Source organism: Etheostoma spectabile, chromosome 9 (genome assembly GCF_008692095.1).
Source record: "Etheostoma spectabile isolate EspeVRDwgs_2016 chromosome 9, UIUC_Espe_1.0, whole genome shotgun sequence".
Classification (NCBI taxonomy): Eukaryota; Metazoa; Chordata; class Actinopteri; order Perciformes; family Percidae; genus Etheostoma; species Etheostoma spectabile.
Window position 1 is genome coordinate 34950686 of NC_045741.1, and position 276829 is coordinate 35227514.

Sequence of the window (276829 nt, forward strand, 5' to 3'; positions counted from 1 at the left end):
TACACGGCATAAATGAGAGTGTTTTACAGATATTCAGGACTGCTTCCATGTGACTCCGTCAGGAGGAGCGTGGATCAGTCCGCTGTCAGCTGCAGTGTTATTTTGTTTGTTTGTCTGATTGTCTTTGTCTCATCATCTTCATCACTGCTGTTGCATTAAACCTTTTCTCAATTCTCAATTCGACCCTCAGCCACCTGTTCCTCAGAAATCCGAACGAATGCGATGTAAGTTATGAATTTCTTACAGCACGTAAACGCCGTTTATGCACCTCTCAAAATTCTGAAATGGCGTTTACCCACCTCTGAATAGCCTATCGTCCCAAAGCCATTCTAAATTAAGCTTATGTTGTTTTAGTTTCATATTGTTCATTATTAGTTTTATAGGTTGTTAAACCTAAGACGAAGTCTATCATATTGCGCTGCATTTCAGTCGGTGTTGACCAATCTCTTGCGGTGTTTGGGGTATAGCGCCCCCAGCTTCGCCTGGAAGGTACTAGAATTGGGCAATGGTTGGGTGCCTTGAAGTCACGGTCGCAGCGCTGCCTTGAAGACGACGTTGGGGGCTTAAAACATCAAGCAGTAAGCAGCAGTCAAAGATACGTCAGTCACACTATCCTACATTAGGCTACATGTCTCATGTAGCTAGTTAATGATGAACGGGTTTTAAAAATGGATATCCGTCAGTTTTTTAAGCGCCGCCAAAACAGCAGCCCTCCTCCTGATGCCAGCAAACTGTCTCGGAAAGAAGCCCAAAGTGAGTGAGCTCGGAAAACAGGACTCAACTTAATGTTTTTGAGGTTAATTTGGTTAATGGCAGATTCATGCCACCGACTCAAAAAGCCACGGCATTGATTAGGTTAGCCTTCCCCTTTCAAACATGAAGTAGCAGGTCACCTAGCTACCTTTTCCCATTAGTGAAATTCAGGATATATTGTCTGATAAATAACTAGATGTTATTTCATTCTCTGGCCACTGAAAGTTAGTGACAAGAAGCTCCCTTTGCTAGTCAGCTAGCTAACTAGTTATTGTTGTCGCCAGTGTTGCCAGATCTCGCGAGACAAATACGCAACCAGGCCTGTGAAAACAAGCCCAAAACAAGCGACTTTTTCTACGGAGCCCCCCTAAGATCCTGGAAGAGAACAATAAATCAAACTGTGTGCACGGTTTAACAATCCATGTGGACAGACTGGTAAACTGTACACACGGTAGACTAGAGTTTATTAATGTTCTCCCCCTGAGCTTCAGGACAACGACCACAGGAGGGAGTTAATCCACCTTTTAACATTAGAAAACTGATGGGATCTGAAATATAGACACTTTTTCCCAGTGATTTTGAGTTGTTCTTGTTCCCCACGACGTTTTGAATCCATTCTTTTCCTCCTTTCTCTTTCTCCCAGTCTTTGTTATATTTCTTCCCGTATTTCTCCCACTTTATCCCGGGCATTTATTCATCCAAAAACTCTCCTACAGTCCACTCACCATTAGTCGCTACTCGCGCATTTTCCTAACCAGAAAACAACAGACTGCCCTGCTCTGCCTCTGATTGGCTGGTACTCGTTTCCATCTGGGTCAGAGTCAATTAGAAGCAGGAAGTGGGCGGGACATAACGCTGCTGTCTATAGTGTTTATGGGGAAAGGGGCGGGATCGAGGAACCGGTAATAACAAGCTGGGAACAAGCCCAAATAAGCAACAACACTTTAGTGACAAGCCCAAAAAAACCGCAACCCGCGACTACCAATATTTGTAAGCGACTTTCCAAAAAAAGAAGCCCAAAGTCGCTTATAATAAGCGGACTTGGCAACACTGGTTGTCGCTCTAGCTGTTCGCAGTTTCGCGGGTACGGTAAACGTTTCTATGGTAACAGCGAGTTGTACCAATCAGAAACGTTGCTGTTACGCTTAGGATTGTGGGTAATGTAGTTTTTCTACGTAAGATAGTGGATAATTGTTTTTCTTATGTTACAAGGTTGGGGGCGGCGCAAGATGGCGACCGTGGTGGTTGACGTTTGCTAAGCTCTGCAACACTTAACGGAGTACTTATGTTCTATAACAAGGCCAATGACTACGCAACTTGTTGAACTGTCAGTCTTCAAGAGCCACGCCGACGAGTAAGGGTTAACTATCATTTTAGGAACTTTAAAGGCTAGAAACAACCCTTTGTAGATAGCACGTGCAAACTGTTCAGGTACCTAGCATACCAAGCTAATAGCACGGAGCTAGTGGACCACAATGGCAAAGAGAGACGCTAAAAAGGGCCTAAAAGGGGGGCTGATAATGGATGTAGACCCGGATGGCACCTTTTGGGGTTTGTGCTCGCCACTTCCAGACTCTCCAATTAATAGTCCAAATCCAAAGAAAGTGTGTGCCAACAAAGATAAAAACGAGGTCTCAAACGCCGACATTCTCAAAGCAATCTTTGAGTTGAAGGAGCAATTCTCCGTTTTTGAACAACAGATAAATAAAAACACGGCAGACATCACTGTGGTGAAAGAAGAGGTGAAAAGCCTTGGATTTCAAGCAAAGGAGACGGAAGATAAGGTTAAAAGGCTTGATAAAAGCATTGAAGAAATAAAAGAGAAAACTGAGGAAGCCGAGCGCTACAGCAGAAGATGGAATTTGCGTCTCAACAACCTTCCTGAAAAAGTGAGTGAAGATGTAAGAGAGGAAGTCATGAAGATATTGAGTCAGATTGCTCCTGATGATAAAAGCAAGCTCGGTTTCTTGGTCGATGCAGTACATAGAGTTGGGCGCCCCAGAGAGGATAAGACACCGCGTCCGATTGTTGTACAATTTAACATGCGTACCTTCAGGTACAAGATTTGGAAGGACTCACGCATTGCTGAAGTTATGAAGAAGCTGAATCTCCGCATCGCCGAGGACCTGACACGCTCCGAGAGAGAATGCAGAAACAAACTGTGGCCCCTGGTCGAGCAAGCTCGTAAGGACGGAAAGAAGACCAGATGGCAAGGTCCAGTCGCCTCATCGATGGAGTGAAATTTGTTGCATGAATCTTCGTCTTGTATATTCCTAGATATAATAACCAGGCAAGTAATTGTTTGACAAGTGGACTATGATGTAGCCTGAAGTTAATAAGGCCTTAAGACAGTTCAACGTCATATTGGTATCCCCAGTGTTCAGTGAATTTCAATCACTACCAAAGGTTAAGGGTTCCTATTAGCTCTTATCTTCTGTTTCTAGTTGTAGGCATCAATTCTTCTTTTCACTTTTCCCTTATTTATTCAGTTATTTAAACATCTTTACTATTTGTATGGCAAATAATTCATTAACCTTAAAGTGATTTCTCTTAATGTCAAAGGGTTACGAAACATCTCTAAAAGAAAGGCTATTTTCTTTTCTGTAGACGATCTAGTGCAGATTTAATTTTTTACAAGAGACTCACTCATGTGATGATGATAGGAAATTCTGGAGCAGTCAATGGGGGGATCAGATTTACTTAAGTCATGCTTCTAATCACTCAGCAGGTGGTAGCTATTTTGTTTAATAAATTTAAAGGAGATGTGGTAGAATCTCACCTTTCTAAAGAGGGTAGATGGATTACTCTGGTTCTTAGAGTGAATAATGTAATTCTGATGTTAACCAATATATATGGACATAATAACAATGTTCTGGCAAAAAACATGTATACCCAAATAGCGGGAGAGTTAAAAAAGATGAAGGAAAAATACAAAGATGCTCACTTAATTATAGGTGGTGACCTAAATGATGCAGCAGATGATCAAATGGATAGACTACCTGCAAAGATCTCCCATAACTCAAAATTTAAACCTATATCACATTTGTGTGAACAACTTGGTGTAATTGATGTCTGGCGGTATTTACATCCTTATCAAAAAGAATATACATGGAGTAATGTTAGTGGCTCTCTACAATCTCGAATTGATCTTTGGTTAATTTCCTCTTATACTTTACAATATGTTTCTGAAACATTACATAGCTATGCCCCCTTTTCAGATCACAAACTGATAGTGGTCACTTTTGCTAATCCACAAGAGCAAACCAGAAAATCTCGTGGTTTCTGGAAATTTAACTGCAATCTATTAAATGAGGAAGCTATTTGTAAATCAGTTGAAGTTACTGCTGGTGATATTTTCAATTGTAATGAACTTGGCAATATTAAAAAATGGGAATTCTTTAAATTTAAGATCAGAGAATTAGCTATTAAATTTAGTAAGGAAATGAAAAAACGTAATACTTTGAGAGAAATAGAAACAATGGCGGAACTGAACTCTTTGATAAATAAAAATACTCTTACCGAAGAGGAAAAATTAAAGCTGTCAAGTCTGAAAGAAGAGGTCGACCGATTATATATTACTATGACCAAAGGAGCCTTCATACGCTCTAGAGCAAAATGGTTAGAGGAAGGTGAGCGAAATACAACTTATTTCTTTGCTCTGGAAAAAGAAACATATAGAGAAATAATATTACCTCTCTAAAAATAGATAACTATATAATCTCCAACCCATCTGATATAGCGAACTATACTTCCCGTTTCTATTCTTTTTTTTTTTTTTTTTTTTAAATATTTTATTTTCAATGTCTTTTCAAGTTTTATATAACAAAACAGAACAGAAAAAAGCCACAAAAAAAAGAAAAACACAAACAAACAACGGAGCTGCCAGGAAAATCAAGATTAAAAGCATGTCTTGGGTAAATGTTATATTGCTGTTATCTACACGTTCAGATGTCATAGCAATACAAGTTGCAATACAGTCAAGAGCACATCTCTACAGAAAAGAATCACATGTTTTTAAGATAGTCAATGAATGGTCCCCAGATGCTCAGAAAGCGGTTTTGTGTTTTAGAGTTTTGCATCCGTATCCTTTCCATCTGGATGATCCCAGTCATTTCATTAAGCCATTTTTGAAAGCAGGGAGGAGTGGGGGACTTCCAGTCCATAAGAATCATTTTCTTTGCAGCAACCATGCCAAGCATTAGTGCTTGTTGCATCTCAGGCGGATACCTGAGAGCCTTTTCTGAACACCCAAAGAGCGCCAGCTCTGGGTCAGGGGCAATGTCCAAGTTAAAGACCAGACTGAACCACTGAAATACATCACACCAAAACTTATGTAATTGAGGACATAACCAGAAAAGATGTGATAGCGAACCCTCCGCACCTTCGCATCGACCACACAGAGAAGAAAGTGACGGGTAGATTTTATGCAGTTTAAGCTTAGAATAGTGTAATCGATGAACAACTTTATATTGAATCAGTTTATATCTTGCGTTGATAGAGCATGTATGAATTCTAGTCAAAGCTTCAGTCCAGGTATCGTTGGACACCTCAAGCCCCAGTTTGTTAGACCAAGCTTCTCTGAGATGGTGAGTGGATGCGGAGATGGCGAACAGGGGCACAAAGCGAGATATTAGGTGCCTGGAGTCAGGAGGAAGCAGCATGAGATCGTAGAATGGGCAACTTGGTGGCATGGTTTCAAAGTTTGGTAGTACACCTTTAGCAAAGTGCCTGATTTGAAAATATCGAAAATGATGAGAATTTGGTAGATTAAATTGCGTGGCCAGCTGACCAAACGAGGCAAAATGTCCGCCCACATATAGGTCTCCGAGGGCAACAAGTCCCTTCTCTCTCCAGTCTGCAAACACCCTATCCGCTTGGGATGGTAGGAATGAATGGTTATGACATATGGGGGTGTGTACAGAAGTGTTCGGCAGCTTGCAGACACTTCTTATCTGATTCATTCCCGTTTCTATTCTGATCTATATAGCTCTCATTATAACTCAACAGAAGATGAGAATTTTATCAGCAAAATTAGGAAATTTATCCCACAAATTTCTAATGAATTTAAATCAGAAATCTGAAATTCTTGAAGCTGTAAATAAAATGAAAAAAGGGAAATCTCCGGGAATGGATGGTCTTCTTGTTGAGTTTTATAGATGCTTTTGGAACATAATTGAAACTCCATTTTTTAACATGCTAAGAGATTGTATCGATAATGAGGAAATGACTACTACTATGAAGCAGGGTGTAATAACCTTACTTCCCAAACCAGATAAAGATCACCTTTTATTAGAAAACTGGAGACCTATAACATTGCTAAATGTAGATTATAAAATACTGTCATTAATTTTTGCCAGACGTTTAAAAAAAGGATTGGGCCAAATCATAAATGAAACTCAAACTGGTTTTATGGCTAATCGGCATATAAGCTGTAATATAAGGCTTATTCTTGATCTAATAGATTATTCTGAATATGTGGAATCTGACGCTGTAATATTATCGCTGGACTTTTATAAAGCATTTGACACAGTAGAGCATCAATTCTTATTTAGGTCACTCAAATCTTTTGGTTTTGGTGAAAAATGTATCTCTGGGGTTAAAATGCTTTTATAAAAATATCAGTAGCTGTGTCATGCTATATCCAAATACCACCCAAAGTTTTTCAGTTTATAGATCAGTCCGCCAAGGCTGCCCTTGTTCTCCATTCTTGTTTCTCATTGTTGTTGAAATGCTCTCCTTACATATTTTACATTGTGACAATTTACAGGGTTTAAGGATTTTTGAAAGAGAAATTAAAATTTCTCAACTAGCTGATGACACAGTTCTTTTCTTAAAAAATAAACAAATTGGAAACTCCATCAAAGAAATCCAATCCTTTTCGCTAGCATCAGGTTTAAAACTCAATGTTTCGAAGTGTGAAATTCTATGTCTATATAACACTGATGAAAAGCTTATGTGTGATATTCCTGTGAAAAATAGTATTAAATACCTTGGAATTCATATCTCTAAAGATCTAAAGGAACCAAAAGAAAAGAATTTTAAGCCCAAAATACAAAAAACTAAAAATATATTTAATATATGGCTTCAAAGAGATCTGTCCATAATAGGTAGAGTTCTTTTGAGCAAAGCGGACGGTATCTCTAGATTTATTTACCCTACCCAATCTTTGTATATCCATCAATCCCTCTGTAAAGAAATAAATGACGTTTTAATTAACTTTATCTGGAAAAACAAATGCCACCGATTAAAAAAGGAGATTTTAGCAGCCCCAAGAAATGCAGGTGGCTTGGAAATATTGGACTTTATGGATGTGAACAACACCTTTAGAATTAAATGGATAAAAGAATGTTTAAAAGCTCCAGATTCCCTTTGGTACTTTATTCCACAGTCCATTTTTGGAAAAATGGGAGGCCTCCAATTTGTATTACAATGCAGTTACAATGAAATTAAGATACCGCAAAAATTATCTAAATTTCATCAGCAAGCACTTAACGCTGCCAAATTATGTTTTAAACACAATTTCTCTCCTCACAGAACTATTATATGGAACAATGAATTCATAACCAGAAAGAATAAGTAGTGGGGCAGATAAGGGGGGAAATCGTTCACAAGTGGATAGAAGCACCAAATTTGGTGTAGTTATCCTTCTGGGGCCAATAATTTGAAAAATAACGTTAGCCACTTAATCTTTCAAAATGGCCGCCATTTTCCAAGATGGCCGCCATTTCCATCATTGGAAAACACATATCTGCCCACATAATTTTACTATTGGGACATATTCAAGGTTTTTACCTTTTGAATCCTTTTTTTTACTATAAGGATGTTACATACATATCTATTTTGTGTTTTGAGAGTCTATAGTGGTATGTAGAGTAAATAATCCATGAAACGTGACATAATTCCAAAAAAAAAAGTTTTATTAAAGCATTAAAAAGTAAAGGGGTTTTTTATTTTTTACAGGGGGTCCGATTCCGGCTGAAACGAGTATCCGGTAGGATAAAAAGATTTTGGGTACAAGTTTTAAAAAAGAAATAGAGTCAAATCCTGCCGGAGAATAAAACCCCTTAACTGGGCGAGCATTCTGTGAAATACAGGCCCCCCGCCTAAAACACGTTACCTCAAAACACACACCCCCGAACAAGGAGAAAGCGCTCTCTCTCTCTCCTCTCTCTCTTCTCTCTTTTCCCCCGCCCCCACCCCGCTCCGTGGGGCAGCAACGGGGTTGGGGATCTTTCCCGTTAACTTGGGGGTTTCTTAAATTTGGGTTTTGTTTTTAATTTGGTTTGAAATAAATGAACCAAGATTTTTCGGGGAACGGGGGGGTTTGTAGTCCATATAGTCCCCAGTAGATTTATGGTGAAGTGGGTTTTAGCATGCTCTGGTTTTTAAAAGCAACTTCTTTTGGGCTCTGCATGAGATTTTTTTTTTTTTTCTTTAGCTGCCCCCGCCCCCCCTCTCTCTTACCCCTCCACACACAACACAAACAAAACACACCACACACACACACCACACACCCACACACAATTTCCTGGGTGGAAAAAAAAAATAAAAAAAACCAAAAAAAAAAAAAAACCCACTGATCATAAAAAAATAAAAAGTTAAAAAAAAAAAAAGTTATTGAGTATGAAAAACTGTCATTCATTTTACTTCTAAATTTCAACCGCATGGTTTTTTCATTTTTGCAAAAGTTTTTGAATTTGTTTTTTGTTCCATGCAACACCAATTTAATTTAATTCAATTTTTTTTATAGACAATCACAAAAAGAATTCAAGACCTTTACGATAGAGCAGGTCTAGACCCACTCCAGAATCCACAAGGACCCAACGTTCCAGTTTTTTCCTCCAGAGCAGCAACAGTGCGACAGGGCGAGGAAAAACTTCCTTTAGGAAAGAAACCTCGGTCAGACCCAGGCTCTTGGGAGGCGGGTCTGACGACCCGGTTGGGATTAGAATGAAGAGTTTGTTTTGTAGTAGTTCTTGTAGCAAAGCAGGGCATGTGGGCGTACAAGGCACAGCAGGACGTAGCTGGGCACCGCAGAGGTAGCAGGATGTAACATGGCATCGCAGGACATGTCGCGGGACCATGGACAGGATACCCTGTTTTTTGGGCGCCCCTGATCGAGGAAAAACAGCTGGGGGGAAAAGAACATAAGGATCCGGGGAATGACTCCCGGAGCTAGGTTAGTAACAAGCTTTTTGGGACAGGATGCACACAAATGGAAAGATAGAAAAGATAGATGGGGAGAAGGAGTCAGTGTGTCCCCCAGCAGTCAAAGAGAGAGAGGAGAGGAAAAGGAGAGAGAGAGAGAAGAGAGAGATGACCATCCCACTTTTAGCGGAGGGGGGCCCTATGAGAGAGGAGAGAGAGAGAGAGAGAGAGGAGAGACAGGGACCATCCCACTGTTAGCAGAGGTGGCCATGCGAGAGTGAGAGAGAGAGAGAGACATGACCATCCACTGTCTAGCGGAGGTGGCTATGAGAGAGAGAGAGAGAGAGAGGAGAGAAAGAGAGAGAGAGAGGGACCATCCCTGTCTAGCGGACACCACATTGATCTGAAGCTCGATGCTGTCATGTAGTTTTCAAACAGCAATAAAAAATTTAAAAATTTTGATCAAAATTTTATCAATTTCATGCTTAAATAACATACCGGTTAAAGCCCCGCACATTCAAGAGAACCGACCCACTTCCCGGTTAAATCTGACCACTTCGGTTTAGGCCCACCCGTCGAGTACGGTCGGGTACAGATAACTTCATGTGGTAAAACAGATACAGATAATGCTGTACCGCTCATCCTATATTTTCTTTTTGGAGGCACATAACATTATTGTATTTTTGTCATTTATTAAAGTGGGCATTGTAATGTATTTATGCCAACATGGTAGTCTGGCACTTTAAAATGCTGTACAGTTTAAAACCAAAGTGATGCATTCACATCTTCCACGGCATTTGCTTTTCATCCACATTTGGTCAAGTTGCTGACAGCCCCTCTACAATTGGGTATAGCTTGTCCAGAAGATCTGCCCTTGACCCCCTTTCTTGGTCCATCCCACTCAGAAGGATCAGTACTTCTGGCTGGAGACAGTTGCTGACTCCAGATGCAGCGCGGTAGGCTGAACGCTTTACACACTCAGCAATGTAGTTGAGTAGGAGGAATGGCTTCATATGGCCTTTACTTTTTGGCAAACAAGTCCAACCGGGCTTCATCTACTCCCCCTGCTTCGTTGGATCTGTTCTACATCATGACCACAAACATTTCTAAAATCTTCAGGTTGCCATCATCCATTCTTGGAGGGTAGTGGCTGAGCTGGCTGAAGATTTCAGAAGCTTTGTCCAATATATTTCATGTTTGCCAAGCAGTCTTCTTCCCTTTGCCACCAAAGGCTGAAACTACATCACAGGCAGTGAATGCATGAAAGAAAAGAATACCACTGCTCTTCTCCCTTCCAATACATTGATAGAGGTCATGATCCATCCAAGATTCATTCCTTGGCCAAAAGCAAGCCACAATTGTTGCAGACCAATGTCCCGAAGAACTGGTAGACCACTGACTGCTATAACAAGAACGCTGTCACTGGCTTTGACCATAAGGTTTTTGCTACCATTTTTGGCAAGGACAAAGTTCCTTGTGTCAGCTTCCTCAGGACTACGGTACATGGACTTACATCATCTAGGTTGAAGTGGTTGCTGACAGCTCAGTTTTATTCTCATCCTCACTGAGAATGTTACGCCATTTCTTGGGTATTTTGCCATTGCTGATCACTTTGCGTCTGGCTTCATGTCCTGTTTTTGACCTAGGTTCTGCCTTCAAACTGGATTGTTGGTAGATGTCAAAGACTATGTCTGTTCTTTTGCATTTCACAAAGTATGCCTCTACAGTGGGGCTCGAAGGTTTGGGCACCCCAGGTAAATATTTGTATAAATGTGCATAAAGAAGCCAAGAAAAGATGGAAAAATCAAATGACAGATTAGACATTCGTATAATATGTCATAAAAAGTTAGATTTTATTTAATCATTTACACTTTCAAAATAACAGAAAACAACAATGGCGTCTGCAAAAGTTTGAGCACCCTGCAGAGTTTATTGCACCATACTTTTTTATAGCTGAGACCTGACAGTGTCATGGATTGTTCTCAATCATCGTCTGGAAAGACCAGGTGATGTCAATCTTAAGGTTTTAAATGCCCAGACTCATCTGACCCCTCCCCCAACAATCAACACCATGGCTTCTTCTAAGTAGTTGTCTAGAAAACTGAGACTGAAAATAGTTGACACGCTCAAAGCAGGAGAAGGCTAGAAGAAGATAGCAAAGCGTTTTCAGATGCCAATATCCTCTGTTTGGAATGTAATTAAGAAATGGCCGTCATCAGGAACAGTGGAAGTTGAAACAAGATCTGGAAGACCAAGAAAAATATCAGACAGAACCACTTGTGAGAAAAGCAATTCCAAACCCACGTTGGACTATGCGATCCATCCAGAAAGACCTGCAGACACTGGAGTTGGTACACCATTCCACTATAAAGAGATACTTGCACAAATATGGTCTTCATGGAAGAGTCATCAGAAGAAAATGTCTTCTACGTCCTCACCACAAAAATCAGTGTTGGAAGAAGGAAAATGAACATATAGACAAGCTTGATGCATAGTGGGACCAAGTTCTGGTCAAAGTTAAGGTTAAAGTCGAACCTTTTGGCTGGAATGAGCAAAGGTACGTTTGGAGAAGAAAGGGCTCCGAATAAAAAGCTGAAGTTAAAGAGAGGATGGCTTCTACAAATGGATAATGATCCTACTAAACGCACCTCAAAATCCACAGTGGATTACATCAAGAGGCATAAACTGAAGGTTTTGCCATGGCCTTCACAATCTGCTGACCTCAACATAATGTAAATCTATGGATAGACCTTAAAGTAGCAGTGCGTGACAGACAGTCCAGAAAGAGACTCTTGGCTGGCTACAAGAAGCGTTTCCAAGCTGTGATACTTGCCAAAGGGGGGGCGTGGAGCTTCCCACCATCACTCAAGGCAGCAGGGAATGGCAGATTTTCATGTCTAAAGAGCTCCTTCAGATCACACTCTCTGCTCTTGCATGAGATGAACAGTTTGGAGAAGAGCTGGCAATCCTCCTTCAGCACCTTTTTCTTCAAAGAATTGACAGAGGCACGTTCCTGATGGAAGAAGTTCCTGCAGTTTTTCTTGATTTGCTCATAAAGTTTAGGTTCTTCTTCTTCAAGTCCTCTCCAAATCAATATGAGGACTTTAACTATTGATATTTATGATGTTGAATATGGTCTCATTGTAATTCTTGACCATCACAACATGGGGGTAAATATCGCCTCTTGTGATTTAGCTTGTACGGTTCAAGAGATATGATGGAAAATACATAATTAGGTTATGGCGGAATCCAAAATGGCTGCATCAGCTGTCTAGAGGCCTTCATTTATGTTGTGTGTGGTATTATTGTAATCATTGACCATCAAAACATAGGGGTAGACATCATCCTTTAAGCAGTTGAATGTTTTGTTCAGGAGATATCATGCAAATATACATAATTTGGCTATGGCGGAAATTAATATGGCCGCCGCGGCTCCCATGAAGTTTTTTTGCAATGGCTAACGTACTTTTTTGAAAGAGCACTACCCACTGAGTAATTGTACCAATTTTGGTGCTTGTATCCACAAGTGAACGATTACCCTAAAAAATGGCACTTATCTGCTCCACTAAAGTCCTTATATCTACAACATTGGGTTGACCGGAATATTATTTTTCTTGCAGACTTACAAAATGTTGAACTTCTTAATTATGAGGAATTTCTCAGGTCTAAAGTTTTTCCTGTCACCCATAAAGAATATCAAATGGTAATAAATGCTATACCTAGTGGAATTCTTCAATTAATGAAATGTCACTTTGAGAGTCAAGAATTGGATCCAACCTTCTTTGTTGATGGAGTAAATATTAAAAGTCATAAATGTACCAATAAACATATAAGGAACTTCTTCTACAGCAAAAGGAAAATCACTCCACGGGGAAAATTTGTTTGGAACTCTTTGTACTTCAACATTCACTGGGAATCAACATGGCTTCTACCATACAAGTTTGTTATCCCCAATAAAGTGAAAGAACTGCATTTCAAAATACTGCATAATATTTATCCCACTAACAAATTTATCTCAATATTTGCGTCTGTGGATAATAAATGTGAATTTTGTAAATCTGAAGAAGAAACTATTGTACATCTATTTTGGGAGTGTCGGTTCTCTGTGGAATTCTGGAAAAAAATGGAAAATTATTTAAATGTTCAAAAGAATCTCCAAATTAAATTAGAAGCAAAAGATGTTATTATTGAATATGATCACAAGAACAAAAAATTACACAAGATTGGCAATTTACTAATTCTACACGGGAAATTTCATATCCATAAAGCAAAATTTGCTAAATCGCGACCAGCTTTCACACGCTTCAGAAATGAATTTTGAATCTTTTGTGAGTCTATCCAAGTCATTAATAGTAAGAAAACTATCTATATAGCTGATCTACTGCAAGATTTTAAGGAATTATAATTGTATAGCCTTTGCCCATCTCATCTTGTCTTTGTACTGTATTTATGTTCTTGATGTTTATATTTAATACACTTTTTTTTTTTTTTTTTTTTTCCTTCTTCTTCTTAAGATTCTATATATCCACTGTATAGTAAGGTTATTTTATTTATTTACTTATTTTAACATGCTGTTTTTTATTTATTTTTTTACTGATGCCAAAGTGTTCATCAAATGTTTAACATGTTTTGTAAAATTTAAGATTTAATAAAAAGAAAAAAAAAATATGTTACAAGGTTGATATCATACAGACTTCTAGCTTCATCAGGAGCAGAAACTGGGTCAGTCTACCTGGGATGGTTTATACATTATGGCTGATAATCTAAATTCATATGGAGTAAATCAATGGGGTTTTTAATATATATATATATATATATATATATATACATATATATATATATATATATATATATAAAAACTGTAATCACCAACTATTTTGATAATTGATTAGTTGGTTTGAGTAATTTTTTTAAGACAAAAGTAAAAAGGTTTTTGATTCCAGATTGTTAAATGTGAATATTTTACACCTATTTTTGTTGTCTCTGTTTTGTCATTTAGTAAACTTTATAGATTTCAACCATATAATTCCTTCTTGAGTCTTTTTAACAAGAACTTTAATTAATGTATGAACTGAATACTGATTGTGTGACCTATGAGGGAACAACCAGTGATAAAAGACCACCTATAGCAATGTCATCAGGATACACCGGTAGACCGTGGCCCCCCTTATCGGTGATCGCGTCCTGGTCCACCTGATCACAGAATTTATAGTTTACCCACCTCTTTTTTTACCACTACACCACTGATTGTATATATGTAACGTTTGGGTTAAGGTCTTTTCAGAGGATCCATATTTTTTTCAGACATTTTTCATTTACCTAGGCTATAAAACGGGAATTGTATTTTTTGTCTTGTGTCTTAATGAACTTTAAATGCTGTAACTACTGTATATTTACAGGGCAGAGTCGCAATATAAAACATTGCTTTGCTGTCAGAGCCAATCTAAGCAATAAGAATAATTATATGTAATCCAAATAATGATGAGATTACTTTATAATGATATATCAAGCTTGCATGGCCACGCAAGGTAGGTAGACAGGAAGTGTCCATTCTCTCAAAGTGAGCAAAACACATCTTTGTTTGAGAAATTCCACTCCACGCTTATCTAATGTAATGTCAAATTCTGCGTTGAAATGGAATGAAGAATGTAATGGATATATATTGGAAATCACAATTCCCTAGGTCCATGGTTAGTGACTGGCCATATACAGTACACTGTATTTGTATATATTACTAACAATAACTTTATTAAGAAAACACCAGAACCAAGTGGGTGGAAAATGATTGAGAAGATTAGGTATTTTTGATTGTAGTTAAATCAGTTAAAGGAAGGATGGTATTTTCCTTTCGGAGTCTGGAAACATAATATATATATATATATATATATATATATATATATATATATATATATATATTGTATTTGAAATAAGATTTTTTTCACATCAAACTTTGCTTTCGTCAAAGAATCCTCCATTTGCAGCAATTACAGCATTGCAGACCTTTGGCATTCTAGCTGTTAATTTGTTGAGGTAACCTGGAGAAATTGCACCCCACGCTTCCAGAAGCAGCTCCCACAAGTTGGATTGGTTGGATGGGCACTTCTTGCGTACCATACGGTCAAGCTGCTCCCACAACAGCTCAATGGGGTTCAGATCTGGTGACTGCGCTGGCCACTCCATTACCGATAGAATACCAGCTGCCTGCTTCTGCTCTAAATAGTTCTTGCACAATTTGGAGGTGTGTTTAGGGTCATTGTCCTGTTGTAGGATGAAATTAGCTCCAATCAAGCGGGTATGGCATGGCGTTACAAAATGGAGTGATAGCCTTCCTTATTCAGAATCCCTTTTACCCTGTTCAAATCTCCCACCTTTCCAGCACCAAAGCAACCCCAGACCCTCATATTACCTCCACCATGCTTAACAGATGGCGTCAGGCATTCTTCCAGCATCTTTTCATTTGTTCTGCGTCTCACAAACGTTCTTCTTTGTGATCCAAACACCTCAAACTTGGATTCATCTGTCCACAACACTTTTTTCCAGTCTTCCTCTGTCCAATGTCTGTGTTCTTTTGCCCATCTTAGTCTTTTTCTTTTATTGGCCAGTCTCAGATATGGCTTTTTCTTTGCCACTCTGCCCTGAAGCCCAGAATCCCGCAGCCGCCTCTTCACTGTAGATGTTGAAACTGGTGTTTTGTGGGTACTATTTAATGAAGATGCCAGTTGGGGACCTGTGAGGCGTCTGTTTCTCAAACTAGAGACTCTAATGGACTTATCTTCTTGCTCAGTTGTGCAACGCGGCCTCCCACTTCTTTTTCTACTCTGGTTAGAGCCTGTTTGTGCTGTCCTCTGAAGGGAGTAGTACACACCGTTGTAGGAAATCTGTAATTTCTTAGCAATGTCTCGCATGGAATAACCTTCATTTCTAAGGACAAGAATAGACTGTCGAGTTTCAGATAAAAGATCTCTTTTTCTGGCCATTTTGAGCGTTTAATTGACCCCACAAATGTGATGCTCCAGAAACTCAATCTGCTCAAAGGAAGGTCAGTTTTGTAGCTTCTGTAACGACCTAAACTGTTTTCAGATGTGTGAACATGATTGCACAAGGGTTTTCTAATCATCAATTAGCCTTCTGCGCCAATGAGCAAACACATTGTACCATTAGAACACTGGAGGGATAGTTGCTGGAAATGGGCCTCTATACACCTATGTAGATATTGCACCAAAAACCAGACATTTGCAGCTAGAATAGTCATTTACCACATTAGCAATGTATAGAGTGTATTTCTTCAAAGTTAAGACCAGTTTAAAGTTATCTTCATTGAAAAGTACAGTGCTTTTCCTTCAAAAATAAGACCATTTCAATGTGACCCCAGACTTTTGAACGGTAGTGTATATACATACATATATATATATATATATAGATAGATAGATAGATACTTAAAGATAGAAATACACAAAATATCATAAATTGTTAAAATATTAAAGCTCTAAAAACTCAGAAATCACGTCAATGTAGGCTACCATTAGGTAGCAAATGCTATTATTTAACAAGACCATTTTTCACCAAGCAGACCTTTTCGTTTGTTATTTCCTGTAACTAGAGAAGATTTCCCGCTTGTGTCTGTCAAGGTCAGAGGTCAAAGAGTCAAAGCTAATTGTGAATGTAGTGAAAGCTGAAAGCTGAGGGGGATCTATGCTTCAGCCACAGGTGCTTGAACCTCTGGTTACCCGATTGTTCAACCAGTAATTTATTGTGCAGCCTTCAATTCAAAGACAAAAAAAACGCAGAGGTTTGTGAGACAGACACAAACTTCTATTTTCCTGCTTTATCAAACAGCCGATAGTAGTCTAAGAGTATGAATTTATTGTGTAATATTATTTACATAAAATGATTAAAAATCTATAAGCATCTGTTTACGTGTTCTATTAAAGCTGAAAAGTATCTCTCCTGGGTCTTGTTCTGTATGAGTTAATTAGAAAGTTCACATTATTTTTCAGGGAAAAGGGTGGAGGTTGAGAGGTGTCAAGCAACAGTGGCTACTATCCTGAGAGAGAGAGGACCACTTTGACCAACAGAGGCAGCCAGCAGGCGCCTCTTCTCATTACATACAGTACATTTCCCGTCTCTGGACACTCGTAAAAAATAGAAGTAAAGTGTTTGTTTGGTGCCATTGCATTGTTTTTTTTCTCTTCTTTTGATGATCACATCCTTTGACATCCTTTGAACTGTGAAAAGCATGTTCGAGACTATGGTTTGTTGGCTAGGAAGGTGTTGAATGAATCGTCATATACACTCATGAAGCTTACACTTTTCTTTGCTTACATTTGCTGGCAAATATATACAAATGTTTGAATTCACATAAGAGGAACCAGAGGGAATATCTTTGGCACTCTAAATCTGTCACTGTCTTATCAACTTACAAGATTTCACAGCTCCCAAAATTGCAATAATGTGCTGTGTGGTATTGTGCAATCTCCAGGAAAAGTTTCACTTTCTTTGTGCTATTAATTTTGTTTTTGCCATGTGTGTGCTAACGTATTAATGTGTTGTTTGGGACATTAGTACATTATCAGTTCATTAGCACAATGTTAAGCAATTTAGAACCTGAACTTCTGGTTTCTTATGACATTCTTCAGGTTTCTTTTGACATTTTTAGAGAAAGTTTGCGCAATTATCAGAGAACTGTAAAAGCTGAGAAGACCAAGTATCTCTCAGATTTTACTTCAAATAATTGCCACAAACCTCATGTTCTTTTTAAAACAATTAACTCTGTTCTTAATACTCCCCAATCTGTCTATCATGTAGAATCCTCTGAGGCCTGTGAAAAATGTCTCAATTTTTTTGTGGATATGTGCATCTCAATTCCTGCTTTTGACCCCTCCATCTCCATAGAATGTGCAGCTGTTTTCAACCGATTTGAGTCTGTATCCATTTCTACTCTTAAAAACACTTTTACACATTTTAAACCCTCAGTTTGTCCCACTGATATTGTCCCGCCTCGCCTTTTTAAAGAGGTGTGGGACACTATTGGACCTAACATCCAAGAAATTATAAATAGCAGCCTTACTTCAGGTTCTGTTCAAGCCTTTTTTAAACAAGCAGTGGTGCAGCAACTAATCAAAAAAACAAATTTGGACACATCTGCACTTTCAAACCATCGCCCTTTCTCTAAATTCCCTTTTGTCTCGAAGATTTTAGAGAAGGCAGTTCTTTTACAGTTGCAGTTGTTTTTAGATACACATGGTGTTCTTGAGGTGTTGCAATCAGGTTTTAATACATTTCATAGCACTGAATTTAAGAGTTTTTAATTTCTTTTTGATCTTACAGCAGCATTTGACACAGTTGACCACAGCCTCCTTATTTCTCGCCTTGAGCATGGCGTGGGGATTAAGGGCACTGCCTTAGAGTGGTACAGGTCATACTTGTCAGATAGAGATTTTGGAGTCAGTTTTGGTGGCTCTATTTCACCTTCTGTGCCCCTCACATGTGGAGTTCCCCAGGGTTCGATTCTCAGGCCAAAACTTTTTTCACTCTATCTGCTTCCCCTTGGATGGATCTTAAAAAGACATAACATCAGCTTCCATCTTTATGCAAATGATTCCCAAATCTACCTGCCCATCAAGAAAAATGATGGTAGTTCTTTAGCAAGATTAGTTGACTGTTTTAATGATATTAAAGCATGGATGGCCTTAAATCTTTTTAACTTTAACGAGAGTAAAACTGAGGTCAGGGTTTTTAGACTCAGTGGCACCTCTGATGTCTCACAAATAGACTTGGGCATTTTTCAACCTTATATTAAGTCTGTTGTGACAAACCTGGGTGTAAAAATGGATTGTGATTTAAAATGGAGAAACAGATCAATTCTGTTGTGAAAGCAAGTTTCTTTCAACTTAGGCTTTTTACCAAGCTTAATGCCTTTTTATCCTTTACAGACTTTGAGAGGGTTATACATGCTTTTATTACAACTCGCCTTGACTATTGTAATTCTCTGTATGTAGGTGTTAGCCAGGCCTCCCTCTCTCGACTACAACTGGTTCAAAATGCTGCCGCTCGTCTCCTTACTGGAATTTGTAAGCAAGATCACATCACCCCTGTCCTTGCCTTTCTTCACTGGCTTCCAGTTCATTTTAGGATTGATTTCAAGATTTTATTGTTTGTTTTTGTTTTATTGTTTGCCCTTCATGGACTGGCTCCAGTCTACATCACGGAGCTGTTAAAGCCACATGCTCCTTCAAGGTCTGCAAACCAGTCTCTTAGTGTTCTCCCTAAATTGCGACTCAAGAGCCGAGGGGATCGGGCTTTCTCAGTTGCAGCCCCGAGACTGTGGAGTGAATTGCCTCTTCATGTCAGACCGGCCCCCAGCCTTCCGGTGCTTAAATCACAACTAAAAACACATTTTTATTCCTTGGCTTTTAATCCGGCGTGAGAACTGTATGTTGTATTTGTCTGGTGTTGTATTTTGTCTATTTAGTGTTTCATGTCAATGTACAACACTTTGGTCAACCTGGTTGGTTTTAATTGTGCTTTAAAAATAAAATTTGATTGATTGATTGATTGATTCTGTAAAAGTACCAATGACATCATAATAAGTAAGGGTCAATCCCTGTGCAATAACCCTGTAACACAAAGCATCCACCTTTCTGTAAATAGTGTTAAACACATCATTTAAACCTGTAACTATCTGTCAAATATACACTGTATACACTGTCATATCCACTTATGAGCAACCTGTTTTATTAGTAACTCTGTATTAAGTCCAGCACCATTTGCACTTTTGCATTGCCCTATTGTCTTACTGTTTAGAACCCCTCGTTTGTTTGGATGTGTGTGTGCACGTATATGCATATGTACAGTAAATGTACACTTTTATTATTTACAAACTTTTTTCTCTACATAGTATTCAAATGTTTATGTTTACCGTTTTCAGCTTTGTTGTTCATGTCTGTTCTGTCTATGTACTTTGAAAGCAACATAAAGCCGGAGTCAAATTTCTTGGATATATTCACACTTACTTGGCCATTAAAGCTGATTCTGATTTGGAAGTCCTAATACATCTATGTAAATTCTCCATTACGTAAGTCTTATATTGAGAATTGTGCTTAAGTCAAAGTGCAGCAGCAAAATGTGCAATAAGTGCATTCGTTGTATGTTTTGGATGAAAAGTATAATAGAAGTTTAAAGTAGCATGAATTGGAAACTCTGCACTAACAATGCAAAGTGTAGTACAAATCCTTAAAACTGTTCTTAAAGGGCAGTAATTAAATACATATATTCACTTTCCAGTGAAAATAATATTGATACAACATGATGAAATAAAATAAAAAATCCCCCTAAAGTCCTCCTAAAACAAAGGAGGAAAGCAATTGGAAAGAGATTGGGAAAGTTTCTAAGGACCCTGGAGGGATGGGGCAATAGTGGTGGGGGATTTCCACTGAATAGCCCGCTTGTGATGAGAGCGCCCAGGAAAAGTGGAGCAGGCTAATATAAAAACACACTCAGCACATGCAACTCTCAGAATCCTCTTCTCCTCAGACGTGCTGAGACCAAAGAAATACTAAGAGTCTTCAGTAGGTTATCACACATACAACTTAAAATGGTGAGTGCAGAGGTATCAATTTAAATACTTTGTGGTCAGTGATGCATTTATTGTATCAATTTAATGTAACTGATCTTTTTTTAAACTTTATTCTTACAGAAGTTCTGTTTGGGATTAGTTCAGACCCGTGGATCTAAGTCCTCATGGATCAACTTGACCTTTCTTTGCTCAAGTATGCTAATCCAAACAGAATCTTTAATGTCTCACTTTCAACTTTTATTTTCTTCTATATGATCATTTCCTTAAATCCATCCTTATTACCTTACCATCTAAATTGTGTCTCTGTACTCCATCCTCAGTGCTGTGCATGTGGACTACTGTAGAGAGCTGGTCCTACTACTACTCTAACACCACCATGGATTGGCTGCAAGCTAGAGCCTGGTGCCAGAAGCACTACACGGACATGGTGGCCATCCAGAACCAGGGGGAGATTGAGCATCTCAACAGTTGGCTGCCCAGGCAACCCACTTACTACTGGATCGGGATCCGCATGATCAATAATGTCTGGACCTGGGTAGGAACCAACAAGGCTCTAACAGCAGAAGCAACCAACTGGGCACGGGGCGAACCAAACAATGGCAAACATAGAACAAGTGCAAAGGAGAATGAGGACTGTGTGGAGATGTACATTAAAAGGGATTCGCAGCCTGGCAAATGGAATGATGAGAGGTGCGGGAAGTTAAAGACCGCTCTGTGCTACACAGGTGAGCAAAAGTTGGGGATTAGGAAACAAGAGCTGCTCATTTTAGCTGCCCTAATTTGTTTGATTATTAGGGAATCTCTTTTAAATAATTTGTTGATCATGTTTTCTTTTTAAAATAAAAGCAGAGAAACAGTTATAACATTTTATGTAAGTTATGTGAAAGTACTACTTCTTTCCCCAGCTGCCTGTAAGAACGACTCATGCCTCTATGGAGACTGTGTAGAAACCATCAATAGCCACAAGTGTGCTTGCTTTGAAGGCTTTTATGGAGAGGGGTGTGAGCATGGTAAGAAAATACAGTGATGTTGAACTTGTTTTAAAGTTTAAAGTCACTTGGAGTCAGGACCTGATGTCTAATTGTGTCTTGTTTTCTTTGTTGGCAGTTGTCAAGTGTAATGAAGAGCAAGTGACCGTTCCATATAAAGGAAGTGTGGATTGCATTCACAAGCATGGAGACTTCTCCTACGACTCTTTGTGCCAGTATTTCTGTGAGGAAGGATACCAACTGAGTATGTCCAGACCCCTGATATGCACTGCCTCGACACAGTGGTCAGAGGAGCCACCTACATGTGAATGTGAGTTGAGGTGTAATACAAAGCTGCAAAAAATAACTAAAAAAATTAAGTGATGTGATTTTAACCAATGTTAATGTGTTTTTGATTATCCTGTTCACAGTGGTCCAGTGTCAGGAGCTGTCTAGTCCAGCAAGAGGATCCATGAAGTGCTCTGATCCTCTGGGCCCCTCCAGCTACCAGTCCACCTGTGTGTTTACCTGTGATGAAGGCTATGCACTTGCTGATTCCCTGTCTAACACTCTGCAATGTGAAGCTTCAGGATTTTGGAACGCCTCCCAACCGCTTTGTGTTGGTACGCCCACATTTATTGGTGGTCTGGGACATGATGACAGCAGTGACCAATGAAGCCAGGACATCTGACAACTAAACAAAGTGTTAGAACAATGTCACCGAGTTAGTCACTGTAAGTGACTTTATTTAGCACAATACGTTTATCAGTATTTTCATTCCAAAGCTGTTTTTAGACTAGTTCTGTAGTGGTTTGAACTAGAGACAGCTGAGGCCAACGTTAGCTTGTGTGTTTTCTGCGGTATGTTTTGCTAAAGGTAACATTTAACGTTAGCCTGGTAACGTTAGCTAGTGTTAATTTTGATAGGTAGATATATCTTTTTCTTACCAGAAATGAGACTGTATGTTCTGTTCAGAAGCGTACAGTCACACCTTGCTACGCGTTTGTTTCTTACAACGGCACCACTGTATCTTCGTCAACGACTATAATGTAACTAGTAGGCAGAGAGCAGCCAAAAAGTTGATTGTGGAACAGAAACAGCGCGCGCCGACGTTTGAATCGGATGTGACGTAGTAAGCAAAGCTACTCATCCGCCCTAGCTCTGATTGGTTGAAATTACGCAATGACTGCACAGCGCTTCAAATAACAACCATCACTATCAGGCTGTGAAATATATAAAAAAATAAAAACATATTCTATATTACTGTAAGTGAAGTCTCAAATGCATACTAATATTGTATTGTATATATGTAACGTTTGGGTTAAGGTCTTTTCAGGGGCTCCATATTTTTTTCAGACATTTTTCATTTACCTAGGCTATAAAACGGGAATTGTATTTATTGTCTTGTGTCCCATTTAATGAACTTTAAATGCTGTAACTACTGTATATTTAATAACCCTTACAAGATGGAGGGCACTAATGAAGTATGATGATGGTAATATAATTAAATTCCAGGGCAGAGTCTCAATATAAAACATTGCTTTCAGAGCAAATCTTACCACCAGTCAGATGCATTTATATAAATTCTCACAACGTTAACCTAATGCTTAGCTCTATAATAATAATAATAATAATAATAATAATAATAGGGGATGAGCCATTGTAAATCTGGACTCGTGAAGTTAAAATACCCAAAAGCACGCTACAATGGTCTCCATGTTATAGAATAACATAAAATTATATATCAGGCCTGTGTAATCCACACTTGTTTTGTTCTGTCATGTCAAGGTTTAAACTGCAACACAGGAAATGGTTAACAAATGACAGGGAAACAAGCAAAACAGTGAATGAATTAGTAGAATAAAACAGGAGAAACACAACTGTTGTTGTTGGGTTAACAAAATGCCACACAATGGAGAAAAAAGAGATGGGCCTATGGCCTACAACAAAACATATATCTTAATAAAGAGTTTAAAAATAAAGCTGGGCTCAATAATGAATAAAGAGGCATAAACAAGAAGGCTTTCATAAGGATTAAATAGCCAAAAGCAATGAGAAAAATTATGTGTTATCCAAATAATGATGAGATGACTTTATAATGAAGCTTGCATGGCCACGTAAGGTAGGTAGATATATCTTTTTCTTACCAGAAATGAGACTGTATGTTCTGTTCAGAAGCGTACAGTCACACCTTGCTACGCGTTTGTTTCTTACAACGGCACCACTGTATCTTCGTCAACGACTATAATGTAACTAGTAGGCAGAGAGCAGCCAAAAAGTTGATTGTGGGACAGAAACAGCGCGCGCCGACGTTTGAATCGGATGTGACGTAGTAAGCAAAGCTACTCATCCGCCCTCACTCTGATTGGTTGAAATTACGCAATGACTGCGCAGCGCTTCAAATAACAACCATCACTATCAGGCTGTGAAATATATAAAAAAATAAAAACATATTCTATATTACTGTAAGTGAAGTCTCAAATGCATACTAATATTGTATTGTATATATGTAACGTTTGGGTTAAGGTCTTTTCAGGGGCTCCATATTTTTTTCAGACATTTTTCATTTACCTAGGCTATAAAACGGGAATTGTATTTATTGTCTCGTGTCCCAATTAATGAACTTTATATGCTGTAACTACTGTATATTTAATAACACTTACAAAATGGAGGACGCTAATGAAATATGATGATAGTCATATAATTAAATTCCAGGGCAGAGTTGCAATTTAAAACATTGCTGTCAGAACAAATCTTACCACCAGTCAGATGCATTCATATCAATTCTCTTAATGTTGACCTAATACTTAGCTCTATAATAATAATAAAAATAATAATAACAATGATAATAATAATAATAATAATAGGGGATGAGCCATTACAAATCTGGACTCATAAAGTTAAAACACCCAAAAGTAGGCTATAACGGTCTCTTTGTTATAGAATAACATAAAATTATATATCAGACCTGTGTAATCCACACTTGTTTTGTTCTGTCATGTCAAGATTTAAACTGCAAAACAGGAAATGGTTAACAAATGACAGGGAAACAAGCAAAACAGTGAATGAATTAATAGAATAAAACAGGAAAAACACAACTGTTGTTGTTGGGTTAACAAAATGCCACACAATGGAGAAAAAAGAGATGGGCCTATGGCCTACAACAAAACATATATTTTAAAAAAGAGAAAAATAAAGTTGGGCTTAATAATGAATAAAGAAGCATAAACAAGAAGGCTTTCATAAGGATTAAATAGCCAAAAGAAATGAGAAAAATTATGTGTTATCCAAATAATGATGAGATGATTTTATAATGAACATAGGGTAGGTAGATGTATTAAGGATACATAAAGCCCTCCAAAGTCTGTAAGCGGTTTGACTCTGTCCCTTTTACAGGAAGTGTCCATTCTCTCAAAGTGAGCAAAACACATCTTTGTTTGAGAAATTCCACTCCACGCTTATCTACTGTAATGAAATCACAATTCGCTAGGTCCATGGTTAGTGACTGGCCAACAACTTTATTAAGAAAACACCAGAACCAAGTGGGCGGAAAATGATTGAGGAGTTTGTGTATTTTTGATTGTAGTTAAATCAGTTAAAGGAAGGATGGTATTTTTCCTTTCGGAGTCTGGAATTTCTGTTGGGCTCTGACCTGATTGACGCCATAAAATGGTGTCTGGTAAGCTATTGTTTCACAGATAAGATCTTGAGCATTGAAGTAAACCATCTTGCTTTTGCTGCACCTTTGTTTCCCGACAGCCTAGGTGTTAGCGGCTGCCACTGCAGGAAGGAACTAACTTTTTGTTTAGGAAACAGGACTCCACATTGATGCTTATCAGTTTCACATATAGTGTATTGGAATAGTGCTTGCAGCATACCGACACTTGAAAGGAAATGACGAAATATAGTTTCCCCCCCGCTGAATCAAGTTGCGCACCAAGGCAGGGTGATCCACCTGATTCAGTAAAAAAGACTCATTACTTTGGTCTAAAAAAAAAAAAAAATGTTTCGGCAAAATGCCTCTAGACAGAAAGTAGTTTGGCTTTTGCAGGATGATGGAAAGCATGTTTCTCATTATCTTCCCAAAGAAAAATATTTTGACTTGCCATGTCCACTTCAACACTGGACTGTGTCTGTCTTCTCCAGTTGTAGTTATTTCCATCATTATAAGCAGCTATGAATATATGAACGAATCTTGCTCTGTGAGAGAGAGTATATGCTCTTGGTGTAAAACAATTTGTAAAGAAATTGGAGGTTAAAGTAAATCTATCACTCAAACATTTGTCAATAAATTTGACAAATTTACATTTTTACAAGGTATACAAAGGTTACATTATAAAAAATAAAGCAATACACAACATAAAATACTATATTGACAGGATAACTTGGAACAAATGAAGGAAAAAGTCTGCATGCCTAAACAGACTGATTACTGTTTGGTCATAATGTTTCACGTAAAATGTCATTAAATCTTTACTGTAACATATAATGTGTTTTCCACAAAGAGGGTTGATTCTAACACAGTTCAAGACTCATGTGCTGACCTCCCTGTTGTAGATAATGGAGAGGTTATCAGTTTACAGGAAACTGGCTCCGGATTTGGGACAGAAAACGGAAGGAAGACGTCTTTTTGTTTCACTTATTTCGAGGTCCCGTGGTAACTGTTGGAGTGCAGTGAGTATCAGTGTCGTATGCTGATGAGGGTCAAGGTGAATGGAGCTCTTTCCAGTTTGTTGATATATACTGGTAATAGTAGCTAATTCTGTCCATGTAACAAAGTTACACGACTCTCTTCCTCCAAATGTTTTCTTTATGACTCACCACTCACCACAAGAATGTGCTCCACTGCTAAAAGACAGCCAGTCAACCTCACATGGGAAAAACCCAGAGGAAAAGGACGTCGACTACTGTGTTATGGAAAGCGGAATCTCATGGGAATTAATGTAATATCTTGAGGTTAATAGTACCCATAACATAGATTTACAATCCCAAATTATAGAAAAAACTCTCAAATCAGCTAATCAGTCACCCCTTTAAAGACACCTGAACAGCTCAGGTAATTGCACTTGATTTCTGATTTTGGATGGATCCCAAATAATGACCAGTGGTGCAAGACACATTACTAGACAATTTTTAAACATTCACCCTGACTTTGTCTTCTGCTGCCCACAGCAGATTAAGGTTTCCACTTATCCTGTGAAGTATCTCAACAATACCTCCCACATAAAAAATGACTTTGGTGATCTTATGATTTTTACTATAGCGTAAATGAGAGGTTCTTATGGATTAAAATCTCAACAACGGCTGGATGTATTGCCATGAAATTTGGATTAGAAATTCATGGAGCTATTGAGATGAACTGCACCATCATCAGGTCAAGATTTTCAATTTGTACATACTTTGGTTTCTGACCAAATACTTGCAGAACTAACGACATCCATTTAGCCTCAGCTGTAGTTTGTGTGTGTGAACTACCTTTGCAAAGGAGGTTATGTTCTGTTCAGTTTCTATGTTTCTTTGTTTGTGTATTGGTTGGTATTTCTGCCAGCAGGATTATAGAAAAACGAATGGGCTGATTTTAATAAAACTTTGTTGAAGGATGTAGCAAGGGCCTATAGGAAGAACCCATTAAAGCAGATCTGAATCACAGGTCAGATACACAAATTCTTTTTCACTTTCATCAACATTTCAAGATAGGGCATTTGTGCTGCATTCATGTGGTGTCGGATTAACGGAAAATGTTTCCAATGTCCCAGCTGGGAAAAGTCACACTGCATTGTGAGATAGGGCATGGCTTGGCGTTCCCAAATTGAAACTGCATACTATAATATGGTGTCTTAGCATTTAGTATAAAAATGATCAACTTAGTTAACATTTTATATAAACTGAAAATTATACAAACGTGTGTGTGTGGTAATTAAAAATTGCAAATTAAACTTCACAAATAGGCATTATAAAAGTTTTTGTAATTAAATACTTGTTGTTTGATGTATTTAGAGTGGTTTCAACACCACCCATAACTCATTTTTGAAGTGAACTGTACTGAATCCTTATGTAATATTGATTTGGGACACAGTGTTAGTCTTGTTTTTTCTTTGACACACAGTCCGTCCCCAGAAGGAAAACATTAGATATTTTTACATGCTCACGGTCGTTTCACAGGTAGTTTTGAGTATTGCAAAAAAGAAAAATGTCAATTGAATATCCAACTGGATGAATGAGGATGTTTAATGTAGAAAGAAAATTCTGTGTAATTGTTAAAAGATCACTCAGCTCAGGCTCTTATCCCCCTTTGAAGTTTTTTTTTTGTTTTTATGTCGCGGATTTTTAAATCGGTTTTCTTTTCTCGCGTGTAAAGTTTATTATTACTAAGCATTACTCACACATTAAAGGATGAAACAATTACAGCAAGTGAAAGCCCCTCATCAGTTTTGGTCTTATCAGTTTTTGGACAACAAACTTTCCCCCAGAGTAACAGGATATCTTTGTGATTACAACTTACTCATTCCTTCCTTAATGGACTCCACACTTGGCACCTGGCCTTCAATTCCAATGAAGTCAACCAAACAACAAGCAAAAGCAAAAGTTTTATCTTGGAATTACGTCTGCAGAGTGTATACTACATCCAGCATTATACTACATTTTAGTTAAATGAAAATGAAAATAAAAAAAAACTTGCAATAACAACTTTTTTTAGGAGTCAGTTTTAGTGCTTTAACAGAATCCAAAGCAAACAGTTAAATGCAGAATGGTGTATTTTGAATTAAATGATGGTTATACAGAAGGTTTGTTTTGGAACTGATAAATAAAATCAGACAGATGAGAGGCAGGTTCACACTTATTTTTTGTCGTCAGACCAGGTGATGTCATAGTCGCTGAAGGCACTCTTCAACTTCTCGACAGACACAGAATGGTCTGCTTTACCAAACGCCTGAAAATAAAATGAAAAGCAATTGAGCGTTTACATCATTACATCCAAAGATTAAGTATTTGTAGTAGTATATTATCAGAAGTTGATTCGAGATATAATGAATTTCTAATCAAATGAACTTACAGTTGACTCTCCAAACACCCTTAGTTTTTTCTCTTGGCTGTTGTGCTCTATTTTCCCTCCTCCAAGGCATTTACACTCCAATCCCATGGCCTCCATAGCTGGATTGACTTTCTCAAATATATGATCTGTAAATAATTCAAATTACTCAATCAACCATAGCATACTGGTGTCGTTAATGGACAGTCAAATAGGCAACGATTTAAAGCATTTGTACGGTTATTATCTCCCATATTGTCTTCTAAAGATGTTGCCTCCAATATTTGCAATACACTAACGTTACGGCTAGTTTACAGGGTGCACCGAAAGGACATGGGTCTATCAGCAACAACTCAGGTGCAGGCTTGCGCGTTATCACGAGCTGAACTGACGAACTTGGCGCTCCTCAGCTGCCGCAAACTACAGCTATCAACTTACTGTGATACTCTGCACTTTTTGTGCCTCGGACTATGTCTTTATGCACATCGCCATCTTTCACTTTCACTCGGACAAGTATGTACTTAAAGGTTCCCTCTGGATCAATCTCTACAACGGGGATTTTAGCCAGAGCGTCTGCCATTGCGGCTGTAGCTTTCGTTAATACACCGGAGACCCTCGTGCTTTTCAGAGGTCTACCAGCGCCAGACAACACTGGTGGGTTCTCATAAATGCCTTTATTCGGATTGGGACGTCTATTTCCTGTCTTAAAGAGACAGACCATTTGCAACCTGTCGCCATTACTGTACAGGATAACGCACGCTGGCGACCCCAGATGGCAACAAGAGGAAACTATTTATACATATATTATATATATATATACACTAAACCGGCCATTATTAGTACCCCACTATACCGGGTGGACCCCCTTTTGCCTTCAGAACTGCCTCAATTCTTGGTGGCATAGATTCAACAAGGTGCTGGAAGCATTCCCAGGGAGTTTGGTCCATATTGACATGATGGCATCAAAACATTTTGCCGCAGAATTTGTCGGCTGCACATCCATGATGCGAATCTCCCGTTCCACCACATCCCAAAGATGCTCTATTTGGGTTGAGATCTGGTGACTGTGGAGGCCATTTGAGTACAAGCCACTCATTGTCATGTTCAAGAAACCCGTCTGTGATGATTCCAGCTTTATGACATGGCGCTTATCCTGCTGAAAGTAGCCATCAGAAGTTGGGTACATTATGGTCTAAGGGATGGACATGGTCCGCAACAATACTCAGGTAGGCTGTGGCGTTTTCAAACGATGCTCATTGGTACCAAGGGCCCAAAGAGTGCCAAGAAATATTTCCCCCCCCCAGACACCACCCCACCACCTGAACCGTTGACACAAGGCAGGATGGGTCCTGCTTTCATGTTTTAGACGCCAAATTCTGACCCTACCTCCGACTGTCGCAGCGAAAACGAGACTCATCAACCAGGGGAACTTTTTTTTCCATCTTCTATTGTCCAATTTCGATGAGCTTGTGCCAATTGTGTCTCAGTTTCCTGTTCTTAGCTGAAAGGAGTGGGACCCGATGTGGTCTTCTGCTGCTGTAGCCCATCTGCCTCAAAGTTGGACGTACTGTGCGTTAAGAGATGCTCTTCTGCCCCCTTGGTTGTAACGGGTGGTTATTTGAGTCACTGTTGCCCTTCTATCAGCTCGAACCAGTCTGGCCATTCTCCTCTGACCTCTGGCATCAACAAGGCATTTCCGCCCACAGAACTGCCGCTCACTGGATGGTTTTTCTTTTTCGGACCATTCTCTGTAAACCTAGAGATGGTTTGTGCGTGAAAATCCCAGTAGATTAGCAGTTTCTGAAATACTCAGACCAGCCCTTCTGGCACCAACAATCATGCCACGTTCAAAGTCACTCAAATCCCTTTCTTTCCCATACTGATGCTCGGTTTGAACTGCAGGAGATTCTCTTGACCATGTCTACATGCCTAAATTGCACTGAGTTGCCGCCATGTGATTGGCTGCTTAGAAATTAAGTGTTAACGAGCAGTTGGACAGGTGTACCTAATAAAGTGGCCGGTGAGTGTTATATATTATATATATATATATATTATGGCATGCCGTTAGGAAATAATATTATATATATATGAAGTTATCCATCTGAATATATGGAATGAAAGTCTGAATATATTGAATGGAAGTCTGAATATATGGAATGAAGTCTGAATATATGGAATGAAAGTCTGAATATATGGAATGAAAGTCTGAATATATGGAATGAAGTCTGAATATATGGAATGAACGTCTGATATATTGAATGAAAGTCTGAATATGGAATGAAAGTCTGAATATAGGAATGATTTCTGATATATGGAATGAAAGTCTGAATATATGGAATGAAGTCTGAATATATGGAATGAAAGTCTGAATATATGGAATGAAAGTCTGAATATATGGAATGAAAGCTGACGTCATTACGGCGCTGGCGCCACCCTTGTGTTGTGGGCTGATTAATCAGATGTACAATGTGGACGCTATGATTGAATCGGCTGGGAATCTAGTGTCAGCTATTTTGAGCAATGAAGAGATTATTAACATCTGGCAAATGCATGTACGGGCCAAAATACTGGTAACCGTATCCATGCCCACACCATTAGCTCCAGTTGAAGTGTTACTTCTGCCGACATCTCCCAAAGAGACTCATAAATTCCTTCAAAAATGATGCATAATGTTCTTTCGGCAACGTTTTGTTGAACAGGATTGCTTATAAGCACTAAGAATGTCGCAATAATGGAAATATGAGCCTCAAGGTGACGCTATCTAATTTCCAAACTGTTTGTGTCGTTTTGGAGTATGACCAGTTGTTGCAAAAAAAAACCCTGCAGTTCAACAAAGTATTGGACTATTTCAGCCGATGCCATTTTGTAAATCCAGTGAATTCAGAAGGTATCCCTTTGGTGACATTTCTGTCAATGTATTCCAACTTTCATTCCATATATTCAGACTTCATTCCATATATTCAGACTTCCATTCCATATATTCAGACGTTCATTCCATATTTCAGACTTTCATTCCATATATTCAGACGTTCATTCCATATATTCAGACTTTCATTCATATATTCAGATGGATAAACTTCATATATATATATATTATTTCCTAAACGGCATGCCATAATATATATATATATATATATATATATATATATACTGTATATATATATACATACTGTATATAGTTACATAGATAGATTATTAAAGATAGAAACACAAAATATCATAAATTGTTAAACTATTAAAGCTCTAAAAACTCGTCATTGTTAAACTATTAAAGGTCTAAAAACTCGTCAATGTAGGCTACCATTAGGTAGCAAATGCGATTAATTAATTAACAAGACCATTTTTCACCAAGCAGACCTTTTCGTTTGTTATTTCCTGTAACTAGAGAAGATATTCCGCTTGTGTCTGTCAAGGTCAGAGGTCAAAGAGTCAAAGCTAATTTGGAAGCTTCGGGGGATCTATGCTTCAGTATGCATAAGTATCTCTCCTGGGTCTTGTTCTGTATGAGTTAATCAGAAAGTTTATATTATTTTTTTGGGAAATGGGTGGAGGTTGAGAGGTGTCAAGCAACAGTGGCTACTATCCTGTGCCTCGGGTCAGAGAGGAAGGATATGAACTGTCACTTTGAGCAACACAGGCAGCCAGCAGGCGCCTCTGCTCATTACATACAGTACATTTCCCGTCTCTGGACACTCGTAAAAAATAGAAGTAAAGTGTTTGTTTGGTGCCATTGCATTGTTTTTTTTCTCTTCTTTTGATGAGCACATCCTTTGACATCCTTTGAACTGTGAAAAGCATGTTCGAGACTATGGTTTGTTGGCTAGGAAGGTGTTGAATGAATCGTCATATACACTCATGAAGCTTACACTTTTCTTTGCTTACATTTGCTGGCAAATATACAAAAGGTTTAAATTCAAATAAGAGGAAGCAGAGGGGATATCTTTGGCACTCTAAATCTGTCACTGTCTTATCAACTTTTCACAGCTTCCAAAATTGCAATTTCCTTCACTTTCACATGTGCTGTGGGGTATTGTGCAATCTCCAGGAAAAGTTTCACTTTCTTTGTGCTATTAATTTTGTTTTTGCTATGTGTATGCAAATGTATTAACGTGTTGTTTGGGACATTAGTACATTATCAGTACATTAGGACAATGCTAAGCAGTTTAGAACCTGAACTTCTGTTAAAGTACCAATGACATCATAATAAGTAAGGATCAATCCCTGTGCAATAACCCTGTAACACAAAGCATCCACCTTTCTGTAAATAGTGTTAAACACATCATTTAAACCTGTAACTATCTGTCAAATATACACTGTATACACTGTCATATCCACTTATGAGCAACCTGTTTTATTAGTAACTCTGTATTAAGTCCAGCACCATTTGCACTTTTGCATTGCCCTATTGTCTTACTGTTTAAAACCCCTCGTTTGTTTGGATGTGTGTGTGCACGTATATGCATATGTACAGTAAATGTACACTTTTTTATGTGCAAACCTTTTTCTCTACATAGTATTCAAATGTTTATGTTTACCTTGTTCAGCTTTGTTGTTCATGTCTGTTCTGTCTATGTACTTTGAAAGCAACATAAAGCCGGAGTCAAATTTCTTGGATATATTCACACTTACTTGGCCATTAAAGCTGATTCTGATTTGGAAGTCCTAATACATCTATGTAAATTCTCCATTACGTAAGTCTTGCATTGAGAATTGTGCTTAAGTCAAAGTGCAGCAGCAAAATGTGCAATAAGTTCATTGTTGTATGTTTTGGATGAAAAGTATAATAGAAGTTTAAAGTAGCATGAATTGGAAACTCTGCACTAATAATTAATACTCAATAACACTAAATAATTCCATAAAAGTGCTCTTAAAGGGCAGTAATTAAATAAAATATACTTACTTTCCAGTGACAATAATTTTGATCCAATATGATAAAATTAAAGAAAAAAAAGTCCTCCTAAAACAAAGGAGGAAAGCAGTGGGAAAGAGATTGGGAAAGTTTCCCCATCCCCTGGTGGGATGGGGCAATAGTGGTGGGGGATTTCCACTGAATAGCCCGCTTGTGATGAGAGCTTCCAGGAAAAGTGGAGCAGGCTAATATAAAAACACACTCAGCACATGCAACTCTCAGAATCCTCTTCTCCTCAGACGTGCTGAGACCAAAGAAATACTAAGAGTCTTCAGTAGGTTATCACACATACAACTTAAAATGGTGAGTGCAGAGGTATCAATTTAAATACTTTGTGGTCAGTGATGCATTTATTGTATCAATTTAATGTAAGTGATCTTTTTTTAAACTTCATTCTTACAGAAGTTCTGTTTGGGATTACTTCAACCCGTGGATCTAAGTCCTCATGGATCAACTTGACCTTTCTTTGCTCAAGTATGCTAATCCAAACAGAATCTTTAATGTCTCACTTTCAACTTTTATTTTCTATTATATGATCATTTTCTTAAATCCATCCTTATTACCTTACCATCTAAATTGTGTCTCTGTACTCCATCCTCAGTGCTGTGCATGTGGACTACTGTAGAGAGCTGGTCCTACTACTACTCTAACACCACCATGGATTGGATGCAAGCTAGAGCCTGGTGCCAGAAGCACTACACGGACATGGTGGCCATCCAGAACCAGGGGGAGATTGAGCATCTCAACAGTTGGCTGCCCAGGCAACCCACTTACTACTGGATCGGGATCCGCAAGATCAATAATGTCTGGACCTGGGTAGGAACCAACAAGGCTCTAACAGCAGAAGCAACCAACTGGGCACGGGCGAACCAACAATGGCAACATAGAACAAGTGCAAAGGAGAATGAGGACTGTGTGGAGATGTACATTAAAAGGGATTCGCAGCCTGGCAAATGGAATGATGAGAGGTGCGGGAAGTTAAAGACCGCTCTGTGCTACACAGGTGAGCAAAAGTTAGGGATTAGGAAACAAGAGCTGCTCATTTTAGCTGCCCTAATTTGTTTGATTATTAGAGAATCTCTTTTTAAATGATTTGTGGATGATGTTTAAAAAAATAAAAGCTCAGAAAACAGTATAACATTTCATGCAAGTTATGTGAAAGTACTACTTCTTTCCCCAGCTGCCTGTAAGAACGACTCATGCCTCTATGGAGACTGTGTAGAAACCATCAATAGCCACAAGTGTGCTTGCTTTGAAGGCTTTTATGGAGAGGGGTGTGAGCATGGTAAGATAATACAGTGATGTTGAACTTGTTTTAAAGTTTAAAGTCACTTGGAGTCAGGACCTGATGTCTAATTGTGTCTTGTTTTCTTTGTTGGCAGTTGTCAAGTGTAATGAAGCAGGTGACCGTTCCATATAAAGGAAGTGTGGATTGCATTCACAAGCATGGGAACTTCTCCTACGACTCTTTGTGCCAGTATTCCTGTGAGGAAGGATACCAGCTGAGTATGTCCAGACCCCTGATGCACTGCCTCGACACAGTGGTCAGAGGAGCCACCTACATGTGAATGTGATTGAGGTGTAATACAAAGCTGCAAAAAATAACTAAAAAATTAAGTGATGTGATTTTAACCAATGTTAATGTGTTTTGATTGTCCTGTTCACAGTGGTCCAGTGTCAGAGCTGTCTAGTCCAGCAAGAGGATCCATGAAGTGCTCTGATCCTCTGGGCCCCTCCAGCTACCAGTCCACCTGTGTGTTTACCTGTGATGAAGGCTATGCACTTGCTGATTCCCTGTCTAACACTCTGCAATGCGAAGCTTCAGGATTTTGGAACGCCTCCCAACCGCTTTGTGTTGGTACGCCCACATTTTCATGTTTTTATCTTGTAGGATGTCATGGTATTCAAGCTATTTTCAATTTCAGTTTGTTATTTTAAGGGGAAAAGCTATATCCTATTTCTTTTTTTATCAAGGCAACCGTTGAACCTGTTCTGCTCCCCCTCTATTTTGCAGCTGTCCAGTGCCCTGCTCTCTCCGAGCTAGACAACGGCGCTGTCAGCTGTGGAGACGGATGCAGATGTGAGGTTTAGCTACGGAAACACCTGCAACGTCAGCTGTAACCCCGGCTACCACCTGGTGGGACCGAGCAGGGTGACATGCACATCCACAGCTGACTGGAGTGAGAGTATGCCTCGCTGTGAAGGTGAGGGCCCATTTGAAGTTTAGTCCAATCACCTCCTATACGATTAAGAAGAGCTGTCTTGTTTTGTGACTTTGTGAAAAACATACTAAAAATATATACTTTTAACTTTTCCTATTTAAGCCATCATATGCCAGAATCCAGAGGCAAAAGCTCACCTCATCAGCCAGTGCAGCCAACCTTTGACCAAACTGCGGCCAGACTCCACCTGCAGCTTCAGCTGTGAAGAAGGCTTTGAACTGCAGGGAGCGCACACCACTCAGTGTTCTGAGGACGGACAGTGGAGTAAAGCCATACCTACCTGCAAAGGTATGGTAGCACATGTTCACATAAATCTGAGCTTTGTGTGCACACTTTGTTTGCTGCAGTTTTTGCTCTGTGCTGTCATGGGTTTTGTCTGTGCTAACATTATTTTTTCTTTTCTTTTTAGCAATAGGATGTCCTGCTCCTGAGATCCCAACAAGTGCCCAGATCAGCTGCACCCCTTCTCTGTCTTCACTTGTTTCTGCCGTGACCCCCCATCCACTTGGTATGGTCTGCATTTTCAGCTGTGAGGAAGGCTACGAGCTGCAAGGTGCTCTAAGCATGGAGTGTGCAAATCCAGGCCAGTGGACCTCCACCCCACCAAACTGCTCAGGTATACACATGTACCCCTTTTACCATCACCATCTGTAATGCCTACTTTAGTTGCAAAATAAGATCTTCTTTATCCATAGGTGATGGTTAACTAAATTCTTGTCTGTCTTCTCGCACAGCGGTGAGATGCCCATTACTCGAAGCTCCTGAAAACGGTCATATCAACTGCACAAACAGGGAGTCAGTGTACAACTCACAGTGCTCCTTCACATGCAAACAAGATTACTCTTTAGTCGGCCACGAGCTGCTGACCTGTGATCGTCATGGCAATTGGACTGGAGAGAAACCCTCCTGCCAAGGTAAAACAGAAAGGGAACAAATGTTGGATTATATTTTAATACAATGCTAGATGAAAATACCCATTTGAGTTAAAATTGTCAAATAATTCACATTTGAGAATGTTTCCACAGCTCCCCAATCTATTACTGCCCTTGCTTCTGGTGCGGCAACCGGGGGCGCTGTTTTATTATCTGGAATGTCTCTGGCTATGTGGATCCTGAAACGACTGAAGCAGAAAGCAAACAAGTTTGAGCTAAACAGGTAAGATAAGCCTTCACCTTGCTTAAATCATACTTTTTTTCTTTTTTTTAAAGAAACACATTTGTCGAATTGCAGTGCTCATCTTCTTCTTTTGTCTTTTCTTACAGCAACTCTGACATCGAGGCCCCGCTACAGGTCTACAAAAACAGCATTGACAGCCTCATCTAGTTCTATTCTTCAGAGACAACAAAGGATAATTATAAATGTATATCTCCAACATAACTCTATGCCAGTCACTATTCATAGTAATGTGAACACTGTGAATACTTTACATTAGTCTAACACTTGTTAACAGGACAACTCAATATGTCAGAGCTATCTGTGATGAGGGGAGAGGTTTTACAGACCTTTGCAATTGATTGCTACGTTACATTTAGTTGAATTTCATGCTTTTCTCTGTACTGTTATTCAGACATGTATTTCCTCCCAATGGGAGTTTAATATTGAGCACAATGTTCTACAGATTTATGAACATGCTGGAAAGGGGGCATGAATTAGGATATTGTAATGTAATGTTACATTATGTCATTGTTGGATTGCCTTGTCATTGCAGAACTGTGAATTATTTCAGTATTTATGTATTATTTATTTAACAGATGGTTATTGCAAATTAAATGCTCATTCATATTTCTGTATGTTTAAAGCACTGCTGTTTTTTAATTCATAATAAACTTCAAAATATTAATTGCTTTTGGTATTCAATTCAATATAAAACACTTTGTTTGTATACGTAAGGCAATTTGCAGAGACATATAGAATAACATGATATAGGATATAAAAGAAAAACTTAAAAGTAGAATGCTAACAATAAGCTGTACACATTGCGACAATAATGATGATGAAGATACAAGCAGCGTTGGACGGGCCCTCGCTCCTCTGCACATCTCAGGGTTACTGGTGGACGCCGCTCCTTGTGACTGTGAATTTGCGCTCAGACACTACAACTCATCACCAATCAAAAGGGCACTCCCTGTTGAGTTCAATGACACCTCACACAAGACTCCACCTTAAACTGTTAAAAAGACATAAAATGGGGGCATGGTAAAAGTATAGGGGGCGGCTCAGTATCACATGTAGACCACACATTATAAGGTTCATGTACACTGCCGGTTTAAAAGTTTGGGGTCATTTACAAATTTCCATACCACTTTATTTTAGATAGAATACTAGCTGATTTGGGTGGGTGGCTGATTTTGAATGCAAGATCTACATTGCCCATTATCAGCAACCATTCATCCAGTGTTCCAAATGCACTTTCTGTTTACTAATCTGATATAATTTTATAAAACATTGGAAAACCCTTTTGCTATTATACAAGCACAAAATGTAATCTGATGGTTAAAAAAACAATGCATCTGATCTCAGCTATTCCATCTACAATGGAGTGCAATGGAAATTTTCTAAGTGACCCCAAACTTTTGACTGGTAGTGTAAATCAGATGATGTCTGTCATATAAGGAAGGATTTCCTGTTTCCAGCGGGGGCAGTATGACCAAATGTCAATTTTGGCTTGTGAATGTCCTCAGGCCTGGACCCTTGTCAAACATGAGAAATTTCGAGCAGATATGACAAAAACTTCTTCGCCACCATGCCCACGCCTTTTGACAAAAAGTTTTTCTTTAAATAACTTTTCATCTTTAAGGTGCTGAGATGGTACAGATGGATGAAATCTCTAGGAGGAGTTTGTTAAAGTGTAGAAACATGGCTTTTAGGTTTACTTCCTGTTGCTACTAGGGGGTGCTATGGCTTTGGCCTTTAGATGTTGTCAGAGTTGGTCTTTTGTAAATCCTGAAAGGTTTTGAGCCAATTGGACAATGTACACTCAAGTTACACCCACTTCCTGTTTTGATGGCAAAACGCACAAAATGGTCACCCGGCCACGGACATGCCCTTAGACGAAAGTTTTTTCTTAACTTTTCATCTTTAATGCCTTAAGATGACATGGACCAAATTTCAAATTCAAAATGGCTGACTTCCTGTTGGGTTTAGGGAGTAGCTCCAATGAGCTTTTATGTACGTCTTGAAATGCTACATATGTGTAGGCTACCAAGTTTTGTGAGTCTACATTGAACGTACTGCAGGTTCAATTTGATTAATTTCATAGGGGGTGCTAAAAGCCATTTTTGTGCACCCATTCCCGAAACCTTTAAAATACGTACATTTTCGCCAGATTTGATGCAACTGCCATTTTGGTGAGTTTTTGAGTGTGTTAAGCTCCTCAAAAAGGCGATTATTTTGCCGGAAGAAGGGACAATAATTCCTTCTGTCTCAATAGGGCCTTCACAGCTATCGGCGCTCGGCCTCCTAATTATACAAGAATAATTATGCATTTTCCAGTATCATGACCAATATCTACTGTCAGTTCAAAGAAATTAAGGCCTTTTTTAGGCTTGTCACTACATGTATTCACTGTTCCAAAGGTTCATCCATCAATACACAATGCCAGCATATTCACACACTTTGAACAGGGACGTTTATCCTGACATTGCAGGACATCATGTGTTTTTTCAGAGCTCCAGGAAGGTCCTTTTTTCAAACACAATACAGATCTCTTTTCTGTTTCTGTCACCTCCCCCATAATGTTTGGACCAAAGATAAATGGTTGAATAACAGTGAGATATGCCTTAATTACTGCAGGAAAAGCTATTTTGCTGTGGTAATCTGTTTTATCATAACCATTGTGTGTTCACTAATGTTTCTTCTGTGTCAGCACTTCAGCAGAACTTGAAATAGACCTGATATCTTCCATCAGACTGAAGGCGACAGCGTTTCAAAAGCAAAGATGATTTCAAAAAGCCTAATTTGTTCTGTAAGTAAAGGTTGTAAAGGAATACATCATCTAAAAACAGCCAAAGTCTCTAAGAAAAAACACAAAACTCATTTTTTGGGGGAACAATTTCTGTGTGTTGGCTCCAAGATTCAATGGTGACCTTTAACCTGATGTGTGTGCTTCCTTTTAGTGACATTTTGTTCATACATCACTGAAAGATCTGCCCTGATCCCACGTTTACCAGAAACTAGGGGCATTTCCCAAACGGTCTGAACAGGTAGAACAAGCAATAGTAATTCATTCATCACATGCTTTCACTCTGTAAAGTAAACATCCAGGTATTCTATGATTGTGTTGGACTGAGAGGTCTAAGAGAAATATAAAAGCCTGACATTGGTCCCTGCTCGCAGAAAACATTTACTGTATAATGGTTCATGTTTGACACGATTAGAAAAGGATTAGAAAAAGGATTTTAACTGGTCAAACAACTTAGAAAATATAGTTCTTCATATATTACCAATTCTGGGTAAGTATGGAATTCAATTGCTTTCCATAATGGTAGTCATTAATATTTTGGCTTCTGATTATTTTTTCTATGGACAGGCAACGGGTGTTTGTGTGTCACTCAATGATGAAGTGGACATTTATCGTTTTTCTTGGTGAGTTTTGTTTAACTAAGGCAACATGTATAGTTGGTGGTATCTGACATGACATTGGGCATTAACTCTTACACTGTGGATGATGAATTAGGCTATCACACAAATTTGTTTTTTCTTTTAAAATGTATTTTAGGTAGCTCCTTGGCTGTGATTACCTTAAGCTGGACGTATCATTACTCAAATGAGACCATGAACTGGACTGAGGCCCGACGTTGGTGCCAAACCTATTACACAGACATGGTGGTTATCCAAAGCCAGATAGAGAATGACTATCTGGTCTCCAAGCTGCCAAACAGAGATAAGAGTCCATATTATTGGATTGGAATCACTAAAAACCACATGAATGAAAATTGGACCTGGATTGGGAATAACAGCACGTGGGTCGGTGAGCAGTCATGGGCAAAAAACGAGCCCAATAACAAGCACAGCACAGAATTTTGTGTTGAAATCTACGTAAACGGAAATCAAAACCGAGGGAAGTGGAATGATGATAAATGCAGTCTTCCAAAATCCCCTGTTTGTTATAAAGGTAGGCTATGCAAAACTGATTGGTTAGTTGTTACAGTTTCAAAGGTGTTATTAGTTGTTTTAGTATTGCGCTTTGTTTTAACAGCCCAATGTAATGCAACATCATGTGGCAGAGGAAGATGCCAGGACATCATGGAAAACATAACCTGCCACTGTGAACCTGGCTTTAAGGGAGACAGATGCCAAACAGGTGAGGAGTTAGCTCTCTGAAACTATGTCACCACTTATTACAAAAGGGGATGTTTTTAAAAAAGAAAGGCCTAGGTTTACACTTTTTAAAGTTGATCTTAAAACAATTCTGAAACAATTTTTGGTTGCTGTAAACTGCAAATTTAACACCAAGTATCCTTTGCAATTTTTAAAATAATGAGTGCTTACTAATAGGTGCTAACAGTACATAATGTTACATTAAAACCCCTCCCTTGAATACATTTTCCACTGTTTTGGTTTACTGTCATCGCTTACTGTTAGGATTGTTTTGGCCGCAACAGGAAGTTAAAAAAATTCCGTGCACACTACCTGACCAGCCCCAAATAACCTTTAGACAAAGTCAATAGTAATTATTGCTGAGAAACTTGGAGCATTTAATGCTATAAAGCCATATATCTCTTTTCCGCTGCCTCCAAGTGGACAAAAATCCATAATGGCAGATTTAAGCTCAACAAGAGGTAGATTCTTACATAAATCACCAATACAACCTCAGAATTTCATTTGAAGTGCTCTTGTCTCCTGAGAAGCCTTTTATGTTTTCTCTCAGACAATTAATACCGTACATGGAGGGATATTCAAAAACTACCAAAGTATATTTATAGGTCACTACTAACTCACATTCTGATATTATATATAAATTTATATATAAATTATATATCTGCATAGTTTTTCAAAACGTTAAATTGGCTTTTGGACATTTTACTATGGTGATCATAATCCCAGCATCTGTTTCCTCTGTTTCCTGAGGTCAGCCTGAGGATCACATTCAAAATACCTATTAGAACACTTGCATCAGCATGTACGTGCTCTAAAAATGTATCATTTTCACAGTAAAAAAGCTAGCATAAGAAGTTACATAAGTGCACTCCTGGTAAACTTTAAACTGTGTGTGCCCCCAGCTATGGAATGCCCTCCTCTGTCTCAGCCTGATAACGGATACCTTAGCTGCTCGGGAGGAAACCTGACAATCAACTCAACCTGTCGATTTAAATGCTACCCAGGCTTCCTGATAATAGGCCCGCCAGATGTTACCTGTGGTGTCACCGGGGACTGGAGTGGCCCAAGACCTGTTTGTACAAGTAATTATTTTAAGTTATGTAAAACATTAAAATATAATTTAAAAAAAGATAAATACAGCAAAACCATTGTACTCTGCAAACATGATTCTGAATAATGATACAAAATAAATGTGTTGTGATTACAATAGGCAGCAGTAGTTGTAGTAGTAATTTATCAAGTGTTGTGTGATTTACAATTAATTTTTTTCCCAGGCTATAAACAGGCTCTGTTTGCTGTCGTTGGGTGTGGGCGCTCTTCAGCCCTCTGCTGCATCTGTTTCTGCTGGATGAAACATAAAAAAAGTCAGTGTTTTTCCATCACTATTCAAAGAAATAGAGATGCATGTCATTACAACATACCTCAATAGGGATCTGGTTGTCTATTCATTTCTCACAGGAAAGGAACTTGCTCATGTAAGGTCAGTGTCGAAATGTCTATAACAGCTCCACCCATTTATGCACATTCAATATTTGATAACTCAATTGTAACAGTTTGTTGCTTCTTTATGTTGAAATAATGTTCAGTTATTTAGTTCAGTAAATCATCCTGTAAGTTTCCCTTCATTTTCAATACACTTGTCCTTCACAGGCAGCCTGAAGAAGTGACAAGTCCATCCACTGAGGCAGAAGGATAAAGGACAACTGGGACCTCTTTTATGTCTTATTAGAATATATCTTTATTGAAAAAAATGCAGTTACTCGTATTTACTTTAGTACATTGTTAAAGCCTCTGAACACCCACACAGGTGTTTTCAGTTATGCTGTCTGATTAGACTCTTTTTAGGTTTAAAGTGGGCCAGAGCTTTGATGGGAACGTATTAGGTCACACATTCTTTTCTACCAATAAGGATGACACAGGTGTCATTTCTCCCGCCCTAACAGGTGCAACAGCACTAACGGTGGACTCAGGAAGATGTCAATCACTCAGTCTAACCCCACCCACACAGTCCAATCAGCCACATTAACTATAAACACCTGTGTGGGTGTTCAGGGCCTTTTTATTAAGTAAACCTAGTCCCTGCCTGTGTAAACTGTGTGCCAGGACAATCAGTAAGCAAAGTTTTTTTGTATTATAATATATGGTGTACCTTCATTTGGATATACTGCATGGCTGTAGTGTTTGTGTGTATAGGATGGTTTGTTGTAAGAACATGCATATGGAAAATCACTTAATCGTAGCGGTGTGTTTCTGTGGTAAACATATTAAATTTGTTTAAATTAAGTGAATTGAGTATAAGCGTATGTCTGTATGTGTGTGGTGCAAGTGTGTGGGTCTGTGTGTGTGTTCCCAGAGAGTTATGGGTGGTAGAGCGGTGTTCTTCATGAGAGGAAGTTTCGGCAAAAGTGATATGACACAATTTTGTCATTGACTCATTCCCTGAAGGACAATAAATACCACTTTACCATAGATTTCCTGCATAGTGACCGACCGGCTCAAATGGTAAGACGTGTAAAATATCAGTGCAAGAAGTGTAATTTCTCATATGCAATTATGAGGTAAAATAAATCTTTATTTCAGATGTTTCAAGAATTGGTTGATACTAGACAAGGCCTGCATCGCATGGTGCATGTAGCTGCATTTGTAGTATTTGTCCACGGTACGTCTGCATAATCTTATAAACTTCTTTCAGACTCTTTTCAACTTTCCTGGTTTAATCCTATCTCATTGGCCATTAATCTTAGATCTGAGCAGTGGAGGAGCAGCGCTGGCATGGACCTACAACTACAGCACCATTCCTAGCCGTAGATGGCCTGAGGCCCGCCAGTGGTGCATGCAGCACTTTACAGACATGGTGCCCATCCGGAACCAGGAGGAGAGTGACTTCATCAATAATCTGCTGCCGTTTAACCCAAGAAATTACTGGATCGGCATAGTCAAAAAGGATGGAAAGTGGATCTGGCAAGAAACTTCTGAGAAGGTGCCTAAAAAGGCTCAGAATTGGGCACCAGAGGAGCCAGATAACATAGCGGATCAGGACTGTGTAGAGATGTACGTAAAGAGGGAGAAAGACACAGCCAAGTGGAACAATGAGAACTGTCACAAGAAGAAGGGAACCGTCTGCTACACTAGTAAAACCTTATTTTGTCAATTGATACATTTGACTCCTGCAGACATATTATAGCATGTGAGATGTATTTCTCTCTGTAGCCTCTTGTAGACCGGATTCCTGCAGTGCCAATGCAGACTGTGTGGAGACCATTGGGAACTATACCTGCCAGTGCCATCCTGGTTTCCTGGGGTCACGCTGTGAAGAGGGTACTTTTTTTTTTTTTTTTTTTTTTTTGTGTGAAAATAAAATATATTTAACTATGTATCTATTTTTCTTTTCTTCAGCAATCACATGCAAACCCTTGCTGGATCCAGAACTGGGATCTCACAACTGTTCCCATCCCTATGGGTCAAATCGTTTCAACTCTTCCTGCAGTTTTCACTGTGGACTTGGCTTTCAGTTGGTAGGTGTGCCTCAACTGCTTTGCCAAGCCAGTGGACGTTGGAACCACCCTGTTCCTCAGTGTCAAGGTATGTCAACTAACTTTTACAAATACTTAGCTGGCCTCCATATATGTTTGTCCTCAATATACAGTGTGTAGTTACATCATGTCCAAACTGCATAGCAGATCAGATTCAGGCCACACATGTCAGCACTTCACTTCACACTCTTATGTCTGCAGAGGGAAAACAACATTGTAATGTGGGTGGTCAGATATGGTTTCCATTGACTGTAAATTATGTCAGCATGGTTATTCATTCCGCCATTCCCACAAATGCTATGTTTACATAAGTGGAGTCATGCACAGTAGTTTTAACTGGTGTATTTCTACACTGATTTCTATTTAGTAGAGTACTGTATGTGTGAAATGTTTCTCCTTCCCCAGTGGTACAGTGCAACAGTTTAAAGGCTCCACCCAATGCTAGCATGCAATGTCAGGACCCTCGAGGCGTGTACAGCTATGGATCAATATGTTCCGTTCAATGCGAAGAAGGATTTGATCTGATTGGCACAAACATGACTCAATGTTCTTCCCAGGGAAACTGGAGTCATGCACTTCCTGTATGCCAGGGTATGACCACATATGACTAAGTCTTGGCTTCAGCTTAAAGTAATCAGTCAATTAATTTTGTTTTACTATCTTGTATGTGTAATGGTCTCTCCCTTGTCTGTCTTTCTTCAAGCTAAGAGGTGTAAACCAATAAATCCTCCTTATGGTTCCCTTAACTGTTCGGACCCAAATGGTTCCTTCAGTTTTGGTTCTCGGTGCACTACAACCTGTGATGATGGCTTTCTACTGAATGGAACAGCCAGCACTGAGTGCACCTCCCTGGGCATGTGGAGCGCAGACATACCAAATTGTCTTGGTAAAAAAAAAAAGAAATATCTATCAGGGTCTGTAATTTGTCTATCACTTTACCTCATACAATTTTATCATATCTCCATTGGTCTTGCCCTCTTTGTTCCCTTTCCAGCTAAGAGATGTCCCACTGTGAACTCTTCCTCTCATGGCTCCTTAGTGTGCATAGATCCTCATGGAGAGTTCAGTTTTGGTACTTGGTGTACATCAACATGTGAGGAGGGCTTTCTCCTGAATGGGACGGCTGACATAGAGTGCACCTCTTTAGGCACTTGGAACAGAGAAATGCCCAACTGTCTGGGTAATAATCATAAGCAAGCTGCACTTGGCATATTTACATAGCTGTGATTTGAAATGTGGGTTTACATATGTCCATTTGTATCACAAGACACCAGATTTGTCTTTAACTTGTCATGTCTTAAATCAGCAAAATTAGAAGGAAATGCACTTTTTTGCCACTTTTTTTTTTTTTCAGAAGATTGGATCATCTGGTCTGAAGCTAGTTTGTTTTTTGTAAATCTACAGCACAACCATGCCCCCTACTGGCCAGTGCTCCACAACATGGGAGGATGAACTGCAGCCACCCATACACTCCTTTCAGCTATGGCTCCCACTGTGACTTTGACTGTGATGAGGGCTTCTGGCTGAAAGGAACACAGACTGTAACCTGCAACAACTCAGGCCACTGGAGTCAAGAGCTACCCACCTGCCAGCGTGAGGGTTCAATAAAACCTTAAACATTTATCCTGATTAATCTGGTATTTAAACAGTTGATACAATGTCAGTAATTACAATTTCTGTCTTTTTTTTTTTTTTTTTTTTTTTTTTTTTTTTTTTTACATCTTAGCTGTACAGTGTGAGTCCATTCGTGCCTTGTCTTCATCCCTGTCTATGAACTGCTCACATCCTCTGGGGAACTTTAGCTTTGGCTCCCAGTGTCTTTTCACCTGTGATGAGGGATTCTCCCCAAATGGCACGGATGTGTTGCTTTGCTCCTCCACAGGGTTTTGGAATGCCAGCCTGCCTACCTGCACAGGTAAATTTGGATTTTTGTCAGCTTGCTAACATTCTCAAGATGGCAATGATATTATGCCAGTGTAATGTGTAACTTAACTGAAGCTGATGGGATCTGATCATAAACCAAAGACCATGTGATCACCAAAGTTCAGAATTCACCCCGATAGGAGCAAAGAGTTTAGCAAATTTCACGGAATATTTATTCAGCAGTTAAGATCTCACACAAAAACTGTCACTAAAGAAGTCCTGAGGGTCACAATGTCCAAAGGATACATCATCTGGGAACCATGAACGTCTCCAATTTTGTGCCAATCCATCAGGTAGATTGTCAGGGTATACTAGATTAGGATACATCCTCTGGGGAACAATGCCTGTCTGTACAAACTTTAAAAGAAATCATCTGGTGGTGGTTGAGATATTGCAGTCTGGACCAAAGTGATGGACTGACCTACAGATTGTTAAATGTTGAATGGTCTGCTGATTTAAGGATGCAGTGAGTAGTAAAACAAACTTGTGCTGACTGATCTTTGCCTTCCTGTGGAAGGCATGCCAGTGGGGTGGACTGCCATTCTGCTGTCTACAGGTTTAAGAGCAGTTTACGTTGTCGTGCTCCTTATCCTGATAGCACTGGCTGTGGCGGTGATAATGCGATTTAAGAAAGGTGAGACCACACTATTTTGCTGCTGTGCAAAAACTCATACATCATGGTTTAGAACTTACACTATTTCCTTGTTTCTGATCTTTGCAGGAAATACTGTCACGGAACCGCATGCACCAGCATGGGGAGACAAAGAGACTCCAGCGTTTGATTTTAAGACTTGATTTTTGCAACAAATTTAAAAATACTTCACCCAAATGCTTGCTGTAATTATATGAAGCTTGGTAGTTGTGGTATGATACGTGGATTAGGTTTCACTGTAACTGATTTTAATGCACACATTGCATTAAAAACAGTTATCTTTAAGTCATAAAGCAAAGTTTGTGTGCTGCTTTTGCTCTTTGTCCTGCTTGTATATTGCTTGATTGTCAATAAACTATCAACAATTCTTAAACCAGTCATTTTATTTTATGAGCAGAGTCAGCCTAGAATTCTAGAGGCCGTAGCAGTAGCAAATGTAATTTGCAGCTGGGGTCAGTGTTGCAACATTTCGTCAGCTTGTGAGCTGGAAAAACTAATTGTCGGGCCAATCAGTGTATAGAGTCGATGAGAGAACTTGACATTATGATGGCAGAGTTGCAATAGTTCCACATGTGTTGCCTGCTACTTGAACAAAGGAGATGGCTGCTGGAGGACAGTGGCCTTTCGAATCGGCTTTCGCCCTAACTCTGGAATACGATTAGATTCAACTTTATTGTCATTACACATGTACAGGTACAAGGCAACGAAATGCAGTTTGGGTCTACTTGGAGATAAGCACTGAAGTCTTTCAAAAGTGTGTTCAGCATTTAGACAAGGTAGGCCAAAAGTTTAAGCTATCAACTTGCATTGCTCTGGTTGGCTGCTATCCTTGTGTGGAGAGGGAATTTGAAAAACAGTTTATCCTGCCCCTCAGGTTGAGCCCTGCCAATGGTGAGATTCCAGGCCCAACATGTTGATGTGGGTCAGGCTACACTCACCCAATACCGCACATTAATTGATCAGGTTCGGAATTCTTTGTACATGCCTAGTGTCAGTTACTACAGTATAGGGTGACGCTGTCTTGCAGGTGCACTACCTGGTAGCTTATTTGACCTCCATGTAGAAACGAATTATGGGGTCAATTGGGGAAGTGGCAGAAACCCACTGAGATCACCATACTGTCAGTTTAGAAGATTTAGTGGCCAGAAATCTCCTGTCACTAATGGTGAGGATGTGATCTATTGTCTTTCATTGTCACACTGGGCACTGATCCTACTTTGAGGGGCAATCCAATACCCCCACATTGACGAGTACACTGAATTACAAAGTCTGAAATTAAACTCACATGGTGTTAAATGTTTTATATTAGGGCTAAGATACATTTATAGTAATCAATTTAAGTGTAAATCCACTGTCTTAAGTATGTAAAATCTATTGTATGGCTGTTTTTACAGTGTCAAATCTTCCCTGTGTATCTGTGCCAATAGTATACCCCCAGATTTTAAATATGTGCTGCAAATGGCCAATGAAGCATCTTCAGCAAAGCGTGTGCATCTGTCTTAGCGCTGCAACAGCATGAAGCCAATTATAGCAGTTAAAAGACAGAGGGTTTGTGGCCTGTGGTTGGCATGGAGGGTGCAATAAATAACCATGCTGTCGACAGGAAACGGTTTGGCTACCGTCAGAATAATAATGAGTTTATTGCTACCTGCTGTTACCGTATGATCACGGTTTGATTATTTTTCTCATCCCACCCACTGCTGCTGGCATCCATGTAAGCGTGCCAACTGCGCACAAGAAGGGAAAAAGTCCCTGCAGGTGACCACCTTGGCTTCCTTCCCTGATATTTAAGGCTGTCTTTTCTTTCTTTATCTATCTCTAAATATACAAGGAAGTACATCATGATACTTTGGTCCCTACAACAAAGAGTGTTGTTCTACCTAACACATGAGCATGCACACACACACACACACATGCCAGCAGACACTTAGAGCAGAGATACAAAGGCAGACTCAAAGAAACACAGTCGGTATACTCTGCTGCACGCTTCTTTAGTTCTGCTTGGCAGTAGCATACCGCGGTGACAGACAGTTAGATTGTTCCTGACCATTGACTTGCGCTCTCTGCTCTGCAAGGTCTGATTTCATAGTGGGAAATATGAGATGGGTCCAGGAAAGGGTTCATGGCTGGGGCAAGGAGGCACTCCATACAGTGGGGCTTCATATCTCTGTGTCACCCTGGGCATTCTCCCCTGACACAGCTTTCAGCCCCTCCGGTGTCTGGAGCACCCACTCTGGGTTTCTTAACCTCCCTCCCCAGGACTGGTACATTCCAGCTGGGCACAGTACCTGGGTGGTCCCCCCTCCCGTCCTCCATGACTGGAGGAAGGAAAAGGCAGAAAAATGCAGCGAGGGCCTTTGACCGTGAGGAGCACAATGTGAGCGTTGATGATGGCGGCGTGGATGTGATGCTTACCTGCCACTGACCCATACAGCTGTCATAGCCCAGCATTTTACAATCTGATGATCCACCCAACAGCCAGGGGAAGATGTCTCGCTGACCTGTCACCTAGATTGGAATGATAAGCACCGAGGATAGACTGACCCAGCTGTAACCCTCAGCATGAATACCCCATCTTCATAATAAATCAGCCTGTGTTTAAGAAATGTGTTCATTCATTTCATTCAGTGTTTCATAATCACTATGTACACATGTAACACTGAATATTCATTGTATCATACCATGATTTATTGATCATTGTTGATTCATTCGAGATGAACAGCATACACGCATTGTAAGAATAAATACAAATACACACCCAAACAGATATTTACATTAGTAGAGGAGGTTATAATCTCATAATCTAACATTCAAACATATTGAGAGAGGTCTGGCAGCATTGTGCTTACACAGGAGCCTATGTCGTGCAGGGGGATTGTAAAGCATAAGAGTAGTGTAATCAAGTTTATATGCATGTGCACATGGTATGTTGCATGGTATCACAGTGTACCCACATCTCCGTGGCGGTGACTACCTCTTCAGCTTCTACCTTGTGCACGGTACTGGAAGATAAATGATGAGACTGGAGAGCGATGCAGAATGAGGGAGATGCTTCTCACTGAGTCTGATCTCCACCCTCAGGAAGTGAAGTAAGAGTCCTGCATGGAGTAGAGGCAGTCAATAGGGGTGAGCAGAGTGGAGTCACCCAGGGACCGGCAGTCGCTGTCAGCCACATGACACAGAGGGTCTCTGTCCATGTCACCGTAAAGACCCTTAAAACCTAAAAAACAACACAGCATCATTACTCAATTTCTTTAAGTGGCACTTCATCAATTTCCCTCATAAAGTCCAGTTTATTCATCATTAGGAGAACTACTCAGCCAAACAGTGGTATTATGTGTTCTGTGGAGGGAGCGTTGTAAAATTTAATGAAATAACCCTAGCGATGTCATCAGGGTGGAGTTGCATTATGGGGAAATGAAGAATATAAGGACTGAAAGCCTTTTGTCTCAGCCTCTGCTTTATGAATTATGAACGTATGGCCCAACTTTATGGAAGAGCAATACATTGCTGAAGTACTGTTTTGAGTAAAATCTATAATTTAGAAGAGCTGTAAAGGGTTTTAAAGTTAATTTGCACTGTACAAGGGATGGACAAAATAACAGGAACAACAATATCATAAATTCCACTTTGCTTGCAGTAAATACTACCTTTATTAAGTACAGATACTGTTTAATTAGTGTTGTAACTGTGCTAGAGAGGTGTTGTTTGAAGTCATTCTGTCTGTGGTTTGTTGTATTACTTTACACTCTAACATGTCCCCAATGTTGTTATTTTATATTATTGTGTCCACCCACAATATATTGTTACCTCTGGAATTATTCAGAGAAAATTGCATAATGTTTAAAATAAAGTAGAGCTACTACACAAATTGTATTTCATGTCAACAGCACACACAAGTACATGTTAACAAAGTTGGCTGACTTCTGTTTGAGCAATACTAGCTCCACTTTTCCCTACAAATCAGTAGTGTTTATATTAAATAGGAAAGGAGTTATTCTAAAGCACAAGGACACCCTAGGAAAAATGACTGCAACACTAAAGATAATTGTGTCCCAGATTGAGAAAAAAAATAAACTTTTGCGCATTTGTAAATAATAAACTCCTGACTAAAGTTCTGATTTCACATTGCCAACAAATATCGGCAATAAATCACATGCAATTTTAAAATCTTTTTCTTATTTTTTAACTAGTCCCACTCATTACAGAGACTTTGTAGAGTAATACTTTAAACATGTAATTCTCCATTGTGTTTGATAGCACTGAGGTGTTTACCGTAGGGGTACATGTGATCCCCTGGCATTTGAGGCGGGGTCAGGCCCTGTCTGAAGGGGTCCATGTCGTAGTCCTGCTGCTCCAGTGTGGTGAGTCCCATCTGCTGCTGTTGCTGCTGCTGCTGAATGTGGGTATAGGAGGACCCCAGGTGCTCCAGCTCAGAGGTCAAAGCACCACAGGAGGGTGCTGTGGGGCACCGGAGAAAACACAGGAGACTGTTTAATGCTGTCTGTGACAGTAATGTTGTCTTTTAGTGAGCTTTTATGCCATGTCGCGATCAGCCTCTTTACAGTCTAATACCTGTGTGATGTGATGGGTGATCGCGCTGCTCCTGAGTCTGCTGCTGCTCCTGCTGCTGCTGCTGTCTCCTGGCCAGTTTCTTCATCTAAAAACATGCACCAGCAGACAGAAATCTTACATACAGGCCGAGCGCAAAACATTTCTTTCTCACTCCACTGTACTCTCTGCCACCCAGGCATAGTGTGTTCACTCAATTGCAAAAAATAACAGTGAGGTAAAGGACATCTTTCAGTGGAGGAGGGAAACCACACATGAGCCCACTTTGTGAGGAAATATGTAGTTTAATCTACAGTGATCTCGCAGTGAGATGTCATCAGTTTCCTGTATGAAGAGATAACCAGGCTGATTTCCACTCTGGCATACAAACGTGGTGCAGAAAGACTCCTTTTATTAGTAGCGCATATGACTGTGTGTGTGTGTGTGTGTGTGTGTGTGTGTGGTGTGTGTGTGTGTGTGTGTGTGTGTGTGTGTGTGTGTTGTGGGTGTGTGTGTGGTGTGTGTGTACTTTGTATTACTTTGGCTCTTTGGTTCTGGAACCAGACCTGCACCACCCGGACGCTCAGACCAGTCTCTGCTGCCAAGGTCTCCCTTACCTTGGATTAAGATTCAGGGGGAGGAGAAAGTAAGAAAGGGAGGGTAAAGATTGAAAAATAGAAACAGAGATGAGGTCACTTGAAGGTTAAAAAAAAATCAGTTTTGCTTCACCGATCCGCTTCAAACAACAAGGAAACAATAAAGCATGTATGAAATCTCTGTATGTCTTTGACGTTTGACGTCTCTCCTTTATAATGTTGTCACAGCAATAGCTTAGCTACTCATCTGCACTACTATAAACAGTAGATAGCTGAAATCCTGTCAGACTTGTGGACTAACTTAAATATTTTTTGCATTGAAGAATTATTTCTTTGTTGTTTTTAAAAACAAAGATACGGTAGAAATACATGATTTAATGATTTTCTGTCCACATTCCATCCAATCTGAGGATCACCTTATTCCAAAAAAAGAAAAGACAACCAATTTTTGTTACTACCAACTACGAAACAGAGGATAAAATCCTGCACTCAGCTCTTGCTATAGCATCACCTTTTATTTACAAAAACTAACGTTTTGGTCCTCCGTCAAACACACACACACACATACACACACAGTAGAATGTGTTTGGATGTGCGGGCTGTTCCTACATGCCACCTCCTATTGAAATATGATACTGTTACCTATAGTCTATGTTATGTTATCAGTAAAATGACAAGATTCTCAATTTTGGTTGGAATTACAGTAAGAATGTTAACAGAAAACAGTAGTATAATTTTTTTTAATTTTATTATAGTTTCTTCCGATAGACATCCTCTATGCAAAAACACGTCAGAGTGTGTCATGTCTGGAACAGAAGCTATGGAGCGGGGCAAGAACTACAGTACCTCCAGTCTAACACAGAATAAACGCTACCTTTCGGCAAGGCTTGGATGAGACCTCAAATGAGGCTTTAAAGGTCCGTCTTTGTTGAGTTGTCAGAATAGTGCGTGGCCTTTTGGGACGTTTGCTCTCCAGGTCTTCTGATCTAACTCGTCTGCCTGTAACCCTCACAGATTCCTCCTCCTCTTCTTTTCTTCTTCTTCTTCTTCTCCTTCTTCTTCTTCTTCTTCTTCTTCTTCGTCAACACTTTTACCTAGTGGGCAGACATGATTTATATCAAATGTTTATTCACCTACAAGGAATCCAGGATTAATAATTTTGAGGGACAGATTTAAAAAACAAAAATGGAAATTTCATGCCATCAATCTGAGATGTTCAACTAATCATTGTTGTAGTTTTTATTTATTGTTTAACCACTTTGCCTGATCTCTGCTTTTGTTTGTGGTTGCCTGCATTTCCCATTATGTGTTTTTACAGCCTAGAGTGACAGAATTCCCCCTAGACCACTTGAATTTCTTGGTGAGTAGATGCAGCCAGTCGTGGTTTTAGGCATCAAAAGAACTGTACCCATATTGACACCTAATCACTTTACCCAAAAATGGGTTATTTTGACCCAGTGTAGGTGTCATATTTTAATATTACTGTTGGGTGGTTTATCAAAACTAAAACATGGTTATTTTAACCCGATGTTAGACAAAAAAAGCTCAGGTTTGACCTTAAAACGGTCACAAATGTATTGTACAAAACAATATGCATATGACATTCAAAATTGCAAAGAACACACAAATGCTTCACAATCAGTAACAAATGACATGAAAGAGCTAGATCATAACAGCTGGCAACCTCCATATTTTAATTTGGGTAAATAACAAAACAGTAATATAAAAACAGTCAGTCAAAACAACCCATTGTCTTGTCTTTTCTAACCAAGTATTGCAATGGTACTGGGTCAATTTTGACCTATAATTAGTACACATATACACACACGCACACACGCGCACACAAACGCACGCACACACCCTGTACAAAGCCTGTACCTGTGTCGGAGGAGGTTGGGCTGGCCACACACTGGTGATAGTCCTCTCTGGCACACAGTAGCTGTCCCTCTCTGAGGACACAGCGATCTCCAGTCTGCAGGCGGCAGGAACAAACGCTGCAGGTGAAGCAGCGCAGGTGGAACACAGCGGCCCCTGCACGCATCACCAGTTCTGCAGGAGAGATGGCCTCCGCGCAGCCCCCACAACACACTGCAAACAGACTGGAGAGAGGGAAAGGAGGGTGAGGGTGTAAGAAGGGAGGAAACTGTGAGAGCTCAGTAAATAACAGAGAGTAATGCTTTTGTTTGGCTGCCTAGAGCTTGGGTATAAGCTAAGTCACTTGAGGACCACTCCATGAGAAAAAATTGCTTGGTTGACTTGGGGAATGTTGCTGAGTTGAGCTGTCATTCAAAACAACTGCCAACCTGACTTCTCCCCTCTCCTCCTCCTCCTCCTCCTCCTCTTCTTCCTCCTCCTTCTTCCCTAACCACTCAGACACATACCCTTAGCGTGGCGGGTGTGCATCTTAGCGCCTGGCAACCAGGACTGGTGGGCTTAGCCTCAGAGACTGTTGCCGTGGCTCCGGCTGCCTTGTCCGAGGCTGTGCTCCTGGGGAGGCCGGAGAAAAGCACTCGGCAGGCCATGGCTCCAGGCAGAGGGGGGGAATCAGATCTCCCGGTGGGAGAGGCTGAGCCGCCGGTCCTATGAATTATCTGCGGAATTATCCCTAAGTCTGCTTAACCAGAGCAGAACAAAGACAGAGCCAGCCCCCAAGCAGCAGGACCATTGTCCGCTGGCTGGCACCGCGGCATTTTGGGTCTGTCACGCAGGATGATGCGTCATCATTCTGGAGCTGGCGTTTGTCTCCAGACTTGACTGGGTCACCAGACCAGTCAGCCCAGTGGCATGAGAAAGTGACAGCCTTTTTGCCATGTTTTTGTTTTCACATAAAAATACTTCATGCGGCCCAAAAGGAGAGCCTACATAAATTGTTAATTCTTGTAGCCATTGGAAGAAAACAGAAGCATTAAAGGTTAGTGTGAAATAAATAAAAAACGTAACTTGCGGATCAATGTAACTACTCATGATCAGTTGTAAAAAAAAATATATTTTCTGAATAAGAGACTATTGTCCTTATTTATCTTACACTGGCCACCTAGGAGGAACCACAGCCATCATATCTGCGTCATTAAAAAACTTACTGTAATAATAAACTTTTGTTTATCATTTTGATCCAAAATGTAATTTTTCCATCATGTATTTTATTGCAGATAACTGTGATTATGTGTTCAGTGAAAGGATGCTGTGTCATAGGTACTTTCAAAGCATTTGCACCATTCAGATGAATAAATTACACATCACAAAAAGGAAAGAACTGTGGAACTTTCATGCCTAAAGCAGTTTGACATAAAAGTGATAACTTTTGAGCACAAACATACGCAAACTGTGATATAAGTGTATCCACACCTAACAAAGATTTACTTTCAAGTGAAACAAATATTACATTTGAATATGAATCATGTTAAATTGACATTTAATGTTGTATTTACAAGCAAAACAAAACCTCAGACTATGCAAAAAGCAAACAGCCACGTTGAGACATCCCTGTCAATAGGTCTGGAGCTGCAACATCCTAAAGACAAACATTGCTGGGACCTCTCACTGTTGCTGTGGGGTCGCTAGGGAAACAGTAAAGCCCATTCCCAGCAGTTCAGGAGGGTCAGTCGGGCTGCTTGACCCATCCGAGTTGTATGCCCCAAGGCCTCAATGGTATGCGCTTTAATATGGCCAACATACGGTCTGTGGTATGTGCATTCCTATGGCAACACAAAATGCATCAACGCAACATCTTCAAAGGAAGCGTGGCAGAGGAAATGCCCGGAATGATTCTGGTTTTCTATGATACAGCAAAATACTTGATTTAATCTCATCATGATGCTAATGCTAGATGTCAGGGAGGACTAAACGACGGGCATCAATGTTGATAGATCATTCATGTTTTCGAGAATCGCTTTTCCATTACGCGCCTTGCCAAGATCGTCTCATCGTAGCCATTATTCTTAAGCGTTGTTAATGCAAAGGTAAGAGTACCTCCAATACTTATGGAGCAGCTCAAGGTGTTTAATATTTCAGAGTTTCCGTTGACATGATTGGCCCAGAGGCCCTGCTGGGAGAGCGGGAACACTCAGTCATGTTGGATTCAGACATGGCAATTAGTGACAAGATCATTAGAGAGAAAGAAGTCAGCAAAATTCTGAACTCCTCAACACTGACGTGGCCAGGGTCAGCCACTCGCAAGGTAGACGCACTGTATGACAAGATGAGGGTTTGGCAGAAATGTACACACACACATTTGCTCACAGCAAAGCTCTCCTATCTCATTGCTCTCGCTGTGACTTCAGTGCTGACCTTTGGCAGACAGACTGCTGGTCTAGTGGCCATGCAGACAGACAGATCCTGTTTCTGGATCAGGTTAACCTGGATCCTATGCTGAACATGCACAGCAACAGAGACAGATACAGATCTGCGGGTCAAGTGCACCTCCAGTCACATTGCTGATCTGACGACCGATCTGCTGTCCGGTCCACCTGTCCACTGAACCATTTAGTCAATCTTAATCTACTCACATTCGGTGCAACCTAAACATCACATTGTCAGACAGGAATTTGCATACTGCTTCATTAAATTACAATACAGCCTGTATTGAATGTATTGTGTGTCCAGTGTGACTGCTACGGGTCGGACGCACAAACTAGATGAATTATATGGAAAATACGGTCATGTCAGGAATAATGTCTATGTCTAATGTGTTGCTTTGTCTAGGAAAACAGTTATGTAACAATAAACCTCATCAAATTTTACAAAATATAAAACTGCCGTGGATTATCATCCTCATTATTATGTTATTAATAATTGTAAGTGGCATTTATTTTATATGGAATCATACAACAAATATGGTGACAAATGTATTAATGATTGAAATGTATTAATTCACAAAGAATGGCCCGAAAAAAATAAAAATCCATCCAACCATCCAACCTAGATCTATGTATTATTAATGAGTTACTCTGATGTAAGTATTGGAGGAATGTATACCAATCTCATGAATACAGCAATGGTTTTAAGAAATTTCTGTTTATGTTGCTAAAGACTTGAACAATAAGGTCAGTTGGTATGTGGGCCTTATCAGATTTCATTTCACCATGATGTGTCAAACTAATAACAAAGTCAATAAATCATGTGTTGTTAAAGATAATTTTACCTCAAGACATCATGATGTGAAAAAACATGTATGCCGAAAAATGACTGATTCAATTATTGATCCTCTGAATCCCTAATGCCTAATCTTTCCTTTCTCTTGCTGTATTGCATGAGTCTAAAGTTGCTTGAGTTACATTGGTGCAGTAATTGATACATTTGCATTCAAACTGTTGTCAAACTGACTGAAAATCTGTACAATTTTGTAAAGAAACACTCAACAAGAATGGCACTTGCGCAACTTGTTTGAATTATTTCATCTGCACTGGATAACTAGATGTTTGTTTACAATTTGGGATGTAGAATTTAGGAAGTTGCTAAGAAATGCCCTCTAATCTATAACATGTCAAAATGTAAAAAGAACATGCCTTTGTTAATGTAATAGTTTAAAAAAAGATCAAAATACTCTGTGTGTATATATATATATATATATATATATATATATATATATATATGTGGTGCCTCAAGGGGCCAGTGTGAAAAAACATTTTCATCATAGGTAATCCACTGACTGTTTTTTTTTTTTTTAATATTGCTTATTTCTTGGTGTTGATGTGATGTTTTACTGTAATTATACTTGATCAAATCTAAATGTTTGTGAATATTGGGAGAGAATTCTTTTTAAGTTTGCTTAGATATGAACCCTTGGTGTGTTCTGGCATGAATCTAAATAATAATCTGGGCATTTAAAATAATTCCCCTTTCTGATACTAGTTGTGTATGTGCAGTTTGACTTCTTGGAGACAGCAATAAAAGCAAGCAGTGATGAAGTTAGAGTGAAATGGAATATGTTTATGTATAAAATATAAACAACTTTGTTTAGGGAATTCAAATACTGTCATCATTGTCTTTTAGCTTCCACAATAGGCCAACGGGCCAAAGCTTTGGTCTGGCTGCCATTGATTTACCACACGAGCGAAATGAAAAACAAGGTAAGATTCAGAAAGAAGATGCAGCATGTGGTAAGGAGGCCAATGTTGTCACAGTATGGATTAATTGTCACTTTTGAGCTGGCTTCCCACTGGTCCCCTGGATCAAAAGAAGGGAGGGAGCAGAACACAGTTTGCACCGCTAGCGAAACACTGACCCACTTTTAAAACCCTCATTGTGGACAAATGTGGTGCTCATGTGTTCTAGGGTGTCTTATCCCCAGACAGGATGAGCAGAGAGGCAAAGACGTGATACTTTAGAGGCAGAGCTCTGGCACCGGGCCTCCTGCTAATTGGTCAGGTCAGATATCTCACGGTTGGCTGGGCGTAGTCCCATTGCTAGACACAGGGGCTGCTGTGAGCAGAGCTTTCCAGATGCCGCGGGACATAACGCCAGGGCTCATGGAGCGCACTGTCCCCCAAAATAAGTTTACACCATCCTCTCCGGCTCTCTTGTAGGGATGCACCAGACCTTCTGACATATGGCTCTACTCTCCTAATTACCTCTCAGCCCTGCTCGTCTTTCTGTGCTTTGGCCAAGTGCTATGTTCTCCACTGATCACGCTAAGCACTTTGAATTGTGTGGTTTTATGAGCATCCACTCTGATTTCCACTTATCCATTAAAATGCTGGGTAACATGTTTATGTTAGTGCTTGGTTATCATTGAAAATGGCATGTTTTAAACATTCTGCTAACAAAGACTCACAAAGGTACAAAGGCCTCCAGCACCACTGCAGTGTAATTTGGTTGACTGGAAACATGATGGTGGGGAGTGTTTTGGACCAGTAAGTGTATCATTTTCCTGTTTCTCTGCCTGCTTGGCAGAACAGCCGTCACTAAATTGTTCAGAAATAATGTGCGCTTCTGCCTGTTAGGGTGTGCAGTTGCAGTGGGTGAGCAGGGACACGGACGATGGGTGATGATGGTGGGAGTTTTTAGGGGGGAAGGCCTCATCCACAAGACCATATGTTGTCCCCAGCTTGCAGTTGCCACGCCAATGGGCCTTGAAATTTTAACACATTTTGACAATGTGTCAGTTGAGCTCTACCCCTGGTTGTGTGCTGCGTGTGTGTATGTGTGAAGGTGTGACAGTGTTATTTTGTGTGTGTGTGTGTGTGTGTGTGTGTGTGTGTGTGTGTGTGTGTGTGTGTGTGTGTGTGTGTGTGTGTGTGTGTGTGTGTGTGTATGTGTGTGTGTGTGTGGACTATGCAGTGGTGTTCTCACATTCCTGCTCCCTTGCCACCCCTTCCTCCTACAGTCACCTTGTTCTCTTAGTGCACTGTGCCAAGTTCCCTGGAAGTCAGCTTCATATACGCACATAAACAACTACACACACACACACACACACACACACACACAAACACACACACAGACATACACACACACACCCACACACATATACACAGTGCTTTTGCCATAAACTATAAAATGTACGTATTTACAGTATGTAAAACTAAGTTAGATACATTTGAGTTACTATAAAGGGAAATCACTTGTCCCCCCCAACACACACACACACACACACACACACACACACACACAGTTCTTATTCAAGGTCAGATCTGGACAAGGGTTCTGTTGTGAAAGTAGACATAATAGCGCACAGTAATTGTTGGACCCAAAGACCAAATCATAAAATGAAAGGAAACTTAACAAAAGAAACATCCTATAAGTCCTAAAATGTTGGTAGCATTCTTTGCAACATACATACATACATGTGCGGAAACTAAACGTAAATGACAGATAAAAATCATCTTTTATTTAAACCAATAATGGTGTGCATCTAAATGGGTTTAATTTTTATACATTTTAGCAGAATTCTTTTATCACAAACTGTAATAAAAATGTAACATATGTTGCTCTTCATGCAGTGACTTTACATCACTGAGAAAAACTGACTTTGCCACATAAGTTGATAGCCCTCAAAAAAATCTTTTCTACTTCTTTTTTTCTTACTTACTGTCACTTCAATTTAAATGTATTTCTTAAGGCACCTCTGTGAGAAAAATGATGCCTCCAATACAAAATCAGATGTGCTCAAACAGAGTTCATTCAATTAGATGAAGTCAAAATTGAGCCTCTCCCAGAGCTGGAAAGTAATATAGGCCTATGTTTCAGCTGTAACATCAGAAGGAAATCAAACAAATAATGAAGAGTTGGAGTTCAGCACTCACTCAGCATAGTCCCGCTTGCAGTAAAGTTTGCGGTCCCGCAGAAAGCAGGAGTTCCTGAGCGCGTCCCCGCACGCCGCACACCGCACACACTCCTCGTGCCAGAGGCCGTCAGTGACTCTGAGCAGGAATCTGTCTGTGATCAGCCGGTGGCATCCGGCACACACTGCCCTCTGATCCATATCTGCAATGATGTGGAAATCCTTTAATTGGGACTCTTTTCCAATCAGCAGGACGCAGCTGAAATACTGGCTAATTTGGCTGAATAAACTTTGATGGAGGGCCATTAAAATGCGTCTTTACTTCGTTATAATGGGAGGGAAAATGGTTAAATAGGCAGTATTGTTTATTTAAAAAAGTAGGTGTTAAATATTGAAGCGTCAATCGTGTTTTACCGTTGCTCAAATTGACCAAATAGTCTATTACTGTAAGTTCGTTTGATAACCATGTGGCAAAAAACAGTGCAACAAAAAAAAACAAGTTAAATTCATACTAAAAATGTGTCATTTTAGCATCTCTATGTTACTAACCAAAGCTTTATTTACTATGTTATCAAGTTTTTGTCATCACCTAAGCATAATGCCGCTCGATCTACCATTGCACTCCACTGAAGAAACACTGTGTAACATATTTTTGTCCAAAGTTAATTGAAGGAAAATTGGTATTGTCAAATACCACTTTAAATACAGTTATGTAAGTTTATGAAGCTTCTACCTTTAAAGTGCGAGTTTCCAGACGGTGGGAAAGTATTTTGGCAACTCTTCTGTTCTTCTCAGAGCATCTCCGGCGCTAAAAGTCCCGCTGCAACTTGCTTCTCGGAGCAAAGAGCAGAGCATCAACGTTCCTCTCAGAGCTTCCGACGACCTCTCTCAGTCCACCGGTATTGACTGTTTAGGCCTTCTATCAATTATCCTATTAGGAGTGAACGGGAAGGAGAGAGGGAGAGAGAGAGAGAGAGAGAGAGAGAGAGAGAGAGAGGGAGAGAGAGAGAGAGAGAGAGAGAGAGAATGAGAGACTTCCTCCATGTGCAGGTGCCGGTTACCTCTCCCCCCCCCCCTTCACATTGGATGCCACAAAGTTACCAGAGACGCACATGAAAGGTTTTTTTTTTCTATTAGAAAGCAATAATGCATATAGTGCTCAGGAATTAAAGTGCAGAATGAAAGGTCAAACTTTTACGGGATACATTGTCCGTTTGTTAAATTGTCACAAGATAGATAGATAGATAGATAGATAGATAGATAGATAGATAGATAGATAGATAGACGCTTTAACAAACTTCCTCAAGTTTTGCAAACAGGATTGTCAATGAAGATGCCAAAATATAGGGTAGTGAGCCAAAACAAAATACAATTATATATATAAATACATAAGAATATATATATATATATATATATATATTGAGAGAGAGAGAGAGAAAAAAATCAGATATCATGATTTTTCTTTTTTTTTAAATATATGTATGAACACGTACCATCCCAAATATTTTTTTGCCAACATGTTTCTATAGCAGCTCTAACATATTTTAAGTATTTCTGTACAGTAGCCTAAGTTGTCAGCCGATATATAAGACAATATATCGGCCTCTACGATTTATCAGTCTGTGCTCTCTATTTTCCACATTTTGTTGATTTATTCTTTTTTTACAATGACATTAAATTTTACACAATATGTGCCAGCACCACCACCAGATTCTACACCCTCACAGATCTTTGTGATGAGGAGTAAAAGGCACTTGTGATGTTGAGGCCTGTAACGGTGCCAGACTGGAACCATGGGAAGGATTCAACAATACCAAACATGCTCCAGTATGTGTTTACCCCATAGACTGGATGGTTTACACTCAACAGACGCCATCTGGTGGTCAACCACTGGAAATAAACAGAAGAGACAACGCTTAAAAATGGAAAATATTTCTGGGCCGCGTTTGTCTGTGACATATTTAAAAAAAGATTCAAGCAAATTGGTCAAATGTGATGATCACCAGATTAGACATTTTGTCTCTCAAAATGTTTTCATAATTTTAAAACATGTCCTTGTTTTTCTACATACTTAGGTTGTTATAGAGCCACTTACTAAAATTGCAGTTCCAGATCATTAAGGATGGAAAGTAAAAACGTATTAGAATATTCAAGGCAGAGTTAAAAAATATCAATCAATTTACATTGGCTTCAAATGCCCAGATCCCTCTAGTTCTAACTGTGATTTTATGATATATTATATAGTAAGTAAAATAAAAACACAAGACAAACACAATTTAGATACATTTTTAAATAACTTTATTCTGTAAGAATTCTCAAATGAGTTTTAAGAAATGCATGGATGGTTTCTGTTTTTATACAATTCCTCTTTGAATAAAATATGATTTATTTTTAAATTGCATTGGGTTGCTTCCAAAACGGACACCTGAAATTACCTATTTACAAAAAAAATCTGTTAACAATTCTATTAGAATTCATTTGACAGTGTGCTCGATCCTCCGTCTCGAGACTCCACCCTCCCCGCAACCTTAAAATACTTTTTTTTTGTTTTGTTTTCATTTTAATTACAATGTACTGCTTGGTACAAAATATGCTGTTTTACAATTGGAATCAAGTCTTCCGTCTTCATATAGCTGACAATGTGGGAGTATTTACAGGGGAAGGGGGGGACTCGTGTCATGTAATCTGATGCGGAGCCTCCAGCATCTCCATCAGGAAGGTGTCGATAGGCGTGTCCCCGATCAGCTTGAAGAAGAACAGATGCTCCAGACACTTGAGGCCGATGGAGCGCAGGGCGGGCAGGCGGAGCAGCAGCTTGGCAAACCTGCCAAAAGGAGGAGAATCAAACTTTAGTCATTATCCTTCTCTATTATGCAGAAAACCATTACTATGTTTACCATTCTAAATATACAAAACTACATCCCGTTTAATAAGATAATAAAATCCTGTTTTCAAGACACTTACTCCAGTCTAACATTTCAATTTTTAACATTGATCAGACACACTCCCAAAGTGTTTTAATTGCACTACATTTAATTTGGAATTGTAACACTACCATATTAATCTCACCACTGTAGTTAAGAGTTACTTTTTCGATCACGATTTATGCAAACCATGCAAAAATTCATTAATTGTGATGCACTGCTCTTTAGTTTATTAGCAAATAGAGTATTTAATTAGATCTATGTAGTCCAGTGAAATGCTGAATCCAAGAATTCTACTTTTAAAGCCGTATTTTTTTCGTTACATTGTCAATGCATCTATTAAGAAAATGACTATTGAATCCAATAGTGCAATATTAATTTAATTTCTTCTTTTTTTGCGCTGTCAATTAAAATCGTGAGTGTCTTCAGCTGAAGCTACATTGTCATTTAGAAAGCTTCCAACAGTACATGACAATAATCAATTGCAACCTTTGTATACAGCAATAACACTACAGGCCTCTGTCCTTTCAAATCTAACGCTGTAGTAAGTGTTTACGAGCTGTGCGGTGATATAAAATAATCTATCGTCATTGCTACATACAAGTCAAAGCGGTAACTAAACTATTGATTGATGCTGTAATGTAATGCGTTTCCTACCTGCCAGGCTGGTCTGGGTATTTCTGTTTGGTGTACGACTCCAATGAGGCGTAGACTTTTTCCCTCAGCGCCTCGACCTCGGGTGGGCTTGAAAGACCTTTTGCATCTGAAACAAACACATTGTCACAGTCAGACCACAGTCTACCTGATTTAGAAACATGAATTTCAAAATCCAGATGGATTTCTCATTTCTTGCTTTCTAGCGTACTGTGTAAACGTGAACAGTGACTGGAGGCCGAGCTGACCTGGGTTGAAAAGGACGATGGCTCGCAGGCAGCCAAGCTCCGTCTTATCCATTTGCATATCTTTCATTTTGGATACCAACTCTGTCAGGACTCTGTAGGAGATCAGATCAATAACATTACAGAGTTTTGATAACGAAAGTGAATGAATCAAAAAAACGAACAAAATATATACGTTGCATCCATTTCTCCAGAAAATTTCAATACGGTAACTATTGCCTCATCTTTGAATGCTACCCACCTATCGAAGATGGAGCCCACTCCCGCACTGTGGGCGCTGCTTCTGTGGACGTGGAGGCCTGTCGCCAACAGGATGCCATCTTTTACCGTGACGGAGCGATGCGAGAATGATGCGATAAGAAGCTCGTTCCAGCCTGGATGCAAAACAACAAAACAAGCCATCCTTAAATCCCTCCTCTTAGGTCCTTCTCAAATATGTGTTAATGATAGATGACGTGATTTCTGTGTCAGTCTCCCCTGCTTTGCTTAAAGCTGCACAGATTGTTATTGGGTCTTCTGTGTGGCTTCTTCACTTCCTCTTTCAGGCCTGTGTGTGAAATGTTTCACCAGCAGAGGTCAGCATTGGTGTGGCTGCATACCACACTGCTGGGACTTGGCAAATAGTCCAGTTATATTTGGTTTCACTGCTCCATTAAACTAGATGGCAAAAATGTATTGAGCAAATGTAAAAGACTCAAATAGACTGCTTGCCTGGGGATGAATAACGAAAATGCTGCCCTGAAGAAAATGCTGCCCCAGCATGCGGACAATGGGGCCTAGAAAGGCCTGTTTACTAATAATATTATTATTAATAATAATAATAATAATAATAATAATAATATTGTATACTTTTTATTTTTAAGTCACAATTTATACATGTGTGTTTTATTTATTTGTATATTAAGGCTGTGCATCTCACAAATGCACATGTAGTCGTGCGCATATATTTTATGTCTGCTGCATGCATGGGATTGTGTGTGTTTGTGAGAGTGTGTGTGTGTGTGTGTGTGTGTGTGTGTGCCTGTGTGCGTGTGTGTGTGTACCTGCTCGTAGTAGGATGACCTGGTCATCCAGGGGGAGTTCGGAGAAGTGTGGGATCCTTTTGGCCCATTCCACCAATGTGAAGAGCTGCTTGTCTGCTGCTTGGCAGATATTGGTGACAGGGTCATTGGTCTGGAGAGGAAGAAAACAAAAACAAAGCAGTCAGTAGCTGTGCTGGTGATCTCCTACAGTGACATCTGAACGTGTCTGACAGTGATTAATGAGTAGGTGCAGCTGTGACTACTTTGACAAGACTTGTGAATGTTCTGACCTATTCTTGAAGTATTGAAGTGTTAAGGACAGAAATGAAATCTAACCAAACTTCAGCCTAAAAATGACCACTGAGTTGAATCACTTCTTTTTTGATTCACTATCAGCAAAGTTCAACATTATGAGCGTTGGGTGGTAGAGTTTATTGCGGAGCTGTTGCAGTAGATTGCATGAGATTGTACAGGTCTAGCCAATAAATTGGCAACACTGTGTCGACTTACTGATACTTTCCTGACCTCTGAAATGGTTCTCAAGTGAAATACTGCAATAAACACTGCATTGTAAAAATAAAAATAAAAATAATAATAACACTGTCAGTAGCTTGATCCAATTATGGAGTAACACCAGAGACTGGATTTAGTCCCCAAAAACTGTTCAGCGTGTTTTATTTAAATTTCAGTAGCTACTAATCAAAAAACCTTTCAATCTTGCAATTCATGGATCTGCTGCATTAGTGTTTGGAGATTATGTCCTGAATTTAATTTGACTTGGCCTGATCACATTCCTTCATTCCGCTTCATTACTCAGCTGGTTACATATGTTTTGACCACCACTAATCAGGTCAACATAATAAAGCAGCATTTTATATTTAGATTACTATACAGTGGTTGCTCCATCTGTTAGGTACCACTTCAGCCTCATGGTAGATTAATGATTAATGCGTTTGACCAAACCACGCTCAGCATCTGTGATTCTTACTGAGTTGCTGGGGCTGCCGTCGTTGTACGACGTCTCTGTTTTGGGCTCCACAGCCAGCTCAGCATCCAGGATCTTGTCCACGGGCATTTCCTCGTTGAAACTGCTGGTAGATTCCACCTCGTTCTCCCCTCGCTCCCTTCCTCGCTGCCTCTCTTCCTGCACCGCTGCACGCACGCACGCACGCAAACACACACACACACACACACACACACACACACACACACACACACACACACACACACACACACACACACACACACACACACACACACACAACACAGACACACATACATTTCAGGTCAAACACTCCATGCTTATTGTCCTTGACTAGATATCAGCAAAACCATAGTGTTAACAGTAATGTTCACTCTGCATTGGACACTATTAAAAATGTTCAACATGTCCTAAAGATCCAAGATCGTAGTAGTAAGCAATTGCTTCAGTCCAAGGCATAAATAATATTTAGTATATCATTAATTAAAACAAAGAAAAGCAACAAAGACTCACAATAATGAGACTCCAAGTCAGGACTGTTTGATATTTAGCTTTAGAAATTACATTGACACATAGTTAATTATCAAAATAGTTGCTGACCATTTATATTGACCGATTAATCAATGGTAAACTAATAGTTTCAGCTCTGGACTGAATACTTATCTTAAATGACCCCATTAGCAGCTGCATAATTTGATTTGATTTTGTTTTGTTACACATATTACACATCTATACATGCATTTCTGCAGGGTTCAACAATGCTTACACCCTAAACAAGCATTTGTAATAATCGAAATAAAGATCAAGAACAAATCCCAGACCAATCCTTATTAAACATATCACACCTGCACACACACCTTCTCTCTTCATGCCCATGGCCAGGCACTTCTGGTAGCGACAGTATTGGCAGCGGTTTCGCTGGCGCTTGTCAATCAAGCACTCCTTCATGTCTCGACACGTGTAGGTAAGATCTTTACGTACGGTCCTCTTGAAGAAGCCCTTGCATCCCTCACAGCTGTACACACCGTAGTGCTTTCCTGTGGAAACACAATGGAAACCCTTCATAAATACAAAAAAAAATATTAAGAGAGCTTAGCAACAGCCCAAATGCTAGGCAAGGTATGTATGATCACCAATAGCAAACACAAAGCCCCTGCCTTTGAGATTGGATCTGAACCAACTTAGGACTGTACCAGATAATCACACCCACACAGTACCAAAGGCTCGCAGAGATAAAGCAGCAACAAAACTGACGTTTTACCTGAATCCGTATTATTCAGATGAATATTATGTATTACCTTTAGCAGTGCTGTGATGAGGTTTGAAGCCAGATTGAAATCGTTCAACCTGTCCAGGTTGCCTTTCTTTGGAAGTGGCTTAACAACTGCAGTTGTCAGTGATTTTGGAAAAATGCCTGAGAGGAGTGAGTGAAATGTTTTTTTAAAGAGCTGATGGGCAGGGTGTCATGACAGCAGGTGGATAAATTAGGATGCTTCACTAAATACACCAGACCTTTATGATTAATTGCCCAATTGTTTTTATGCGGTTGCAGCTGCCGTCTAGTTCTTATTGTGTGACATGGAGGAATTTATAGCGTCTTTAATATTTGTCCAATTTTTTTTTTTCCTAAAAAAAGTTGCAAACTCTGTGGCCGGGTTAGCTCAGTTGGCAGAGCAGATATATAGAGGTTTTCCACTCAAAGCATGTCATTCCCCCTCTTTCTCATCTTTAATGTCTTTATCTGTTCTGTGGAAATAAAGGCCTAAAAATGCCCCAAAAAATAAAATAGAAAATACATAAATCAAATAAAAGTTACAAACTCTTTACACTCATTTAGAGATAGGAAGTCAGTGGGTAGCCATGTTATGGGATTAGTTGGCTTCAGCGGTAAACAAGGAACAATATTACTGTTAATGAAAAAAAAGGTTTGTCTAGCCTCATTTATTTCACAATTGTGAATATGGAGCCTCTCTTTAAAGATAATGTAATACATCTGAGGATTACTTTTTCTCCGTCTGCACTCATCTTTCCTGCATTCTCTCTACTTTAGGCAGGCCACTGGGGCTCTATCACTCTCTGATTGTAATGTTGTGTGAAATCTGGGTGTCATTTTTGACAAATCTATGTGTTTTAACAGTCATGTGAAATCTGTGGTTTGTTCCTGATTTTTCCACCTCAAGAACATTGCTGAGATCAGAATTGTGGTTTCTAAAAAAGTGATGGAGATGCTTATTCATGCTTTTATTTCTTCACGTTTGGATTATTGCAATGTACTGTACACTTGTTTAAACAAATCATCCATGGACAAACTGCAAGTTGTACAGAATGCAGCAGCAAGACCTTTGTCTAAGACCAGCAGGAGATCGCACATTACTCCGGTGCTTAAGGCTCTTCATTGGCTTCCAGTAGGTTGTAGAGTGCATTTTTAAATTTGAATCACTACTTATAGAGCCTTGCATGGTCAAGCTCCCTCTTACATCCAAGATCTTTTGCATGCACACACTTCTGGTCGCTCTCTGAGGTCTTCAGACCAAGACCTTTTAACTGTCCCCAGAACAAAAGGTGATCAAGCCTTTTCTGTGGTGGCTCCAAGGCTCTGGAACTCTTTCCCTTTAGCCTCGAGAGCTTTGGATTCTGTGGAAACTTTTAAAAAACACCTGAAGACACATCTTTTTAGACAAGCTTTTAACTAACAATATGGCTTAGTATTTTACGTGATTGTTGTTTTTATTTATTTTTACTGTAAAGCACTTTGTGACCCCTCTTGTCTGTGAAAGGTGCTATATAAATAAAGTTTACTTTTAACAGCTGCGTTATTTCCCCACGGTGCTTTCTTGTTTCAGGTGCAATATATTCACCAGTTTTACAGTCAAGGTTGTCAAAGAGCAAATCAACATTGCACTAATAAAACTGACAAAATGCCTGAAAAGTAACTTTGAAATCAATCTGTCTTTCTTATCTTTCCTTCAGTTATCTGGGTGGCGATGTTTGTGATGAATGGGAGTGTAGTTTGTTTGCCCATCCCCCTCCCCCCTCCCTCCTCCTCCCCCTCTAACATTACCTGAGGAGCGGTCCCCGCAAATGGAGCAGATGTGCTTTGACATTCCCCCGGGGCTCGTACACTGGTAGTTGATGTTTCCCAGGTTCTGTAGGCCCGGCGGAGGCTTGATGTCCTCCGAGCTGCTAACACTGTTCATGTTCATCTGAGAGTACGACAGGAAGACAGAACAGAGACACAGAGACACAGAGTTGAAGCTGAGGTGGCCAGAAATGAACTAAACAGAGCCGAGGAGGAAGCGGAGGGGAAGTAAGAGTGAAAAGTGCAGAGGCCGTCTCATGACACTCTCCCCCTTCCTCTATTTTCACATGGTGTCTTCCGCTAACCCATAATCTTTTTTTTCTTCTCCCCACCTACACCCTTTATTGTGAAAGTGCAGATTGTGATCACATGCTGGGTGAGTGGGAGGTGCAGAAGCTTCTGTCAGAGGCTTGTCATACAGGTTTTTTAGTTTGTTGACAGGGAGAGGCGTATGAGAGGAATCACGTGTACAGAAAAAGCAGTTCTCAGACACAAACAGCAGAGGGCGCAAATGTGGAGGGTCTTCCAATTTCTGAGAATAAGTGAAAGTTGTAAAGACATTGCACTTTTGATCCACTCTCATTTTGTTTCACCAGTCCAAATGCTTGTTTTCATTTGTTACCAGCTTCTTATAATGGCACCACAACAATTCAAACCTTAATTAAAGTGACTCTGAGACAGTAAAACATCTCACATGTCACCTCTGAAACCTCTTAAATGAGGGACTCGTGTTCGGTCCCGTTTCCTCTTTTTTTCACTCTTATCACCCTTTCTCCCTTTGACCCTCTCCCGCTGATGAGTGCCAGACCGGATTCCATTTTTGTGCTGTGCATTTTTTGTTTTTGTTTAGTTGTTGTTGTAAACATCTGCACTCTGAGTGGAAACAACAAGACTGACCTACACATGCCCTGCTGCCCTATATAAGATGCTGCGCAGCATATAGAACATCCTTCCCACAGTCACCTCAGGCTCTTCCTATCACTTATTTACAATGTGCACTCCCTTCTGAATATCCTCTAATGGCAGACTAAACTCAAGCCTGTGACCCTTACAGCAGAGGAGAGTATATAAGACGTGTTTTTTCTTTTCTTTTCTTTCAGTTTTCCTGGAGCTCACTAATTCTCTCCACCGCAAACAACTCCTGCTGTAGATGCTCCAAAGGCCGACATTCACACTTAAACGAGCATTGAGCCTCCTGCGTACTTGCTTATGTGAGTCAATAAGGAGCCGCTATTCCTCTTCAGTGCAGAATCATTACAAATAAATAATTGTACACATGTATGGATTGAAAAGACTTGTGGTGCATTCAAACAGTTGTTCAGACATGTCACTTTAGACAGACATACTTCTTTAGAAAAGTGCTACAAGCACTGTATATGGATTATTGATGTCTCATGCATTCTTTATACAACACATGCTATGAGGACCACACTGCATCATATATGTAATGTTTACAGGAGACAAGCGCCTCCACTGTTATTTATTTTTAACTAAATGTAATTGGATATTAGATTGCTGGTCAGACATAACAGGCAATTTGGATATATGTCAGCATGGGCTCTGGGAAATTGTATTGGGCCTTTTTTTTTCATTTTCTGCCATTTTTTGGACCAAATGTTAAAATCAGTCATGGAAATGCAGCCCCCTCACCCTTTGTGAAACTCAAAGTACGTGTGTAAGCAGCTATCACTCTCAGATTAATATACAGGTATTCTTATACATAATGAAACAATATGACATAACTAAATATCAAATCTGGGTTTCTAATGTTTACTTTTGCTGCTATTACAGGCTTGTTAACATCAAATGCAGCAGACTCAAACTATTCATTTATCTATGTAAATAAAGTTGTAATTCATATTAAGAAAATACTGATCAGGCCTTTTAAAGTGATAATGTTGAGATATTAGTAAAAAAAAAAAAAAAAAAAAAACAATATTGAATTTGCTCATGCTTCTGTCAGCCCAGCACTGCTCATGACCTTCAGTTCACCCAAAGAAATAGTATAGTATGAGATGCATGACACAATGACCCGATTGAGTCTTGGTCACTGGCTGTTGGCGAGCAGTGAAAAGATGGCTACTCTGTACAATATTATCAACCCTGGTCGCCCCTTAAGGCACAGATCCATACTGTGATTGAACCAATTTATATCATTGTCTGTTGTGCCCAGCAGCACTGGCCTCCATCCAGCCTCTGAAGCACTCTATGTGTGTTTCTGTATGTGCGGGTGATCATCAAAGCACTGAGCCTTGTGTGGTTTGTAGTTAATTCAAGAGACCACTTAAATAAAGCAGCTCCATTAGTTCTTTCTCTCTTGTTGTCCTTTGTGCAAGACAGTAAAAAAGGGAAGTCATATGGGTGTTCTGTCTATTATTTATGCAGTCTAAAAGATGCAATCTCACTGGGAACGGAGCTATGTCAGGATCATGAACAACTTGGGTATCATAAAGTGACAAGGGAAGAGAGAGTGTGGTAAAAATGAATAGGAGAAATGGTGAGAAAGAGCAAACATATCAAAAGAAAATGGGGGCTTCCTTTTTTCTCTTTTTCCATTCCCTCAGCAACCCATTAACAGGTTAATAGTCAGACTGCGCCTTAAGTCCCCCCACATGACAGCAGTAACACAGAACTCAGGGATGACCTTTAGGGCAAGAAGTTTAAAGGTCAGTAGAAGGGTAGGGGAGAGAGGAAAGCCAAGCTTTGCCGGCCAAACACATTGGATATGCCTAACCTCTCGACTGCTGTCGGAGAATCCTGACTGAGAGGCACATGATCGACCAAAGAACATGATAGCTTAAAGCAGGCCCAGCTTGCCAAAGGTAAAATCTGAAAGACTATGAAACACTAAAGCTGAGAGCTTAGGAGGAATAAGTAGAACGTTTGTGTTGAGGACTAATTTAAAAAACATTAACTCTGTTTCACAGCACCTTGTTTTACGTTTCCTAATGTTTTTCTGAATATTGTTTAAGTTTTTACTAACTAAAGAGGTACTTTTTGAAAGGCATGGCAAAGGATAGCGGATAAAACCGACAGGGTGAATTACAACATTTTATCACAACTCTAATTAACACATAATTTAAATATAAACCTTCTATTCATTTTAAGTACTAATGTATATTTTTTTCAAGTTCCTTTCAAGACAATGTCCATAGTTATCTGTTGACCATTAGAGCACCCACGTATTTTCTCACCTGTGGACTGCCGAGTGTTCCAAAGTTCATGTTGGGCGTGGATGGCAATGATATAGAGGGCGAGCCCAGAGAAGATGTAATGACTGGGTAGGGTGAGGCCAGGCCGTTCATTGGCGAGCCCAAGCCAGACATGGGGGACAGTAAGGGCCTTGAGGTGCTGATGACTGACGGGTGGCCGACCATGCCACCCATGGGAGGAGAGTGGGTGTGGGTCATTGGCCCCGAGTCTGGAGGAGAAGAAGAATGTGTTACTAAGATTGAGGAGACACAGAATAGAAACATGTAAACTAAGTTACCAGTTGATTAGGTACACATACAGAAGCGAATGCATCCATTATAACAAATCCTTCTAACTTTGGACTCATCAATGACTTACTGAACAGGGAACTTTGTGTATCATGTCAAACAAAATAATGCAAACAAGCCAAAGTTTTAAAAAGACATCCAAAATAAATCATATTGCTTAACGCTGCAACAAGTGATTTTTTTGGTGCCTCTGGGCTAGCGCAGCAAGCTGTAAACACTGACATACTGTATAAGCACCTTAGAAAGACTTCCGTTTGGTGCTGAGCAGGTAGTGCAAAGTGGGTATATCAGAGCTTTTTAGTAGAAAACAGCTGCCTGCAGTGGCTGGAAACAACACTTATGACAGCAGTGAGAATCCATGGCCGTCAAAACTACAACAATGAGCTGAAAAACACAAAATGCTCAGTAAAGGTGCATGGTTGAGTAATTTCTGTGGGTTCGTCAGTAAAAGGGGTAACTCTCACAGTGCACATAGGTTTGATTGCATTTAATGCTCATTCAGACTCTACAACACCTGCACTACCTGATAATGTTGTAGTTTCTGTTCCTTTACTCCCATCTACACCACACACGTTCTGTTTATCTTTAATATCGGTATTTATATTATTTTATTACAAGTACTTACTTTTCAATATTTATGGCCACAGGTTAATATAATTTATATTATGGTACCGACTCTTGCTTTATTACTCTAATTACACATTCAGTTTAATTTTAACGTCACTTACACCGCAATATTGTTTCTTGTATCATGGCAACCGCATTTTAAACTACCTTTATTTGACGCCATTTTGCTTACTTTCAGTCTACCTTATAATCATTGTCTATTGTTTGCCTGTATTTCTTGTGTGTTTACTTGTTTGTGTGTTTTTGTTTTTTGCTGTTATTGAAGAAAAAGCTGCTACTGTAATAAAAAAAATTTCCCCTTGGTGGGATGAATAAAGTATAATCTAATCTAATCTAATAAAAATATTGACTATAGCAGCTTTACAATCCCACAACATATCACACTTTAAAATAAGTGGAATATGAATAGATTAAAAGATATAGTAAGCGATGTTGATCTAAGACACCTTTTTATCAAATTCAACGAATATCTCCTCACGGTCACCTAGCTCTCTATTTTCTGTGTGCGCTGAAAAAAATCCAGTGTTCCTACACAGCCTTTGCTGTGTGAATGGAAAACCAACAGAAAGGTGCGCACAAGCTACACAACACCAACCAATCAGCATCTGGTGGCGCGTGCAAACAAGCGAAGGGGACGGAAGGAGGAAGTGGAAGGCCAGGAGTTATCAACAGGAAGAGTTCGTAGCGAAACAACAAAAGAGGAAAAGGACTATAAAATACAAATTTAAAATGAAGTTTTATAAACGAGAAAGGAGTAAGAGCCTTGTTAACATCGATGAGGTGTTTCAGCCATGGTTTCAACGTTTTCAGAGGAATGAAAATGGGCTCTTGTCGCTATGAACTAGTGAGTAATAACGTTAGCTTTGCTGTTTCATGGTTTGCTGTTTTCATTAGGTCAGTTTAACCTTGTCCATTAGCTATTGTTTACTGTTGTTTACAGCAGTAGCAACAGTTTCAAATCTACAACTTAAAATGAGCTAACATCAACTCTTCCATATTTCGTTTAGTCAGCAGAGCCACTAACAGAAGTGGTTGCTATAGCAATGCCCATCCATGAATCTGTGGGGCGGAGATTCTTGTATTTGTATGGCAGTTGAGTTTAGCTATTAACAATCTTCATGCAGCATTGCTTACTGCACCTTTAAACATGCCTGAGAATCTGAGAATATATTGTCGACTAACAGTGCAAAATGTATTTATGCAGTCTGTGTTCAATGTGTAAATATGGTTACACAGAGTAATGAAGCTTTGCTTATTTTGGTCAGAGGGTGCTGACTTTTCTTTGCATCTAATGATGTAAACTGACAGGCTGGCATTTACATAGATGACCTACTTAGAAAAGCTGTCATTCAACTGGGTTAAAAGGGCGTGTTGTGTAAATTCATGCATGTGCTCTAGTTAAGGACAATGTGGACAATCATTCATCATAATACAATATACAAATACCTACATACACATACAGAGTACATGTACTGTACTCATATACTGCCACAGGCTGTCTGTCACTGCTTGTTCATTTAGACAGATGCAATAAGCATTCTGTCTCACTGTGAATGTCAATGACTCAAAGGAATTAATGGCGTTTTCTGAGTAAAATGATGCTGATGATGAAATACATGCCACGATTATGCACATTTGGACTAATCTAATGCTCTGTCAGTGTACCATTCCCTCGCCCACTCTCACACACGCGCCACACACACACACACACACACACACACACACACGGTTACTTAAAAGATGCAAAATGGTTCTTTTTCTTCTTTTTCTAACATAAAGCTTAACAGAGTGCTCACATATCAGATTCCATTAAAACAAAAAAATTAAATTTTCAATTAATAAATCATTGATAAGCATTAAAAAAATGACTGTTTAATTTTTTAGGAAATATAAACTTTTCAACAATAATGCGGTCCCCTTCCATTTTATATTAGCACAGATTCACAGCTGCTCTGATCATTGAACCTCACACGCATTCAATTGCAGCACGAGTTCCCATTTGTAATTGCTCGAGCCTAAAGATTTCATCTGAAAGAGAGGTGATCCATCTCTGCATGGAATCTCAGTGATGTTTCTTTACAAGGAATGCTGTCTGAAGACTTATACAAACTTGTTTTGTGTAATGATCTCTCATCTGGGGATCAATAAAGGCTTATCTAATCTTAAATCAAAGGTCCACTTCACCAATTTTCAACCTCAGCTCTATTTATTTGTTATCACATCTTTATCTGTATCATTACACTTGTCAGTATATGTTGTTGGAGATTCTATTTAAACGTCCCATATTGTGAATGTGAGATTTGGTGTTATATAAATACCATAAAATATCAAAACTGTACTTTATGTAGCCTATTGTATTCTGTATTCTTGTATTGTATTGAATGTGAAACTGTATGTGGTATTGCACACTTGGCCAGGTCGCCGTTGCAAATGAGAATCTGTTCTCAACGACCTACCTGGTTAAATAAAGGTTAAACAAATTAAAAAAAATTAAAAAAAATGAAAGCTGCAAGCAGCGTTGAACGGGCCCACACAGAACGTCGGAGTTACTGGCGGGGCGATTTACTTCAAATGTTGCCCACTGCCTCAGCGGAGTACGGGGAACAGATGAGTTTCCTCTGATTCAGAATAACTGTTGCCAAGAATCGCAACTCTTCTTGTTTGATTGCCACCTTCACAAAGTTGGTCCTTTATAACTTGGAAATTTTTTGAAGTATCAAAATTCTTTTGATAACATTTTGTCATGAGGGTCAACTAAGTGTACATTAAAGATTTCGTGCAGATCGGATTAATGCTCTAGGGGTTAGAAAAAGGAGGTTTCCTATGCATTGCAATTTGGCTAATTAATGTAAAAAATCAAAACAGTGCCATATAATTGCTGATTGACTCAAAAATAGGCAAATATGCTCAATGGCCCATGTGGAACAACTGTGTCATGTTTCATGGCAACCGGAATAAATTTATATATGTATATATAGATATCGGTAGAAAGTGCCACTATAGTGCCATTTCAGTCATTCCATGGCTGTAAAGACAGTGCAGAGACTGAGAGAGCACATTTACGGAAGACCCGGAAATGCTGACCAATCAGAGCAGACTAGGCTTTTTCAGGAGGAGGATTAATCAGACAAACAGTATGAGAAAAACATTGTGTTTTTTGAACAGTAAAACATGTAAACCAGTTTTAATGTACTTTTAGAATACAAGCAATAAGCTGAAAATGTGCATAATATAGGATCTTTAAGACTTCAAGTCTTACCCCTGTGCTAAATATTATCAAGAATAACCAATTTCATTAGTTTTGACATCTAGTTTAAGTTTATTTTCCACATTTCACAGTTTCTAAGTTTTAACTGGTAAAGATAAATAAGTTGTTACCGCTTGCCTAATACTCATATCATCAGGTTCAGGATTTTTTTGGGGTGAACAAAACTATTTTTCTATGATAATGACATGAGTAACGCCTAGACATACCAGGAAGAGTACATATTAGGGTGAAAATTGATTTTGACCTCTTATGATTTCCATGGTTCTTTATTTGAATGTCACATATCCTATCATGTGGTCATTCCTGTTTCTATAACCACTTTGAAACTGTTTTTTATATGGAATACACAAATAAGAATCTCACTTGACGCTGTGAGATAAACTTCATGGAAAATCTCAGAAAATCCTCTTGCCCACAGGCAGTGGCTGTCACAGGAACATCTCAAGTTTACAAAGATGTGTTTCTTGGTGTCTACTTCTGGGAAATAATTGCTTGTGTGCACAAATAATGTTTGGACTGTATCTGCCTGTGACTTCAGTTTGCAGGCATTTTGAAAGTTAAACAGAACTGTTTGCTAAATACTTTGCAATAGTTTTGAAATGTTGCTCTGATACTTAACCTCTGGCAGTGATTAAGCCCACATTAGTTTCTTCTCTGCTGACTATTTTAAGGAAATGGAAAGTTTGAGTAATGCAAGACAGTTTCTTTCAAATTTCAAGGAACTGGGAAACAGAGAGGAATGTCACATTGTCTGTCTGGATGCAGCAATCTTTTTAAACATGAGGACACACTGTAAAACACACAGCTGGCCATTCACTCCCTCTCTGTATGCCAAGGAACAGATGTTGTGCAACTTCCTGTTTAGTGCAGAGACTATAGCCTCCACCCGCTCTCTTTTTCACCCACTTTCTCCAACCCTGCATGAGTGAAACCTGGCAGGCAAATATGTATGCAGGCCTCCCTCTGTCCCACAGAGCTGTCTGGACACACAAGCTATATTGTAGTAAAATACACCAACCTCTTTAAACGGTATGGTACTGACCGTAAGCACTACCTAGTTTTAAATTCTACAATGGCGGGAGTGTAGTCACAGCTTTTTGGAAGAGAGATTCATCTAAATAACGAGCTTATGTAATGGATGAGGACTGTACAGCATGTACTGTGTCAGAGTTTGTGCACTGACCCCTCTCTTTATGTGCATGACAAATTCCCTTCAGGGTTCCTAAAAGATCTATTCTATTCTAGAAGTGCTGAGTAGGAGACATAGTAACGGGGGTATCATCACTCCAGCCAACAATTTAAGTTCCTGAAGGGACCAAGACCTTGAGGAACACTGTTGAAAAGCCCATGCATTTGTGTCTAATAGGCTGGTGTTACCAAAAGTCTCTGAAATTGGTCAAATTTGTAGGAAGATTGCTGTGACCGGCCAGGTGCAAACAAAGCTGCAGTGTAGAGTAATGGGGCAATTATGCAACCTCCATTTTTGTCTTCTAAAAGTGATTGTTTTTGACACTGACCGGCTCAGATTGTAATTAAAAGTGTCTGACAACAACATTGATCTCACAAGGTTTTCTTATTTTGGGAAATTGGATGGCGAGCACTACTTTTCTGGAAACTGCTCAGAAACTACTTACTGTCAATATACACAGAAAAGCCATTCACCCTCTGAATGCCCTAGGGCTCTAGTTTGTAGTTGTAAAGTTTCATGAGCTGTGATTATCCTCGAGGTCAAGTCCTTTCATACAGTGAGGTCAAGTTTCAAAAAATGGATTTACTTCAATGAAATGGCTACCTTGGGGTCTAACATCATCACACATTAAAAAAAACATTGGGCTCATTGTATCCAGAACAGTCTCAACTTTCCGATATACCCAATTTATGCAATCCTTAATAAAAAAAATAAAACATCTATACTGCATGAGAAAAACTGCATTGGAGTAGCATTAAGTGGGCATGTTTGTAAAGGGGAGACTCATGGATATAGAACCCATTTTTATTTAGATATCTAGAGGTGAATAGCAAAATAGCATAACTAGCCTTTAACCTTTAGCCTTAGTGCCTACACTGTACCAATGGATGCCTTAAGCAGTCCCGTTTGATATGATACCAGTATCTTCATGATAGCTTTGAAACAGATCCTCTTAAAGACAGTATAGTTAGGGGGTCCAGAGTTGGGGTCCAGGCTTAATATTACAGTTGTCCCCCCCCCCGGAACAACAATTGCTGCTAGCAGACTAATAACATAAAAACTAAAGTTAAGGTGATTAGCCAATTAATTGATTAGTTGAACATTTATTGACAATATTTCATTAGTTCTTTGGTTCCAGCTTTTCAAATGTGTGGATTGGCTGCTTGATGTTTTATAGCATTGTTAATTGAAAATCTCTGGATTTTGCACTGTTGGTTGATGACCAGTCATCTTAAACTCAGATAACATTTGACCCGCAAACATTTCTGACATTTTCTACTGTAACCAATTAAAAAACAACCGTTAAATAATGAAATAATAGTCATAACTTGCAGTTCCTATTTAAAACCTATTCAGTCTCTGTCATGGTAAAGTGCTAGGTCCCTACAACATGACATTGCAAATGTCTTAAAACATAACCTGCATGTTTGAGACAAAACCAAAGATGGCTGCATTCTATCCAGACTTGAGAGTCTTTGTTGCTGCAGTACACAGGACAGCACAGAAGCACATGTACAGTCAGCTGGTGGAATGCCTAAAAGGGAATGGCCAGCAAGTTGTGCATGCTATGTGAAAGGAGTGTGTATTTGTGTTTGTGTGGAAGGAGGCCAACATGTTCGGCAGAGGAAGCATAAATCGGCCCACAGCGGCTCAATGGGGCCTATCCTTGAATGACCCTACTCAACCGGCTGTTCCATCTCTATTCTATGTAAATCACCTCTACACAAAGAAGCCTCTGGAATGTACATGCCTATCACACGTTGCACAGCAGAGGACGGAACATTAGCAAGCACTGGAAGATTGTTCATAGACACCTGAAATATCACAAGATTCAGATTTAGTTCCAGTGCTTCCTGTTGTCTCTGTTTGAACCTATACAGTGCTGCAGCAACACAAGCATCTATTTGAGAGAAAAACAAACAGACAAAGCAGTGAAGGGCACCTTTGACCACCGGCGCTGCACATCAAAGGAGGTCGCCTGTTGCCAAACTCCTGAACCAAGGTCAAAAAAGTTCGTATCTGCAACAGTTACACTGATCATTCTCAGAAATGACAGCAGCGAGGGGACGCATAACAAAGTGAATCTCCAGCAACTAACATAATACCATTAAAACAGCAGTAGACCATCAAAGTTTAATCTGAATAAGGGATGGATTATGGCCCCTAATCATCATAACTTAAGTTCTACAGCCGTAAATGTAAAAATACTATTTTTTCAGCATATGAAATTTTCTTTCACCATTGATATGTTTGTCCGAATTAATTATAGTACAACCAGTTAATGATTCTGGACTGAACTAAGGGCTGATTTGTTTACTAGATATTTTGTAGAAATTTGGAGTATAATGTTCTTTGAGTAAACTAGTTAGTAAGATTTTGTTAAATTTATTTTATTGTTTTATACTGATGTGAAACCATTATAACAACTATATATACAAGGATTTGTCTTGGTGACAATAGTGTAGGAACTTTATTTAAATCTGGATTTATGATATATATCTGGTCTCCCACAGAACTGGACAAAAGGGTACTTTTAAATCAGTTCGTAATGATTGAATGATGAATAAAAAAATGTGGCTTTTGGACTGTTGGCCGGACAAAACAAGCAAATTGAGCGTGAGCTTTGGAAAATTGACAAAGGCTCTTCCTGGCATTTTTTATAAAGAAAAAATTGTCAAAGCAATAATTGACAAATTGAATCGATAGTGAATAAAATGCAGTCCCACAATGAACTGATCAATAAACTGCATTTATCCCTCTTCGCCTTAGTATTTTTCCATTGTATCCACTAAAGAAAAATTGTACTACACTAAAAGGAAAATTCTTAATCATTATTTCTTATATCACGACGTAAACGAGCAATCTGAAACAATGTAAACTATTTCAGTTTCCCTGTATACGCAGAGCACCAGTGCCACACTATCATCACCATCAAACAGCTGCTGCCTGCTTTAAATGATCATTTATGTAGGTCAAATACAATGTATTCTGACATTTGTAGCCAAGAACAGCCAAAGCAACAAATGTATCACACTGATGTGACGATCAACAGGTTTAAAGAAACATCACAGACCACAAACCCTCTAAATCCCTTACTGTTAATTACTGGGTAGTGGCTGGATGGAGCACTGTGGTAATTCAATAAGCCCATGGCCCACTAGCTAATAATATCTCCTGTCTGGAGAGACAGACCAACACTGGGAGTTTATATGGGGGGGGGGGGGGGGGGGGGGGCATCAACTTCTGAACAACAACAAAAATTTCTATCAGATTAGCCCCCATAAAGACAGATCCTCAGCGTGTGCATTGATCTGTTTAATACATGTGTCTGTTTTGAGTCTGCGTGTGTGTGTGTGTGTGTGTACGAGAGTGCATGCTCTCATGCCCCTATTTGACAGTGACCAAATGACAGAGAGCAGAACGCATCCTAAAGTAATCAGACGGCTAGCCTACGGAGTTCATTAGATACAGCGGACATGTAATTAAGAAATCCCTTTGCTGCCACACCAGCTCATGAGCGCCAGCCACGAACCCTCGTCTGATACACACACACTCCCAGTGTGCGCACACACTCGTCGTCTTTCACATTAGAAAAGAAAAAAACACACACACACACTAGGACAAAATCGCCACCCTTTGAACATTCATTTCTGTGCTAAATGAGGTTGATGTCTGATCAATTGTGTCAGTAAATCCTCTTATCCCCGGATAAGTATCTGCAGCTCAGTGGGCCAGCTGTCAAGAAGGTGGGAGGCCGAGGAGGGGACAGACACAGGGATGGAGCCAGATAGGAAGGACGGGAGCAATGGATGGATAAATGGATGGAAGGGACGATGGGTGGATGGGGCTGTGCATTGTGTCCCACTTTGAAACGCTCACATGATCCCACCACCACACACGCCTAATCTCTCTTCCTGGCTGAGAACATTAGATCCATAATTTCGAAAAGCGGCTGTTTGTTTTCTGCATAGCAGCGATTGAGGAGACTGAAATAGTTATTGGTGAGAGCAAATAATATATTCTCTATTGAGAAAAGATATTTTCTACTGTTACATAAACAGCAAACTGTCCAAAGCTGCTTCAAGGTAACCTGATCCATTTTCTGACTGGCTTTTTGGAGTTTAATGGCAAAATAAATATGGCCCATAACATCAGCTGAACAGATCCTGTGTATAGCATTCCTCTCTTGTTGAAAATATTAATAAAAAGAAAAAATGTTTTCCCAAAAAGGGATACTGCTGTGACAAAACAAGCACTTGAGCTGGCAAACTTATCTGACCTTTAATTCTGTCATAGTGAAGTGAGTGAACTCTCTAGAGAACTCACTTTCCATGAAAAGAAAAGAAATACTGTACCTTCATTTCCATCTACTGTATCCCCCCTCGCTAGTTTCCCTATAACATTGCTTCAAACAACATAAAATGTCAGGTAAACAAATAAACATAAAGTATATATCATCATATTGTATTTCCCATATGAAGGCCATTGCTGCTGTGCCACCGCAGACTGGCCAGCGGGAAACTTTTTACACAGAGGCATAGGATCGATGAGGAGGCCCGGGCTGAGACAGGGACGAGATAAAGATTGGAAAGTTTGGACCTTAAACAACAAGAGCTAACATACAGTACATGCACAACACACTGACCAAGAAATCCTGGAAAACAAACATACAGGTGCACAGGCCCGATGCAAACAAAGCATTGTCTAAAGTATTGTCTCATTGCTACAGAGGGCTATGGCGAGAAAGGTATGTGCCATTAACACACACATACACATGCGCATACCGACACACACATACAGAACACACACTAACCCACTTAGCACATGCTGTGACCAAGTGAGTGTGACCAGGTCGACCTGACCTCTGGATCTTTGACCAGATACTAAAAAGACAGCCCGATTCATCAACCAGCTCCGTTACTCAAGTTTAGTCTAAAAAATGGAAATAAAATATGTTGGACAGAGACAAAGGAGGAACCATCACACACAGAAGAAGGCGACAACAACGGGACGGTTGTGGTTAAGAGAAGAAGAACGCGGAAAGGACACGCGAGACGCGATCACCGGTCTCCGGGGTGAAAGTCCTGTGTTGTTTGACCCATCCACCACCCCAACCAACTTCCTTACGCAAATTTTCAATACTGGTCGCTACTGTAATCGTACTGTTATCACAAAAGATGCTTCCCATTGAACTGCATTAGTTGAAAATCTGTGCTCACCACCACTAAAAAGTCCCTGTACACAAATCAATTGATTAAATAATAATTTCACCATTTCACAAACTGCCATGAGACTGGGCTGAAAGACAATGATAAAGTGTTGATGTTTAGCAGATATACCATTTAAAATGTTCACTATTTTAGTTAAGTGTGTTAGCATGCTAACATTAGCTCTTTAGCACTAAATACAAAGTGCAGCTATGCCTTTTAATATTTGGTCATTAACCAATAAAGCAATGGACTTGATGGGGCTCCAAGGGAAAGGTTATCAGAATCCATCCAATCTATTTTAGTCTGGACCTAGTAGCAGATCAACTCACAGACCATCATTGCCATACCTGGAGCTATGATGCTAGCATGGCTAAAAAAGTCCTAAAAAGAGTAGTTGCTTTGCATGTTTTACCCCTTTAACTTATAATTCATTTCTTACCTTATATATACAACCACCATGTGAAAATTAACTCACAGAAACTCAAAATAAGCTTGAAGTAGAACCAAAATTACATTTTTTGCTTGTTTTATTTTTGTCTTGCAGGTTTCTTTTCTAATAATATAGTTCTTGAATTCTATACTTTTTCAAGTATCGAGTCTCTGAAAAGTTTATTTTCACCTACTGGTATAGACGGAAATTAATGTCTGTCCAGAACATAGAAACCCAGTACTAATACATTTCAATTTTAAATCTTGAGATTTAATGTTACATGTGTGAAAACATGCAAAACCTCTAGTATAATCTTCTAGCTTTTAATAAACCCTAGCCCAGTTGTTTTGGCAAATTATTCCTTGGATTCAATTGAAGCTCAAACATCGAGTAATGATAAGTATTGTTGTAATCACAGCTGCTGTAAACACTGTGCTATCAGTGGAGAGAGCAAAACAGAAAATATAGACATTGTGTAAAACAGAAAATATAGACATTGTGTACATCCACAAGGTCAGATCAGAAGCTAGAAAAAGCTTTGTGCAGTGTGTCTACTATTATTTATATCCATTCATCAGCCCAGAGCTGGAGCATGAACGAACATCTTCAGCGTAGACAACCGTTGCAAATAGGAGCATCACATGCTTCTCTCAAGGACACTAGAGAAAAGAACCTACACATTATTATTATTAATAATAATAATAATAATAATAATAATAATACTTAAGGAATACCACAAGGAAAATTGCAATGTTACATTACATTATATACACGTACACACAATGAGCCGACTACAGCATGTGTGGAAGTGAGCTCACATCAACACCTCCCCCACCTCTATAATCACAGGAAGGAGGAAAAGCAAAAAAAACAACTCATCAGAGTGAAGATTGATGGAAGAATGCAGGGTGACAGACAGCAGAAAGACAGAAAGAGAACATAGGATGGTGAGGGTTAATAGGAAGGGACAAGTGTTGAGAGAAAAACTGATAGTGAAGGACACGGCAATGAGAGCTGGAAGCGTCCTTTGAAGTTGAGTGGCATCCCCGCTGACCACTTCTGAGACCTCAAGTGAGTCACAAGCAACAACAAAGCCTTGTACCTGTCACAATTGGTTAACATGATCCAATGATTTTAAAGACACAACCTGATCTGTTGGGGGCCAATAAGATCACGAAATGTTTATCTTAAAGATACCGTCCCTACAAAAATACATTACAGCGAGGATCCTATATAATCCATATGGAAAATCCCAAATACAAAGAAGTACAACTGCTAAAGTTACAGGTTTCTCCTGCTGGGGAAATTAATTTAAAATAACTTGTTCAAAGAGTGGGATTACAGGCATTACCTTAGCTTTTAGGGCTCAAACTCCACTTCTGTGGAAAATCACAGAGCAACAGCGATGCAGACAGGCAACATACATTCTGATACATTCTAACACACAAGCAAAACAAATCCCAGCTACTCACAGTGGCCATGACCTATCTCCCTCCCAGAGCTGCCTCCAGTCGCAGGTGATGACATGGGGTGCCACATGCCTTCGGGTGAAAGTGTGGCCCTGGCCGGACGCCACTCACCCAGGACAAGGACTCTGAATCGAGTGCTGGCTCGGTCACAAACTAATAAAAAATTACGTGGATACTCCAATCAACGACTTTTCAAGAGGGGGAAGAGCAAAAGAGGTTGAGTCCACCGCCACCGGTTATAGGATTACTCAGATTATCCTTTCCCAGAGATCAATCCCACAGGAACTGTTTACTGAGTGACTGTTGCACAAATCAGCTCTTCTACTGCCCACTCAAAGCGTGTCTCTTTCTCTCTCAGCGTTGATAAAACTCTCTGTACAGAGACACCTGTCATAGTGCCTGAACAGGGTGTCTGGCACAGAGAGGGAGGGTGGTCATGTGAACACCAAGTGTACAGTACAACCAGAAGTTTCCAAGTGCTCCCTCTTAAAAAGGAGCAGGACCGGAGAAGAGGGGGAGACATTGTGACACTGATGTTCCTGTCACCAGCAGAGGTTTTTATGTGTCAAGGACATTTATTTTTTCATTTTCTTCCATTTTGCTAAATATGAGTCAGAGACTTGCTTTCTAATGTGTAGGTTGTATAAATGGGATGTGAGTGTTGAGAATGAAAGTGACAAGAAGTGGCCAGAGGCTAAAGAATTCTCTCTTCTATCTCCCTCAAAACAGCTTGAATTGTTTTGATTTGATTTATTATTCCTCTCAAACAATCAATAGTGTTGCACAAGAAAACAAAAAAAATTCAAACCACAAATTTAAAACACAAACAATCAGAATTTACCAAAGACCAAAACAAAAATTAAATAGGTTAAGTTTGAGAAGGAGCAGGCGCTGTAAGCATACAGCTTATTAGGTCCTACCCCTACTTCAAAACGTCATATTATTACAAAACAGAATTGAACTGAATGATTTATTAATCATTATTATTATTAATTATTATGGCTCTGTTTCCTTTAATGCCCAGACATAACTGTGCCATCATGCATGCTTAATTGTACTGTTGTGGCATGAATATGGAGTTGCCTACGTGCACATTGTTAGTATGTTTGTGTGTTTAACAAGTGTTACAGCTTACCAGGAAGTCAGGAATTTTCTGTTTCAGTGGATGGTCAAGCAAACACACAGCAAAGTGAAAACCCAGATGCAAACCCAGGCCAAAAATATACCTTAAAGGCAAAGCGAAACAATTCATGACAAACCCAAAGGGAACCTAAATAAACAACAAAACCCGTGCAGGGATGGAATCAATCTTTAGTCCGATTGTTTCAAGGCGTTGTGTATCAGAACAGGCTTTAACAAATAGTAATAAAATGGAGCAAAAAGCACTTAAATCAGCCCACAAAAATAGGAGTTAACTTTGTTTAAAGGTCCCATAACATGGTGCTCTTTGGATGCTTTTGTATAGACCTTTGTGGTCCCCTAATACTGTATCTGAAGTCTATTCCCAAAATTCAGCCTTGGTGCAGAATTACAGCCACTAGAGCCAGTCCGACAATGAGCTTTCCCTTGTATGTGCCATTTCTGAGTCTGTAGCTTTTGAGGAGGGGGGGGGGGGCTTGACCAAGTGCCACTTTGCTCGTTTGAAAGCCAAGTCTCTCATGGGCGGGCCAAATTCTCGGGGCGGGCAAATCAGAAAAAGGGGAGGTAACCTTGCCCGTTATGACCTCATAAGGAGCAAGATTCCAGATCGGTCCATCTGAGCTTTCATTTTTTTTAAAGGCAAAGCAGGATACCCAGGGCGCGGTTTACACCTATCACCATTTCTAGCCACTGGGTGACCAGGCAGGGGGAACTCAGATTAATGTTACAAAATTTCATAAAGTGATACCTTCATGGCCATAGGACCTTTAACAACGTCAGAGGCAGCATGCATTCTTGGCCATTGAAGTATGTCATATCATTATCACCAGAAATACCCCTAGCCAATAAATGTGTAATTGGCACTGATTTTAGTCTGCAGCTGCTCCTTTTAATCTATCCTGCCATCCTATCAAATGTTCGCCCTAGTCTACCCTTCAAGCTTTGGAAACAGTCATTTGCATTGAAAGATAGCACAAAAAAACTTGATAAGCCTTCCCCAACATGTGTGCATCTGTTTTACTATATATGACTCAACAGAGTTTTCTTGTGCAGCGCACCTGCATGAGGCTGGATCAAATGTCTATACAATGCTTGTAGGAGAGCAACCAGTAACCAGATCCTCTCAGTGACAGTTACCTGGCAGGAGACTCAGCAGCCCAACACAAAAAGAGGGAGGACGGAGACGGAGAAGAGACACTTGCTGCCTCTCTTTTAGACGTAACAAATCCCGCAGGGAGAAGCTAAATACAGTCCCTCTTAAATGCATGCTGTGTTATAATAGTGTGTCATGGCCCACATAAAACATGCCAAATTAACCCTGAGAGCTATAATTAGCATTCATAGATCCATCATTGACTATGAAGATGGATGAGGACAATAGGCAACTAATGATCTGACTAATAATCGCTATTTTGACCTCACTGTCGTGTATACTTGTGTCTACAAATTATAAATCTTGTATAGACGTGACAGAGAAGCGATAAATCAGATAGTTTGCCCCGCTAAACGGATCTCAAGAGGAGACAGTTTTCCATTTACATCCTCTTGTTGCTTGCTGTGACTTTTGATCAGGCAACACGCTCGATTGGGTGGATATTTGTAGAAAAAGGCAGTAGAAGAAGAAATTAGTGAAAAGCAAAAATGAATAGAAAAATATGTTAAAATATGTGATTGTGAAGAAATTAAGAAACATCTTCAATTCTTGATGAGAGGAAATTTTGAGCGATTCATGGCTCAGCAGAAGTTGGTTTGATTGACCAGGCAAAGATGGCAGCAACAGGTAACAGCTAAGTACATTATGTCTCATTAAACCTCTCAATTAAGAGGCATGAAGAACAGTCTAAAAAGTGTGACATACAGCATTTTTTGTTGCAGTTTGTGGCTTATGAAGTTATTGAGGTTAGCTATCCGTCAACTTATTTGAACATTGTGATTACATATATTATTATCGATATCTGCTGTTAACTTAGCGTTTCTCTTGATTATCTTTGAATCATATGATCACAATCCCGGATAGCAGACTTCAATAACTTCATAAGCCACAAACGATGGCAACAACAAGCATGGTCCAGCAGTATGCATCACCTTTAAGTGTCCCCTTGTGTTGCAAGCTTCTCTACCGTATATGCAGCGCTTCATCTAAATGATGCGCATATGTCTTGAAATTGGTGAAGATGTTTCTTCATTTGCTTGTGTTATGTCATAATCGCAGTGCTTTGAGTTTTTAGCGGCACCGTAGAGAGGAGTACACTAAAATTGCACTAAAATTAGCCAAGTGAGGTGTTCAGCATCTTGTTTATATTTCTCAATGGAGAGGTTTAATGAGACAAAATGTACTGTTACATGTTGCTCCTGAGGGGCACAGCGTGCAATGAAAAACTCTTTGCCTCATGAGTCAAACAAAATCGAGAGTCATAAATTGCTCCTCATTACCAGGCCCATTTATATTTATCTTTCTAATCACATACTTGTTTTGTGACTATTTTTGGCTATAGGGCTGCAACAAACTGTTGTTTTCCTTATTAATTGATCGGTTAATATCAACAAATCCTAAGTATGATGAAGTGACACTCTGTCTGTGTACATCAAAGGATGTTGTCCTGTATAAGTATACACAGTGGTGGAAAGCAACTAAGTACATATACCAAAGAACTGTTTTAGTATAATTTTGAGATTGTACTTTAAGTATTTCCTTTTTCTGCTATGTGTTCAGCTCCACTACTGTAAATTTTCTCCACTGCATTTATTTTACTCCTTATAAAACCTATGCTCAGTTTATAAATGTATTTCATTACAGATTAAACTACTTAGTATATGAAGGGGTTAAAATTAACTCCACTGCTGCTTACAAGTTAATGCATCAAAAATAACAATCCAATAATATAACATGACACATCAAGAGTCCAGTCTACATAATTAGTACATTGGATACTTTAAAGGTGAAATATGTAATAGTGAAAGCTGGCATGTAAAATAGTTATTGCAGTCCAAAATCTAAATACTGGAGAGAGTCGTCTCCCCCGGCCCCTCCTCCCCAGACTCCAAGTTCACGGAGGTCGTCAGGTTGAGAATTCAGTACCCAACAATGTTGCTAGATGCTAGTCTCAAATAGCCAGACATATCTCCACAGCACAGCGGAGTAGCTAGCGTTAGATGCTGACTATGTTGACAGTCATAAAAGCCCATGCTCACACGAGCACTGTACCCGACTGATTACTACATCAACCGCTAAAAACACCACTACCTTGCCATCCTCTCTACCCAATTTACAGCCATCTTTTTTTGGCTTAAAATTACTTATTGTTTGAAAGGCTGCGGGCCCTGAACAGACTACAAGTTGTAAACAGCCGTGGCCTGCTTGCCTGGTCCTCCAGTAACGTTAGCTTACATTAGCAGTTATGGCGTGTTAGCATGGCGGCGTTAGCCAGGACCAGTCAGGATCACTTTACTGGCTGTGTGCAATTGTTTTTTTTGAGTAACTAACTCAAATACTCTATATAATTCAATGTGAGTACACAAATGTTGAAATTACATAAAGTAGCCATAGTCCTAGTAGCTGTGATAAATTAGCCTGAATCTAATGCTTAGGAGGAAATTAGCCTGCTTTCTTTTTGGTTCTAAGCTGTCTCCATCTTTTAAATACATCTCCAATATTTACCTGGGGTTTGTTACATCTTTGGTCATGCAACTGTTAGAAGCGTGCAGTTTTTTTTAAGTTGGGTATTTCTTTCGTGGCTGTACTAACATTACAGCTGTAGCTCGCTGGGTTTAGTTTTTATAGGTATATCTGGCAACCTGACCTGGCTGTCAAACTGGGCAGTTGGTAACAACACACAGGCCAAAACACAAACAGACATTTGTCACGGAACAGAAATTTCAAAGTAGAAATACTGGCTTTAGCATTGTTGTTAGAAAAGATATTATTTCAGCTTAGCATGTTTCCTTAATATCTAATGACATATTGTGGTCATTTTGGGATTTAATACAAATGTATTACACATTGCACCTTTAAGTACATTTTGTTGCAAATACTTTGTACTTTTTTTAACTGAATCTTGAATGCAGGATTTTTACTTATAACATAGTGTGGTTTTTGATTTAATGATCCAAATACTTCCTCCACCGCCGCCTATCCACTTATTCTTTTGGCAACCAATAATGTTACCCCGCAGGGATGACTGGGAATAATTTTGGTTTTAGAGACACAACAGCTATTGCTCCGTGTGTGTGTGCATGTGAAAGTTGTTGCATTTACTCTACACTGAGCTACACTGTCAGGAGGAGACTCAACACTTGTTGATGTAAAATATGGCCACATATTTAGCTGTTATGCCATTGCGATTGATGACTTAATTAGAAACAAACACTGAAATGCATAGATGCTTAAGATCAGAGGGATGTGTTACGTAATGTTCAGTGCATGGACTGAATTAGAGTTGCTGTGTATTCATGTGTGACATGTATGTTTTTACTTCATAATTAGCAAAGAAATAGCTATACACATCTTACAACCTAACACCGCTGCAGCCCGTGGGCCTTCCAAGGTTCTCTGCTTGATTAAAGCTGCAATTAAATCAAGGTTTTGACCTTCTTCACTAATGACTCATAACTGGCAATTAGCCCAGAGAATGGCCTCCTTACGCCCTTTATCTTCCCTCATCCTGTTCTCACAATTAGCACCCACTCACACACAGTCAAGACAATAGGCAGACTCTTTTACACTGACACATAAATACACACAGTCAAAACTGCCTGGCAATAAACCCATTGTGTGCATTGTGTGCTTATGCATGTGTTGAGGCATTGCAGGTCTCAAAACAACAGAATTCTTGAGCAAATACCTGCAGAGAGCCACACCCCTTTACCTGTTTGGTTTATTTAATTCTGTAGGAGTGGGTGGGGAATGCTATGTGCAGGGATAGGCCAGTAGAGATCAGGTTTAATACTGCCAGCACCTCACAGTCATATAGTACCACATCACACATTCTTTAACTCACATGATATCACGGTCACATTTGGCTGTGCAATAAGCTATGTATTGAGGAGGTCGGCATGTTTGCAGCTCTGAAGTTTAGGCATGAGTGTGTGACTGGGTGTGTCCCTCTCTGTCTCTGAGTGAATCACTGACCCCTGGCAAGAGATGAGAGTTCACATCACCTCATCACCCCCCCCCCCTCCTCCACCCCCCCGTCCCCACACATTTCCCCTTTATTTTGCTTCATTCACGCTCCCATGCCGTTCTTCTTTCTGCCATGACTTCTCTGATCGGCAAGCTAAATATGTTCTCACTGTTAAATTTAGCGAGTAGCGAGTGGGTGCTCGTCAGCACATCTAGAATCACTTCCACTAACGGAAAACTAAAGAAAAAATGCTGAAGAGCTAAGAGAGAAAACTGCTGATTCTACTCAAAGCCCAGGCCTGCATCAAACATGCTGAAAGACAATATGTCTGGGAAAAGCGGAGTGGATCACGAAACAATAATCACCAAATCGTTTTTTGACTGCTTTGCTTCGGCCACACACTGATGACAGATTCCTTTTAGAGTGATTATCTCCCAAGATGTGAGTTGAGTTTATGGCCTTGTTTCATCTTTTAATGTTCGGGCTGTTGATGCAAAAATACATCATTAATCCTAGCAGGGGGAAAAGTAGGATAAACAACTGTCCTTTATAGCGTTAAAGCGTCCATATTATGCTCATTTTCAGGTTTTTAATTGTATTTTGAGGTTGTAACAGAATAGTTTACATGGTTTCATTTTCAAAAAACACCCTATTTTTGTTTTACTGCACATTGCAGCAGATCTTGTTTTCACCCTGTGTGTTTAGGTCACTGTTTTAGCTAAAGATAGTGAGATACTCACTTGTTTTAGCTACAGAGTGAGACATCTTACTTCTTTACTAGCTTTGTTTGGAGTTACACATGCTAGGTAGCTAGAAGTAGCTAGGTGAGATCACATCAGCTAGATAACTCTTTCTCCAACTTTGGTCAGTACCAGGCACGAATGCTGGGAGACTTCTTCTAAACGAGGGCACACTTATGGAATACCTTCAGAACAGGGACATGTAAGTAGTTCTTTTGGAGATTATGGTGAACTAATGAGTGTTGTAGCAGTGTTTTGCTATTACGTAGAAAGCCGTGGAGATTTTGAACAGCTCACTCAGAGACTGAAGGCAGAGGACATTCAGAAACCTGTATCTTACTCAAAACAGCATGGATGGTTGTTGTTTTTTTTGCTTTGTTTGTATGTGTATGGAAACACCTCAAAAAATACAATGCCAGTAATTGTGGGCTGGAAAGCTGCAACAGTATTACTGTATGACCCTAATGGGAAATTCTGTGCGATGAGCATCTTTCAAATGGCAACCAAAGTTAAAGATTAGGTATATATGAAATGTTAAACTATCTGTAGCTTAAACTGTGATTGGCTGCCCTGTCAAAAGTGGGACCTTAGACTTATTTGTTTGAATTTTGTAATTAAAAAAATTAAAAAAGGGTCCTTTACCTCTCACCTCAAGATATCTGAATGAAAATGGGCTCTATGGGTACCTATGGGTCTTCCCTTTACTAGTCTCACATTGCCAGACCTATCTTCACAGCGCTGAGGAAGAAAGTCTGGCTAGTACACCCAACCTAAAAAAAAACCTGCACGTTTCTAACAGTCGCATGACCCAAGACGTAACAAACCCCAGGTAAATATTGGAGATGTATTTAAAAGATGGAAACAGCTTAGAACCAAAAAGAATTCAGGCTAATTTCCTCCTGACTACGGCTACTCCTGGATAAAATAAAAATGTGCTCTGGTTTATTGGGATTTCTTTAAACCAATCACAATTGTGTTGGGCGACACTATAAGCGCAGGACACAGATACAATGTCTCTGCAAAATAGCCTCGGGAAGGAACTTGTTTTGGTGGGACGTGCATGTAGGGAGTCAAGCTCTGGAATGAGCGGGGGATGAAAATTTTATATATAAAAAAAAAGATAAATATAATTTTATTCTCGGTTCTAGCTCGAAGGATGTTTTCTGAATCAACCAGAGTTGGGGGGGTCATACAGCAGAAAATGCGGGACATTCGGCAGAACCTCCGGTAGCACCCGTTCCATAAATGAAATGTTATCAATTTAGACTAGCCCTTTACAGACATGCCCACTTTATGCTAACCCAATGCAATTTTTGGCCATTATAAATGTATACTCTATGCACTGTATAAAATGACCTGTTGTGACCTCGATGATAATCACAGCCTAATGAAACTTTACAACCACAAACTACAGATCTTTGGCATTCAGAGGATGAATGGCTTTCCTCAGCATATTGAAAATAAGGGAATTTCTGAGCAGTTTCAGAACAAACGTGCTCGCTGTCCAAACACTGACAAATGCAATTGGTCCAGAAATATCCAAATGTACCAAATCACAGCTTGGATTTTTATATGGTCAAAAATATTGTTAAATTTTCCACCAAATCTGTGTAACAAATGGTATCAACCCTGATACTGCTGCCATAACTTATGAGATGTAATTGAGCATGAGAATAGCCATACTATCCAAAACACAATGTTAATTACAGATTCATGACTGGAAAAACTTGCATGTTGCTGTCCATTTCAAATTATTCCACATGTTCCCTCATGTTCCCTTTCAGATGATGTACACCACTTCTGTGTGGCATTGACTCTTGACATGCTATCACATCAGACAAACATGGGTCTGTGGTGGGTCTCTAAGGGTTAAAGTGGAGACAGAAAAGGTAAATTAATGTGTGTGTGTGTGTGTGTGTGTGTGTGTGTGTGTGTGTGTGTGTGTGTGTGGTGTGTGTGTGTGTGTGTGTTGGGCCACCCCAGTCAAAAAGGTCTGGAAACGTCACTGATTAGCAGGATATGACTAATATCTCCCATCACAAAAATGGTCAAAAATATATCTGCACAATAATACAGTGGTCTGATGCAATCCTGGTCTGAATAAACCTTTCGATGACACTACTGTCTGGTCAGAGTCTTTGAAGACAAACAAGAAAGCGTCTGGAGCCCAGAGGGACTGCTCTGTTGCTCATGTATGCGGTGGGCTTCCCTCTACATGCTCTCCCATCCAGATGTCTCTCTCATTCCCCTGGGAATCACATTCATTATGGAAACAATTTTCAGCCCCTCAAAATGGTGCAGAGATATATGTGATAACATAAAAGGGTAGCATAGTTTAGTCTTCAAAGATCAGTTTTATGTGCTATCTTTTACACTATTATTATCCATTCCCCACACAGAAAACAGGGGTTTACAAGCACATGGCATATCTCTACTGCAGTGGGGTTTGACAATGAGTCTATCTCTCAAGGAGAGAGAAAAAAACATCACATGATAAATGATGCATATAGAGTGTGACTCAGTGGAGCTCCAACAGCCTCAGCCTTACTTTAGATAGAGTCTAATCTAAAAAAAAGTTTAACTTGCAAACAAACAAAACACAAGCAGAGCCCCCAAACTATATGTAGCTTGTGTGTCCCACATGTTGCAAACTCCACACAGTGGAGTCCCATTTCCTTGTCTCTTTGAATTTTAGGCTGCCACACACACACCAAAAAAACAACAATAATAGCAAAGAAAAGGGCATCAGCTAGTTCAAGGGCAAAGTCACTGAGTCAGAGCAGAGTTCAGCTTTACTGAGCAAAATCACATCATGCTGTCATTCAGCTGAATTTAGCCACAGCTGACCTGGGCGCGTCTTACACTCGTTTTACCACAAAGTAGCCTAGAAGTTTGTTTATCAGTAGAGATCTGCGATTCCTCACCGCTGTTTCGTGCATTTACCTCGGGTTACGACGACCACCCCAGACAAATAAATTGTGTTTCTGTCTCAAACAGTTTAGCGAGAGACGCGCGACAAGCGCCATAAATTACATAAGCGCAATTGAAGTGCCAACCTCTGACCTTGCCTGACCTGCACAACCACGATCACCTGACTTTTGTATTGGTCGCAGCTTTTGTTTCAATCGGCACAGTTGCAAAACGAGAAATAACGAAGAGGGTAGCACAACAAACGGATTCACGGACAGGACTCAGTGGTTAAAGTCCGGGGACGCTTTCGCGCACAGCTCGCAAGCCGGAGAGAAGACGCCATGAAACGAACGCACTCTCTCCTTTTAAGTCTAAACAAAATGCTGCAGATTCGCGAGGAACACAACAGGCAGACTGGGCTCTGAATAAATCCTTGAAGCGTACTTACTGAGGTGTAAATACGGATCATTACTGTCCATACTGTGCGAGTTGTTGCGTCGATTTCCTAGAGTCGGGTGCTGCTCCGCATCCCAGCGCATTCCTCTCCCAGCCCGACTGAACTCTGCAAGGCGGCTCTACACGGGGGCCCAGCGAGGGGGGGGGCGGTAGAACAGGGCTTCTCCCAATGACAACAGTGGTCGATATCAAGCTCCAACACGATCATGACGAAACATCTCTCCTGCAGTGACACCGTGTTGCAATATTTTCACAGTAAAATCTTTCTTCCCGGAATCACGACACAAAGAAAAGAAGACGGCGGTGCCTTTCAATACAGCCTGTTGTTTTTTTCTCTTCCTCCAATCGCTTTTCAGCATGGTCAAATCTGAAATATCTCCCTTAATGCCAAAAACAACTGCTGCCAGCAAGTTTTGATAGCACATAGCTACCAATTTAGATAAGAAGCTAAAAAAAACTGGAGGCTGCCACTGTCTGTTGTTGATTATTTTGAACAAGCAGACACTGATTGTAATGACCTAGGCTTAGGCCTACTTATGTCTACCACAACATGTTTGAAATTTCTTAAAGCGTGATTTTCAAAGACCGCTGTTTAGTTTTTTTGTTTTTATTCTCCTGCCGTCCTTGCCTGGGGGGGGAGATCTCCAGTGTTTACCTATTGCTAGTGTGAGTCCTGGTCTGGGTACCCCCCCGGAGTCCCCCCACACCCCTCTTCAGAGTGCGGGGTCATGTTGGGGTGAAGCTCCCGGTACCTCGGAAGGTTATTCAGGAGTCAAGCCGCACTGAGGCATTCACAGTCTTGAACTGCGGAGCGGGCAGACGCTCCGTCAACGCCGGGCCGAAGACCACTCTGCGGGCCTTTGGGCCGCCCCGCTAATGGGACAAGCACCCCCGGCTCCACCGTCCATGTAACAGCGCCCCATAAAAGAGCACAGGAGGATGCTAACCAAGATGAATGGCATTTTTTTTCTTAGCTCATTCTACACTAATCAGACCTTTTCATTTGTTATGGCCCTGCGCCAATCCCCTCCACCAAAGCCTCCATTAGGGCCAGATAACGTATAAATTCATTAAAGTCAAAGAGGGACATTAAAATGGTCATTTGTCAGATCTCCCTTTGTGTGTCCCTAATGGTGGCACATGGTTCAAGGCATTGAGATGATTTTGGGAGGGCTTTTCCTTTTTTACAGTCCATTAGGAGAGGAACGTGGGAACTAGACGTAACGTTTTTCTCTTTTAATGACTGGTGGCTCTTTGAAACATTTTAATTCAAATTTTAACAGTTTATTGGTTTACTTTTCTAAGAAATTATTTTTGAAAATAAAGTCAGGAATGGTTGCTGCCCAAAACGACCCTGTTACAAAATCACAGCACACTTTTTGCATTCTATCATACAATTGTTTTGATATTTTTAAGGTTCCTTTTCTTTTGTCTTTGCCTAATTAGAGCAACATGTTTTATTTTGGTGGCTATCCAATTCATCAATCAACTTCAGAACCCCCCACTCACACACACACACACACACACACACACACACACACACACACACACACACACACACACACACACATACAAACACTCACAGTCAATGAAGCAACCCTTTGCACTAATCCCTTTGTATTCGCCACCATTCCCACCAAACAATGTCCGAAAACCTAATCCTAAACCAAGCTCTACAAACCTGGGCCACCTGCTAGCAAGTCACTGCAGTGCAGCTAAAAAGGCTAACTCAAACCTGAGAAACCAACCGCCCCTTTAAAGTCAACAGCACTTGACATGTGTTCATACAAAGAGCACAACCACATTAATGCATGGATTGGCATCCAAACACACACACACAACACACACACACACACACACACACACACACACACACACACACACACACACACACTCCAACTCTTATTTCATTCTTTCTCTCTGCTTTTGGCCCCTTCCTTCTTTCTCTGCTTCTCTTTCTATATCCGTCCTTCTCTGGCTTAAGGATGGAGGTTCTGGCTGCGTCGTCATGGGAAACGGCTCTCTCCATCTGCCTCTGCTGTCATTAGCCCATCTCCCACCCTCCTGGACCCTCTTCACAATTCTGACAACCCCTGCCCCCTGCTCCATACATAAGCCTGAGATGATAAGTGTTCCCCCTCTTTGTGTCGGCCAGGATAAGACAATGCCACACAGCACTACAGAACATCATCCATCTCATAGGTCATCAATCTGGCACACAAAAGATGAAATGTAGCTCAAACTCCCTCTTGCAAAGGAGTTTCTCTTTGCTTAGAAGAAGCTCGTCCTCCACGTCTCTCCCTCCTTTTCACTGCTGGGTTAGTGGTTCACCAACAAATTCTTCTGCCTTGTGTGGTAAATGGGAGTAAAGTAGTTAATGCATGACGACTATTCTAAGTATTTAAAAAAAAAAAAGCATAATTGCAATTGCACAAACATTTACAAGTATTCAGACCTTATTGCAACATTTTCAGTGATGGATGAACTCTGTTTCAGTTCTTCTGCAGAGAGAATGTGTTGCAAGGTATGTCTGAAAGAAAACAGGCTGTCGACACATTAACAGGCCTCTGCCAAATTTACATGAATTTGTTTTGTAGTAAATAGTAATTAAAAGCCCTTTGTCACATAAATAACACCATCTACTGTTTGTTTCCTTTTTTGCCTAATTAGGTTTACATTGTGTGATCACCAGCGTGGGGCTTTTTTGTCTTTGGTCATTGTTAGTGATGTTGTTAGCGGTGTCTTGATATCAGATTTTTCATTTTATTCATGTAAAATACCCCACTGAGGTTTAAATATTCTTCCAAAGAGGCCAAAGAATCCAAAATTAAACACACAAAACACATTATGTTTGTAGTATTGTATTCTGTGGTAAAATGATGATTACTATAATGAATTACAGTTTTAGTTGTTTTAAGTCCATCAATGAGTTTAGTGTAATCTGCCATGACAGATTGTTATTCATTACTACTGTGGAAGATTTAGCGAGTTATGAAAGAAAGTCATATATTGTGCAAACCAGTTCCAGATTTAATTTTCTGTTTTTGCAGCAGTCTTACAGACATTAATTGTTAGATTGCAAAAGCGGATTTGCATGGAGATAATTAGATTCAAGTGGACAATATTGTGCTGTTGTATCTCTACACTCAAATGTGCTGCTAAAGTTGTATCATATTCAGCAATCATACAGATGAAGAAATATATGTATTCTTAAAATCTTGCTAACACAAAGAAAAAACGGTATTTATACAATATATACAAATTATTTCTCCAGCACTGATAAGTAGTCTATTCATTTTTTCATTTTAAATGTTTCTTTGTATGTTTAACTGTACATGCTGATTTTAGACAACATGAAAAAAATAGTTTATGTTTGCTAATGATTTTAAGTAATGACTACTGATGTACATTATATTTGTGTACTGCATCAACTCACCGCTCTGTTACTTCAACTTGACCTATTAAGTTTTACCTTGTGTAAAAACTTAAATGGTTTCAGGCAACGGATTTCCATGCAAATTTCTAGTAAAGTCAAATAATTTGGGATAACAGTGCAGATTGTCCTGATTTCCACATTACAAAGCATTGTCCCCCAACCATTTTCATGTAAATACAACCTTAAGGGAATATTCAAAGTCTACAATCATTACTGTGATGCTTTATTCTGGGGTGTAACAAAAACAGCCAAGAAACAGATCTAAATTATGATCTAAATGTTATAATAATATGAAAATAGAAATAAATATGGACATCATACTTCAGACAAAAATGAGACATACTGCAGAAGCTTCAACAACAATGTCACCAAAGCTCCAATACTCTATTTTACTTATATGTGCTGTTCTACCAATCAGTCAGGTTAACCTGTTAATCTGCTGGCCGTGTCTGATCTGAGGGGCTTTGCACACAATCAATATGATGAGCAGTGAGCTATCCACAGACTAAAGACACCATCACCCACACCACTCCAATCTCACACGGGTGCATTACCATTACCATCAAGACACTTGATATAGCCTGACACACGGAGTATATTTTTAAGATCAGGGAGGAATGTTTCACACATTGACTTTGAGCTACAATGCAACCTTGGAAGTCCATAAACACTGTCATGTTAGCAACAAAGAGCATATAAACATTACACTGGACTCACCAGTGATTCATGAAATAACATACATTAGTTGATTAGCTTTATGTTAACGTTGAACCACAGACTCCAGGCAGATGGCTGACCTCTATATTAATCTTTACCTTGCTGTAATAAGTTAATACAGACTGGGGGTTTGTTGTTTCAGAATGGTGCTGAACCAATCCAGCAGGGAATCAGCCAGACCACCTTAGGTTAATCTCACTACGTCCTGAAATGCCCATGAAGGATTAGGCCCAACCACTGATTTTTAGCACACAATGTCACTCACCACTGTTCCCCAAAGTAACAAACAAGGTCTAAAGACTATACCCTGTAAGAAAAGGTTTATTCTGTTGCAGACCTAACATAGGCCTACATGTCTATGAGATGAGACTTGTTTACAGATTGAGTTGATAAGAAACTGCTTTTTGGAAAACATTCAACAGGAAGCTGACATAGCTTTTGTCTTGTAATATGTCATGTCTGTGTTTTACATGTGTACAACAGGCAGGATGTATTTTTGTGACCCTCAGTTCAGCAACAGCAGTTCAAAAACATTTTGTTTCATGAGCACAGGCACTCTCAAATTGTAGGTGCACTGACATTTGCATGTGCTGATTGAAATGATTCATATAGCCTAGTGATTCAGATTATAGGCCGTTTTGATGACTCATACATAAAATTGCCTTCAGCGGTTAAATATTGCACATCCACAAAGTTAAGGGAAAGAGAGGCAGATAAAAAAAATAGTAAAGCTTGAGATATTCGGACTTTTACATGAAAGAAAACTGGACCCTACGCAACTCTATGGTGAAGTTAAAACTACACTCCTGATTTTGTTACTCAGGGTTTCTGTTAATTCTACTTATTTTTTTAGACTACTTGACACAGAGCCACATATATATATATATATATATATATATATATATATATATATATATATATAGTATATATACAAATTAAGAAATAACTTTAGATTCTTTGATTTACATTTAAGTAAAACTGGTATCTGGCTTTCTTTTTTGTCTTTCTTTTATCTATCTTTGTAGGTCTTTTAATAGTGCTACATAAACACATTTTACCCACTTACTTTTTCCTAAAACCAGAGTTATGATGGAAAGCCTATATTCTATTTCACACAGGCTTTGCCCTCAAACAGGCTCTATAGGCTTAAAAGTGTTCAAAGCCAGATGTTTCCTCTGTCTGTCGTGACACTCAACTACCATTCGCACCAGAAATTACACGCCAGTAGCACATAAGCCCTGTGGAAGCATCCACCCGTCCAATCTACACCAACTCAGACCATTACTGTCCTCCGACCCATTTGTTCTTTTAGCACCTCGCGATCGTGGTCCTGAAAGGACAGGAGACAGCCAAACTAAATTCACCAGGCTGACTAACATCAGAAATACCATCAAACCAATCAGTCCCTTCAATGATTTTGGTTTTTAAGAAGGGTACATTGTAGAAATTAATGAATTTATCTTTATTCCATCAAGGATATTAATCAGGGAGGGGCACAGACATTTGGAGAGGCTATTGCTGTTGCTCCTAAAACAAATTTAAAGTAATAACAAATTACTTAAAAAAAACATATTCTGACACTCGCAATTTGAAATTGATGTTGGAAATTCACAAGTTGAAATAGGAAACCACAACTATCTATCACAAACGCACCTGAATGGCTCACCTTAGGCAGGGTTTGAATCTACATCTCCTGGGTGCCAGTCAGCGTCAGACCCCACTAGGTGGTGATGGCGCAGTGGAGATGACACTTTGGGAGTGTGGGAGATCTGGATTTTATACTCACTGCGATACATCAATCAATGTGTTCCAGAGCAAGACACTTAACCCCTAGTTACTCCAGAGGTGTGGGACCACTGACATATACGTATTTAGCAATTGTAAGTCGCTTTGGATAAAAGCGTCAGCTAAATTACATATAATGTAATAATAATGCAACCATCTGCAGGGCTGAAAAATAAGAACTTCATCAACCTTCAGAGAAACAAAGTTTTTTTTTTTTTTTTTTAAACAGATAATCCCTTGAAAACATCTTAAATGTGCAGACAATCTTTCAACAAAACCTTTAACCCTTTCCAAGACATAAGTGATAACCAATTAAAACCCTTTGGCCGCACTGTTTTTAACCGGGTCTCATGCATTTTTAGGCCACATTTTTGCAGCACCACAAATACGTAGGCCACTGTCAGGTAGCTTCAGGTGTTTTGAGAAACAAATGTCCACTGGAGGTGCTACAGAGAAGAAATGTAATGTGGATGCTAATGTGTTGCACTTTTTTACTTTATATAGTTAATCATAAAATTGACATTTTTTTTTTTGTGACACTCCATACAAATTTCAAACTAATGTATTTTAAATAGAAGTAGCCTATATTTCATGCCTGCACCACATATTGTGTCTGTCAGAAAACTCCCCAACTTGATTAATGATGGACTGCCACAACAGAAAAAAAGTATATAAAAAATATAAAAACTACATTTATTTAGGTGTTTTCTTCATTGGGTAACTCAGTCAATAAGGCAAAAGGGCTGTTCCCTTGGGCAACATTAGCCTGTAACTGTGCAAGTCCCTGCTTTTTTGGTTGGAGGACACACAGTGGCCCAGCCTATGAACAGGACATCCGTTTTGGTTTCTTCTTTCTTTCTTCAGGTATGATCAATCAGGCTATCAGAGAATTATTGGTTGAATTTTCACAAAACAATCCTAAATTAAGGTCCACTCATTAGCTTTTTTCAGAGCTTTCAGTCATGGGCATCAGCAGTGCAGCTTGCCAAATTGTCACAGACATATATTAGTTGATGGGTGAACTCAGTAGTTTTGATTTTACACATAGCACTTTCAGGAGTTTTCATCCGGGTGGGTTTAAAACGCAAGCACCAAAGTTGATTCTTCAGCTTGGAAACAATAGCTTGGTAAAACCATCCCAACCTAAGGTCCATTTATAATTAGGCCTGTTCTGTATTCAGTCAGATTAAATCCACAAATCAAAGGAGAGGTCAACTTTATGGAGCACACTTGTTTGGCACCATGCTGTAACGCCTGCAGTACTATCCTGCCGCTTTGTGGCCTGGTTAGGCAGCACCAGTTTACTGCATATTACCACAGAGGTATTAAGAGAACGCATATCCCCACAGCACCTTGCTGTTTTACACATTAGTCCCTCGGTGGCACCCGTACATTAACGTTAAAGTCAGACGTGTATCTAACGCCTATGAGCGTCAAAATCCGGAAGTTTCCAACCAAACAGCAGCAACATGAACGAGTCCTATGAGCTATCGCTTGATCGCGACTTGTTTGTCTGAGACAATTTACTAATGAATTTGAAAGAGAATGTCAACCAACTCAACGTTATCCTTTGGAAATCATCAACAATATCCGGTGATGGATAGTGAGACAGGCGTCATGTCTATCGACCATGGAGGAGAGTGGGGTAAGCGTCGGTTAGCTAGGTTAACTGCTTTCTGCAGACCTTATGTGTCCCTATGTAGGGAAAATAGCTAGCTAGGCGAGCTAATATAATATAACTAATACAGACGTGCCTCTAAAATGCAGTGTTCAAAGTGTGGGAAGGTAACCGTTTCTAAAACATTCGTCCGTACGCCTGAGGCTGGATGTGTTTGTGTTTACATACGTTTAAAGTCTTTACTGCTACAGTTAGCATTATCTAGCTAGCTGTAACGTTAGCTGACGTAACCTGGATGTAATGCAAAAACACTAACCAGCTATATGGCTGCAGACATTACACACAGTGCACTTCTCTAACACAGGCACACTTTAATGCTGCTCTTGTTTTTTTAATCACCCCCTTTATTGCTTATAACATAACCTAGATGAACTGTTGACTGTTTTGTATATATTCGTATAGGCACAGTTTTTAACTAGGAGCAATCCCTTTTAATATACCTTTTTTTTAAATGAAGATTAATGCTTTTGTTAATCATTTTTTCTATATTGTACAAATGTCTACAGTTAAAATAAATTTGAGCTTTTATCATTTGTCAGTTCATATCCAATATATCTAATATTCTAATCAAAAAGTATGTATTCGCATACACTTTTCAATTTGGGCAAAAAAATTCAATTTTTCAAAAGGAAAACTGACAATGGATTATAAAAATTTTACCAAGTTTTTGTGATGTATCTTATTTTTCCCAGACATTTTGTTTGATGAGTGGAACAACTGGAGATCAATGGGGCTTCGGCCCTGGAGCTGCCGGCTTGGGGGTACCTTATCTTCTCTCAGTAATGTATGTTGCTTACTGAAACTTGCTTTATACAGCCTGTGACTGAAACAGAAAGACATGTGCTTGTTAACAGTGGCGCATACAGATACAGGTGTATCAGTATTTTTTGAGCAACTGTAAGAACACTTAAGTGCTTTTGTTAAAGCATTACCTCCAAACAATTTAGGAATAATTTGTGTGTGTGTGTGAACAATGACAAATCGTGTATGGGAAAAAATATCAACCTGGGCATAATGGAAACGTAATTTAAATAGGCCTTTTTCTCTCTTCTTTTTTTAAAGACTTTTTTTTTATGTGAGAGCACTGGATGGTTAATAATAATAATAAATTTAATTTAAAGGCGCCTTTTCTCTGCACTCAAGGACGCCGTACAGGGTATACATACATTAAAAACAGCAAAAAAATACTATACAACAAAAACAACAGAAAAGGCAGAGCAATAGACATTCAAGTGGAATAGGCAGTTTTAAACCGATGTGTTTTGAGTTGTGACTTGAAATGGGGGAATGAATCAATGTTTCTAAGTTGGGGTGGTAATGAGTTCCAGAGACAGGGAGCAGAGCGGCTGAATGCTCTGCTCACCATGGTGGTGAGATGGGTGGATGGGACAGAGAGGTGTATGGAGAAGAGGATCTGAGGGAGCGGGAGGGAGTGGGATGCAGGAGGAGATCAGACAAATATGGGGGGGCAAGGTTGTGGATGGCGTTGAATGCAAACAGGAGGACTTTGAATTGGATACGGAACTGGACTGGGAGCCAGTGGAGCTATTGGAGGACAGGAGGGATGGAGGGGGTTTGCGTTATGATGCAGACAGCTGAATTCTAGACCATTTGAAGTTTATGGAGAGATTTGTGAGCGAGACCGAAGAGGAGAGAGTTGCAGTAATCCAGGCGGGAAGTGACGAGACTGTGGAAAAGGATGGCGGCAGTGTGTGGGGTAAGGGAAGGGCGGAGGTGATTGATGTTTCGTAGGTGGAAGTAGGCAGACCGGGTAATGTTATTGATATGGGGTTGAAAGGATGGTGTGGATGACACCCAGAAACTTAACCTTGGGGTAGGGTGAGACGGAGCAGTTGTCAATAGTGAGAGAAAAACTGTATGTTTTGGAATGAGTGGATTTGGTGCCAATGAGGAGAACCTCGGTTGTATTACTGTTTTAATTTGAGGAAGTTTTGGGTTTTTAATTCAGCAATGCAATCTGTAAGGGATGTGGGCGGGAGAGTGGACGAGGGTTTGGTGGAGAGGTAGAGCTGGGTGTCATCGGCGTAACAGTGGAAGTGAATGTTAAATTTGTGGAATATATTACTGAGGGGAAGCAGGTAAATGATGTAGAGTAGGGACCCCGGGACAGAGCTCTGGGGCACACCTGAAGTGACGGAGCAGGGAATGGATTTACAAGACTTGGGTTGAATGAACTGGGTGCCAGAGAAGTAAGATGTGAACCAGTCTAATGGTGTGTGGGTGATGCCGATGGAAGCCAGCCTATTGAAGAGGGTGGTGTGACAGATGGTATCAAAGGCTGCACTCAGGTCGAGGAGGATGAGGATGGTACAGAGTCTAGAATCAGCTGCCATGAGGAGGTTGTTGGTGATTTTGACGAGTGCTGTTTCAGTGCTATGGAGGGGGCGGAAACTGGACTGGAATTGTTCATACAGGTTATTGTGGGATAGGTGAGAATGGAGTTGAGAGGCAACTTTTTTTTTCAAGAATTTTGGAGATGAAGGGTAGATTGGATATAGGATGGAATTTGTTGAATGGGTCGGCACCAGGTTTTTTTCAAAATAGGGGTGATGGCAGCAGTTTTGAAGGATGTAGGAACAGTTCCAGGGGTGAGAGATGAGTGGATGTTAGCAGAGATGAGGGGGACCAGGGAGGGAAGGCAGGCTTTAACAAGTTGTGTGGGGGGCAGATCAAGTTGACAAGTAGATGGCTTGGATTTCCGGGTGAGTTTTGTAATTTCTGAAAACAAATATATTGTTTTCATTGCTATAAATTCTTGATAAATTGTGATGTGTTCATGATTTTGTTTGGGTTAATGTTTGTTTAAAGGATGATGATTTTGTTTCTCTTCCGTACTTAAATGTTTATTATAATAATGAGATAAGCAGTTTTGTGTAAAAATGTGTATGACTGTATATGTGTGGACCTCAGGAAGAATAGCCAATGCTTGTGCTAATGTGGATCCTTAAAAAAAAAAAGTAATACAGGAACAGCAGCAACTCAGACATTGTGTGTAATAACATTTTTAAATTTAAAAAAAGGAATTCTAATGAGAGTTTATTAATGTGCTGTTTTCTGCACATGGCAGGAATGCATGGCTCAGTGATTATACACACATTGCTTATACACACATTGCTTAGTAGACTGTGATCAGACATGGCCTTTGTTGCCAATCTGCATTCTAATGAGGTCCGTTTAAAAAAAAATCTTTGGTTTCTCAGGCCAGTGAGCTGGACTTTGATATCGACATACCACCGTGGAATGAAGTGGACACAAGCAGCACCTGCACAGGTACAGCAGTACATAATGACATCTCTGTATACATGGCTATCTCATTTCAGCATAAAAAACGAGGCCTCTGAACTGAACTAAAATAGAGTCGGATGTCCATCTGTTTAGTATTTGTATGATGCAGCCCATGTGATGTGCTTTGGCAATTTGATAGACATATATTCTCAGATGCACTGTTGTTGTTTTGCTACTTGAAGCTTTAAGTGGAATGCAACATTGATGAGAAAATGAAAATCACTTTTTTACTAAGGATTATTATTTTCTTTCAGAATGTTTTCCGTTCCGGTGTAGGACCTTAAACAAGTTTGATTTTTATGAAAATCCGCTGATTCATTGTTTGTCATTATGGCCTGTTCTGGTATAATAACAACTAGCCTACATCAGCAACTGGTGTAGATGGCGTCACTAAATCCAACTTATACTGCATTAGTAATAAGCAATATGACAACGCCTTGTTCTGTTGTTTATAAATGGACTAACGGAGCCACTAGTGTCTGACTGGCTGAGCGCAATTAGTGCCAAGCCGAGGATAACAATATGAAGCAGATCAGATTTCTGTGGAGGTGGGAGGGGCATAGCACTTTGTGTTAGTTTACTAGACTGTTTGTGTTTTTCTGGGTTACGGGACAAGATATAGCAGAGGTAGTCTCAAAGAAAACTAAAACTGTGCCAATATAGAAACATTTTGGATTTGAAGCAGACAAATTATGTTAGCCAAAAAACATTGATCAAACGGCAGATTGATTATGGTGCCGCTTCATTGGCTCCTGAACCCTTCTTCTCATTTCTCAGTTTGTACTGCCTCAGTTCCTATCCTCACCTCCTCTCCTCACAACTTAGTCCCTCTCACCTGAGATGCGAGCAAAGGAGGCAACAGGCATTAAACAAAATGAAACATCTAGGGTTTGGACTCTTCATTTTAAAGCAATGACAGAGACCAAGTCTCATTATGTTATATTATATTTGGTATATAGGTCAGGTTTGGTGTTTGGCTAAATATCTAACTGGTTTGAAAATGAAAAGTATCTAGTCTATCTATCTATAACTATTAGTGCTATATTTCTTGAAAAATATTGGAAATTATGACCAAATATATCTCAGATAACTTTCGTTTGTTCATTTGTTTGCATGGCTGCTTTATGATTTATTTGCAAAGACAGCTGGTGTAGCTTAATAATGAGATGTGTATTTATGGGACACAGGGGTTTATGCCAAATGAATAGATACACTGTAATTTCCCATTTTTTGGGATCAATAAATATCTATCTATCTATCTAAAGGAAATGGAAGGGGTGTTAGTGTTGAGTTAATGTGTGGGAATACACAGGGATAGGAAATCACAACCACCTATGCTGATAAGCCTACATACAGTATATGACACATTTACCTGACGTCTTTGTCCTTGTGTATCCAGATGGTGAGGTGAGCCTGGACTCTCTGTCACCTGCTCACACTCTGAGCTCTGTCCCCTCTCCTACTTCTGTGGAAGCCCTGTCCCCATACTTCTTACAAGTAAGTCACTGTCTTCAACTCTTTGTCCTTCTCCATTTTCAGCATTTGACTTGTATTTAAAATGCAAATATTTAACGTTGATATTGGCTGTGTGTTTTTACATATGTGCCCCTCTTGGTTCACAGTTGGAACAAGTAAACCCCTCATCCAGATGGTATCCAAACATTAACAGCTGCTCTTTACTTTTGGATACACACATGCACACTTTAGACACTTATTATTAACAAAAACCTTAAACACCTTGTCAAACTAATAATTCGTTGCCTGCCTGAGCTGTGCCCAGCCTTGTCGTTTTTAAGGAAGGTGCTGACAAGTTTAGCCACATTAGCATAATTTAGCAGGCAGATGTTTTCACAATGTGTCAAAACAAGGACATGGGTTACATCCTTGTCTGGCCCCAACACAGTCTGCACACGTTTGTCTGCTAACTGAATCCAAGGACACATTTGTCTACCAGAGTCTTTGAATATTGACAAGGACACTTGATACACATTTTTTCTGATGTTACAACAATAATATATTGTTAGACAGTATTCTCTACTTTCTGTGAAGTTTGTTGATGACTGATCATCATCATCATCATCATGATCCAAAAGCTACTCTGATGTTATGTGAGTTCATTAGCAGCCGGTTTGGATGACAGGCTCTTGTGCAATTATGACACGGCTTAGAACTGTGCATTTGTAAAAGCGTTGAGCAGCAGAAGTCAAAATAAATTCATTCAACCTTTATCCTCAACAGGTCATTGAGGCAATATTATGGATCCCACGTAACTTCTAGTGAAGTCCCACCCTATGAAGGAAGCCAATTGATTGGAGTTAGGCATTGACCTTGAGTGGTTAAGTTAGGATAGCCAATTGGTCAGGGGATAGGAACTGAACAAATGGGGTTACGTTACCTTGCATAAGCATGGACGCCTGGCCAATAGTAGTGTGTGAATGCTATTGAAGGGCGGGTCTAGAAGTTGCGTGGGTTCAATTATAACGCATCATTGAGGGGCGGCAGTGACCCTCATTTTCAATGTCAATGACTTAGATTACAAATACAGAACAACAACACAGAAAGTACAATCATAAGAAAAGGACAATAAAACTCTTAGAATTGGAAAAGTGTTTGATAAAAACATTAGGATAATAGGGATGCAAAAGAAAATACAATTTTGGAAAGCAGTTAGCAGTAGGACTTTGCAGTAAACCATTTAGTAGGAGTTAACTGTATTCTAGATGCTTGTGTTTACTGCTGATGTCTTGGTTAAATACATGTCTGGTATCTAATAGACACGTGTCTTCTCTGCTTTACTTCTAGGATGAGGCCCTGTCTCCACAATCACAGTCCTCTTCTGTTTCAGTCTGCTCAGAGTCGAGTGGATTTTCTGTAATCTCTCCTCCAGCTAAGAAAGCTCCAAAGAGGACCAGCCAGACCGCCCGAGGTAAGTCAGCATCTATCTGTCTACAGAAGAATACAAACAAAAAATCAGAAAATCAAATTGTCTGATTTTTAAATGATTAGTTTGCATTTTATTGCATGACATAAGTATTTGATCACCTACCAACCAGTAAGAATTCTGGATCTCACAGACCTGTTATCTGAATCAGATATTAAGTTCTGCTTTTCTGATGTATCAAATACTTATGTCATGCAATAAAATGCAAATTAAATATTAAAAAATTATACAATGTGATTTTTCTGGATTTTGTTTTAGATCTGTCTCTCACAGAAGTGTACCTATGATAAAAATACAAACCTCCACGTGTTTTTTAAGTAGCAAAACTGCAAAATCGTGTTATTTTTGGGGGCTTTTCCCTTTTATTTATGACAGTGGATAGACAGGAAAGTGGGAAGAGAGAGGGGATGACACGCAGCAAAGGGCCGCAGGTCATATTCAAACCCAGGCCACTGCAAAGGACTCAGACTACATGGGGCGCGTGCTCTTACTTGGTGAACTAGAGGCCACCTGTAATCCATGTTTGTACGCTTTGTTCAAAAACCAGGGGAAGTTTTGCACCATACTCTGGGTTTTGGAGAATTGTGCGAAACAAAGACAGAAGTGGTGTGTCATTAAAAATGACTTGGGATGGTTTGTTGAAAAAAACTAACTTCTAAATGCCCTTCAACAATATATGCAAATTTTTGTCACCGGAGCTTAGAGTCAGCCTTTCACTTGTATTTACATACATTATGTGTTCTTATCTCACTACTCCCACCCCCATACCAGCCAGACAAGCCCAGCCAATCAAAAGGCCGATTCAGATTGGCCAGAGGGTCTCCATCCAACCGAAACCGCTGATTACAGCTGTGCCCCTGGCTCATGCATCAGCTCCCCTGCAGGCCAAGACAATCATCATCCAGCCCCTGCAGACTGCTGTACTGCCTGTGGTCAAACAAGCACCTATCAACATCCAACCAGCACCCCCTCCAGGTTAGAGCTCACACTGCAACACACTGAGACCCATTGCCTCACATTGCACAGTATTGCATCAGACCAGATGCACTTTATGTATTAGCGAGCTGTGTGTTTCTCTTCACTTAGATTATTTTGTAATTCATTTAAATTTGGTGATGTCATGATATTGGAGCTGTTTGTAACTTCTGATTAATGTGTTTGTCGTTCTTGCTTAGACAATCTTTTAAATGTTGCGTCTTGGCCAGCAGATGGGGCTTTAACCTCAGTTTATGCTCATAAGTGATCTTAGTCCTCACTGTACCATGCTACTCAAATAATTATAACCAAATCAGACATTAAGATGTTAGATGCCTCCTTTGTGTGACCAACATATGTCCACATTTGGGTTACACTTTGGAAAAAAACAATGCTGGGAATCAGTCTCCATAAATATACACTCAGGAGTTTGTTTTATAACCCACATGTAAACCAAAAACTATTAATGAGCTGCTGTGTGTTTCGCGCATTGAAGTTGTTATTATTTTGTTTTGTGGTTTTAGCCTGCCTGGTTTACCAATCTGGTTACATCAGCAGCACCTAGGCCAATGTAAATACTTATGTCATTGCCTGGGCCCAAAGTGGGTGGAGTCCCTGACCTCTCTCAACTTGAAAGATCTTTGCAATATTTACAGCTGAGAAGCAAGCCCCATGCATCAGGCAAATGGAAGAAAGAAATGAAAGATATTTACTGATGAGATTACATTTTTATAGAGTTTGCCCAGTATTTCCAAAGAGCTAATAGGCCGACAGGTGTTTCCAAGGCTTATAATTTCTTTTGACTTTTATCCTCATGAATTCTTCTTACAGATGGTGAGTTTGGGCCCAAGACACACAGCGTTGGCACCACACACATTAATTAGGAAGACTGGCTAAGGCTTCTTCACAATTAGCACTGACAGGTTGTTTAGTATAAGAGGTGAAGGTTGCTGGGTCAGTTTGAGGAATGGTTCCTGGCACAGTCTTATTGGAAAGGTTGGGGTACACTCTGCGAGGCTCCTACATTAACGGGACATTTTAAAACATGGACAATATTGTGTCTTGTTGAGGTTTTGTTAGTTTCTTTCGTTCAGGCCATAATCCATTTGGGCCAACATACAGGTTTATGTGTGTTCATGCACATAAAACTCACACACCTCTCAGTTTGGAATGTGAAGGTTTAAGACCACAGGTCAAGATGGTAAACATCCTTTCCACCTGCACTGTAAACACAGTGGGGGGGAGGGGAGGGGGGGGAGGGAGCTGGACTGTACCATCTGCAGTGGGAGGCTCTTTCAACAGCAGACTGATGCAGCTTCCAGATTGTAGAGACTATCAGGTTGATTGTTGTTGTTTTTTTGTCATAGATAGCAAGACCAACGTGGCATAAGAACATTAACACAATCATAAGAACAAATTGACAGACACACATAATCACAGTCAGCGTTATTTAATGTTAATTATACTGTAAAAAAATATGATTATAGTATGAGAGTATAGTGTAATACCTGTAATTTGAAAATGCATTGCGGACTCTTTCTCAGGACATACCATAGTGCTGTCGCAGCCAAGCCAGGTGCTACAGATCCAGACAACACGGGCTGTCACTACCAATGTGGTCACAATGCCAACGCTCAGCCAGGACAGGCACGTTCCTGTCGCTGCTCCTGCCACGCTTCGAACCCCTTCCTCAGATGATGAAGTGAGTCTCGTCCACACTGTTTGTCACTTAAGTCTTCCTACTTGTTACATTGTTGAACTGCCCTTAGATATAAACACAAAGGGGTGCAAATGAGAACCAGCACAGATTAGTGCTGCTGCCCTCATTCAAAGGGTCAATTGCAATTGTCCACTTATGTATAATCAGCCATGCAAAAGATTATATTTGCATTGTTTGTCATTATAGCGGATTTCACACATAGGTGCTGCCAATTTTACATCTTTCTGTATATGTTGGCAAACATCCACAAAACTTGTTATTTGATCAGAGATCTCAAAATGTTTTCAGGCCACTCATTTTGCCTATCATTGGTTACACCCAACATGGCCCCAAGGGGACTCCAACTGTTTTTCTCTAGTTACACGTTTAACAAATGGGCGGTTGTTTACTGATAATTCAAGTCAGTAAATCTAGGTACATACAGTACATGTAGTAGTGCCATGTTGCCAAACCCTATAGAGCTCAACAGTAACCGCTCACTTCTTTTTTTTCCCTCTGATTCGATAAGTGTTTCTTCCCATTCAATATCTCCATTAACGTTTCATTAAATGCTTATACAAATAGTTTTATACATGGAACCAAGCCAACCAGGTAAAAGAGGAATCGCTACCATAAAACATTTTATTTGAAGCAAAATAACATTTTGAAAATGGCAAATAAGGTAAAGGTACAAGAATGTGTACATAAACAATTATAGACTTCAGTGGTAGCTGCTCGCTCTAGCCGTTCGTTGGTGCGGTAAACCATTCCATGGTAACAGCAATTTAGGATTGTGGGTATTTCTCCACAAGTTCGCAAATAAAACATGTCTTTCATAAAACATGGTTGATTTCATGTGGAATTTCTAGCTTCTACTGGAGCAGAAACTTTCATTTCACATCCTCTTGAGTCCACCTTGGATGGTTTGGACATTATAGTTGACAATCAAAATCATTATGGAGAAAATCTATAGGCTTTTTAATTCCGGAACCACGCTGTTGAGCTCTAATGGATATCTCATTGCTCAAACAAAATGTCAAACACAGAACCTGGACTTCCTTGTCAAACATTTTAGTTTTTTTTCTCTGTCCAATGTTTGCTCAAAGGCTCTTCGTAAGGTCATATCCTCTTTAATTCACAGTTTAACTAAGAATATGTCCAAGCAATTTATAAGACAAAGCCTCTTCATAGTACCTTGTGTGTGTGTGTGTGTGTGTGTGTGTGTGTGTGTGTGTGTGGTGTGTGTGGACATGCAAGGACTTGCATGCACGCACTTGCAGGACTATGAGTAACCACATGGGCGTGCATGCACCTGCCCACTATGTAACTATGATGTTGTGGTTGCCATGTTCACACTTGAACTGGAGCCTGTCCAACATCAACTCACTCATCTTACCCTATTTTTAGTGTTTATTTTAATTTCACAAACCATTAACTTTATTTCTGCATTACATATGAAAACGAAGTGTTGAAAGGAAAAGGTTTATGACTTTTTTCCTCATGTATGATGATGCATGCATTTTTCACGCTGAAGGAAAAAGTTAAAATACTGCATAGACCATATCTGTCCGTAAACATGCAAATGACACCAAAATCTATTACATCAAATTGAAAGATTTTGCCATGTTGGCAGTTTTTTTTGTTGTTGTTGTTGTGTGAATTGATTGAGTCATTACTCTTAAAAGAGAGGCATCTGCGTGATAGTTACTAATCATAAGCCTCTCTGGTTTTCGTGGAGCCACAAACAATCCATACACGATCGTTATTGGCTTCTCCTTTGTTTGTACCGGTGGGGTTTCATTGGAAAGATGTACATGTACGTTATGTAATTGTAGTGCAGATAGTGTAAAGTATGTTACTCTCCATGTGGATGACCTAGGGTGGAGCCTTACGTGTGTTGTATTCAGGGGTGATGTCAGGACAGCTGCAGTGAACAGAAGACACACACAGACATGCAAAGTTAACACACAGCCTGTTGATCTTCAGTATTTCTGCCTCATGCACTCATTTCTGTTGGGCCTGTGTAATGACAGCACAGGACAGCATAGAGCTTTCAGGGACTTTTATAAGGTACTATTAAGTAGAGCAGGGACTGCCCCAGAGATTTAAAAGTCAAAACAGAAAAGTCAATTATAGTTTGTTTTGTTTATGGTACAAACTTGTGGTTTCTTAATACAAGCTTTTGTGCATGCTGGACTTATTTTGGGTAGGAGAGCCTGATATTCTTTTAAAGACCTGGGGCTAGTTTATAGGTCTATGTTTTTGATTCTCTTTGTTACTTGAATAAACTACCTCTTCTGCTGGTCTGAATCATCAGCGTCCATCTTAAAAGTCAGAGAGATGCCATTTGTTGTTTCAGGCTTTGGTTCCCGGCATAAGAGTTCCCTGAAGGCTTGCTAAAGTCCGACCTTTAGCGAGAAACATGTTCTCACTCCGTCTTCTCCCCTCTTTGTCTTGTTCTTTTTGTCTGTGTGAAAAACTTCCACATTCACGGTGTTTCCCATTCGCCGGCTAGCTCAAAGTGACCGGCAGTGAAGTTGCAAAAAATGCATTGTTGTTCATAAGGGTAGCTTTTTTTAATTAAGAATAATCATATGTGTCACATTTGTGGAATGTATCCTGAATGATTTGCAGTGCTTTCAGTGGTGACACTGGGACGACCACAGAAAATTCATCCAATTTTCAGCTTTTAGCATCTTTTAGGAACAATCTGTGTGGCCCTGATGCATTTACCATGGATGTGAAAAAAACACTAGTCATAACCTAATGTCACAATGTTCTATTTTACCAGTCTGTTCAGTTTATCTTGACATTAACAAAGTTTTCCTTCAGACTTTTCAATGATAAACCTCAGCCGAAATTTCACAATTGGTTGTTTATTTTATGAATGGTAACATCTGAACTGTGGCTGGAAAAATAGTCGGCCCCTGTAAGGGCCCGAGAGGACTTGTCCGAATATCATGGGGTTAATTGAGTCTGGAGAAGCACTCTTCGTGCCAGACCACGAGAACAATGACGAGGAATTCCAAACCTCAGAGGCCAAAATAAATAAGCCTCTCAGCCATTTGTAAAGCTAAGCAAGTCAATAAAGTTTACAATAGGTGATTAAAGGGGAGGGACTGTTTACAATAATTGAGTGGGGGAAAATAGGCCTGTGGCTTTTTGAGTTGAGACCTCCATTAATTTCTCAAGTTGTTAACGATGGTTTAGAGAATGTAGTAAACATACTGTATATTTATATTGCAGAATATGGGTGTCATATCAGCTATTTATTGATTAAAAGTGAGACTCTGTAAGTTTTGCTAAATGGTAGCCACTGTAGCCACAAGTGACAATTATAATGGTAATACTTATAATGGTTTAACGTAGGGTAACAGTAGCACAAAGAGTCAGGGTCAGTGGTTCAATAATGTCTCTTTCACATCATTATCTATGCTAACGTTAGCCACCCCAAGCTACTGCTTGTACCAGACCAAGTGTTGCAGCAAAACCACACTCATTTTTCATTGCTTATGAATATATAAATTCAGCTTTTTATTTTTAAGAAAAATAATGTGTTAATTCATCTGTCAAAAGTTGCATCCTGGAGGTCTCGCTTTAAATGGACTTAAGAGTTGTTTCCGTGGCCCGCCGAGACGCTCTTGAGCCGTGTCATGCTGTGTGTGTATGCTGGTGTTTGGACCCACTGCAGCCGTGTTCACTTTATAGCCTCACTGTGGTTTAGCTACAGCACAGTGGTGGAATTGGTGGGCTGGGGGGAAGTGTAAAATGCTTGTTAAAGATGGCATGCCTGCGCCAGGTGTTACTACATGTTATGTCTACAGTTTGTCTGTGTGTGCCACTGTTCAAGTTGTTACAGTACTGTATTTTGGGCTGAAGTTAGCCTGGGTGTTAAACAGCTGCTAACCATTACATGCTTCCGACAGGTGTTGTGTAGGACAAAGCTTATGGGACAGCTGTAAACAGCCATCAGGGATTGATTCCCTGTATTGTAATGAGCTCCTATACCCGTGTGTGTGTATGTGTGTTCTCTCTAGACTGCAAAGCACTCCAGCCTAGAACAAATCCTCCTATTACTAGGATGGGAGCATTTATAGGAGGGGAGCCCAGGAAAGCATTGTGTAATGCCAGCTGGAAAGGGATCCCTTACATCCAGCAGAGAAGATGATGCTTTTATGTGTTTCATTTTCTTTTGCATCAGTGTCCAGTTTCCAAGTCGGAGTGCTCAGTTGAGTTGAAGAGAAAATATTATTCCATTGAGAAAATTCCTGGAGAGCTACAAGGGAGCTTGATCATATCCATTACACAGTTTGTCTAATTATCTATGCTTATTATTCAACACTCATACTGGGAGAAATATATCATAGACGTAACAGCAAGGCTCTTAATTAAATACACCCAGTGATTTGAACGCTTCCCCACATCACACACCGCCCGTTTCAGCGTTTAGTGAAAACTCTGAGTTTGTTAAGCCTGAGATGAGGATCTGGGTTTTCTGTTTCTGAAAAGGGAGGTTAATCAAACCTGAGAGAGAAGGGTAACTCCAGCCCATTTCAGAAAGCGAGGTGACCTAACCTCATAGTCAGTTACTATGGTAACAGAGTCTGTGAACCTAACCTGGTCGGGAGCAGGTTTTCTTCAAGGAACCTCAAGTTTCTCTGTCTACTTGCTCTGACACAGCGCTCTTTCATTTCCTCATTCATTCGGTCTGTGTCAGGCACATGTTAGCGCAGTGTTGTCATCTGCATGAATAAAAAAAAAAAAACAGGGTTTGTTTGTTAGGCAGATTATAAGACGTTTTTTTTCCTCAAACAAGGCATATCACTGACGTCACCCATGGTGGACATGCTTTTACCTCCCAGCACATTCTTTGTGTAGGATTATGTTTTTTTGCAAATGCAGAGCCGTCAGAAAAGTGTGTCTCGCTCTAAAATGATTTTATAGTGTTCCCTGGGCTGACACCAGTGAGCGCCATTAAAAAGAAATGCATGATTATAGATTATAGTTCTGTTAATGACATGGCGCTGCAGCCTCAGAATGGGATTAGTAGTAGTTTCTTTTTTTGCCCGCAGGATTGCACCTAAATGAAATTATAGGTGTAGCCTACTATCAGTCCAGTTTTCACCTGTAATATTATAGGTTACCTGTGATTTAAATATGAAATAATACACTATATTAGAGCTTACGCATTTTAGAAGCAATTTTCTCCCACACCAATTCTCGCTATTTTGCAGCAGCAGCCGTGTTGCTTTTTTCAACAATATGTATATTCAAATTTGCTTTATGTGCGCATGAGTAGTTCCCGGTCTAGAGGGATACTTGCTGCGTTCTGTTATCCTCAACAATCCGACTCGGACCTCGGATATCAGAATTCTTACTTAGTGTCCACAAGGGTTGTCCAAGTTCCAAACTCAGAAATCCGAGGAAAGGGGACGGGTTGGTGCATGTTGCTAGGCGACGTCGGACTTTCTAGTTGGAACTCCGACTCAGAGAAATAATAGAATGCAGCAAAAGTATGCCGACCGATTTCTTTGTGGTTGTTGGCATGGTGAATCGTAGTATGGCTCTCCATTCATGCTACCTTTTTATTGTGGTGGTGCACTCGCTTAACTCCGAGTCAACCTACTCTGAGTTGATTGAACCAACTCAAATCTCAAAATGTAAATGTGCTGTATTTATATAGCGCTTTTCCAGTCTTAACAACTGCTCAAAGCGCTTTTACATCTACAGGATACATTCACCATTCACACACATTCATACACTGTGGCCGGGGCTGCCGTACAAGGTGCCACCTGCTCATCAGATAAACATTCACACACATTCACACTCCGATGCGCAGCACCGGGTGCAACTCGGGGTTCAGTGTCTTGCCCAAGGACACTTCGACAATGACTGCAGGGGCAGGGATCGAACCACCAACCTTCCGATTGGCAGGCAACCGCTCTACCACTTAGCCACAGCCGCCCCAGAAATCAGCTGTTATCCCATCTCAGAGTAAATCAACTCAGAATTAGGGATAGACTCAGTTTGTTAAACCTCCTTCCTGAAGCGGGCCCCTGGACTTTGAGCTCATGTTTTTCAGTGTCACCACATCTGGTTGTTTTTGTCAAAATGTATAAAGCTGCTTTTGTGTAATATGATGCAGCAGGGAAACTATTGAAATTTCATTGTTTCATTACAAAGTGAAAAATAATATTATTGTATTAAGTTAATTGTTTAATGACAAAGTAAGGCACACAAGCATTCCTTATATTTTACAAAACCCTGCTGTAATGTATCTAATGTGTGAATTTTGCGATTTGATACATCAATAGAAAATACCAAATTCTGCAGTCGACTAAATACCTCATTGGAAAACAAACTGGGACAACGTGCTGACTTGCTTTTGCTCTGCAACTACATGTTTTACCTACAGCATAGTTAAGCACCATGTGGATTTTAAAATTGAGTTAAGAGAAACCGTATCCATAGGGTGAACTGCAACAGAAAAAGACAGAAAGAATTCAACATCCCTGCTTGACAGTTATTTCACCTGCATGCCGTGGTTATAAGTGTTTATGACCTACAGTAAAATCAGGAAACTTGTTAAACTAAGCCCCCTCCCGCTTGGATAGGTTAATGGTTCATCACCTACTTCCTGCTGGAGTAACTCTTCTGATGCTGAATGGAAAGAGTCGACTCTCAACAGCAGTGTGACAGTTAGACATGCTGGGACCTGTTGGCTTGTCAGCTCTTCTTTTCTCTCGCTTCACCTGCACTTGTCCATTGAAGAGTTGTTGAGCAGGCAATTCTACCTTTCAGCAACAACCTGCAGCTGTCCACTTTGCAGGAGCAGCAGGAGGAGAAGGCCGTGCTCACGGGCGCCTTGGCAGTTTCCCGCAGACACTTGATTTAGAAAGTTTGAGTTTGAACCAGTGTTTGCGTTCTTACCAATTCAATTGAGGTTCATTGAGAAATGCCACTTTTTTTTTATTTTTTATTTTTTTGTTGCTGCCTGCCTCACATTTTCCTCCGCAGCCTCAATCTGGTTACGATGTGAAGTTCCCCCTGTTCTCCACTCCCTGGTAACTGCTTACTTGCAGCGTTCCCAGGCTCGGGCTAGTGGCACGGCTCCCAGATCTGGGCTGGGAGACAGAGGGGTTTCTCAGGAGACAGAACACAAATACAGGGATCCAAATAACTTAATCACCAGTGGGGCTATTAGGCCCAGGGTCTTAGAGGATTACCCTGACGTGGGTGTTTGTGTTTGGAGAAGGAGAGGGGAGGAGTAGCTGGGGACTGGATGGTCAGTGAAGGTGTTTGATTAATCACCGCAGCCATGGTTGCAGAGATGGCATTAACCTCACAACACGTCTTGAATATGTCTATGTATTATTCTATCACCGTAGTAAACTGGAGCATCCACGGCCAAGGTGTTCTCTCTCGGCGGGAATAACAAAGCCAACTGTGGCTTTAATGTGGGCTTCCCCTTCCCCTCTTCCATTTCCTTTTTTCACTTGTGTCTTTTTACTGTTTTTCTCTCTCTCATGCCAGTGTCCCTCTTTTCAAACTTCTCCTCCACTTCCCACACTTCTTGTTAGGATGTCACCAGTGTTGTTCACCACATACAGCCTCCTGAGTTTGAATGAGTAGATGTTGGTGCAAAACATTGACAAAGCAGATGTTGGAGCTCTAGTGTGGAAAAGGCAGTAAATATACTGTTTAATCTATACCATTGACTGTACTATGTTGTTTTGCACGCCTACATGTGTATATATCCATTTGTCCTATTTTTCCCCTAGACATTTGTTTGCGTGATCTCACAGAAAAAGATTGCTTTTATGAATGGGAAGCTATTTTTAACTAAAACAACTAAAAAGTGCCTTTGAGAGCCTAGACAAACATGATGTCACACTAGTGAGAGGAACCTATGATCTACAACCCAACAGGTGGCTCAAGCAGGCAATTTATTGCTTTCTCACAATAACCATCCCTCTTTTGGGTAGGTTGTGAAGTGGTTACAGCCATATGTGATAAAGTAGGTGACTTGACATGAATAATAACCTTTGTCCAATGTCTCTTTCTGTCTCTGTCACCTTCTTGCTCCAGTCCAAGTTGGGACAGAGGCAGCAGCGCATGATAAAGAACCGCGAGTCGGCATCCCTGTCTCGGAAAAAGAAGAAAGATTATCTGCTCTCGCTGGAAGCTCGCCTGAAAGTGGCGTTGTCTGAGAATGAGGAGCTTAAGAGTGAGAATGGCACGCTCAAGAAACAGCTGGAGGGCCTGCTAAGTGAGGTGAGAGGCTAGCAGCCGCTGCTCTGCCAATACGTCCACACAGCCTTCCACTTATAAAAGATGCCGGTGCAAAGTAACAAAAGTCTTGTGTGAATTACACATGACTCATATCTGTGATTTGCCATTTGTACTACAACGTGATGTCTAACTTTTCCTGCAGAACACAGTCCTGAAGGTAACGGCCCCCAAGAGGAGAGCTGTGTGCCTCATGGTGGTGTTGGTGTTTGTCATGCTTAACATTGGACCAATGAGGTGAGCGCACATTGTGTGACTATGGCTCTCAGTTTGTGTGTGTCTTTCAGTGTAGACACAACAATTTAATTTAGGCTCTAAAAGCTTAAATTCAGTTCAAAACAAAAGCACGCTGATGATGGCATACTGTAGCTCCAGATGTATGAAGATTAATGGTAACAGCAACACACTGTAGATACACAAGAGTTTAATTACTGAAGGAAGACAAATGGAAAGCCCCCTGAGTCATTGTGGGAATCACGCCACTCATGTAAGATATTACGCACAAACGTTTATTAAAAACAGAGCAGAACATTTCCTGTTGAAAGCAATAAGTTCACACAAACCTACTTCCCCCATATTTCAGTTGACAAAGGTAATGAACACATTGTGCTCGTAATATTAAAAGTCATGACAAATTTAAGATGAGTTATGAAAAATCACACTGAAGAAAAGGGTTTATTTTACACAGCGAGCAAACGGAGAGATTACGTAATCCCACAAACTCAACTCAAGTCCACATCCAACTATAATGATGACTTTTCTGTTATCATGTTATACAAATGTTTGTTTTTTCTCCTAGGAATAACTTTCTCCAAGGCTAGCTTTGATTATCTGCCTGCACTCTGTGCTGGGAATGTGTTTTCTTGGTTGTTTTCTAGAGCTTAAACATGAAAAGGTTTCTTGGGACCCATGAATGAGTTTGCTTTTGTGACTTGAGTAGTAATTCACAGTAGCTAAAGTCTGTGTGTGTGTGTGTGTGTGTGTTGTGTTTTGTACCTGTGTTCACATCTGTGTGTTTTGTGTTTGGGCTCTCCTTTGGAATGTGAAATATGCCCTCTTTTGAATTTGGATCCTTTTGAAATGGAAATGCCACCCAGTGTAGTAATACCGTTGAAAAGAGACTGTGTATTTTTGCTTGTGTGTGCGCCGCAGCATGCTTTGGGTTATGCAGTCTTGATCAGAGTTCAGAATCTGCTTGTGGCTAAAAACGAACAACCCTCCTGTGCACAGGATGTGGGCCACATGGAATTCAGCGGTTATTTCAGTCCCTTACCCGGTTCTTCTTTCCAGTTTTTTTTCCCCCATTCTTTATTCCAATTTTCCCTCCCCTTTTCTTTTCTTCATCCTTTTTCAGGGGGCCCGGGCTCCAGCCTCCATCCCGGTGGAAAACACCTTTGGTTTCTCCCCAAGGCGAAACGAATTGTAGGGGCCCCCCCTCCCCCGCATGGCCCCTCGGGAAGGGGGGCGGGAATTTGGCCCCCCCCAAACCCTTTTCACAAAAACCGCATGTCAGGGACCCTATCCCTGTGCCTGGGCTCGCTAAATCATACAGTCATTACGCACGTTAAACAAGCACCTGCCATTACCAACTCGTCCAAACGTCTCTTTTCAAACCCCTCCGGGCCCAGGCTGGTCCCAGCATTGGCTTTGAGTAAAAAAGTGGAAACTGGGCTCACCATGTTTGACATCCACTTTTTTTGCTATACAGTTTATTTTTCAAAAAGTGTTATTTTTTTTTTTAAATGCAAGGGCCCAGCTCTCATTTTAAATTGCATAAAACATACTTATTTGGTACTTCCTGCACCCCCCCATTCCTAACTTGAGGGTTTTGCAAGGGGGTCAAGTGTTAAATTGCGCATGGCTTGCCGCCTGTGTTTTTTCAATCTCGCATAGGGATTCTGTTAATGCAAACCTTCAGCGTTTTCAGGGTTTCCCAGCAGCTTAACCACGTGGGCAGAAGGAACATTAGCCTTCACAAAAAGGGGGAAGCCCAAGCATAAGAGCGGAAATGCGGAGAATATGCAAACCCAATCTTGCCGCCCCTACCAGAAGGGGTGTGTGGGGGAAGGGTTAAATCGCCCCTTATGATCAAGGCTTTGTGGGCTGACATGTTGTCTCGCCGAACCATTTCCAGAGCGTTTAGAGTTGGGAATGTAAGGCATAGTTGACGTGTTGGCTCAGATCAGGGAGACCCACGGGAGGTATTACGTCTGTGGCAGGCGATTAGTAGCAAGCCTCCTGCAGGTGGGCGATGACTGTGGACAGTCTACATCATCACCTCAAGCAACATAATCATTCATTTGCAGAGGTTTAACAGTTAACTAAAGTCACAGTATTCTCTGAATACTAAATCTGAATAAATTGAGTAATGCAATGTAGTGTGCTGCTAATGTATAATGTATATAAACCCACCTGTTGGTAACAACCCAGACTTGTTTTTTGTGTCATTGTTCATAATCAGACTGGATTTGAGCTGCAGGGTGGCAGTGCTCACGTCCATGCTCTAGCAGCATGTGCGATGTCTGAATCTGCACTCCCCCTCTCAGCGTTTCCGTCCATACAATTAGCAACTGAAGCTCTGCCACGTCTGCACTTGTCAAGTATTAGGAATTGGAATCAATTAAAAACTCATTAATTTACACTGACATTCTAAAGGTTTATAATTGTCCCCACATTGAAGCCCTGCTGGTTTCTCTTTTGGTACTGTTTTGCTTCCTGTTACACGATCCACTCTTGGTGTTTCATCTCCATCAGAGGACAGGCATCCACGTTGGCTCTCAGTTTGCATTCAAAGCATATTCTCAACATGTGGACAATATTTAATTTTTTAATAACAGATTCTTATTTGAAATGCTTACATTGATTTAAGAGCATATCAACAGTCTTGTAAAGTAATTACTTTCCTCGTCCTCTAACACCCTTTATCTGCTTTTTTTCTTCTGCGTTGCAGCTCTGAGGATAAAGCCCTGATGGTGGTGAAGGATCCCATCTTCCTCCGACCACCTCCCCCCTGCCAGCCTCCTGTTAACAGGACCAAGTGCATAGAGTAAGTTATGAGCTCTTTCATGTATGGTCTACTTTTCTCCTTTCAAGTAAGACTACAAAAATTTAAAGAAAATAATGTTCTACATGTTGATTGGCAGGTTGGCCCATGAGTTGAGGGGCTGGGTCCACCGTCATGAAGTGCAGCAGACCAAATCCAGGCGCATGAGTAACAGCAATCACAAACCAACCAGGACTATTCTGGTAGGTCACACTGCAGGTTTTGAAAAAAGAAAAGCAGGACAACATATCTAATGGGCCATGTAAGAATTTACGTGATGTTTAGTGTTTTGCAATAAAGCTTACAAATTAAACTTCCCTTTTATTTTAGGCCATATAAAGTTGTTTTTGGCAAACCAAAGCCTCTCTTTCCCCACTGTTTCACCTCCCCTCACACCTTCCCTTTTTCTGCCTCACATTTCTCTTCATTGGGCTTAGTTTAATCCGAAAGCCCTGAGAAAGTAAACACTACACTTAGAAGGGAGCTTTAGGATTAGTGCCCCCTGCTCCTTTTTTCCATCATTTTTCCCCAAATCTGTCACAGTAGGTCTAATCCACTCGGAGCTGCCTAGTTCGTATATACCCATTTTTCATTTTACTTTAAATAGAGATGTAGAGGTGTATATTTCTCACCTGTATTGAGCTGTTTAAGGTCCACAGATGCACATAAACAGTAATTCAACATATGTGATTTTATATCAATATTATATAACTCTTTTGGTGTGTTTGTAATTGTTTGGTTCTAGATGCAAGTCTAAGTCTTAAGATTCCTAAACTAGATGTGAAATATCTGGAGAAAACCTTGCGACTGGAGTGTGTGTTGATCTGTAGATGTTTTGAAATGATGGTCATTTAGTCAGTCTGTTAACATTTGACAGAGTTGCCAGTATTTTATCCTGCTCACTCTAGTGGTTAATTGATAAGAATATAAAGATATTATAGCCCCTTTCTCTTCTTTTTTTTTCCCCAACAGAAAACAGAGAATAAGGAGGCTGACGGTGCCCAGATTGTGACGGTCCAATACACCGAAACTACTGAGGAAAAGTGAGTAAAGGCCTGTACAGTGTATTTGTGTCATGATCACACAAGTCTCTTTTCAGATTTAATTTTTTTTTCTACCATTTTGATTTTTTGATTTTAAAGCTGCATTAAGCATTTTTTTGACAACTAGAGGGCACATCCATCTTGTTGATCAATCGGAACAAATACACATTAACTATCTCTTGTGTGGTAAGCAAACACTGTTTAACCAAAACAGTGAGTTGAATCTGGTTTCCGAGCTGCAGACTCTTGGATACACAGAGACCAATTTATATAAAGCACATGTAGACATAACAAACTAGTATTTTTCAGTGTTTTAGAGTGGTACTTAAGCAGAAGGGCTCTTTGAACGGGACTGTAATGGAAAATAACATTTGCCTTGATATCCATATATTTGGCGTTTGCCCGCTTATCAGTTTTTACAATCTGTCTGATTTGTGCTACAGTGTTTTTAAAGCATGACCCTCCAAACTGCTTCAGAGCTTTAGTGGTCATTAAGAACCTTTCCTGCTGGACTGTAGCGTATAGTTTGGATCAGGCTGATGGAGAAAATGTTTTGTTGGCCACCCACAGTTTATTTTTTTTCGCAGTTGTAAGTCTGACTGTGAAACATCCAAATCTACAAGACAAAATGGGAGAAATCGGTTTCAGCAGAACCAGAATGAAAAGAGGAAATACACAAGAACGGTTGCTCCTCACAGTTTTATTTTGGTTTTCATCCTCATGTATGTGGCCGTCCTGCTGTATACATAATGTTTAGAACCAGGCCACAGCAGTAGAGTCTGCGAAAGCTTGTATTCTCCAGTGGGTTGTAAAACAAGGGAAGCAGACGTAGAGCTGCAACTGTCATGATGTCATATAATGATTCATTTTAATTATTGATTAGTCTGCCGGTTATTTTCTCAATTAATCAAGTGTGAAAAATAACCACCTTAATCTCCTAAAATGAGTTCATGAATTTAGTTTTTTCTCTGACAAACTAAAAAACCCAAAGCGTATCTGAGTAATATAATGTAAAACAGGGAAAAGCAGCAAATTCTTATATTTGAACAGAACCAGAATAAATTTATGGCATTTTGGCTTGAAAAATGACTTAAACTATTTATGGATTATCAAAATAGTTGCAAATAATTTTTGTATTGTTTGACTAATTTGTTTAAATTTTAAAAATATTTAAACCGTAAAATTCGGAAGTAAATCAATGGCCTCCCAAATTTTACTTTTTCTCCACTGTAATAATGAATTAAAGGATTTTGTTTAACCCCAAAGGTAAAAGGGGGGCATAGGGGGGTTAACAGACGATTATAAAATTTAATTTTAAAAGGGTTTTAGAAAACCCAAATCGGGTTTTAAAAACCCATTTTTGTAAAAAAATTTTGCCCAAAAAAAATACTTTTCCCTTCTTCAAACATTGACTATCACATTTGATCAGGGGGGAAAATGTTTCGGGGGTTTTTTAAAACCCCAAATTTTTCGTTCTTTTCCCCAAAATTTCGAAAAATTTGGGGGTTTTTTTTTACAGTTTTTCCTTTCATATTTTTTTTTCTGTTATTCTTTATCAACAGGAATCCCGGCAATAAACTGCAGGATACTACCACCTAAATCACACCCTACGGGGGACTTCTTTGATGAGATAAATTTCTTCGTGGCACATTTTTTCTTGTAGTTGCCCCTTCCGCAGGGAAATTTTGGGACTTTTTGGTCCTTTTCCAGGGAATTTTGTTTGGGGGAAAACCAGCGCTGGCCCCCATACAATAAAAAAAAAACAAAAAACAAAAATTTTTATCCATTTGAGCTGTGAAAACTTCCATTTGTCATTAATTCCTTCTTCCTCACGGGGATTAAAAAGTGCCCTTTTTAAATGCAAAAAACAAACTTATAAATTCATAAATTTTTGAAAGGGGGTTTTTCTCCAGAGAGATTTGAGAAAAAAAGGGGAAAGGGGGGGAAAGGGGGGTTTTGGGAAGGGGGGTTAGTTACATAACACCTTTTTTCTAGTCCATTTTCCTTAGTCTTTTGCAATCGCAAAACCGTTTTTTTTGGTTTTTTGGGTGGCCCTATTTTCCACGTTAATCTTGGGGGCCCCTTTTTTTTTTTTGGGAAAATTTTTTCCACATTGAGACTTGTTTTACTTTTTTTTCCCCCTCTTTATATAATCCCGGACAAAATTAAAAAAGTGTTTTTTTTTGTTACTTTGGGTTTTTGGTCTTTTTCGGTATCAGAAAAAGAAAACAGAGGAACTCTTCTCTCCCCCATTGCGGGTTTGTTTTTTTTTTTCCGTATCATAATTTTGCGCCCTCTTTTGTCCTGATTTTTTCAAGAAGACCCTCCCAACCTTTACAAAAATTTTAACAAAAAATTATTTTTCCCCTTTTTACCCAAAAAAACATTTGGTCACTTTTTCCAAGAGCTCATTAAAAAAAAAAAAAAAAAAAAAACCCCTAAACACCTCTGGGTGATTTGCCTTTAAATTCCAGATTCCCCAGTGGGGGGATTTTGGGGACAGGGGGCAAAGACAAAAAAAAACTTTGGCCTTAGTTGGCTGGTGAAGCAGGGAAAAGATTACTACGATGTACCCGGTTGAGGGCCTCTACAGCAATAGCTCTCCACGTTTCTAGCAATTTTGTGTTGCTAAGCGGGGGGTCGGAAAAACGGTACACTTTATGGAAAAAAAGGGGTAATAATAGGTAAAACTTTAATTAAAAAGAAATCCTGTATCACACACAGTAAAAGGAAATCGTTAAAAGGTGAAGAATTAACCGATCTAATAACATGCAATTACCAATGGAATAACTAGGAATGGGTTTGATGACAACCATATGTATATCTGATAGTGGTAATAGTTATATTACTATTGTAATAACAGGATACTAATGGGGTAATATATGTTGATGTTTTCACAGTATTATAGGCTACTATCAGCGTAATACCTTCCAAATGGGTGTGTTTTTTTTAAATTAAGTGATGAAGTGGACTTATCCTTGTTTTAATAAGTGGGAAAGGTTAGAGGAATAAAAGCATTGTTGGGTATCACAAACACTTAACGAAGCATTAAATAGCAAAAGACTAAGATCATTATTTGGTGTGAACCTTTTTTCATTTTTAGGTACATTACCACCTGTGGCTTTGTTTAAGTGTGAAATGAGGTGAGGTGATGGAAAACATTAACTCCCAACAAACCCAAAGTATGAAACTACTTTCACTCTGTTGCTGTTTTGCGGTCTTGCTTCATTCCTCGTGTTGTTTTAGCACCTGTGGCTTTATGTAAGTGTGCATTGAGGTCAGGTGGTGGAAACACTGGCTGCTTTCACCATGGACCGTATCCCATAGGGTTCAAGGGAGGAAAAAAAAAAAAATCACCTGTTGTCATGGCAGCTGTTATATCAACTCGACAAGCTTGCCGGCCCCCCATGATGACCAGTAATGGGGGTTTTGTTTTCCTGCCATCTTCCAAACACATTCAAGGCACCCTCTTAGTCATTTTTTAGCATGTAATATTCCCTTTGGTGGCTTTTTAGCTTATCCCTAATTTGTTGCAGTGCTATGACCATATATCACACCAAACCCTGTATTCTGAAGAACCACTATTAATAAAATTACAAAAGATAACCTCTTAGCTGTGCAACATTTAGTGTCATTTTAATAAAATGTATTAGGCTTTTTTTTCTTTCTTCTGCATTGCTCCTTTCTATCTTTTCTTTTTTATTTTTTTAGCCGTAATCCCTTCCCCAACCTAAGACCATACTCCCGCCTGTCATCACCTCACAGTGCCCCTTATTTTTCATTTCACCCTGGCTGAGTTTTGCAAGCCAAGTGTGACAGAGGTAACCCGTTTTCAGTTGGTCTCCTGATAGCTCTTGATGCCAGTTTTGCAGGTGATAGAAACCAAATCATGGGTGATTTATCTGCAGTGTTACCTGTCTCACTTAACCCTTCCTAAATAAGCACTCCACTAATTTTACAAATGAAGTTCAGTTTCCTATTTTTACGAGTAGTAGTAGTAGTAGTAGTAGTAGTAGTAGTAGTAGTAGTAGTAGTAGTATAGTAGTAGTAGTAGTAGTAGTATAGTAGTACTACAACCAGTTGCATAATGTCTGCATCATGGATAATCTCAGGCTTGAGAAATGCATAGGAGAAAGCCAGCATTACAAACTTGAGATGTGGAGTTTGAAAGAAGTTGGTATTTAGAAGGCGGGGGTTTTAATTTAAGACGTTATTGAGTCTAAACACAGCTGTGTGCGTGCGTGCGTGCGTGTGTGTGTGTGAGAGACGTGTTTGTGTGTGTGTGTGTGTGAGACATGTTTTGTGTGTGTTGCATGTGTGAACACAAGCATTATACTGTTTATTGCCAATTTGATCTCTGACTTCTTGTAGATTAAAAATGCTTAAATGGCCCAAAGGGACAGTATTCAAACAGTTGAGGGATTTTAACTGTTTAGATAGGGCGAGGCATGAGAAAAGTGAATGCTCTATTTGAAGAATCTTGTGACTAGAAAAGGCGCTCATGGAAATTATTGAGTTATGCTAGGACCTTTGAACTTCCCAGATGACCATTGCATCATTGATAACCTCATGTTGTTAATGCAAGTCCTCCAGTAGGTCTCCTAGGAGTTATAAACTCGGCTCCAAATCTTAATCAACAACTGGCAAATGCATGCTTCCGACATGTTTTGTTTGCTTCCATGTGAGCTGTATTTTCCACTTGATGACATTGTCTTTGTTTTCAGGATCATCTTCTACTTCCTGCCACCAACCACAACAAAGGAAGTCGACCCAAGATGTCTCTGGTATTGCCAGCCATGAACATAAACGGTATGCACTACAGCACAGACACAACAGTTGGGGAGTTTGGTCACTCAACACAAAGTAACAGATGAAAGGCAAACTAGGATCAGATTCAGAAACACGTCTTCCCACAAGAATGCATTACTGATGGCGCAGTACACTTGTAAGAAAAAATTCCTATGACCAAAATAGAGCACTTTTGCTTTCATAATCTCATTAAGGTGATTCTTATCCTTTCATATCATATGTGCAGGTATTTTGTTTCCCAAAATCTATACTCTTAGACGCAGAACATTTGTTGCCTTTTTAACTTAAATAGAAGTTTCTTTATGGATTATTTTTTTGTCAAAACGATTCTTGGACATCTGGCGTCTTGGTGTCTTGGCGTAGGTGAAGAAGAGCCCATTGTGGTTTCTGTTATGTCTTTCAGCCTCTGATTATGCTCAGCATTTAGCAATGCTGTCAAGTGTTGGTAGAGCCACTGACCGAACCACACGCAGACACAAACATGAGAAAAAACAGCTTTTTCAATATGGTTATATCCTATTGACTTTGATTTCTATTAGTTTTGTACTGAAATTGATATGATCAAGTTGAGGCCTTGGCAGCGAGGTGTATATTTTATTAGATTTACTTAAGTTGTGTTACAAATATTTTTTTTATTATTCTAATATTAAAGATAGCTTATTGTTAAGAAAAACATTCAAAAAGGCCTTTTTTGCTGGCAAAACCTAGTGTGACCACATCTTTGCTGTCCCTTCATACACACATTGCTTGAATTGTTTGCTTTACATTCATCACCCACTGTTTTTAATAAAAGTTCATACTTGTATTTTGGGTTGCTACTTGAACATATTTACGTGCTTTAACGTTCATAAAACACATTGTTTTTCACATCAAATAGTCATACTATTTGTCTGAATATATCTGTATTCACCCTCTATCTGAAACTTTTATACGTTTAGTATAGTTGTGACATCACAACCACACAGGAGTCCCGACAGCTCGTTTAAAGGCACAGTATCAGAATACAGGTGGTGTGCATTTTTTTTGTAAGTTGAGCGTTTCTATACTTTCACAGTATTTATATTGGACCTTAACCTTCTTTTATAAAAAAAAAAAATCCACATGGAAATCTCACAATTTACAATGGGATCTTTAACAAAGGACACTGCTCATCTAGACTGCTTTAGTTCTCTTTAAGAGAACAATTGCCGTCCACATTTTGTCAATGTGGGGGGGCAATGACCGTGCACCTGGTTGTGGTTTTGGATGGCTGGTTTTCACTAGCCCATTTGAGATGCAATCACCTGTATATTTGACTTTCTGCCCTCAGTATCGGAACACTATCGGCAACCTTGGACTTCGATTGCCGCATTTGTTGCCAAATTGTTATGCATACAGATGTATACAGATGTTTTTGATTTCCATGAGCTCATCATAGCTTTTCTCCATAGTCCTTAGGTCTGCTTGATTATCGATTCAAAATGTCAAAGTCCGGTCACCAGAGATTTCAGTGGAAAGTCTTCTTTGTCCAAATGCTGCAGTTAATTATCAGGTGGCTTGATTTTCAGCAAGCCTGCAAGATAGTGAACTGAAGGGAAACCTGCTGAAGAGATTTTGTTTATGTAGGGTGTGAGCAATTAGGTAAGAAGGCCTGTTGTCGTTGGATGTTTGCCTGACATTTTTATCAGCAATCCTCTTGTTCCTCTGATATCTTCTTGTCTTGTCTGTGGCAGAGCACCAGCAACAGATTTGATTAGTCAACCAGCTCTGAGAGGAGTGAGTCAGTGGAATATGAGCCTTTTACTCAACAGGGAAGACATGGTCAAGGGGAAATCACTTTTTTCTGGGAGGGGGGTGTTAGAGATGAAGATTGATTAAGGTAAACATTGTTCTTGGTTGGTCTTGTCAGGGAAGAATGTTAAAGTCTGTGCAGGTCAGATAGCCCATTGAAATAGCAGTAAATAGTGAAATCCAAGACCTTCTTTTCAGCTAATTGTTGAAATGGCCAAACAAAGGTGGCATTCAGCAAAAGATATTGGGTCTGGAAAGATTCCTGTTAGCTCAAGAAAAGGTTTGATTTGCATGACCTGTCATGGATGCCGGCATTTGGCCGTAAATGCAAACATTGTGTTCTTCTGTGCTTTTGTCGAACGTTTTTTTTCCCTGCTTGATTCGGGTTTTAGGAGGCTAACCGCAGTTTCATGATAGCACAGATGCACGTACGGTAGCTTCAGTTTCAGATGCCACAACCGATCCTCCTGGTAGTTCCTCGTTGCCAGAAAGGACTGTAGTTAAAAAGCAAGCAAACAGAGGCTGACATTGAAAAGAGGTTGCTGGTGTATCTCTACACCCGCGTGGTCCTCCTTCCTTCAAAGCCCCATGTGTCACACATACGACAGCCATCAAGCTGCATTTCAGATTTATGTTGTCTTTGTTTGGAACTTTGAAGTGATTAAGTGCAAATTTACACATTAAGCTGGGCAAGACACTTAGAAAAGCAGAAATACTGTCTTCTCGCTGGAGCATGATTGCTCCACGGTGGAGGGTAATTCTTTCCAGCTCCCTGTAGCTGCTCTCCTTCAGGAATGCCTTCCTTCTCCAGCCACTAAATGGTTTTCATCTGGGGGAGGTGGATAGACTCTGCTAATCTGGAGCAAGTGTTTGGTCTGTCATGGTCAATAACTGAACATCTTAGATCGAGACTTTGATGTACGCCTTCGCTTGTTTCTGTCTCGTTGCGTGTCCATGGTTTAGGGGCTCTGGTAAAGTTACTTGACCGCCTTGATTCTCTGAAATGAAAATGCATCTGGCTGAGCAGTGGCTCCACGTAAGGACGGAAGGTTGTGTTTATTTAACAATCCAGAGTTTGAAAGTAGCTCAATCAAGTGGAAGCGACATGTTTTGAGGAGAGGAATGTTTTGGAGATGACCTCATTTACAGGTGGATTGTACAAGGGAGACGCACTGCAGTCTATTTTTACTTCTCTGAGATTGTACATGTGCTCTGTCGCTAAAAGGCAGCCTTCACTGGGGGTTCGAAATAGAGAGCTCCGCACCACTGAAGGAGTTGGGTCAGATTTTCCTACTCCACTAATCCAAACAAACATCCCCACCAATGAAAAGAAGTGCACTCTTACCAACCCAAATGTTTAACCCTTGCCATCCTTGCAAAAATAAACTTGTGCAGGTGATTCTTTGCCTCAGTGACTTAATTCTCTATACATGAAGCTGGTTATCAGCCATGCTAGCTGCGTTGCTCTGTTGGTTGTTGGTCCACCACTCTGGTACAGAGTCCAACTGAAATATCTCAAGAAGAAGTATTCGTTGTTTTCAGTGAAATTTTGTACAGATGTTCATGGTCCCCAGAGTCCCACTGGCTTTGGTTATCCCATTGCTTTCCCTCTTGCGCCACAATCAGTTTGCCAATTTTGTTTTTTGGTGATATGCCTATTGGATGAATAGCCATTAAAATTCAGTTCAGATAAATATGTTCCCCTGAGGATTCATTTTAATAACTTGGTTATCCCTTTAATTTTTCTCTAGTGCCATCAACAGGTCAAATTTTTTATAATTGTCTGTACTTGGCTTTCTCACTAAATTCCTGCTAAACTAATGACTTTCCCATCAGCCACAGCTTTACTTTGATTTTAGTGCTAATTTTGCAAATGTTAGCATGCTACAACACTTAACTAAGATGGTGAACATGGTAGGGAACATATGGTACCTGATAAACATCAGTGTCTTCTCATTGTCATTGTGAGCATGTTAGCTAGAGCCTCATAGAGCTCCTATAGACTCTTTTAGTCTTGTTATTGCCTGTAACATTAAATTTATGATAGTAAAACATTTCCTTATTATTCAACGTTGGCTTGTTCTTCTACTTTAGAATGTGCCAACCCTTTATTTAATAAAAGGCAACATTTTCTGAATCAAAATGTCCTGAAAATTGGTCCGGATTAGTAGATTATTTGAATGTAAATTGCCTAATTGACATCCTATATGACCCAATTTAATTTTATTGGCCCTGTAATTTTGTGATTATACTGATGAATTGCTTCCATTCTGATGGGAAGAAAAAAAAAAAAAAAAAAATTAAAAATGCTTTGTTCAGTGTTTGTGCCAGTCTGGCAGCCCCCATTCTCCAAAGATGCATTCTCAGGTTTCCTCAGATGCGTCGTTGCCAGACATCAGGGATTTATCAGCACACAACAGCTCACTGTGTCGCTGAAACTTTCTGGAACATCTCCAGATGGCACTAGTAAAAGGGGAAAGGAGACCACATAGAGCAGGATGGTAGATTTGGCAGCTGCTTCAAAGAGCTGCTGTTTGAAGCGGCTGGATGTTTATGCGTTTCCTGTTTCACTGTTCAGGCTTCTCAAGCAGTTGACTTATTAGAATTTAGACACTTTGGTAATTTGGTGAAAGGTGGATTTATTTAGGGGAATTCAATGGGAAACCTCAATTTGGATAAAGGCATAGACTATGGCCCACAAATTACAGTGTCATTATATTGTAATTGTTGGGAACTTATAAAATAATTATGGGATCTCGTTAAGGGGACATACAGTGCATTACAGAACATAAAGTATCAAAAGAAAGAAGTAACCACTTAAAACTACATATATATTATATATATATATATATATATATATTATATATATATATATATTTTTTTTTTTTACAAGCTGTAAACGCAACATTAACACATCACCACACGTAGCGTGTTCCACATCTAACAGACACAGAGCAACATTAACATTCGTTTGAAGTCATTTTTCTGTAAGTCTAATATTTACTCTGCTTTGAGCTCTGTTTTGATCTTCACCAACTCTTGAGGGGAAAATCTGTCTCTTTAGCGGCTAATTCCCCATTCATTAGACGTAGACTAGTTTTGGTGTGACATTCTTTTATTGGAGGATTGTTAATAATACTAATAATAATTATAATAACAATTAATAAATAGTAGTTTAGTACATTGGGTAAAACAGTTATGATATGTGGGCTGTAACACAAAGCAGTTTCCTTTTTTTCCTGTGACTTATGGAGTAAAGTCAAGGTATGTAGGCTGTAAAATTGCAAAAGAAAAAAGTTAAATAAAGATAACATTAAAAGGACTGCCAAACTCATGCACCTGCAAATCTATCTATCTATCTATCTATCATAAATATTTTGTGGAAATATTATTATTTTAAAGCTACAAGTGCTCCATATTCAAAGATCTGTCTTTTTTTTTATGTGCATTTTGTCCTTTAGAATTTGCAGGAGTTCCATTATATTCCTCCTCCTCATGTGCATTTGGATTATGCATGTGCCACATTTCCCACTTGTGCTGTTTATCTGTTAGACTTCTAGTTGTTATTGTAGTTAAATGAGCTAAGTGGTAGTAATGTCGGAGCAGTTTATTTTGAACTGAAAAGAATCCACAGGCTCGACTCTGCAGCAATGAGAGAACCTCGAGCCATCTCATCAAGCTGTATGAGATACGCAGAAAATAACTTTTCCAGCTCTGCTTCAGACAGAAGCCTAATTTGAGATAGACTTAGCGTGACAGAATCCTAACCCGGAGGACTTCCAGAGATGTCTGTTTAAACACTGAAGCCATTTGAAAAGTTCCAGTTTCGTTGCAGGTGCAAAAAGAAGATCCTCAGCAGATGAAGTCATACTCAGCAGTACGTCTCCTAACCGTTTAATGATATGAACATACGTGGTGGAGCTTTTTGGCTGCAGAAGGGACTATTGTCACTGTAAAATCTGATAAACTCTCTAAAGTACGTCCGTGGAAATCCTGCAGAGAGGCAGAAGGAGCTTATGTCTTACACAGGTGTCTGGAAAAAGACTGCAGCTTTTAAATAACTTTCAGCAGGCATTTTAAAGACACCTACAGCTCCATTCCTGGGTCAGATAGGAGTGCACTAAAACTGACTGATGTGTGTTGGGCTTGTGTGCTCCATATGGGGAATGTTGCTATCCTCTTAACTCTCTCGCCGACATTCATAGGAAGCCACACGTTCTTAAGTATAAGTCTGTTAATGTAAATACACAAGGGCTCCATAAGTATGTTGTTAATAGCTTTTTCTAGCAAAGCATTTTACAAGCATGTCCACTCTAAAGCATGTTCTTCCCCTGGGCTGAGCAAAGTTAAGCTATGGGAGACCACAATCCAAGAACCACACTGACTCATCCACATCGATCTTTTTCTTTCTTCTCTGAACACAACACAAAGAAGGATCCTGACTCATCATCAGTGATCCTCTCTCTTTCTCTCTCCCACACTCTTTCCAGAGTTTCTTCTCCTCTCAAATTTGCATGTCCTGCTCTTGTTTAGGGCTGTTGTTGTTCATCTCTATGAAGGAGAAGTCCAGAATGTGACTCACTTCTGGACTCTATGTATGACCCTGCGTCCACCCCTCTCTCGCTGCCTCAAACAATACTCCTTCACACTCCCCAACAAACTCTTTTGTCATGTCTCTCTGCAACTAGAATGACAAAAAGAATCCTGCCAGTAATTACGATGACAAGTAGTTTAGTGAGTTTGGCGAGCTCCGTTCGTCTTGAGTTGATTAAATGCTTTACCGTGACTTAAATCCGCTGGTGAAGGAGGAAATACACAAATGAATCTACAGTAATTTATTTATTTATGCATCAAAACTAACAACCTTTCGCTTTCTCTCGTGCCGTTACAGACAGCATCATAAGGGACAAAGACTACGAGGTAATGATGCAGATTGACTGTGAAGTAACGGACACCAGGATCCTCCATATCAGATCTTCCACCATCCCGCCTTTGCTCCGGGTCAACCGCACAGGCACGTTTTATCAGCACTCATCGACAGACAGCCAGGCTGCGCCTCCTGTCGGGGTGCTAATGGGCTCTGCTTAAGATCATCCAACAGTTATTATGAGAACTCCTTAACTAAACCCAAGAAGACAAACCGAAGATAATACCTCAGGTAACACTCTTTTGGTGGGATAAAGTATATTTTAAATCTCCCACTGACTTTTATTTAAATTTGAATTAAATGCAAAGGTGGCTCAAATTGACGGTGCAATTTTTCGTTAGAACTGGTAGCTGAAGTAGTCTGTAAAAGGCTCCGAGCAGACGCTAGCTCCTTGTGTGGCAAAACTGACTTCTCTCTGTAACCCCAGATGCCCCACATAAGAGTAATTGCTTAACGGCAGGGGGCTGAGCATTGAACCTTGAGTCACCCCGTCATAACACAAATACTTTTACCCCGTAGCAGCTCTTCTCATGTCTGCGCTTTCTTTTTGGGTTCTTAATTTCGGGAGCAAGCTGCAAAGCCACAAGAGAAAACTGAAAATGATTATACACCCGAGATTGGTATCACTGGAAAGGCATTTGTGATATTAATGTGTAGACAACGTGTTCTGTGTTTGTATCAGAGCTACAAAATGGAGTAGCTGTCTCTTACTCATTTGTAGTCTGTTTGCCCCTCTAAATAAAGCACATTGTGAGAACAGTGAAACAGTAAGAGATGCCAGATGATTAAAAGTAAGAATAGGGCATTCAGTAAACTCAGGAAGTCAGGGGATCTGTGAAAGCTAGGAGGCTAACCACTATGTTGTTGGCTGGTTTCAATTAATTTAAGGATTTCATTTGGTTTGTTTTTAGCATTGTGTTGCTGAAGAATTAGAATTTTTCCTCATGTCTAATTATTATGCATGCATTTTGGGAACTTTTTATTGTAATCCACTCCCAAAAACCGAATTACATATTGTATATGAAATAACAAATGGATTGGAAGGAAAAATACAGTAAATGTTAGAACTAGGAGATTTTCAATGGGTGGACAACCTGAGATTTTATCTTCATCAGATTTGACACCCACCTTAAAACAGCCTATGTTTGACATAAAACCACTGGTGAAATAAGCAAGTCCTGACTTCTCCGTCCGTGGGCTAAATTGCACTTTTATTTTATGCCCATATTGGTTTAAAACTGTTTGATGGAGTTGCATTATCTGAGTTTTTTTGCACTATAAGTGCAGAACCTGGGAAGATATGGCTTTAAATTCCTCATATTATTGTTTAAGTTAAATTGATAATAAATGAATGATACATCATCAGAATTAGTATCTTTTTGTATATGTTGATAAAGCAACATACCTTACTTGTACCTGAAAGTGCATTTATTTTAGCCAATATATGATTGTACAGATGATTATGTTTTAGCTCAACCGATGCCCATAAAAACATGCCCTTTACTTGTTTTCTTAAGCCAGGCCGTCTGTGTGTGTAATTGTTTGCCCTCTTTGGTTTAAAAAATGTATTTGATTCACCGCATTGTTTTTACTGCATTTAAACAGTACTTAGGTTCCACGCAAGACTACAGTTTAAAAACTTGAGTTTTTTGTTGTTGTATTCTATTATGTGCATAAACACTGGATTTTACTATACATTTGTGTGTCTCCTTTGTGTTGCCAGGGGAAATTGTATGACTGTATTGTTAGATTCTTTAACAAGTACAATAAATTGACTGTTTTGAGTTTTTCTTCCACAATAACTCAATTTACATCCAGTAACAGTAAATTAAAAGCTTGCACAATAATTGTCTGTGTGTTATTTATAAATTTTTTCTCTACCTGGTTGTCTTCTATCCTCACTGTCTTCTAGTTGAATCAATACTCATAAGTTAGAATCAAAGCCACTTGAGTTTGACATGAGCTGTGATTAGCCAAACAAAGAAGACATCTTCTGTTAGTATTTCCAAACTTTATTGTAGTCTCCTCAAAACAGTCTGATATGGAGGGAGTAAGTGCTTTCACAAGACAAACGCCAACAGCAATGCCTGCGATATTACCACACAGAAGACCTGTGGCGTATAATGCAAAGAAAAACGCAATTCAAAGAAATGTGTACAAAACAAACATTTCTCCACATAATTTGGGGATTTGTTCAGAATATGCTTCTGTGAATGAAAGTATTCTGTAACCATAAACATGAACTGGTTCTGACACCTTTCTACATTCATTTATCTCATAGGGCTTTTTTACAGTATTATCATATATATATATATATATATAAGTACAGTACAACTTGATGTGTTTACTGAGGAACCGTTTGATTTATTCCAGGTAAAAATAAAAAAAGTCTTAGAACAAAATTTAATCACAATACACTTAAGCATATTTGTACATTTGGCCCCCATTTGTCTCCATACTTAAGGCCACGTGGACTGATCTACAATCCATTAAAACCGTAGAAATAACTATTTAAAATAACTATCAACCCTTTCCTAAGGGTCTACATAGGCAAACTTAATGTTGTATGTGACTTGGTGGCCGTTGTCCCACGCGTACAAAACCCCCTCTTTGGGATTGTAGTCAATCTGTGTGGTGTAGGTATAGTTGTTGGTGAAGGGCATCCTGGGAATCATCTGAGTGTTTGTGTGTGTGTCGAAGGCGTATTCCAGGTTGGCGTCCCTTTTGTTGTAGCTGTCAACAGCGTACAGGACACCACACACGATGAAGCAGTTCCCGTAGTGGTTTCTCCTAAGCCCGGTTCTCCAGGTGGTCTCCCTCTGCATGCTGAGGTCTGAGGGGTTCAGTCGACTCAGAACAATCACTTCCTGTGAGAAGCCCTCATCGTCCAGTGCCGGGTAGATGATCCACAGGCCGCTCTCGTCTATGGCAAAGTCGACTTCCGAGTGACTGCGCCACTCCAACAGTGATGACTCTTCAATCAGAGCATCGTGCAGCATGGTCCACGCGGCAACGTAACGTCGTCGCAGGTCAAACTTGATAATGTCTCGGGAGAGAGCACGGTTGTAGTAGAAAGCCCCATCGTAGACCACATGGCCTGTGCCAATCCAGTTGTAAGGAACCTTGTATGAGTTGGTGAAACGGCCTGGAAACAAGAACGAAGAAGCATGAGATTCATCAAAGCAAGAGGAAACCAAAAAGCCATTTAGTGACCACTGGCGCTTACCTTGTTTGAAAACTTCCAGATTGCGAAACTCCAGGAGATTATTTCCGTAGTAGAAGTTTGTGACATAAATTTTTTCATTATCAGACTTTGGATCCTTCATCCATGCTCCTTCATTCCTGCCATAAGTGTTGTGAGTTACTGGCTCTGAGATTGTTGCCAAAGTGTCCTTACACTGCCCTGTAAGAGAGTCACAGAGCCATGAGTGAGCATTTAGAGGAGGTTTAACATCATCCAGACCTACGTCAGAGAGGCTGAAAATAATTAGAGGCTTTAATTTGAACCAGTTTCAATCACGGAAAGGGTGAGGTTGCCACAAAGGACTGAGCACTGAGTTACAGAGATTCACAGAACAATATGAATGTTTAGCTCAATGGCATCTTTCATAAGAATATATAGAAAGTGTTGATGTCAGTAATTTCCATTTGGTATTTTAAACTAATTATATTATGTTAAAATTTCACAGGATATTTCACACTTTTTCGGAAATATCTTGGGTAATAAGTGCATATAAGAACTTGTGAAGATGTTTTTTCACCATCCTGGTGGTGTGGTTCCAGGGATGGAAATGTAATTCTGTCAGTTAGTTCAGTCAGTCAGTCAGTCAGTCCACCACTTTGGTCTTGACTGAAATATCTCAACAACTAAGTGGGTGGATAGCCATGCAATTTCATTCAGACATTCATGGTTCCCAGAGGGTGAAGCCTGCTCAATTTAATCATGCCCTAACTTTTTCCTCTGGCAACACCATGAGATTTATATTTGTGATTTTTAGAGAAATGTCTTATTTAACAATTGGATGGACTGCCATGAAATTGGGTAGAGAAATCAATGATTCCACAAATATAAAACCTACTGATTTCAGCGAACAGACATTTTTAATATCTAGCCCCGTTATCAGGTCAATTTGCAACATTATCCAATACTTTGCGTCATGACCTAAAAAAGTAAAGGCATTCCTATCAGCATCCGTTGTACTTTGTGTTTAGTGCTGATTAGTGTGACTAGCATGCATGCTAACGCGCTAAACTAAGATGGTGAACATCTGAATATTAGCATTGTCATTGTGAGCATGTTAGCATGCTGACATAAGCACTGAGCTAAAAGCGCCCCTGTGCATAGTTAATACAGTCTCAAAGAGCTGCTAACAATGTTGTTTCGTTGCACCTTCCTTCCCAGTTCTAATCTACATAGAATGTAACAAATTTGTAACAAGGTAACAACATTTCTGTAGCTGTTTTCTTTAAAAACAGTGTGAATACATTTATGGTATTGATTAAATTAATAGCAGAAATTTGTTTGTATTAAAATTGACTTGACAAACGTGATCAGTCTTCCCCTCGTTCGACAATGAAATTTCAATTCACCAGGTTTTCTTGAGGGAAACTCCTCCTGCCTTTGCAGTGGCTCGTCTAATTCCGTGTGTCTCTCCTCGCCCTCTTCCTCATCCCAGCTGATTTTGTATTTCTGTTTGACGTGAGTTGCCTGTCTGGTGGTGGTGGTGGTGGTGGTGGGGGGGGCTGACAAATACGTAGTCACAGGTGTGGTGAAAGGCAGAGAAGTGTGGGGAGACAAAGTGATCAGTCTCTGTGTGCTAGGGGGCAAAGTTGAGCCTGAAAAGTGGGTCGATTCAGTTTCTTCTTCTGATGTTGTTGTAGCTGCCCCAGTGGAGGTCGCCGCTGTGGAATCCGTTGTTGGGAGTATCGGTGTTGAAGCTGGTGCATCATGGGTTGTGATGGTCATAGTGGAAGCTGGGCTGGTAGTTGAAGCCTCCGTGGCTGGGTTTGGTGCTAGTGTGCTTGAATGAGCAGCAGTCCTGCCAGGTATGGTTTGCATTTGGTCTTTCACCTCCTGGGTTGAGGTTTCCATCATGGGGGTTGCTGTATTTCTTGTTGTGAAAGCTGGTAGGCCTTCCTTTGTGGCTGTATTTGCAGAAGGTTGGGTTGTGTTCATTGTAGTTTCGGTTGTTTCCTTTTCAGTGATGCTTAAAGAAGTGCCAGCTGGTTCAGCCATCAAAGGGGTCGGCCACTGAGTGATTCCAGCAGTGGTTCTTTGAGTAGTTTGAGGTGCTGAGTCTGTGGTCCTGGTTTTTTCTGTGGTAGTGGTTGGTTTTAACGTGACGCTTCTCGTTGTGACTGTACTCTGTACATCTGTAGACACATCTACTGATGTGGTTTCAACGGCAGTGATAACCTCATTGTGGGTTTTTGAGGTGGGCTCGGTTTTTTTTGGTTTTGTTGTTTGGCTGGTCTTCGTGGAAACGTACAAAGGACCCGTCGTCTTTGGTCGAAATGATCTTGTTCCCACTCTCGTCTTGGGGCGAGGGGCTTTGTGTTGTAGAAGATTCTCCTCAATCAAGAGGTTAATAGGACCATCACCACTGAATCCATGATACTCAAACACTAACAAAGGGGAAGAAAAAGGTTTGGTCAAATGAGAAAATGCCAGGAAAAATAGGAAATGATGGCATACACATGATCTTTGTTTTATTATTATCCAATACCTTAAAAACGGTAAAGTAAGTCGTCTCAGAACTCACAACTTACAGTGCAAACTAACAGGAATGAACCCATTTATAACAGTACATTGTTGCAGTGGTCACAGCAGCTGACAGATGGCAGGCAGTTTAGATAAACCTTTATGTTCTGGTATTCTCTGACATCAAAAAATGTACTGTAGCATGATTATCCATCCGAACCACTTCCTGTTTCATGATTACCAGAGTGTGGGAAAATAACCTTTTTAAGCATAGCAAGGAATCAGATAATCACTTGATTCTGACACTTCAGTAATGGGAAGATTTCTTATTTTTCTAGATCTGTTTTTTTTTCTACATTTGTACAGTTTTGTTCTCTCTAATTTTAACCCTTAAAGCTGACTAAGGGTTTTTGCACTTACAGTTCTCCCCAGGCTCCCCGTCATCCGCCACCATCGGATCTGGCTCTGATTTATAAAAAGTCATTCCTCTTATGATCATTCCGTTGGGGCCGGTCTTCGACACATGCGAAGCCTCCTTGTTAGCCACGTCTCTGAGAGTCGCCTGAGGTTTGACCTCAATGATCTGAGCAGAACCATCTGTCTTCAGGAAGGACAGAGTTTCCCCAATAAACTTCTCCTCATACTTTTCCTGTTAGTGGACAGATGGACACACACACAAACTTCTATGATGCAAAAAACATAATCCATGCAGTAGGATAAAATTGTGTATCGGTATTAAATACTGAGCCAATATTTGTCAATGTGGAATCATCATTTTGTGTGGCCCTGCTGATAAATGATAACCAAAACTAAAAAGTGAGACCCCAGTTGCAATAAACCTAAATTATCATTGAATACAGGAAACTTTTAACTTTTAATTAAAAAAAATAAGTTTAGTTTCAGTTTTCATCATTAACTTTGTATAATGATTTGGGGACCATTAGAGACTTTGTGGAAAGAACACATGATTGCTCCTTTTGTTCTGAAGGTACACAAGACTTATTAATGCTTTTGCAGTCTGAGCAGCAACATGTGAATCCAATGACTTCTTTCAAACTTGGGTTTTCCCCCTTGAATTCAGTTAATTCAGTCGCATCCTTTACAACTGCTGTATATCAGGAATTGTCTTACAATGTAACATAAAAGTAATCAATTATCAAGTTGTACCATTAATAAGTTATCTTTAAATAAATGTATTCTTTAAATGTATTCAAGAATTACATCACAGTAAGTTATAACACGGCCGTGTAATTTAACGTGTGAAACAAAAAAATATTGCTAGCACTTTGATTTAGATCATTCTGGTGGAATTATTGAAAACTACAGTAAACCAATAATGACTGATTATATTACCAATATAGCAAATTATATGGAGTCCTAACTGTAAATACTTATCTGGTAAATCTCTAAGAATTACTGTATAATTTGTTATCTACTAGCTAAGAAATGTTCTTAGTGTGACAGTCCCTTTATAACATATCTGCTACTTTATTTACACTTTTTCACTTTTTATTTTTAGGTGTTAACTACCTTTTAAAGCATAAATAACAAGTGAATACTTATTATTTACAGTATGTTGTTTACTTGGCAGTTAAAGGTTATCAACCTTTTGCATCAATAATACATTAGTAAATTCAACGTAAATACTACACCTAGATACAGGCAAATAATGAAGTTTAGTGCCAACAGTTATGTAATTATTACTATGTTATAGTACAGTAAAATAATGAACAACCAAGCTACCACAGACAGGTGTTCATAGCTCAGCCTCTTTTTATACCTCTATGTCTTTAACCCTGTGATATCAAGATGTCACTCACATCTGGGTCTTTAAATGCTGCGGCCGTGCTGACCTCACTGAGTCTCTTCTGGTCCCGATGTCGGTGTGGACCAGGGGTGGGTGGGTTTTCATTCGCATCTGCCTGGATCAGGGGGCTCCTTTGGGGCTTCACCTCATCCGTGGTGTAGTTCAGAGACACTGCCTTCATGCAGTCATGGACAAATTGAGATATTAACAGAAATACTGTGCATGGTTTTTAAAAAAAAAACAGGCTGCAATCATCAGTTTATCATCGCAAACAAAAGAAAAAAAAAGTTCCAGTGCACTGCATTCTATCTTGAGTCATTAATGGGCCTTTTTCACAGCAGACATGTTGCCTTGTCATCAGATTCAGCTTTAATGGTTAAGTGTGAATAAATACAAGGAATGTGACTCCAGCTCTTTGTTGCTCTCACAGTATACACATAGAAATAGAGCTACAGCTAAAACCAAGGACAACAAATCTATATAGCCCAATAAAGAAACTGAAGCAGCTAAATGGTATTTGGCCATCATTCATTTTATTATTTACACCTGTGCATTTATTATTGTCAGGCACAAATGTCTTCTCGGAAGAGGGCTCATCATCTCTGTTACACTTTCCCAGAATGCAAAATAAACACACTTCCACTTGTCTACAACTGACCTTTTCACATGTCATACCAGGACAGGCACAGCTGAACCTAATAAAATGAATCATGGAAACGCTTGATTTATCCATTCATTTTATTACCGGCAGCTGTGTTTTCCATGGCACAGGCAGGTGTTTTGAATGATGCCACAGTCCAATTCACTCGGTATTTTGCAACCCTTAGGGTACATTGAGTGACACACAGACAACATTTTTAGGGGCGATCATACCAACGATTAGACCACGTCTGACCGAGGCAGCTCAAGTCTTGTGCAGCTGCTGTTTATAGTGAGTATAATAGGTAATTAATAGGGAGTATTTATCGTGAGAAGAAAAACAACCTACTAAGTATGTTCTGAATGGTTTCTGTCCTATAGTGGGTTTCAATGATGTTCTGTTAATGTTTTGGGTGTGCATTTATGTTTCATCTGGGTTTTAGTTTTGTCTGGTTGATTTAGAGTTCCCGTTTGTCTACATGTATTGTCGTACCATGACCGAGACCCAGGTGGGGACTGATGGGGTCTGGGCGGTGAGGATGGGTCCAGCAGCATATACACAGAATGAAACTTGCTACATTGTGTGCTGAGTAAAAAATTGCAATATTACATGCGTAGTGTTTCCTTAGGTGTAGTGTTATTTGGAGCAAACGTATGGAATACATTGTTCTTACTGTCATAAAGGAAGATAAGCAATATTAATGTAAATTAATGGGAATTATTGCTTTAGTCGTCATAAGTAGCTGAGTGTTTTTTATTTGATGTGTTACTTGATTTGTCTGCTTGCTGCATCAACTTAACGCTCAGTTAACCCTGTTAAGTTTCACCTTGTTTAAAAACGTTAATTCAGCGGGTTTCTATGCACGTTTCTAGTGAAGTCAATTAATTTGATGTAACGGTGCATGGTATGTAAGAATTATAATCATTAGTCTTTAAATCCAGCCATTAATTAATTTGAACTTTTAACACTCGTGGTACATTCACACAGGTTATTTTAGACTCTTCCCTGCATGGGCATGTAACCCTCCAGTTTGTTGCACCCGTTTGAGTGGAACAACTTTATAATTTATGATGTGTATGATTAATTTAGGTATAATGAATTTTGTGGTTTCTGAATTAATTCAAGTAACAACTTCACTGTTGAGAAGCAAATGGTTTATTTCTGTTAATTTCCTCACATTAAAGAATACACACTCTAAGCTTTAAGCAATTGAATTTAAACGGACACATCCCAGCCTAACTAAAAATGCAACTCATTTAAGAAAGGTTCAGTAAGCAGGCATATAAGCCCATAATACATCTGAAAACTGGGTGTTGTTTTTTTTTTTGGACCCACTGAATCCAGAAGCCACAAATATAAACATACCTGTTACCGGCAATTTGTTATACCAGCATATTTGCATTAATCATTGCAACAACAAAAAAGAAACATTGTTACTGCACCTTTTCAATGTTTTCCATGCGATCCAGCAGCTTATGGGTAATGGAGTGCAGCTTCAGTAGATCCATGCCATAGAAGGAGCCCTCCAGCAGCTCCAGGATGGTGGAAAGCTAGAATAATCAAGTGGATTCCGTCAAAACGGTTTACCACTTCAAGACATGCCATGCGTAGAAAACAGAAGATCTATCCCCAGCCCATCCGAACTCTGAGTCTCTGGTTATAATGTTGGACTACCATTTCCTTAAGTTGATACAAAAGTAATATCCACACCTAGTGATCCAGGCCTCTCTAGAAACTAACAGGCGGAAAAGACAGCAGCCTTTAGCCTATTGGCACTTGAGAATTGGGACTTATGTACTGGGGGGAGAGGGGGGGATCTATCTATGCATGAAATATGGACCGGAAGGCACTTCACCTTGACATTCTCTTTTCCAGCGTCTCTAAGTTTTTTCAGCCTGAACTCTCCCTCACATGGGTTGACCGCTGACGGAGGCGCGATGCAGGCGCACTTGCACTCTGGTCCAGATGTGATGGTCTCCACGGTGTAGAAGTCCTGAGCAGCGGCGGTCCCGTCCTCTATCCGCCGGCAGGCGCTCCTGCTCAGGGGTCTGACAACACATTTACACCGACAGTCAGAGCCTTCCGAGAGGGCTTTCACTTTGTCATAATCACCCAGCAGCTACAAAGAGAAGAGGACGGATGTATTTTGCACCACGCTCAATCAAAAACGTTGACATTTTTACGCACCAAATGATGAAATGTCCATAAAACATATGAATGAAAGAAAAAAAGGGATGTTTCCTCCTACCTTAGAGAGGATGCTCTCCTGGCCATCTATCTCCTCTTGCAGTCTGTCATTTTGCTGTGCCTCGCTCTCAATTTCTGACCTGGGATCAGCAGTCCAAGTCTTTGGCGCAGCAGAGCCCCGCGGAAAGAACGCGCAGCACATGACGATGCCAATGCATAACCTGTCCATGTTGTGAGGCTCACGGAGAGCACCGAAAGGAGAAAAAATGTTTGCAAGTATGCAAGCAGGCACAGCCTGTCACAAATTACTTTAGCTGGCAAAAAAAATTCATATCCAACTTCTGGCTCCAAGATTAGAGAGGTGTATCCAGAAGAGCCATAAAACAGCCAGATTACGCTTTATAGCGCCATGTCATCTTGCTCATTGTCAGTGAACGCTTAGGCTAATTTGGAGAGCAGAGGGAGCGTGCACTCTGGGAAAGAGCAGCCGGCATCTGCACATTCTGCAGCTGGAGCGGCGCTGACAGGAGGCGGGCCTGAGTCCACCGGCAAGGAGGAGTTGAACTGCTTCAAACGACTTATTAAACATAGTGTGAGTGCAGCAGTGCATTTGATTTAGTCCTGATGAGAACAAATGCAACCTTTAGCCTTATCTGGATCTTTCTAAGAGAATTAACTTGAAATCAAATGGTTCTAAAGAATATCTGGAGGTCATATAGAGAGAGTAGCCAGTTCTCGGTCATCTCAAAGCAGCCCACTGAGCACCCAGCTGGGGCTTTGCTGCCCTCCAGCTGCAACAGTGTTCACTACAATAACAACAAATGAGGCATTTGAATTGACTTGTTTATTCAGACTTTAAGGCACATTCAATGTATACAATTATTTTCTCATCAAACCCCTTCCTGTAGTGTGATATATGTCAATGTATGTATAAAAAGGAACATGGGGAGTTCAGTTAAGACATGTGGTGCCGTGTAGGTTTGAGAATCGCGGAAAAGACATTTGTCATAAAAACAATTAACCCTGTTTTAAGATACCATAAAATGTATTTTGTAAAATCCACAAAGCGCCCAGTTGAATCATCTTGCGATTTATCCATAATTACATTTGATCAAAGAACTACAAGAATAAAGCACCACAGCCGGGGGGTTTTCACAATCAATGTCCACAGATTTCTTTTCTTTTTCTTAACATGTAACCCATATCATAATCGGCATAATATTAATTTCTACTTACTTCAATATATTATATGTAAGAAACCATTGGCTACTAGCTCCAGAATGACCAGAGTCAACCAGTGAGAAATCTGACAGTAGTTAAGACTAAAAGACTAAAAGTTCCAACAAGAGTGAGCATTAAAGTCCTTGCACCCTTCATTTTCTATCCTTTCCTCTACTGCCACAGGCAGGATGAGGTGAGAAATACGGCTCCACAGTCCCCCGTACTTATCAAGGTCCATCCTGTCAAAAGATACTGGACGGCCATCCGAAAGGAACTTCTTCTGTAGATGGTCGTCCACCATCTCCTCCACAGTACTCAAACGAGTCTCGGCGGGAATCTCCTCTTCGTCCCCCAGCAGTACTGTGAAGATCAGACACGTCTTCTTGTAGGCGGCGTTCTCGTGGTCGCAGTAGCGATAAAAAATAAGGGTGGAGCCCGGGGGCAGCTCTTCGAAGCGGTCAATGACAGCCACGGGTTTGTCTCCTTCGAAAGCGCCCTGCAACTTTCTGTCGATGTCCAGTTTGACCTGGTCGCTGTCCTGGCCGGCTTTGCTGGCTCCATCGATGTGGAGGACGGAGGCGTTGAGGGCGGACGAGAAGGCGGAAGCCAGCCCCTGAGCCAGGCAGCGCAGTGTGGTCTCAGCTCTGTGGCCTGCAGTCAGGATCAGACTGACTGGCTCTGTGGGCTGGGCTGACTGGAGGTGCCTCAGCAGGTGGATCTTGCTCCTATTCCAGAGCTCAGCCCGCTGGTTAGGAAACTTAGTCTTTACTTTTTCCAACTGCCTGAGGAAGATGTCTATTTGCTGCAGATCTTCTTTCTGAGGTGGAGACTCGGGTTGGAGATGCGACGCCAGCAAGGCAACAACTACCCCCAGTGTACCTAGTATCAGGTATATTCTACTTCCTATGGAGAGAAGGCAAAGGTGTTGTCTCAACTATCAGTAACTCATAAGTTATTTATAATTGTGTATCAAGTGATACACAACATACAATGTTAGAGAATATTGGCTAGTAATCACCATGACACAAAAAAGAGACAATATACGATAAAGGGATAAATTAACAAGAGTACCTCCTTGATTTCCAATAGCCCCTGAAACTGCATGTTGAGCATCAGTGGAATCCTGAGCTGTAGGAACATTTTCCTTTCTCTTTGGGAAGTTGTTATCCTGTAAATCCTCCTTTGGGCTGCTTCCATCATCTGACCAACGGGAGAGGAAAAAAACTGGTAAACTAAACTATATAGACACCCTAACCGCTGGAAAACACTTGTACAACTACATATTCATGCTCCCTCAATTGCTTCCCACAAGTGAGAACTGTTGTGTTGAAAAATATCCACTAGGCCTGCAAGAATATTAGTTATAAAATCGCAATCTCGATTCACCCTGTTCACAATTTAATTTTTAAATAACTTTGTTATGAAGATAGTTATTATTACAAAAAAAGCTTAACTGTCTGGGATTCTCATTTAATTTTACGAGCCGACTGCATCACTACTTTCTTCTGTGAGTTTTAAACATAGACTGTATAAAATAGGTTTTAAAGTGCTCCAGGCGCTGCGATGCTCTCCCCTCTCTCCGTTGGAGCCTCTGTGTTTACAGGCTTGTGGTGATGAGCAATGTGCTATAGGTGCCAAAAAATTCTATGTGTGGTACTGCCAGTTTGTTTTGTTTTGTCATAGCTCATGTGTGCAAAAAAACATTACACTTTGTGAGCAAAAAAAATCGCGGCAGAGAATTGTGATATTAATTCTAAATTTAAAAAAATGGTGATTCATATTTTCCACAGAATTGTGCCGGCCTAATGTCCAGTGATTGAAATTTCAGAAAAGTCAGACTCACCCTCTCCTGCTTCAGTGTTGTTAGGGCCTTGGGTTTCTTCATTATGTCGATTTACTTGATCGTCCTTTCTGACACCCAGGGCTGGTGGGCTGCTTGTTTCTGGTGCTTTCTCCTCCTCCCCCCCGGTGTGGTTTTCCCCTGATAACATTACAACAGTTTAACTTCCACAACAGCACAAGCGTCAGTGTCTTCACAGTTACATTTTAAGTGGGATTTAGAAAAGGTCCAATGCAATGACAACTGCCTTTCACCTCACAGTATTAAAGGATAGGTCCACAATTTTTACAAAGGTAAACCTTGAATGTAAAACAAAATGAACTACAGAAAATGGTGTGCTATTACAGGGCAAAAAATGAGGTTGCAAATGTAAATGAGCAGTTTGTGGCAAGACCAATATTTCTATATGGAGAAGATGTTTAACGGTGATGGCAATGACTTAAAGACTAGACTAAACTAGGCCATGCCTGTTAGAGAGAATAACAATAAAACCTTTACATGACTTAAAACTGCAACAAATGACACGCGTCAGAAATCTGTAGGAAGCTTTTCCAAAGTCAATAAATATAAGTGGCCTGGCTTTAACAAGTGTGATTAGTATGGCTTGGTATTGTTCAAAAATGTTCGACACCGGTACCAAATACGTGGATATCAGTTGCTGAAGAATACTTTTTTTTATTTAAAAAAATGAATTAGAAAAAAAGAAGTAATTATAACATTGCACATAATAGCGCGTAAGCCCTGTCTCTGTGCGTAATGTAGAGTTTTTCCTTTTTTGCGGTACCCCAGCCCTAGTGAATACAACCGATAAGGTTGGAATGACTTGTTCTAACACTTAGACAGGAACACTCACTGGGGATCTCTTCAGCTGGCGTGGTCGATGGCTCATTCCCTGTTGTCTCTCTCCTGTAATCACCATGACCTCCTTCATTAAGGGACGCGCTGATCTCTTTCACCTCCCACGCGGTTTCTTCATCTGAGGGTGAAGACCCTTCTGGAAGAGGCACCGTCTTCGTTTCAGCTGCATCACCGTCTGTAGTAAAAATCAGGTGTCCTCTAAGTTATAGTCTAACTGAACGACGAATGTTTCATTTTCAGCTTCTAAGTAACCTATTTGCATTTCTATTCCAGGTTCTGGAATATGCGCAGATCAATTAGCTTTTGCTTCAACATACCTTTTGCATTACAAGATAATTTACGATAACTTTAACTGAATCATTGTAGGTGGCACATTACATAGTCATGCATTTCCAGACCTTACACTACAGCGCTGCAGATTAAGGTCTGGCCCTTCCACACATACATTCCTAGATGGGAGAAAAAAAACGTGGCTTGTTTGCATTTCTTTAAACCAATCCCAATCTTCTTGGACGGCGTTAAGCTCCGATTGCAGCAACGGTTGCAGCAACGGTGGATCTGCAAAATGTTCTCGGGAAGGAACTAGTTTTGGTGGAACAATTGCACCCCGCAAAAGAAAATGTACAAAATTAAATAAAGTTAACTGTTCACACAATACAGTAATGTGAGCTATTTAAATTAGCTGGATACATGACCTAAATAAACCTAATTTGCTTTAACTAGTGTATTGCTGTGTGTATTTTGTCCATAGAAAATCCCCACCAATCGATCCCAAAACGTCCCAGTTAAATAGTAGTCTTCACAACTTGCCTTTTTTAAATTGTAGCTTGCTAGCTCCAGGTTTGTTGTGGTTTACCAAATATTCGGCGAACAAGACTGACAAACTACAGTAGGAGCACAGCCAAATGTCACAAATTTGGGTCCAAATCATAGACAAGAATGAACATACAGTAAATACACAACAAATCTTTTCTGGACAATGAGAGTTTGCCTATGAAAGATGGTTTGATGGAAATGGCAGAGTGACATGATGAAATGATGGAATCAAACTTATGACATTATACTATATACCTACTTTGAACGTTAGACTGCTCCACGTCTTCACCATCGTTGTGAGTCTCTCTGTTTGTGGATGCAGACGATGAAGCTGAATCTTGTTAGGTGAGACAGAGACCATGTTTGATCAGGACAGTAGATGCAGAACCACATTCGGTAAAGACACATTGAATGGTTTACTATTGACCTTGCTTGCATATCAGTCTTACCTACTGAGAGTTGCTGCTCTTCCTTTGGAGAAAGACCAGTCTCCCACTGTTTTATCTCAGATGATGAGGCATGAGCAATATGTGTGAACTGTGGTCCTTCTTCCTTGCCTTCTGATTTAAAAAAAAAGAAGAAAAAAAAAGAAGAAGACATATTGTAATTTTAAAGCACTGCTGTAAATGTTTTGTATATACTAGTCCAATGTAACCAATTGATGACCCTTTCCCATTGTGTTTCCTTGCTGAACTGCAGTGTGAGTGTGTGTGTGTGTGTGTGTGTGTGTGTGTGTGTGTGTGTGTGTGTGTGTGTGCGTGCGTGTGTGTGTGTGGGGGGGGTTGTAACACAAAGAGGGAATTTCACACTAAAAAAGGCCCAATAGTATAATTTTAAAATAGACTAGAAAAAATGTGAACCTCCCCTTTAAGGCCGAACACATTGAAAATAGCAAGGGCATAAACACGGTTAAACAACTACTGAATACAGCACTGCAAGCAAATGCCAATACCATAATATGACTGGAGGTCAGTTTGTCTGACATATAATAATGTTGCAGTGGATAATGACATAGGAATACCACAAAAACTACAAAAAGCCGCTGTAAACAAAGCAACCAATTACGTGACGTGGAGGTTAAATGCAGGATAAGTAGCGGCTAGCCTGTGCACACTGCAATGATTTGGCTTTGCAGATTTGGCTTTGTTTTGGGCAAATGATTAATAAGTAATATGTAATTTTGCATCTATAAACATCCACACAAAGCTTACACCTCTGTTAACCAATTTACAAAAGTAAACCTTGAATGTAAAACATATGGAACTACAGAAAATTATGTGCTATTACAAGACAAAATAAGATGTCTGCAACATAGCAATATTTGTGGTGTTTGTGGAGAGAAAAATATTTCTACAGTACATGGAGATGATGTTTAACGGTGATGGCAATGACTTTGTGGAAACCCCACCTCATTACACAGACCCAACACACCACAAACACTGCATGCAGCATACAGTAAATGGACTTTAACACAACACAGTAAACTAGGCCACGCCTGTTAAGAGAGAACAGCAATGTAACCTTTACATGACTTAAAACTGTGACAAATGACACTAGTTCAAGAGTTAAAGCTTTTCCAAAGTGAGGAAATATAAGTGCCCTGGCTCTTTAACAAGTTTGAATACAACCAATAAGGTTGGAATGACTTGATCTAACACTTAGACAGGAACACTCACTGGGGATCTCTTCAGCTGGCAAGGTTGAAGGCTCATTCCCTGGTGTCTCTCTCCTGTAATCACCATGACCTCCTTCATTAAGGGACGCGCTGTTCTCGTTCACCTTCCGCGCTGTGATAACTTCAAGTGAATGATTGTAGGTGACACATTAAAAAATAGATAAAAAGACTGAAAAACCACAGTAGGAACACAGTCAAATGTAACAACTTTGGGTTCAAATCAGAGACAAGAATGAACATAAATGCACTACAAATCTTTTCTGGACTATGAATGTTTGCCTATGAATGATGGTTTGATTCATCATATCAGAGTGACATGATGAAATGATGGAATCAAACTTATGACATTATACTATATACCTACTTTGAACGTTAGACTGCTCCACGTCTTCACCATCGTTGTGAGTCTCTCTGTTTGTGGATGCAGACGATGAAGCTGAATCTTGTTAGGTGAGACAGAGACCATGTTTGATCAGGACAGTAGATGCAGAACCACATTCGGTAAAGACACATTGAATGGTTTACTATTGACCTTGCTTGCATATCAGTCTTACCTACTGAGAGTTGCTGCTCTTCATTTGGAGAAAGACCAGTCTCCCACTGTTTTATCTCAGATGATGATTCGTCTATGCATTCTGATAAAAAAATTTTTTAAATCAGTGCTGTAAACTATGCGTATATACTAGAACCAATGTAACGTTAACCTATGACCTTTGTCATTGGTGTTTAGTACCTGTTGTGTGGTGGTGATCTGGGTCTTGCTCTGCCATGTCTTTGGATGGGGGCACTTCACTCAAGAGATAGCTAGTTCAAAGCTGAATAAAAAAACATGTACTGTTTAGCACTTGTTTTTTTATGCTAAGACCCGAGGACATGTATTAGTTTTGGAGAAATCATCGTCACATGTTTAAAGTCAGTCTGTCATTTCTCTTAATAACAGTCTAATTAGCAATGGTTTGAAATAAAGAATAATGCAAGGTTTCCGATTATTGAAACTGTCAGCACATAAAATAATTAACTTAGCTACTATTCAAACTCAAAGTTGGAAACATTGAATTGTCTGCTTATAGTTATGTTAACGTTACCTTTGCTAAATAATATCTTAGCTGAATTTTCTGTGCGAGTAGACACTGACTTCTACTCGCACAGAAAATTCAGGTACTACAGACAGCAGCTAGCAAACAGAAGATAGTAGTTAACGTTAGCTAGCTAACGTTACTAACTTAGCGCTGCTCAGAGGAACCGAAGCTAATAGCTAGCTAGATCATTACATAAACAGTTGATTAGCTAATGTTAATGTTACATGCCAACTAACGTTAGCTAACGTTAAACGTTAACGTACAGACAAGAGATGCTACAGACAACAGTTCGCAAGATAATACATGATTTTAGTCTGTAAGGACTGTCTTCGTGTACCTTAAATAACATACACATATGTTGAATAGTTATTTTAAATTAGTAATTCTTACCAACGTACCCTTGAACTCATCGTCGTGGATAATATGCTTCCTTATCAGTTTCAGTTTCTTATCGCAAGCGTTTTATGCTTGGATGTTTTGGGTTACTTGCGCTGCACGCAAAATTGCGTTTCCTAGGAAGCCGAAGGTATGTCCCGCCCTACTCTGTCCTTGATTGCCTAGTACTCGTTGCCATCATTGGTTTGATTGGTTAGGTTTAGGCACGAAGAGTGAGATTGGTTAGGGTTAGGGTAAGAATACCACGGTAAACCAATCAAGGGCAGAGTAAGGCAAAGTAGGGCGGGTTATGCCTTTGCCATCACACACAACGTACTGACAGGACGGAACGTTCAGTAGTGCGCTTGTTTCCGTGGAAATCATTTATTTTCGAACAAGAAGGTTTCCTGTCACAAAATGGTTCCCCTAACAACTAACTATAGCTAGCTAGGGAAGTTAGTGAACACGATGTTTTCTCGTATTGTTTAATTTATGTTTCTGAAATCGCTCAATTTATTGCTAATCTAAAAATGAATTCCAGGGTTTCTGAAAATACAGTGTCTCGCCCGTTGAGACGATCGACAAGGCAGTCATCGGGTAACGTTAACCTTAAAGGTAAGCAAATGTCTAGTAGCGTTAGCTATCTTAGCCATCGTGCTAACGTTAGCTGATCTAAGATCACTTAAAATTTAACGACAAAAATAATGGTATTTCTGCTGTAACTAACATTAGCTAACATTAGCTGTAGGCGATTCTCAGACTAGGAAATTGCGAGCAAATGAGCCGTAGCGTTACGTTAACCCGTAGGAGTTCTTTAAAACTTTATTTAACCTAACGTTAACGTTAGAGTGATTGACACATGCCGTTTGCTAGCTAAGTGTCAATGTTTTTTTGTAAGGTGCAAAACAAAACAATTACGAAAGTAATCGTTATCACTTGAAATCGTAGGTGTCAGGCGCCCTCCAACAATGCTAATTGAATTTGTCAAAAAACAAAAACTGAAAATTACAAGTTAAAAAAACTAAACCTAAAGTAATGTAAGTTCAAATATGACGTTAACGTTAGAGATATATCTAACGTAATACATGTGGTACAACGTATTAGGACAGTAACGGCACATGAATAAGCTGTATGTAAACAGGAATGTAGATAATGAGAAGTAATACATACGTAATTACTAACTATAATAATGTATTTCTGCTTCTTTAGTATTGAGTTTTGAAGCGACGCCCAGAGGTCCTCTAAAACGGACCAGAAAGGGGTTAGAAAGCCAAGCACCTTTAACAGCGGTCAATGGTTCCAAAGATGTGGAGACTGGCTTAGAGGATGAAGGTGGCATGCTCTAAGTGTTTTCCTAGTCACAACCACAGTTAACCCCCAGTCTGTACTATTCAAGGTGGTGTGAAAAACAGAGCCTTTTATTTCTCATTTAACAGATTCCCCTAGTAAAAAGAGCAGGCTCGAGACTGGAGGAGCAGTGGGCGGCAGTGGTGATAAGAATGAGACTGAGATGGATGTCCAGGAATCATTTGAAGATCTGGAGGAAAATAAAGATGAAGACCAGGAAATGGATATTATACCCGATTCCTCTCATGTCACTCATCAACCAAAGGGTGAAAGGTTCCAAGGTCAGGGCTGCATCTAATGAATAATTCCATGATTGATCATGTCATGCTTAGTGATTTTTGTAAATCATGTAATGTTATAAGAACACAGTGGTCTGTGTGTACACCAAAAGCAGATGTTATTAAATCATAAATTACTTACTTAGCTATTAATTAGCTATGCATGCAGTTGCTATGTGGAACCTTAGGATACTGTGATTGTTTACCTCAAAAATAACCTTGGATTCATAAGACTTCTTGCCACCATCAGATCTAATCAAAGGCAGTTTAGCGTTTTTATTTCAATCAAGCTCTTCTCTCTTCATGAACCAGGCGCTTTTGGAGATATGAATTTATCCCCTCGTGTAGTGCTCCATGAATGCTGCAGATCCAGTCATGCTGTACACGAAGATGCAGACTTGATGAAAACCAAGACAGGTAGGAAAAAGCTTTAGCTTCATTCTGCATGGGGATGATCACATCAAGGAACGAATCATACAGTTCCATATTGTGCTTGTTTGTTTTCAGTTAAACCATCAACAAAAGGACATGTACCCCCCCCCAAGACTACTGCGCAAATCAGACCACCGGCAAACCGACATGATGTCCCGATCCCTAGCATGGCTGACTACAAGAGGACGATGGAGGCCAAAGCTAAGACCACTGGTATGGTGGACATTTGTAATTTAAAAAATTGAATTCAGCACCTGTCCAATAGATTTACATACATATAAAAAAAGGACCTGATTGGGGGCGGTGGGACCCGGGGGTAGGCAGGGCGCCATTTTTTGAGGTTTAGCCTGATGAAAGGGGCCCCAAGGTTCGATCCGCCCTGTGCGATTCCCCCGTCTTTCCCCCTTTTCCCCCCTTTCTCACCTAGCTGCCTGTCGAAAAAGGGCGAAAACCCCCAAAAACAAATCTTAAATTTTAAAAAGGCCCTTTTTTAACTTTTAAAATTTCTCTTCACGATAGCTCTTTGGGTAGCGGGTCCCCAATGATAGGGGGTTTTTTCCCCTCGACGCCCCCCCCCCCGGGTTCAAATCCACCTGCCCCCCTTTGGGCCACCCCCCCCTCCTCTCTCCCCCCTTTATATTTTAAAACTGTTGAAAAATTAAAGGCCTAAAACCCCAAAAAAATCGTTCATTTTTGGGTAGGGGAGAAACCACCATGCCCCCATGTTTCCCAAAACCCGGAAAACCCCTAACAACCCGCAGCGGTCAATAACTTCCAAAACCAAGAAGAAACTTTAAGCAAAAAAAAACAAGGTTTTACCTTAACTGGATTTAATCTTTCATATCTAATGTTTTCTGTGCAAGACATTGATTAAAGAAATTTTTTCTTTTTCAAGGGAGAAGAAAAACCAAAGTCAAGAGAAGTTGGATATTCCGCCAAAGGGAACTAAAGTCATTTAAATACAAAAATTCCCCCACCCAAAAAAACATTTTTGCAATACTACAAAAAAAATGGCCTGGGTTTTTTTTCGGATTTCCCGTGGTTTTAGGGTTGGTTCTCCCCTTTCGCCTCTTTCTGCCGCTTGTTGCTGGAATTATCCCCGTACCAAAAAAATGCGGATGGAGGAAGATCCCCCAGGGCTTTAAGGCCAAAAGTTTGCAAAACAGTTATTCTTCTTGAGACTCAGTTTCCTAGTCACGGCGAGTTTGGGGAAAAGGGCCAAGATCCACCTGGAGAAGCATCTCAAAAAAACCCCCCCACAGGCCATGAGTCTGTATTCGAGGCCAAAGAGGAGATAACACGCGGCCTCCAGGCTGGCCTCCTCCTTTCGCTGCGCTCAACGCCCCCGTCCCCACATCGATGGGCCGCAAGCGGCCAGGCAGCGATAAATGAAGTGGGCATTGACGGCCAGTTGCGAGACCTTTGACGGAGACAAACCCTGGGGTGATTATCGATCGAAGAGCTGCCTCCAGGCTCCACCCTTATTTTTTATCGCTACTGCGACCACGAGAACGCCGCCTACAAGCAGGTGTTCTTGTTGTTTACTGTGCTACTGCCTCAAGATGAGGTCAAGGGTAATTCTAGTCTGAAGGAAGTGGAGGAGATGGTGCAAGACCATGTCAAGGTAAAGCTGGTGGACTCCAGCAACAAAACTGGCTTCAACGAGATGGACACTGACAAGTACGGTGGACTGTGGAGCCGAATCTCCCATCTTGTCTTACCCGTGGTGTCTGAGAGGGAAGTAGAGCAGAAAGGATGCTGATGAACCCAGCTGGCCATCAAAGAGGATGTCACAATACCACTTTGGACCAGCCTGATCCTCCTTGCCACTGGGCAGGAGCTCTGAAACCGAGAACATGTAAATATAATGTGCGTGTTGTTATATTTTACATATATATTTTTGTTCAAATGTTTAAGGTTGTAATAGTCTCTTTCTGATGAGATGAGTTGATGAGATTGTTCTCAAACTGTCTAATGTTGATGATTTAGCACTGAGTTTGTACACATGCGTACATGTACAGGCTTTTGCGTAACGATGTTACAGTACACCATCATTCCACTTCCAAAGAAGGTTATGAAATGCATATTCTCGCGCAGATTTAGCATACAATAATTGGATTGATTTGTTTTCTTCTTCTGTACCATACATCTGTATTGACAGCATGTTCATCAGCTTTTTAATCCATCTAAAATGAGTTGTTGGTAAAAGATCAGTATGGATTACACTGGGAACAAAGAAAACATGTTTTATTTTCTGTAGACATCTTTGTTTCTGATGCAAATTCATATTTCTTGTTTTCTGTATCGAATCTCAACGGATGGCTTACTTAATGTGTCTGTTGACCGTCCCCATGGAGATGTGTGTTCCAATTGTTCATTTAATTCTATTGTGTGCACAATTGGTTTTGCACTAAAACTGTATGCATTATCTATATATCTATACAAGAGTGTGCTGGCTTTTATTAAGAAATATTTTATATTTTTAGTTTTTTTCTGAATATGTAAATTTCTGATGTGTTCTCTTTTTCCTTGATTGGAATATTTTTTGATAGTTGTGTAAATATATTGAATATGAAAAGCTTTGTTCTTTGCACCTGTTGTCAAGTAACCACTGAAATGTACTTACGATGTTAGAAACATACAGATTTTCACCAAATGATTTGGATTTTAAAATTAAATATTACTAAATATTATTCAGCAAGTCACGTGATGTGCCTTAAACACCCATTTGGAGAAGTGACTACTTTTCTTGACAACTTCAAAACCCAAACAAGGTTTCTTGCAGAATATTTTGTGAAAATTAATTTAAATTTCAAAATACAAGGAAGTGTTTTTTTTCTGTGTTCATTCCTCTTGTGTTATCGTTCTAAGATGAATTTTGTTTTGCTCATGTGAATGTGTATATAATTTCAATAAAGATTATTTTGATAACTAGAAGAGTTAATAATTAATGTAACTTGTGGCTCGAGGACTTTTTTTTTTTCTCAAATGTAATGAAGCCAAGAATATAAACCTGCGTTTAATAAGTAATGGTGAGAAGGTAAAAGTCCAACACCTTGTGTACAATATCCAGTCTGTAACCAGGAAGTTCCAACTGTATATCAAAGCCAGAGTTCAATCATTGACTTAGAAGTTATGAGGTATGACTCAGTTCTAAAGAAAACATTTATGGTTTCAAATTATGAAGCAAGAGTTCATGACTGAGCTACTGTATATCTTGTCTACATGACTTTAAAAATGTATTTGGAACGCAGCTGTGTAAAATAACTAAATATTTGCTGTGCTTTTGTTGACAACGAAAGGAATCATTGTCATTGTTGATCAAGTTTAATAAGGAGCTAAGAGAATTGATTGGTGGATTGTGTTGTTCACTATTTTGTTAGATGTAATAAGAAATGTGTTATCATTTATAAATCATGCCTTGCTGCAGAAACATGACTGTGAACATTAATAGTTCAGTCATTTTTTTACAGTCACAGCACATAAATATTTATTTAAATAACCTCAAGAATTTAGTGCATTTACATGGTTTGGCTTGTGTATGGATATATACTGTGTATATATGTATATATATATATATATATATATATATATATATATATATATATAATGTGTGTACATATATACTGGATGTATATGTCTTATTTTATCTTAGCTTTGGGGCCTTCAAAAAGTCCCCTTACGGACAGAGATGCCAGTTCATCTCCTGGGCACTGCCAAGGTGCTCTTGAGCAAAGTCCCCCCCTTTCCCCAACTGCTCAGGGCGCCTGTCCAGCATTCGCAGCCCACTCACTGACACAAGGACCTGAGCATGTGTGTGTCTTTCAGGCCTGTGTGTAGTCTTGTAATTTCCCCACTGGGGATACATACAGTATAAAATAAAATAATTAAATACAAATTAAACAAATACAGTATTTCAGCTATATGAAGTACAGCTAGGCTTGTTTTTCATAAGAGAAACCCATTTCACATAGTTACTCACTGATGGCGTGATTACAATAAAACATGGATGTGCCTGGCACAAGGAGGTGTATACACTGTAAATATAGGTGAGTGTACCTTCAGCAAATATTGACATTGACCTTGGTTAACTCTGATTTAAGTGACATGACCTCATTTGTCAGAACTTTCTTGGAAAATGAAACTTTTTTTCTGATGTGATGCATTATGTAAACACTGAAACGTGATGCAGTCTGTTTACTCAAATGGTTTGTGCCCATATAAAATTAGACTTTATTATTATTTTGAGATTGAAATCAACATACGCAACACCAAACATTTCAATATCCTTACAAAAGCTACTATTTAGATAGAGCTAGATAGATTCATTTATCACTGGGTGGAAAGGGGGAAATTTGCAGGTCACAGCAGCAGTATACGAATAAACCACAAGGTACAGAGATTAGTTCAAAAACAAGTGTCATACTCAAGTACTAATATCAAAGTACAGTTAAAGTAATTGTGCCTTTTTAGGCATGTGCATGCATACAAGTGCGTAAATTGCAGTAAGGAATCTGAAACATTAATAACTTAAAAACAATGCAAAAAAGTACCAACACACCAATCACAGGCCTACATTTCCTGACACCTAAATATCCCAACAGTGACAGCTACAGCAAAACACAAGTTTCCCACGATGAGGATTACGTAGACAGCAGTAACAATTACTTCTGCAGCACCGATCTTCTGAAATTCAGAGGTGCAGTGGTTAGAAACAGAAATGAACTTGCATCTTGTACATGTTGCCATGATGTGGATAGGCTCTCACCATTTTTCTTTGTTTCCTCCATCTATCACCCTGTCTTTGGCTCCCTGTAACAGAATATAGTAACAAATATTATTTTGTTCTTCACAAGAATCCATGCTGTATTTCATGCATATTAGTATTACTCACACAGTACTATACTACAAATCATTCACCTATTTGGCTTCTCCCCAGTATTGCTTTACTTTGGATACTGTTCACGGAAACCCAAAGTAAAAACAGGGAAATCCATATTGTGGAAGCGACCACCACTTTCAGAAGCCAAGAGTCTTTTATGGTATTTCCGCACTTGTCAATCTCCAACACACCAACAACGACAACTGCAGCTGTGAGTGAAAAATATTTGGAAATAAAAGAATTACGATAAACAGGCAATGGCAACGTGAAGAGAAGAGAAGATGTGAGCAGTGACATTAGTTAGCTAGTCTCTGTCATTTCATATTTTGGAAAATGTGCTTGTTTACATTCTTGCTGTAAGTTAGATGAGAAGACACCTTAAAGATAAAGCTACAGCCAGTAGCTGGTTAGCTGGCATTAGCTTGAAGGCGGAAAATTGCGGGAATCGACCGGGCCCCAAGGAAGTGCGCCAGGCTTTGAAGCAAATTGAACATAGTGGTCAAGTGCTGGAATTGCAACACCACGTCTGTCATGTGATGGGTAGACTCATAGACTTACACGTTAATAGGCACGTCTGCAAATCAGTGCATACAATTTTCTTTAGCGCCACGACCCCTGCAAAATGACTCATTTCACCATCAGAATTTGATCTATTTGGTCCACCAACATTTAAAAAAGTCTGGAAGATCCGGACAAGGGCACCTGGATAGCTAAGTTGGTAGAACTGGCGTCCATATATAGAGGTTTACGCCTCTCAGCAGCGGGCCCGGGTTCAATTTTGACCTGTGGCCCTTTGCTGCATGTCATGGTTTTGGCTCCGTGATGGGTTCACGTGACACCTTGAACGCGGTACTGCAGTTCTTCTGTGTCAAACGCCAAGCCTTAACTAACAAGATATACAATGTTAATTACTGAGTTTTAGAGGTGCTGATTGGAAGATTTTGTTACGTTCAGATGTTCCGACATTTGCTGACTTGGGCGGATGCCAAAATTTACCCACACGTCACGCACACTGGGAATTAGCCTTAACTCTCAGCAAGAATGCAAATAAGCAAATAAGCATTGATTTAAAGACAACAAACACATTTTCTCAAAGAGAGAAATGAATGCAGTACAGTTTACTTTTTTAAGATTAAAATCAAGTGAATCTCCTTACTTGTAAAAATCACATGGATGATGGAACACACTTTGACAGTAAGGTTGCAGATGTCCTTTCTTGAAGAAAACAAAAGAGCAACATAAACAGCTGAACAAAGTGTCAATGGAAACATCAAGTGAAATATTAAGGCAGAATAAGAGAAAGTGGAACTCACAGTTCATGACTGGGTCCAAATGGCAGACACAAGATTACCAGCTTTATGAAATTAAGCACTATCGCCACACACACAAGAGCAACGAGAGTAACCTAAACATGCCCACATAGACACACATATTGACACATGCACACAAATATAACCTCATAAAGTTCAGAAATGCGGATGCAGATGTAGAGAAATGTTGAACAATAAATATCATAACTCACTTTAATGGAATCAGCCAAACAAAACAAGACCACAGCCGTTATTTCAACTGCCGCACAAAGCAGACAGCACAGTATCTTTAACACCTACATGAGAAACAAAATGCACTTCAAATAATCTTGATACACCCGTAGTATTTATTACGTTTGTACACATAAGCACAGGGTACTGACTGAGCCTTCAAATGCCATGTAGCACTCATATAATGCCGATTTGAAATGATTGTCTTTACATGGGATGTTACGTTTAAAAAAAGCTAAAATTACATTTTTTAAAGACATAAAACATTTCACAAAAAAAGGTATATGCACAAACTGTAAGCAAAAAATGCAAATTATCACTCATCAGATGTAATATGACATTCAAGTTCCTTACGATTTTCATGAAATTAAACATTATTGGTTAGGCATTCTGCAAAAGGCAGATCATTTAATGGCTCTAAACTCTGTAACTCTGTTACTTCTCTCTATAGTTTGTATTGTTAGTGGCAGGGTCTTCCCTGCACCAGGGACCACTGAGAACACAAGCCCCCCTACTCATGCCTTACCTTATTTAGACGAAAAGATAAGGGTCTGCTGCGGAGGGTAGTCGCCAGTATATCAGACAGCTCCTTGGGGTGGGGAGTGAGAAAGAAATTAATCTTTTGGTGCAATTTTTTTGGGTAGGACTATTGTGTAACTGCATTTACTGGGTGACATAAGTTTAGAAATACCATACCGTTTCCACTACCACCAAAAAACTGTCAAAAATCATCCCAACAATGGCTACTCCCTGAATATAAATCAAGAGAAACAGCGAGGAAGGGTGTAAATAAAAATGTTAAAGTTTATATGTCAATAAACAGTATATACTGTACATATATATATGTATATACATATAGTTTAAGTTTATATAGTTCATAGATCTTTGCACAATGTCAAAATACCATAATCAAATTCCACTCTGTGTCCCTGCTTACCTGTAATAGGTTGAACATGATTGGCACTTGAGTTGTCATGCTTGTCTCTGCAGTACTTGGCTTTGCAGTATCATAATCACTTGTACTTGTAGTACTTGGTGTTGTAGTACTTGTCTGTGTAGTACTTGGCTTTGTAGTACTTGGTGTAGTAGGATTTAGCATTGTAGTACTTGTGGTAGTACTTGATGTTGTAGGACTTGCCTGTGTAGTACTTGGCTTTGTAGTATCATAATCACTTGTACTTGTAGTACTTGGTGTTGTAGTACTTGCCTGTGTAGTACTTGGCTTTGTAGTACTTGGTGTTGTAGGATTTAGCATTGTTGTACTTGTGGTAGTACTTGATGTTGTAGGACTTAGCGTTGTAGTACTTGTGGTAGTACTTGGTGTTGTAGGACTTAGCGTTGTAGTACTTGTGGTAGTACTTGGTGTTGTTGATGGTGGGGTGGGTGGAGGTACATAATTCACATCCATTGGTTCCCAGAATGTATCATAATTTTCAACAAATGTGGCTCTGAAACATGTCAAACAAACACAGATGTTAAGCTCAATCATTTAGCTCTGCATTGTAATGTTGACTTCAGGAGGTCAGTCAAAGTGTATGAATACCTGAAAGTGATGTCCGTGTCATCCGTTTCCGGTGCTTCCCAGTTAACTCGGATCTCGTCCTTCTTTTGGTTGTTCTTGTGACTAACAGCCGTGCCCTGAGGAGAGACACACAGGTAAACGCAAGTGTCACATCAATGACAAAGTTTAATAAGGATTTGACCTTAAATTTCTACTTCAAGTTCAATGAAATGTGCCAACTAAAATATAAATGTAAAGCGTGTATATTTAATTAATTAATTCAATGCACTCATTACAAATATTAATGATGAAATGGGATGAGTGCTTACAGCTAAACCATTGCACTTCAGGAGTCTAGTTCGTGCAGGCTCAAGCAGGGTGAATATTCCTACAGGAGAGCCTCTCTGTTGAGCCTCCAACATAAATCCCTCAAACATTCTGGATTGGTTACTCCGGAGAGTAACTGGAAAATAGTTTGGAGAATCATCGGGGTGAAGGGGATGGGGCAGAAAATTAAAACAGATTAGTGATAACCTTACACTTAGTGAAGGACCACTGCAACAAATGTTGATAGTGATAAACAAACCTCCAGGAAAAGGGGTCCGATAGTCTCTGTACCTGTAATAGGTTCTCCCTTTTTGCCCTCTTTGTAGACGATCTCAAAGGGCAGTTCAGTGTTCTGAGGATTGATAGGTGTCCCACGTATTGTATGATGAGGTAACATTGAATCACACACCTCTGGGAATATGCCATCTCCATACCCATGCACCTTTGTGATGATGTTTAGGCCAATCAAAATCCACAACCACATCTGTAAAACAAGCTTTCTTTATAAACATGCAGTCGCTGGGGATAAATAACCTTGACCTGAAAACACCATTCCAGCAACATTCAGCTGATGCGTTGGTACCATTAGTATCATTATAGTTCCCTAACTTTTGAACAATGCAGTAGGACAGCAGCATTCCCACAGTGTCCCAATATAAACGCTCTAAAATGAAAGTCAGCTCTTAACATCAAAGCAATTTGTTGAATGCAAATGCAGTCTGCCAGAATATACAGCCAAAACAAGGACTATCACACTCAGAATCACTCAATGTATGACATGTGTATGTAAAATCCTTTAGGAAAATAGGAATCATTTAAACAAAATTAAGCCTAGAAAGTAAATAGCAATCATTTAAAAAAAAAAATCTCTCTAACTGTTTCATTCAAATTCAAACTGACCTCACAAACAGACCTCAGGGGCAAATACATATACAAAGATTGTAACAACTCTTTTCTCTTACCTTAAATTATTTTTCATACAATGTCCAATACCATGAAATCAAAAGTCACACTACAACCTTAGACACTTAGACCTTAGAATTTGCTGTTTAAGTCTTTTTAAGAAAAACAGAAGAAAGCTCAGAAATGGGTCCTCCTTCTACTGCCAGGTGTTCAATGTGTGCCAGGGAGCTCCACAAACACTTAGCAGACCAAAGAAGGAAGTAAGAAAGGGCAATATAAGTATACGGCTTGAACCTGCCCACACGCACAGCTACAGTTAATGATAAAGAAAATAAAGTTTCCTTTTACTGCTGATTGTTCTCGTTGTAACATCAGGTTCCTTAATTGCTCCATCTGTAGCACTACTGATAGCACTACACACAACGCAGATCCAAGTCTGCAGGGCAAGAGGCAAAACAAAAATACCTGTAATAAATACCTCAAATCAAAATAAATATCAATTGAAAATCAATCCAAAATGACACATGGAAAATCAAGTGTGCTCAGTCCCTCGAAAGGTAATGTAAATGTGTATGCTCTCAAGCCAGATACCTGTAGATGGTCACAAAAAGCATGGCGCTGTAAAACCCAGAGAAGAAGACAAAAGTCACAATTATGCAGAGTGTTTCTGAAAGCATAATAACGATAACAGTTATTACTATTAGGTGTCTAAATTGAAGTGTATGACAAAGTAATGAGTGTTTGAATGCAAATCAGCAATGTTTCGTGCTATACTGCGTAGAGGGTCTATTTCCTATAACAACTGTTGTTCCGTTCTGCCAGCACACAGATGTGCAGGTCAGATTAGTTCTACAGTACAAAGACAGCATTGCATGTTACATTACTTTTTGTTATTTTTACAACATTTTTCTAAATTTTTGTTACTTTTAATGTGTGTAAGTTGATGTCACATGTAAAACATTTCATCTCAGGTTTTACATGCTGCTCTTGACCATAGAAAGAGATGTCTAACGAAAATAAGATGTCTTCTATTTCTTTTTAATAGAAATAAGCCTATACAGTTTGTTGAACATGTAAATTTGCTGTTAATGGGTACATTCTACATCTACGTTGGGTAGAGATGCAATGTCACATTTGATTGAGATCCCAACCATTTGCTTGAGGCTTATAATGGGGAGAAAAACAGTCATTGTGGTTTCAATTGCACAGAGGGATAAAGACGAGCAAATATCTTGACATTGCTTTTTACTTGGTGGGGGTACGGTGGCCGACAGGGGCAAACGCCCTGCAACTTCAGAGAACACATGCAAATAGACAAAACACAAGCAAATTAATAAAACAACTTCAGTAATTTGACAACACATGTGCAGCATTCAGCAAACGCGCTGCATATACACAACACAAGCAAATACATAAACACAATGCAAATAAAAAACCATGCAAAAAGAAAAGCACACAAACCAAGAAAACAAAGGCAACACAAAATGCTAAATTCTTATTACACAACAGAAGTTCTCCAGGCCTCTAGAGGGAGCAGCTAAGTGGAACAGCTTCATTTGCTTGTGCTTTGTCTGTTTGCATGTGTTTTCTGAAGTTGCAGGGCGTTTGCCCCTGTCGGCCACCATTGTTGGGCCATTAAACATGTTTACAAAGTTTAATTTTGATCTGCAAACCACTTGAACCATGACATTTCTGTTTTGGAAATATATTTATTAGTTTTCCCTTTAACAAAAAGTAGAAGACGGATACATTATAAAATCCACAGGAGAGAAAAAAAGTACAATCTGCCAGCCATTATCAACTAGTACTTGGGCGCCCAGAGAGCTCAGTTGGTAGAGCGGGCGCCCATATATGGAGGTTTACTCCTCGATGCAGCAGCCGCGGGTTTGACTCCAACCTGCGGCCCTTTGCTGCATGTCATTCTCCCCCTCTCCCCCTTTCATGTCTTCATCTGTCCTGTCAAAAATAAATGCCTAGAATGCCAAAAAAAATAATAATACATATAGGACAATTGCTTCTTCTTTAAGCATGGCATGACCAAAGACTATGAGTTACGGTACCTGTTTCTGTCTTGCATTAAAGGCACATGGCTAAAAAAAGGGCAAAAGATGTGTAGGGAAGGGGGATGTATGATTTGGTATAATTTTAAGTTTTAGTGGTCTTCAGATATCTTTCCACTTTTCATCATTGATAGAGAAGATGCCCCTTTCCCCAAAATGTGAAAATTTTCTAATTAAGTTACTATTTTAAATTTTAGGCAGGACCATATTATTTTAAAAATGCTTACAGTAAAAAGGTGTTAAAAAATCCCTTTTCATATTAAAAAAATTTGAAAAAAAACATTTTAAAGTTGACAAGTACACAAGGCAAAAACCCCCCTGAAAAAATGAGTGGGAATTTAAATGAAATCATGCCCACTCCCCTGGACTAAAGAACCCTTTTTTACATGCCATTTAAATAAATCAGATTCCTTTTAAAGTGCCGGGGTAAAAAATGGAAAAAACCCCACTGTGAAAAGGTTTAACACAGACACAGGCACACAGCAATACACATAAAGGCTCAGATTTTAAAATTAAGGCATCTTTCGCTTATTTTTTTAATCGTAAGCAGCAGTAAAAGCAGGAATATAAATCAAACAGAAAAAAATAAATGATCCAAGGGAGAAAGGTTGCATTTACCCGCGTTTTTCGTCTGGACTTTGACAAAAAGAACTTCGAGCGCAGTGTTTAAATGATCCTAAATTCACAAACAAAAAGCATAAAAGACAGGGTTAGGAAACAGTGGGAGAAAGAAGAGCGGCACAAAAGAAGTAGTCAAGCTTGATACTTGTGTCACAGGTATAACGAGTTGGAACCACATTGTTGGCCAAAAATCTGAGAAAAATGACCACATTGTACGGCACCCAACCGAGGAAGAACACCGCCACGATCCAGAAGACTAACTTCACTGCTCTGTTCTTTGTCTCTGTTCTTGTTCTTGTGATTTTCCACAGTATTTGAATGTAGCAGAAAGCCATCACTGCAAAAGCGACCAAGAAAAAAATGTTCTGTTGGTAGATGTCAATTCCTTTCCACTCAGTGGCTTCGTATTCACAGCCCATGGAGTGTTTATCTTTGTGGTGGATCGGGACAAGGGTGCTGTAGAGCAGGGAGGGCATGGACACTCCAATACTGACTATCCACAATAAGAAGGACACATAAACTCCAGTGCTGCGATTGAGTTTATGTGTGCTCCGGCCACAGAGAGGGTGCACCACAGACAGATACCTGTAGATGGTCATGATGGTCAGGAAAAGTATGCTGCTGTAAAACCCGGTGAAGAAGACAAAAGTCACAATTTTGCAGAGGACTTCTGAAAACAACCATCCCCAGACGTGGTAAAATGCCCAGAAGGGGAGACCGGTGGTGAAGACGAGGTCAGAGATGGCCAGGTTTAGGATAAAAATGTTGGTAAGAGACTTGAGGTTTTCATACAAAGCCAGGATTACAAGGACGAGGATGTTTCCCACAAGGCTCAGTGTGATCACAACCGAGAAGAACACGGGAATGGCAATGGATCCAAACTTGACCACCTCACCTTTTTCACAGACTTGATCCACATAGTCATCATCATAGTCTGGGATGTATTGGCTGTCATTGAAAGAGTCATTCATTGCTGTTCAACTGGATCCTGTAGAAGACACATAGAATTAATATGTGCATTATGGTGGGCTAGTATCAGTCATTTCACTGTATAATGAAAATCAACAGCGACTAAAAAAGAGTGATAATGATGAATATCTTTTTACAATAAAAGTAAGTATATAAGGAGGATGCACTTAACGTCATGTTACATTGGAACTCCTTTAATAGGAGCATAATAGTATGTTATAGTGTAATGTTACTTTATTGTATGAAGAAAAAAAAACTGACTTACCCCTTGCTTGATGGGACTGACGTTGGATGTGACAGCGTCTGTCTACTCAAGCCTTAAAAAGAAGTAGCTTTCATAGTATCGTGACAGGCAGTGTTTTCTGTTCCTTGTTCTGTTAAGAGCTGTATACAATGTCCTCAGCTGAACTGGATTTGTGGTCGTGGCTGCGGTAACGCTTTTTAGTAGTCATCATTGACAGATGGTAAACTGATGGTTGTCATTCACTTATTAGTCATTAGTTATTAGTCACCGTCATTTTACTAGGGGGTCATGCCATCACTTCCTAGACTTTTTGTTCTTCTTTACACTGAAGAAAGTTCTTAATAACCTTAGGGTTGTTGTCTTGCGGCAGAAGAAATTTTTGGGCCAATTATACGCCTCCCTGATGGCATTGCATGATGGATAAGTATTTGCATGTATTTCTTAGCATTAAGGATATAATTAATCCTGACCAAATCTCCAACTCCGTTTGCAGAAAGGCAGCCCCAAACTTGCAAGGAACCACCACCATGCTTCACTGTTGCCTGCAGACTCAATAGTGTACCACTCTCCATTACTATGGCCAACAAACTGCCTTCTTCTTCTTCCGCTAAATATTTCAAATTTTGACTCATCAGTCCAGAGCACCTGCTGCCATTTTTCTGCACCCCAGTTCCCATGTTTTTGTGCCTAGTTGAGTCGCTTGGCCTTGGCCTTGGCCTTGTTGAGGTATAGCTTTTTGGCTGAAACTCTTCCATGAAGACCACTTCTGGCCAGACTTCTCCGGACAGTAGATGGGTGTACCTGGGTCCCACAGGTTTCTGCCAGTTCTGAGCTGATGTCACTGCTGGACATCTTCCGATTTTGAAGGGAAACAAGCTTGATGTGTTTTTCATCTGCCTCACTAAGTTTCCTTGTCAGACCACTGCGTCTGCGATCCTCAGTGTTGCGCAACTTTTTGAAAATGTACTTATAAGAATTGATGCTGGTTTGAAGGCAAATGGTAGTAACACCAAATATTGATGTGATATAGATTTTTCTTTTGTTCACTCACTTTGCACTTTGTAAATTTATAAAAATAAACAATCGTTATTTATATTTTTGAAAGCATTCTTAGTTTACAGCATTTTTTTTACACCTGCCTTTTGCACAGTACTGTATATACATATATATGTATGTAGATCATTGTTTTATATAATTTAATGAAGGGCAAAAATGTATAATTGCTTTACCAAGCATTTAGTATGAAAAACATCAGTCATGACTTTACTACAGTATCGAGATAATGTTTATAGATGATTTACAAAGTATTTATTAACTATTTAACGATGTATTATAGTCATCTGTTGCAACTTTACAATAACCATCTGGACACTGTTTATAGACAGTTTACAAATCCTAGTAACCCTTAACAAATTGTTGGGAATATCTGGTCCATCTGTCTATGTAACGTTTATTGATTGCTTTAAAAAATGGTTTCTTAAAGGTTTACAAATAGTTTTTTAACTATTACTCGATACCTAATATAGTAAATGATGGATATAATGTGTGTAACAATAAACTGTAAATTTACAGCACTACTAATATTTTATTAATTATAATTGAATTGATTGTTAACAAAAATTACGGTTTGCAAACAGTAAAGTGACAATTAACTATCAATTCATCATCCATTAATGATGATTATTTACCGTGGTTGTTTATTTGGACCACACCTCTGAGAATGGAAATTTGCCAACTTTCTCATCAAAAAACAAACACTGTGAAGACAGTGTCTAGGCAATTTCCTCTTACCTGTAGTGCTATTTATTAATCTATATTGTTTGGTGTGAGTTGCCCAGTGTTGGAGATATCGGCTGTAAAGATGTCTGCATTCTTTCAAATTTAATGAAATTAGATGGTACTCAGCTTGTGATGCTCAACAGCAAATGTCTCTTTCCAGAAATCATGACCCGGTTACTCATGATAATCTACAGACCTGGTTGTGAGCAGTTTTTATGTAAAATTACTTTCTTTCTATCAAACTATACATGCCAGCTGCATAATCATGCAGAAGGAAGAGGAAGCCTACTCATTTAGCCATCTATAGACATTAAAAAAGGGAAATGAGACATGTAAGAGATACCATTTAGTGTTACACATTTATAATATCTGTGCACTTCTTTAAAAGAAGGGTCACAACTGATGGAGCAGATTTTCTCAAACGATTTGTTAGTTATGAAAATTACTCTACATTTGGTCAAGTTTCAAAAACATTGGATTCTACGTTTCCCATATTGCAACCAACACCATCTTTCATTAGACCTTTCCTACCTAAAAAATGCCAATGTCTTTTAAACTCCAAGTTTGTGAAACAGGCTTTTTAAATTTGCAGTCTTCAAGCTCAAACTGAGAGTGTGTTTTCTTAGACTTTCTGTAAAAAACTAACTGTCACGTGTTCTTTGATTTGACGAGGACGATGAGAGACTGGAGTTCCAATGGAGAATTAACAAAAGGTCATGATGAAGATGAAACGACAAAGACAATAAGACACAAAACATAGTAACACTGCAGCTGACAGCGGACTGTATCGTATGTATGTTCCATCTTCAGAGACACATCAAACAGCCCCAAAACATTGTAAGTTTCAGAATTATATTGTGGTGTCTGTACAACAATGCTGGATGATGTGTTGAAAGAAAGCCGCCTCAACACTGTTTCCTGATTATAACATTTATTGTATCAAAGATTCAGCTTCAATTTACAAGCTTCTGCCGCAGCCTGGAGAGTGCTAACCCAATGAACACACACTACCTTTCAACACCTTAGACATACTTTATATAGGATATGTTAAGGTCACATGATAGATAACATGTAGGATTTTTTCTATGTGACAAACCAAAGATCACATCCAAACCATCACTTTTTAGCCCAAACAGCCCTTTCAAAGTTCACTCCAACTCATGACCAAAAGACAATGTAACCCCCCTTGCATCAACAGTATTTAATTTGAACAGAACCTGATTCAAGTTACAAATCATTAGATACTACAACATTCCCTGCCCCTGGGGGCGGTTCCTTTTCACCAGGTGTATTTAAACCCATTGTCATTGATCCGTCTTTGGCATGGCAACACGTTGAGCACATCTCAGTGGCCTTCTTTGCTGCCTGAGAAAGTATAGGTCACAGCTCCAACATGCATGTTGGGGGTTCCTCCCGGACACAGATCAAAAGCTATAATGTAAATGAGAAATTCTAACAAAAATACAGTTAATCAACATGTTATTGTCTTAGCCTAGTCTAAAACACCAGGGGGTTGGAGACAGAAGATTACTTCCTGTTGTGTAGCAAAAGGATTATTTCTATATGTTAAACGCCAGACTTGACCTGATCAACAATTTTGAGAAGATTGGGTTTATGTTAAGTAGTGGAATGCTAATTAAGGCTATCAGTGTTGGATCAATCTGGCCGCAGAATACAGGCCTACATAAAAGAGAAATAAATTGTTTGCAGAACATTGTTTTTAACTTTTTAAAATACACAGGCTATTAGTATCAATCTCCATATTTAAGTGTGAAATCCGTTGAGTGTCCTTTCCAGAAATGAGACCTCAGAAAAAATGTAACAAATGATCTATGTGAAATGTCAGGCTATTTTTTTTTTTAAACCTTTTTAAGTATATGCTGCACACAGTGTTTACAAATCATAAAAAGCATACAGTATACTTTAAAGTTGTGCAACAGACAGCAACAAAGAACTACAGGAACGAGGGTCAAACATTTACTTCGTGAATGTAATCACATGATTCCTCTGTTTACTCTGCTACGACAACCAAACTATTCAGCTTCAGGTTCCCGCCTACCAACCTCTCGCTATTGGTTGGTAGGCTACATGTCGATTTGTGAGTGGATGGCACAATATCAATCACGACCCTTTCAACATGTTTGTATGCACACCTGGATTGTTATGGACTTAAGTCATATCTGTTAAAGTATGTCAAAATTATTATTATTTTCTTGTTCTTTTACTAGAAACTATGTACATACGTTTTATATGATCTTAACTTATCGTTTCTCGGTGATGTCACGGTTATTTAAAAATGTCTTTCAAAGAACCACTGTTCAAAGCTAAATATAACGTCGCTGTGACAGCTAACATTAGCTACAAAAAACACAAAATTCGTCAGTTTGAGCTCGAGCTGCCAGCTATATGCTATATTTTGTCGTTTTTCCCGGTGTTAGAAAATTAATATTAGTACTGTAAGAGCTGGCAGTTAGTGTTATAAAACTGTTAACAAACTGTCAAAACGTTAAACAAAAAGTGGTTTAACGTTAGCTAACGTTACTTCTTTGTACTCTACTAACGTAGTAATATAACGTTAGCTAGCTAGGTTGTTCCTGTAACTTTACATTGCCAAAGTATAACCACTTTCATAACTTTATGACGTACAAAATATTCATCGCATGCTTTGTTTACTTCATAGCTAACAGGAGATTCCAGGAGGATGACACAGTAGTAACATTAGCAGTTACCAGTAATAGCTGCAATAAATAGCCTACTTCCTCTGTTTTCAGTTTAGTTGGCACTTCATCACAGAGGTGACTCATCTCCATTGTAATCATGGCTGCCATAATTCGTGGTTCTGGTGTTTTATGTGCATTGGGGTTGAAACAGCATCTCTCCCCACAATTTCAACAGATGTTGTACTTGGAACTTATTTAGAAAAGCATAGGTCTACATGTTGTTCTACACGTCTCTTTTCTCATGGGTAATGAAATTAGATTTAAGTGAATAATAAGTCTCAATATCTTGTGAGTAAAGTTAGTTACAATTAGTCTAGTTTAACCAGCATCCAGCAAGAACCACATTCCTTTTACATTAGGCAATTTTCCAGCACACTGTGCTTGTTTGCTGTTAAATATGGAAGGTGACCAACCCACATACTTTATGGATCAACTAGATGCAGTGTCCTGACCCGAAATTCAAAAAGCAGGAAAATTGCCTATTTTGTTGTTTCTATAGTGATCAAGCCTTTAATATTATACTCTTCAGTAAATCAATATCAGATACAATGTACTCATCATGAGAACTCTTATTACGAGTTCTCACATTTGTGTGTATCAATTGTGCTTGTGTGTAGCCACACGAGAGTACAGTATGCTAAAGCATTCATGTCCATCTTTTGTTCCTGATTACTTCTGATTCTCTGATTCAGCAGACTGGATGTGACCCTGTGACCCCTGGTTGCCAGGGAGAGAGCAGTGGGGCCATGGCTGCTGGGGCTACAGTCGGGGAGAGCCAACTCCAGAGGATTATCCGAGATCTGCATGGTACGCCAGCTTTGTGTGTGTGTGTGTGTGTGTGTGTGTGTGTGTGTGTGTGTGTGTGTGTGTGTGTGTGTGTGTACTTGTGCTTGCTCGTTTGAATGTGTGTGAATAGATTCACGGCTGCAGGCAGTTGTTGGCTGACATGGTGTGACCAAAAAGAGGAGAAAGAAGAAACATGATGTAATGAAATTAGTCTCAGCATCAAGTCTAAGTGCAATTTTCACGGCTGGAACTATCTGACCTTTCCTGACCATCGAATCATTTGCGTAAACGTGCATCTGACCTGATATCCCTGAAAAAAACATGTGGTGGAAGCCTCTGTCAGCATGCAGCGAGACAGAGAGTGTGTACTGAGGATCCACCCATCACGGGTGTCCTTCCAGTTTTTGCGATGGATACGAGGCAAGTGGTTGATTTACAGACTAGGTGTGCTTAAAGAGGATAGGGGATGGAAAGAAAATGGAAAAGCATTGGAGATTTAGGCACCAGAGCTGTTTGTGAGTGAGTGTGTAACCAAAATGCACCAATTTCTTTCAAGGCCATGTGACCTATTGTAAGGTCATTTCTAAGGAGATGAAACATGTATATTACATATTTTCTAAATTAATGTAATTAATGACTAGCTGTTCCTTTCTTTTTAGCCTAAAACCCGTACCGGTGAGGCGCATGTGTCTTTGCCACCTGCTTGTTTGATCCCTGGTCAATAATCTAAATATATATATATATATATATATATATTTTTTTTTTTTTTTACATTTTTTTTTTTAATTTTTGAAACGTGAATTACAGAGGCTGTTGCAGAGCTTGCAAAGGAGTACAGGGAAAGTGGGGAGCCAATCACTGATGACAGTACCAACCTGCACAAATTCTCCTACAAACTGGAGTACCTTCTACAGGTGTGATTGAGTTTATCTTGCCACACCTAACCCAGTAAATCCAAACTACTTAAGGAACATGTGACAAAATGTATAATTAATGACATGCCTCAAAAAACAATCTATGTTCAACATTTTTTTGTTCCAACTGCATCTATTTACTGTTTGTATCTATCGTTCAGTTTGACCAAAAAGAGAAGACTACATTTCTTGGTACAAAGAAGGATTATTGGGAATACTTCACTGACTGTCTGGCTAAAATCAAAGGAGCCAATGATGGGATCCGCTTTGTCAAATCTATCACTGAGGTATGACACCACTAACAGAATACTGATTACATACTGATCATAATATCAGATAACTCCTTAAAACATTAGAGAGTAGGCCTACTTTTTTGCCCTCCACACACAGTGACTCAAACAGGTTTTTACTCCACTGACTGTCTAATCTCGTATTTATTTATTTATTTATTCATTTATTCATTCAGGACAATGCACATTGATGAACAAGCACAACAGTACACGTAAATGTGCCAGATTGTAGCCCAAGAGCTAATTTCCATCTGCAGTCCAAAAGGCAGGTTGGAGTTACAGAAAAAAAGACATAGGATAGTCACATTTAGTATATAAAGACAAGAAGAAACAAAACAAAAACAGGACAATTCATTAGTAAAAGTTAAAATAGAAACACAAGTTAGCGGTGGTTACACATTTGGTTAGCTCTAAGCCACAGCTTTACCTGGCTCTTAAAGAAGGCCAAAGTGGGATGCTCCCTTATAGTTGGGTGTTCCATAATGCACTACCTTGAATAGAGAGTGCATTATGGTTGAAGGAGGTTTTTCTGAGAGGAACCTCACAGCCCCTGTTTACCACAGCTCTGGTGATCTGAGTATGTCTATATTTATAAACTCCAGTAAAGGTGGCGCCAGGCCATGTAGTACTTTATAAATCAAACACAATGAGGAAAATTTACAATAATTATCAAAACTCAATAAGTTATATTTCTCTAAGATATTGCAATGATGATAAGAGAGAGTTTTTTTATCCAGAGTCTTAAGCGCCTTCATCATTGTTCATCTTTCTAATTTTACATCAGTGGTAGGAATAATGACAAAATAGGGCTTGTTGCATTTTATGTATAACCCTCTACTGCATTACTTCTAGAACAATTGAGATGAAAACAATATTTTAGATAAAATGATGAATTCTCATTGACTTTGTAGTTTTTGACATGTGGGACATCCCTGCAGTTTGAGTGTGAAGTTAACTCTGACTAAAGGCTCTGTGTAAAACATTGTCTTCTTTTGCTTTGATAGCTGAAGACATCCCTTGGGAAAGGACGAGGGTTTATTCGCTACTCCCTTGTACATCAACGACTGGCTGACACCCTGCAGCAGTGCCTGATGAACCAGAGGGTCACCAGGTAAAACTGTCAGATTATGATCGGCTTTTGTTGAAGTGCATGCAAACTGGTAAGAAAATTTAGAAACAGTATTTGTTTTTGGGTTTACAAGAAAACACTGTGACCAAAAACAAGCTTTTCATTTCCTTATTTGCACTAAAACAAAGCTGATGTGCTGTTGTACTATTTTTACTTCATTTTCCCTTTCTGTTAAAGTAGTAGTTAAAGAACAATAACTGAGAAGAATGAAGTTACTGTTTTCAATGATTTACCAGATATCAAAATGGGTGTATGTGTAGAGCCCTGCTGTAGTATTGTACCAAATACATAACTACAAGGGAAAATCGTAACCGTAAAGAGGAATACAGCTGTCATTTGGTGCCATTAACCCTTTTCTGGTTTAGATGCCACTTTCGTCTTATAAGTGTCAAAATGTGGGACAAAACTTACTTAAGACACTATTATTGCTTCTCATTGTCCCACTATGTCCTGTTATGTCCTCTCCCTCATTTCTCTTTCCACAGTGACTGGTACTACGCAAGAAGCCCCTTCTTGAAGCCCCACCTTAGTGTTGACATAATCAATCACCTGTACGAACTCAATGAGGTCAAGTTTGATGTGGCTTCCAGAGGACACGATCTTGATGCCTCCTGGCCCACTTTCGCAAGGTAACAAACCGTGAAATTGAAAATGAAAATGTAGCGCATATAAAAATATCTACAAGTTATTAGAGAAACAAATGTCTAAATACAGCCATTCCTTTGCACCTGCTTTAAGTACGGTATCAGGTGTATTTTCTGATCAACAGGAGGACACTGGGAAGTGCAAACTCACCCGGGCACATGTGGAAACCACCCAGTCGCAGTTCCAGTATTAACAGTCTGGCCAGTACCTACTCCCAGGTAACACACTAATACAATCCGGTCATTTTATCACCATTTTCAAAAGGATTGCATGATGTTCATCCCTATTCCTCTCTTTCTTCCCTTTTCTTCTGGTTACTTGCCACCACCTAGCAAGCACACGAGTTCCCCTCGAGCCCCGACTATGGTCAGGGTCTGCTGAATGACCTGAATGAGTCTCTGCCTGCCTGCACCGAAGACCTTCGTCTGGAGCTGGACCAGTCAGAGCTAAAACAGCGAGAGCTCCTAGATCAGGTGCAGCAGCTAGCCGAGGAGGCTGCTGAGCTCAGGAGCGTAGTTGTGCAACTCCAGAGGCAGCTGGATGCCTCCCTTGCTGCCCAAGAGGAGCAACAAGGCTTGCAGGGAGATATTAAAGCTCTGCAGGGAAGAGAAGATACCCTGTCCAGAGAGGTGGAAGCTCTTAGGACTGGGGAAATAGCCAGGGAGGCTGAAATACAACTGTTTCAGGAAAAGTTGGCAGCTGCTGAGGGGAAGAACGTAGAGCTCCTGGCCAAGTTGGATGGGGTTCTGAATGAGAAGGGCCAGCAGGCTACCAATTACTTTGATTCAGCTCAAAAGATACACGACTTGCTGGACAAGTTAAAAGAGGCAGAGAGTGGGAAGATGGAAGCTGTAGCTGAGGCAGAGAAGAAGAAGAGACAGGCAGAGAGGCTAGAGGATGAACTGAGAGTCAAGGAGGCAGCTGTAAAGCATGGCGAAACAAAACTTGAAGCATTCGTTAAATCTGCATCTAATGAAAAGGCCAAGTTGGAGGCTAAAGTGGAGGAACAATGCAGTGCTCTTAATGAGCTGCAGGGGGCCTTGACAGTGAGAGAAAAGGAGGCAAACAACCTACAAAGGCAACTGCAGGACCTCCAAAGATCTCTAGAAGAGAAGGAAAAAGAGGTGGAGGAGGTGAAGAGGAGGGCACACCTAGATAAAGATGAAATGCAGAAGAATGCCGGTGGTTTAAAAGAGTCTTTAGAAGCAGAAGTCACTGCCCTTAAGGAGCAGCTAAAGAGGAAAGAGGCAGAGTTTACCTCCAGCTGCAAGACACTACAACAGCTAGAAGCCAAGAACCAAAGCCTGACCACAGAGCGGGACAAACTGACCACTAACCTTGTTGAGCTGGAGGGTAACGTCAAAGAACAAGTCAATAAGATAGAAGACTACAAGACGCAATGCAGCAATCTAATGGAACTAAATAAGAAACTGCTGACCACAGAGAAGAGAAACGAGGAGTTAAAGAAGGAGATGGCAGAACACAGAACAGGGCTTGAAGCTGAGCTAGCAGCTCTAAGAGCTTCTGAGAAACAGCTTCGCGGCCAGCTGGATGATACCAAGATGACAGTGGATGAAAAAGAGAAGCGGTTGCGTGAGGACAACCACAAGTTGGATGAGAGTCTGCAGCAAGCCACCATGGCCGCAAAGCTCTCAGAGGCCACATCAAAGCGGCTAGAGCAGGAGAACCAGAGTCTGAGAGAGGAGCAGGACACTGTGAAAGTAGCTCTTAGCCGCATGCAAGCTGACCTGAAGAGTGTTCATGGGCAGATTGGAGAGTTGGAGAAGAACTTGGGAGCCTCACGCAAGAATGAAGCAAGCCTTCAAGAACAACTCCAAGCCAAAGAGGCCCAGCTGAAAGATAAAGAGAAGAACTTTGTTGAGCTCCAATCTAGGCTAAAATCTCTTGAGGCCAGGGAGAAAGAGCTTGAGATTGCCAAATCTGATGCAGAAGCAACTTGTGCTAAACAGACAGAAATGATTGAAAGGGTTCTCTCTGAGAAGCAGGCGATGGAGAAATCTCAGCTGGAGAGGAGCATGGTCCAAGCAAAGGAGAACCAGGAGGTGACAGGCAAACTTGAAGGCCAGCTGGAGGTGTGCATGAAAGAAGTGTCCAGGCTCCAGGCAGAGACCTTGGACCTCAGGGTGCGGCTACAGAGGTCTGAGGAGCAGATGCTAAAATCACAAGCACAGCTGGAGGTGACAGAGGCCCAAAGAGATGAGCTTAGGACTCTGACTGAGCATCTGAAAGCCCAGACAGAGGCACTGAATCAAAGGCATGTAACAGAGCTTATGGAGAGCAAAAAGAAAGAAGAGGCTTTGGTTGAACAGTGTGATAGAGAAGTATCCGCCCATGCCGAGGTGTCTATCTCTGCGGCGGCTGTCCGAGAAGAGCTTTCCACCCTCAAGGCAGAAAATGGCAGGCTAGCCTTAGAAAACAGCGAGATACGTGATGGTCTACATAGGGCAAACACAGAGATGGCAGAGCTTGGGATGACCATTTGTAAGCTAGGTGCAGAAAAGGAGAAGGCTAGAGAACATTGGGCAGAGGACGCTGCCAGAATCAAAGAAATGGAGAAAGAGTTAGAGCGACTGGAAGAGAGCATGGACGAACTACAGCTGGAAAATAACAGACTAAGAGAGGAGCTGACACAGAAGGAGAAACTTCCAGAAACTGTCATGGAGCTACAGGAGCAGCTGAACCAAATGCAGAGCGTCATTGACTCAAGACGAGAGGAGGCGGACGCCGCCAAGTTCCAAATGAGCTCGGAGAACATGAATCATCAAATCCAGATGAAGGTCAGAATATGTTATTAATGACTTGTATTACACTCAAGATATGCAAGTTATTTTGCTGTACTGATTCTTTGCACCATAGTTTTTAGTTTTTGGCCCAGTTTACACCTGGCATTAACACATGATCTGTATCTGAATGTGTTATTTCGATAATGACATCCAATCCATGGGTCTTTGCATTTATCCTTGATGTAGATTGGGATGCCATTTTGTACAGACATTCATGGTCTCCAGAAGGTTAAACCTAATGACTTTGGTGATGCCCTGACTTTTCCTTTAGCACCACTATAAGATTGACGTTGTTGGTTCGGAGTGAAATGTCTCTACTGGAAGAGACGACTACTACTGGAATACAATTTGGTAAAAAACCCATTGATATCTCTCTCAGGAGGAGTTATAATAACTTCGGTGATTCCCTAACTTTTCATCTAGTGCCATCATCAGGTCAAAATTTCAATTGGTATAATAGTTTACTATTACTTTGGTTTATGACTTGTGAAACTATCATCCCATCCGTTTTAGCGTTATGTTGTGTTTAGAGGTAATTAGCTTATGTTAGTGTATGCATATAATGTATTCCTATCCTTTTCTGTTTCTGTCACATTTCAGAGTGTGAATGAGCAGCTTGACAATATGAAAGCCCAGCTGCAAGAGGAGCTGAAGAATGTGTCCAGCTTGCAGGCCAAAGTGTCTGAACTTGAGGTCTGTGTCCTGGTTACACAATAAGTAGATACATGGTGGTGGAAGATATAAAAATAGACCATCATCAACGAAATGTGTGATGTACTCACTTTCAAGTTTAAAAAAGCAAACAAAAATATAATCAAGAGAAGCCTGTAGTTAGATTGCATTCAAAAGTGCAACATCCTATTATCATCAGCACCTTCATCATTAACAGGAAGCTACACACCGCATGGGACATAATAACCGGAAGATTGTTTGTTTAGTGCTCATTAACAGTAGATAATTATATTCAGGTCTCTGTTTTTTATAATGAGACACAATGATTGCTTGAGCAGTTTTCCTTGAATACAGAAGTTAGAATAGATATATGAAAATAATTGCAGTATAATGATCCTAATCCAGTTGTTAGCTCAATGAAATTTGAGGGATGTGTTTAAGATTTAATTGAGGCTGGGTCACTCCAAATGTTATTGGATGTCCACTTGTGCACCAGCAACAGTATTTGTGTTATAGTACAGTACTTGAAATGCATTGAATTCATCCTGCATTTTGCAACAGAACTTAGACAAATTTAAGAACAAAATTGGAACAATAATTGAAAAGATGTTAAAAACACTTTTTTTTTTTCTAATGTGTATTTCTACGCATGTTCTTATAATGTTTAATATAGGCTGTAAATGAGCAGTACTTGCAGCTAACTGGCGAGAAAGATTCTCACATCACAAAGACAGAAACAACCATTCGTGAGAGTGAGAGCGAGATTCAGCAACTGAGAGCTGCATTAACCAGGTGCGTTTGTGACCGATGATACATGTGAGTTTAATTTTTTTAAAAAGAGCCACAGACTCATTATCCTTGCGCTTACTGTTCTTTAGTGCTGAAGAAGCACACTCGGCTATGCAAAAGGTCAGCGAGGAATTGAAGCAGAAACTCAACACAACAGAAGCTGCCAGTCAAAGCCAGTTTCTGAGGATGACCGCAGAGATTGATGACCTCAACAGAACCAAGACCATCCTTGAAGAACGGCTCATCGAGCTTTTAAGGTATGATCTGTCTCTATTACAGCGGTCAGCGGCGTCATGGCTGTAGGTTGCCACAAGCGTAGAGTTTTTTAATGAAGAATGGGTGTTAAAGTTCACTTGGGAGTGTGTGTTTTGAATTGATTTTTCCGATAAGAGCTGTTCTCTGATGTTATATTAGACGTTAATAAGAGAAAATCAGGTCTTTGGAGCAGGATCAGGGAAAAAAGGCTTCATTGAATGATAACGATTTAGTAACGTATCATTAGTGTTTACTAGCGTGACATGCAGCGATGTTTCTGTTGCCTCTAATGTCTGTTTTGGAGCATCAGAGAGAAATGCAGACATTTAAGTGGCATTGTAACGGGGTACTGAAATCCCTGTTGGTATTTCGTCCGGTAGATAACGGGCATAAAACATACAACTTCAAAACTTCAACCTAAGAGAAATGTAGCACAATATGGATGTGAAAGCAGTTATAAATAGCCTATGTGACAATAAAATTGGTTTTGGTTAAAAATCAACAAATAATCGTGATAATTAATCATGATCTCAATATTGATCAAAATAATTGTGATCATCATTTTGGCCATAATCGTGCAGCCCCACGAGAACTGTTCTGACAGAGAGATGTTGACAGAATAGAGAGTATGTAATGCTGAGGCCAGCATGAGCGGTGAAGAGTGGTAGAGAGATGCTACTGAATAGAACGCAGCTTTTTATGCTTCATTTAGGAACCACTGTTGCATCAAAAGGTTGCAGACTGTAAGGGATGAGACACAAATACAATGTTTCAGTCAACTCCAGGACAGCACTAAACGTAAATGCATTTGTCTGTTTTTATCAGGGACAAAGATGCTCTGTGGCAGAAGTCAGACGCTCTGGAGTTTGAGCAGAAACTGCGAGCAGAGGAACGCTGGTGGTTAGTGGATAAGGAGGCCACAAACTGCCTCGGGTGCCAGGGCCAGTTCAGCTGGTGGCTGCGCAGACATCACTGCAGGTGGGCTTTTAGTGTGTCTGTACCTACCCTGTTTGATTTTCAGACTACATATAGTATCACTTCTCATGCAAAAAATCAACAATTGTAAGAAACAAAACATAGGTCTAATATTGTTGTTTTTCATACATTAATCGTTTTTAGGCTTTGTGGTCGCATCTTCTGCTACTACTGCAGCAACAACTTTGTGATGACCAAACACAGTGGGAAGAAAGAGCGCTGCTGCAGGGACTGTTACACCCAACACAGCGCGGTGGTGGAGAGGTTCACAGAGGCAGAGCTGAGTCCTTCAGATACTCTGCCTCTTCCACCGGGAGCTGAACCTCAGCCACCTCCTGAGCCAGCCCCGTATATACCCACTCCCAGGGTAACAGGTGAGAGGCAAGCTGGGCAGATAAACACATGGTAACTTGACAACTGCACAGTTGACCAGACGTTGATTGCTGTAGTTCTCTGGTCCTGTACTGTAAGCTAACTGGGAACTTTGAAGCAGAAGTGAAAAGATTGACTTTGTCCCATTAAGGAACAAGGACAGAAACCTTTGCAGTAAAATTATTGTTCAATAGACAAAAAGAGGAAGAGGCATTTCCATTCAGAAGCTGTTTGACTTTTATTGTAAAGAAAGGAAAGCTGCATCATGTTACAGCATATCTATTTTTGTAGTAGCTTAGTCTATATACTGTTACATAGGGCTGCACAATTAATCAAATTTTAATCACGATTTCGACTTCCCACGATCAAATTTGCGTGACCGAGCGATTATTTTAAATGCGTCATTTCATAGAACGCTCCGTTTTTTGTTTTTTGCAAAGCCATTCTACCGTTCCGTAAACCACTGTCTGAACATGTGCTAGTCAGAGTTGTTACCTGCACCGCGCAGCTTAATTTCTAGATGTAGACAGTCACAGAGGACAGAGTAACGAGGAAAATAGGAAAAGAGATAGCAGTCGGTTATACGTCGGTCTCAAAGTTGGCCAGTTTACTAGGGCACGAGTAATATTTTTCCACTAGGACGCACCATGACATGACCCATTTCTTCTGTAAAGCCATGCCTCTGTTTGGATCTTTCCTCTTACTCTCCGCGCTGCCCCGCCACACAGTGGTGCCGGTCCACACTTCTGACATTTGTCTACAGTTTTAATTATTAACACAGCTGGATATTGTTAAGTATAAGGGGCAAACTTGTATTTGTACCAGTGTTTCCGCTGGTAACTCTATTGCTAACTGCTATTGCGGCTGCCACGGCAAAAAACTTTATTGAAAAAAAAGTCATTGAATGCAACTAACTTCAGTTTGTAGAGTAATAGCGTGTGAAACGGAGCCTGCTGGACCTGGGCGAGAGATGTGACCCATGGCCAGAATATCATAGTTCATAAAACTGCAGCGCAGTGACGATACAGACATTTCATACACACAACGTGTGTAACTCTGCTGACCCGCCATTTGACCCGTGCTGGACCCATTCATGAGTCAGCGTGATCGCACTCCCTCTCTCTCCCTAGCTCTTTTAATCAGTTATTGTTGAAAACAAGTGAAGCATAGCTTTCTCAGAGATACATTTAAAAAAATATATATATCCTATGCTATTTATTTCAGATAGCTAATTTTCATTTAGATTTGTTGCAACTGTATGTCTATACAACATACAACTTCAACATAAGAAGAATGTAGCATAATATGGATGTGAAAGCAGTTATAAATAGCCTATGTGACAATAAAATTTGTTTTGGTTAAAATCAACAAATAATCGTGATAATTAATCGTAATCACAATATTGATCAAAATAATCGTGATTATAATTTTGGCCATAATCGTGCAGCCCTACTGTTAGAGGCGTTAAGTTTTTGTATACTGTTTAATCCGAAGACTATAACATGAGAATAAGTAGTGGTCCAATAGGACAATGGCTTCATTCAAATATTCTTTTTCCTCCCAGTTTCCGACCCCAGCAACAGATCTGACGATGGAGTTTTTGACATAATCACAGAAGAGGAAGTGAACGGCGTCTACGACAGTGACACCATCTCCCAGACCACTGGAGGCTCCCTGGAGGGAGAACAGGACCGACGGCCTCCAGGATCCCTGGATATGTGAGTGTAATATTTATCTGGGGACTGAGCAGAGTGATTGAGACCTGGTTCAGCCAGAGTCAGTCTGTGGTTAGATTCTTCAGCACATTAACATCCAGGCTTTATGGCCAATTGGGCCTTTATGTCACAAGTCAAAAGTTAAATCCTGCATACCGCTGGCATATATATATATATATATATATATATATATATATATATATATATATATATATATATATATATATATTTAGATCTCTCTATATAGATCTCTATATATCTTATTTTGTTCTTAAAGCAGCCAAACAGCCGTTAAACTTTCAAATGTGGGAAGTTGGAAATTAGGAAGGGAAGTAGTTCCCGATTATTAACAATGCACCATTGATAGGTCAGAGGAAATTAAAAATGGACAATTGTCCATTCTGACCTATATCATTCCATTGGCAAGAGCACAATTTGAGTTTTGCCGACCAGATAAGGCAAGAGTATAATCTACCAGTTAGCTCTGCTGGAAGCGAAGTGTATGGGGCTCTGTATACGTCACCCCGTGTATTGTTGTGATTGGTCGTAGTGTTATCCAATTGCGGGCAGTGAGATTTTCAAATGCATGCTTGGTGACGCCCCTCGAGTTGGGCCATTATTATTACTTAGTGCCAGACCTTTAATCATTCGGATTTGGGTCTGGATTTCCAGGCTTACATCATTCAGCAGTGTAAATGAAAAGAGTTCATTGCAGACACTCATCATGGCTCAAGTTAGCACATACTTGCTGTGAATGTCCCACTGCTGCTCTTAAAAAGTACAGTTAATACAGACCCTTACTGCTTGACTGTAGGGCACTTTGGAGTAGTTGCAACTTGGGTTGTTTTTTCTTCCTCTATCAACGCCTTCTGATATTTTCCGGTCACAGGATCTCCAATATTGTTTCACACACAGATTTCACAGATTAGTGAAGTACTTTATTACGTTTTTATTGATATAAAATATATTCATTGCGATATAACTAAACTGCAAGAATTGAGAAGTCCCACAGTCTCATGGTAGGCTATTAAAGGCGACAGGTTGGTGGAGAAAGGCTGAAGCATTCATTTGTTGCCATTATGGTGTAAATTATATGAAAATGTTTACAACATGTTTATGTGCAAAAGTACTGAGTATTTTGAGTATTTAATTACAATTGATTAGATTTTTTTATTTGACATATCAAAAATATATGTAAATAACTGCAATGAGAGATAAAATAATATAGTTAAGATAACTTATTTAATTTGCTTAGATTCAACTCAATGTCATGATTAATGTTAAACATACTGTATTTGAAATGAACAAAATGGGATACAACCTGCAGAAGCACTGCTATGATCTTTAAATATGCATAAGCCATGATGCATGGGTAAAATCCATATTGCAATTTTAATACATAATGATGAGTCTAGAGTGTATCACCAAAACATTTTGAAAGACAGCTAGACCTACCGTATGCCGGCTACGATACATTGTAAGCTTGTTGTTAAATGATCACAGTAAAGAGCATATTTTTGTTCTGAATGAATCATTATGCCATGAAAGAGTTATGTACATTCAAAACAAAATTGAACTCTCCGTGTGTGTCTGTCTCTTGTGTTTTGCAGCGGCATAGGAGATTTAACCCCCGATGACCCTGAAGAGCATGTTCCCACTGTTCAGGATTCAGAAATCAACCTCCTCAAATCAGGAGAAGTCACGTGAGTCTCAACCTTCGGTTTACGTCAAGATTGTAACTGATGAGTCGCCTTGTTCTAACACTTTAAACATGCATATGTTCTCATTGCAGGATGGCTGTCCCTCTCAGCATTGACGACATCTCTCAGTTTGGTGACAGTTCCAGGGAACTCTTCGTCAAGTCCAGCTGTTACAGTGTGATAACCGTTGCCGTGCGTGACTGTGGGCCAACCATCAGCTGGGTGTTTTCGTCAGAGCCTAAGAGCATCTCCTTCAGTGTGGTTTACAGGGAATCCACTGACACTCATGTGGAACAGTCAAAGGTAGACGGGCCCGTCGTAGCTGAACCCAATGCCTTTTAATTGTTATAAATAAGATTTGAATTGCACAATAGACTGACCCTGTCCATGCTTTCGTGGCCGCCCCCTACGAGGTGGGGTTTGATCTTTTAAATATCATTGCCTGAAAGAAACCTCTGCAGGTAGCCAGTGTTATTGAGCATCGTGAGGTAAACATCCTGCAAGTCAAATGTCAGGGTTTATAAATAGGTTATGACCTTTTGTGGCATATACCATCCATTTCCTCTCCTGTCAATATTTCCTAATGTGAGAATATTTTTTTCTTTGAAATGTGCTCTTAATTCAAAGTTTGTTTGGGAATTTACAATATATTACAGTTATTATGATACAGATGATAATTGTATTCCCGCTTTCCAACATAAACCATATGTAAGGTAACATCAATGTCCTAAAACCAACAGATAGATAGGATGGCCAAAGGAGAGATTTGTTGAGACAACCTCTGGCAGTATCTTTCACCTCTACATTGAGTTTCACTTCCGACCAAGGTTTCTGTTCTTCTCTCAGGTCCTGATTTCTCTGACTCGCTGCAATTCCCATAAAGAGACAATTCAGGGACAGCTGAAAGTCCGAAACCCCGGCTTCTATACACTCATCTTTGACAACTCTTTCTCACGGTATGGCACTCCTGACATCCAGCGTCTTTGTCCTGGTTCTTCTCTGTGAGAGAAGCTTGTGAATTATAGAAGTGGTTTAACGCCTATTGTCTTTTGCAATCATTTCCTGCTGTCGTTCTCGTGTTTGTGTGTGTGTGCATTTAGACTTCAAGCCGGTTTTCTATTGTGCCTCAGCATCTCCTTTCAGTTAATCGGATTGCAGTCCTTTGATCAGAAACCCTTTTCCAACAGGTTTATCTCCAAGAAAGTCTTCTACCATCTGACCATGGAGAGGCCCATAATCTATGATGGAAGTGACTTTCCCTGAAGCTGCATAACCCAGAGAGGTATCAGCATGATGTCACAAAGACCTCATCATGATGTCACTGTGGCAGCCGAAGGGGAAGCGGAAGAGATGGCAAATTCAATGATTGATTAAATTGAGAAGTATTTTTTGCTCTTTTGTTCCCAAAACCTGTTTTTACCCAAGTATTTTATGTTTTTAAAAACGTTTCTTTATTATTTAAGTCTTTGGTGTTACTGTTTTGAGGCGTGCTTATGTTTTAACTGTGGCCTGTAAAGTGTTGTCAACTAGATGAAAACGGTTTTTAGAAGGAAAATAGGTTTTATTTGTTTTTAAATATATACACCAAGTAATATACGTACTTAATTCAGCTAGGTTTAAATAAGTAAGTTATTCAGTTTGTGGCATTTTGTTATTTCTTTTAATTTTTTTCAGTCTTAGTTTTGCTTTGACCTCTCTCTTCTCAAATATGCTGTTACTTTAGGGAATTGAAATCAATGCAAGTAACACTAGCCGTATGAAATATGATAAAAGACTGTATTTATTTGAAGACCCAAAAAGATTTTGAAATTGTACTGAATGGTGGTCAGTTGAAAGCTTCCGTACCAGAGAAGTGCAGACAGGTTGTTTGTTTGGCTTGTTCATCAATTGTCTGAACACTATGTTTGCACTTTGTCAGCGGAGGGACGACAAAAGCGACAACTAGTAAATGGCCTGTAAACATACAGTTTGCGTTGATAACAAAGCATGTAAACTTTGTGCAAATCTCAGGCGTGGGACATAAAATTGTCCTCCAGTGGTAGCATGTCCTAATTTTATGTTTTTTGAAAACCATCTGCCATCTTACTTTCTGTGCAAGGAGACTACAAACCATCTTTCTCCATCCAGTTTACAGGACCTAATGAAGCAGAGTGCCTGCACCATACACAGGCTGACTGGTGTCATTACAATGACAGTCACTTAAAGTATATTAATGACTGTTCTTTCAAAGTGCCTATTAACTCTGATTGCCAGTGATTAGTTTGATTTTGTGTCTGTATATTTTACCCTTTGTTTTCTGAACAGAACATGACATTTGATACTATTCTGTAAACACTTAATTCCAAATCACAATCACACAGTTTTTTTAGTTGAAAAGATTTTTCAGTTTGGATTTAATTTGAATCTCTGGACTCTTTTTGTAATATGTTTAGAAAACCATCTGCACTGTGCTCTCAGTAATCAAATGGGTTTCAGCATTGTGTGTTGTTTATTGTTGTTTTTTACTATTATAGCAAAGCAATAAGGAAAAACGGGCTTGCTCACTTTTGGACACAACCATACACTACTTAACAAAGCAAGGGCATATCTCTATGCTGCTTTTATAAAGATCTGTTTGCACTTCACAGTCAGATCTCTTATATTTTTGATGGGTGTAAATTGGTGCAATTTCTATGCAAAGGCTCATATTTTCTCTACAGAGCTGCACTTTGTGATAATTGTTTAATAAATTGTTATAAGCAATATTAAATCTGTTTAGTTTACATTATCTTTGTCAAAGTGTTCCGGCAGGGACAGATTTATCTACTTGCTGTTTTTAAAGGATACTCTTGGAGGAGTAGAATGCGCATGTATCATCTCTGCAAGCACTCAGTTTAACTAGTAATGGACCTGTCAAACCCCCAGTACACATGAATAAAACATGAGAGTAAGAATGCCTCCGACGTCCACTAATCTCTGTCTGGTTTATCGTTAACAGCTTGGAACGACAGAACAGTAAGATCAACACATCACTCATTCGGAACTTTGACTTGAACACACACACAACTGTTTACTGTCTTAACAATATTTCCTATCTCAGTTTACATCAGAGGAAATAAAAACCTAAATACAGAAGACAACACTTCGCCATAAAGCTATGGAAGTTCGTTTTTCTGCCATAAACCCTAAAGTTTTGAAAACCATGCTTCAACTGTGTTATGTTATTAGTCAGGATAATGCTATATTTGTTCATTTTTTTCTTATGTCAGAACCTGTTGTGTTAATATCAGTTGGTTGACAGATTAATTTAATCTGTAATTTTCCAGCAAAAATGCCAAATATTCGATGGTTGCAGTTTCTCAAATTTGAAGATTTGCTGTTTTTGAAAGGTTTGAAAATGTTTTTCTTTTTTACTCATATGTTATACATTTATAGATGTTAATCAGGAAAGTAATTGCCAGATTGATTGATGATAATTAATTATGATGCCCTAGATCTTACCTGGCATTTTGTTTGGTGTAACATGAATAAAATTGACTCATACACTTTTGCGATAAGCTTTTTTAAAAAAGAAAAAAAAAGAAAAGTGTAAACATCGTTTTAATTCATAAAAAGTTTCCCCACAACTGACCAAATGCACAAATTGATCAAATGAACGCTGAAAAGAACGAATAGTATACTGTATGTCAGAGAGAAAAATATGTAGAAGAAAATGTAAAGCAAACGAGTGTTTTTTCAATCAAAGCTTGTGTAAAATGTAAATCATATTTCCATAACACAAGACCAAATGTTGTGTGTGTGTGTGTTTGGCAACACAGTCAGGCTCAGGAAAGCAGAGGGATGAAGTTGAACACTAGTACAGTGCCCGTTCAAATTGTGCCTTATTTGCAGGATGGAGTATTTGGGTAGGCTTAAAGGTCCAATATGTAATATATTTACTGTAATAAATCTTAAAATGACCCTAATGCGTCATCAGATATTAAGGAAACATGCTAAGTTGAAATACTATCTTTCTGACAACAAATGCCAGTATGTTCTCCTTTTGAAATAGACGTTCCGTGATGGAATGTCTCTTTGTGTTTTGACCCGTGTGTTGGAATTAACTGCCCAATTTGACAGCCAGGCCGGGTTGCCGGATATACCTGTAAAAACTACAGCCAAAACGCTACAGCTGTAATGTTAGTACAGCCATGGAAGCAGCAAACAAATAACAGGATCAACAGAGATAAATTCTACCCCAACTAAAAAAAAAAACTGCATGTTTCTAACAGCGTGATCAGTGACGTAGCAAACCCCGGGAAAATATTGGAGATGTAGCTTTTTTGAAAGATGGAGAGGGACGTTCTAAAACGCTTAACGTGAAAAAGCTTAACGTTGTTTAATGTAGCTGTTACCTAAACAACGATCAATCATCACCATATTTACCATGGCCATATCTTGTCATAAACACTTAAACCTGTCAAAAAAACTAAAGTGAAATCCAACGATTATAGAAGTTATCTTCATTGGTGTCTATGGCGAGGAAAAAGCTTAACGTGGCTACCTAAACCTAAACAACGATCAATTATCACCATATTTCTCTCACATATTGCTCCTCATAACCAGTACAAACTGTCAAAAAATCGGACCCAAAGTCCGATTACTATGGACGGTAGCTGACATTAAGCGTGTCTGCTTCATTAAGGGATATTGTAAGGAAAAAGCTTAACGTGAAAAAGCTTAACGTGGCTATTTTTATTGCATTTGTTCAGAAATTACCAATGTTTTTTATGTATGAATTCAATTTTAGTAGGGTTTTTAGTAGGGTTTTTATGTAAAAAAAACAAACAAACAAACTATATACAGAACAAGTTTTGCAACAATGAATACAACACAGGCGGTTGCAATTATGAAGTAGGCCTAATTTATGTAAGTTATGAAGTTAAGCTTTTTCCTTACAATATCCCTTATTGAAGCAGACCACGCTTAATGTCAGCTACCGTCCATAGTAATCGGACTTTGGGTCCGATTTTTTGACAGTTTGTACTAGTTATGAGGAGCAATATGTGAGAGAAATATGGTGATAATTGATCGATGTTTAGGTACATTAAGCCACGTTTAGCTTTTTCCTCGCCATAGACACCAATGAAGAAGAAAACGTTACCGTGAGATAACTTCTATAATCGTTGGATTTCAGTTTAGTTTTTTTGACAGGTTTAGCTAACGCTAAAGCCCAAGGACGCAGAGTTGGCTAATTTCCTCCTGAACGGGTTAGCATTAGCTTCAGGCTAATTTATCCGGGCTTCAAGGGACGGACATTTTATGTAATTTCAACATTCGTGTACTCACATTGAATTATATAGAGTACTCGAGTTGGTTACTCGCAAAAATAATTGAGACACGGCCAGTAAAGTGATTCCGACTCTCCTGGCTAACGCAGCCATGCTAACGGAGGGGGGCTGTAAATCTGGAAGAGAGCACCGTGAACTTGCAGTGTGTTTAGTCGATTGTTGCCGTAATTCTAGCGTTAAGCAGTCGGGTGGAAAAGGACTGCAAGTTAGTGGTATTTTTAGCGATACCTATTGTCTAAGCCAAGGAAGTGTAGCTACCTGTCTGGCGTGTGGAAAGGACGTCGAGGTTGTGTTTTTTTTTTTTAGCGTTTCCTACTGTAGCTAGCTAATTCTAATAAAAAGTGTGACTGTCAGTTGGGTACAGAGCTCTGCGTGAGCACGGACTTTTATTACTGTTAAGTTAGCCAGCATCTAACGTTAGCTACTCCGGGGGCTGTAAAGTAATGTCTGGCTCCCTCTGTGAGACAAGCGTCTAGCAACATTGTTGCGGATGCTGCGGTTTCAGACTGGCAACCTCCGTGAACCCCAGGGTGGGGGGACCATATATTGCACTTTTAAATCTTTCCTCTGTCTCCATTCTCCTCCTGCTGGTGCACTCCTCCTCTGAGAGAGAGAGAGCTGCTTGAGGGGAAACAGGTTTGCTGAAAATGTAGTCCAATAACTGCTATGCATAGAGACTGCTTCTCCCCTATTTCCACCGAAAGCCTGTACCCACTGACACATCATTCTGCTCTGACTGGGTATGGCTACCCTTTTTTCTGTAGTTTTATATTTCTTTGTGTAAACAAATTTAAACGTTACTTTTATCTTACAGTAGTGGGAGTGCAGTATGCTAACTTACATTTTCGTACTCGCCTATTCTTTAGCTAACTTTGTATGGCATGTGTCACTCCCGCCCCAACAGTTGCGATGCCCCTGTCAGCTATCCGCTCGTGCTCCCGAAACGTGAAAAAAAGGTGTTCTTGGTAGGCTATCCAGCAATCAAGTAAAGGTAGAAGCTGCAACAAGTGAAGTAGATTGGACGAAGGGTTCATGGAATATTTCAAAGACAGTCGCAGAGACACCCATACTTTCCATACACAGAGTCTTCCCGCTTTATTAGATTTCATCAAACCGGCCAAACTGCGACCCGCCTTTTGCCTTCAAAATAAAAGAGAACGTGTATTTCACGATGCAACACATGGTTACCGGTAATTACACTTTTTTCAGTCCTTTCATTGTAGTATTGGACGCAGTCCTTTGCCAAGATATAGAAATCTGTAGAATATTTTTTTCAGACCCTTTTGTTACTGATAGTTTACTGATAGTGAAGTTTTTATTCTGAAAATGTACACAGGAATCGCTACATTTTTGTTGTTGCAAGCTTAACAAGTATTTACACCCAGAGAAAGAGAGAGAGAGAGAGAGAGAGAGAGAGAGACTCAGCATCCCGTCCTGCAGGAGCGCTTTGCAGTCTCATTGAAGGAGCGCCACGTTGGGCTGAACCGACAACATGTCCTGTCTCTACATCAGAGGGATCTTACTCACTCTTTGTTGGGCTTCAGTTGTGAGTGATTCACTTTAACTTTACTTTTGCGAAAAGATTTTTTTTTATTCTGCCATGTAAAAAACTTGAATCTATCTTTGCAGGAAATGTACAGAGTTGTTAAAAAAAAACGAAACATTTCGAGAACTATGAGGGATTAAAAAATAGGCATTATTCATCTCCTATTTTTCCATTTCCATCTTCTACTGTATATACATGCGTTTTATTGATACATGCATTTTATTGACATATGGTGTGTAATGAGATTTAAAACAAGAGCCTGCATGCGGGGTCTGTGCATGAGTGTGTGGACACCTTGCATCTGTCTGGCACCTGATAAGCAGCTGTATAGGTTTTCACAGGTACAGAGTAATTTGCTCATCATTTACAAGTTGCATCATATAATACAGTATCAGACTGATTTTAAGTCAGAAGTATTTGAAGTGAGTGTGGAAATGTTAAGTGCAGCCCCAAACACAAGTAGCCTATGTATTATGTTGTGTGGATGGATATATGTATGCATGTATATGTGTACATAGGATTATATTGAGGTAGGCCTATCAGAATTAGCGTTATTGGCCAAGTATGTGTACATGTGTGCATACAAGGAATTTGACTTAGTTGTCTTTATTGCTCTTTTGTACTTACACAGAAATAGACATAACACACAAGGACAAAGCTGGACAAATTAAGGTTAAGAATTGACAGACTATTATGTACACTAGTATGTAAAATATATATGTATATATACAGTATGTATATACCGGTAAATATATAATATGTAAAAAGCACCAATGACCAGCAACAAAAAAATATATGGTAAAAACGCTGAAAATTCACTGGTTTTAGCTTCCATTCTGGTTTCATATGTAAGGATCTACTGGTTTTGTTAGTCTTCTATAATAATTAGCTGAAGTTAGTTTTGGACTATTCGTCTGACAAAACAATAGTGAAGGAAAAGATAGAAGTACAGGTTAGAGGCATGTATGTGAGTATATTTAAAAATTATGTATTGTGTTTATGCATTCACAAAAACATGGAACAGGTCTGTTGGAAAATGTATGCATGTGGGATGGAATAATAGCAACGGAAATGTTGATGGATTTCATTTTCCATTAGGCTACCCCTCCCACCTCCCACAAACACAAACAAATTGGATTAGATTATGCTACCTGAATTCACTTTATTTAAAAATAAATGAATGACTTTTGTTTGCTGATGTTACCACTTTATTTACTATGTGCAGTAATTGTTCATTTCATCTTGGCAAATCAACTGTGAAAAGGGAGATAGGCACAAACTGCACAAAACAAATGCACATTCACATGCCGACAGCCTGTTTTTATCGACAGCTTCATAAAGTTAATATCAGATGGGCATCTTGCTAATTTCCACCCTGGAATAGAAGTATGAGAAGCGGGCAAACAGGTAGAATGATCATCAGTGTGACAGAGAGAGAGTGAGAACAGGGCAGACACTCATCAACATGTTCCACTTCAGTCTATTCACTCTCAATGCTCAGAACTGCGGAGAATTATAATAAACTACCGGGGTCCATCACACACTCACACAGGCGCACACACACACACACACACACACACACACACATACACACACACACACACATACAGATGAGAGACCATGGTCTCCTTGAATTTTCAGATATAATTGACATTCTGCACTTTAAGCCGAGAGAACAAAAATAAGAAAATATTTTTAAAAATATGAAACGTTTTGTCCAATCATATTTTTTGACTGGTGAAATAGTAGGTTATGGTCAGATATACATATACCTTGTCTTGACTTAAACCTGAATCACCTCACAAGCAGCCAGCAGATTTTTATACATTGCCATTTCCATTTTTGTTAGACATTTTGAGAAATATACTTATTATTTTTTATGCCTAGAGTACACTGTACAAAAATTCAAAGCTAACGTTTCCAGCATAACGACTGGAAACTGCTCGCTAAACCCAAGAAATTGGACAGCACATAACATAACTGTAAAAAATACAATTTTTCTTTTTCATATTTCTATACAAGATATACAGTACATGTGTAAATTATTTACCTTCAGATGTACTGGTAGGCTAGCTGTTTCTGTTTTCAGTCTTTATGCTACGCTACGCTAACCAGTTGCTCGTTCCAGATTCATATTTAATGTACATATCAGGCTTGTGCACAATTCAGAATTGAATTGAGAATGAATCCTAAATTCCACTTCAATTCTTGAATTTGAATGAATGTAAAAAAAGGATCTAGAATTACAATTTAAATTTGAATTAAAGGAAGCCGAATTGCCATTCAATAAAAATTCTAAGAAATTTGTATACATAATTTAGGTGAAGTGTTTAATAATGAAGCTTTACAAAATTTGTCAGATATGATTGCATTACATATTCTATAAATTATATTAGTTTGAACTACTTGTACAGTTTACATGAACAGGAAATGTTTTCCCCCAGCAATGAATGTTAAAAGCTCAAGTCACTGAACAAATAATTAAGTTTGATTTATTGTAACTGTAATTTGTGGAACATGATGGAACATGACTCCATTTCCCAGAATGCTTATTATCTATATTTTGAAACAAAATGTATGGAGGGTTGAGGAGTGACTAGTTACGTGTAATGAAACTATGTTATTAAATTACAAAATGATTGTAATTGTATTTAGTTGTATTACTGTGGTAAATATGTAATTCAACTAGTTACTTATCAAATTAAAAGGAAATCGCTTTGCATTTATAAAGTAATCCAAATAAAGTAATCCAAACCACAATGATAAAGGGTAACTTATAACAGTAAGCAATTAAATTTCCATAGTAACCTTCCTAACACTGAATGTATGTGAGAGTCAACACATTCTTTCTGTTGTGCGACTGTGTGGAATTTCTTTGAAGTGATTCAATAAATTTTATTCCACTTACTGTAATTCTAGATCAAATTTAAATTCAATTTCCTGTGGGGCGCAGTCAATTCAATTCATGTTCCAATTCATGAATTGAATGGAGGCCAATTTAGAAATTCTGAATTTTGCACAAGCCTGGTACATATATGACAGTGTTATCAATATTCCTATCTAACTCTGAGTAAGGCACCTAACCACATTTCATGTTGTAGTTTTTTATATCCTGTGCCACCACAGCAGCAGTGTAAAAGTGCACCTAATTCACTGTTGAAAATCGAAGTGAACATCTGCAAAGTGAGCTCAATTCGATGGCCCCTTTTTGGGTAGTTAGTGGATAATGGACTTCAGCCCTCAGAGAACATTTTTACAGCAGACTGCACGCTAACCTGGCAGTGTAACGGGGCCTTTAGCTTTGCATTCAGTTTCATGGCTCATGTTATCCAGACTCACCTTATGCAGCCTCCAATCTCCCTTCTAATGTCTTTGTGTTTGTGTCTCCTAAATGCAGCATGGTGTCTCCCTTTATCCCATCATGCCTTTAAAATGCATGAGCATGTCATCAGCCACCCTGTCTTGACTCTTTGTTCCTCACCCCCTGCCATTCAAAGCTTTGCTCACTTTCTCTAAACTGCACACCATTCTCATGTATAACATATCTTTACAGCATCACCTTGCATATACAGGGAAGCCATGTGTGGTACATTACATGAACCCATCTGACGCACAATGTGCTATTTAGGCAATGCTTTTGTGTTGTGTGCTTTATAGTAACAATTGCATATTCTTTCAGTTTTTAATATAAATGCTCTAACTCTGGCGCTGTGTATTCCACGTTAAAAAATATATTATAACAACATCCATAGTTAAGCAGATAACAATATACTGTTACAACTGCATACATGTCCCACCTTGAAGGACATTTACCGTAAACTCTGGTTTCTCTGCAGGGGCCGAGGTAAACCATTATTCCACCAGTCCCCCGCCTGCCTTTGAATTGGAAGAGCAGTAATTGCTGCATAAATTGCACAATGACACCTCTCATTAAATTATTAGCATTGCATTAAGAAAAAAGAGGACTGGCAGCGATTTGCTCAGGTTGCTTCCGACACATCTGTACCACGTTAGTCTTGCTTTGCCAGACCCTCCTCTAAAGCGCGCTGGTTCCACATTAATGGAGGGAGAGATGATACAGAGAGGTTGCTTTGTTCCTACCTATTTAAAGAAAATGGGGAAAAACGTTTTTTTTTGACAACAACTGTCAGGAGGATTGTGTTCAATTCCACCTAGTTTTCTCTATTGTGTTTATTCTGTAGGTGGTTTTGAAATAGTTGCTAAAGTGGTTTGTTATTCTGCACAAACACAAGCTTCAGCTTTTTTCCAAGAATCCCATTATATGTGTGTATGTGTGAGATGGGGAACAAGTTGGCAGTTAAGAAGCAAACCCAGGAGAAAGGGCCGAGGTGAGGGATTGCATGGAGAAACAAAAATGGAGAGTTTTGATTCAAACCAATTTCACCTATGGTTATCTCTTTTCAAATGTATCCTGAAGATTTTCAAGGCGCGGAATTATTTTTGATTTAATGCCCAGTCTGTTGGGTTTAAGTTATTCTAATGCCAGGGCTTTGCCTTTGGTGTGAATCTCAAAGGCAAACTGTTTGGCTTGATTGAATGAGAAGATTAGATGTCTTCTCTATTGACACTTCATGGAAATATTGATCAATATGTCAAATACATGAATATGTTTGAATCTAAAAATCCCGATTTGAAACTCATGAATTTACTTATTTTACTTTTATGATTAAATATGGAAATCTGTGCATTTTTTGTACACTGCCGTTACACGTTCAGCATTTTAATGTCAATTTCCGAAGTGATTTTTTGTTTTTCCAATAACATCATACCCTCACTCAGTTCAAATCCAATGCACGCCATTATGATAATAAAAAGCTGGTTCTATGCAAGGCGTACTCAGTCATGTAATTTCATGAAATGGCTCCAGGTGGGTTTTGTATGGGTGCAGATGTTGCTGTTTGCCCTTCAGAGAAACTCATAGATATTTTTAATGGAAAATGTTTATAACGCACATCCTATTGGATGACACTCAGAAAGCTGGTGAGCGGGGGAAACTCTCCAGAGGGAGTGTTTGTGGTCTCAGAGGACTTTAGCCTCTGAAGCCTCTTTTCATTAAGAGTTACCTCAGGTGTTTCAACATGCGATAGAACTTAGCTGAATCCAGGACAAAAGTACGTGCAATATGCCTATCAATAGAAGAGACGACTTCAGTAAGGCTGTGTTTGCAACCTGTTGGGCTGTCCTCTGTGTTTTTAGGTCTTTATCTTCAAAAACCAAATGAGAAACTCAAATAGCGGCCTCAAAATTACTCAGTATGGGAAAAACTAAGTGCAATACATTCTTAAAATCTCAAGTTATTTTGGAAATGTAGGGGCAGAGGGGCATTGTAATATCTGCCTATAAGTACCAATTTGTTCTACTTTTGTCTGCATTTGCTTTGCTTTTCTATGTAACACACACACACACGCACACTCTCATTCCTTCCTTTCACATCCTAGCCACTATAACTAGATAATGATTTTTTCATGCAGTGACTGAAAAAATGAGCTTTTGTTGCTGGTTGTTTGTTGTCTTTTTCATGGCAAATTATGTACCAGACTGCCTGTGATATCTCAAATTATGTTTCTTTAAACATATTTTTTGTTTTTGATTAAGTCAATAGCAGTGTAATAAAAAATTAAGGTACATTACCATATGAAAGCAGATATTAAATGATGACAAAATGTGTAGGTTAATAGGAAGAAAGCAGATAGATACTGTACTTCAGTAGCAACACCATGGACAACTTTAATCAGGAAACACACACTGTTGCGGTGTGTTGTTGAAGCTAACAAGAAATGGCCCTGCCCTGCCATTTAAATCCAAGACCCCTTGAATTTACCTGCAGAATGAGATAAAAAACAAAATTAAATGTAACACAAAAATTACACTAAATAGCGAGAACAAACACTCTCACACACACACTCACAGTGTTGCGGTACAGTCCAAAGGATAACTACCACATTCATGACAATCCTTTGCTTATTTGGACCACACTTCCCTCATCCACTCTCCTCCATATGTTACCCTCAACATCTACCTTCCATCGGTTCCTTTTTCATCAGAAACTGGAGGGAGGAGCAGGAGCAGAATAACAGAAAGATCTCTGAGCGGCACTAAACGGATGAAGCATGGAGTTGTTGGAGGCCAAAACAATCATTGGTGTCTTTAGGAACAAATTCTTTTAATTAATTTTCTGAGCTTTCCCTCTATGTGCGCAGTGGTTAAAGTCCCCATATTAGCTCATTTTCAGGTTCATAATTGTATTTTGAGGTTGTTCCAGAATAGCTATACATGGTTTCATTTTCAGAAAACACCATATTTTTGTTGTACTGCACATTGCTGCAGATCCTGTTTTCATCCTGTGTGTTTAGTTCTCTGTTTTACCTACAGAGTGAGACATCTCACTTCTATACTATCTTTGTTGGGAGTCGCACATGTGCAGTAGCTAGGTACGATCACATCAGCTAGATAACTCTTTCTCCAACTTTGGTCAGTACCAGGCAGGATTAGCTGGGAGACTTCTTCTAAATGAGGGCACACTTATGGAATACCTGCAGAACAGGGACATGTAAGTAGTTCTTTTGTATAGTAGATTATGATTAATTAGTGTGTGTTGTAGCAGTGTTTTACCATTGAGAACGAACTAGCATTCTAGCGCTAGAATGTGCTACGGTTAGCCACCTCGTCTCGGCTAGTGACGTAGAAAGCCTCTCAGAATTTGAACAGCTCACCCAGAGACTGAAGGAAGAGGACATGCAGAAACCCGTATCTCACTCAAAACCGCATGGAGAGTTTTTTATTTTTCCAAGTTTGTATGTGTGTGGAAGTACCAGAGACACAAAATAACTGTGTTGAAAAAAAAAAAAATTTCATAATATGCCACCAATGGAAATATTTTTTTTTTTGGCAAAAGGTTACTGTTTTAGGTGGGAAGCTTTTTCCCACTAAAGGCAAAATGAGTCACTACCCAGAAATTGACATATGCATAAAATGCCTTTTTTATGGAATTACAGACTGCGAAGCCACTGCGTCCTCTGCTTGAATGTCTGTTTAGATCTAATTAAGCATTCCTTCCTTCCTTCTTTCCTACCTCTAGGCCTTGTCAAGCCTGCACCCGGAATGCGAGTACATATTTCAACTGGAGAAAGAGGAGCGTCACTGCCTTCAGTACATTGCAGAGCAGAGCAACAGAACCACAGAAGGTATGTTTTCCGTTTTAGAATCACCCTGCAGAAGTATAGCTCATATAAATCCAGGCGTGCCTGTAATTGTGATATGAAATATACTGCAAATGTTCACATTAAGTACAAGAGTCTAAAGCTGGAATAAATGCATCACAAAGAATCATCACCAGAGTGTCCCAACTGCAGAATGAAATCGCACTGGTTGATTTATCACTGTGATGCATCCGTAGAGGAGAACATTATGGATAGTTACATAAGGATTTATGTATGTTATCTATCTCAAGATAAAGGTCTTGGTTGCAGATCTACAGTACTTCCTCATTCTTGTTTTAATACAATTTACAAAGAGGCGTATGTTATGGCTTTGAGGAATGTCGTTGGGGGTATTGTGCATGATACACCCCATTTACCTCTACTGTATCTCCATGAGTATATATTTAAACCGTGTGTATTACAGGCAGCGTTGTATGGCAGTGCATATGAATGTGTGTTTATGGAATCTCTCTTAGAATTAACTACCCCAATAGACACAAACTTACCTTCTTTCTACTTTTCCGAAAAGGTTGTCAGCCATTCTGGGATGCAATTGCCTGCTGGCCTCATGCAGAAGTTGGGGAAACAGTCCAAACAGCTTGTCCTGCCATCTTCTCCCTCTTCAGAAACAACACAGGTGAGTAAAGGATCCCATGGTGACACAGTAAAGGGGGTGTTGGGATAATGACCAGAGCAGTAAAAGGTGTTTTTGATCCTGATCATTTCATAAAGGATGTGTATTTGTTTATTTCACTAGCAGCCCTGTGAGGCTGTGCTTTGAGCTACATGCTAATGCTGCGTTCAAGTCATATTGGATGGATGGCAGAAATGGAAAAGATTTCTATTTTAACAACAAGCAAGCTTTCATATGACAACTCACTGCGGTGGTATGATAACAGAGTTGGTTGTGTGAGAGTTAAAATACTATGCATCGACACAATTACAATATATCCTTCAAATGTGGACATACCCACTGCCATCATGGCTAAAAACATTAAACATTTGAACTCTTTCTCTTGACAAGTGAATCTAATCTGAAGTGATCTCGTTATGGCTGACCTTTTGATATCTTGGCCTTTCACCTCAGGTTCAGTGAGCCGTAACTGCACCAGCGGAGGTTGGTCCAGGCATTTCCCACCGTACCACATCGCCTGCAGTGTGGATGATGACATTCCTGAGGTGAGAGTTGCTGGGGGCGAAGCAGTTAAGGAGGTCTGACTCCAGAATCCAGACGTCATGACAGGACGAGAAGGAACAGAAGCAAGGAGGAACTGATAAAAAATCTAACAATAAAAACAGGGACAAATGCAGACCGCGTGGCAACTTCCTAAATTAACAGACTGAAAAAGCTAAATTAGAAAAGAAAAATGTACCATGTTACAAGAGGTTATGTCAAAATTGTCGTTGCAACCTGTTAGACTGTAATGGAGTGAAACAGTCGCCCATACACCTACGTTTGTTACTTTTTAGTGTAGTTTAGATTTGAGTATGTATGCTTACTGGCTCACAGCCTCTCAAGAGCAGAACAGAAAATCTATTCAAACATAATTGTGCGTCATGTTAAAATACTTTCGCAAGGCAGTAAGTGAATTAAATGTCACCCATCAAGTAATAGCTGAAATTATTATTTTTAAAATGATCTTGTTTCACAAAGAGAGAATGGGGCTTAATCGTACTTAACAGTGTGGAGGATAATTATTAGTAACTGATTTTGGTGCTATTCAGACCATCTTTTGTTTGCGTTTTCCAATAACGGGCAAAATCTCAGTAATTACAAGTTCTCGTGTAATTAAGTTGCTTCAGTGCTTTATCTACTTTTTTGAGTTAATTTCAGTAGTCTGCTTAGTCCAGTCATGCTGCCATTAGGCTCAGCCTCAAAATGTGGAGAAAGCTTTCTTGCTTGTAATGCCACAGTCATCTCTTCAATACAGTTGAGTCCTGGCTTGTCTGCAATTTGGTGTCACTTTGAGGCATTGCATACATTTTGAGGCCTGGAAGCATTTTGAAAAGCCTGGACGTTGAAGTATAAGGTTCTTTAATACAAAATCTTTTTTCTCGTCTTGCTTCCAGACAGAGCAGTTATACTTTGCCACAGTGAAGCTGATATACACCGTTGGCTACAGTATCTCTCTAGTGGTGCTGGCTGTTGCTGTATTCATCCTGTTGCTCTTCAGGTAAGAACAGATGACATTGAAATAAGTTGTTTGTCCAGACAATAGGCAGACAGACTTTTATTCAATTTTTCATCAGTAACCGGTGCATTATGGTAATCTTTAGGCCATTGCATTCTCCACAGATTCAAGAAGCAATCACAACAATATTGTTGAACTGTAATCCAAAAATGATTATTACAAGAGTGACGGCTTTGATAGTGCTATTAGCTTTGACACATTTAAAAAGGCGTCCTTGTGTACTATATTAGAGGGATAGTATAATACGTTTGCACTTTCTTGTTGAGAGTTTGAAGAGAAGTTTGAGATGTATCGGTCTTCTCATCTAACTCTTGCAAATGAGCATTTTTCCCAAAATGCAGTACTTTTCTTTTAGGAAGAGAAGCAATGCTGTTGTGAACAAGGTTTTTGTAGTTTTGCAATTTTCATTAGTTTTTATTTTTATTTCTAGTTTAGTTTATTTTTTATTTTTGGAAATTGCTTAGTTTTAGTTTAGTTTTTATTAGTTTTAGTTATGTCTTTTTTGAAATATGGGTTATTTGTCAGGGGCAAGATTCTAAAAAGGTCAGAAAAAGTATTGTGTAATAATAACTCAACAACATCATACAATTTTAAAAATATGCATTCACAATGTATTCAACAATAACACCGATACATACAATGTACACACGATGAGCACAAATATGTAAACCGTCTACACAAGGCGCTGCAATAAGTGCAAAATGTGTAAGTGGAGTGTACCAGGAAAAAAACCTAAATAGCCAATGGACTAAAGAAGACATACAGGAACTGGTGTTTAAACTTTGGTTTGAGTAAAGTGGTGAACTTTTTGAAGTCAATCGACTCACACAGTTGTGTAGACACCCCAGTATTAATCCACATATTAACCCACGCTTCTTCATGCTTATGGTGTTTCTGCATATTTACTAACCAGCTACTGGGTTGCCGGTAAAATCCCGCCTGCAGTGTTCTCTGTCCTACGGTTGTCTCCATCATGCTGCCCGGCCCTGTACCCATACATCCATGCCCTGTACGGGGGTTAGCTTCTGCAGGGGGGCTTGGCGTTCTCAGACATTACTTTACAGTTTTAGTTTTCGTTTTTTTTGCAATGCCTCGTTTTTATTTTTGTTTCAGTTTACAACAATGTTTTTTCCCACCTAGTTTTTGTTATTTTGTCCATTTTTGTTAAGTATTATAACCTTGGTTGGGAAAAGTCATTTTAAAGTACAAATCAAACATAACTGTAATGAAATGGTGTTATGATGCTAATAACTCACCATAATTTTCCATCTGATGATTCCTGATGTACTTCTCCTTCCTACATACTCCTTTGCCACTATTTTCCATCTTGGATGTGGACCCCTATTGAAAGGTCCGATAGTCCACTTAACAACTGATTGTCACAATGTTAAGGGTTTCCTTGCGCTCCCTTAAGCTTTTCTATAGTTCACTGGATTCAAAGAAGTAGGAGCATGTACAGCAGAAACACAAAACCTCTTTGTTTATGGTTTCTTATTTTCTTCATCCAGCGGGCTTAGAAATCTGTTATGAAAATCTCTTTAAAATCACAGTTCCATAACTTTCATCTCTGGTTTAATGTTATTTATTGTCAAACCCTAAACTGATCATCATACTGTGTCAACTGCTTATAAAAAACCATGGACACCGTGGTGTTAGATAGGGTTTAACAATGTGTTGTGAAGCAGAACTTATTTTGACCATCTGGCTGACTTATTCTCTGATCAAACCATCTGGCTTTGATATGTTTTTGTGCATTAGACAACACTACAGTAAATTCATTACATGTGTGTCACCTTATTTTTCAGGAGGCTGCGTTGTGCCAGGAACTTCATTCACATTCAGCTCTTCATCACATTTATCTTGAGAGCTGTGGCGGTGTTCATAAAGGATGCAACTCTGTTCTCGAATGACGACACCAACCACTGCACCCTTTCCACAGTAAGATAATGACAATGCCGGGAAAAGGAATTCCGACGGGCGGATTCCTCATCGCATATCGATTGTGCACCTCAGCTCGTGTACTAATCCCCCCTTACAGTTCTCTCTGTGTTCTTCTTTTCCTTCCTGTGTTTTTTTCCGTCCAGTTTGCCTGTAAGGCATCTGTGGTCTTCTGTCACTACTGTGTAATGTCTAATTTTTTCTGGCTCCTGGTGGAGGCGGTGTACCTCAATTCCCTGCTGCTTTCGTCTTTTAATCACAGCCGTCGGTGCCTCTGGGGCTTCAGCCTGCTGGGATGGGGTGAGAGACCTTGACATTTACAGTTTCCTCAACATATGTCACGCTGAGCTGCAGAGTTTGGTTTGATTTTATGATATCCCTGTATGATAATTGCTATTTAAAAAATAAATTAAAAAAATGAACATTTGTAGGTAATATATGCAAGGATTACAAAATGAGGGGGCTTGAGACTGGATCATATATATCTACAGATACTTGAATTTTACTCTCTGCATTACATGTAGTATGTTGGCTCAAGGTTAGTTACACTCGTGACAAGAGAAAAAATCTACAATAATAATAGTTATTAATGCAAATTGATTGAAATGTTTGCAAGTGCACTCATGTCCACATTGGCTTGTGTGGGCCAAGGCACTGCTGTTAATTTTGTTTATGCAGCCAGTGCATTAAGTGCAAAATGTTTTTCTGCTTTTTTGATCTGAGCGTTTTTTATTAATATCCCTAAAATGTGATACTCCAGACGGTTATTCTCCTGATTCTCTAACACTGGCACTGTGCGATTTGCAGTTTCCAGTCCATGTCTCTTTATATTGGACACTCGCCTTGTGTTGCAGATTTTCTTTCTTTGCATATCAGATTTTTGGGATTTTTAAATCAGTGTGTGTATTGATTGCATCTAACTGACATTAGTTTTTCTTTTTTGCCTCTCCACAGGTGTACCTGTGCTCTTCATTGTCCTGTGGATTGGATCAAGGGTGTATTTTGAGGACACAGAGTATGTATAAACTTCTACTGCTTCTATCTCCACAAGCACATTTACTTTCTATCCTGTCCTACATTGACACCCCATTCCAACATGAATAATGACAAACAGAGCCACAGTGTATCATTTTCTTAAGATTTACTGATATACAATATAGTTTTTTGCGGAAGAAACACACCGATAAGACAGGAGGTGAGACATTACACTTTTAAACCTTTAAAACAAATGTGTAATTTGTGCTCAATTTGTACTCATTTCTTTTTGTTTCTGGTTATGAGTTGATTTTTGTTCCATGGCCAGTTGAAGTCATTGTCCATCACACCTAAAATAAATTCTGCAGGCAGATTATAGAGCACATTTCTATTGTTCACATTCTCGTCAATGACTTCGTTGTAGACCGTGGACTTTCTGTGTCTCGCTGAGGTGTGGGAGCAGAGCGATGGTTTCTTCTACCTGAACCAAGCAGTCTGCATGCATGGATTTGTTGACATCTGTAAACCCTGTTCATCCCGGAGGGGAGGTGGTCTCGCACTGCTCTATTGTGACAACTTAAAGTATTACACCCCTGCCCGCTCACTGAGATCCTCCTCAACAAGCCTACGGCATGTCCCTAGTGTGAACTTCAGCACCTTTATGAGATGACTTTAATTTTACTGTCCTGACTTTGGGTTTCATGAAAGGCGCTTTAAATAAAATGTATTATTATTATATTATTATATTATTATTATTGTTATTATTATTTCAAAATGTCTTCCTACATAGATGTTGGGACATCAATGAGGATTCGCCCTATTGGTGGATCATCAAGGGACCAATTGTTGTGTCTATAACGGTAAATACTCCTATAAAAGATATTTGTGTAATCATGCACCCATGCAGATTATTTGTTTTTATGCATATTAGAATAGAGAGTCTTGATTTTATCATTCTTGCTTTTTCAATCCACAGGTCAATTTTATACTCTTCATGAACATCATCAGAATCCTGATACAGAAGCTCAATCCTCGGCTGATCCACTTCAATAACTCCTCTCAGTACAGGTAATGCTTAAGCTGCACACACAGTATGAGAGGCTGAACTCAGCAGTGATACAGTATCTCCTACTTTGGACATTACTACATGCACTGCTTTTATCAAATTTAGCTTTCATCTTTTCTCACACAATCTTGGATTTTCAAAATTGCGTCCATGTGACTTGTTTATCTCATACTGTTGAATGGACACCTTTTCAAATACTTTTTCACTTACTTTAATACTTTTCCACCCTGATAAGTTTACACTTTGATGTAGCAAAAGATGCAAGTTTTTGTGAAAACATTTGATGCACCACAGTTGGCAATGCATAATTCATTCAGTCACTGTTCAACCTCAAACTAGTCAGTCTGGGCACGTCTACCTTTTCACCTCCCAGAATGCATAATTTCTAATTGAAACAGGCTCACTAATTGGTTGAAAGTGTTCAGGGACATCATGCATATCCGGATCTTATTAAAGACATACAGCACCAAAGGTATGTAAGCTAAATGAAGCTTGAATCAATTGCACCAGGTAATAATTGATATGTTCCCCTTCAAATAAAAAACATCACCTCTGCACTCACATTTTATTATCCTCACTTTGAATCATGCACCTGCTGCAACCTTTCTCCTCATTAGCAAAAGCCGTGTATAGACTGACGCACACACACACACACACACACACACACACACACACACACACACACACACACACACACACACACACACAAGCTGCTCTTGATTGGTATCTGATTACTAGGGTTGCTTCATGCATGATGCTTTGCTGGAGCAGCATTCATATTAGACGCTCACTAAATTACTCCCTGAGTTAGCTTCACCTCCTGCATCTTGTTTCTTTTCTTTTGTGCAACAGACGCCTGACTAAGTCTACCCTCCTCCTCATCCCTTTGTTTGGTACTCACTACATGGTCTTCAATTTTCTGCCTGACTACTTCAATGTTAACCTGCGCCTCTGTATTGAGCTCTGCATGGGATCCTTCCAGGTACACACATACAAGTGCTAATTTACAAATGCGTTGAACAAGCTGTTTAATAAAACCTAATCTTAAAGTTCACCTTTCCACAGACAATTTATGTAAACAAGAGTGAGAGTCTAGATCCATGCTATTAGCTCTGTGAGACTGTACTTATGGCTTCCTCCACTTCATGTCGCATGTGGCACAGACAGGCGGGTTTGCTTGTCAGCTTGCCAAGTTGAGTTTTAATTTTGTCCCCCTTCCTGTAATTAAATTAATTAAGCACAGAGGTGGCACTAAAGTATGGAACATACTGGTAACAAAGGTGCCCAAATAGCTGTAACCCAGGCTTTGTTTATAAAAGAGGTAAAACAAGTAAGTCCAATTTAATTCTGCATAATTTAGTATAAAGATAAGAGCAGAGTGTACAGCCTTTTCCTTTAAATTACACATATACATACAGCGTATTAATGAGGTAGAAATCCAAACCATTCATTATTCCACTTGTTTGCTGGCTGCGTTAGAGAAAGATAATCATTTTTCCCAAACCCATTTTTACTTTTTCAGCTCTCATTTGTCAAGCTATATCTTCACATGAGCAGCGTTTTAAATGTTCCGACTCATTCTAAGTGTTAATGATTATCACCATCTCTCTTACAGGGGCTTCTTGTAGCGATTCTCTATTGCTTTCTTAATCAAGAGGTCAGTACATAGCCACACAACTCTCAAGCATTTCCTATAACATATTCAACAAGCACACAGGTATTGTACAGCTCTCTGCTGCACAATAAACCAGTTTACCTGGATCACATACCAGTTAGGGGGGAGTGGTTAAGAGTTATCAAGGCTTAAAAAGCAAAATAATTAGTGCCTCTCTTCCCCTTATTGCATAGGGGAAGGACCTTGAGCTCTTATGTAACCACCAACATTAATGTGAGGCCAACCCCACACATGCTGTTGAATACTTAGTAAACAATAACTCTTAACCCATGTTCATCTGTTTGGTGCTTTGGGGCGTCATTTATAATACTTGGAATTTACTCAATTATCATATAGACCAATAAATGTATTTAATCTATGTCTATATCCTCTTATAGATACAAAGAATATTGTTGATCGCCATGGTTTATCAAAGAATAATGTTTAGAGGAAAATGCCAGAGGAAATGCATGATATCTAATTGCTTCATAGATTTTACGATACTCCATTAAAATGCCACATAAATTAGATGACTTAATATCCAATAAAATGCCTTGTGATGCAATGGGGAAGAAATTATAAAATGTAGTGTTCAAGTTTTACCTGGCTAGTTTATCCTAAGTTCAGAGAAATAGGGCAAGAATTTGTAGATAATCTATATTTAAAGAAATATATGTGGCATATCTTAATAGTTAGAAAAATTTTGAGTATGTGTGTTTGACAGGTCCAAAAAGAAGTCCACATGCAGTGGCTGAGGTGGCAGGGGCGGAGCTATGGTGTGGTCTCACCTGCTGCAAAATGCAGCCAGATGGACACACCTTTCTAGTAGTGGCCTTCCCCCTCATCCTACAGGTTATTTGGACATCGACTGAAGATTGTTTCTGTGCACGTCATCGTCTCCAATGGGCTGCACAGTTCGCACAATACCAATGGTTCACCACATCTGTAAGTTTTCATTCCAAACTTGATAATAGACTTTTTACTAGCTGCGCTCCTTCTGCCAGAATGGAGGAACTAAGGTGAACTTACCAATGGAAAATGATTCTGAAACCTCATGACATTTTACTTACACTTTTCAAGACAGATCCTACCCATTTCATATGCATTTCCCATGTGGCAACAACTTTAGAAAGCTTCAAGTTTTCCTTGGGGACCTCACTTGTCAAATTAAAGAGTGCTAATTTTACTGAGCTGAGAGTTTCGAATAACGGTTAGAGAACCATCAATGAGAAAGTAAATAGTTTCAACAGATATATGTTTTGCCCAGCTAAACAATGCACTTTTGTTGAGTGTACATTTTAAATGTCCCATATTATGCTAGTTTTCTGATTCATTCTGTCTGAAATGTTCTCTTCTGGCATGGAAATATCTCTTTTTATAATATGGGATGGTAAAGAGTTGAGATGAGATGCTAAAGTAAGTATATTCAAAATTTGATTACAAATATCACAGATGCTACAGCTTAGCATGTTGAACATGTGAAGCTGTAGCCTACTGCCAAATGAATCATCATTCGTTTAATTGTATATTTATGTATGGGTTTGCTTATTTATTTATTAATTCACAGCATGGTGGCCAGGTTGGCTCAGTGGTAGAGCAGACGCACATGTACTTCAAGGTTTATGCCTCGATGCAGAGGTCCAGGGTTTGGATCCGACCGGTGATTATTTCCTGCATGTCGTCCCTTTCTCACCTAACTGTCCTGTCAAAAATAATCTTTAAAAAAAACATAATTCATAGTATGTGTTTACAGTAAGTAAGTAAGTATCAAGATAAAAATAAAAAAACTTAATTCCAGCTTAATAGACATATAGCTTGAAGTCACACTATGGCGTTAGCTGCTAAAGACATCTCTACTGCCATCTGAGATCCAGCAAAGGACAAGAAACCATGAATGGAAACTTTATCATAGTAATAAATCAAAATGATTTGACATCAATGTATATGATGCTAACATATCGTACAGTACTGTGAATTGCATGGTCATGTAAAGAATGAAAATAGAAACCAATTAAATTTGCGTTAGACCTTTTTGTGAGAATTTGGTTTTTGATCTCTTTTATTCCTCAAGGCCCTATCAAGTAAATAAAATAGATTGACATCAAGATATGACTAACATATACAGTACTGAATGCATGCAGTAAAGAATAAAAAATTCCCAATACAAATCTTAGATCTCTTTTGGAGAATTTTAGGTTGTCTTTATTCCTAAGGTGAAAAGATTATTATTATTATTTTTTTTAATTAAGATAAAGGTCATGCAAAGTATTGAATCACTTCCCAGTTCTGGAGCATCCGCAATCCTCGTTATGTAAACAAATGGTTTGCCTAAAACTGAATGTATAAACCAGTCATTTGTCAGACTTGTTGTATAGTCCCTTTTCTCTGTTGTTGCATTTGGATGTTGCTGCTTTTCTTGTGCCTCTCTGTAATGTTTTACTGCCTTGTGGAAAAAAACTGGTTCCTGCAAGTTCATGTATAAAACGTTTACTCAGCTTCATCATGGCTCTCTGCAACCTCTTTCACGAAATAAACATATAATCAGCTGGCAGCTACAGAATGTCCAATAAGTGATGCAAGCAAAAGCCATCAAAGTCTTTGTTGCTGCATGTAATTCAGATACAATCTTGATACAATATGCTGGTACTGGAATTGTATATAATTATTTATAAAGATTTTCATTCCTATAAACAATTTAAAAGTATTTTGTAATTTGTTTCCCTTTGCTTTATAAGGAAAACCTTATTATTGTTGTTCTTAAAAGCAATGGCATAACATTTGTCAATATGTCCTTTTTTTATGTCCTTTTTATCTTTATCTTCAAACATGGTATCTGTGTGTTTAAATACATATTAAGACCTTACAAAATATGAATAGTTGTATTTACCATATGTTATATTCCAAGTCTTATAGTTGAGCTTGTTAAACTGTGGAGTGTCTGTATAGCCCTGGTGGTGGAGAGGAGAAACGTTCAGAAAACCATCAGAAGATTTCTAATGGTTTCCAATTGAGAGACAAATAAAAACCATCAACCAGTAGATTCCTCACATTGTCTGTTTTGATGTCTGCATTCAAACGAGTACAGACATTTAAAAAGTCGCAGCTACAGGCACAAAAATAAACTACTGCTTCCGTGCTGTTCAGTGTGTGTCTTACTTGATTTTGACAATGATAATAAAGAAAAAGTAATCCCTGGTTGACACATTATTTGGCAAACATACAAGATGGGTTCTAATAAACTTGAGAAATTTGGACAGATCACTCAAGATAATGTTTAGATATACTGTACATCTGGATAGAAAACGGAAATGGTAACGCTGCACTTTGAGCAAGGCACTGATGTCATCCAGTAGAGCTGCTCACTGGTCAGCAGCAGAGGACCACACTTCCTCCAGTTAACTGACAAATATGTGCAATTCACCATTATTTAGAGACAGATCAAATGATCCCAACCGAAGCAGTGTTTTAAAGAAGTGTAATAGTCTACGTGAAGCCCAACTGGAAAAATACCTTCTTATGAACCTAAATGTCCTAAAGAATAGTGCACCCAAATATGTTACTAAAACCCCCAGATGTTTGCAACATCAGGCAGAGTGTAGCATGTAGTCTTTTTAACCTAATGAACTCGGTTGTGAAGTCTCTTTGACCTCATGTCCCCTGGCTGACCGAGCCTCCTGACTGCTTTATGACCTCCATGTCAGGGTCCAAAGCAGGGCCACATCATGACTGCTCTTCTCTTGCGGGTGCTTTGGGATTTGTAGAATGGGAAGTGCAGAGTTCCTGGACAGGATGTGGAGCCCCCCCCCCCCCCCCATACTGACACATAGGCTTGCGGCGGCACGGGTCCGCATCTGGAGAAGACAGGACCAACATTTTGACATTTGAATAACTCGCTGTCTCCGTCTATTTTCTGGTGACACAAATCCGTTCATAAGTGCGAGTAGATCTAACCCGGGTAAGTCGACCACATTTGTTACACTTTGTCTCAGCTTGTGTATCGCATCATTGCTCTAAAAGTTAGTCCCCAAAGACGTAGCCTATTTATGGTGTTTCAGAGTTTCTTGTTGCAGACGTTTTCCATAAACACCGCTGCTTCCATTTTTTTTTTTTTTTTTTTACTTTTTACAAGTAACTAACTTTACCTAAAACATAGCTGTATTGCAGCGACTGTAGCCTGTATTTCTTTTGTTCCGTGCAGACAGCCCAGGGGGTTGATGTTAACTTAATAACAGGCTGCACTTATGCGCTATGTTGTTTTGCCTGTCCGGACATGCCACTGTATGGCTGCTGGCTGCTGTGACTGCTGCACACAGTTCACATGAGTACAATTTCTCTATAAACTCATTCCTTAATTGTCACATGCTCTCATCTGTCATTGTCTGCATCATTAAACACAGGGCTGTTGTTCTTTGGCCCTGCTGGTGGCTCAGTAAACACATCTCCTTGTCGCCACTCAGATTCATGGCTCACCTCAGGACTCTCCTGTCAGCCCTGGTGCTGGTGTTGTCTGTGTCTGAGCCTCTGACCAGCCCCGAGGAAAATGAAGTCCTGAAACACACAGAGTTAGAGCTCACCAAGAATCAGGCCAGTAACCACTGAAACCCTCCATGCCATCAAAGAGATCTTACTGTTAAAGTTGTCCCTGTTGTCCTAATTGTAATTTGCAAAAATTAAACTTAATATGATGGTTTCTTCTGTTTGTTTGAATCAGGTGACTGAGAATGCCATTGGAAACGTCAGCGAGACGACACCGAGCCACACACCAACTACAGGTGAGTTTTTGTTTTTCAACTTTTGCTGGGTTCTCTTATGCCTTTTCAGCTTCTCCTTAAATTGCCCTTATTTTCGTTTACATTAGCAGCTCCCTTGACTACCACAATTTCCCAGAGCCCCAGTCTTGCTCCTCAGTGTCTGGGAAACCAGGTGATGCTGGAGAGCAGCACAGGCTGCGGCTGTCCACCTGGCATGGTGAGGGATGGTGACAACTGTACCTGTCCTGTGGGCTTCACTCTGGAGGGGCCTGCAAGGTGTAAAGGTGAGAGGGGGACAGAATCAGGGCCAGCGTTTAACTGAAGGTGCTGTGTGTAACATTGGAACATCAACAAATCAGTACTGTATTCAATTTGAGAAATTAGTGTAATTACTGTATACAAATGAGGCAACTGAAGAATGGTGGGAAGTCTCTGCATTGTAAACAGTTTTTTGCAGAATACATCAATAACACACCGCCAAACAAAACACAATCAGTGACACAGAAGAGTTCCTTAATTTCAAGGAAAATAGCAGAGCCGTTCTTTAGAAAACAATACTTGTCTCAAATTTCTTTTACTTCTTGCCAATACCTTGAGGTGTCAGTGATTTGGAAACCCCGGTTTTACCTTCTCATCCCTAGGTGTAAAGCTTGGTTGGACCAAAAATGTTAGGTAGTATTGTCAACATATTTTTATTCTGACCCCGTGAGCATGTGGTTACATGAACATTTTTCAAATTTTTTTATCTAATACACCTGGGGGAGGTGCTCGGAGCTCCCTGATTGAGGGTGTCCCCCTACTAAGGCCACCCCCCCCCCCCCCCCTCACTTCCCTGTCTTCGCTTTCCAAAAATAAAGGGCCCAAAAAACCCCAAAAAAATCTTTAAAAAAAGTCTTCCCCCAACTGTTTGACTGTTTTTAGTCATACAGTTCATACTCTTTTACAACATCTGTTTTCCCTAAACTGTTATTATATTCTTGTTTTCTTCCCAAATTAGATGAGTGCAGCTTGAGGACTGTGCCGTGAGGGAAAGTGTGTGTAAACACTCCCCGCTTGGGTCCAGTGCCAGCCCGGTTCGGAAGGGCCCTCGCCGTTTTTGTAAGTTAGCGGAAAGGGTTTCACCACGCGGAAAGACTGTGTCCGTTTTTGAATGGAGGTTGGTTTTTTATTTCCCTTGGTTCCCAAATTAATATACCCCCTTTGCAAAAGGAAGGTTGGAATAGAGAGTTTTAAATTGTTTTGCTGCTTGCCTCATTTTTTACTCTTGTTTAGTTCTTCTCTCTCTGCTCTTCACCTTTCCTTTAATGACAAATTTCCACCCTCTGAAATCTTCCCAATACTCTATTTGTATGCTCTTTTTTTTCATCTTCTATGTGACTCTTCTGCACGTCTGGTCCCAGGTCCTGTGTGTCCAGACTACACGGTGTGTCAAGGTATGATTGCTTTTAATGCTTAACACAGGCTGCTTGCTTTTCCAGGGGTTAAAATGTCAAGGTAACCAAATCCTAAGCAAGTTTGGAGTGTTTAGAAAGGTCATATTTATAAGAGTTTCTTGTAATTTTGTCTTGTTTCTTTTTTAACCAATATTCTAATGCTATTTCCATAATTACAGTTATTTGCAAAACTGCTACAGGAAAGAAATGGATGTGGTGTTCACAAAGGGAAAAGAAAACATTGTGGTATATTGATACAACAGCTCCCCATAGTGTTGCAGGGACAAATTGTAATGCCTACTAGGACTTGATTAGGGTTTAGTGACATGAAAATGATTTAGTAACTTAAGGGTGCATTGCACGAAAAACAAGTGAATGAAAAAGTCATATATACTGTATGTATGTAGCATTCTCTTCCTCTGTCCCAGATGTGGATGAATGTACAGAGAATCCTGCAGTATGTGATGGTCATGGTGTGTGTGAGAACACGGTTGGGAGCTACAAGTGTGTTTGTCGACCAGGTTACCGGGGAAACGGCACACACTGCGAAGGTAAGCAATTAGTGCGGCCGTCCCTCCATGGAAAACTCTGTTTCCTGTAGACGGGGTCAGCTTCTTTGTGTGCTCATGTTTTAATGCTTGCTGTTATGCCTTGCATTCAAATTATCCCTAGTGGCAAAATAATGATTGTCGAATTGAGATGGACAGAGTTTTGGGTATGTTTTTTTTTTTAATCTCTTTCCAGATGAGAATGAATGTGCATCAGGTGGTCACGGGTGTGACACCAACGCTCGTTGTGGCAACATCATTGGCTCTTATTTCTGCCAATGCTACCAGGTTAAAGGGGCTGGACACTCTTGTTTGGGTACCCCTGTGTTTTTTCCATTAGTGGTGTCATATCACTAAATGACTAAAGTAATCCGGGGCTGTGGGGATACTTGCAAAAAAATTTTGCGTTGGCCACAGCATTGGCCAACAGCATCACCAACACCAGTCCTTCAGGATAGTTTTTTTTACAACTTTGATGAGTTGCCTAAAAGGGCCACGTCACACAACGGCCCCAACGAACCCGGGGGGGGTAAACTGCCTTTGCTTAGGGTCCGCTATCGGGATGGACTAAAATGCACAGGTAAAACCAGGAGTGGGGGTTTAAACATTACCCCAACTTTTACTGTTTAAGGAATGTCAACTTTTTGAGAAATTGCGTATTTGCTTTTTTTCGTGATTTGGGGAGGAGATTTATACCCCCTTTTGGGTATCCAGGAGATTTGGCCCCATCGAAAAGGGCTTTTTGAAGGGGCAAGTTGCAAGGGGGCCGGGACGGTTTTTTTCTTTAAAACCCTTTCAATTAAAAAAAAAAGCTCTCCAACACACACCCCCAACCCCAAACACACACCCCCCCACACACACCCAACACACACACACCACACACGCTAATATCAGTACCATGCCGGGTGCGCCCCTGCCCTAGGGAACCCAGGTTTCATGTCGTTTGTCAGTGGACGGAGGGACGGGGGGGGTTTTTTGGGATTAGGGGGGCATTGTGCTCTCCTTTCCCGAGCCTGGCCTTTTTGACGTAAAGGTGATTCCCCCCAACTGGGGGGGAGGACAGTATTACAGGGAGACATTGTAACAAATTAAAAATTCTTTTGTAAAAAATGCATGAAACAAAATTTTTTTTTTGCATACAAAATGACAGGAAACCCCTTTCCTAGGGGTTTTAAAGGGGCCCATTTGTCTTTGGGTGCTTCTTTCGTGTATATCCTTAAAAGCCAATACCATTTTTTTTTTTTTTGACAAACAAGCGCCCTTTTTTTTACTTTTCCCCTTGTGCAAACGCTCTTAAAAAAAAAAAAACGGGTGTTTTTTTTTCAAACATGAGGCTTGTAAAAATTAACTAAATGTCTCTATCCCACAGTGTGGATGATTTTTTTGGCACTTTTAAGGCCTGCAAAACATTTTTATCAACACCGGGGGCTTTTCCATGCTCCTGCAGGCCCCGGCACCGCTACACATTGATGGCCACACCTGTGTGGGTCAGTCAATTACCAACACTCTTTCACTTCTCACTGTGTACCAACTCATTTTATCAATTTAAACAGGCTGCAGAAGACACAATAATTGTCATGAATGTGTTACACTGTCTGATTTTGTGTGTGTGCGTCTTTTCTGCTCAGACGTAAGTGGATGTCCTAAGGGCACATTTTTGAGAGTTAGTGAGATGATAAAGCCAGACTGAGTTAGGTATCAGTTGCACAGCAGAGATAAATGTGCCAATTTTTTTTACCTGTGTGTGTCTGTTTCTGTGTGTGTGTTTGTGCTCAGACATTGATGAATGTAAACTCCAGAGTGGCGGCTGCTCTCACACCTGCACCAACACTCCAGGAGGACATACTTGCCACTGCCCTCCTCCTCTGCTGCTAGACACAGACAACCTCACCTGCAGCAGTACGTTTCCCATTACATCACATTATTTTGAGTCCAAAAAAAGAATGAATAGTATGTAAGAGTATAAATTGCATCTATAAAAAATTTGAAAACTTTACATATAGCGCGTCAAACTTCTTTTCTTATTACTTATATTTTTGGGTTTTCCGTGATCTCACTGTAGCCCAGATATCATTGGCTACAAACAATCGCTTTAATAATTCTAATTATGTGTTGCTTGAGAAATGACAGATTTATTGATTTTCGTATTAGTTTACGGATCAATCTTTTCAGCTCTGCCCAAAACACTTTAATAATCTGTAAATATTCAGTGTTAAAATATATATTTTTTTTCTTGAACAGATGTTACATCCTGCAAGCTGAGAAATGGTGGTTGTGACCATACATGTAGCGTGAGGGCGGAGGGCCAGGTCCAGTGTAGCTGTCGAGCAGGCTGGAAGTTGGGCGAGGACCAGAGGAGCTGCGTGGGTGAGACAGATTTTTGGGTTTAATCCTTCAGATAAAAAAACAGTTAAGGGCTGGAAACACTTGTCATCCATTTTTTACTCGCCACTTTGACAGTGTTCATTCTACTAAATTACATCTCGGTTAAAAGGATGTCACTCAGTCCAAAAGGAAATAAACAATCTACTTACGACAGATTTTTTCACTGTTTTGAAATGTCTGCCTGTTTAAAGATCCCACTGTCTTTCGTCATAAGATGTGAACGAGTGCGGGGACTTTACAAACGGAGGCTGTGAGCATCTCTGTGTGAACCATCCTGGTGGCTTTAACTGTGCCTGCAGCAAGGGGTATGAAGTGAGAACTGATGACCTCACCAAGTGCCAGCGTGAGTCAAACTTCAAACATCTACTGTAATATCGCAGACACCAGGATTGGTACTGCTTGTTCTTGTTTTTGTAAGGGGTTATAATAAATAATAAAACAAAATCGTATTGACTTTTCTGCCAATTCCAGCTGTGTGTAACCCTCGCTGTCAGAACTATGGAGTGTGTGTGGCCCCAAACACCTGTGACTGCCCTCCAGGCTACCCTGGACTTGGATGCTCAGGTACAAACTTTGACTGTTGTACATGGATAACACATACGTGATTGTTATTTGCAGTTGCTGTGAGAAATAGATCCATGTTGATTGTGTATTTCAGCCATGTGCTCCCCACCCTGTGCCCATGGAGGCAGCTGTATGCGCTGGAACAAGTGTCTGTGTCCTTCTGGCTGGACCGGAGCAGGCTGCCACACAGGTACATCACCTCTGACCTTAACAAAGACTGCCCCACTTCTGTTCAAGCAAGCACTGTAGAGACACTCTGTATAAACACAGGAGAATATAAGTTACATTGAGTAAACAAGGCATGTTGCATAAGCAATTACAAATGGTCACTTCCTTTTGCTTTCTGTCAGCGGTGTGTGAGCTGCCCTGTGCTAACGGTGGACGCTGTGTGGGGCCTGAGACCTGCCAGTGTTCCTCTGACTACACCGGCCCCCAGTGCCTCTTGCGTAAGTAACAAAACCACCACCACATCTGGCATCAGTTACACCAGCCATCCAGGTACTTCTGGGGGGTAGCTAGTTCTTTCTAACTCCCTGCCTCCCTGCTTAGGGGCAGCCCTGCCTGTTGAAATATGCATTATGCCATGATGGAAAAACAAAGAAGCAGTGTCCGTGTGTGTGTGTTTTGCAGCTTTGTGCACTCCTGCCTGCCAAAACGGAGGAAGATGTGCAGATGTTGACAAATGCACATGTGTTGGTGGATGGCAAGGAGCTCGTTGCCAGATAGGTGAGGTACCACTCGCCTTTACATTTGTATCTATTCATTGTTACATAACTGAAATATTCACACACAGGACCCATGTTTTACAACAAATCATCGTCAAAGTATGGTAGTTATGATAGTTGTTGCCTACTTGCACTAATTTATGTAAAACAGAAAATGCAATCTATAACTAAGACAATATACAGTGGGGAGAACAAGTATTTGATACACTCCTGATTTTGCAGGTTTTCCTACTTACAAAGTATGTAGATGTCTCTTATTTTTGTCATAGGTACACTTCAACTGTGAGAGACAGAATCTAAAACAAAAATCCAGAAAATCACATTGTATGATTTGGTACAGAAACCTTTGTTTGCAATTACAGAGATCATATGTTTCCTGTAGTTCTTGACCAGGTTTGCACACACTGCAGCAGGGATTTTGGCCCACTTCTCCATACAGACCTTCTCCAGATCCTTCAGGTTTCAGAGCGGTCGTTGGGCAATACGGACTTTCAGCTCCATCCAAAGATTTTCTATTGGGTTCAGGTCTGGAGACTGGCTAGGCCACTCCAAGAAGTTGAGATGCTTCTCACGGAGCCTCTCCTTAGTTGCCCTGGCTGTGTGTTTCGGGTCGTTGTCATGCTGGAAGACCCAGACACGACCCATCTTCAAGCCTCTTACTGAGGGAAGGACCCCATCCATCCTTCCCTCTATACGGTACAGTGGTCCTGTCCCCTTTGCATAAAAGCATCCCCAAAGAATGATAGTACCACCTCCATGGTTCACGGTTGGGATGGTGTTCTTGGGGTTGTACTCATCCTTCTTCTTCCTCTAAACACTGCGAGTGGAGTTTAGACCAAAAAGCTCTATTTTGTCTCATCAGACCACATGACCTTCTCCCATTCCTCCTCTGGATCATCCAGATGTTAATTGGCAACCTTCAGATGGGCCTGGACATGCGCTGGCTTGAGCAGAGGAACCTTGCGTGCGTTGCAGGATTTTAATCTATGACGGCGTAGTGTTGTACTAATGGTTTTCTTTGAGACTGTGGTCCCAGCTCTCTTCAGGTCACTGACCAGGTCCTGCCGTGTATTTAGGGGCTGATCCCTCACCGTCCTCATGATCACTGATGCCCCACGAGGTGAGATCTTGCATGGAGCCCCAGACCGAGGGAGATTGACCGTCATCTTGAACTTCTTCCATTTTCTAATAATTGCTCCAACAGTTGTTGCCTTCTCACCAAGCTGCTTGCCTATTGTCCTGTAGCCCATCCCAGCCTTGTGCAGGTCTACAATTTTATCCCTGATGTCCTTACACAGCTCTCTGGTCTTGGCCATTTGGAGAGGTTGGAGTCCGTTTGTTTGATTGAGTGTGTGAACAGGTGTCTTTTATACAGGTAACGAGTTCAAACGGGTGCAGTTAATACAGGTAATGAGTGGAGAACAGGAGGGCTTCTTAAAGAAAAACTACCAGGTCTGTGAGAGCCGGAATTCTTACTGGTTGGTAGATGAACAAATACTTGTTTTCCCCACTGTAACCTCTGATGGTTTTTACTTAATAATAATAATTTGTTCTCTGCTCTGGCACCCGTTACACAATCCCTGCACCTTTTACACTCTGAGTTTAATTTACTTCCATCAGGACTCAGGTTTTATCTCTCAAGAGGAGGCACTAACTGATGTATGAGGTTCCATTATTCCGTCAGCTGTTGGGCTTTTTAAACAAAATGGGATTTGGGTTTTTACCAGCTGTGGATGCAGCAGAGTATTTCCTGGTTTCTAGCTTTGTCTCTTTGCTGCTTTCTGTTGTTATATTTTTCTATATTGCTGTACTGTAGTGTATTACCGTCATTGAATGCCGTCTGTAAGCCAAGGAGATAAAAGCTCTACTTCTCTACTTCGCGGATGAAGAATTCGAAACTTCAAATTATGAGCTAAAAAATGGCTTTATGAAAAATGTAATATTCAATTTAGTGTTAAATCACAACAGACAATATTACCTGAGGACATTTAGATTAGACAGAGCCGGTCTAGACCACTCTCTTAATTTACAGAGACCTGACGAGCAAAATGGAATGCCAAATACAAAATCTACAGTTCTGTGTGTGTGTGTGTGTGTGTGTGTGTGTGTGTGTATATATATGAATGTCTCTGAAGGCTTACTGTTAGTAAGTTAGTAGTTAGTAAGTTTGTAAGAGCCAATTAGTGCCCTTAGTATAAATAGGAACCAATCGAACCAATAGAACCAATGGTGTTAATTGCAAATATGACTTGGACTATCATTGATCAAAAAAGGTAAAAAATGCGTTAGATACTCTACCCGTGGAAAGCTCTACAAAGTTTGTTGATTTTTCCGGAAGCTGCAGGATTTCCAGCCTCTATAATAAGTGTTCAACATCCCAGTGTAAAGTGTTGTCAGTAGGCATGCAAAAACATTAGTTTTTAAGGGGATCATCAGGGTCATGTTACATACAAAACAAACCGTCCAGCCAGCGGGAAGTCCAGCTTGTTTTGGCCATTGTTTGCTCTACTAGTCATCAGTCACTGATGTCCCAATTCAAAATAACATAACCAATCTTAACTACTACAATACACTAACTTTAATAGATGCTCTGTGAATTTCTACCACAAACTTTACTGTTCTTTTCTGTCTCCCTCAGAGCCTGTTCAGTGTCAGACACCTTGTAAGAACGGTGGAGTGTGTGTGGGCCTCAACAGGTGCCGCTGCGAAAAAGGATTTACCGGACGTCTCTGTGAAACGGGTAAGTCTGTGTTTGTGTGTGTGTCTGTGTGTTAAAAAGACGATTCTTTGCCGTCCCTTTGCATTAAGACTCTTGCCGTGTGGTGTGTCTGCAGCGCTGACCACCCCCTGTGTGCCGCCCTGCCAGCACGGGGCCACATGCAGTCCTCACAACACCTGTACCTGTCCTGAGGGCACTGCAGGCCTGCGCTGTGAGAGGCTGTGAGTATGAACACCACTGTGTTCTGTCTAATGCTCATTACCGGTCTGCTTTTCCAATGAAAGTTGTTTTTACTCAAGCAAATTATATCAACGGGGTACAACTGTTTACCTGTTATGTGATGTACAGCTTTCGACATGCTCTAATTGTGATTAGGCGTCTGCAACAACATCAGTACAGCTGTGGCGCTCTTTACACGGCCTGAATTGTCCTGAATGGTCTAGTCTAGTCTTCATGTGTGAGGTGCACCCCATTTTGTTGACTGTGTCTCTATGCAAACATACAAGGGAGCACACCCTCTGTTTTACATAAAAGGTTAATCTGAAAGCCCCCCATTCAGACTAATAGTTACAGTTAAAGGCAGTGTTCATTTACATCTTTTCCAAATAGTACCTAATACCTAGTGTCAAGATAATTATCATAAATGTTAAAAAACACCAATAATACTGCTGCTTTTATTATTTGTCAATTTGTTGAGCAGATGTTGAAATGGGTGTAGGTTTCAGAATGCTATATGATTCAAAAGCCACTTTGACTTATTCTCATGGATGTGTTTGTGTGTCCAAGGACGTGCCCTGTGGTCACCATGGTGGTCAGCTTGGCTCGAGCTGTCCGAAAGGCATTTAGGGAGAGTTACGTGGACCGCTGTGGACCCCTGGGAGTTCAGCTTTGCACTAAATACAGGTTTCCTGTTTTCTTATTACATCCTCCAGATCTGAATTAGGTAGGTCCTAAGGTTGTCATGTCTTTGGAGTAGCAGAACGGTGGAGTTTTTTCTTCTATATGTACTTACTTAAATTGATTTATAAATAGTTATTCATGTTTATGACAAAACATTATTGCACAGGCAAATGTGAGAGGTGTGTTACAGTAGCATGTGGGTGACCATCAACGCATGGAAAGGTTAAGTTAGATCAGAGTGTAATTATAATATTAATACATGCTCTGTGATTGTGTTTTCAGGATGAACCAGGCCCGTGTGTACCTGCAGGCATACAGGGTGGGCTACAAAATCCAGTGTCCAGAGAGGAAGGGCAGATGAGCAATGTTATGTAAAAGCTTGTTGTCCTTAAAAAACATCACCCAACAGATGTGCAACACAGCAAAAACTAAAATGAAACAAGTTGTAAAATGAAATGTAACTGAATAAGTGAGAGGGCGTCGCTGAGGGCAGCCTCTATGTTGAAATATAAAGGGGAAATGTATCATTAAGGCTGGTATTTGATCTGTGATGTATGTTGACGATTATCTTTAATTAGTTCTGTATAGTCACATGTTTACATTTCATGAGAAATATTCCTCAGTATATCCAATGTGCAATGGATTCATTATATGTCTTGTTTGTGGATGGCAGCTGAAAGTTAATAAACGTTCCTTTTTTTACAAAATGGTATCAATATTGTGAACTCTTGTCAATGATTGTCTAATAATAATGATGACAAGTGTGAGGTGCTAGAGAAGTCAAAGAGTTCATTTCAAATAATGAGGTTGATAAACTAGAATTACTGTCTGGAACATTTGGATGTATCAGCCGCAAGGGACCTTATCCTCTTCTCTCTGTTTTTTTTTTTCTTTTTTGTTTGTCCATCTTGCTCTAAAACTATTCCTCCAAATGTTACTAAATAGAAATGGGAAAGGGGCAGGACCAGGGCCTGAAATACCCGACCACACGCCAAACGGGGGTGAATTCTTCCATTGGTGGGTAAAACTGACAAACTACCTGCTACCTTGGCAGCCAAAGAAAATTGAGTGATTCAGTTGTTTAGCCATTTTTCAGTCATTTCAATTAAGGCCGCCGTTTGCTTGGACTTGAGCTGCAAATGTGGTGGCACATTACTGGAGGGAAGAGGCTGGCTGAAACAAGCAACCATCAAAAAGATGAGGATAATTCAAAGAAAAGTAAAACGGTCGGTCGTGTGTATGGCTCAGAAAATGAGGTGGAGGAAAAGGAATGTGTCTGCTCCTTAATGACAATGTTAATAACTTTACAGCACTTAAATGTGTATTCTTGGTGGCCAAAAAAGTTAACTTCAGCCCCTGGGCAGGACGCAGGTAAAGTTTCAATGGACACCTAAAGTAATTGGAAAGGACATAGGCTGACAATGCAAAAAACAATGGGCCAACCAAAGTGAGGAACTCGCATGCAAACGTGGCCGGACCAACTATCAAAACAAAGTACAGAGTAGCTTGGATTTCAACACAGAAGGAGTGGGACTTCATTCTCGGCTCAGGATGCCAATACTCCACCAGCTACATAGCCTAGCTGTTTGCTGTCATGTTTTCAATGTCAATTACAGATATGTCATGACCTCTGTATGCCATGTCCTTGATTTGTTTCATATCATTCAGTCCAGTACTGCCACCCAGTGACAAATGTTTTTTTAGTTTCCCTCGCAGTTCACATGAGAAAGGTCCAGCTGCGGCCTGCAGCATGGATGAATTAATAGACATGTAAAAACGTCACCTTTGGAACTGGAAAATGTTTCACTATAATTCTGTCATTTTATCCCCCAAACAATTATTCAATAAATTAAGAACAAAATTAGTACATCAATACATAATGTACCAGTCAAAACTATTCACAAGAATTGTTTTGCCGAAGTTTCTCCCGTTTTGGTGATTTTGGGGATGCAATTTTCAAAAACGTGTCCTGTATCTGCAGCCAGATGGAAGAAAAGTGGGAAAAATAAATAAATTGTGGGGGTGTCCAGAGTCTTTTGGTGTCAGATTTCAGTGTCAGAGGGGCTCTGTCACTGTAGTCAGGGAGGCTGGGGTTGGGAGATCAATGATTTTGGAAACAGTGTGTGCAGTACAAGACAGCTTGCTTTTGAGTTAGATAGCATCGTGAGGACAACAGTTACACTGACAGAGCGTCAAAATGTGAATGCACTCGTAAAATTATTCTTAACCCTTGTGTTGTCTTCCCTTCAACCATGAAAAAAAACGTTTTGGTTGCTTTTATAATGTTGTGGTGCTTTTTTTTAAGTGTTTTTGGTGTTTTTTCCAAAGTTTTTTGATGTTTTTAATGTTGATATTTTCAGCGCTTATTTCAACGGCCCATTTTTTGTGACTAAAAATGAATAAATAAACTGAAAACGGGTCAGTTTGACCCAAGGACAACACGAGGGTTTATAGGATTCTTTATCATACAGTATGTCAGGTGTGTGTCTTTGATGTGCTCTTATCTAACACTGCTCTCTTTGCGTTCATTTTACAACACAAGAATCCTGACTCTTTTTGCTTCTTTAACACACTGTGGGAATACTTTGGGCACACTGGGCATGCTGTGGACAGTGTGCACAGCTGAGTCTATTTCATTTAAAGAATCAACTTTCAATTTCTAAATATTAACGAAACCAGAAATTTCCCATTTCATCCTAAGTCAGATGGTCTCATTGAGCCATTTAATTGCACATTGTTATCCATGCTGTGGCTGTTTGTGGAAGTAAATCCGTCCAACAAGCTACATTATACACAGCAGCGGTTTTACCCCATATGCTGGATGTGGGAGCTGGAGAAGCATTGTCTTCAGTCCTTTAGTAATGACACTGTCCACTGTAGTTGAGGTAGTGAAGAAGCATCAGGTTAAAGCTTCTAGTGAACAAAATAACTATTTAGTGGGCTATAACTCTGAGGGGGAGCTGGTGTGATGGTAGGTTAAAGTATATAAAGATAAAGTGACATGTGGTTAGCTCAGAGCTCAATAGTTCAAGAGTCCTAAGTCTTGCAGCCTGTGGGAGGAAGCTGTTCCTGAGCCTGCATGGTGCTCCAGGACCAGCCAGGCAGAAGAGTTTGTAGCTGAAGGGATTTAGGTCTGTGATTATACTGTTGGCATGTAAACCTGTAAAAGTTGCACAGCATTTCGGTGTTATATTAACTTACATCCATTGTCATTTAGTCTACACTTTTACCCAAACAACGGCTTCCAATGAAGTGTTTCAACCTTGAAGGTGAAAACTCCAGACAACAAGTGCAAGTAGGCCTACTTGCACTTCTATATATACTGTTATATATAAAAACATATATAATATATATATATATATATGTATTTATATATATATATATATATGAGAGAGAGAGAGAGAGAGAGAGAGTTTGCATATTTAGTACATGAAAAACTTTTTTAAAGTGCGCCCTGAGCCTCAGCCACAGAGGAAAACATTAATCAGCCCAGGCCTATGCCTCTCACAAACTGTTGTCACAAAGATGGAAACACATATTATTGTAGGCTATGATGTAGTGTATAGATAAAGGGAAACACTGGACTTGACTGAATTGAACAGTTTTATTTTCAGAAGGCAGATTCAAGACAGTTCTTTAAATCTGTCTCTGCATGTGTGTGGTATTAATTCTGTAATGAGGAATTATTAACAGTAGACCCGGACTAGTCCATTATTTAAGAAAGATCAAAAGTACTAAATGGGCCTTACTTTATGCCACAGTTGTATCTATTCAGCTAGTTCAGTATTTATACTAGTGGCGAGAGGGAAGCACACAACCCACATGTCTGCCAAACTTCAAAATAAAACGCATTAATCGACTGATTCAAAAAAACAAACAGTTAAAACAGAAAAACTGCTACTTAGTGAGTGGAAGGGTGAACGTTATGGTATTTGTTAAACCTTTTGGTTGTTCCTAAGCCTGTTGTGCCTCCGTACAACTTTTTATGATCGTATCAAACGTTGTGTTGTAGCTATGTGCTCGCCACTAATTGAGCCAGTTTGTTGGTTTCAGGCACGGCTAAAAATAATTGACAAAAATGTACGGTATTTTCATTAACGCTTTCAATGAGGATGTCTTTATTTTCACGCTTGCCCCATAGCTGTATGGTTGAAACAAAGTTAAACGGGAGATTTGTTTTGAAAATCCAATGACCGGAAACTGTGACAGTCGCTGACTTGTTAGCTTTTGTGACACGCTGTGTCCTCCAACACTCGAGATTTGGCAGCCGGTCATTTAAGGTCAAGAGCACCAAAATCATGGTGTTTGAGGAGAAGATGATCCTGAACGGAGAGCCCGGGGATGTTAGTAGCTTTGACAGAATTAAGACAAATCTGCTATGCCAGAAACGTTTGGTTATTTTTAGCTAGCAAGCTAACATATTATACGGCTAACTAAGCTGTCATCATCCATAGCTAGCTAACGCTAGATGAATACAGTCTATATAGACTGATATATATATATATATATATATATATATATATATATATATATATATATATATATATATATATTCAATATCTATACAGTCTATGTGTATGCTTCATCACCTAGCTTACGTTAGCATTGGCTAACGTTATAATTTCCATCGAAGTTCAGAAACATTATGAGGCTTAATAAGCAGCAGAAAGCAAGTTGTATTCTAACTAGTTCGTCGTTGGTAGGTGTCTTGCTAATTGTTGAATGTGTAATTTATACCAAAACGACAGCTTTTGTCTGATAGATGGGAGTGGACTAACGTTATAATTTCGCTACGTAACGTTATGTCTGTTTCAGGAGGAGGAAGAAGAGGAGGAAGAAGAGCAAGACATGGTGGTATGTTTGTTGCAGATCCACATCAGAATCAAAATGTGTCAACTGTCCCTCCTGTATTGTGAGATTATGGGTTTAATCGGGAGTCTGACCGCCCTTATATTTAACTGGATTAGACTTTTTATTAAATATATCGAATTGTCAAGCAAGAAAAGGAACATTTATCTTGAAAAGCAATATTAAACTGACAAACATGAGAGAGAAAGGTGTAAAAGAAAAAAAAAAGCTGCTGTAGACAATTTGAGTTTTTATTCCCTCTAAATCCCCCTCATACACTTGGTGACTAGTTTGTCAGGTACAGCTATGGTCATTTTAGAGGCTTTTGTGTAGGTTGTGTTTAGATGTTCCAATATTTAGTTCCTGGTTGATAACAATGGGGTAAGTGAGTGTATTACTGACTGAATGCGTGTCCCCTTATGAAGGGCACTCATCAAGGTACATATTCTCAATGCTGCATATTCTGTTTCAGGATCCCCTTGAAACGATGCGACAGAAGTGTGAAGAGACAGAGCACTGCGTTCACACTCGGGAGCGCCTGGAGCATTGTGAGACCAGAGTTGGCTCCCGGTCTTCGACGGCGGAGGATTGTACTGAGGAGCTGTTTGACTTCCTGCATGCTCGGGACCACTGTGTAAGTGTGACATTTGCCAATTGTATCAAGCCGAAAGATAAAAATTCAAAGAAGTCAAGCTTCATGGGTAGGCATTTTATTTGTTGTGTAATAGCTTGGCTAACACTAGTTTTGCTAGCGGTAGGCCAAAAAGCTACTTTAACAACAGCACTGGTTAATGCTAAGCTCTGTCATTTGGAGAGCTCCGTGTCAGCCACCTAAGCATGTTGTTACTTTAATTGTGTTATTTTCCAATTGAATGTGTGAAAAGAAAACTGTGGACTGCGAGTATTAGTTAACTATGATGGCTGTATTATAGCCTACCTGATCAAATTAAAATAATTTCCTTTGATCGACAAAATCAAATGTTTCACTGTCTTTTACAGTCACCAATGTGCAGCTGTGACACATTGCATTTCTTTTCTACCATCATGACGAGCTACTAACTTGCGTCATGTGTAAAGTAGACCAATGTCTGTTTGGTTTAGATTGGTATAGATTTACAAGACACACGTTTGAGATGCATGTGATAGCAGGCAGATCAAACCCATAGGCCTATACATATCTATATCTGGAGTTTAGACCAATGTCTTGTAAGCATTTCTTCTCTGGTGGCATCTGCATGTTGCACTGCAGATATGCATTTGAACATTTACATAGTTTAAATTATTGTGTCTGCATGATGCTTTCACTAATAAGCCAATAGGCCTACAAATGCAAGTTGAGCGAGGTGTAAAGGGCGAGTCCTATAAGTTAGCTGGTAACGTTGTTACCAGTAAAAGGAAATAAAATACATGCAGCAACACCAAGCTTGAAGTATCAAACACTGACGTTTATCGGTAGGCTATATGTTAATATAGCGGTGTGCAGGTGTTAGATATGTGCAGATCACCGGAACAGACACAAGACAACACCAACCGTGTGATGATAACATCCAAAACACAGGATTCACTCTGTGGTTTCTGTGACATGAGAAAGTACTAATGTTAAAAAATACACAGATCTAAGCCCCAGCGAGTGGAAAAGTTGCGTGACTGACCCACTTGCCTCATCTGTCGTGCCATGTTGTAAATTCAGATGGATTTTAATTGGCTGTCAGTGTTACTAACGTTCATCAAATCAATCTAAAAGTGATCCCATCGACATGTCTTGCCACTGTTGTTGTTGGTAGGGGAGTGGACTCCACCATCCACTTGAGTAAGAACAGTTTTTAAAACTACATATTTAGTTATTGTTCTTGGTATGGACGGCCCATAAGATAAGCCTTTATATGGTGGAATTGTTTATGACCTGCATGTTACTGTAACTTGAGTGCTATTAAAATGTCTTTGTGACATGATTTGAAGCAGTTAACCCGTCCCTGCACTGCATGTATTATGTATAAATTAATGAATGTCCTCTTATGTCCTCTGTAGGTGTCAAACAAACTCTTCCATTCGGTCAAATGAAGTCTTCCTGTTGCACCGCTGGCTGATGACATTCTTCAAATATTGTATTATGAGGAGAACATGGTTTTAAACACATTTATTTGTGGATATACTATATGTTGTAACTTTAAACATATACTATAGTGTATCTGTATGTGTGAAGGAAGTATTTCATTAAAGAGCTTTATAACCTTACCTTTTGTCACAAGTGTATTTTCTGACTATAGAATCAGAATCAGAAAAGGATTTATTGCAAAGTAAGTAACACTTACAAGGAGCTTGCTCTGGTGGATGGTGCATACATATGTATGAAACACATTAATAGTAAATAAACATTAAATGAAGAAACAAATGTGTACAGTATAACTTTAACAATAAGAATATATATCATAGAATCCAATACATTCCAAAATTATGTTTGTAAATCTGAACCCCTATAAACTGATTTCTGTAAAAGTTGATATTACAAACCCCAATTCCAATAAAATGCTGTGTAAAATGTAAATAAAAACAGAAAACAATCATTTGTAAATCCTTTTCCATATTCAAATGAATACACGACAAAGGAGATATTTAATGTTTAAACTCATAAACTTTAGATTTTTTGTTTTGCAAATATTCATGCATTTTGAATTTGATGCCTTCAACACGTTCCAAAAAAAGCCGGGATGGGCATGTTTACCACTGTGTTACATCAGCTTTTCTTTTAACAACACTCAATAGGCATTTGGGAACTGAGGACATTTATTGTTAAAGCTTTGCAGGTGGAAGTCTTTCTTATTCTTGCTTAATGTACGACTTAAGTTGCTCAACAATCCGGGGTCTCCGTTGTCGTATTTTGCACTTAATATTGAGCCACACATTTTCAATGGGAGACAGGTCTGGGCTGCAGGCAGGCCAGTCTGGTACCCACACTCTTATACTACGAACCCACGCTGTTGTAATACGTGCAGAATGTGAATGAGCATTGTCTTGCTAAAATTAGCAGGGACGTCCCTGAAAAGACTTGGCTTGGATGGGCATCCGTATGTTGCTCCCAAACCTCTATGTACATTTCCAAAATAAAGGTGCCTTCACAGATGTACAAGTTACCCATGCCATGGGCACTAAACCCCCCCCCCCCCCCCCCCCCCATACATCACAGATGTATCTCAGTGTTCATCACAGTGTTGAACTTCGCCCCATCCTTGCGTGTGAACAACTGAGGCTTTTGGGGATGCTCCTTTTATACCCAATCATGACCATTTAACCCTTTCACCTGTGGAATGTTCCAAATAGGTGTTTTCTGAGCATTCCTCAACGTCTTTTATTGCCCTGGGCCCTGTCCCATCTTTTTTGGAACGTGTTGCAGACATCAAATTTAAAATGAGTTAATATTTACCAAAAAGCTTTAACGTTTATCAGTTTGAACATGAAATAGCTTGTCTTGGTATTCTATTATATATAGGTTGGAAAGTGTTTGCAAATCATTTTATTCTGTTTTTATTTGGCTTTTACACAACATCCAACTTCATTGAAATTGGGGTTTGCCAATTGTAAGAACATTGAGTTAGGAAGGCCTCACCACAATTTGTTACCAGTTCGAAAACTTGCTCTTTTCATGAATGTGATTATTATAAAAGGAAAGCAAAGAGAAGGTATTTCAAAAAGTGCTAAAAGTGCATTGAATATGCACACATGCACACAAGTCCTGGCTGAAAAATCAGTCACTAAGATGAGTTTTCTTTTGGAAATGCTTGACTATTAGCTGAGACACTGGAGGGGACAAATGCGATGATGTCACATTAGATATGAACAGATTTGATCCAAGTGTTGCTATCTGTTGGCCAAAATATACATTTAACAGGGTCAGTTGAAATGAACTCCAGAAGCATCTAGAAATTTACTGTCACATAACTTATGAAGTGACTTGGGTGTCAGCACTGGACAATTCTTTAGTGTGGCCAGTAAAACTCCTCCTCTTTGCCTTTTTTCAATTCTTTATTGTACAAAGGTTCAATACAAAGGTACACACAAGTACATAGAAGAGACATCACAAAACAGGAACAAAAGAAAATATGATACAAAAAAATACATTTACATTTCTTAATGCCAGAGAAAATGTCATATCATTTCATATTGGATTCATTTAATTAAGTAAAGGTCTCATAATGGCTTTTTTGTTTTTAATGTTACATTTTAAAAAAAGGTGCTAAATTGCTGAAATTCATTATTTAATTTTAGAAAAATTGGCTTGGTTCTGCCTTCTTTTTCTTTTTTTAAAGGTGTAAGAGCCATAAAGATGGGTTTCCTCCAAGCCACAAGGGGCAATGTATGTTGCCAAGGCCAAGGTAATTTAAGTTCCTGTTTTGATGCAAACAGGTGTTGTTAATTGAAGAAGAGGAGCAACCAGTTTTTAACTGTGCTCGGATTATGTCATTAAGTGGACACTGTAGGGCTACAGAAAATAAACGCCTCGAATGCAGAGTATTGGAAGGGACATTGTTATTGTGAGTACACGTCAGAAACAAGAATCAAAAGCAACCAGTAGCGGTTAAGTATTGAACATCTCACTACAAAAGGGATTGATGGAAATGAGAGACATCAGGCATCGACTGATCGAAGAGTGGCATATTTGGCATTTGACAGAAGCTGAAGGATCATGTTGTATTGAGCTAAAAAAAAACAACAATCACAAGTTATTCTCTAACTGTCTGTGAAGTTCTCAGAGACCTTTATTTAACGGTCTGTCAGAGACCGATAGAGTAGGGTAGGCTACTTATTGAGCCTTCCAGATAGGCCTACGGATGACGAGAAACGTTACAAATGATCTACAATTCAGATAGAATGACTCAGCACTGGCGCCATCTACAGCGCAAATGTAAAACCCTATCCGGGTGAGCGGGCATTAGTTTGAGCTAGCTGGGATGAAAACAGGTGACTTATGAACACACGCGTCGATCAGCCCGCCCGGTTGTTAACTTTATAACTCTCACAAGTGCAACAACACACATCTAACGCCACTTTATTTCGCCTCAGTTAGCCCAACGTCTATCCTAGAGCTTGGAGCGAGAAGACAAACGGAGGTGATTTAAATCATGGATAATGTAAAGCAGATCCTCCAGGGAGTGGAGCTCGACCACCGGACAGTGGCACTACTGACGGGTGCTGCCTGCGGTGTGGGCGCTCTGGTGCTGCTGGTGCAGAAGGTCCGCAGCCACCAAGAGATGATGGAAAAGATCCAGAGGGCTAGAAACCGCAGGACTGACAGCCTGCAGCGGGCGGAGCAGGCGGTGCAGCAGCACAAGAAGTCGGTGAGAGTTCGGATTTGAGTGCTGTTTGGAGGGAAAGTTAAAATATATTTACGTACAGCTGCGGGGTCTTATTTCTAAACGTGGCGTACGCACGAAACGGGGCTGAAAACGTGCGTACGCCACTTCACGCGGTTGAGATTTATAAAAAAACAAAAACGCAAACCCTGATCCGTGCGCACGCACATTTTGGAGACAAAATGGGAATTGGCGACGCCGTTGGTGAGGAGGTGAACTGATGTCAGACTGGCCTACTCTAAATATTTAATATTAAGAGTGTGGTTATATGGAATAAAGAAATATGCGTGCACGCATATTTCTTTACTCCATATAACCACATATCATGATTTAAGATTAAATCCAGCAGTGTTATTTGCGCTTGTACTGAGAGATGATTGTTCCATAAACACTTCAAACACAAATCTTAAATAAAAATTCGTTCTTAAAGGGGTGATAGAATGCAAAACCGATTTTACCCTGTCATATGTGAATACCGACAGTTTGGTGGGTAAATAGGACATACAAAGAAGCTTTAAATCCCATTGACATGCCTTTCCTCTGAAAATCCCACATTTTGAATCTGCCGCTGAAAACGGGCGAATCTCAACAAAGCCAAAAGATGATGTCAGGATCTCAGAACCATTAGCTTTGTCACGCCCATTACCGTATAAGGAGAACAGTCCAGCCCCAACATCTACACACAGGCCACTGACCTGAGACCAGCTCCTAATGGAGCTAGCGTTAGCTCAGTTAGATGTCCGACTGAGAACGCTGCTTGTGTACTCTGACGGGATTTACTAAGAAGAAAGTTTGGAATATTTCCCAGGATAATGACAATGAACCAGGGTCGTAAATGCAGAGTTCCAGGCTGTACAAGGAACGGTGACACTTCTCATAGCCTTCCCAAGGAAGCAACCACTTGACGGGCTCGGCTGCTGTTTATAAGGAGATCCCAGGGAACGTTTTCACCAAAGACAGTTTTCAAAACTTTGGACAATTTAAAGCAGGATTTGCTAAGCTGCTGTTGCTGTTCCGACTGTCTGGTCATCCCAACCACAAGCTGTAAGTAGGATTTGTCATTAACAGTAACATTGGCAATGCTAAGGTATCCTGTAGCTAGCATAGGCTGAATGTCTGTTGATAACTGTAATGGCAAAGGGGCTAACGTTTCATTTTCCTAACTGTTCCATTCGAATAAATACCCCGTGTTGTCATGTAGCTCCATCTATAGTTCACCATGCATGTTGTCCACTTTGTCAGGTTCATTTTTATTGTATTTCAGCAAGAAAGCTAACTGCAGCTGAGTAGAATCATGATCGTTTGGTTGCTAGCTAGCGCTAAGCTGTAACGTTACTCAGCTAGCTAGCTAGCTCTGTTATCCCGTTTGCTTCGACAACAGAACTGGAAACGTTATCATTTCATATGATATCTAGTCAATCTCGTGAAAACAGTGTGTATATAGACTGCAATGTATTGATTTGCAGTTTTTTTTATTTCAGAGCAACGCTATGTCACAAGGACAAGACGCGAAAGATGCAGCTTGCCATACAGATGCTCCGAGTGTGTCATCTCGGGGGACACAACGTCTCATAAGACATCAAGACCGCACATATCATACAAGGTAACCTTTCTAATTATTCTTACAAACCAGACGTCTTATAGTGTTTGTGTAGCATGTGACTGGGTAGCATTTAGCAGAGCAGTGTTATCTCATGTTATCATGATGAGTGAGTGACTTTTATCAAATATGTGAGCCATTACCAACACATTAGTGAATTATTTAAAGTAGGAATAGAACTATTCATCTGGATTATCACTGATTGGTCTGATCTCAATCAATTGCATTTCCTTTTGTGGGGGGGGGGGGCTGGGTGAAAATAATTTGGACAATAGGCAGGAATGTGTTTGTATACAACAGGTATGACTGAATGCTAGATTGTGTGTTGACGATGCCTTTTGCAGGTATGTACACGCCCTATGAACTTTGTCATTCAACAAAACAAGTCTTTAGAAAAGGCAAATGTGAATGGGGGACAAATTGTCTGCAGAAACTGGTTTTGTTCAGTGAAGGAGTGAGACACAAACATGGTCTAGAGACATCAAGCCTAATGGCCGGCCATATAAATGTAAATCATTTCAGATTTAAGCTGCTCCCACTGTAAGACACTTGTAACAACACTGGTTAGAGTCCTGCTTTGGCACAGCTTAGAGGTTTAGCAACTGCTTTTGCTATGAGTCAACTGGAGTATTTTGCTTGGTGTGTGTAAAAGGTAATACAGTTATGTTACAATATTTATGTTTTTGTTTGATTGTATCTTGCAGCCACAACGGAAGACAGCCAAGGGGAAACTAATGTACAGACGTCTGTTCCCAAAGGCCAACAGGGGAGGTTACACCGTCAAAGAAGTGAAGACAGAGACAAAAGTTTGTAAGTTTAAATATTTTTTTATTACAAACAAAAAATACTAATTGCATCTTATCGGCACTCAAAAATACTTTTCACACACTGCAAACAACAAATCTGAAGTGCAATGATATAGGTGCTAAAATGACTTTTCACACACAACAGGCTATGTCTTAGACCGATGCGATGGTGTTTGAGGAGATCATCCACGACCCCCTTCCTTATCTGGAAGCAGTCCTGTGCCCAGGACCTGTGTGCTCAGCTCGACAGGCACCCAACCCGACATACTGCCCTGAAACATCCAGAAACTCCCTCCACGCTGCACGACACAAGAGGGTCACGGCACGGACACTTCTACCAAGAAAACCCAGCACCAGTCACAAAAGTCCTATAAGCCCTGTGTCTGCATTGCCTACAAAGAGAACAGGGTGTAGTGGACAATCACATTTTTTAGATTTAAGAGTAATGATGATTGTTTTGAAACAAAATAAAGTAATTTTGTTGTCTTGATAATACTGTGTTTTTGTAATAATGCTGAATCAATAATCAATGCGTATTGTTATAAACATTTTATTTAGATACTTGAACTGCTAACAGTGGTATCAAATTGGCTTCACCTTTCCATCCATCTGATTCTCAACTGGCCATGGTCAACTCTGTAAATATCATTGCATTTTGCAAAGAATATATATTGAGGCACGGATGAAGGCCAGGATGGTGAGCCATACAGGTTATCTCCTCAGGAATCTAGGTCATTCTTATTCTTCTGACCTGTAAAAACAAACATAATGAGCCTGTTGTTATTTCATAATGTGAATGAGCAGAAAGCATAAAGTAGCTTGAGTTAATGTATCTCTAGTTTTATTTAACTGAGGTATTTATGGCAACATATTTTCTCTCTCCTGGGGCATGTGTGCACAGTTTCCACAAGAACACCTGCCAAGGTAAGATACTACATTAGATTACTACATGTTAAGAAGGTAATAATCTCATAGTCAGATGATCTAATCTGCATGATAGTAGTTCCAAGATAGCATTAGACGTAGCATACAAACTGAACAGAAAAAGGCTCCTGTCCAGCTAAATGGACGTCCTGTTGTAAGATAACATTACTTCTGGGTGGTAAAGAATGTACGTAACTCATAATCACAATCAATCACTATTCAGCAGGAGAGTATACGGTAACAAATGTTACAATGTGACTAGAGACTTTCGTGAGAGCAGTTCTATGAACTGGCCACTAACTTTTCTGCCAACTGGACATCTTGACTGAAATTGCGAGGGTACAAGTTGTAAAATATTTGTCCATGTGCAAATTAATAAGTTATGTTGCTTACAATACTAAAAACAAGGCTAATACAAAGTTATTCTTAGGCTACAACACTGAAGTGGGAGTATTACACTAGTGTGACAACAAACCTCTAATGTTGAAAAAGCAAGTAAATGCTAAATGACAAAACTTACCAGTCTGAAGAAGTCATTTCCAATTTACTGGCAGGTTGCTCCTCGATGTCAGATCCTTCCTCTGATTCAGGCTCAAACAGATACGGTAACCATGCTATCGCCACCTTGGATGTTTTAGTCATGTTTGTGTGCCGCAGCAAAGCTCGTTGCACACCAACCAATCAGCGCGCAGCTTATTTAAATATTCATGAGCAGACCATATAAGGCAGAAAAGCTCTCGTTTCAAGCCAGGTCAATTTAGCAGGGTGGTGTGAGGGCCAAAAGAACAGCTAAAACAACATTTTTAGCCCAACAAATGTTACATACCCTATCAGGAGACCTCAAAGAACAGCGTGATATACTCTATACAACCATTCTATCACCCCTTTAATATTTGATCGGCGCTGTCTCACCGTAACACCGTGACATTGTCCGCTATGGAGTGCAGGATGAGATGGCCCGATATATGCCATATGGCATATAGCCTACAGGATAGCGTTTAATCATTTACCCTACACTAGATAACAGCAGAACACAGTGTAAACTAAATGTCTGTTTGTGATACTGTGCATAGATCATCAAATGTCCAAGTCTGAGCCGTTGCTCTTGCGCAGTCTTTACACTTCATGTCCTCGTTAATCATTACGAACTTTAATCCATTGAAAAAACCTGAATGAAGAACATTTTGTTGACCATTTACACTTTCGTCTTCAAATTGTATCTCTGGGTGGGGATACCTTGTTGATGCTGTGCTTTTGGCAAGGTGTTCACAATTACAAATGTTGGAAACAAAAGACCCCGTGCGTAATGCTGATGGCGCAGCAGGAGGACGAAGAATCAGGAGAAAAAGAGATTTCAGGGACCATGACGATAACTGAATATGCCAATTTACCTAAACCTGTGATATTTGCTCTATGAGGGGTCAACCGTGCCATCCCGGTCCAATACAGGTCCTCGCCACTCTGGGGGAAACCGGCTGTTTCCAGAGGGAAATGGCAGACCGCTAAGTGTTATAAAATATTAGAAATATACAGTATATAATCTTCAACTTTATCACTAAGGCTTGTTTGGATATAATGTTTTGTTAAACCTTATCATATACGGTGTGTCAGGTATATCAAAGCAATCCCTAAGTGCCGTAATTCCTGCCGTTTTGGACAGTGTTATTCACATAGTGTTGGAATTTAAAATGTTATATGTGCTTAAACATTGTGTGATTTGCATTATACATTCAAGCTAAAAGGTAAAAGCATTATTTCAGCATAAATGAAGACATGTTGATCATGCAGTCAGTTTTTTGTAATAAGTAGGCTATATAGTTTGTTGTTTGTTGCATTAAGTTGTTTTGCAATACTCTGTTCTATAACATAAAATGTTCTGGTAGGCTATATTCCGTTATAATCCAGCTCTCCTAAATGTGTTAGAAGCAGAATTGATTGTTAGGGATGCTTCCTGAGTCTGGTTTCAGTCCCACTTTTACAGCCCACTGATCTTTTCCTGAACCGAGGGTCATAAACTTTCAGTCACATTCCAACTGAAAAGATAACGAATAAGCACACACACACACATCACTGTGGCCAAGAAAACCCCACCCTTTGTGGATAAGACTAGGGGTCCAAGATCCAGAGAGGCAGACAAAGGAAGGGGAGAGCTGCGACAGCTTGATCCAGGTAACTTTGTCTGAGGATATCCTATGTTATAAAAAAGGAGTCACACATCAACATCTGAGATTTTGACTACTAATTGAATGAACCCTGAGAATGGAGCAGGATTTAGCTCCAACAATAGGTAGTCTATAAATCAGGTTTCCCTACACTGTGCAAGAACGTGCAAAATTATAATTGAATTTGCAGCATTTCCTGAACGTCTGAGAAGTTTTATTTTTCCTCGCCAGTTGTCATGATTCGGCGTCACGAAAGTACAACTGCCAGGGTCATTAACATGGCATTTGCGAGGTGCTTTGCATTGATTGTTTATGGTTAGAAATGGGCGTGTACAGGGCGGGATAACAGGCTGATTCCCTGCGCACATGGCATTTTTTGGCTTTTAGGCGTAGGCCTACGTACACTTTTTAAGGATCCTACGCACAGTTTTATAAATGAGACCCCTGGTTTTAATTCAGACCAATGTAGATAGTCTCTACATCATACAGTTCCATCTGCGTTTTGGAAATATGTTAATCTGGACAAGCCTACCATTCTGCACCTGTCATTTTCCATCGTTGCAGGTGGAGCTCACCAACCTGTTGCTTTGTTGTGCAAGATGTCGGGGTGGATTGGCCATCTGGCAAATTTTTTTTGGAATATACAAATAAATTGTCTTTACAGGCTGAAATGGGCTTTAATCGTGTGCATGATTTCACTATAGTATTATTATTATTATTATTAATAATATTAAGCATTTGGCCCAAATCAGAGGTTACTCTGGGGGATTGGCTGCGCAGCGAGAAGCCGCTGCTGACGGAAAAAAAGATTAACCCATCTTTATTATCATTCTTTTTTAAACAGCATTTTTTTAAACAGGTGTGGTTAAAGTTAAAAGCACTTTGCTGAAGTATCCGGGCCAGAAGAGGCCTTGGCTAAAGCCAAATCCCGTCTACACCACCTTAGGACTCTTAACCCAAAGAGTACAACCACACCTTTTGGTTTCAAACTCAATTACTCAGCTTTAACTACTTCTCATAGTGGGCTCTGAGCTAGAGTAAAGATATTGTCATATGATACAGTGGGGCTTGAAAGTTTTGGGCACGCCTGGTGATGTAATCCACCGTGGATTTTGAGGTGTGTTTAGGATCATTATCCAATTGTAGAAGCCATCCTCTCTTTAACTTCAGCTTTTTCACAGATGGCATCAAGTTAAAAGTGAAATTTTATTAAATCCATTTTTCCTTCTACTTGTGAAATGTTCCCTGTGCCACTGGCCGCAATACAACCCCAAAGCATGATTGATCCCCCCCCCCCCCCCCCCCCCCCATGCTTAAGAGTTGGACAGAGGTACACCCATCAGAGTTCAGTTCATGATGTTATAAAAAGTTTAATGAGACACACGAGAATATAAAAAAATTCTAACAATCGCTCCATTCAATTAGATGACGTTTAGTAAAATAAGAGAGTCAGGATGGACAGGATTGTCTCAAGGTTCTCGCATGGGAGGACAGTATTACAATTTATAATACAAATAAAACCAATGGGAGAGGCTTTCGTCAGAGTTCCCACTGAATGTAATGTAACATATTCACTGTTCAAAAGGCATGAATTTGGGATTAACACCTTCTTCATCACATTCACAACAATATGAAACTCTACATTAAGGCGGTAATTCCCAATCAGGGCTACCTGTACCCCAGGGGTACCGGGTACGTCTGCTGTTGCCAGGGGTTACCTGGAAAGACTGTGGAGCAGCTCAACTAATTTGAAAAAAACTGTTTAAACATTGTTGTGGAAATTTTCCGTACAGCAGGAGCGGAAAAGTTTTGAAGTGAAACAAGATAAAGACAGCTGTGCAAGATTACTGAGTCGGTCTTTGGTGAATTTTGTAATACTTTGCACAGTATAATGTTCAAAACAGTTTCACAGAGTTAACAGCAGTAATAGTGTGTCAGTGTCTGGCAAGGTTAAACAAAAATATCACAGTCTTATATTGACCTTGTTTGGTAACATGCCTAATCTTAGCAAAACAATTAATCACCAACACCCAGACAAGTTGGAGTCGTTTTCTTCGTCTTTTCTTCATCTGTCCCCCATGCCTCAGAGTCTCCAGCAGTCATTTATCTTAGCTGCCAAAGACAACCTGGTGTTGTTTGGTCACGTACAGATAGAAAATATCCCAGCTCTGCACCCTTATCGATAAACAAATGGACATCTGGATCTTTCTGACTACAGGGCACCGGCCTTGAGCTGGTGATTTAGGAACAGACAGCTGCCGAATGAATTGAATGAAGTTGTTTAACTGAAAAACATAGTAATGATTAATACAAATAATAATATGATTAAATGAATACTACAGAAGGATATATAAAACCATTACAACATCAAGCCAACTGTAACACCTGAACGTTACATGTTCAATTATGTAAGAGTGTGTGAAAACGACTCAACTATAGTGTTGGGTATGGTTTGGATTATATTCATTCCTCATCTGCTCCTCATTCGTTACTCAATAACTGTGTACCTTATCGTTAAGTGTTCCCACTTTAAAAAAATGATTATTGCTTTGTGTGTGAATTAATTTTCCACACATATGTTGCTATATCATATTGTGTTAATATGTGCGTTTGTGTCCTCTCTAGCTTCCAGTGACCGACTCTGCTCATATCTTGATGCTGTCCCTGTCTGAGTTGACAAAGAAACTGCAGGAAGGCTCGCTGAGCCCCAAGGACGTGCTTTACACCTACATGGAAAAGGTTCAAAACCAACATGAAATTTAATATGCCAACAGAAATATCATGTAAATGAATAATCAGTGTTTTGCTTAGTGCCTACTAGAACTCAGTGTACCGTTTAAAGGTTAACACACACGCACACCACACACACAGTACCAGTATGTTGGAATCAGTTTCTCAGAGTCAGTTTGTCCAAATGTGAATTCACTCATTCGATTATTCTTATTGGCATTCTTTATTAAACAGTATGTCATGTGTCTTTGATGTGCTCTCATCTCATCACTGCTCCTTTTGCGTTTATTTTACAACACAAGAATCCTGACTCTTTTTGCTTCTTTAACACACTGTGGGAATACTTTGGGCACACTGGGCATATACTGTGGACAGTGTGCACAGCTGAGTCTATTTCATTTAAAGAATTAACTTTCAACTTCTAAATATTAACAAAACCAGAACTTGCCCATATCATCCTCAGTCAGATGGCCTCATTGAGTGATTTATTGTGCATTGTCCATGCTGTGGCTGTTTGTGGAAGTAAATCCGTCCAACAAGCTACATTATACACAGCAGCGGTTTTACCCCATATGCTGGATGTGGGAGCTGGAGAAGCATTGTCTTCAGTCCTTTGGTAAGGACACTGTCCACTGTGGTGGAGACAGGGAAGAAGCATCAGGCTATAGCTTCTAGTGAACTTCGGAGACGGTTTAAGGGCCCCTATAAGATAGTAGAGTAGCAGAGTGGGTCACAGTAGTGTTGTCCTCTGTAGTACCAGTAGGGTTTTTTTAGGGCAGAATTTAAAATAAACTGGACAACAATTTAGTTTTTCTATGTAGTCCTACTCTACTGCACTGTATCTAGATAGATGACAATACAGTCTGTTGTCTAATAGTTTAGCCTTGAATTAGCTGCAGCCCTGAGCCTTTTGCTACCGTAAACAGAACTTTCAACTAAGAGATGTGGGAACGCGCATCCGCATTTGCTGAACAACCAATTGTAACACTCTCTGAAATGACCTGTCATTGGCCAAAGTCTCCCGTCATGGGCTAGATTAGCTGAAGCCTGAAAAAAGAGCAACAAGGAGGTGAAAAAGTTCAGTTTTTTTCTCAGACCACTTGAACTACAATATGCAGAAATGCTATTATAAAATATTTTACCGCTACAGGAGACAGCTTTGTCTTAAAGAAGAAAACTTTTACATGTACCCTAGTACAGCTCTATACACCGTCATTTGTTCAAGGCTTTTTGCCCAACGTACTGTAGATACCATGAATTGTTAAATAATACATTTTTTCACTTGACTTTCATGTTCCACAAAACCAGGTGAGGAAAGGCATAAATCTGTTTGTTTTCCCACAGACTCTGGATGTAAACAAAGATCTGAACTGCTGCACGGGGATCTTGTTAGAGAGTTTTGACCAGCTGAAAACTGTTTCTACAAACAAGGAAGGTCTCTTGTATGGAGTTCCAGTCAGCATCAAAGAAAACTTTGCATACAAGGTATTTTTTAGCTGATTATCACCTACATAATTAAATAGATGGATAGATTTTTGTTGTCCCTAAAGGGTGAAATTTGTTATATTGTCATAATGTCTGCCTCCAGAATATATATACATTTTTATACAACAACATACAGCATAAATACATCTGTACAGAATGCATAGTGTGTTTAGTGAGTGTTCCCACCTTAGTGTCCTGTACCTGCAGTCAGATGGGAAGGGAGTGGACAGTAGGTTGAGGAGGGGGCTTGGGTCGTGTACTATGGTTACTGCCATGTGAGTGATGGCTCTGTCACTGAAATCAGGGAAGTTGGGGTCAGGAGATCAATGATTTAGACTTTTGTGTGAAGTACAGGAAAGCATTTTCTTGTTGGAGACAGATCGCATCGTGATGAGGGCAATCATACTCGTATGCACTTTACTCTCAATTTAGCTCAATTTAGTTTATGTGGTTTACGTGTTCTTATCTAACACTGCTCTCTTTGCCTGTGTCTATTTACAACACAAGAACCATGACTCTTCTTGCGGTGTGGTCATTAATCTGGAACAGCCTGTGCAGCAGGACGGCGTGCTTGTGGAAGTTCTGAAGAGACAAGGAGCCATTCCCTTTGTGAAAACCAACGTGCCCCAAGCACTATTAAAGTAAATCATTTCTCAATCAGGTTATGATTAGCTGTGACACAATGCAACGTGTACTCATGCAATTACATTTGGTTTAGGGGCTCATGTTGTTTTTGCATGTGCAAAGCCCGTGATGCTCGTTGCTTATGTGTGTTTTTCTTTTATTTCATCTCCAGTTATGACTGCAGTAACCCCATCTATGGACAGACTGTGAACCCCCACAACCTCCAGAAGACATCCGGAGGTTCGTCCGGTGGGGAGGGGGCTCTTATTGCGGGAGGGGGCTCCGTGCTTGGTTTGGGCAGTGATATAGGAGGTAGCATCCGTATTCCTGCCTCATTCTGTGGGATCTGTGGCTTAAAGCCAACAGCGGGTCGACTTAGGTGAGCGTCTCTGCATCAGTTTTGGATATTCACTAGTCATGGCACTTTAATCGTTACTTTGTTTATACGCATGTTGTATTTCTTTTGTTCAGTGTAAAGGGGATGAGCTCCATTTATCGAGGGCAAAAATCAGGTAAGTTACAGTTGTAACATCATTGACTACGTACTGTCTGAAAAATGTGGTTACTCTTCTTATGTTTATGTTTCTTATTAAATTAGTGTTGTCATCTCCTGGACCCATGGCGAGAGATGTGGACAGTCTGGCTCTGTGTATGCAGGCTCTGCTCTGCGACCACATGTTTTCTTTGGACCCCATGGTTCCACCCTTACCTTTTAATATGCAGGTTTGTCCGCTACACAAAAAAAGTAACGTTTTACCAGGGATTATGTACCAGGCTACTTTTTTGGCTGCGACCAGTAACTGAGTCTCTTCTGACCAAGAAATAGTCTTGCACATAACCCTCCCCCCTCCTTAAAATGGAAAATTGTTGTATTTTTACACTATTTAAACAATAAAATAAAATAAAAATTAGACAAATGGGATATAACAAGTAAATACTAAGCTGGTAGTAGGCTAGCTGTTTCAAGTCTTCATGCTAACTTTTGGCTTAGAGTCATATCAATCTTGTCATCAAACTCCCCAGCAAGAAAGCAAATAAGGGAATTTTCCAAAGGGTAATGTATGGCGTACAAGGATATTTTACACAATAGTGTTCAACATCACAATATCCCTGTGCCCAAAGTCAGGTCTGTACAGGAATGGTTCTCAAGTTGGCTGTAAAAGAACTTTACTGGCCTGCATAAAGCCCTGACTTCAACCCCAGCAAACACTTTACAGAGCTCGTGCAAAGTCTTGAAAGTTTGGAAAAGGCTTATGTTATGTTATGCTTTTGTTTTCAAGGTTAGTAATATGCTTGAATTTGAATATACTCCTTAAAAAATGCTATTTTTTCAACACAATCTGTTTTTTAATCAACATAATCACTTATGTCAACCAAAAATCTTTTACTAATTGAAATAAAATGGTCCCGTCTATGATAAAGGCTTTGAGAAATAGCTCTGAAAATAGTTAGTTGAGGTACCTTGACAGTGCTTGAATTTTACTCCTAAAAACCTGTAACCCCTTACTTTGGGATAAATTGGAACCTTATTACCCAACATCCGTAAACAACATCACTATTGCACTTGTGGCTAAATGGAAACAAGTCCCTGCAAACAGGTTTTAAGGTTTTGTGAAAAGCCTTCCCAGAAGAGTGGAGGCTGCCTTTGTGCTAAGCTAGGCCTAACCCAGATCTCTGCACATATCATTTTATGGACAGAATGACTCCTCTTAACAGTTTTCTGTCAGAAACAAAAAAGTACTTTCAGATATTCCAAACTGCAGTTTCCCATTTACTTACTTCAGCTAAAATGTCTTGCCCTCAGATATACCAGAGCACCAAACCTCTCAGGATCGGTTACCTAGAAAGCGACGGCTACTCTCACACGTCTCCAAGCATGTCCCGAGGCATCAGAGAGGTCAAAGCTCTGTTAGAGCAAGCAGGGCACACTGTAAGACCACACCACTCAAAGACACACTGCACTCAAACACATGATCTAGGGCCACATCAAATAAGTGATATATGAGCAATATGTTTTTAATGTACTTACTTTTGTCCCTCTCTTGTCACTCGTGCCTGTAGTTGGTGCCCTACACTCCTCTGAAGATCTCTTACGCGTTACGTGAATTGCTTATAAAGGGTATCCTAGCAGATGGAGCTACCACCCTGCTTCAAAAACTGTAAGTTGAAGTTCGCTTAAAAATGCCATTATTCAATCAGTGTAATCCTTGTTAATAACTTAATTCATATAATAATTGTGCGTATTTGAAGTTTTGGAGAACTATATTGTATTAATAAGTTATACTTTTCATCTTTTGATAAAGAAAGTGTTTTTGATAAATCGTTTACTCTTGAAAATGTGTAAAAGGCTTTTCATGAGTTCTTGGAGCTGAAGGTGATATCTTCGAATTGCTTGTTGCAAACAGTCCAAAACCCAAATATATTGAATTTACAATTATATAAAACACAGGAAGACAGTTAATTCTTTTCTAACTACTACAGTGAACCATGTTACAATCCCTTAGACTAGATAGTTCTGTTTTGTGGCAATGATCTTTTGTTGCTTCTATTTTAGGGAGGGGAGCCCTGTGGACCCCTGTCTCAAAGCACAGCTTTTACCTTACTATATTCCTACATGGTTGAAGAAAATCCTCTCTTTCCTCCTTAAGCCCCTGGTGAGTTCTCTCCTTATGTAGACAGACATGCATATATACTAAAGAAAATGTCATTTGTCCTTTGAGAGAGAGAGAGTGAGAGAGAGTGAGAGTGAGTGAGTGAGTGAGTGAGTGAGTGAGTGAGTGAGTGAGAGAGATTTAATGATCCCAAAAAATGGGAAATTACAGTGTTACAGCAGCACACAAAATATACATACATACAATATACATGAAATAATAACAAAATATAAGAATATAAAAACAAATATTTAAATATATACAAGATGGGAAAAACAAAATTAGTATGATATTGACAGTAATTTGATTAAACAGTTAATGTTTGTATTGACACTTAAAGGGTGTTTTCTGTCTTGAATGTCTTTTGCAGTCTCCTCGTGGATCTGAAATCCTCGGTGCTTTGTGTGGAGTTGGGTGAGAAAGTTATTTGCCACTGACGGTTGTAGTGGGCAAAATGTTAAAACACACTAACTATTTCACTGCCTTGTGAAATTTGCTCTTATTGTAGAAAATGCTGCTGCTGTAATAAGGAAAATTCCCCGCTGTGGGATGACTAAAGTATAATCTAATCTAATCTTATCTTGTTTCTAGTTCTGTTCCTGGTCTGTGGAAGCAGCACGCTGCCGTTGAGGTACTGTTAGTGATCAGCTAATGATGCTTGTGCATGTTTGAATGCACACAGGGGACATTGAATTCTCTTGTGATTTCATAAGGTCTACATTCAGGAAACAATAGCAGCCTGGAGAAGATGCAACATAGACGTGCTGCTGTGCCCGGTGATCGGACCAGCCTACAACTTCCTCTACTGCGGCAAGCTTTCCAGTACGGTTCACCGAACAGTTGCAGTGTATGATAACCGAAAAGGCATTGTGAATGATTACATATATCCTATATAGTCTATATATAGGATCCTATATATTTTCGTTAATATTGGTCAGAGGTGGTTTGTCTTTGTTGATGGTTTCTAAAAATTGTGGATAGCTGAACACCATTAAAAACAGACCACTGCATGAACTGTTGTAGAGGCCAAAGCGCTGCAATATGATGCAATCTCCCTGCATATGATCATCAAACAGAACAGCAACGATATTACGCCTATAGAACCCAGGGTAACACAGTAAATAACCTGTTTCTATCTTCTATCCTTTTAGCTGCTGTCCCTCACACGATGCTGTACAATCTCCTCACTTTTCCTGCCGGCGTTGTTCCTGTTTCCACGGTGACAACAGAGGATGAGGAGGAACTCAAGCACTATAAGGGCTTTTTTCAGGACCACTGGGACAAGCTCTTTAAACAGGTAAGAGACCGTGAGAGATGACTGATACCAAATATTGTAATACAGTAGTAAAACTACACAACCCTAAACAACCCTAATAAATACCTTTTGTGAAGGAATTTCAAGTTTTTTTTTATTTACTAGAAGCTATAATGTGTTTTTCAGAGACAGATGATCATTCTGAGGCTGTTTTTTTCACTCCCCCCCCCCCCCCACCCCCCCCACACACTTAATGACTCATTTGTGTTACTGGCTTTGCCATTTTGATTCCCAGGAAGCAAAACAGACTCCACATTTTTGACCACTAGGAGGCAGAAAGATGCATTAAGCATTTCAACTGAACCTACTCATTCAACCAATTCAAAGAGACAAATTATGATGTGAATTTATTTTTAAATAAAGCTGCAATTAACATTTATTTTATTTTTCAATCAATTGTCTGATTTATTATCTTGATTAATGTCATGTTGTGTCTAAATGTCAAGATTAATGTGATGTTAAGACTAAAAGAAATGGTATGGCAATAATATAGGTTACATTATTTTCCAGTGTAATAGAGTAATGCCAATAAGCAATTTAAGATATTCTGATATGAAACGTTATCAGTAAATAACTGCTATTTCTATCTCCAAATAGCCTACAGAAATAGTCAGATTATGTTCTCTTGTATCCTAAACTTCAGTGTCAGGCCATTTTAGCGACTCCCTTAAAACAGTAGTGTCCCAGTTGGTCAGTAGGTGGAGGCAGAAGACTGCGGTGGTTCTGGTTGCCGACTGTTGACAGGTGTGGCGTTTGTGTTTAGGCTGTGTCTGGAGGCGAGGGTCTGCCGGTGGCGGTGCAGTGTGTCTCGCTGCCATGGCAGGATGAGCTCTGCCTGCGCTTCATGAAGGAGGTGGAACAACTGGTCAAACAGAGCAGAAAGTAAGGCCTGGAGGACACAGGTGGGGCTGATAACTTCAGGGGCTTCAGGCCAAATCTGCTCTGAATACACTCAGTGAATGTGAAAACACGAACAACAGGCCAGTCCAAAAAATCATTAATGATGATGCTTTTTTAAGAAGAATAACTGCACTAAACACCTGTTAACCGCATTACAACAGTAAAGTAAAAACAAGTAAAAGTTCATTAATGTTGCTATATTGAGATGAGTTTTGCTCTTCTGGTCTAAAAGGATGACTTCATGCATCTTCTGGTAATCATGTTTGCTGATTAAAAAATGTTCACTTCTATGTTAAATACATTCATTGACAAACCTCAGAATTAATTATTTTTTTGGTATGGCACTGATTATAAACTTAAATTTATGGGTATTTTGATAAACATTTTGAGTCTAATTGACATTGACAGACATGATTATGTGATCTTTATGTTTTGTTTTGTGAAATTCAGGATCCGGTTTGGACATTAGTAGGTGTGTTTTTCCACCGCTGGCATTGTTCAATATTTCACGCAATAGCATGAAGAAATTGAATTCATGTTGTCATTAGGCAAAGAGGCACTGCAACCATATGTGGAAAATAACGTTTGTCTCTTTACAATAACTGACATATTTTTGTGATGTGATGACCAATAATAAAATAAAGCAACTGATTTGTCATAGAAAAACCGCTGCTGTTATTTGTTTCCACAATAGAAATGTTGAAATTTAAATGGTACAAGTCACCAAGTTGTGATCCTCTGTTCCCTCCTCTGCTTATCTGTGTCATCAGTTGTGATAAATTTTGGAATTTTGTAATGTATTTTTTCTGAAGTTGATTTTTATAGCTTTTAGAACCTGTGCAGTTGACACGTTCTTGACGTTGCATATTCAACAAACTGAGTTTGTAAAGTGTGGTTCACCCTCTAAGGCATCCAGCAGCTGTGAGGGCACAAATCCACTTTCTTTACCTCTTTCTTCGTCCCTCTCCCTCTTCATGACTGTACCAGAGATGAGTGCAGATCATTTTCATTCTCATTGTGAGTGATTTTCACTCTGATGCCTTAACAGGAAACAGAAAAGAGATAAAGGAGACTAATGACACATGGCGCCTCCATCTACAAGGCCAGCGCACCATGTCGTCATATTGTGATTACCCTGTGCTATTGTAAATATGTGTTTCTGTTGGGTTTACATAAATTTACATATGTTTTAAAACTCTCCTGGGATGGGAAACCATTAAGGACAATGTTAGTGTTTTCCATTACAACGCCCACGTATGCACTGCTGTCTCATTGAATGGAAATGGCCGTGTGCGTGAGGTAGAGGAAGGAGGGCACATTTGGCGAGGAGGGGAGCTGGAATTGAGAGGTTGTTCTTAGCATTATTTGTGGAACATAGAGAGAGAGTGTGTGGCTCTCGCTGTGCCACTCAGTCAGGGAGCATTAAGCCTTAAGAGGCAGTGAAGAGACTCAGGTCTTCAGAGGGAACTTGACATTGTTCATAAATCCCTCAGGATCTGAGACAGAAGCAATGACAAATACACAGACACATGCACAATGTCAGTCTTCACATTGCCCCATTAAATACACGTGAATTATATTATATATTAAAATCAATTTAAATGTCAATATATTGTAGCACTTTCAAAAATATCACAGATGCACAAGTTATATAGTGCAAACGACTACTCATCAGTTTGCCAAATATAAAATACCCATTAAAGATGGTGACTATCTCAACTCTGATTTCTTCTGATATTCCCATTAAATTGTAACATCTTATTTCAGTTTTTTGCAATTTTGCATTAATCACATAGACGCCACTTTAACGTGTAAGACATGTAATGTGTTAGACTGTAATAAAAATGTCAGACTCTTAATGTTAGCTGTTTGGGCTAAGGGGACTGAAGATGAAAAATAGTCAGTTTGGGCAAACACAAAGCATTTGTCTTTTAATAACGATGGATTAATGTAAACTCTCCCTGATAAATGAAAGCAATAGTAATTTTTGCCGACATTTTTCATAGAAAACAGGAAAAACACGGCTGAAATCCATTTAGCTGTTTCAGTTTCAGGGTCCTGTGTTAACTCTGTTGTGACAAGTCAAAGTATTGCCTGTGAAAAAGGCCAATTAAAAAAAAACTGGAAAAAAGACATTCAGAACAATAAGACAGGGAGCCATATCTATTATTAATAAGGACTCATTGATCAGAAAACAAAGAATTTGACATTTTGCATTATCGTTTTAAATCAATTGAAATGCTGTTATGTCATTGAGACATTCAGCAAGTTGCAGCATTTGAAACTAAAGCCCTCCATATTTGTAGTCACATAAAACTCTTCATAAGCATGCTTAAGCAAACATAAATTTGCGATTTCAACACCAAATCAATTGACTCTCTGTGAAATGCAAAAGCATCGCTAGTACTGTTGATCACACTTATAATCAACGCCCCATTATTCAGCCTTTTGCAACTTTGAGCTACAGGTCGATATGCTCGACTCCAATGGCTCTCACTGAGCTCCCCAAACAAACTGTGGGAGAGTCACGCTGCATAATTTAAGAATACCTGGCACCCGGGTAGCTCCGGCTCCCCCTATAAAGAGGTTGACTCTGACCTGCGGCCCTTTGCTGCATGTCATTCCCTCCCTATCACCTTCCATGTCTTCAGCTGTATAATTTAAGAATACTTTTTGGTTACCATTGGCGGATGTTATGTGATTTAAAGTCTTATTAGTAATATCAGCATCTGAAGGAACACATTCTAAATGACATGATGTAGTCATGATGCAAAGCACAATATTGATCCATCAGCAAGTTTATAAAGTGTATAGTATCATGAAAGTTCGAGAGGTTAGATGTGAAGGACATTTAGCCAAAGCTCAGCCTGTTGTAATCATACAGCAGAACCACCCAACAGCCCTGGCAGGCCAAGGTGCTCTTCTCATGTAACGTCTCATTGATAAGAGCAGCAAACACCTCATTTACAGGAACCTTAGGCTATAAGATCGGGTACTTTAAAAGCCATCCAAACCCATTCAGACCCTGCCTGTGTGCCAGCAAATAAAACACCTTGATATCGCCTCAACTAAACTAGGATGATTCTGTCTTAATGTCCCATTTCAGGGACCAAGGAGTCCATAGTCTTTATAGCTACACAGAATTGCAGGTAGTAATGTTTGACACAGCAGGGCTCCTGCCTTTCAGATGATCAAAGTGACAAGTTCAGCCTGCAACCAGAGCCACTTACAGGAGACATCAAGAAGCAGCAAGATTGGCAGCTTTTAGGTCTTTGGTCCATTTCGTCAGCCATTACTACCAGCAGAGGCGACGTGCTGTGGAGGACTAGTGGGAGGAGGGGAAGGCAGATTAACAGAGAGCTGATACAGGTGTATAGGCGGTATCAAACAGCAGCTCTGTCAATACAGCAGGCTCCAAATTTCTTCAGAAGGGGCTGGGATCTCAAAAGTATGCCCACCAATTTCACTATGACAGGATTAACTGGGAGCTCCGTATGATTTTCGCAGATTCTGTGACTCAACAATTCAGTGATCCACGGTCTATCGGCTTTAAAGGCCCCTATCCCAAGTTTCAAAAGCTTACCCTTCGGACAAGGGACACTCTTTTTCTCCCATTGGGTTCCGCTTTCCCCCTTTTTTTTTTGCTGCATTCAGTTGTTCATCAACCCCCGCATCCTCGCCAGCTCTCCCATCCTCCCTTCTCTGCACATCTGCTAGGTTTGAGTTTTCCATTCTTCCTTCCAGCGCCTTGCTTGGCCCAAGGCCCTTATAGCCAAATTGGTTTACATTGGAGAGATAAATGCTCTGCAAATGCGCTTAAACACGTACAGTAAAAAATGCAGACAGTGCGTGTCAGGATTATCACCCAAGTCAGGGGGAGAAAGGAGAGCGTCTCTGTAGCACAAAGCTGGGAAGCCAGAGTGAAGCCTGTAGATATAGTCCGTCTCATCCACTTCTCAGGAGAAAGAGAGGAGGATTTAGCATTTGCATGCTAGTCTGTAATTCCTGGCATTATATAACTTGTCGGCAACAATCAAACTCCTGTGGTATTGTGAAAGTATTGTTTCACATGGGTGAGCAAAGTGTGGAGTTACACTCTTGGGGGAATGGGTTTTGGTGGCAGCATGAAGACAGCTGGTCCAAGATGCACAGCACAGACCACCCTATAAGCCCACTGAAGAACAAACGCAGGCCCAGCTGCAGAAGGGGACCTCAGAATCCTCTCAAAATATTCAGCTTGTGGAGCATAAATGACTCACCTGAACACGGCAGGTGATGTGTAGAAAAAGAGGCTGATCAAAAGTGCTACAGCCATGGAAGGAAAGTAAAGAAATACAAAAGTGTGCCCCCAAAGGTCTGCTGGGAAATTCATATATTCACATGTGAAAATATGTAAATTATATTTCATATGTAAAATGTCTGAAAACCATGTGTGCGTCTATGTAAATTTATTACATTTGAAATGTAGTTTAAAATGTGAATGTATCACCTGAAGCATGTTTCACAATAAATGTGAAATTGTGGTTTTCACATGTGGTGTCTTTCATTTCCCATTTGAAATATCTGAAAATGATGTATGCATACAATATGTGAATTTATCACCACACGTATCGCCGACACTTTCGGCTATTTTGGATATGTGGAAATGTTTTTTCACATTTGATGAAAATGTTAAAATGCGATAGATCCACATGTACATTTTCTGTAGTTGTGTTTATGTCAGGGTCTCCAGATGGGAAATAGCGTGCGATTACATGTGGTACAAAGATTAAAGGTTTTTTTTACATGATCCGGGAAAAAACACCTTAAGAACAAGTCAAGAATATGTACTTTGATATTTTTATTTTTTTTATTTTTTCCTAAAACAGCTGGTCACTGCCCTGTTTTAGAAATGTTGCTCAGACATTTGCACTTGTTGAAACTATCTTCAGCTGCAGATGAGATTTACGGCAGCAAAGCGATGTACCAGTGACTCAAAATTAACTACAATGCCTGTGACACAGAGGAATAAGCTATAACAGACAATACATGTTAACACTATCAATTCATTATTGTTTTTGGTGTTTTAATGGGATTTGTTGACAATAAAAGAAAATCAGAATAATCCTCAGAATCAGAATGAGATAAATTAATCACATCAGAGAGCCACCTTTATGTTCTCAAAGGAGCCTACAAACACATTTGACACGCCCACATGCAATAGTAGATGAACTGTCACAGGTGAAAGAAGTCTCACTTGGTGAAGACAGGTAATGGCTTATACAAACTGGATCCTGAAGATCCTGAAACAGCTGCTGCTGTCCCTGTCCTCTAGCATCAGTGTAAAAATCACTCTACATGCTCTGCCAAGGGGATTTGGGTGTAAAACTTCCAAGATAGACCCCCACCCCACCCTAAAAAAAAGCTCCCTTTTTTCTTATCCCCACGACCTACCCCTCCCTCTAAATTAACGTCGCCCCCCTCAGACCTCCCAACACAAAGCCGTCAGAGCAAACCCAGCAGCACAGAAATCATAGCACACCATTCAATCATTGTTTTTTCCCCTCTCTCACCCCTTTTATGGTCCCACTAAAGGGTTTTAGCAGGGCAGAGAAGGAGGGCTGTCACTGAGGAAACCTTAGCCCATTGATGAAGTGACAGGAGCTGCCAGAATATGATCCTAATCCTGTTTCCAGCATTCTTTTAGCCCGCTGGCATCGCAATTCCTCCACACATTCTCTGAGCTGTCAACTAGGAAAATCCCTCTAATAGCGCATTGCCCAGATACACATCAAAGAGCTCCTGGAAACCTTCAGCAGCTTAGCTGCCATAGGCACACACACACACACACACACACACACACACACACACATACGCACACGCACACACGCGAACCGCATTCCCATTAACTTACACCAATATGATCTTTATGAACACAGAAGACCCAGACGTTGACAAATTGACCACATATTGAAAGTACGCCTGAAAAAAAAAAAAAGCCCAAAGATATTTGTATATTATGTCTCTGCAGCCCCGAAATTATTTTTATGCACTGTAACCTGCCCCATCCCAAACCACCCACCCCTCTCACCTCCTTTTCTCCAGTTAGACAGTGATATAATCTTTACGGTCATGGCGCAAGGAAGCGGGAAAAGACCAGGAAAAACAGGTGTCTGAACTTTGCTGACTCCAGAAACCCTTTCAGTCCCATTTTATCTCATTCTATTCTTACTTAATCCATCGATATCCCAACCAAAGGTAATCTTCTTATGGCAAAGCATTCTGTTTCGGTGCAGCCAAACCTCAGCTGACAGCGTGGGGGAAGAGGGAAGCAGAGAGAGTGAAGGGTAGGTGGGTGTGTGGTGGATTGGAGACTCTTTAGAGCCTGACACTGTGCTTCAGTCATTTCATTTAGGATTAGTTATCCTGCACCGGGTGAACAAGTGGCAGGTTCTGCCCTATGTGGTGTGTAAACCTCACCATCGAGCATGGTAGACCTCCCGTGTTTGAATTATTTACGGTTCATCAAGATGTCTTCAGTAAAACATATTAACCAAACTTCACTTTTTTTTGTAACTATAAAGGGTTGAAGGTAATGTGTGGGGAAATCAAAACTGTTCATTAACATTCAGTTTTTTGTCATTCCCTCTCAACGCTGTCAGCCATCCAGAGAGGAGCTGGATTCGGCACACTCTAAACTAATCCCTCTCTTGTTGCACACTTCTTCTCACTGGAGAAACTTTGAGAAAATGTTTTGGATGTTTTTTTCAAGACCTATATGTGAGTGCATGTTTGCATGCTGGTTTGTTGGATGTCCTGGTAAATGATTATTCCTGGTTCATGATGTGGACGGCTTGCCTGGTTTTTATCTGACTCCCCTTTTAGCTGACTAAGCTCCAAAGATTCAGAAAACCACAAAAAAAGTTCTGATAGTACAAAACTTCCTTTAAGAAAATGGGATTTTTGTTTTATGGCATTCATACACGGTTTCTATTCCCTCATTTCAACCCAAATATTTAAATGTGGGACTTGGATTGATTGCCTGTGTTGTTTTCTTACTTTTAATTACGTTTGTTTGGCTTTTACTCTGTGTTGATTTCTTGAGCCATTGTTTTAGATCGAAGCTCCCTCTTTGCTTCGGAAAGTATCAAAAGGAGGCAGAGTGAGTCAGTTCATGCAAACATTTTCATCTTACATTTCCAACCGACGACACTGAGAACATAAGTCATTCTTATTTGTGATTTATTCCCTTGCATTGAACAGATAAATTACTCACATTTTGAACAATTGAGAAATACATCTACAGTGATATAGTACATCGAGAATGGGCCTGTGCGTCTTTCTGTGGAAGCCAGTGGCTCAGAAAAAGTGGTGACTGTCGAGTTCAGTCTGGCATCCGAGTTAACAAAAATATATGTCGGCTGGGTTCATATTTATTTGTCACTGTGCCTCCTCCGCAGTTTCTCCCCTTATTTCATTGCTGCTGTAGGTCCTTGACTCAAAGCCACAATTGACGTTTCCTCTCAAATCCTTCACGCAAAAGGAGACATGGATTTCTTCTTTAGCCAGGCATATGGAGGTGAACACTAAGGGATATTTACAACGCTCAATGGACTCAGCTTAGTACTGTAACTTTAAACAATGCTGTCATGTGTCATCTACAAAAAAATACAGTTGGGGATTATATTGAGTGATCAGAGCTTTATTTCTGATATCAGATATGACTTCATTCTGTGTTTTGCGGCTGTAAGCCATGCTTCAGAGGGGTGCATGCATGCATAGTTCAAGTTCAGGGGTTGAATTGGAGAATATTCTAATATCTTAAATCTGTACTGGAATCAGCTCAAGACTTTCTTCCCTGACTTCACAGAGGAGGCTGAAATAGTGAGCAGATAGCATTAGTAGAGATGGCTTCTGCCGTTGACCAGGAGGAGTTGAATACAAGCAAAGATCCACAGGCCTAAAGTAGTGTTCAGTCACAGCTGCAGTCCAGGTGGGATTTATTTTCATTAAGTCCATTGAGTTCTGGTTATAATCTTATTTTCTGTTAAGTCTATCCAGAAAAGTTGTTCTTCATGTCCTGGCGTGCTCCTGATGGTAAGCTGCATGGTGACCATGAGGAGAATGGGGGTAGGTGTGTTATGTTGACAACCCTGGGCCCCAAACTGAGGGAGGGCGCCTAAAGTGCCTGCTCTAAAACATATTTTGAGGCCTTTGTGCGTGTCAAAAAATATGTTGTTTCTACTGTTTGTCACACTCCTTTGGTTTTGAAAATTGGGTGTATTTAAAATCTAGAAAACTGCATGTAAAACAGCTGTTGAATTACATGAAACTGGAAATTTGGACAGATTTTAAGGATGTCAGCCAACTGGATTGCTGACGTTCAAATCTAAATCACTGTTGAGTTTTTGGAGATGTGTCTGTGTTTTTAATGGAGAGTTGCTGACAGTCGTGAGAGGTCAAGTGGAAAGTGAAGAGGGGCCCAGAGTCACCTCTTGTTTACAGGGCCCATAATTCACAGGTACAGCCCTGACTGGAGGGCGAACACTTGAACTGAGCAGCCCGAGCTTCAGTTGGGCAGCGTGTCCAACCCCAGCGAGGCTGCATGCTGCTTGGCCCTCATACGGAGGTTCTCGATGCTGGTGGTCTTGCTGTTGAGGCTGCCTGGTGCCTGCAGCAGCGGGCTGTTCCATACCTGCTGGGCCTGCGACAGGGTCTGGTAGTAGGACGGGCAGGGCAGCGAGCTCAATGGCGACGGCATGTTGACGTTCATGCCCAGGTAGGGCAGAGAGGACGGCGTGCTCATTTCAAAGGACGGGTAGTGAACCAGGTTGTTGGTGGCGGCCATGTGCTGCCGAAACTGCTCCTGCAGCCGGAAGAGGCTGAGGGGAGATGAAGCGTAGGAGTTGCTCTGTGCCAGACCGCCGGTCACGCTGCTGGAGGACGGCAACGGGGGGGAGCTCAGGGGAGAGTCTGAGAGACAGGAAGAGAGAAGAAAGACTTCAATATGTATCGCACACTGACCTGTCTTCTGTTGATTCATGTACACTATCATGCACATGAATGTGATTAAATTCTTAAATGTGACAAATATTCAGGGAGTATATAAAAAAAGCAGCTGCATTCATTAGACGGCGATATTTTTACCTGATGTGGGGCTCATCTGTTTACAGGACGGAGAGCTGCTGCCCAGCTGCGCTCTGCCGTCCCCTTGCGTGTCCTCCCTGATCTTCACCCTCGACTCCACTCTCATTTCCTCCTCTCTGTCAGCATTATCTTCTGCTGCTGACTCGCTGTCCGACGGCTCAGGGGAGGTGACGTTGACTTCCACACTCATCTCTCCAGGCTGGGGCCTCGTGGCTGCCAGCCTCTCTGTCTCTGACTGACAGGACGAAGAGGAGGAGGGAGGGGGAGGAGTGCGGGCCTCAGGAACTGCAGTGGTGTTGGTGGTACTGGTGGAGTCAGTCTTGGAGTCCTCTGTAGAGCCCTCTGCAGTTTCGGACACCTCCTTCTGCTTCTGGAGCTGCTCCTTCTGCAGGCTGCGCTGCTTCTTACGGAACTTGGCCCGGCGGTTTTTGAACCAGACCTGACAGATGGACAGACAGACAGACTGTGTCAAGGACTGTTCAACTTCAAGTTCAAGTGAGTAACTTAACTTAACAGTGGACAACAGGCTACAGCATGTGACTGCCGTTTGTTCACATTTTGCAGCACTTTGTCTGTCCATTATCATTTCTAATGATACAAAACTGCCTTAAGTTCACCTTAAACCCATAAAGCCGCAGCAGGCAAACAGCAGCCAGGACAGATGTATTCTATAGGGGTTTTACCTGGACGCGTGCCTCGGGCAGGTTGGTGCACATGGCCAGACGTTCACGCATCACCACATCAGGGTAGTGGGTCTTCTGGAAAGTTTTCTCCAGGGCCTCCAGCTGCTGGGCGGTGAAGGCTGTCCGACTGCGCCGCTGCTTTCGGTGCTGGGAGCCATATCGGGCCTCAAGGATAATGTCTTGAAATGTGCAGCCGTTGAGAAACAAGGAACAAGACCAGTTTAATTGAGGTACAGGTCAAAGGTCATTTTAAGCACGCCAGAGATTAACAAACATTGCACTGGTGTTAATACACAGTAAAGGATGGAGATCTTGACTGACATTAGATGACTGGGAAACACTGAAACCCAAAAAAAGAGCAACTGGTTCTTACCAGCCAGTCTCTCTGCGAGAGTGAGGGCGTGCACTGAGGGCCTGTAGTCAGGGGCGTGCTGGGCTTGTTGCGCCGCCTGCTGGTGGAGGTTGTACATGGCGCTCAGTGAGTTCATGGCGTGGAGAGAGTAGCCGTTCACCCCGTAGTGCTGCATGGCCGGCGTCTGTCTGCAGAGAGGAGGACAAGCTGCTGTGAGCGTCAGGCCTCTTTAAACAAACCAGTCCGTTTTAGTTGGAGTCCTTAAAAAGCGGAAACTTCAACACTTTGTGTTATAACGTTTGTCGTGGGCTGACTAATTGAAATGGCAACAGGTGAAATATCCCGTACAAGCATTAAAGACAGCGCTGCTGAGAAAACAAAAAACAAAAAAAACATTCCTTCATTTTAACAAATGGAAATGGAGCAGAAAACTAAGAAGGGACTTCTTATGAATCCAAAGAATTTAACGTGTATGTGTTTTTAGATCCAGTCAGATCACATTTAGGCAAAATGAAATTATAAAATGTAACATTATAGGAAACGTTTTGCTCACGGTACTTAAATCGTTCAAAAATACATGCATTGGTTTAATAGTTTTGAGGCAGTAACCTTCATAGTTTTCATTTGATCAAAGTTTGCAGGGAAGTGTTTTATGAATCCACATCGCAACAGATTTAGTTTTAAGAGTGAACATGCAGAGATGTGCTCAATGACAATAAAAGACTATTATACTAATATTTAGTTCCAGTTAGTTTCATTCAGCAAGAAAAAAACGCAGTGTAGCCTACAATGAGTAGCCTATTTTATTCACTAAAATAACACGTAGCAAAGGCCTACTACAACAGATAAAAGTTAAAAATATGTTATTAATATGCTACACTTTTTTTCGTATGTATTATATTTGGCATAATAAAACTAGTGTTAGTATATGTTGTGATGTGTAAATGTAGAAATTATAATAATAATAATAATAAATGATAAAGTATGGAAATTACTGAAGGAAAAAAAACACTCATTTAAATTCGCCACACAAACACACACACACACACAACACAATATGCCAATTAAATTAATTCCAACCATTCTGCTCTCTTATTTCTCCAGCTACCATCAAATGTAAAATGTCCAGTTTGAAGAATGTAAATGGAAAACATGTATTAAATGAAAACGCTGAGAGCTCCGCAAACTGGACATATATCCAGTAAGATATATCTATAACAGATATCCATAACATATATCTGCTTTGCTCCCTGAGAGTTGGACTCGAGCGGAGCTCCGTTAGTGTGTGTGTGTGGCGGCTCCCTGCCGCCTGGAGGCTGGGCTCCTGGCTGTTGTGGTTGCAAATAGGTTTCAACTATACAAAGCTATTAATTCATCATCAGGCCTGACACCTGAAAGGTGGGCCAGCGTGTGTGTGTGTGCGTGTGTGTGCGTGTGTGTGGGCTATGGGATCTAAACGTGTGACTAATGCAATAACATTTTTTTTTGTGATTTCATTGCATTAGTTTACTAAACCAGCCTCCGGCTGCCTATGTAATCTGTTCGATTTTTTTTTTTTTTTTTTTTTCTTTTTTTTAAATCTGCAGCTTAGAAATTTGCTCTTCTTTCAGGACAATGTCACGTAGCCTCGGGCTCTGATTTAAGTGTAATTATGCAAATTGCCGTGGATTTATGAGTTATACAGCATTTAGGCTATAGACTGCCTCGAGGCCGGAGCTCTGGTACAGGCTATGGCGTCAATTCAACAGCCTTCTGTAATCAAACGACACAGGAAGTCAATGGGATAGTTAACATATGGTCAATTACAACAACCAAAATAAACCTTCTTGCTTGACGTTTTAAATAGTCCCAAAATATGAAAGATATTTGTGTAATCAGCCTTAAAATAACTGTCAGTTACCGAACACTTTGATCAATAAACAAATCGATTAACTTGAGGAAAACAGTCGCAATGCTGCTGGAAGTTAAGGACCTCTGGAGATCGACGGACTGCACTTTTAAAACACATTTGATGATGGAGTTTGGACAGTAAAACTCCGCGATATTAAAAAAAAAAAAAAAAAATCAAGTTAAAAAAAACAAAGCAATTTCAAATGGTTTTAAAATAAGACTTGTAGGGCTACAGAACTAATTCAGGAATACGATCGTCGCAAACTTCGATTCTGCCAAACGTCTTACCTCTCTTCTCTCTGTGTCTCTGAAGCAAAATATCTCCACTAGCAGCCAAATATTTTTTTCCTCTCAAATCTTCTTCTCTAAAATCCGCATGCGGTTGTTCACTTCTTCATTTTTTATGAGCTTCTTCATTCGCTTCGATATCCTGAGAACATCCCGGTCGGTCCGCTGCGTCCTGCGGCTCGTCTCTCTGTGGATGTGGGAGGATGCTGAGCTGCCATCTCCCGGCCTTTAAAGCGCTCACACGCTCCAACTCTGAGCCAATCACGTCACTCCATTCTCTCCCCCCCCCCCTCCCCCCTCTCAGCCCCCTTCGCTCTCCTCCACATCTCACGTCTCTCTGCATCCGAGGCGCCGACTTTTCTGCTGCTGCTGCCACTGTTGTTTTAGAAGAATTAAAAAAAAGAAATAGTTTTTGTTTTGGATGCAAGGTTGTTGTTGTTTTTTTGCCCAGACTTTTGTTATGTAGCCCACTGTTGTTATTTTGGAGGTGCTAATAATGCTAATGTCAGTTTTACTGAGGATGCAGACTGCTGACCTAAATAACACAGCCCATCTTCTTCAAAATTTAAAACTGATTTGAACAAATCTCAGCATGACGAGATGCATTTGAATGTATTTCCAATAAGTCTTGGCCTTCATTACTTTTTACATTTTAAATATCTTCGGGTTTACTTAAAATTGTGATGCTCATAATCAGCTGGCCTTAAAGCCATTATGTGCCTAAACGTGTAATTGTTTTTTTTTCTCTCTTATAAATAGGCCTATATATATAGGCTATCAGGTTTCATACAAATATTTAACTAAACATTCTAGTTAGGCCAGTCTTTTAACCACAGTCTTTTATTATTACTCCCCCCACAATCATAGTAGTGTTAAATTACCTTAAAATGGCTATTTGTAGGTTTTAGGCTAAGACATATAACAGCCTAATAATTGTAGACCACAAAACAAAAAATTGAGAGAAAAAGAATCAGAGTCCTTCTCAAAAGTAAATATTTGCGTCATTAGATATTCAGTAAAGAATTATGAGCTTTAAAAAAATTGATAAATGCTTGGAAAGAGGGTTTAAACACAGGTCTTAGTTAAATGATATGCAAATGGTCCATCCTAATGGCCTGTAGGCTGGCAGGGACTTCTGACTCTCAGGTTAATTCCGCGCTTTAATTTTATTTCCCTCGTGCCTCGGCGTGGCTGCGTGTCGGTGGGAATGCAGCTGAGGTGGAGAGATGCAGGCTGGTCCACACAGCTCCCCGGCCCCGAGGGATTTAGGTTAGGATTGGGTAGACAAGACGCCATTTCACCCTCCAAAAAAAAAAATGTCTTAAAATGACTGCTGGTAAGAGGATTAAAACAATAATGCCCCTCTCTTCTTCAAGGTTTTTAGAAAAGATTTCTTCTCCCGAAGAAAAACCGTTTAGGCTGGAATTAAGGGCAACGAAAAGTAGCCTTTTAATGTAAAGCTTGCATATTTTGTTGAAATTTTCTCCAAGAGAGTGAGAGAGAAAGAAAAGGGGACGGTGGGGTTGATCTTTGGCCACATTCATTCGCAGAACTTTAGAGTCCTGACAACAGCCTGCGTGAAAAGAAAACGGGATCCTTGGATGGGTTACTGGCGCAGTTCACTTCACAGAGTTAAAGTATTGTCCTCACTCTTCTTTCTCTTTTTAGTGGCTTTCTCATAAAACTGGGACAATCCAGAATAGGAAAGCAACAAAATCAAATAAATGAGTTTAGTGGACGATGTCATGCAACAAGTGGCTATCAGTGCGAAAATGGATCGAATGGACAAAAAGGGAACAATAATAATAATAATATATATTTTTTTTTTATTCTGAACTCATGCTTTCTTTTGTCATTAGGATATAGCTGAAGAGCATTTAGGCCTCGAGAGAAAAAAATCGGATTAACTTGTGAACCGATGGAAATAAGAACTTAAACTGGAGGTAAATCTGGCCAGTGTCTCTTTGTGGGAACCGTTTCTAAAGCAATTAAAGCGAGAAGGAATTCCTCTCAGCTGCTTTTCCTCAAATCAGCTTTTTACGGAACCTAATGCGGGCTCATGTCCAGCATGGCCGAGGGCTTTAATGCAAATGTCAAGAGGCTGTGCTATAAGGGGAAACTCGCTCTGCTCTTTACATTTTAGGACAATTTAGACACTTTTTGGACATACAGGCTATGGGCCTCCTTCTTTTCAGAATAGATCATTAATAAAGTCTCAAACTGGTGTATATGAGGACCAATGATCCAAATTGTAAAATCTGTCATCTCGCAATATATTTGTTTTATTAGATTTTACAAGGTAATAATGTGAAAAATGATGACATTTTAAAGCATTTTTTTTCTTCTTCCTGAAGTTGAACTATGTTTTGTGCTTTCGGGCCTTTAGAGAAGGAACTGTGATGTCTTACATTATCTGGTCAAAAGTTGTGTTGATATAAGTTGAGTGTACTGTACATCATGTTGCATAATTTGAATCTACATTGTGTAAATAGCTCCAACTAACAGTTATTTTCCTAATTGATTAATCTGCCTATTTATTTCTGGATTAATTGTTCTATAAAATATTGAAAAACTTCCACCAAAACCTCCAGGAGCTCATGTTGACATGAACAAATATCTTGTTTTGTCAGACCCAAAACCTAAAGACAATCAGTTTGCAATGCCATAAAATAAAAAACAGCATCCAAAAATTGGGTATTTTTGCATGAAAAAATTACTTGAACCATTAATCAATTATCAAAAAAGTTGCCCATTTATTGTCTGTCAAGCATATTATCAATCGACCGTTCAGTTCTTCAGACTTTAAAAGGCACAACCAGTTTCCGATGTTTTATGTTGCAGAACTTGATTCTTCGAAGCCTGAGCATGATGATAGTTCACCCATCTCTTTATTTACCATTTTCCCACTGCTTCTCATCCCGATCACTTGCAGGATCTCAGCGCCGCTTGCTGCAGGCTAACTTTCTAAACCCCAAATTCATCTCAGATTTTTGTGGATTTCATGGGCGCACTCATTGTTCTCTGCACTCCGGCTTCATTCGAGCTTTATGGTGTTAAAGCCTCTCCTCAGATCTGAGTTATCGTCTTTGCTCTCAATCATCCTCCCGCCTGCTTTCTGAATACCAAAACTTTTATCCCTGCATCAGGACTTTGGCAGCCTAAAATCAAAGCTCAGCCGAGGAAGCTGCAGCGATTTATAAATCATGTTCAGTTTTTAATCAGGTTTATAACGCATGAACGTTTGTAATTTTACCCCTCAAATGGCTCCCTATATTTCCAAGTGGCAGTTTACATCAAATCGAGGAGAAAGTTTATGCCTTCAGCCTTCAGAGCCCATTAACTTTTATCATTAGATTTTCTTTAACATCATGAATACATTAGGTTTCAATCCAGCCACTCTGGCCTGCACATGCTCTTAGTCAAGGTTAGCTTGTGCTCATTTGGGTGAAATTAATCATTTTGATGTATGGTTTAGAATTGACTGCTTCCTTGGGACTTGTGTGACTGGAGTAACAAAGCAACTTGCCATTAGCATCCTCCGGCTGTGTATTAGCCGGGCATTCGCCCAGAAGACTTTCCTCGCACGTGTTGGATACCTGATTGTAAATGACAAATCTCTTGCTCCTCAACCTCTTTTTTTCTGTACATCTGTTACCATTGTATCAAAGGACAACATCCCACTGTCTCTTATATACACCTAATTAGTTGTTATCACACATTCACATGCTGGACACTCTTTTCAAACACCAAAGTTACAAGTATTGCAAGACGTTATTCTTTATAACCAAAGGAAAGGGATGAAGTCCATTTACTGTGCGACAACACGGACAGTGGGACACCTATCGGACAAACTTCAGGCTTCTAAAAGAAGAAGTTCCCGTAACCCAAGAAACCAATCCACATTTAAACTGGTCATGTTCAGAGTAAATAACACATCGCAACAAACTAGTAGCAAATATTAGTTAAAAATGTACACGTTTTTGGGAGTAACATTATGAGCTGCAAAATTGACGTAAACTCCATTATAAAGTTGGATGTGTTGAACATGTTAGAAAACAATTGCCAATGAATGCATGCAGTAAACATGGAGCAACATTAGAATTCATGTGGAGCTGTGTTTTCTGGCCTTTTTTTTTTTGCTCTGTTTTGGTCCCAACTAGCTCCTGCAGAAAAACATATCTGGCTCTTTAGCTGCTAAATGCTCCAATATGTTCACCAGCAGCTGTTTGGTGCTGGGCAGGTATACAGTCAGCCTTTTTAGAGCTTTTGTGCCCAAAAAAAGCTGCTAGCACCTGCTGTCAATAACACCAATGAGAACAGAGAGAGTGAATCAAAACAGTCATGTTGCGAGCTAGAAAAAAAACAAAAAATAAACAGCGAAAAGATGCTGAAACACTTTGTATAAATGGTGTGAACTTCAAACCAAGGTTAACATGTTCTTTCTTATGGTTCACATCAAGCATAGTATTATGTATCTAGTGCAGCTTGACTTAGCGTTGCATTCCTAGGACATAGTCAAATTTAAGTGAAATACAGTTTTAAATTTTTTTTTAAATTGATGCAGCAGAGGTACCATTTTTCTGATTATACTTTTTTTGTTGTCAGAACCTGGGGCCTACATTACCTACAAATTGCAAATTGACATCTGGCAATTCGGTTGGATGCAGTGTATGCTCGTAGCCGCCCACCTCAAGCAAGAGATGAGGAGTGGGTCTGGTAAGTTCACATCTTTCACCTCACCTCCAGATTTTTTTTCATTTTGACACTTATAGTCTTCAGCCCCAACTGACACTGACATCCCAGCTCCCTCTGGAGCCACATAAGGCTTTATAATTATTTTCAGATATTCAGTACAGTAGTAGTCCCTAAGACCTGTACAAAACAGACTTTGATGTGTAAAATTGGTGTGCCCTTTAAATATGCATCTTTGACTTTTCACATTAGCACTTTGGTAGAAAAAGTTTCTCTGTCAAACGTGTGGTGGAAAAAATTGTATCAAGTAAGAATATAATAAATGAGACAGAGACACAGTAATTCTCTAAATGTGAGTCTGACCACAAGTTGTTCACTTTCACTATTGTTTCTCCTTGTATGATCCTGTAGACACAGCACACCATGCTGCAGCCAGGGCCGCTCCTCTGAACGGTTTCTCTGGCAGACTTGACGTATCGAGGTTGGCAGGTTTGTTTCCTCCCTCTTTCTCAGAGCCGGTCTTTGGTTGTGCCCCTCAGGCTGCGGCCCAGCACAAGGGTTCCTATTGTCATGGCCTAATCCAGGGGCTACACAGCTTTAGCAACATGGTGGGATAAAAGCCCATCAAACCACTACTTTATGGGGGCAAATCTTTTCTAATCCCTCGCTTTATCTAAACAAAAGGAGAGAAACAAGAGGATAGAAAGAAATTGTGCAGACACAGGGCAAGACCGGGAGCTAAGATGCAAAGAAGTAGTTTCACTGGAGAAGCTAACCATTTTTGACAGGCTTTCACTAAAGGATTGACAAAAAACGGACACCAGTATTCAAAAAAAAGGGCCGTACAAGGTCTTTTTTCTTTTCTAAAGTTAAGCTTTAAGATACTTAGAGGGATATGTCGAAATTAGTGAGATTAAATTCAAAAACCTTAACTATTAAGAGGACTTGGCAGGGGGCACCTGTCAGTTTTGAACGCTCTTAAAACTTGTTCTTGGTTTTCTTGGTTGATGTAAACAAGCGACAACTGTGTGATCTTGAACCTATTCTTTGCTCTTTTCTCATACAGGGAAAAGGGAGTATGGGAATTTCTCTTTCCTGCCTCACACACACCGCTTAGAAACTCAGCTCCATCACACCGACTGTGTAACCCCTACCTGTGTCCAAACCAAATTTACTTTCAAGATGATCCAGCATTAATCCTTTTACTGTAATTTTTTGAATGGGAATTATTCAAAAAAACACTAAACGACAGCTCCAAATTAGACTTTTTATTGAACGTCTGTTTCTGAGACTTCTGCGACACCATGGTTTGAACAGATCTTGTAAATTAGAGGACCCTGTAAACTTACATCTTGTGTGTGTATGTGTGCGCGCACATGTATGTACTGTATGTGTGTTTCAGGGGTCAAATCCCCTGACCCCGTTTCATGTCTGCTGCCAATTCCAATTTCTATCTTTGCTCTGTGGCAACTCACTACAAATCCCAAGTGTCACATCTGCAAATGACTCTGTGAGTTAGAGGCTCCATTTTCTGCCACAGTGCCAATGCTCCACAAGAGGACCATTTGGAGCCCGCCGGTCAGAGAGCCGAGCAGAGATTGAGAACAAGCCAGTTCGTTCTGGCTCTATGTACATAAACCACCACAGCCGGGGGGGCTTTCAGCGTCTCGCTCGCCCTCTCAGGTGTACGAACAGAAACATGGTGACATATATAATTCACTACCTGACAGTAAATACACTGTCCTCATCCACACACAAAGTTCAGGCTTTTGAAATGTAATATACATCATGGAGGGCAAACTGATTTGTTATCATATCATATTTTGTTTTTATGATTTTTTTGACAACGCGCCCCCCCCTGGCCGTGTTGATGCCTCCTGAATGGGGTAATTAAGAGATAATAGGCTGGGGATGCTCTTCCGGGACTGAGTGATTAGTGATTCATTACATGAGCTTAGAATGAGGAAGAAGAGAGGAGGGAAGTGGTTGGGTTTCAGTCGGGGCCGGGGGGGGGGGGGCATACTGGAACAGCCTGACAAATTGCCATTGGATTTATCCAGGGTAATTAACTATCACCCAGGGAAAGGGCTGGGTCTGGGACCATCGGGAACCTACAGCAGAGTCACACAATCATCACACATGTGCTGACTCGGTTTATTCTTTTCTTCTGTCAATGGACTGTAAGTCCTTTTAATGCTGCATTGTGTGTTCAGAAAAATAACAATGCACCAACTGTGAGTTTCTGTGGGTGTAAAAATAAATTTCAATTTAAACGTTTTTTATTACGAAATGGTGGTGCTTCAAGCTAATAAGAAATAATATATCATATTCTCTCACACGGACGCCTTAATTATATTTAATTCAATTTTATTTAATTCAATTTTATTCATAGTATCTAAATCATAACAAGAGTTATCTCAAGACACTTTACAGATAGTAAATATACACTTTATTTACAAATGATGTACTCTATAATTTACAAAGACCCAACATTACCAATAATTCCCCCAAAAGCAAACATTTAGTGTGACAGTGACGAGGAAAAACTCCCTTTTAGGGAGAAACCTCGGACAGACCCAAGCTCTTGGTAAGATCTGATGGTACCGGTTGGGGGTGTGATGCACAGCGGCAATAATAGTCACAATAAAGATAACAGAACTATGACCAGTAATACTAGTTGTAGTAGTTCATGGCGTATCAGGGCTCTGCAGGGCATTACAGGGTGTCGTAGGGCAAAGCAGGGCACTGCAGGGCATAGCAGGAAGTAGCGGGACATAACAGGGCAGTGCGGCGTGTAGCAGGGTGTAGCAATGCATAGCAGGGTGCGGAGCAGGACAGTTAATTCTAACTTTGAAAGCACAATAATCTTTACAGCCCATTTTAGCATCAACTTCACTTCTGAATTAGAAAGCAAAAAGAAACACTGATTATCTTTTGAGCGAGGGGTAAACAGCAAACATAAAACACATATATATTTACATTAACAATTAAATAAAGAGTCTAACAAATGTAGTACTATATGGTATTAAAAGTATTAAACTGTGAAATTCAGCTGTATTCCCTTATAAGAAGCATTGCATGGCACCCGCAAATGGCTTCCATCCTCTACTTGACTGCCATGATCCTGTAAAGTAGGAAAGTCTATATTCCCATCCTTCCAAAGCCAGCCTACCATCTAAGAGTAATCCTCTCTGGTCTATATCAGCCTCACAAAGCAGCGCACACTTACACGGAGAAGACCATTTTTTCTGTCTGTTTTATCTGATTTGGAAGCACTTAGAAACAGCTCTAAGTCTTCTCTCGATTATAAGGACTAGGAAAAAACTCAGTCGGTGTGATAACTGCTCCCTTCTACAGCTACCTCTCGTCATCCAACATCTGGCTATTGTTGTTAAATCTGCTTTAAAGCATCAGTGGGTCATCTGGATTCAAACATTTAGAGAATTGAGGCTCATCTGTTGAGCTTAATTCACTGTCGAGTTGCACTGCTCTCCTCTTTAGTCTCTCATCAGATTAAAGGCTGCTGTTTCTAACACCTGTGAAAGTGCTGCTTTTCTACCTTATATTCGATAAATAAGCTGCAATGAAGTCTAACGCAACTTCGTCTGAAGGTGTGTGCCCACATACATGTGCATAAACATGAACAAAGACATCACAACTTTTTCAATTTTCCATTATTGTTCCTACCTCAGATGTTGTGGGCCTGCATCTCAGCGAGAGCACGGTTCAAGTCAAGCTCTTCCCTCCATAAGCTCTATTAAGCAGTGTTTTATGAAATGAGAATAAGGGGTTGATTTATTGTTCTTTCATAATCTGGGTTAATGCCTTGTTCTGCAAAAAAAGGTTTTGGCTGGTGGTCAGGGCAGAACCACATCCAGCATTAACCCACTGACTAACCACTGCCTAAAGGGGCCCCGGCATGACCATTTGAATAGGAGCCAGAAACTGTTTGTCAAGAATGGCCATGGGTCAACATTTTGTGACTTGTGGAGGACGAATAATTAAAGTAAAAATAATTTAAAATAATAAAACATCACGAGAGACAGCAAAAACTGCATTTTTTGCGTATAATTAATCAAAAGATTTTGGGAAAAATACACCCAAGTGCCACACATAACCTTTAAGAAGAAATGATAAAAAAGTCATGTATTTTTGTCTCTTAAAAGGAAGTTTTAAGCCTCTGTGGCCTAGTGCTTGCTCTTGGTGAGAACTGTTGGGTTTCTGTAAATAACATCACAGAGTACGGTCTAGAACTGCTCTTTTATGAAAAGCGCTGTGAGATTACTGTTGTTGTGATTTGGCGCTATATAAATAAAATTGAATTGAGTATAGTGTGTTGAACAAAATCATATTATACCATGTCGAAAAAAGTGATGAAAAAGTAACAAACAAGTTTTAGTATAGTATGTAAAAAGTGATACAAATGTCATAGTACGGCATGTCAAAGTAATTACTAAAGTCATAGTATGGCATGTCAAAGAAAACATTAACAAAGTCATAGTACATTATGTTGAAAAGGTGATAAAAAAAGTGCTAGTTTAGTCTATCCAAAAAGTGATAAAAAAGTCATAGTATAGTATATCAAAAACTCATAGTATGTCGAAAAAAGTGAGAAAAAGTCACAGTATAGTATGTTAAAAGAAGTCATAGTGTGGTATATCAAAAACAATTCATTGAATGGTATGTAGTATATCGACAAAAGTCATAAAAAAGTACTGTACGTTGAAAAAACATCATGAAAGGGGCCAACCTGGACTGGTAATCAAACCCGGTTCAGAGTCTGTAATGAGTACTTACCTGTTGGAGCAGTGCCAAACACAGAGCCACTGTGCCACAGAAGAATTAATGTTAAAAACAGTAATAGCACAGTATGTTGGAAGAAGCTGTTGAAAAGTCAGAGTATGGTATGTCAAAAAAGGGATAAAAAAATCATTGTGTGTATCTTGAGCAAAGTCATAGTATAGTATGTTGAAAAAAACGTCATGAAAAGGGCCAACACAGCAATAAAACCTGGTTTAGAGTCGGCAGTGACTACTTGTCTGTTGATCAGAGCTACTGTGTCACCAAAGAATTTATTACAAAGTCCTAGTATGGTATGTCGGCAAAAAAATGTACTGTATAACAAAGCCATAGTATAGTATGTCAAAAAATACGTCATGAAAAGGGCCGATCTGAACCAGGACTTGAACCTGAGCAGGTCTACCATGAGTACTTGTCTGTTGGACCTATGCAAACCACCAAGCCACTGTACCACCAAAAAAGTTATGGTCATTGGTCATATCTTAAAAAAATCCATTAAAAAGTCGTAGTATGGTCTGTTAAAAAAAGTGATAAAAAAAGTCGTGGTACGCAAGTTAAAAAATGTCACAGTATGGTATGTTGAAAAAACACCATGAAAGGTACAACCTAATTTGGGAGTTGAACTTTGGTTAGCTTTTGAGCAGTGCAAACCACCAAGCTACTGTGCCACTAAGGAGTGCATGTGCAAAACAGCAATGACATAGTAAAAAAGCCATTAAAAAGTCATAGAATGATATGTATGTAATGGATAGAAGTAATACAAAATCATGGTATGAATGCCAAAAATAGTCACAGTAGAAGTGTGTAAAAACAAGAAATGTGATAACAAAGTCATAGTAAAGTATGTTGAAAAAAACATTGTGAAAAGGGCCAACCCAGACTGGTAATCAAACCTGGGTGAGAGTTTGCAGTGAGTAAATGCCTGTTGGAGATGTGCAAACCACCAAGCCACCGTCCCACCAAAGCTGCGTGTTGAAAACAAAAATAGCATAGTATTAATTTAATGGCTTTTTTAATTCGTATTAAAATAGCCATTAAAAAGTTGTATGGTATGTTGAAAAAAGTGATAAATGAGTCAAAAAGCTAATAAAAAGTCATAGTATAGTATGTTGAAAAAATTTATAGTATTGTGTTGATAAAAGTGATAAAGTCATAGTATAACATTTTTTTAAAAGCCATTAAAAACTCATAGTAGGGTATGTCAAGAAATCTAAGTATAGTATGTCGAAAAAAGCCATTAAAAAGTCCTAGTATTGTGAAAAAAGTTGAAAAAAAAGGTCATGAAAAGGGCCAGGGTCGAACCTGGGTCAGAGTCTACAGAGACTACTTGCTGGTTGCCTGTTTGTTGCCTGTTGGAGCAGTGCTAACCACTGAGATGCTGTGCCACCAAATAATTTATGCTGAAAACAATAATAGCATAGTATGTTGAAAAAAGCCTTGAAAACAGTCATAGTATGGTATGTCGAAAAAGTCAAAGTATAGTATGTTGAAAAAGTCAAAGTATAGTATGTTGAAAAATGTGATATAAATGACATAGTATAGTGTGTTGAAAAATGTAATAATATAATATATCTATGTGTCTGAGATTACCTGAATTGGCCCTGGTAAACTTGCCATTCAAGAGGCCTGAAAAAATTCAACTTGAGCACCAGAAAGCGTTTGCGAACATTATGATATATAATTTGTGTGGATAAAGTAAAAAATGTGGGCTTTCGTCCAGAAATCTTGAGGATGTTTAAGAAGGGCTGTCAATAAAGAAATGTTCATGGCTTTGTTTGGAGCTTACTCAGCCAAATGTCCTATTGCTTAAAGCCATAGTGCGTAGTTTCTGTTGCCCCCATGGGAAACTCTAAGTAATGACAACAAAACTGTCGGGCGTCCACATGATACAAGCCTTCCGTGATCGCGAAAAGCCCCCACCCCTCCTCCATGCAGTTGTTAGTAGGGGTGGGAATCACCAGACGCCTCCCGATACGATATCATCACGATACTTATGCCATAATACAATATTATTGCGATTTTAAACATATTGCAGTATTCTTATATAATTAATATTTATCAAAATGGGATCGTCAAGCAGACAAACTGACCAACACATATATGATAAAAGATTTGATGCTTGGTGCCTGTGTGTCAATACAGCATTGCCACTGAAAATATTGCAATACTATGCTGTATCGATTTCCCCCCCCCACCCCTAGTTGCTAGTAGCCATGGAGGAGATGGAGGATTAAAATCATATGATGGACTTTTCAGAAGAGGTTATTATCTTCACTAGAGTTAGGGTTAGGGTTAGTCGCCAGATGACACAATCTTTTGAACATAGCCATACTGAGAATTATAGAGAGAGTTGTGTAGAGCGGAAAGTTTTATTTAGCTTTGTAGCAACTAATTTGGCAATGGCTTAAATGTGACGTTCATCAATGTCAAAAGGTTACACACTAAAGCGTTAAATTAGTACATTTGCTGAAAGTAGGAAACATATCTACATAATGACGTATGAATGGTCCATCTGAAGAAAGAATTGGGGACATGAGAGCAAGCTAAACAAAGATTTAAGATGATGTTCTCTCTCCTCTGCACTGTAGCGGTGACATCACCCACACTGGGTAGCCCTTAAAAATTCAGAAAAAAGCCTAAAAGTATTAATCAATCAATCATTTAATTCATCTTAAACGGTTATAACACAAAACTGTAAAAAATGCTGCTGAATCAGCATTCACACAATAGAAGATTCCTGTTCTATTCTTATGCTGGATTTTCCATTGTCTACCTTTGTTGCAAACTTTTATCACAGCTGTATTGGTAGAGTCTGTGTAACATGTTATAGCTCACATTAATTATAGCATGACAAAACTGGGCAGCAAAGTTGATATCATATTCTATTGGGTTATACCTGCAGATCTGCAAGTGTGCTCCCAGCCATTTAGCTCTAATTACATTGTGCTGGAAGCCTCCACAGAGAATGCAAGCCAGTGTGGAAATAAGTGCTTAAGAAATGAATGTGTGAGAGATGGCCTCAAGGCATCGAGGTCTCTGCAGAGACGCTGCGGTAGGCCACTTAACCTGGATACCTGCTCACACGGATTCCACCAATCAGGGACGAATGAGGAACACAGTGTAATACCATGGTGAAAGCACGTTGACTTGCATCTGTATCACTCTTAATACTGTAATGAAGGGGAAAAAACACTCGCTACACCCACAAATGAGCACCTCCTTCACCCTCAGAAACAGGGAATAAGAGAGGGAGCAGTGGTGGGAATTTAGGAGGGAGGCCTTAAGAATAAAAAGGAGTCTTGCTGGGCCCAAATGGCCATGTAAAGAGTCGGCCATCCTGCCAGTCAGATGGCGGCTGGCTGGAGGAACCCGGGAGTGAGAACTGCTGTCTTCTCATTAGATAATCCCTCCAGCACACAGCAGCAGCAGGGGGGGGGCAGAGAAAGCCTGTTAAAGAGATCCCGAGACGATGGATATCTGTATGTATTTATCTATTTTCTAATGAGCTCTGCTTAGCTGCCCACCGAGTTGGAACGTGGGCATGAGAAAAGTAAATACTGAAGGAATATACTTTCATATGAGTCTGATTATGCAGGATATGAAATGGTAATGTGTTTTGCATACAAATATATTTTTTCTTAAAAAATATTATATATTTTAAATACTGCTGCTCAAAAATCACACACATTTGTCACATTTTACTTCAAAAAAATTAGTACAGTATGCTTCATGGTGAGATTGACTACGTTGGTTAATACTGCATGTGTGTGTGTATGTTTTGAGTGTGTTTTCCTTGCCTAGGGGTCCTGCCGCACACACCCCCACCCTCCAGAAGAGCCCTTTGGCTGAGATCTGACTCTACATGAATATGAATGAGGAGGTAACACACAGGGGAGAGCCGGGAAATCTGATGACAGTGCAGGAAAAGACCAGAGCATCTACGGGGATGTATAACTTCTCAGCCCTGCCACTGATATGATAAAGTGGCTGAATTTGAATATGTGTGTGTGTGTGTGTGTGTGTGTGTGTGTGTGTGTGTGCCTCGCCTCAGAGTGTGTCCCGTCAGATGGATATGAATAATGTATTGATATCCAGCCCCCTGTGGTAGTCCATACAATCCCGGCTGTGTGTGTTGTGTTTAGCCTGCCCAGCTGGCAGGGTCACAGGGGACGCACACACATCATGTCACAGTCCCAGGAGAGGTTAGGGTGCATGTTCCCTTTTTATCATCAATCAACAGAGCAAACTGTTTAACAACAACAATGAGGCAGTTAAGAGGCCCCTCAGTTCATGCCAGAAGTGGTGATAATTACCTTAACATGAAGTTGTCACTCTCCTCCCTGCTCAGCCTCTCCCTGCATCTGCCCATTTTGGTTTTGTGCCGAGTCGAGCATGACTCACTCACAAGTGAAACGGACAGTAATTGGTGAGATTGATTTTTAAAAGCTTATTCATTTGACCTGCACCATGTCCATTTGGAGCCTTTTCATTAAGCTTGATAAATGCATCAATATGTTTCCTGCTGCACTTGCTATGGTTTCAGTACCTTTCCAGAAACATCTTCTTCCTCATTGTAAAATGAATCTGAATTCCCCCAGCTAGCTCTTTTTGCCCCTTTCTGCTAATAGGGATGGTCAAACACACCTCCTGTCAAGTTGTCAGCAGGTCTGGTTGAAGAAGCCAAATACACCCCACTACCTGTCCTGCCTAAATGCATTTACTTGTCTTTCCACACCTTAAACACTCTGACTGAGTTTTAGGATGTCAACCTAAATGCTTTACGTATAGCATGAGCGGAAATAGAAATAAATGACAGTCCCTTAAGCAATCAAAACATTTGCCAAATACCATGGCAGCATTGTGGCTCTTTCAGTACCATGTCTGTATAAAGTCATAATGAAACAATAAATGGACACCTCTGAGCGATAGCACTGACATCTTATCAACACAGAAAAGCCTGTTAGAAAACAGTTGCCTACGTACACATCCAGAAGATGCAAAGCAACATTTGTATTTTTTTGGATACATAATATTTATTCGCCTTTTAGCTTTTTGTTTTCATTAAGTCCTGAGGGAAATATCTGACTTTTGTTGGCCAGCTTGTTGCGATGTGTCTGTCTGCTTTTTGGTGCTAGGTATGTATCATACAGTGGGTTTTTAGAGCTGGAAATTGCTGAGTGCTGATGCTGAAAATGACGCTGATGAGAGCAGCGAGAGTCAACCAACAAGCTGCAGTTTGTAAAACCAAAACAATTAGCTAAAAGACACTTAAACGCACCGCATAGCTAAGCTAACTGCAAAGTCGGGTGATAATTACCTGTGGGTTTGTCACTATGTGTAAGCCCTTTTACACAACAAATACTCATTTCGCTTTGAACCGGTAGATTTTTACACCTGCTATAGGCTCACGGCCTGCCACACCTCCACCGGTGCCTGTCTGGTTATCATCAGCTGGGGACTACAAGTCATTAATGTTTTGCCCCTCATCACGGAACACCTCATAGTGGCGGGAATGTGACCAGGGACGTCTCCCTCACAGCTAACCCTTTTTTAGGAGCTGCTAGCTCCCCAGATCTTGTCACGCTTCCTCAGCTATAACCAGAAGCTGGCCTTCTCTACCTCTTCTGAGAGCTGGTTTTGTGTAGCTCTTTGCCCCGTAGCCTTAGGTCTCGGAGCAGGTGTTGTGCAATGTTGGGCTCCTCACAAAACCCCTCATTCCAATCTCCACAGTACAGAGTTTCGTGCTCTATCCTCCTTCCCTGCACTCGACAACCAGGTCTCCATATTTTGCTGCCTCCACCCCTTCCTCCCATGGCACAGTCAGTTCCACCAGCAACGCTGATTTAAATGCTGACCAGAGCACCATGTCTGGTCGCATTGTGGTGCTGCCGATCTCCCTTAGAAAGTGGAGCTGCTTGCCCAGGTCAACCTGCATTTAATTATTTGTGAATATAACTAATTAATTTATTATGCTCGAGAAATCATTGAGGGGCGACCCTCATTTACAATGACATCAAGACAAATTACAAAGACAAAACAACAAACCAGAAAAGACGCAACACCATTAGAAGAAAAATAGACACTAAAACTTTTTGAATTAGAAAAATATTTTTTATAAATAAATTAAGAGAAAAAGGATGCAAATTAAAGTCCAATTATATAAAGCAATTACAAGTTAACAACTGTACGGCTGTAATTTGTTCCAGCAGTAAAGTTTTTCCATGTTCAGAACAAGCTTGTGTACCACGAAGCAATAGTCAGTCAGCAGATATAAAATTAATAGAAGTAGCCAGCGATGTTTTCTATTGTATATCTGCAAAAGACTTTATTTTTTTAAATGTTGCATACAAGTGGTGAAACATCATTTTCATATTTTCACCAAATACCTTATTGAACAACATATGGAGGTCAGCGTCTTTGCAGGAGCTGGTACCTTATTTCAATGATTTTCATGACCTCTGCCCTCTGGAGCAGTTAGCCCTCCATTGATTTCTGCTTTCCCCTTAAGTGTCAGCTACAATAAAGATATTTTCTTGGTTTGATAGTGTAAGTGATTCACTGGGAAGGTTGAAAAAGAGACAGGAAGGAAAGAGGATATTTAATGACAGCAAAGTTGAAGGACACTCCAACTGAAACTTCATCAGATATACAGATGTGAAAACCGAGAGAAAACCAAAAGGGCAACCTATACTTTCTTACTTTATATTTGCATTGCACAGATGATAATTGTGTGATATTACATCCTAGTATAGCTCAGTGGAAAACACCTGCAAAGTTAAAAAAAGTGGCGGAGTTCTTTATTAGTGTTGAGCAGGCTTGCAAAAGCAGACTCGCTTCCACAGAGTCGCATAGCCTTGAAACACAGAAACTAATCCATGATATTGATCAGTTTGTTTCATATCGGCCCCTGTAATCCATCAAGCTAACAGTGTGGGATAGGTCTAATTTATATCATCTGAAAGGTGTAATCAAAGATGAATGAACCCCAGCGTGATAGAAATGTGCACTGGGTCATAATTTCTACCACTGTGAGTAATGGTGGGAGGCGATA

General features: G+C 39.8%; 19 protein-coding genes and 3 long non-coding RNA genes across 32 annotated transcripts; 12 read left to right on the top strand and 10 right to left on the bottom strand.

Moving 5' to 3' along the window:
• Window positions 1–20383: 20383 nt before the first annotated feature.
• On the top strand, window positions 20384–37442 carry LOC116695701 (E-selectin-like). The gene is given in 13 exon segments (XM_032526114.1): window positions 20384–20497; window positions 20597–20669; window positions 20797–21201; window positions 21382–21486; window positions 21584–21775; window positions 21876–22067; window positions 35398–35453; window positions 35455–35587; window positions 35708–35893; window positions 36015–36221; window positions 36340–36519; window positions 36631–36760; window positions 36868–37442. Coding segments are annotated over 13 exon segments (1923 nt in total). The 5' UTR covers window positions 20384–20494; the 3' UTR covers window positions 36929–37442.
• Window positions 22074–23723, top strand: LOC116695706 (uncharacterized). The gene is made up of 2 exons (XR_004333536.1): window positions 22074–22370; window positions 23571–23723. It is a non-coding gene; the product is annotated as an uncharacterized LOC116695706 (long non-coding RNA).
• si:dkey-51e6.1 lies at window positions 28182–29177 on the bottom strand. Its single transcript, XM_032526119.1, has 3 exons — window positions 28913–29177; window positions 28499–28623; window positions 28182–28375 (listed from the first exon to the last, which is right to left on the bottom strand). The coding sequence occupies exons 1-3, from the start codon at window positions 29052–29054 to the stop codon at window positions 28283–28285; spliced, it is 360 nt and encodes a 119-aa protein (XP_032382010.1). The 5' UTR covers window positions 29055–29177; the 3' UTR covers window positions 28182–28282.
• LOC116695704 (L-selectin) lies at window positions 33567–34902 on the top strand. The gene is made up of 5 exons (XM_032526117.1): window positions 33567–33686; window positions 33786–33857; window positions 33985–34386; window positions 34564–34668; window positions 34766–34902. Coding segments are annotated over exons 2-5 (546 nt in total). The 5' UTR covers window positions 33567–33686; window positions 33786–33856; the 3' UTR covers window positions 34804–34902.
• Window positions 37443–39944: 2502 nt separating the features above from the next.
• LOC116695703 (L-selectin) lies at window positions 39945–43021 on the top strand. The gene is made up of 8 exons (XM_032526116.1): window positions 39945–40056; window positions 40134–40189; window positions 40323–40718; window positions 40803–40907; window positions 41827–42006; window positions 42199–42288; window positions 42383–42404; window positions 42575–43021. The coding sequence occupies exons 2-8, from the start codon at window positions 40159–40161 to the stop codon at window positions 42618–42620; spliced, it is 870 nt and encodes a 289-aa protein (XP_032382007.1). The 5' UTR covers window positions 39945–40056; window positions 40134–40158; the 3' UTR covers window positions 42621–43021.
• A 448-nt stretch (window positions 43022–43469) lies between these two features.
• LOC116695700 (E-selectin) lies at window positions 43470–47252 on the top strand. Of its 2 annotated transcripts, XM_032526113.1 has the most exons (11): window positions 43471–43583; window positions 43669–44055; window positions 44135–44242; window positions 44321–44506; window positions 44863–45048; window positions 45161–45343; window positions 45452–45637; window positions 45862–46050; window positions 46184–46372; window positions 46898–47014; window positions 47102–47252. In XM_032526113.1, exons 1-11 carry the CDS (start codon window positions 43505–43507, stop codon window positions 47173–47175), a joined length of 1884 nt encoding a protein of 627 aa, XP_032382004.1. In that variant the 5' UTR covers window positions 43471–43504; the 3' UTR covers window positions 47176–47252. The 2 variants fall into 2 exon arrangements, with proteins under 2 accessions (XP_032382003.1, XP_032382004.1); XM_032526112.1 differs by having other exon boundaries at window positions 43470–43583; window positions 45161–45637.
• Window positions 47253–49737: 2485 nt separating this feature from the next.
• lmx1a (LIM homeobox transcription factor 1, alpha) lies at window positions 49738–61379 on the bottom strand. Its single transcript, XM_032526115.1, is given in 10 exon segments — window positions 49738–50252; window positions 51308–51493; window positions 51608–51692; window positions 52123–52200; window positions 53054–53209; window positions 53212–53273; window positions 54058–54278; window positions 60420–60600; window positions 60987–61034; window positions 61131–61379. Coding segments are annotated over 9 exon segments (1140 nt in total). The 5' UTR covers window positions 61015–61034; window positions 61131–61379; the 3' UTR covers window positions 49738–50109.
• A 1399-nt stretch (window positions 61380–62778) lies between these two features.
• rxrgb (retinoid X receptor, gamma b) lies at window positions 62779–95615 on the bottom strand. 3 transcript variants are annotated; one of them, XM_032526175.1, is made up of 10 exons: window positions 95355–95615; window positions 72498–72724; window positions 69286–69427; window positions 67070–67261; window positions 66231–66394; window positions 65264–65393; window positions 64462–64594; window positions 64224–64315; window positions 63979–64084; window positions 62779–63221 (listed from the first exon to the last, which is right to left on the bottom strand). In XM_032526175.1, the coding sequence occupies exons 1-10, from the start codon at window positions 95443–95445 to the stop codon at window positions 63074–63076; spliced, it is 1425 nt and encodes a 474-aa protein (XP_032382066.1). In that variant the 5' UTR covers window positions 95446–95615; the 3' UTR covers window positions 62779–63073. The 3 variants fall into 3 exon arrangements, with proteins under 3 accessions (XP_032382066.1, XP_032382067.1, XP_032382068.1); XM_032526176.1 differs by having other exon boundaries at window positions 67082–67261; window positions 95355–95614; XM_032526177.1 differs by lacking the exon at window positions 95355–95615 and adding an exon at window positions 85000–85427.
• A 7055-nt stretch (window positions 95616–102670) lies between these two features.
• atf6 (activating transcription factor 6) lies at window positions 102671–137627 on the top strand. The gene is given in 17 exon segments (XM_032527079.1): window positions 102671–102945; window positions 103671–103732; window positions 106196–106269; window positions 107684–107781; window positions 109087–109210; window positions 109997–110200; window positions 111745–111902; window positions 119988–120173; window positions 120334–120425; window positions 121533–121610; window positions 123127–123234; window positions 123332–123434; window positions 124204–124274; window positions 125837–125857; window positions 125859–125919; window positions 128999–129083; window positions 135745–137627. Coding segments are annotated over 17 exon segments (1737 nt in total). The 5' UTR covers window positions 102671–102930; the 3' UTR covers window positions 135942–137627.
• Window positions 137628–137771: 144 nt separating this feature from the next.
• olfml2ba (olfactomedin-like 2Ba) lies at window positions 137772–146600 on the bottom strand. The gene is made up of 8 exons (XM_032525681.1): window positions 146177–146600; window positions 145784–146047; window positions 145371–145478; window positions 143302–143463; window positions 141902–142130; window positions 140371–141405; window positions 139007–139183; window positions 137772–138925 (listed from the first exon to the last, which is right to left on the bottom strand). Exons 1-8 carry the CDS (start codon window positions 146342–146344, stop codon window positions 138315–138317), a joined length of 2754 nt encoding a protein of 917 aa, XP_032381572.1. The 5' UTR covers window positions 146345–146600; the 3' UTR covers window positions 137772–138314.
• Window positions 146601–146941: 341 nt separating this feature from the next.
• On the bottom strand, window positions 146942–154239 carry LOC116695798 (torsin-1A-interacting protein 2). 4 transcript variants are annotated; one of them, XM_032526262.1, is made up of 11 exons: window positions 153995–154239; window positions 153259–153340; window positions 153080–153160; window positions 152890–152967; window positions 152527–152646; window positions 151300–151407; window positions 151110–151187; window positions 150030–150209; window positions 149180–149317; window positions 148408–148536; window positions 146942–148239 (listed from the first exon to the last, which is right to left on the bottom strand). In XM_032526262.1, exons 2-11 carry the CDS (start codon window positions 153293–153295, stop codon window positions 147446–147448), a joined length of 1743 nt encoding a protein of 580 aa, XP_032382153.1. In that variant the 5' UTR covers window positions 153296–153340; window positions 153995–154239; the 3' UTR covers window positions 146942–147445. The 4 variants fall into 4 exon arrangements, with proteins under 4 accessions (XP_032382153.1, XP_032382151.1, XP_032382152.1 ...); XM_032526260.1 differs by having other exon boundaries at window positions 151300–151410; XM_032526261.1 differs by having other exon boundaries at window positions 151300–151410; window positions 154003–154219.
• Window positions 154240–154323: 84 nt separating this feature from the next.
• LOC116695799 (uncharacterized) lies at window positions 154324–156829 on the top strand. 3 transcript variants are annotated; one of them, XM_032526265.1, is made up of 6 exons: window positions 154324–154594; window positions 155189–155311; window positions 155416–155607; window positions 155917–156021; window positions 156112–156264; window positions 156744–156829. In XM_032526265.1, coding segments are annotated over exons 1-6 (660 nt in total). In that variant the 5' UTR covers window positions 154324–154509; the 3' UTR covers window positions 156746–156829. The 3 variants fall into 3 exon arrangements, with proteins under 3 accessions (XP_032382156.1, XP_032382158.1, XP_032382155.1); XM_032526264.1 differs by having other exon boundaries at window positions 154343–154594; window positions 155180–155311; XM_032526267.1 differs by lacking the exon at window positions 155189–155311 and having other exon boundaries at window positions 154329–154594.
• A 3517-nt stretch (window positions 156830–160346) lies between these two features.
• On the bottom strand, window positions 160347–163881 carry LOC116695390 (uncharacterized). The gene is made up of 10 exons (XM_032525598.1): window positions 163639–163881; window positions 163397–163490; window positions 163156–163209; window positions 162986–163048; window positions 162441–162524; window positions 162232–162323; window positions 162075–162133; window positions 160957–161127; window positions 160805–160848; window positions 160347–160722 (listed from the first exon to the last, which is right to left on the bottom strand). The coding sequence occupies exons 2-10, from the start codon at window positions 163433–163435 to the stop codon at window positions 160609–160611; spliced, it is 720 nt and encodes a 239-aa protein (XP_032381489.1). The 5' UTR covers window positions 163436–163490; window positions 163639–163881; the 3' UTR covers window positions 160347–160608.
• A 415-nt stretch (window positions 163882–164296) lies between these two features.
• Window positions 164297–165437, bottom strand: LOC116695393 (uncharacterized). Its single transcript, XR_004333448.1, has 3 exons — window positions 165250–165437; window positions 164579–164771; window positions 164297–164423 (listed from the first exon to the last, which is right to left on the bottom strand). It is a non-coding gene; the product is annotated as an uncharacterized LOC116695393 (long non-coding RNA).
• A 1494-nt stretch (window positions 165438–166931) lies between these two features.
• Window positions 166932–169270, bottom strand: LOC116695392 (chemokine XC receptor 1-like). Its single transcript, XM_032525602.1, has 2 exons — window positions 169106–169270; window positions 166932–168859 (listed from the first exon to the last, which is right to left on the bottom strand). The coding sequence occupies exon 2, from the start codon at window positions 168840–168842 to the stop codon at window positions 167961–167963; it is 882 nt and encodes a 293-aa protein (XP_032381493.1). The 5' UTR covers window positions 168843–168859; window positions 169106–169270; the 3' UTR covers window positions 166932–167960.
• A 3699-nt stretch (window positions 169271–172969) lies between these two features.
• Window positions 172970–189371, top strand: fyco1a (FYVE and coiled-coil domain autophagy adaptor 1a). Of its 2 annotated transcripts, none has more exons than XM_032525601.1 (18): window positions 172970–173051; window positions 174279–174390; window positions 175177–175283; window positions 175445–175570; window positions 176578–176684; window positions 177188–177331; window positions 177472–177565; window positions 177680–180145; window positions 180752–180844; window positions 181497–181615; window positions 181702–181869; window positions 182693–182845; window positions 182987–183216; window positions 184779–184932; window positions 186540–186632; window positions 186722–186932; window positions 187476–187585; window positions 187817–189371. In XM_032525601.1, the coding sequence occupies exons 2-18, from the start codon at window positions 174330–174332 to the stop codon at window positions 187890–187892; spliced, it is 4512 nt and encodes a 1503-aa protein (XP_032381492.1). In that variant the 5' UTR covers window positions 172970–173051; window positions 174279–174329; the 3' UTR covers window positions 187893–189371. The 2 variants fall into 2 exon arrangements, with proteins under 2 accessions (XP_032381492.1, XP_032381490.1); XM_032525599.1 differs by having other exon boundaries at window positions 172971–173051; window positions 174276–174390.
• Window positions 189372–191595: 2224 nt separating this feature from the next.
• Window positions 191596–210490, top strand: ghrhrl (growth hormone releasing hormone receptor, like). Its single transcript, XM_032526893.1, has 13 exons — window positions 191596–193484; window positions 200584–200689; window positions 201234–201341; window positions 201792–201883; window positions 202775–202878; window positions 204702–204834; window positions 204981–205134; window positions 205789–205849; window positions 206600–206669; window positions 206786–206877; window positions 207728–207857; window positions 208491–208532; window positions 209254–210490. The coding sequence occupies exons 1-13, from the start codon at window positions 193431–193433 to the stop codon at window positions 209353–209355; spliced, it is 1248 nt and encodes a 415-aa protein (XP_032382784.1). The 5' UTR covers window positions 191596–193430; the 3' UTR covers window positions 209356–210490.
• Window positions 210491–212341: 1851 nt separating this feature from the next.
• On the top strand, window positions 212342–223274 carry LOC116696141 (neurogenic locus notch homolog protein 1). Of its 2 annotated transcripts, none has more exons than XM_032526902.1 (17): window positions 212342–212484; window positions 212987–213113; window positions 213241–213301; window positions 213388–213564; window positions 215142–215264; window positions 215458–215577; window positions 217038–217160; window positions 217503–217628; window positions 217861–217989; window positions 218118–218210; window positions 218305–218400; window positions 218561–218656; window positions 218841–218936; window positions 221574–221675; window positions 221770–221875; window positions 222441–222557; window positions 222837–223274. In XM_032526902.1, the coding sequence occupies exons 2-17, from the start codon at window positions 212991–212993 to the stop codon at window positions 222913–222915; spliced, it is 1767 nt and encodes a 588-aa protein (XP_032382793.1). In that variant the 5' UTR covers window positions 212342–212484; window positions 212987–212990; the 3' UTR covers window positions 222916–223274. The 2 variants fall into 2 exon arrangements, with proteins under 2 accessions (XP_032382793.1, XP_032382795.1); XM_032526904.1 differs by having other exon boundaries at window positions 213391–213564.
• A 3432-nt stretch (window positions 223275–226706) lies between these two features.
• Window positions 226707–229637, top strand: LOC116696122 (cytochrome b-c1 complex subunit 6, mitochondrial). Its single transcript, XM_032526878.1, has 4 exons — window positions 226707–226897; window positions 227370–227408; window positions 227875–228036; window positions 229431–229637. Exons 1-4 carry the CDS (start codon window positions 226853–226855, stop codon window positions 229461–229463), a joined length of 279 nt encoding a protein of 92 aa, XP_032382769.1. The 5' UTR covers window positions 226707–226852; the 3' UTR covers window positions 229464–229637.
• LOC116696123 (uncharacterized) lies at window positions 226819–227238 on the bottom strand. The gene is made up of 2 exons (XR_004333629.1): window positions 227121–227238; window positions 226819–227012 (listed from the first exon to the last, which is right to left on the bottom strand). It is a non-coding gene; the product is annotated as an uncharacterized LOC116696123 (long non-coding RNA).
• A 2704-nt stretch (window positions 229638–232341) lies between the features above and the next one.
• faah (fatty acid amide hydrolase) lies at window positions 232342–248102 on the top strand. The gene is made up of 15 exons (XM_032526389.1): window positions 232342–232735; window positions 240868–240981; window positions 242317–242457; window positions 242965–243098; window positions 243254–243460; window positions 243553–243593; window positions 243680–243804; window positions 244886–245011; window positions 245143–245240; window positions 245636–245735; window positions 246103–246146; window positions 246324–246363; window positions 246446–246554; window positions 246884–247029; window positions 247811–248102. The coding sequence occupies exons 1-15, from the start codon at window positions 232520–232522 to the stop codon at window positions 247931–247933; spliced, it is 1764 nt and encodes a 587-aa protein (XP_032382280.1). The 5' UTR covers window positions 232342–232519; the 3' UTR covers window positions 247934–248102.
• A 7049-nt stretch (window positions 248103–255151) lies between these two features.
• LOC116695871 (diencephalon/mesencephalon homeobox protein 1-A) lies at window positions 255152–260482 on the bottom strand. Its single transcript, XM_032526390.1, has 5 exons — window positions 260287–260482; window positions 258130–258296; window positions 257757–257935; window positions 257074–257512; window positions 255152–256899 (listed from the first exon to the last, which is right to left on the bottom strand). Exons 2-5 carry the CDS (start codon window positions 258281–258283, stop codon window positions 256496–256498), a joined length of 1176 nt encoding a protein of 391 aa, XP_032382281.1. The 5' UTR covers window positions 258284–258296; window positions 260287–260482; the 3' UTR covers window positions 255152–256495.
• Between the last annotated feature and the right edge of the window lie 16347 nt (window positions 260483–276829).

Coding starts and splice junctions, on each gene's coding strand:
- si:dkey-51e6.1 (XM_032526119.1), bottom strand. CDS start 29,054: ATGGCAGACGCTCTGGCTAAAATCCCCGTTGTAGAGATTGATCCAGAG. Junction 28,624..28,912: donor AAAAAGTGCAGAGTATCACA/GTAAGTTGATAG, acceptor AATTATTTACAG/ATCATATATTTGAGAAAGTC. Junction 28,376..28,498: donor GGGTGTTTGGAGAGTCAACT/GTAAGTTCATTT, acceptor TTTTATTTTCAG/GCGTTTGGTAAAGCAGACCA.
- LOC116695704 (XM_032526117.1), top strand. Junction 34,387..34,563: donor GACCGCTCTGTGCTACACAG/GTGAGCAAAAGT, acceptor TTCTTTCCCCAG/CTGCCTGTAAGAACGACTCA. Junction 34,669..34,765: donor TGGAGAGGGGTGTGAGCATG/GTAAGATAATAC, acceptor CTTTGTTGGCAG/TTGTCAAGTGTAATGAAGCA.
- LOC116695703 (XM_032526116.1), top strand. CDS start 40,159: ATGATGAAGTGGACATTTATCGTTTTTCTTG. Junction 40,719..40,802: donor ATCCCCTGTTTGTTATAAAG/GTAGGCTATGCA, acceptor TTGTTTTAACAG/CCCAATGTAATGCAACATCA. Junction 42,405..42,574: donor AAGGAACTTGCTCATGTAAG/GTCAGTGTCGAA, acceptor TGTCCTTCACAG/GCAGCCTGAAGAAGTGACAA.
- LOC116695700 (XM_032526112.1), top strand. CDS start 43,505: ATGTTTCAAGAATTGGTTGATACTAGACAAGGCCTGCATCGCATGGTG. Junction 44,507..44,862: donor CCCTGTTCCTCAGTGTCAAG/GTATGTCAACTA, acceptor CTCCTTCCCCAG/TGGTACAGTGCAACAGTTTA. Junction 47,015..47,101: donor GATAATGCGATTTAAGAAAG/GTGAGACCACAC, acceptor TGATCTTTGCAG/GAAATACTGTCACGGAACCG.
- rxrgb (XM_032526175.1), bottom strand. CDS start 95,445: ATGCGCTGGGATGCGGAGCAGCACCCGACTCTAGGAAATCGACGCAAC. Junction 66,395..67,069: donor GAGAGAAGGTGTGTGTGCAG/GTGTGATATGTT, acceptor GCGTGCGTGCAG/CGGTGCAGGAAGAGAGGCAG. Junction 63,222..63,978: donor TACCCAGACCAGCCTGGCAG/GTAGGAAACGCA, acceptor TCCTTTTGGCAG/GTTTGCCAAGCTGCTGCTCC.
- olfml2ba (XM_032525681.1), bottom strand. CDS start 146,344: ATGGACAGGTTATGCATTGGCATCGTCATGTGCTGCGCGTTCTTTCCG. Junction 145,479..145,783: donor CTGGAAAAGAGAATGTCAAG/GTGAAGTGCCTT, acceptor TGATTATTCTAG/CTTTCCACCATCCTGGAGCT. Junction 138,926..139,006: donor TCTGGAAGTTTTCAAACAAG/GTAAGCGCCAGT, acceptor TCTTGTTTCCAG/GCCGTTTCACCAACTCATAC.
- LOC116695798 (XM_032526260.1), bottom strand. CDS start 153,295: ATGGCAGAGCAAGACCCAGATCACCACCACACAACAG. Junction 152,647..152,889: donor GGAGCAGTCTAACGTTCAAA/GTAGGTATATAG, acceptor ATTCACTTGAAG/TTATCACAGCGCGGAAGGTG. Junction 148,537..149,179: donor CAACACTGAAGCAGGAGAGG/GTGAGTCTGACT, acceptor CCCGTTGGTCAG/ATGATGGAAGCAGCCCAAAG.
- LOC116695799 (XM_032526264.1), top strand. CDS start 154,510: ATGAATTCCAGGGTTTCTGAAAATACAGTGTCTCGCCCGTTGAGACGA. Junction 155,608..155,916: donor AAAGGGTGAAAGGTTCCAAG/GTCAGGGCTGCA, acceptor TTCATGAACCAG/GCGCTTTTGGAGATATGAAT. Junction 156,022..156,111: donor CTTGATGAAAACCAAGACAG/GTAGGAAAAAGC, acceptor GTTTGTTTTCAG/TTAAACCATCAACAAAAGGA.
- LOC116695390 (XM_032525598.1), bottom strand. CDS start 163,435: ATGACAACTCAAGTGCCAATCATGTTCAACCTATTACAG. Junction 162,324..162,440: donor GTTTGGCTGATTCCATTAAA/GTGAGTTATGAT, acceptor GGGCATGTTTAG/GTTACTCTCGTTGCTCTTGT. Junction 161,128..162,074: donor CATCCATGTGATTTTTACAA/GTAAGGAGATTC, acceptor TTTCACTCACAG/CTGCAGTTGTCGTTGTTGGT.
- LOC116695392 (XM_032525602.1), bottom strand. CDS start 168,842: ATGAATGACTCTTTCAATGACAGCCAATACATCCCAGACTATGATGAT.
- fyco1a (XM_032525601.1), top strand. CDS start 174,330: ATGGCTGCTGGGGCTACAGTCGGGGAGAGCCAACTCCAGAGGATTATC. Junction 180,845..181,496: donor CCAAAGTGTCTGAACTTGAG/GTCTGTGTCCTG, acceptor TGTTTAATATAG/GCTGTAAATGAGCAGTACTT. Junction 181,616..181,701: donor CTGAGAGCTGCATTAACCAG/GTGCGTTTGTGA, acceptor ACTGTTCTTTAG/TGCTGAAGAAGCACACTCGG.
- ghrhrl (XM_032526893.1), top strand. CDS start 193,431: ATGTCCTGTCTCTACATCAGAGGGATCTTACTCACTCTTTGTTGGGCT. Junction 206,878..207,727: donor AATAACTCCTCTCAGTACAG/GTAATGCTTAAG, acceptor TTTGTGCAACAG/ACGCCTGACTAAGTCTACCC. Junction 207,858..208,490: donor TCTGCATGGGATCCTTCCAG/GTACACACATAC, acceptor TCTCTCTTACAG/GGGCTTCTTGTAGCGATTCT.
- LOC116696141 (XM_032526902.1), top strand. CDS start 212,991: ATGGCTCACCTCAGGACTCTCCTGTCAGCCCTGGTGCTGGTGTTGTCT. Junction 217,990..218,117: donor TGACCTCACCAAGTGCCAGC/GTGAGTCAAACT, acceptor TGCCAATTCCAG/CTGTGTGTAACCCTCGCTGT. Junction 221,876..222,440: donor GGCCTGCGCTGTGAGAGGCT/GTGAGTATGAAC, acceptor TGTGTGTCCAAG/GACGTGCCCTGTGGTCACCA.
- LOC116696122 (XM_032526878.1), top strand. CDS start 226,853: ATGGTGTTTGAGGAGAAGATGATCCTGAACGGAGAGCCCGGGGAT. Junction 226,898..227,369: donor TGAACGGAGAGCCCGGGGAT/GTTAGTAGCTTT, acceptor TGTCTGTTTCAG/GAGGAGGAAGAAGAGGAGGA. Junction 228,037..229,430: donor TGCATGCTCGGGACCACTGT/GTAAGTGTGACA, acceptor TGTCCTCTGTAG/GTGTCAAACAAACTCTTCCA.
- faah (XM_032526389.1), top strand. CDS start 232,520: ATGGATAATGTAAAGCAGATCCTCCAGGGAGTGGAGCTCGACCACCGG. Junction 232,736..240,867: donor TGCAGCAGCACAAGAAGTCG/GTGAGAGTTCGG, acceptor TGTCCTCTCTAG/CTTCCAGTGACCGACTCTGC. Junction 246,147..246,323: donor GGTGCTTTGTGTGGAGTTGG/GTGAGAAAGTTA, acceptor TCTTGTTTCTAG/TTCTGTTCCTGGTCTGTGGA.
- LOC116695871 (XM_032526390.1), bottom strand. CDS start 258,283: ATGCAGCACTACGGGGTGAACGGCTACTCTCTCCACGCCATGAACTCA. Junction 257,513..257,756: donor TGCCCGAGGCACGCGTCCAG/GTAAAACCCCTA, acceptor TCCATCTGTCAG/GTCTGGTTCAAAAACCGCCG. Junction 256,900..257,073: donor ACAGATGAGCCCCACATCAG/GTAAAAATATCG, acceptor CCTGTCTCTCAG/ACTCTCCCCTGAGCTCCCCC.